Genomic DNA, 288,358 nt, shown 5'->3' with positions numbered 1-288,358 from the left:
AGAGCCCCCAATAAAATGAATTTAAAGTAGAAAAAAAGAATCTGAGCACTCAAAAATAAGAAAGTATTGCTTAAAGTGATTCTTACAACTTTAGGTATACCTGTTTTGTAAAAACCTATAGGGTCACTATAGGTTAAAATCACCTCAATGGCAGTGGGTTTGGTGTTTGGATACGCTCTCTATAATATTTAGAAACCAATTAAACCCATTACCATGCTGTTGATAATGCAATAGGACAGCGTAGAACAGCTCCATGGGGTTTCTGAGAAGGTAATCTTTCTGGAAGCAGACAGCCATATCTTTCTGCTGAGGGCCAGATCAGGGGGTTGACTGCCCACCTTTCAGTTAGCAGCAAAGTACTGACCCACAGAAACGCGAATTGGTCCAAGGTGGGTGAAGAGCAGCACGTGTAGTCAGCAGCCTCCTGCCTAACCCACGGTGTCACCAGGGCTCCTGAAAACACACCAGGCCCCAGATCGCCAGGTCAGAATGAGAACTATGCACAGACAAAGTTATACAGCTTTAATAAACTAACCCAAAAATTTTTTGATAGAATAAAACAGAGGTTTCACTCTCCCAACTGCTTAGAAATGGACATTCCTAAGTCCAGAAACTATTGAAAGTTACCAGAAAAGTGACTTTAAAATTAGTGGAGCTAGCCTACATTTTTAAGTCTCAAAATTTACCTGCTATTATAAAATTCCCAAATAAAAGTTTGTCCCATTTTTTGGTAATAAAGAAAAATTAGTTACTTAAAATGTATAGCTATGATAGGGGTGGGGGAGCAGAAACTCACAGCCCCACTTAAAAATAAATCAACATCTGCCTCAATAACATTCCACAAGAAACCCAATGAGGGGAGAGATATCTCTGAAAGGGGCCATACAAATGGTGAAAATTCCAAAGACTTACACTGGGAATTGGCTCATAGTCTCATTTTTATATAAAATTGGTTTAACATTCTGGAAAAAATGCCTCTTTGCTTCGGCTGATATTAGAGGGAGAGAGAATTTAGTCACACAGTACACAAAGGTTCATTCACTCTGGAAGCAAGCACACAGCAAGGGTGGCCATGTTTTTGGGTTTTTTCCCCTAAGATATTTAACAAAAGTATGAAGACACGCAATGCTTACTGAGCTATAACTGTGGAATTCCACGGTGACCTTAACATTTGAATTCACACTCCTACTCAGTGGTGGCTTTTTTCAGAACAAAAGATGTTTTACATGTTTTCTGCAAGGCATACACAATTTCAGGCATAAAAATATAAAGCAGTTGAAGAGAGCACCTAAGCGGGGGAAAGTAATAATCTGGGGGCTTATGGATGGCAAGAAACTAGGCTGCATTGTGGGTTCGGTGTTGAGCTGATAACCAGAAGGGCAAAGGATAAAACACACCAGCCACCCTTAAGAGGAAGATGAGGCTCCCACATAAAGATGTCCAGTCTCAAAAACCCTGCATAGCATGACTGTGCATCAGAATTGACCCTCCAGCAGTAGCTTTCGCCTGGCTTGGTTTAATGCATGCAGCACACACTTAGTGAATACTTTGAACAGCCCATATCTAGGTCATTCTCAAAACATGTTTTAGGATTATTTATAATGGCTTTATAAAATACTAAATAAATATCTTGCATGTGAGTATGAAACTATAAGTGTTTCTTAGTCTAAGATAGTGCTGAGGAGTGAAGCCTGTCCTTTGGAGCCAGGAGTGGAGGCTGTCCTCTAGACCTGAGGTCCCCAATCAGCGGCCCCCTGGATCCAGATGGCAGCTACAACATCAGAGGGGCAGCAGCAGAGCGAAGAGCCAGAGCCAGGAATAGACTGATGGACTTCCCAACCCACAGAGCAAATACAGCTGGGTGTTTCTGTGCAGGAGGCTGAGTTGTGGATAGGGGACTCTAGACACTGAATTGGGAACGTTGAACTTGCTGACCAACGGACGTGGAGCTGAGTGCCTTCGGGCTGAGGTTTACTGGAGTGGGGTGCTTCTGGACACCTCATTCAGGGGGCTGGGTTTGCTGGTCATAAGGTGAATGCCTCCGGGTTGAGGCTTACAGCAACGTGGTATGCCCTCTGGACAGGTATTAGCAGCCTTGGCAGAACCTTCTAACAGGTCCCTATAAGCCACTCAACCATGAACATGTCTCTCTTGCATTGCAACTTGGTAACTTCCTTAATAAACTGTTGATCATAAAAAGAAAGATAGTGCTGACGGGTTAAAGGAAAAGATTGGGTAGCTGGGAAGACACACTCAAGGGGGATATGATCTGGGAAAGGAGAAAGAGTAGGGACTTTGTTTCTTTAGGGTTTCATTTTTTACAGAAAATGATTTTTGCCAGCACTCACAGGATTTAAAAGGCTCTACTCCATTCCTGCCGGTGTTGGAAGATTTACTATGGGCGTGTCAATGCAGATCAATAGACCCCTGGAAGTCAGTGTACTCTCAAGGCTGGCTCCAAGAGTGTTTTGGATACATCTTCTCTACCTGAAGCAGACAGAGAGATGCATAAATACTTCTCTCAAATGAGAGGGTTGCTACTCATTTAATCCTGCTGGTCAATAAATATCAAGTTCTGTTTGATGAATCTTGATAACCTCTGGGGCTTAGAAGTGTGAGGAGGCAGATATTTTTTTTTTTCAATAAAGACATTATATAAATCAGATGCATTTGTTTTCCCAGGATTCTGCTGCTTAGTTGGCTCTAGAAGTTTGTCTCCCAAATTATGATCACCATCGTTTTTCAAGTCCCATTCTTCTCCTGACGTGGCCCTAAAGAGAAACGTCAGCATTGGTCTTCTGTGCTCCGAAGGTTCTTTCTCAGACAGCTCTGGGAGTCTGCTCGCAATCACTCATCTTCACCCAGAAATCCCAGTTACACAATAGAAGCGGAGGTCAGTGTTGGATATCTGAGAGACTTTGCCAATTCCACTGACGTCACGTACATTAGTGTATTCCATTCCCTCATCCATGTAGCCTTCGTTCTGTGACTGGCTGCTATGCGTTTGGCATGGTGGCTAGGCACAAGGGATAAAGTGACCTCAGAAACGGCAGCTACTTCTTATTGAAATAGCTACTTCTTATTGAAATAGCTACTTCTTATTGAAATAGCTACTTCTTATTGAAATAGCTACTTCTTATTGAAATAGCTACTTCTTATTGAAAAGGGGGGGAAAGGCATTCAGACCACCATCTTCTACCAAATGTAAAGACATTTAATTACCAATTGGTACAGTCTTTGGAAAGCTTTGGAGGAGTCCCTCATGAGAGACTCCCCAGAGAAGGCCTGCATGGATTGCCTGCTATAGAGGCGACTGGGGGGCAGAGTACTCCATCCTGATTTCTGAGAAGAGAGTCTCCAGACCCTAAGTGCTGACCTGGAGTTCTGCTCCCTTGGGATTCGTTATTGGGCTGGCTGGTGTTAACTTCCTTGTATTCGTTCAGGTCAGCTGGGTGAGCCTTGGATTAACATTCTCACCAAAGTCCATAACCTAAAGACCAACAATTTACAACGAATGAATAATGAGATATTGCTGTTGTTCATTGCCATTGGGGCGATTCCCATCATGGCAGCCCTCTGCACAAAACATGGCCCGTTCCTGCACCAGCCTCGCAATTGTTCTTACGTTTGAGCCCATGGTGTCAATCCACCTTGCCGAGGGCCATTCTCTTTCGCACTGTCCTTCTACTTTCTCAAAAAGGATGTCCTTCCCCAGGGACCGGCCTCTCCTGACTACAGGTCCAAAATATGCGAGACATACTTGCTTCTAAGGAGGATTCTGGCTGTTCTTCATCTGAGATAGATATGGTTGTTCTTATAAATTAATAACTAACGCTGAAGCACTCATTGATTAAGTCATTCTGTAGTTTCTATGATACTTTGGCACACAGCAGCAACACAATATTTATGGACAACTTTAATGAGCCTGTCTGCCAACTGAGGATGAAGATTTGAGTCCACTGAGAGGAACCTGGAATGCAAGACCTGGAAATCTATTCACAAAAAGGCAGCCATTGAAACCCCTATTGAACTCTGTTCTGCTCTGACACACATGGGTTTGCCATGAGCCAGAATCAATTTGATGGCATGTTGTTGTTATTGTTGTTGTTGTTAAGGTGTTAGAGTTAATTTGTACTTCCCTTGAAGTAGAATATTTAGAATAAATTATAACATAGACAGTAAGCAGCTTTGGAGCTGGATCCTGAATTCCAACTTAATTTAGGGCCTATTAATTGCTAAACTCTCAAGCTTTAAGATAACTAAACAATAAGACATGGTGGTCATCACCTAGTAATTAATGATGACCAAGATTACTATTTTATTAGGATGAATGAGTGGACTAGGTGCAATTGGGAATACACAAGGCGGTACCAAAGAAAACAACAACCCCAAACCGGAATCTCACTGGGCAGAGTGGAGCTTTCAGAGCACACATTTCCCCTCTAGGTGAACACCCGGGAACTCGCTCTGACTTAGTGCACCCAGTGGCATAACCTGGGAAGGTTCTCTCTGGTCACGGTGAATTTTTTCATAAAAGCCGTTTCACTTGATTCTTGTTTTTTGGTGATAGCTGATTTAAGAAAACAGTGTGGGGCTGTGAAACTGTTTCCTGCTGGGGGAAAATGGCCACAGAAATTGTCGTAATGTCGAACACAGCTCATAAGGACAGCACTATGGGAAAGACTCGAGTGTATGTACAAGTCGTTTTCTCACTTCAAAAATAGGTGAAATGTGGATTGATGACAGATCTCATTCTGGACATCTCCCAACTTCCCGAACAGACAAAAATGTTTACTCCTGGTATTTGGAGTTCCTTTCACTAGGTCAGATTGTTCATCAAGCTTTCTATGCAGAGGTTCTGAAAAGATTGCATAACAGTGTGTGACAAAAAAGGCTTGATTAGTGGCAGACGGGGGACTGGTTTTGCCACCATGACGTTGCACCTGCTCATGCAGCCATCTCAGTGTCCAGTTTGGGGGAAAAAACCAGCATGCTTCTCTTGCCCCACACACCTTTCTCACCTGACCTCACTCCATGGGGCTTCTTTTTGTTTCTGTGGATGAAGAGGGACTTGAAGGACAGTGAGTTGACCGCATAGAAAAGGTGAAGGAAAAAATGAGGGAGGTGCTGTCAGCCATCCAAACAGATAGATGAAAATGTTTCCAAGAATGTATCGCAGATTTGACAAATGTATTAAGTGTAATGGCAAGTATTTTGAAGGTGATAAGGTTGTTTTGTAAAAAAAAAAATTAAAAATAGCTTTGAAAAAAATTTCAATTTGGGGGGCATACCCCCCTTTTATTTCAGGCTAAGAACAACTGACTCCAATAAAAGCATGCTTTATATGTGGCTTCTTTGTAAGTAATCAGTGAAACATGTTGATTAAATGGATTAGCTAAAACGTTAGCTAAATTTCTTTTCTTCATTCATCCTCTCCTCCTTCCTTCTCATTATATTTAATTGGAAAAATAAACGGAAGCTTCACAAATAGATACACAATGCACATCCTGAGAATAAGGGATAGCAGAATCTCAGCGAATGGGAGCTATCTGACCTGTGAACCTATGTGAATGGGAATCTTTACACACTGACTCTCAACCTTCTCCACCGTGATTGTCACTGCCGACTCATGGTGACTCGCTAGAACATGGGACATGTGCTCCTGGAGTTTCCAAGACTGTAATTCTTTACCGGAGTAGAAAGCCCCTACTTTCTCCCAAGGAACAGTTGGTGGTTTCCAACTGCTGTTCTGTGGATCAAAGTCCAACACTCACCACGATCTCAACCTTCTACCTGGGGATTCGGAACTCTGGTGGGGGAGTCAGGGAAGGGTTCGGCTGCTACCCAAAAGGCCTGTGCTGTGCGCCCACCCGTTGGTCCACGGGAGAAAGATGCTGTGATTTGTTTCCACAGAGATAACAGTCTTAAGAACCCTCCGGGGCAGAGGGCCAGTCCTGTAGGCTCACCGTGAGTCAGCACTTATTTGGCGTTGGATTTTTCAATAGTGACCAGATCTACCGTTCTCTCTTGTTACTTAAAACTGAATTTCTCTTACACCACCCACTGAGAAATTAAGTTTTGAGGAACAAGAGAGAGCATTAGTGGACAAAATTACTCAATAGATTAAATATCAAGGAACAACTTGCAACGGGATTGGACAAATGAACAGACACAGAAGGGAGAGTTGCAGGAAATGCAGGTAGTAAAGTCCCGCGCTAGCCCTTCTCTGGCGCTCATGCAGTGCACGGGATTCTCAAGGGCTTCAGTCTCCGGCCCTGGGTGGGCTCCGAACACTGGCTGTTCTCAAGCGCTCACTGCTGCTCTTCCTGTGAGGCCTGGGTACCCCGGCGGGCATTGTCAAACTTTAACTCTCTGAATTACGATCAACATCTTCAGGTAAGTTGCAAAATTTTATCTCTGAGGAAGTTAATCTCTAAATTGCCAATATTGAGACTCAACACACAGGCACTGGGTATTAACCCCAATAAGCAAACAGACAATCTAGAGAAGACAAAACATGGAATTCAGTAAAGCCTTCTGCCCTGGTCACCATCTACGTGCTGAGGTTTTTTGGTGTGCCGATGCCCTCTACGCAGATCTGGACAACAATGGGAAACAGCAAACAAGACTGATGTGGAAGGTGTCTCGTCACCTCTCCTGCTGAATCAATGACAATAGTTTAAATCCTTCTTTAAGAAGGAAGATGTGCATGCTACCACGGCTGACGTTATGCTTGTTAAATACAGAAACGTTTTGCTTTTTTTTATTTTGAAGTCAAGACATGAAAAGATCTACCATAAAACCTAGGTGATAAGCAGACAGAGGAGCAATTCTTTGAATCCCCTACTAGCTGACTCATTGCCAGGAGGTCTGATGTTGGTAGTTTGCAATGGAGCCGCCCACGAAGAACAGAGAACTGATTGAGAAATCATGACTATGCAGAGGAAGTGAAATTACAGATGTGAAAGGTCTCTTATTTCTAGCAGTGCCATATACCCAAACTATCCTTTAGGGAAAAAAATAAAACTCAACTAAAATATTAAAAATCTGAGCATGTATATGTATAGGAGATTAACCAAAAAAGGAGACTCTCAAGGAGATAGATTGACACACTGGCTGTAATAATGGTTCAAACATAGAACAACTGTGAGGATATCACAGGACCAGTGCAATGAATAAGCAGTTTTCTAGTAACTAAAAGGTCTGCAGCTCCAATAAAGATGTATACACTAGGCAGCCCTAGGGACCAGTTCTACTCCATCCTACAGGGTCTCTATGAGTCTACTTGACTCAACAGCATAGAATAGCATATATCCTCCTATGTATGTAAACGCACATGTGCAAGTATTTAGAAGTGTGCATATGTAGGTTTCCAATTCAATAATGCATTTACAATGGTAAGTGTATACATCTAAATACTTAAGAGCTTTTAAGAAATATACAGGATTTGCGACACATCCACATGACTACAGAAAACTTAGTGTCAGATTCACCTTTTCCCTTTGAGTTTCTACACAAATTTATGTCTGGAAGAGACAGAGTGCACTGATGTCTAACTCTCACTGGAGAAACCAACGGCAGGTTGGTGAGGCGGCTTCTTCCAAACCAGTATTATTCCTAGAGTGTACTGGAGCAAGAGATACACGTTTCCTCTCTCCCCTGGACCGGGTCAGATGGAAACCATTTAAGAAAGGATGCCCTGTACTCTACATACACATCAGAGTTTGTCAAATATGAAGGACTTGGGGGTGGGGTCGGGGGGTGTGGTGTGTGTGGAAGAGGCTCAACAGAGGGAAGCTGAAGCCTGTAGGAACAAATTATTTTCTGCCTAAGAAAACATCGACTGCATATGCATGGAGACATAAATCTGTTAATGGTTGTTAGGAGTTAGGCAGAAGCCCTGGCAGCACAGTTGTTAAGAGTTGGGCGGTGATCTGACAGATCAGCAGTTCAAAACCAGCCACTCTGTGGGGAAAAGGGCTTTCTACTCCCACTTGAAACTCCAAGGGGCAATTCTGTCTTGTCCTCTAGGATCACTATGAGTTGTTGTGGTCGAATCAGAGAGATTGGGGAGAAGGGTGAAAATGGGGAGTTCTTGCTAACGGTTTACTGAGGACTCCGTGATGACAGGCATTTGGAGACAGACAGTCATGATGGGTGTACAAGAGAGTGAAGGGAATTAATTCACGAACAAAAGATCTCATGCCATCAACTCAATGCTGAATCACGGCGACCCTTTGGGACACAGTAGAAATGCTCCTGTGCGTTTCAAAGGCTGCAAATCTTCACCGGAGTAGAAACCCTCCTCGTGCTCCCTCAAGCCACTGGTGGTTTTGAATTGCTGACCTTGTGGCTAACAGCCCAATAGTAACCCCCTCTACCACGAAGGTTCTATATCCGTGAATATGGTGAAAATGGCGAATCTTTTGTAATACACATACACAACACAAGGGGACTCTAAAATTCCCACAGAAAATTCCATTATCTTTATATTCCATTTTCCATGAATGTTTGAAATATACATGAGGCGGTACAACTCCCCCAACACCCCCCCCCCGAAACACACACACTGCCTATATGGAGCTTTCCATTTTGCCCAGTAGGCGTAAACTGAGCAACTCGCTCTGAGTTAGTGCACCAGTGGTGTCACCTGGAAAGGTCGTCGCTGGTCACAGTGAATTTTTTTCGTGAAAGCAGTTATTGCTCAAACCTTAGTTTTTGTGCTGGTCGATTTAATAGAAATTTTGTTTCCTGCTCAGGAAAAAAAATGCCACAGAAACTGTTGATAAAAAATGTCTTTCTTGATATGAACTTATCTCATACATAGTACTTTCACTGGTTTTGTTGCTCTAGAAAACTCAGACTAACACACCTAGTAAGCTAGGAATTAACAATTAGAAAAATCATCATGCTAGTTCAACAGGCACATTTTATGACCCCAGAATCGAGTTACATAATTGGAATCATTCAGTGAGCAAATACATATTGAGTGTGATTGAACAATGACAAAATTATTTAAATTGTATGAACTAAAACATATGGCTATGTTTCTAATTCAAATAAGCACAATAGTTGGAATTTTAAAACATCTTTCTCAATTACCTAATTTAAGTCACCCTGTTTAATCTTCTAATAATCCTATATAAAGGACAACTGGTATTCTGGCGGCTTTATCTCTGGGAAAACCCATTGGCAATTAACTTTCTTATGATCACAAGTTAATTTGTAAAGCAGAATTTGAAACCTGTACCTTTAAGATTTTTCAGACAATTTCATCAACTTTTTAATATATTTTAAACACATGATTTAGATGAAATAGCTGAAAGAGAATTCTATTTGTTATCATGTAAATTCATCTTTGAGCTTAAAAAATGTTGTAAAAATCAGCAGAAACTCAAGTAGTAATTTTGCTAATAACTGCATTTATCACGCTATCAAAGGGCAGCTGTGTTTTTATTTCTAGAACCTGGCAACCGTACCTGCAAGAGAACTCTCCACTACGCCAGAGCAGAGGGAGAGCTGAAACAGAGCCTGGTAGTGTACGGAAAGTGTTGTACTTAGTGGCGGTTGGAAGGCATCAAAGAAGCAGGCTTAATAATAAATACTATAACGTTTTTGAATTGAAGATGTTTTTCTTGAGAGATCTAAACATATCTGTAAAATCTGAGGATTTTCCATTTCGGATCATTCCAGTTCCATGACCCTCGGCAGGAGTATCACCGTCATACTGAACATTTAAGGAACATTTCAGATGGGCCAGGAACTATGCCAAGTGCTTTACAAGTATTAGCCCACTGAAAACCCACAGGAACTGATTAGATACTATTATGCTCCTTTTTTTTTGCTAGCTGGAAGGACTAAAACTTAGAGAAAATAAAAAAATTGCCCTGCATTATTAGAAAGTGGCCACAACTGGTTCAGACCCACGTCAGCTTGACTCTAAGCTATATTATCAATAAACTATGTTGTTCAAAATCCAATGTAATGTGGTACTGTTTGCTACGCTAATAGTGTAGAAGTTTCAAGATTTCGCTCGAGTAAGTGGGCCAACCTTTTTTATTTTAAATCATTTTATGGGGGCTCGTACAATTCTTATCACAATCCATACATACATCCATTGTGTCAATATGTACATTTGTTGCCATAATCATTCTCAAAACATTTGCCTTCTACTTGAGCCCTTAATATCTGCTGCTCATTTTCCCGCTCCCTCTGCACTCCCCCTACCTCATGAACCCTTCATCATTCATAAATTATTATTATTTTGTCATATGTTACACTGTCTGACATCTCTCCCTGCCCTCTTCTCTGCTGCCCCTCCCCCAGGGAGGAGGCTATACGTAGATTCCTGTAATCAGTTCCCCCTTTCTACCCTACATTCTCTCCACCCTTCTGGCATCACCATTCTCATCACTGGTCCTGGAAGAGTCATCTGTCCTGATTCCCTGTTTTTCCAGTTGCTATCTGTACCAATGTACATCCTCTGGTCCAGCCAGATTTGCAAGGTAGAATTGGGATCACGATAGTGGGGGGGGGGGGAAGTATTTAAGAACTAGAGGAAAGTTATATGTGTCATCGTTGCTACCCTGCACCCTGCCTGGTTCATCCGGTTAGCTAGCATTGGGCCTTGAGTCTCCACTCTGCACTCACCGACATTTTCAATGATATGATTTTTTGTTCCTTGATGCTTGATATCTGATCCCTTCAACAGCTCGTGGACACACAGGCTGGTGTGTTTCTTCCATGTGGGCTTTGTTGCTTCTGAGCTATATGGCCACTTGTTTATCTTCGAGGCTTTAAGACCCTAGGTGCTATATCTTTTGATAGCTGGGCACCATCAGCTTTCTTCACCACATTTGCTTATGCACACGTTTGTCTTCAGTGGTTGTGTCAGGAAGGTGGGCACCCACTGATATGGTTTTTAGTTCTTTGATGTCTGATAACTGGTCTCTTCTTCACCTCATGGTCAGCCAAGCTGGTGTGCTTCTTCCATGTGGGCTTTGATGCTTCTGAGCTAGATGGCCTCTTGTCCATCTTCAACCGTTAAGACCCCAGACGCTATATCTTTTGGTAGCCAGGCACTGTCAGCTTTCTTAACCACATTTGCTTATGCACACATTTTTCTTCCGCAATCATGTCGGGAAGGTGTGCATCATGGAATGCCAACTTATTAGAACAAAGTGTTCTTGCATTGAATAAGTGCTTGAGTGGAGGCCCAATGTTCATCTGCCGCCCCAATACCAAACCTCCAAACATAGGGTTAGGGTTCCATTGGAGATTGAGGAGAGGAAAGGAACGTACCTTCAAAAACATTTTTAAAAAACTTACATCAAGAAATCTACATTTAATTATATAAGTTTAATTTCTTTAAATTGGAACTATGGAACTAATTAATCATTTATAGAGGTTTCAATTCTTAATTCTGAGGTTTGATCTCTTTATTTCATTAATTAAATTATTATCTTTAAAAAAGTATAAAGTGTACTAATTACAAGCCAATGAAACTTGAACTATCCTTGTGTTCAGGTAACGTAAATGTTCACAGGTTCTGTCATAACCAATGAAATAAATTTTGGTTCCACATGACTAGAAAAACTTTCAGAATTTTCCTGGAGTAGCTCAGACTTGGTCCCATCATTGTCTTCCAGTTTGGGTCACAGAGAATATGACTTCAGAAACTCCCTCTTCCAGGGTCTTCACAAATAGCCCTCCAATTATTCTACTGCTCTGAGAATTTTTTTTAAACATCTATGGTTCTTGATTGTATCATTCTCGCCTCACCACAATTCATGTGACTTCACCAACCACAACTAAACTCTTTTCTAATTTCTACCAGGCACTGCATCATGCACAAACACATCGATTGCAATCCAATGTAAGCCTGAAACAGTTCAACTCCTCCAGATACCGTAGACACGTTAGTCAAGCACCCAGTCTTTCCTAAGGGGTGATTTTGCCTTAGTGGTCACCGTCTTTATAATAAAAGGCAAAGCCTTCATTCCCTGCTCTGTTGGATTAGAACTTTCAGCAGCTTAAGTTCTTTTGGTGGACATATTGCTAGGGGTATAAACAGTACAGGTGTTATACTCGGGAAAAAACTTTAAAGGCTTGCCTTCACATTAACAATGGATACTTCTTGTGGTCCAAAAAAAATTGAATAAAATCACCCTCTAGGACTAGTTGTACCAGAAAGAATTTGTAGAAAATCAACCATTTTAAGAGGTGGCAGATGATCAAGAACTGATGGTATTGAAGGAAGAAGTCCAAGGTCCACCGAAGGCCCTAGTAATAAACCATGCTCCAAGAGCTAATGGCATACCAAGGAAATGCTCCAACAAACTGGTGCAATGCTATTGGAGTCCACTTGGTAATACCAGGAAATTTGGAACACAACTACCTGGCCAGCCAACAGAAAGTGATCGGTATTTGTGACCATTTTAAACAAAGTTGATTGAACAGAATGCAAGAAATATCAAAGAATCTCATTTATATCACAAAATGTTTTGCTGGACAGAAGTGAAAAAATAGTTACTGCATTAACCAGGACCTTTCAGGAAGTCAAATCAAAGAGAAAGGAGGGGGTAAAACAAGGGATAGCATTGCTGTGATCAGATGGGTCTTGGCCTAAAGCAGAGAACACTGGAAAGATGTTTACTTGTGTTTTGTTGACTCTGCAAAAGCAGTCGACTGTGTCTTTCGTCACAAACTCTGGGTGTCATTGAAAAGACCACGTGGCAGCCATATGAACAGAGCCAGGGGACGCGGTGTGGTTTTAAATCAGGAAAGGTGTGTGTTGGCACTCTATCCTTTCACCATCCTTATTCAGTCTGTATGTGGAGTAAGCAATCTTAGAAGCTATTCTAGAGGAAGAAAGGCCTGGCATCAGGCTCTGAAGAGGGCTCGTTAACAAGCAGCCACATTCAGGTAGTACAACTTTATTTGCTAATAGGGAAGAACTGAAACACTTTCTGATGAATATCAAAAACTACAACCTTTGGTATGGATTACATCGCAATGCAAAGGAAACAAAAACCCTAGTTTTGTTCGTAAGTGAACCAATGAGCAACTTCACAGTAAATGAAGAAACGAATGAAGTTGTCAAGGATTTTAATTTACTGGGATCTACAATCAACACTCGTGCAAACTGCAGTCAAGAAATCTCATTATTGTATTGAGCAGATCTGTTACACAAGATTCCTTCACGGTCTTAGAGAGCAAAACGTCACGCTGTGGATTCAAATGCGCCCTGACCCAAGTTAGGGTATTTCCGGTAAAATCTGGACATAGGATAAGGAAGACCAGAGAGTAACTGATGCATTTGAATTATGGTGCTATAGAAGAATATTGAACATACCCTGGACGATCAGAAGAACAAACACATCTGGTTTGGAAGAAGTGTAGCCAGAATGGTCCTCAGAAACATGGATGGCATGACTTCAACTCGTGGACATATCACCAGGAGGTGTGAACCTGGAGAAAGACATGAAGCTCGGTAAAGTAGAGGGTCAGCCCCAAGGAGAAAGATACTTGATGAGATGAACTGACAGCGTGGCTTTAAAGGGAGCTCCAGAGGGAGGTGCCGGCAGCCATCCAAACAGAGGAGTTTGAAAAATGTTTCCAAGAATGGAATTGCAGATTTGACAAATGTATTAAGTGTAATGGAGAGTACTTTGAAGGTGATAAGGTTGTTTTGTAAAAATAAAATTAATACAAAGCTTTGAAACAAACAAGGTCAAATAATACTAATAATTAAATGGACCCTTCAGGGACCAGCAGTACTGCCTCTGTGAAGAAGGTAGAAACAACAGCGTTTCAACCTGAGTCCACACCCACTGGACCACACCGAACAACAACCTAGGACTTATCTACAGTGAGGTCATGTCAGGGCCACAACACTGAAGTAGGAATTGTAATGGTTAGTGACCACGGGTACTGGTCAATTGCCATCTATTGTTAAAGCAGAATATTGCTCAAATTTTTATCCCTTAGGACTCCAGAGACTTACTTCATTGCACCCCTAGCCTTAGCCTGCTATATAGCAGTGCTTTAAACAGAAAATCATAAATTTGAACATCTTTGAGGGGACGTCTGTGAATGATAACTTCAGCAAATTATGAGCTGCAGCACTGATGATAAAATATACAAAGAGGGTTATGAGTGTGGTCCATCATAACACAAAGACATTGTAAATGAGGAACTACTCGTATGTCTGCATATATCCGTGTATGAGAATATCTACAAAAAGGAATGCACCTCTTTTTGTGGAGACTAAAGATGGAAAAAATATATGATGTCTCAAAATGAATGATTATACTGTTTAAAAAATCATTTTAGGAACTATATCTTCATTTGTGTTAGAATAAAACCTAGCATATATTGGTTTTGTCTTCCAAAGATTTGTGAGATATTGGATAAAGGAAGTCATAAAATGAAAAATTTTATGATCATAAGGCTTTTCATTGAGGATCCACAGAGTGAATCAGAATGTTTTCAGTTTCAGTACACGAGCAATGCTAACCTGTTTTGAGCCATGTATACATGGTGTTGACCGTATGAAGAAGGCATTCTGCAATATGGTGGAGTCACCGCAGGTGCTGTACTAAGTTAGTAGCCTAAGGCTGTTGTCCTTGGTTCCGCATTCTGCCTGCTCTCAGTTGTGTACTTGGCACCCCTGACCCTCTCTGGATGGCCCGCTTCCTCTCTGCTTTCCAAGAGGCCACTTGGCCCCCGGAGGTCAGAGGCTCTCTGTCATTCAGCATTGCCTCTTCAACATCCAGCACTTTGGCTTGGAATAAAATGCATGCTCGTTAGATTTTGCCAAATGAACTGAAAGAAAGAAAAGTGCCCTTCTTGACCTCCTTCAAGAGAGCCATCCCCAGCTTTTCTTTTCGCATTTTATTGAGGAGTGAAAAGGGCCCCAAGAAAAGAAAATTTTGAAGATGGGTTTCATAAGAAGTGTCTGAGGAAGTCTTTGGTTCCCTTTCCCGCCGCCCCTTTCCTTGTTAAGCTGTCGCAAAGAGCAGACCGAGGGCTATGTAAGGGCCTCCCAATTGATGGAAGGTAAGTGACTGGCCAGTGAACGCTGGCCAAAAACTGAAAAGAAATTGGGCTTAATTTGCAACAAAGAGGCCAAATTAGACTGAACGCCACAAGAAAGAACATTATATCTGCTGTCAGTGATGAAATCCCTCCCCTGCTCAAAGCTGGGGGCCTTCTGTCCTCAGAGGCGACGCAAATGCAAATGTCCATGTAGACAAGTTCGGTTTGCACTTGTCTAAAGGAAGAGTGGGGCCCAATGACCCCTTAACATCCCTTCAAATTCCTTGATTTATAACTGATCTTTCAAGAATAAATTTGAAACCACAAACTAAACACTTAAGAATTAAAAGCATATTTGAACTGCCAGGTACATTTAGATTTTTATTAGACTTTAATTGAAAATGTGGCTACGGACAATACAAGTACCTCAGAAAACTATTTGTAAAAAGCTTAGTAGGGAAAAACAGCAGGGAGGACCATAACAAGGCCCACCTTGCCTGTCCTAGTTGCTGTCCGACTGTCACTTTTTGATACATAAAGCAAGTGGTTGTGGACAGAATTTGTTAATAAGTTTAGATACACTCTAAGATAAAATAAATAAGGATTTAAACAACATGTCTCAATAGTTATTTCTATAAACATATTATGACATCTTGATCATGTACACTGAAATGTGCACGATAGATAATAATGCACGCTATTTATAAGTTCATCTTGATCCCAAAAAGTGTATTCTTAGATTTGTGACTGAGTGAAGGAATTTGTTGTTGTTGTTTTTCACTTTTGCCAAAGTTCTAATTGTCCTTGGCCAATAAACAGCCCAGAGAGAAATAAAAAACCCCATACTCATCACCTCTTGCTTGTAATTTCTGACCTGTTTTCAGAATTACTTATGAACAAAACATGATCAATTTAAAATAAGAAATTTGAAAAGATGAGGGCTGAAACCTTGAAATAGTCTTCTCACTAGATACATTTTAAAAGCTAAAAATTGCCAAATACTAACATTTTCCTTCTCCTTTCTTCTAAAAAGCCAACCCAATAATTTTCCAGATATTCACAAAAATATCTATATCTTAAACTCAAGGTAGGGTGCCATCAACCCCTACATTTATTTGCATAACTATTTGCTCCAATAGACAATATTTGTACTCAGTTTCCGGCACATAGCTATCATTCACCAAGGCCTACTGGATAATTGAAGGAGTGAGTAAGCAAATTCTTTACCGAAGAAGGGGACCAAAGTATAATTATTTGCAGCCTAGAATATGTGATCTTTGGATGCGATAGGAGACAGAGATGATAACATTGAATACACAAAACTCCACAAAGATCTCACATTTTTTTTATATTTTAAAGTGAGGACAAGAAAAACTTAAGGTATAATAAATATTTCTGTTCTAGAGATGATTGATGGTAAGGACTGAGCAAAAAATAATCAAATAACTCCAAGAAGAAAAAGTATTAGACCTCGACTTAGAAAACTAAAAGGGCCGGTCATGCTTAGCACTTCTCAAGGTGAAAGAGCCGAAGGAACAACGCAAGCTTTGACTGCAGTATTAAAGGGTGCTATGAGCAAAATATGGAACTAAGTTGGAAGAATTAGAAGATGGACCTAGGTAGGAAGCATTAAAAGAAGATTTATTAAAATGTTCTTTTGTTAAAAAAGAGTCACTGTACAAAAAGAATTAGTCGATGTTAAACATTTCAGGTGGAAGTATATGTTTGTGATAGTTACATAATCTGTTGTCAATTTGAGACTTGAGAGTGAAGGGGTGGAGTTTAGCCTGTCAATCAGGTCGCAGCTTGGTGACCTCATTTGGAGGCACTAAGGAGTTAAATAGATCACTGGAGGCAGGACACATGCTAACTCCCTGCAAAACATGCTTGTTGACAAGACACCAGGAGCTACACTAAAGCCCTGGAGCTGAAGGAGCCATGTGGAGACCCCTGTCAGCATTGAGATGCCTCTACTGCCCTGAATTCACAAGACTTTCCACCCACTGGCCTGTGATCGTCGGGCATTCAGCGTCATTGCATGTGTTTCGTGAGTCTTAAGAGGAATTTATGGATTGGTATCAGACATATGGTCTGATATCAAACTTGATCTGGACTGGGCTGGGATGTTTTCTCAATATTTAATTGCTCTTGTATATAAAGCTCTTTTTTTTATTTTATATATATTTTTATTTTAACAATTTATTGGGGCTCATACAATTCTTTTCACAGTTCATACATATACATACATCAATTGTATAAAGCACATCTGTACAGTCTTTGCCCTAATCATTTTTTTCTCTTTTCTTCTTTTACATTTTATTAGGGACTCATACAACTCTTACCACAATCCATACATATACATACATCAATTGTATAAAGCACATCCATACATTCCCTGCCCCAATCATTCTCAAGGCATTTGCTCTCCACTTAAGCCCCTTGCATCAGGTCCTCTTTTTTTTTCCCCCTCCCTCCCCATTCCCCCCTCCCTCATATGCCCTTGGTAATTTATACATCGTTATTTTGTCATATCTTGCCCTATCCGGAGTCTCCCTTCCCCCCTTCTCTGCTGTCCCTCTCCCAGGGAAGAGGTCACATGTGGATCCTTGTAATCAGATCCACACATGAATGTCTATGAATTCGTTTCTGTAGTCAACCCAGATTAACACAATGATCAAGAATCAATGGTATTGAAGGAAGATCTGCAAACTGTGCTGAAGTCATTGGTGTAAAACAAGGCTACAGAAATTGATGAAAAAGAATGTGAGATGTTTCAGCAACACTAAACGGACTCACTCGTTTATGTCAAGAAAATTGAAAGACTGCTACCTAGCCAACTGACTGAAAGAGATACCTATCTATGCCCACGAAAAATAAAAATGAGTTCACAGATTATGGAAGTTATATTACTGTAACATGCAAGTAACTTTTGCTGAAGTAATAAAAAATGATTGTACCAATACACTGACAGAAATTAGAGCTGGATTAAGAAGAAGGTGTGAAAAGATGGATATTATTGCCAACATAGGACTGGCAGAGAATATCAGGAAGAGGTGTGTGTATGTATTTATGTATGTATGTATGTATGTATGTATATATATATAAATTTCATTTACTATGCAAGGAATCCAACTGTTTGGGTGCTAAAGAACAAAAAATCATATCATTGTAAATGAGGGTGAGTGCAGAGTAGAGACCCAAAACCCATTTGTAGGCAACTGGACACCCCTTACTGAAGGGTCACGGGAAGGAAACGAACCAGTCAGGGTGTAGTGTAGCAATGATGAAACATATAACTTTCCTCTAGTTCTTAAGTGCTTTATCCCCCTACTATCATGATCTCAATTCTACCTTACAAATCCGACTAGACCAGAGGATGTACATTGGTACAGATAGGAACTGGAAACACAGGGAATCCAGGACAGATGACCAGTGGTGAGAGTGGTGATACCAGGAGGATAGAGGGAAGGTGGAGTAGAAAGGGAGAACCAATTACAAGGTCTGCATGTAACCTCCTCCATGGGGGATGGGCAACAGAAAACTGGGTGAAGAGAGACGTCGGACAGTGTAAGATATAACGAAATAATAATTTATAAATTATCAAGGGTTTGTGAAGGAGGGGGGAGCGGTGAGGGAGGGGGAAAATAAGGCATTGATACCAAGGGCTCAAGTAGAAAGCAAATGTATTGAGAATGATGATGGCAACAAATGTAAAAATGTGCTTGACACAATAGATATGTGGATGGATTGTGATAGGAATTGTATGAGTCCCCAATAAAAATGATTTTTAAAAATGGGAAACCCAGAATCGATGGTCCTTATATTAAATCTGACAATAGCTGCTCAAACTAAACAGGTGGTACTGCATGTTTTATCATCAGAAAATATTCGGTTATGTTCTTTCACTATATTTATTCATTCAGTATGATGAGCAAATAATCTGAGAAGCTAGACTTTATAAGAAGAATGCGGGGGGAAGGGAGACTCCGGATAGGGCAAGATATGACAAAACAACGATGTATAAATTACCAAGGGCATATGAGGGAGGGGGGAATGGGGAGGGAGGAGGGGAAAAAAAAGAGGACCTGATGCAAGGGGCTTAAGTGGAGAGCAAATGCCTTGAGAATGATTGGGGCAGGGAATGTATGGATGTGCTTTATACAATTGATGTATGTATATGTATGGATTGTGGTAAGAGTTGTATGAGTCCCTAATAAAATGTAAAAGAAGAAAAGAGAAAAAAATGATTAGGGCAAAGACTGTACAGATGTGCTTTATACAATTGATGTATGTATATATATGAACTGTGAAAAGAATTGTATGAGCCCCAATAAATTGTTAAAATTTAAAAAAAAAAAGAAGAATGCATAATCAGGATTGAAGGAACACTCATTAACAACCTGTAACATTCAGAGGACCCTACCTCACTTGCTGAAGCTACTTAGACTTGAAGTTGCATCTGATGAAGCTTAAAGGAGGGCAGCCTTCAATAGGGATTACACCTCTAGGTCAAGAATACAAAAATCTTCGCAACTGGACTGTGATAGGTAGGTTTATTGTGCCAACCTGGCAAATAGGAACACGTGGGATTAATCAGGTCACAGTTTGATTTGGAGGGCAAAGAGATAAATGATTTAGCAAGGACTGCCCCTTTCTCTCTTGCTCTCTGGTGATCAGACCAGCATGAGGCTGCTTTAGCTAGTTCTTTGCCTCAAACTGTGAGCTACACTACCTGTGGGACAAGCCAACCTGTGGATCATGTCACTAGAACTTGAGGCTCCCTGGAGACCTGTTTCACCACGATGCTGGTGCATACATCACCTGAGCTTAAAGCTGGTGGATCCTGTCATCTTGAATTTGTTTGCGTTAGATATCCCATCCTGGCCTGCTTCGCTAAGCTCCTGAACTGCTGACTGTTGGTGACTGCCCTGCCATTTGCTGCCTTTGGGCAGACTCTGTATGCATTGCCCAAGGGAAGCCTCAGCTGTCTGCTTCCTTGACCTTGGACCCAGCAGTCCTTGTGAGTTGAAGGACTTCCAGTATATTAACTGTTCCATGGAAGTGAGTTGAACTGAGCCCTCTGTACTGCTGTGTGGACTAATTAGCTGTTATATTCTTTCATGCTGTCTAAGCCTATCCATATATATATAGATAGAGATTATATAGATGATATAGATATAGATATACATATAATCATAAGTAACCTGTTTTTATTTCTCTAGAGAACCCTGCCTAACACATGGACTAATGAACAACATCGTGATAAATATCAAAGATGTCAAAGATTTCATTCTACTTGAAGATATAATAAATGGTAAATGGAAGCAGCAGGTTCAAAATCAAACAATGTATTGCAATGGTTGAATCTGCTGCCAAAGATCATATGAAAGTGTTAAAAAGGAAAATGACCCTTTGAGGGCAAAGCCCAAGCACATTTCATCACCTTAGATCCAGGTAAAAACTGGACAAGGACTAAGAATACCAAAGAATCATCTATGCCTTTGACCTGTAGTGTTGGCAAAGAACACAGACTGCCCTGGAGATCATCATGCTGGGTAAAGTAGAGGGGTTAAAAAAAAAAGCTGATCCTCAATGAGATAGATCGACCCAATGGCTGTGACAATAGGGACAGAAGGTGAAGGGGTACAGATGGCACTGTTTGTTTCTGTTACACGTAGCGTCATTACACGTCAGAACCTATGGGAATGGTGCCTGCCTATATGGTTGATAAAAAACTGAGGAACATATAGAGGTATCGATTAATTTGATTTTAATTTTTTATATTTCTTTTTGTAGAGATAAATCAGGATTTCACTTTCAAGATGAAAAGCCTATCAGATTCAGTTGTGGTTTTACATAACTGTGAGATTCCATCATCTTCCAATACTAATAGAAAAGAAAACAGCTATGAACATCTTAGTTCTTCCAGTGGATCCAGACCATGTTTCTAAATAATGTTTTAGAAAGTAATGGTTTACTAAGTATTTTACTTAGCAGTGGTTTTAAGTCTACTGAAGATTTTGAAATAACAATGTGTAGTATAAAGAAAAAATATTTTATTAAATATTACCAAAGAAGAGGAGGAAGTAAACATTTATTTTTTCTAAGATACCCTCCCAAAAAGTTTTTTTCATCTTAAATAAATTACTTTTATGGCAGGTTATTATAATACTCCAAATTAAGGAAGATCAAACATATGCAGTATGGTTATTGTAAAGTTATGATTGGCAGCATCTAGATTTGGGGGGTGTTTGTTTTTCTTTTGTTTGTGGTTTTGTTGTTGTTGTTTTTGGTAACTCTGAAACACCTAGAAGAGTGTCTGCAACATTGTTCAAGAAATGTTTGTGATTATTAGGATGTGTCTCAACATTATTTTCGAGGGATCTTGATCTTGCCAAAATAAAAGGAGTAAAATTAATACAGGAATTTAAACCTTTGAGGGATGATTATTTCTAAGTATACAGAGGCATTAAGTCATGATTTTTTAAATATTATTTTCTTTCATTTAGCAGGATGCAGTTGAGGTTCTTTCATGCTAATATGTGGCTTGAGAATTCATTTATTTTATCTTTCGTGAATTTGGTGCAGTGGGCTGTACACGATGTTGTCAGCCACAAAGCTCGCCATCTGAACCCATCAGCTGCTCCTCAGGAGAAAAAGGAGGCTCTCTGCTCGCAATAAGATTTTTATATAGCCTCAGAGACCCAAGGGCCTAGTTCTACTCTGGCTAGAACTCAAGCCATTTAGAGTTGAAATCAGCTCAATTGGAGTGAAGTGAAATACTCCTTTGTATGGTGATAACAAATTGCTAATCATGCTTTTGTTCAGAGTTGGGTGTTGAAAGTGAAATCCAACTTGAACATCTCTCTTTTACCAAGCGTTTCTTCTCGAGAATTCTGGAGATTCGTGTTGATTTGTAGAACGAGTACCACTCACTTTATGCTCCTCATGAGTTGTGCTCAATGAACATGGCCTTTCCAGCCCTGGTCTCTTATGGGATATATTATATCACATACCTGTGGCCATCGTCCCATTTTTGAGGGCACTATCGGCTAACAAACAAGAATAGGATGACAGTAGATCTAACCGGAGGAAAGAATGTGAACTGGGCCACACTCTTCGTTTAATGGTTATTCTGTTGTAGATGTAAGGAATGATGTGCTTCAGCTTAAGAGGAGGAAAACTGTGTCTGGAGTGGCCTGGAAAAACCCTGACTGATTAAGAATTGTAGAAGGTGATGGCTCTGGAAATATCCTGCCCAAATCCCCAGGTAATGTGTGCATGATTAAGATACAGTCTGGAAAATAGATAATTACATTTGGATTATATTTAGCTATATGTTAATTTGACCACAATATTGATCCTCTGTAACTCTCACCAAAGGACATCTCTGCAAGGATCTGGCAAGAAAGAGGGGAAAATACTAATATGATTCATCCGTTAGTAATTTTCAACAGAATTCCCAGCAAGGCTTCCTACTCCCTATAAAATCAGTCCTCTCAGAAACAGGGGTTGTGATCTCATCACCAGGAAGAGTCAAGAGTGGAACGTGTGCTCTGAACCTGTTATTGCTATGCAGTGAACTCCCTGCCTGCATCCAGAAGACAGCTAGTATATCAGAGAAGTTGCAGAAGAACCAGAAGCCAAAGCCTGAAATAGAATGATGAACTTCCCAACCCAGGAGCAGGAAAAGCTGAGTGCTTTAATGCAGGGGGCTAGCTTGTGGAGTAGAATGCCTCTGAGTACTTAATTGGGAACGCTGGGCTTGCTGATCCTTGGAAATGGAGCAGAGTGCCTTCAGCCTGGAGCTTACTGGAGCAATGTGCCTTTGGGCACTAAATGCAGGGAGCTGAGTTTGCTGACCCATGGAGCTGGAGCTGAATGACTTTGAGTTGAGCCTTACGGCAGAATGGCATGACCTGTTGCACATTTTTTAGCAAACCTGAACGTTTGTAACATGTCTTAATAAACAACTCTAGGCTGAGCATCTCTCACTGGCATTACAGCTTGTTAACTTCCTGAATTAAAAAATTGTGAATTTTGTCTCTGAGTTCTGTGTACCCCTTGCAGAGTAACCCAGGGAACATGACTTATGACAAAACACTTCAGACCATTAGCCTCTATATATGCTGGGAAGTTTTGATTTTACAGATACAAATTAATAGGGCACATCCAGAATTACTGAATCAGAATCTGAGAGCATGGAACCTAGAAATCTGAGTTCTGACAAGACTTCTATGAAATATTTAATAACACTGATGTTGAATACACCAGAGAAACTAAGCAAGCAAACTGTAATGTACCGCAATACAATGCTGCTCACTGGGCATACACAAGAATTGTTGTATGCACCAGCTTTGTCTTCACCACATTTGCTTAAGCAAATGTGATGAAGAAAGCTGACGGTACCTGGGTATCAAAAGATATATCATCTGGGGTCTTAAAGGCTTGAAGATAAACAAGTGGCCATCTAGTTGAGAAACAAAGTCCACATGGAAGAAGCATACCAGCCCTTCTGTTCCTGAGGTGTTGATGGATCAGGTATCAGGCATCAAAGACCCAGAGAAAAAAGTCATAATGTGAATCAGGTGGGTAATGCAGAGTGGAGGCTCAAAGCCAATCTGTAAGCAATTGGGCATCCCCTTACAGAGGGTCACGGGGAGAAGATGGGCCAGTCAGGGTGAAGTATAGCACTGATGAAACATACAGCTTTCTTCTGGTTCTTTAATGCTTCCTCCACTATCATGACCCTAATTCCACCTAACAAATGTGGCTAGACCAGAGCATGGGTACAGATAAGAGCTGGAAACACAGGGAATATAAGACAAATAAACTCCTCTGAGCCAGTATTGAGAAATGCCATACCAGGAGGGGAAGGGGAAGGTGGGAGGAGAACGGGGGAATCAATCACAATGACCTATTATAACCCCCTCCCAGGGGGATGGACAACAGACAAGGTGGTGGAGGGAGACATCGAACAGTGCAAGATAGGAAAAAAATAATAATAATTTGTAAATTACCAAAGGTTTATGAGGGGGAGAGTGGGGGAAAATGAGGAGCTGATACCAAGGGCTCAAGTAGAAAGAAAATGCTTTGAAAACGATGATGGCAACATATGTACAAATGTGCTTGAGACAATGGATGTATGTCTGGATGTGATGAGAGTTGTACGATCCCCCAATAAAATGATTTTAAAAAGACAGAAAAGAAATGGTGTATGTATAAAGACCCAATGTTCTCTTCTCAGCCTTTCATCCTGGAATTCCAGAAATGCAAATGTATTATTTGGGCCTATACCTGGGAGTCTAGTGTTAAAAGACGAATCCTGTTGGAACCAATAAGACATAACCAAGTACTAAAGTTACTGCAGAAACAAGCTATTTCAGTGTCTGTTTTTAGAACCCACATATCGAAACCTAAAAAGTACCAAGAATAAAATCTCACTGTGAGGATAACTCCTATTTTGAAGAAAAGATTGATGTGTTTGAAGATCACCCTGTGAAAGAGGGAGATGTTCTAATAGGTCCTCTGAGAAAGAGCAAGAGCTGCGAGGCCATCTGAGAGAGAGAGAGAACACCCAGTGGATACTGGGAAGGACAAAGCAATGACAGAGATAAAAGCTGGTTCCTCCCCATTTGGCTTTGGGCCAGCCTTAATGACTGTTACCATGGAGATTGGTTTCAAAACTGGTTTGAACAATAGAAAAGAGGAAGAGAAGGTAAGAGGAGAGAGGACGGAGAAAAGAGTTGGGGAGAGGAAATGTTAAAAGTAGTCATTGGAGCTGTTTACAACAATAAATGAAAAGATAAAGCAAATTATCCCTCTTGACCCCAAAGAGGTGCGGATTTTCCCCTTCCTCCAGCTCTGACAATGGTCTAAAGATAACTTGAAGGCAGAAAAATGAGGGATGGAAAATAGAGCAATCTCTGAATTCCTGTGTTCACAACTTAGCTACTTGTCCCTCTCACCCCCAGCTGCAAGGGAGGCTGGGAAATTGTGCCCATGAGGAAAAAGAAGCATGATTTGGTTAATACACAGATGTCTTTCCCACACTGATACAAATAATTTATGGTTTAAAAAATTAATTATCTCTAGCCTCCCATCTGAGAGGAAAGATGAACAATTTAACATCATTAAAAGAACATCTATAACTGTAGCTTATAAAAGATTATGAATTTATCTGTGGCCACTTTGATATGAGATAAATGCTTTGGCTTTTCTCAGAGCTTGCCCAATTTCCATTTCAGCTTTGTTTTCTTTTCCACGTGGAATATTATCTCCTCTTGACATAACCAATAATGTAGGTCCGTGGCTTCAAATTGTGATTATTTTCCTTAGCTGTTTTATATTAACTGTTCAAGCCTCAAGAGACATAAAGGTAACTAGAAAAAGAAAGTTAGTAAAAGCAAAAATCATTTAACAGAGTGTAATTTGACTGAAAATTGGGCCCAATTAAAGTGTCAAAGCATGATTCTAAGAAATTAGGGAAAACTAATATAAGACTATTATGCAATTTTTGAGCATGTTGCTGAGTGTTTAAAAGAATAGTAGCATGCTCAATGTAAATGCCAATGTGACCAGTTACCAGCTATTTAGTGTTGAGTCAATCATTTACTATTCTGGGACTTGTTTCTTTGTGAAATGCAGGGGAGGGGGAGGGAGGCTTTGGATTACGTAGGCTGGTGGGGTTTGGATAATTCTCAAGGTTTAAGATGCATCTGAACAGCGGGAAGCTTTAAGCATCTTGTGCTCTCAAACGTAGAATGAAAACAAATGTATTACAGATGCAATGGTTCCTGTCGAATTTCCTTTCCTGGGAAAGGTTGGTGGAAGGAAGCATAATGAGATCATGAATATTCATATCTCTAAATCCATTAACATAACTCGTCCAAAAAGAACTTAATGAGTTAGCTAATTTTAGCCATTAGAAGATCATTGCAGAATGCTTTAGAACCTTCAAAATGTTCTGTCATCTTATGATCCTGTTACCTAAAAATCCCTCCAGATCATTTAGCGTTTAGACGACAGATTTACAGATCTAAGATTCTAAAGAGAACAATTGCCAGAAAAGACATTTTTGTTTATTTCTCCCACAGGAGACCCTGAGTGTCATGAACAATTAGCGCTCAACTACTAACTTAAAGGGAGCACTGCGGAAGAAAGTCCTGAGGAATGTCTCCATGGAGAGCACAGCCCCCAAGACCCTGTGAAGCAGCTCTGCTGTGCCACAAGTTGGCATCAACTCCAGGGCAATGATTTACAACTTTCAGCGTCCCTGGGGTGCACACAGATCCAAACACTGACTGCCAGAATGTGAGTGCTTCCCGCCCCGAGAGATGCCTCAGACAAAAGGCATCTAAAAGCCCAGCCACTGAAATCCCTGTGGAGCCTGGCCCTACTTGGACACATGTGGCCGCTATTAGCTGGAGCTGACAAATGGTGGGAAAGTGGTTAGCCAGCTTTCAGAGCCCACCTCCAAAAAACTCCTCTGTGCCGAATCTTACTGGCATCTGCCATCGTGTTCTGCACAGGGGCACGATTTGGAACGATTGCAGACATAGGCGGGAAGTAAGAAGTCAAGAGCTTTCCAGTCATCCTTCCCACTGTCATGAGCAATTTTTGAAGTATGTGCATGCCAAAGTAGAAGTCCCTAGGTACTTTCAACTAACATTTTTAAACAGTTGTATGGCATATAATTCACATATCATACAATTTTAATGGTTCAAACATATTATCATCACCCAATCAATTTTAGAGCATTTTCGTCTTTCTTATCCTCATTGTTACTAGCTCCCCATCTCCCCAACCTTCCCCGCCATACCCTCAGTTACCATAGAGCTCGCCCCTTTTCTAACCCTAAGACCCATCAATCACCAATTCTTTATGTTTTTTCCTTTGCTCAAATCATTAGTGCTCAAATCTGCCCCAATCTCTCAAGCTTCTCCCAGGACTCTCTTGGGCCTTAGCACAAGGTTGCAACACTATTACTCAACTCAAACTACTGTATATGCTCAAGTATAAGCCGACCCGAGTATAAGCCGAGGTACCTAATTATTACCTGGGAAACCAGAAAAACTGATTGACTCGACTATAAGCCTAGGGTGGGAAATGCAAGATATGAATTAACACAGAGACCAGAAGGGAGAGACAGAGCACAGCCACAGGCACATCCTTACCAGTTCAGCTGCCGGTGTAAGTGAATCACTACAGGTGTTTCTGCGAATTGGAGCCGTCCACGTCATAGGACGGCTCTGATTGGTTAGATGTGAGTAAACAAACATTCAAAGCCCTGCTGTGTCTGCAGGGCTTTGAGTGAACAGCGGAGGAACGGCAATCACCGGTGAGATGTTATACCTCGCTGGGGTACCACTGACCCGTGTATAGCCGAACCCCAGTTTTTCAGCACATTTTTTGTGCTGAAAAACTCGAATTATACACGATTATATAGGGTAAATCATCTTCCTCGCCACAGCTAGAGTGATCTTTGAAAAATGCAAATGATTCTCAGTTGCACCCTTAAGTACCAGCCACAATCCAAGCAGGAAACGCACTTCAGGTCAGACGCGGCGATTAGAAGGAGGAAGTCCTTAGAGAAGATCACAGATGGTTTCAGCGCTGTCGTAAGTGTGGTCTCTGCCTGATAAGGTCTTAAGTGTGGTCTCTGCCTGATAAGGTCTTACCCCGGTCGGCACCAATCAAAATGTTAACCATCCTCTAGAGCTCTTTCCTCCTAGCGGCGGATTCTGACTCCTAGTGTCTCCGTGTAGAGCAGACTGAAACTTTGCCTGGTCCTGCCCCATCCTCGTGGTTTGGGGAGTGTTGGAATTCCTTACTGGCGTGACTATGCCCATTCATTTGAACGAGGTTTCTCTTATTTCACCTTCTATTTTACAACTACCGTGTTGTGGTGGTTGTGTCCCATCTGGTGGATTCTAAATCCTAGCGATTCTGGAGGACTGCCTAGGACCGCCCCAGGGCTTCCAGGGCTTTCCATCCTACAGAAGCAGACTGCCACCTCCTGTTCCTGCGGAGCAGCGGATGAGTTTGAACCACCGACCTTGTAGTTAGCAGCTGAGCACTTAATGATTGTGCCACCAGGTCTTCCCAGGTCTCTGATCCAAAAGGACTGTTGTGGGAATCGATTCACGGTGACCAATAGAGGGTTTCTGAGGCTGTGCATCTTTATGAGAATAAACAGCCTCACCCTCCTCCTGGTGAGCGACCAGTGGTTACAACCTTGTAGTTAGTAGCCAGATGCTTAATCCGCTGCACCACCAGGGCTCCTTTTTATTTCTGCCAGCCACCCAGAATAAAATTGGGAAACAGAATGGAAATCAATGTAGAGAAATATAAGAAAGACTCATCAGTCCTAATTTCCCAAAGCTTGGGGCCCCAAAATCTTCCTTAATAGGTGAATGGATTCACATCCTCATCATTGTCACGGAACCCACTTACTAATGACTCTTTAGGACAGAGTAGACCTATCTTTTGGGTATGCTATAAATTTTATTGGGAACAGAAAGCCTCATTTATCTCCAGAGGAGCAACTGGTAAGTTCAAACTGGTGACTTTAGGATTACCAGGCCAATGTTTAGACCACATTTTTTTGAGGGATAAAAATAAATTCTCAAGCCATGTTAAAATACAAGAGAACCTCAAATGCACATTAAGTGAGAATAACTGATTGAGAACAATCAGTCAAACAAAAACAAAACAGAACAGTTGACTTTGAGTGGGACTCCTGGTTCTCACTGTGTGTGCGGTATTGCGGACTTTCATAAGCAGATGACCAACCTGTTATTCCTACCCATCTCTGGGTGGGTTTGAACTATGAACCTTTGAGTTGGTTCAGTCCCCACCCAAAGAAAACCCCTACCTACATATCCTTTCATCTATATGGTCTCTGAAAAGTACAAAACTATAAAACTATGCAAGATAAATTGTTGCCAAAATTTGAGGGGAAAGAGGAGAGATGACAAAGTGCATCATGAGACCCTTGAGGGCAGCGGCACTCTCCTGTGCGACCCTGCAATGGGGACCACATGGCATTTGATGTTTCTCAAATCCCATGGGACTGTACAATACAAAAAGCAAACTAATAAAAACCATAAATTCTAGTTTATAAAAATGTACTAAGAGTGAGTCATCAATTGTAACAAATGTACCACAGGAATGTGAATTGCTAATAATAGGCGAAGTCATGTGCCAGGATCATGGAAACTGTACTTTCTGCACAAGTTTTCTATAATCTCAAATTTTCTCTACAAAGTATTATCTATTAATTTTTAAATTATGAATGTGGTCCTTGAAAAACAGATTTGTGCTATGTCCTTGTAAAGTTAGCACAATGCTTCACACTTTTCCTTTTCTAAGGCTAGCCAGATTTCTTTTTGTTCTAAAATTTAAGTCTGTTCAAGTATGAGGAGGCATCAGAAAGTTCATAGAAAAATAGAATTAAAAAGAAAAGGAATTTTTGCACAAAGTCACGCCTCTCATATATTTGCCAGGGAAGTGTTAAAAATTTTGTTTGCTGATACTATTTTTCACTCCATATTTTTAACTAACATAAAATATTTTGATAAAATAAGGTTACTACTTTTATTATAAATCTCATAAAGTATCTCTGTGGTATCAATAAGAATGTATGTTTCAGTTTCCCTACCTCTACATTTGGATTTTTATCTGCACTCATAATGTATTCATATAACAGAGCAAACTGGCTAAATACAAGATGAAATATATTTTACTCATAAATTTTCCAAAAGTCATAAGAGTCAACTTTGAGTTATTTGGAGCAAAAAAATCCAGAATAGGACATAATGCAGAAATTTTCTATCCAGATAAACCTTTCTTTAATTATAAATTATTTCTCTGAAAATATGAAAATGTCTTTTTCTGAGGAAAGTGTGGACTGTTTGTTAGTGTAAATTTGGTCAACGTAAAGATAGTTGATGAGCTCACAATGAAATCTACTCTTTGTAATAATTTCTTAGGGGCTATGAATTTTGTGAACTAAATGCTCATCCAGAAAACTAAAAGTTGAATTTTTTTCCTAACGGTTAGCTGAAAGAGGAAGGAGAGTCCATGGTTCAGCAAGAAGTCAGATGTTATTAATGAGGGTGGGCTACAGCTGTATCTCATGAATCATTACAAGGAGCTGAAAGTCTCACTGTTCGGTGCGCAACATGATTAGTCTCATTCAGCTTCAGTTAAGTAGTAGAGAGTTGGCAGTGTACCAGCTGGATATAGTTATAGTGATAAATTGGATTTTTTTTAATATATAAAACATAGGCAGCTAAGGCACATTCCCAGGAGCACAGACTAATCCTATTAAATGGAGGACAACAGACATATAGGATTGGCATTGTTTAGAAGGACATTTTGGAGCCATTTTTTACTATCTTCAAAAGAAATTCTAACAGGCACAGAAAGAAAAATAGTTAATACCCAACAAAATTAAAATGATTGATAGTTAATAACATAGGTAATAGTTAATAGAAATAGTGACACATGCTGGCACCATGGAAAATGTTGGTTTTTCATGGTCTTACATAGAATACCCTCTTCCTTATAATTACCAATATTGTTACGTCCTTGTGATGGGACTAAAAGTCCTTTAAAGTAAAAAAATTATCTATCTTCATCCTCCATAATGACTACATATTTCTTTTGTAAAATGAAAGCTAGAAAGTAGAATGTTATTTTGCAACTTACATTTAAAAGGTTGTAAATGTCAAGGTTAACACAGAATAAAGACTTAAGAAATTATGGTTTGCAATGTAACCTGTGATAAAAGTATACCAGCGTAGATTTAACAGGGTTGCGTTAGAAAGAGGCTGCTGCTGTCTGTGGAGCGCCTTGATTCAAAGGTTCTGCTTGACCACGTAGCTGGAGTTAGCGCGAAGGTTTCCATTTGACCAAGATTATAAAACCTCAGAAGAATAGCCTTTTTCCAAGATGACAACAGTAAGGAAGTGGCAAAGACAGATTTCCAAATGTTCTCCTGCGTGCTATTTTATGTTTACAATAACCTAATGAAATAGCTTCTCTCTTCGATGCCTCTGGGGATTTAATTTGGCCCGTTCACCCCTGAAAAAAAACCCGAAACTAGCCTCCCTTAGTCTCCGAAAGTCCACATGCTTTGACCTTGAATTAGTCAAATGAGATGTGGAAATGGAAACATTTCTATCCAAGATGGCCACTGCATGACTGTTTCATAGAAAAGAAAACAAAGGAGGAGGAGGACTGGGGCAGAAAAGGGAAACTGCCAATGGTAAGTGGCAAAGGGTGTTGTTAGGAGCCATCAAGTCCATTTTCAACCCACAGTGACTTTGTGTGACAGAGTAGAACCGCCCCATAGTGCTTTTGTGTGACTTTGTGTGATGGAGTAGAACTGCCCCATAATGCTTTTGTGTGACTGTGTGACGGAGTAGAAACGCTCATAGTGCTTTTGTGAGACTTTGTGTGATGGAGTAGAACCACCCCATAGTGCTTTTGTGTGACTGTGTGACGGAGTAGAACTGCCCCATAGTGGTTTTGTGTGACTGTGTGACGGAGTAGAACTGCCCTGTAGTGCTTTTGTGTGACTTGGTGTGATGGAGTAGAACCACCCCATAGTGCTTTTGTGTGACTTTGTGTGACGGAGTAGAACTGCCCCATAGTGGTTTTGTGTGACTTTGTGTGACGGAGTAGAACTGCCCTGTAGTGCTTTTCAGGCAGGAGTCTTTCCAGGATCAAATCACTAGGTTTTCTTCCACAGAATAACCCTTTGTTCTATGCTTTTTCCATTCTTAAATTGCATTTGCAGTAAACTGATGATATTGAAATAATGTTCATTTCCAGGGCAATCTAGGAAGACTAGGATTAGCAATAATTTCTCCTGAAGACTGAATCACAACATAGAGCATGTGAGACCAAAATTCTCCTAGGGAAGTTGTAGAATTAAATTTCCAGAGGCCTTAAAATTAAGATGAATTTTAATGCAATGGTTACATTTATAATGAGAATTTTCTCTGCATTTAAGACTTTCCGTTCCAGGGTTTTCTTGCCTATTATTGAACAATAATCTAATGTAAATCATTTCATTATTTGATCTTTGACTATTTCTGTTATTCCCTTATACACTGGTTTGTATATTTCATCCCTATTTTATGGTTTTTACATTTTTTTAGTTTAGTTATGCTTTAATGTTCAATTTACATTTGTGCAAAAGACTGTGTTTTTGTCATTTGGTTTCATTGAACTATTAAAACTTCTCCAAAACCCGAAACCAAACTCATTGCCATTGAGTCCACTCTGACCCCTCGTGACCCTCCGGAGGGGGCTGACACTCTAAACCTTCACAGAAGCAGACAGCCGCGTTTTTCTCCTTCAGAGCTGCTGGTGAGCTTTTAAAACTGACTTTACAATTAGCAGCCCAATCTGATCCCACTGCCACGACACCAGGGCTCAGCGTATCACATACATTCATCTACAGAAAGGGAAACTTCTCTGTACCTCTTGAGAGGAAGCAGGGGCACGGTGTAGAGGGAGGGGGCAGACTAGACTAGGCTGTGATGCTCCAGAGCTGCTTTAAGAAGTGGTTGGGTGACTTGCCGTTGTCTCTGTGTAGTTTGTATTTTAACACGCAATCTATGAAATGAACAGCTTGATGCTTTTGGGTCTGCACCCGAAGGCACTACTACCCTACCGGCACACAATAATCTTATTGAATGCATCGGTTCCATTCCGTCTTTGTCATTCCATCATGGTATTTATTTGGAAACCTAGGTTGTTTACATTGGTGCATATTTATCATTGTCATGCCAATCCCCAAGCTGGCTATCCCTGGCACTCATCCATTAGTGCCCCTGGAAACAAATGAAGTCTATGTTTTCAATACTGCTAAATGAAATCAGATGGAATCTTGTTTTCCAAGTTAATTAAACCTGTGACTTACATAGTAATATCTGTATAAATTTACATTTTACTTTGTACTTGTGATGGCAACTTCAAGGTGCAATTCCCATTCCTTAATAATAAGCAACTATTATTTTGAACAAGACAGTATATCAACTTTGCGTTTTAATTTAAAACCAAATTTTCAACAGAAAATTAAATTTAAAACAATGTATTGACTTGTCACTCAAACATAGCACCTATCACCTCTTAAAATATTTAGTAGTTTATTGGTTTCACTGTGTGCACCATACCAAAGGCTAACACCCATTCATAAACTCATCACCCAGCCTGGTTATTTATTTCTAAAGACAAGTGCGCCTTCATTTGCAGTGGGACCGTGGCCCTTTTGAACTGGGTTCAGGAGCAGCATGTAAGATGAGGAGGGAGCCTGTAAGTATGGCTTGCCTACAATGACTCAGCCGAGTCGCTGGGTAGCAGACGCTGGCGGATAGCGAGCTTTGGTTCTTACTCGTTGGCAACCACTTAGCTTTCAGGTTGTTTATGCCAAAAACAATCAACTCAGCCCATACCCATTTCAAATACCAAAAAAAAATTATCCAAATTGTATGAGGTCAAGTGAGGAATTACCTTTTCAAGTAAATAGATCGTTCAATTGATTTACAGTTTTATATGCAGTTAAAAAAAACTAGCCGTGGACCTAAAATGTAGAAGGATAGATAAGGTATGCTGGAAATATAAAATTAATATTAGGTTAATTTTGATTAAAATATTTAGCTGCCTTTTTCAAGAAGGAGATTTATTCACATTTTCCTGGGGCGTGGGGGGAAAGGAAGAAGATAAACAGCTGCGGTGGAAGCTGGAAAATACAGCCAGGGGAATGCCTCACAATGGAGTCAGGTAAATGCTAACAATTTCTGATTGGCAGAAGCCAAATGACTTTATCATTCTCAGTTCCAAAGAGGCACAAGCCAATAAGCCATGTGTTACCATTGTTTACATGGGATTTTAGAAGCGTTCAGAGACAGCCTATACTTGACATCTCCCTCTCTGAAGTATATGTAACTGTATCTCAATTGCACCCATCAAACTCAAACGGGCTATAAAAAGTGTCTACCATCTACCATTACTGAAGAATGAGTGTTTGGGCTAATTAAGAAGTCTGACTAGTCTTAGTTACCTAAATAAAATAGTACTAATATTTTGACTTTTAAAAACATCATGACAATTCTAAAAGCCACAGGAACATTACGTTACAGAGGGCTCCAAGAAACATCACAACCTCAACAAGCAAACATGTGCCCACATTTTTTATTACATGGGACATTGCTTGATATGAAAATTGCAAAAATGCCATAGATATTTTTAAAACCAACTTGGAACAGATTTGTTCCTGGTAGAAATGAAATGCTGTGAACAGGAGAAGTCAAACAGAACTAATACCTAAAATAGAGGTAGTCAGGAACACCACCAAAATAAAAATGCTCTATTTTCTTTAAGTTTGGTTGACATAACTTTTATATTAGATTATATTTAAAGGAATTGTAATTAGCTACAAATATGTCAACCATCTGTCTGATGAGGAGCCTTTGTGGTGGAGTGGGTAAGTGCTTGTCTGAGAACCAAAAGGTTGCTGGTTCAAAACACCAGCCACTCCAAGGAAAGATATGTAACAATCTACTCCCATAAAGATTAGTCTTGGAAACCCTAGGACAGTTGTACCTGATCCTATAAGGTCACGAGGTGCCATAACCTACTGAATAGCAATGTTTTGATTGTTTAAATATAGGTCTGATATATACAACTTCTTCTGCTAACAAACAAAATTTTCTGTATTTTAAAATACCCATAGAGTTCCTTAGGCTTTTTGTTCTTTATGTGAATAAAAAATGCGAAGATTTACATGAAATACAAATCTAAGAAATGCTCCAATAAACTTAAATTATCATATCAAATTTATCAGTAATGTTTCAAGATATATGGTAAATGATAGTATTACTCAGAGAATTGATTGGACTCCTCTGGATAATTCTCGGGCACAATATATCTCTTTATGGAATCATTTGCTACCATATATGCTTATCTTAAATAACATAATTGTAATGAGCATGTTTCACTAACATTTTCCCTCTAAAATGAATGTCAGTAATAATAAGGTTGTGGATGTTAGTTGCCAGCAAGTTGGCAATTCTGTACCCAAAGGAATAAAACAATCCCTTGCTCATCTGTAGATAGGACTATCATGGTTCACAAGGTTTTCATTTTTTTTTAAGTAGACATTAGGTCTTTTTTACAGTGATGACGAAGACTACCACTAATTATTTTCTTTGCATAAGCTTCTGTATTAAGTACAAAACATGTCTTATCTCTAATGGCTTCATGGGTACACCATAGGTTGTTGTTTATTACTACTTTACTACTATCATTAGCATTATTTTATTTTAAAGACACCAAATCGGAGACTCGAAGAATTTTACTTATGCCAAGGTCACATACTTAGTAAACAATCCATTTCAGGTCTGTGGTTCGTGAAAAGTCATCATCTTTCCTTCATTCTCTGATTTTATTCTGTTCTGCTTTTTGGTCATCCAGCCAGAACACATAGTTTTAATAAGTAGGTTTATCTACACCCTGCGTTGGTGCTGTTATTAGATGTGTCGAAGTTGGATCTGATTCACAACAACCACATATGCACAACAAAATTAAACACTGCCTGCCACTGCACCAAACTCACATGGTTTGTACTTGTCAGTCTAGCGCCTTAATAGTCTTCCTCTTTTTTTCCTGCCTTCCTACTTGACCAAAGATGTTGTCCTTCTCCGGGAACTGGTCTCTGGCTAACCTGTCGGATGTCCATGAGGTAGATGACGTTTCACCCTCCTCACTACATAAGGAACATTCCGGCGGTACTTCTTGCAAGATAGATCTTGTGGCAGCACATGTTACTTTCAGGGTGGTTTGTTAGCACCATAATTAACGTGCATTGATTCTTCTTCAGTCTTCCTTATTCAATGTCCAACTTTCACATGCCGACAAGGCCATTGAAAATACCATGGGTGAGTCAAATGCATCATAGTCTTCAAAGGGACATCCTTGCTCTTCAGCAGCCGTGCTGTTGTGCAGAGAGCATTGGAGATGGATTATTGCAGATGTAGATAGGTGAAAATTTCACACCTGATCATTTGCTCTCCCTTGTGATCCATTTAAAATTGGTTCTTGTTGTTACTATGTTCTGTTTTCTTTTCAATTGCAGTTCTTTCGTGTTTTATTTTGTTATTGTTGTTAGGTTTGTGTTGTTGTTGTTGTTGCTAGTTAGTTTTTATGGTGTGGGTTTTTTAAAAATGTTTTTCTGAATAAGAAATATAGGATAGGTAAATGAATACAGACAGTAAGAGGATTGGTGGTCCCTTGGGCGTGGGGTGGGGGTGGGGGCGGGGGGGCTAGGGGGAAATGTAGAACTAATAATGATGAGTACATGAAGAAGAAAATGTTCCAGAATTGATGGTAGTGATGATTGGGCAACTCAACTCTTCTTGATCTGAACTATGAAATTGTACTGTATGTGAATTATATTCCAGTAAAACTCTAAAAAATAACATGAAAAAAATTGAGAAAGCAACCAAAAGAAATCAACTCTCAGATTATAAAGGTTGATAACAACAAAACCCCCAAGCAAATAAAAAGATTGAAAAATGTCAATAAAAATAAAAGCAGTGTTGTATAGCAGATTTGTGTAATGCAGTAAGTTGTTTGGTCTCTTGACTGCCTGAGAATACACGCAAGATGAATTTCTTAACTGCTTCAAACTTTTCTCTGTTTATCATGAGATTATCTGTTGATCCAATTGTAAGGATTTTTTTTTTACATTGAGTTGTGATCCACATTGAAGGCTACAGTCCTTCATGGTCATCATCAAATACTTCAAGTGTTCTTCACTTATAGCAAGCAAGGTTGTATCATCTTCATATTTCAGCTTGTTAAAAACAAACAAACACCTTTCTTGATTTTAAACTATTCCCTTGTTCGGTTTGAAGCACTTGCTCTTTGTCCACATGCAGGTTCCCAAGACGCACACTGTAGCGTGCTGGAATTCCCAGTCTTCTCAAGGCTGTCCAGTTTGTTACGATCCACAGAATGTGATGCGTAACCAACAAAGCACAGCTAAACACCCTTCGGACATCCTCTCGTTCCAGTGCAGATCCATTTGCTCTTTCTCCTTCCAAGTTCTCCTCAAAGTCTAGCTTGAGATGCTGGCACAGCTCCCTGTGAATGTACCACTGCAAGCTTCGAGTGGCAGAAAGATAATGTACACTTGAAAAGCCTCTCAAACTCCAGAATAAAACACAAGAACTACGTAGTCATTGAGGAGTCTCTTTGTCTTACTTTTGACCTGCAGCTTTGGCAGCAAAGAGCTATCTATGTGTTCTCGGAGACTTCCTTTATGGAGTTGCGCTGCTGCTGTATTTTCAGAGTTTCCACTCTCAGGAACTTGATTTGAAAGTTTTTACAAGGTGATACAGTACAAGGATTGTTTTAAATGCTTTTCCAGTGATTCGTCAATACCCAATTTTAGAAGAGAATTTCTCAAACTTTATTGCACGTATAGTAGGATTCACTTGAGAAATGTGTTAACATCATCAAATCCCAGGCCCATCCCAAAGGTGCTGCTAGCTGGTTCAATCAGTTGGAGGCTTTCCCAGTGATGTTTGAGGCAGACGTCTTTCAAATGACCCTGAGAAAAAGACAATTGGATTTTGTACTTCTCCCTGGTAAACTGAATGTGATGTTGTTATTGTTAGGAGCTGTTGGGTGGGTTCTTGCTCATAGTGGCCCTGTGGGCATCGAAACGAAGTATCACCTGACCTTGCGCCTTTTTATGTTTGAGCCCATTGTTGCAGCCATTGTATCTATCGGTCCACGAGGGCCTTTCTCTTCTCCGCTGTCCCTCTCCCAAGAATGATGCCCTTCTCCCCAAGGATCCACTCTCCTGATCGCATGTCCAACAGATGTGAGATAAACGCCAAGATGAAGCATGTTTAAGTAGTACCGATAGCAAAAAGATGAGCATATAATTATGTTCTACTTTTGATGCTTGCTAGCACTGTTCTAGGACCGGTCTCTTAACCCTGCTGAGCGCGACGTTTTCGTAACATTTCATTAAAACGTGTCTGGTACAGAAATGATAACGCTTTTGGAGCTGATGATGATGTCGACGAAATCGTCGCGCTTTACTAGTACAAATGCATACTGGTAGTCACGCCTTTTAGCCGCAAAATGCTGGAATAGTGGCGCATGTTTTGACCGATCGTGCGTTTGAGGTTAAGTGGTCGTTGGCGTTCAGTGCATTTTACGGTAATTTTCAATGTAGTGAAGTTTTAGTGTTGACATTTTGTGTGTGTGTTCATAAAACTGTAGTTTTATGTCAAAGGTGTAATACTCATTTTAAAACATTGTATTTATTATATATTTCTGCTTTTTCAAAGCATAACGAATTCCATACGTTCATCTTTTGACTCGACGGTGACAAAAATTACCACAGCATGAACTGGGATTTGCTGAATGGGAAACAGTCAATTTATGACTGAGATGGAAGTGGTACAGACTCAGACAAGGAACCCGATGCTAATATGGATGAAATTGGTAAATTAAATGTGTATTATATTTTAAAATTTTGATTTTACAATACAAAAATTTTAATTATATTGCTACTCAAACTATTTTGATAACACTATTTTTTCCCATGGTAGGAAGTGAATATACACCCGATTATTCTGATTTGGATGAATTAGAAGACCTCGTAGTTAGTAATGACAGTACTAGTGAAGATGAGTTAGAAACTACACTTGTTGAAGTTGAAGAATCAATTCCAATAACTACAAGTTCAAAGCCATTTATATCAAGAAACTGAAGAATTCCTCTTTGGCGGCACATTTCTGGAGACAGTACAGCTAGACCTATGCCAGAATGGTTAGGACAAATAGATTCTTCTGGGATAGTAAAATGTCCTGTTGAATGTTTTAGACATTTTTTCCTCAAAGGATATCATTACTCATATTGTCAACCAATCAAATCTTTATATAATCCAGCAAAATCCCAATAAACCTCTTGCAATGAGTATCCGGGAACTTGAGCAATTTTGGGGTACACTGCTTGACTTGATAGACTGGCTAATTGCACTGTACAGAATTCATTTCAGATCAAAAAGTATTATCACAAATTATTTTTTCATTTTATAGATGTGACTGTTGTGAACTCTTGGCTACTTTATCGTAGAGACTGTGAGAGCTTTCAGTCAAAAAAAAAAAAATCCAAAGTCTGCAAGAGTTCAAAATGAGCATCCTGAAGCTCTTCTTCTTGAAAGAAAAGTAACAAAAAGAGGCAGACCTTCTACTAGCTTTACTGACATTGAGTTTGCTGACAAAAAGACAAGAGGTCCCGCCACCAAAAGTATCCCTGGAAAAGATACCCGTTTGGAAGGTCTTCACCATTACCCTGAGGTCACACACAGAGGAAGATGCAAAATGTAAATTTCAAGAGTGCACCTGTATTTTTCTGCAGCAAATGCAAAGTTCATCTTTACATCACAAAAGAAAAAAGTTGTTTTGTTCAATTTCACACTAACTAAAATTATAAATAAATAAATTTTGTATTATATTTTATAAATAAAATAAGTTTCAGTTTGTTTATTATTTAATAATAAAATAAGATGAAAAATAATATAGAAATGAAGGTGCATTTTTTATTCTTGTATTATAATAATTCCATGGATGAATGTGACAATTTGATTACATTTTTAAAGCATTGCAAATTTTATGTTTTTTTAATATATTTGGTTGTTATATATATTGATAACTATGAAAGTAAAATATAAAATAAATATATTTTTTCTTCCTGAAATTAACAAATCAGGCATGATAGGGTTAACTTTCTGAGTGCTGGAGCAATACGGTGACTTATTTGATATGAATGTGCTAACCGTAGCCTTTCTTACTCACACCAAATGACCTTCATTTTCCCAGTGAGTTTGAGTAAGAAGGTGAGAAAAGATACTGATTGGACTATATGGCTCAGCTGCCAGTGGTTGTCAGGGCTTCCTTGTAATGGCTCTCTGGTGAGGCATAAAATCAGCCATTTCAGCTGCAGGAAGTGGGGGGGGGCGGTGTGACCAGCAAGAGAGAAGAGTCAGGAGTGCAGCACATCTTTTGGACGCTGAGATCCCTGTGCATTGGATTTCCTGATCCAGAGATGGTTTGGGCACAAGAGAAGTGGCAAAGGGGCGGCAGCAGCAGAGCCAGGGGACAGAACAGGGTGCTTCCCAGTCCACAGAAGAAGCAAAGCTGGCTGGTCTGTGGCAGGAGGCTGGCGCCTGGAGAAGGGGACCCCTTGGCACTTAATTGTGGGAGCTGGCTTCTCCTGATCCACAGAGCCGGGCTGAGTGCCTTTAGGCTGAGTTTCCAGTGGAGTAGCATGTTCTTTGGACATTTATTGGCATCCCTGGAAGCGCTCTGGAATATTGCCTGAGCAGGGCAGAGGCCAGAGGGCAGGCTCAGCTGGTGAGACGTAGAGAGGTGCCTGCTGCTAGGCATGGCAGAGAGAAAAACTCCCCTAACTGAACAACTGTGACCTGAGCATATCTTATCTGAATTATAACTTGGGAATTTCCCTAATAATCCCCATAATGGTGACCATCATCTGTGAGTTATGCATGACCATTGCAATGAATTATAAAACCCAGCTGAAAAGTTATGGAAGAGACAACTGGTGTCAGAATTGATAAGGAGGTTTGAAAGGCGTCTGACAGCCTCTTAGGACTAAATGTTGGACAGCTGAGACTGATGATGGTACTCTTCTTCCCCATCTGTGTAACCAGAAGATGTCAGCCATGATCCCAGCATCACTCTTTTCACAGAGCACCCAGTGTTGTGAGGATTTACTGTGATGCAATATGAAAACCCTTAACCCGATGCCTGCTGTTGTTGAGTCCAAGTAAGGAATCCCAAGTCTTATTGGCCCTATAGGACAGTTGGACCACTCTACAGGGCTGCTTATTTTGTCATGTTTGTGGGAGCAAATCACTACACCTCTCCTCCAAGAGAGAGGCTAGTGTGTTCAAACAAGCAGCCTTCCTCTTAGCAGCACCGAGCTTAACCATTTTACCACCAGGGAACCTTAACTTGGTGCCAAACACTGATGAAAGCTCTCAAAAAATCAAAACAATAATGGCTCCCTTTTGCGCTCCCATTTTAAAAACTCATGATCTTATTTCAAATCCCATATGATTCCTCCCTACAATACCACTGGTGAGAAATGCATCGACTTGTGCAGATGTCCTTGTTAAACTACTACACATTAAATTATGGCAGTTAATTTCCTTGGTGATTAATTCTATACTTGCCAATCAGTCAGTTTTCCACTGGCACCCAGTTACGCTTGCAATTTTGAGCCTTCATTGGGCTGCGATGCCAAGTGTTTGAGGGAAGCAGAAAGAGTAAAGAAACTCCACGCTCACAAGATAGTGTATCAGGTACTGTGGGTTTGAGTATTTGTGACACACAGCCTCATCCATTGCCGATCTTGCTGTTTGCATATGACCTTCATTCATTCTGGCCTGGTTGGTTTTAACTCTGGCTCCAAGTAGAAATAAAGTCCCTTTTGTTACTGGATATAATTCAGAAGACATTAAGTTGCTTGGAAGAGGCTGAAACAATCGGTTCTCTACACTGGGTTATGGCAGTGCTATCGAGGAGGGCAGGCGAAAAATGTAAGAGTTGGGCATTTTATTCTTTAATTTGTATGTATTATAGATCCTTGATGTAAGTTCTGGCTGATTAAATGCAAAAAAAAAATCTCTGATTTATTAACTTCCGAAAGCCTATGGGCTTTTCATCTTAAAGAGCTCTTTGATTTAAATGATTTTCTAATGGGAAGCAAATGGTAGTAAACCTTGTGAAAGAATAGAATGTTATAATCATTAAAACATTATTGAAGTAGTGAAATAACAACTTGGAATGTCGCCTGGCACAGTCAAAAAAGGGTCCTTGAGCCTTTCAATTACGATATAGCTGGGGTTTTTTGTTTCCAAATTTAGATTTCATCAGCAACAGCAGAAAATATAAGAACAGTAGCCTCCCTGTGGATTTGCCATATGTTTTGGATTTATTTTGCCATCTCTCATTTATAGACTTTTGTATACAATATATATATGAGGTAAAATGAAATAAAATCCTATTTACAAATGGGTTATTTTGTAATTTATTGCTTACAGTCAGTAGTCTACTCTCAGGAATCTAATATGTAGCACTTGCCATATACCATTCTAAATCCAATGTCCAGCTCAGTCGTGTGGCCTTGGGGAAGTCACTCAACTTCTCTGAACCTACATTTCCTTGCGTTCAATGTGGAAAAGCAATTATCCTCTCCAGGCTGCTTCGAGGGGAAATTAAGTAATTGTAGAAAGCACCTAAGGCCAATGCTCGAACATAATGAGCAGCTCGAATAAATCAGAATTTTTAGCATGCTATGAACATTTTAAAATAAATGGCAATAGACATCAACTAAAACTGGAATGGAATGCAGGCAGGACATCTTCACAGGTTGTCTAATTTGGTGATGCAGGGAATTATGCAAATGTGGAGCCATGAGCCTTTGCGGTGTTGAGTTCACTTCACTATGTCAATCTTTTTAGTGATTTTAATACTTTTTCTGAAATTCCTCTCCTTAGAGTCCACCATGGAAAATTTAAAGTATTTACTGGATAATTAATTGGAGATCTTCAAAGTTTTAATGTCGTCTACTAGACAATGATACCCAAGATTTGAAGTGCATATCTGCAAGAACAATTTATTATAACTGAGTAAAGATATAATTTCCAAAATGTCAATTATATAATTGTATATCGGTAAAATTACTGAAGCAGCAAAATATATACAGCTTGGAATTTAATTGTGACTAGAAGATTGTCTTTGGAAAGTGGATGTGGATGGAAATATTTATGAGTCGGCATGGAAAACTGGCTCAGTGCATCTGGTGCTATGGAGTAATTTGAACTGTTACATTGCTTTACAAGCTGAATTTTATCTAGTGCCTGGATTTAAAAGGTTTCACAAATCTTTACGTTCACTCCACAGGCTTAAGTAGTTTAGTTTTCAATTTGAGGTGTGCTTGAGAAAACTTTAATAAACTTTTCAGGAAATATTCAAATGAACTGAACACACAACCTTTTCCATTTAAGAGTGGTATGGTATTTTATGCTTCGTATTGTTTCATGTATCATCGATGCAGTGCCAGGATTTTGCAAGGAAAAGATTCTGCCTAAAGAATGTGTATGCCTTAGACTACAAAGACAAATTCAAAAATAAATAAAACAAGATCAAGACCAGAAATAAGGCATAAACAGCAGAAACCAGAACCATAACTTATATAATAAAAGTCAAAGGAAACCATATAGCAAGCTTTCTGCTCATTCTGATTATATTCGAAGCCTGTGAAAATCGAGTGGTGTTTCCCATAAGAGATATAAAGTTCCTGAGTCTACTCTTAAAAATGAAAACTGTTCCACTTTGAAAATGTTATTAGATATCTATATCAACTTGGGAACATACTGCAAGAATATATATAATTAAATATAATTAAATTTTAGGAATCCAAATAGCATGGGCCCATCAAATCTATATTTACAATGATATCCATACAGCATCTAAGAGAAAATATTAAAAAGCTGAATGTGTCCAAAATAAGAAACTAGTTAATGAGATACATTTACAAATAAAATCCCTGCAGCCATTAAAAAATTGTGGTTAAAAACCTTGTCAATTGATCCGCCCTTCTGATACACTTTGTGCTTGATCTGAGTTTTAATATTTTCTGTAGGTTTTTTTTGTTGTTGTTTCTATTGAGGGGTATCTCTTGTGTTTTGTCACTGTTGTTAGCCTTCTTGACTCTGCTGTGGTTTTCTACATTTTTCAGTATATGAAACTCAGGGTGGATGAATCCATCGAGATGAAGACTAAATTAAGGGTGCCTAGAGGGTGCATCAGGGAGTTGGGGTGTAAAAGGGGAACTGACCTCAAGGAGTGCAAGAAGGAAGAAAATGTTTTGAGACTGAGTGTGATAGCGATTGTACAACACTGCTTCATATTACTGAACTCTGGATTAACTCATAATACAATTGTTTGGAAATATATATAAATAAATTAATCTGTTAAACCAAATAATAATAATAATGCTGTAGGGAAATACAGCATGAGTGTATTTAAAGTAAAAGCTAGATGGGCTTTAATATTTTTGTTTAAAAGTTGTGTTTACATACAGAAAAACTAGATTTAAATTCTGTTCCCTCGTAGCTTTCTTCATTTGATAGAGACTTATAGTCAGTTACTTGCTTAGAAAGTGAGTGTATTTTCTAAAATTTTCAGCAGTGGATATATTTACTGTCTTTGTGGTAAGTTACTTTTTACGATAGACATCTAATAAAAATTTAACTACACAGAGACAACATAGCCATAAAATACGTGAAGGCTTGAGCAGACATTTCAGTAAAGAGGACATTCAAATGGTCAGCAGACAAGGGAAAGATAGTCAACGTCATTAGTCATCAGAGAAATGCAAATCAAAACGACAACAACATGCCGTTTCACTCGCACTGGGAGAGCTCAACGCCATTGAGGCCAAGGGTACTCATAGCGACCCAATAGGTTGCTGAGACTTGTAAATTTACGGGATTAGGAAGCCCCATCTTTCTCCTACAGAATAGAGTGACTGATGGTTTTGAAAAAGGAGAAAGCAGTTAATATTGATAAGGATGTGGTAAAACTATCTTTTGCTGGTTGGAATGAAAAAACAGCCATTTGGAAAGCAAATCTAGAACCACCATAAGATCCAGCAAGGTACCCTGCGTTGGGCTGTGGTCCACATAGTCGGCAAGAGCAGGAGAAAGACTTTCTACTGGCAAGAAGACTCTGAAATTCATAGGGGCAGTTCTACTCTGTCCTATAGGGTTACTGTAAGTCGTCATAGACTCAATGACAATGAGTTATTTTGTATGTTTATTTGTTTAATGATCCAGCAATTCTACTCCTAGGTGTATACCTAAAAATTAAAAGCAGAGACACACTAATGATCATTGTATCACTATTCACAATAGCCAAAAGGTGGAAACACTTAAATGCTCATCAAAAGATGGATGAAGGAAGGAAGCAAATGTGGTGCATGGAAAATGCAATGGAGTACTCCTCAGTAGGAGAAGTCAGATACTGATACATGCTGCAGAATTGATGGAGTTTGAAGATACGAAACTGAGTGAAATGAATTAATCACAAAAGCATAAGTATTGAATATATATATATTTTAAAAACAACCCACTGCCATCCAGTTGGTTCTGACTGGTGGTCTCTCCTGATAACAAAGTACTTGAGATAAAGTCTCGCCATCCCTGCTTCGAGAGAGCATTCTGGCTGTTTCTTGCAAGGGAGAGCTGTTTGTTCTTTCGGTGCTCCCTGTACTGTATTCTTCCTCAGCAGCACAATTCAAAGGCATCCAGTCAATGTCCAACATTCAAATGCACATGAAGTGATTCAACATCTGTGGTAGATATATAATCATTTGTCAATTTGAGGAATAAGAATGTAGGGGTGGAGTCTAGCTTGTCAATCAGATCATGGTCAATGAGGCCTCTGCGTGGACATGGCCTTCTAAGAATTCTGGGAAATCTGGTACTTCCTCCTTGGAGGCGGGAGACACTTCTGACTACTTCACTCCCTAGGAGACATAGCAGCTGACAAGACACATGGACCCACCCTGATGCAGCCCTGGGTGCTGGAGAAGCCATGCAAAGACCCCTGTCAGCGCGGTGATGTTTCCAATGCCAGTGGAACCAAAGACTTTCTACCCACTGCCCTGTGATCTTTTACATTCAGCATCAGTGCATGTGTTTTGTGAGTCTGAAGAGGACTTTATAGATTGGTATTGGCCATATGGGCTAAATCAGACTTATGGACTTTATCTGGACTGGGCTGGGATGTTTTCTTAATGTTCAATTTCTCTTGTATATAAATCTCTTTCTTATACGCATATGTGTGTCCATGGATTTGTTTATCTAGTTCACCCATTTGGCAGTTCCTGGTACTTTCAGTAGTCCGAGCCAGCACTACCATTCCAACACATCATCTCTTCTTTGGTCTTCCCTTATTCAATGTTCAACTTTCACATTGCAATTGTGTGAAACACTAATAAAGTCAATTTTGTCGATTGGTCAATTGTGTCATTCCTCTGGGTATAAGAGAGCCAGCTCATAAGCAGAGAGTGAAAATTCCAGGACCATCAAGGAAGAGCAGCCACCAGTAGACCACAGACAAGATCCTTGTCTGAAGTAGCTGAAGCAACAGAGACACAGGTACCTGTAGCCCTGAGACCTGGAGGGCTCCTGGTCCATGGAGGCAGAGGCCAAGGTTCATGAAATATGCCTGCCAGCATGGCCAACACACATTGCAGACAGAAGATCAGTAACTATTCTGTAACTTGTTAGTATCCCTAATTAAAAAAAAAAAAAGCAAAAAAATACTCACTGCCATTGAGTCAATTCCAATTCATAGCAACCATATAAAAGGCTAGAACTGCTCCCTCTGGGTTTCTGAGACTGTAACTCTTTAAGAAATAGAAAGCCTCATCCTTCTCCTGTGGAGGGACTGGTGGTTTTAAACTGCCGACCTTGTAGTTAGTAGCTTCTCTAAGAAACCCCTATAATCATGAGCATGGCCTGTGAGTTCTGTGGCCATTGCAATGAATCATTCGAGACTGCGGTGAAGCAGAGTGAATGGAGCGATGGATGGGGTCCGGATTGGGTACAGAAGGATAGGGGGTGGAGGCATTTCTGACCTTTTTCCAGGAGGCAATCAGCCTTCGGCTGGTGTGGACTTGGAGTTCTCCTCCTGCTTTGTGTGGCCAGATGAGGCCCCAGTTCATTTTCTCAGCGTCCGTTGGAAGAATTCTAAATCCTTGCTGATCAAATCCGGCCTTTGTTCCAGCTGCACTTTTATGGATGGAGAGAGAGCTTGTTAGCCACGCTGTGTCAAGCTGCAGACCAGACCCATTGGATAAAGAGTTTCATTTTAATGTGACCCCAGGCCATTTGTATATACCGGAAAATTTGCAAAACACGGATCTTGATCTTCTGATATTTTTATTGAGGTTGTTATTTGAGCTCATCCAAACGTGTTTTCTCTAAAATTTCACTAGAGATTATGAAGTCTCTTTTAGCATTAAATGAGCGTGTGTGTGTGTGTGTGTAACATACTATGAAATATGAAGAAGCCATTTGTGACTGGCCCTCACTAGCCCATGCAGCCTCTGCTCTCTGCCTCTTACTGTTGTCCTCCTTCCTACACTGTGTTCCAGATGTGCTGCAGCGCTAGAAGCCGATCTTAGGAACTGAATGTGAGCTGAGAGGGTCCCAGTTGGGCCCTGTGACTGCAACTTGCTCAAAGTATTCCATCTGGCACTGCCTGGGAGATTGTTTGCCAGCATGAGTTGGAGAGGGAGTGGAGGGAGTGAAAGCCAAAACACGTGCCTGGCTTCATTTAAATTTGCCTGAGGCGCCATGAAGCATGGTCTCGCTCCTCATTTTTTTTCGTTATATAATCTGTTTACGACCTTCTTAATTCTGTAGAAGCAGCCCCGATGAGGAAATGATAGAAAATAAAGTGAGAGTGAGTTTGGACTTTGCTTAGGGAGAGAGACCTGAACTCCACTTGGGAGGAAGAGCGAGATGAAATGAGGCTTCTTACAATTCAATGGTAGGAGTCAGAGCTCTTTCCTTAGCGCACAAGGTTTCATGCAGCTGGGAATGAGGGGGGCACTGGTGGCGGACACAGAGACATGGTCAGCCGATAGAGCCTTTCTATAATGGATTCCCATTCCGGATGGATTCTCATTCTGGACTGGATGCCTGTGATGGCCATCCCATTGTGGAGGAGGTTCTCTGCTAAGATTAGGATCATGTCAAGACTTTACTTTAGTAGAGGGTAGAGGCCATGGTGGTGTAATAGTTATGCATTGAGTCTTGACTTGTGTTAACCTGCTAGCTTTCCTAATTAATCCCCATGATTGTGAATATTGTCTGTGGCTTCTGTGTAGCCATTGCAACAGATTTTCAAACCCAAAAAAGAAGTAAGAATCGGGTCAGAATATTGGTGTCGGAATAAGGTAAAGAAGAATGGAGAGTGGAGTCTTGCCGGACCTCTAAGGCGTGGGAAGAGAGAAGTTCAAGGAGAGGAGATAGGGCCTCTTCCAATCCTGTTTACTCCAGACATTATCATACTTCGATGTTGGAGATGAATCAATATTCAAAACTATGACTTTTTAAAGCATTCTAAATGAGAGGGGACTCACAACTAGATCTCCAAAATTAACTTTTACAGTAGTATACGATAACATCAAAGTCTCTGCAATTTGATGGCAAAATTTTTTCCTATTAGTAATTGCAAAGGAGCTGGGATTCTGGGGCTTTCATTGCAGAATAGCATTGAGGTTTTAAGTTATTAATCAATATAAACAGAGAGAATGTCCAAGGATGACTGTATCCAGCCAAACCAAACTCACTGCCATTGAGTTGATTCTGATTCATAGCAACCCTATAGGTCAGGGTAGAATTGTCTGCGTGTGTTTCCAAAACTGTTACTTTTTACAGAAGGAGAAAGCCTCCTCTTCCTCCCTTTGGCAGGCTGGTAGTTTTGAACTCCTGTCCTTGAGGTTAGCAACCCAATGCATCACGTGTAAGCCCCCAGGGCCCCTTAGTACCTAATTATAAGCTCATCATAATTCATAGCAATGTAAAGAGTTCTGCGACTTGAAGCCATAGATTACAATCTCAAGTAGAGATTGTCTGATTTGAACAAGTTATTTCATGTGGATGTAAACACATGGTCACAAGATGGCATTCCTAGTTCTAATTATCACGGTACTGTTAACTAGCTTATATCCACCCAGATTTCATTGACTGGAAGTATGTCAGATGCTTAAATGAAAGAGACACTGGGAAAATGAGTATTTTGCTGTTCCAGCCTCTCGGGTGACATGCCCTAGAGAAAGGGAAATGAGAATGCGTGCTAGAAGAAATCATCAACAGTGTCGGCCAGATTTCCTTTCAATAATTTGGAGCCATATGTTATGAATGATATTAAATGCCCTATCACAGAACACTTTGTTTTTACTATGCACGTTGTATAATTATTTTTCTCCTGAAAAGTAAAGCATTTTTTTCTTTACTTTATCAGCTCTCTGACTCTATCTCTGTACGAAGTGATTTCAGAGAAAGAGAAAATGCTTCTCAGTGATTCAATTCTGACTCACGGTGCCGCAGGGCGTGCCAGAGTGGAACCATGCTCCACAGTGCCTCAGACCGCCAGACCTTGTTCCCAAGAAAGTGCTGGCAGGTGTGCTTGAGGTTTTTATTATCTGTTTTCTTTGTGCTTTGTTTTTCCCCCCAGAAAATCTGACACACCCACCTTCTGTAAAACCTGGCACAGACCTCATAACAACACAGCAACACACCCCAAGAGCACTAGATATAAACAAATATATCTATTTTTTATTTAAAGCAATGTCTTCGTTTTTTAAATTGGCAATGTGACACTTACATAATCTCCTGTCAACTTGAACGAAGAGGTGGAGTCTAACCTGTCAATCAGGTCGCAGCTTGATGACCTCATTTTGAGGCACAACAGAGATAACTAGCTCACTGGAGGCCAGATGGAGTCTCTCTGCCTTCTCTATCCGGCTGTTGGGACACTCAGAGAGCTGGAGGAGCCACGTGGAGACCCATGCCAGCATGGAGAGCTTCCACTGCCACTGGATCCACAAGACCTCCTACCTGTGATCTTCCTGCATTCAGCATCATTGCATGTACTGTGCGAGTCTAAAGAGGAACTGATGGGCTAGTATCCGACATGAGCTAAGTATGCTAATATCAGATTTATGGACTTAATCTGGACCATACTGGGATGTTTTCTCAATATGCAATTGCACTTTTTATACACATATGAATGTCTATGAATTTGTTTCTATAGTCAACCTGGACTAACACAGACAATGACCTAGTTATTAAATACATATCATATTTCCTTTGAAAACAACAAACAAAAGAAATAAACTGTCATTGAGTCAATTCTAACTCACAGTGACCCCATAAGACAGTATAGAGTTGTCTCTGGATTTCGACGACTACAACTCTGTATGGGAGTAGAAAGTCTCCTCTTCTGCTGAGCAGCTGGTGGTTTTGAACTGCAGCTCCTGGGGTTAGCAGCCCAATGCGTAACCACTATGCCCCCAGAACTCCTTTAAATAACTGCTTTTTAATTAGTTGAGTGTGGGCAGATGCTCTAAGGCTGTAAAACCTGATTCTGTTTCTTGCCCTTTGCTCTTTGAGGCCTTCCACGTGGAGTGTATTTAATCAGTATTACTGCTTCTAGAGGACTTCCTTTCACATGTAAATAGATAATAACGCTAGGACAGTGGTTCTGACCCTTCCTAATGCCATGAATACCTTTCATACAGATTGTCATGTTGTGGTGACCCCACAACTGTAAAATTATTTTCACTGCTACTTCATAACTATAATTTTGGTGTGAATCATAATGTAAATATCTGATATATAGGATATATTTTCATTGCTACAAATTGAACATAATCAAAGCATAGTGAATAATCAAAAAACAATATGCAATCATATATTGTGAAATATTTATGTGTTTCCTGATGGTCTTAGGAAACCCCTGTGAATGGGTCATTTGACCCCCAAAGGGGTCATGACCCACAGGTTGAGAACTGCTGCCCTAGGCAAAACAGCTCCTCCCTTAAAGGGGCCTGTAGCAATGTGTCCTCCTGCCTGGTAGGTTTAAACCTTTTGTTAGTTGCCCAACACCTAACCCACCAAGGGGCCCCTTCACTAAGATTGAAAAAAGTAAACTTAAAAAGGCTAAATTATAGCCCTATAGAATTCCTTGTGGTGGCTATGAACACAGTCCCCTGAGCATATACTCTGAGGGATACAATAAAACAACCTGTTCAGAAGCACAATCTGAGGGTCCAGGGTTCATGTCCCTGTTCAGGTGCCAAATTGTGGAGTACCAGCCCCAAAATTGAATGGGATCAAGAGGTGGTTGTGTAATTGAGGGGTAAAATTACAGAGACATCAGAGAAAATAAAACATGCAATTGCTCACCTCCAGGACGGCCATGACCTCAGCAGGCAAGTCTGTGCAGAGAGAGCATATATCTCCATTCACAATTTATATACCTTTTCAGGGATGTGCAAGCCCCCCCCCCGATAATGTCATAATGGGAAGGGGGTGTACCATAGGCATACATGCAATAGGAGGGGGATGAGCTAGAGGTGTACACACAATAGGAAGGGGAGGCACTAGGGGAATACATGTAACAAGATGGGCAGACCCTAGATTCAAGGTGGCAGCCTAACCTTGGACCTCCTTGAGTTGACTTGACCTTGTCCTTGGGTTCTCCTTTAGGGAAACACTCCACTCTCCTTATCAGCAGGGAGTGGGCCCTACTGATGGTAGAACAGACAATAGGGTCTGATTGCTCTAGGATTTCTGTTCCCCTCAGGGAGAGAACTTCTAAGCAGTTGACCCCCAAGTATACAGTCATTGACCATGTGTTAGCAAGCAGCGTCTTGGGTTTGGCCTATAATATGGGGAGGCAACCTTTCTGTATCCCCCACCTATCTCCTGCTGTCAAGTTAATCTGGACTCACAGCCACCCTATAGGACAGAGAAGAACTGCTCCAAAGGGTTCCCAAAACTAAATGGACAGGGGGAACAGACAACATTACTTTTTTCCCACAAGAGGCTGGTGAGTTGGAACCCCTGATCTTGCCACTTGCATCTAAAGGTTAACCCACTATGTCATGAGGTTTTGTTCATGGATAAGAAGAGTTCAGTAATTTCACAATTAGTGTTGCATTTTAGTGGTAGAAGACTTTGGACTCTCGGGTCACACACACACACCAAGTATCAGTAGAAATAACAATCATTTAGCTAACATCAGTTGATTCTACCATGGTGTAAATGAGTGTGGAATACTTTCCTATTATGATAGATCATAAAGGGGCATGTGGGGAATAATGCAGCATGTGAGTGGGCAGAACGCCGTGTCTCTGAACGCCATGCCCCTGCATGGGCCTGCTGCTCAGGAGGCAAGTATAAGAGGACCATGATTTGGAACTGGGACTGCCTAAAGAAGAGAGAGGCCAAGCTCTAACTACAAAGAGAACAACATGGTGCCCAAGGATGGTAGACCAGAGGCTAGGACAACAAGGATTGAAAGCAGCACACATTTAGGGGTCTGCTCTCAAGTCAAATGGCATCCCTTAAGAAATGCTGAATGATCGCGGGAAATCCAGCGATGCCAATGGTCCAGTTCCGAGCAGAAAGGCCGGTGTTTAGCATCAGGGAAGTCTCAGCAAAGAACGTGTCCCTGCCATCCAGGGCTCAAGCAGCTGCAATCGGGACTCTGAAAGACAGCACTAGTGTTTATCCCTAGACAGATTGAGAAGTGAAAACATAGTATGACGCTAACTCATAATAACAGTATTTTTAAAAACTTATTATGACATCAAACAGACCTACAATATTATATTTTAAATGTCTTACATCTTAGCTTACAAAAACTAAAAAAAAGGGCACCTTTTAATTTTTTTTAATCACGAGGGAAATAGATGAGGCACTTATAGAGGAAACTATCACACAGCATCTCTAACCTCTAACTCCCCAGAGTGATGGGATGTTCTGACCCAGAGCAAAGGTGAAAAGCCTGTTACTCTGGATGGAGCCCAAGGTCAAGGCCAAAGGGAAAGAAATAAGAAAAGCCTGTGAGAGTTATGATTTTGTGTCAAACTGAGTGGGCCAGGAACCCCAGCAATTCAGATCTAGAGCTCCCTCAGGATGAGATCTAACCTAATGAAATCAGCACCACAAGGAGCTGGGCTACAGCGGTCAATCAATTGAGAGGAAGTGTCCTCAGGGGCATGGCCTGCTTCTATGACAAATGGATGCCACAGAGTAGCTTGCTTGCCATTTTGCTGTGCCTCGCCCCGCTGGGGTAGTGGTTGCGTGATGGGCTGCTTACTGCAAGGCCAGTAGTTGGAAGCCAACTAGGCCCTCCGTGAGAGAAAGGCAAGGCTTTCTACTCCTGTAAGTAGTTAACAGCCTAAGAAACTAGAGAGGCACTTCTGCCCTGTGCTAGAGGGCCTCTGAGAGTCAGAATCCACTCAAGGGCAGTGAGTTGGGTTGAGATCCAGCACTTGGCTTGTCCAGCTTTTGGACTTGAGCAAACCACTGGCAGTGGTGCCCGCAGCTCCTGTTGAGCAGTCAGCAGCTCATGTGACCCACCCATCTTGGATTCGTTTGCCTTTGCAGACACAAACCTGCTGATCTTGGGTTCATAAGCCCCCACAACTCTTCTAATCAGGAGAAGCTGACAGTCTAATATATTACCCCCGACTTGAAATTTGGAAGTCTTGGAACTTGCTCACTTCTACAACTGCGTGAACCATTTACTTGACATGGAATTTTCTCTAAATATATATATAGAAGCAGCACTGGTTTGGGTTCTCTAAAACACCCAGCTGTGGTAGTTACATAATCTGCTGAGACTTAAGAGTGAAGGGGTGGAGTTTAGCCTGTCAATCAGGTTGCAGCTCGACGGCCTCCTTTGGAGCCTCTGAGGAGAAAAGGAGCTTGCTGCAGGTGGCACACTCCCTCCCCGAGAGACATTCCTGTTGACAAGCCACACGAGCTATGCTGATGGCAGCCAGAGTCCTGGAGCTTGAGGAGCCACGTGGAGACCCACACCAGCGCTGAGATGCTTCCACTGCCACTGGATCCACAAGACTTTCCACCCACCGGCCTATGATCTTCCTGCATTCAGCGTCATTGCATGTGTTACATGAGTCTGAAGAGGAATTTATACATTGGTATCTGACATATGGACTAATATCGGACGTATAGACTTGATCTGGGCTGGGCTGGGATGTTTTCTCAATATTCAATTGCTCTTATATATAAAGCTCTTTCTTATACACATTTGAGTGTCTATGAATTTGTTTCTTTAGTCTACTCAGACTAACACACCAGCCTAAAGCGAACCTAAAGGTCAGGATCAGAAGGTTGATGAGTAATTTGATCTAAGATTCCATAGAAGAATCCTGATCAAAAGTAGAGAAATGTAGACAAGAATTTCTTACATCTTCATGGAATCCAGACTTTCTGGAGTAATTGGGGTTGGATGAGTCTGGCACTATTGCTCTGAGATCATCTATGCAGTACTGTTTGATGTGATTGAACTATGGAATATGATATATGTATTAACTCCCAATTAATAGTACATTTTTAAATGGGCATTTGTTACCTTTAAATAGCCAAGATGATGCCACAAGAAAAATGCTGGCAGTTGTTCTTTGGCATTATTCAATATAAATTTAAACTTTCATACTACCCATAGCTTTATGTACCAACATATGACTAGCGAGGAGAGGGATAGTTGTGTAATGGATACTAGCAAATAACTAACGTCAACATTTTATACAACTAGTAACTGGTCTTCCTTGGCTCTTCCTGTCATGTGAGAGACATTTGGATTTTCCCCAACAATATAGTGTTATTAAAAGCAGTATTCGAATCACGATTACAATTTATGAACCACTGTTCTGGTGGCAGAGGGGAAGTGTTCAGACTAACCTACGGGGCCTTTGTTTCAAATCCAGCAGCTGCTGCACAGCAGAGTGAGCGTCGTCTGCTCCTGTGCAGAGGGACAGCTGTGGGGCCCCTACAAAGCAGTTGCACGCTGTCCTCTACAGTCTCTATGAGTGGGAAATCTACTCAGCGGCTGTGCTAAAATAACTCCCTGTCATCGAATGGTTTCAGATTCATAGAGACCTGTGCAACAAAGGAGAACTGCCCCTGGGGATCTCTGAGACTGCAAATCTTTACCAGAGTAGAAAGCCTCATCTTTGCCTAGACGGATGGCTGCTGGTTTCAGACTACTGACCTTATGGTCATGCAACATGCAACCCTCTGCACACCCAGGGCTCTTGTTTCCATTTAACTTTGTGTGTGTGTGTGTTTGTGTGTGAGAGAGAGATTATTTATAATAGTTGAGACTAACTGCCAAAAGCTAAGCAAAGAGACAAGTTAAAATAAACTCCTATGTTCAAGAGCAGAGGCTTCCAGGTTGATAGAAAGACACTGAGCACTAGTGGATGCCCTTCCCTCTGGGGGGAAAATACCAAAATAACTCAAAACAATAAGCAAACAAGCTCATATTATTATGAGGTGCAATTCAATAAAAAATGTCAGTTCTCAAAAGACAATGAAAATTATGAACTATGATGGCTTTAGTTTTAATTTGCTGTACATTTTAAAATCCAGTAATGTTTTCATCTCTATTCTGGTCAGAGCTTCAGCTCCACATATGGACTTCATTTACACACACCTGGAAATGCTGATGCTTGCTCCTTCATAATCTCAATCACTGATGCCTAATGAAAGTACTCATAAAACTATAAACACAAAACTTGCTCCTTTCACCCATCAAATGCAAAATAAAAGTGTAGTGCGCTTTCTCTACAAGAGCGGAGGAGGAAAGCAATGAAGTTGGCCTTACTTAGTATTTGTGAAGCATCCTGAGTTAAATGGAAAGGTGTCAGGGTCAGGGTCAGGGTCAGGGTTAGGGTTAGGGTTAGGGGTTAGGGTTAGGGGTCAGGGTTAGGGTCAGTGTCAGGGTCAGGGTCAGGGTCAGGGTCAGGGTTAGGGTTAGGGGTTAGGGGTTAGGGTCAGGGTCAGGGTTAGGGGTTAGGGGTTAGGGGTTAGGGTTAGGGTCCGGGTCAGGGTTAGGGGTTAGGGTTAGGGGTTAGGGTCAGGGTTAGGGTCAGGGTCAGGGTTAGGGTTAGGGTTAGGGGTTAGGGGTTAGGTTTAGGGTTAGGGTCAGGGTCAGGGTCAGGGTTAGGGTTAGGGTTAGGGGTTAGGGTTAGGGTTAGGGGTTAGGGTCAGGGTCAGGGTCAGAGTCAGGGTCAGGGTTAGGGTCAGGGTCAGGGTTAGGGTTAATAAAGAAAAAAGAAAGAAAGAAAAGGTGTCTCCCTCTGTGTGACTGCTCGTTTCCTGCTTAATTTCCCTTTTCATTCCATGTGTGTATTGATACATAGACCATCTTCCTCCAAGTGTTCTTCCTATTCCTTTAGTATATTTCCCATCTATTAATTAGGACTTCTCTTAAGCCAATTGAAATTTAGATTTTCAGATTGTAGATAATTTTATGAAGGCGGAATCTCTTCTGTTCCAACTCTCACACATTTTCCTTAGAGCTGCAAGATCGTAGCTATTTCCTTCTGAATGTATAGTAGACATGAGGCTCTTCATAAGAATTGTGGTCAGATGCATAAATCATAGTTTCACAACACTCATTTACTTGTGAATAGATGTTAAAGGAGAAGCATTATGGAAAATTACATTTTCAACACCCATTATTTTCTTCATCAGTAGAGCCTTCATTGGAGGGGGGTGTGGGGGAAGAATCCCTGAACATTTGCTAATGTTGTGGTTTAGCCCAATAATTACTTCAGAACAGATCATACAAGACTTTATTCACTGTTTATGTGTCCCTGAAAGCAGTTACTCAGGGCCAGTCAAGCTCCTCCTTACTGGACCCTAATGGAGCCATTCCGGAGCCCTATTGTTCTCAGATGTTAATGCCCTCCCCAAACCACTACATCACTGTGAAATGATGTCTTCATCATAGGAAAACACACAGCCACAGAACCGAAGACTTAGAACGAGAGTGAGATTTCAATTCCCCCCTCTTGTATTTTAATTTGATCTCCACAATTAACCATTCCTAAAATGCAGGGCTTGAAACCAGGTCATTCTAGCTCTATGTCCTGCTGAGAATGTGCAGAGCCCCCCGCCCCCCCCCCCCCAGATACACTAAACTGGAGTCTACCTCTTAACATAATCCCCAAGGGTAAGGCAGGATCTCCATGAATCACCTGGGGTTCTGGTTAAAAATGTAGCTACTTATTCAGGATATCAGGAGTAAAAATGCAAATTCTCAAACTGGGCCAAACCACAATGAACTGACATGTTTTACAAAAAGTATGAAGGCTTAAAAATCAGATGATCAACAATAATACTTGTAAGAATCCCTACATTCGTTCTTACCTTCTTCCAACGCACAGAAAATACTTCTTTAAAACAACAACGTCAAAACCACTAACAGCCATTTACATCTGAGGAACTTACATTGAAAAATACCCATGAGAAAGCAGCATGGCGGGGCTATCTCTGACTTCCTCTGGCTTCCTTATTGCTACAGAGTAGCTATCAGACATGCCTCCCTCCTACATCCTTTTCTACCCTTTGTTGACACCTCCCATAGCATTCTGCTCTTCTGCTGGGTTTAGTACATTGTTTCAATGGCTACTCATGACTCACAGATAAAACTCACAATTATGGGAATTTAATAGGAAAGTTCACAGTTTATCACAAGCCAGGATCAGCAAACAAACATTAAGGATGCCGCCATTAGTCCACAGCAACACCTCTTCTCAGTCAGGAGCCACGTTTCTCTCAGCTACATGGTCCTGGAGCTCAGCTTCTTGAGCCAGGAAGCCGGCCCACTGCTCTGCCTCACAGTCTCATAGTCTCGGTGCCGCTCCGCTGCTCTGTCTCCCGGTCCCTTTGTCTCTGCCTTTGGTGCCTCTGGTGCCTCTGGTCTCGGCCTCTGCCACTTCAGAGAGATCTCAAGAGATCTGCATTGGTGACTCTTCTTCCAATGGTCCTGGGACTTCTTTCTCTACTGCTGATGCAAAAATCCATTTGTTCTTATAGCCAGAGGGGTAATAGCTGAAATTAACCAATCCTACTCTTAGTACTGCACATATTCTGTTTGCATAGTCTCACTCAGTCGTCTGGTGGGCATTGCAGAAACATAGACAGAAGAGCTATCGAAAGACCTTTCACTCCACCATACTCTACTAGTGATTTGCAAACTGCATTCTGCAAAATATCCTCATGGCTTGCTAGGACAGTATACGAGGAGTAGGGAGTGGAAAATGTCTGGAGGCAGGACATTGGGGCCCCACTCCACTTTATTCTTTGTACTATGGGCCTCAAGATACAGTAACTCTGAATGAAGGACTGAATGACTGTATATATGTATATACTCAAGGGTGATTCAAAAGTCTATGGAAAAACACTCCAAATCCAACCCACTGACATTGAGTCAATGCTGACTCATAGCGAACCCCTGTGGGTTTCCGAGACGGTAGCTGTTTACGGAAGTAGAACATTGGTGGTTTCAAACTGCCAACCATGCAGATGGCAGCCCAGTGAGTAACTGCTAGGTCACCTTTTTGAAGTCCTTTCCTATACATTCATTCTGTGTGCTGTGCATCTCTGTGTGTGTTTTGTTTCTAAAATTCTCTGACTTGGAAATAGCATATTGGGCCTGTTGAGCTTATTATATATTTGACCAGAAAGAGTCCATAGTATTTCCAAAACAGGTTCTCGTTGTCGGTTATATTCTCCACTCCTAGAACCTGCACCTTGCTGTGATTTCCCAGAGGCAAATTCACTGTCTTACCCTATTGAGGGGAGCCTTAGCCAGGAGTCCTAATTTAGCAAATGATACATGAATGTCTAAACAGCAGTGGAGAACTTTTTTTGGCCAATGGCCATTTGAATACTTATAACATCACTGGGACCAAATTGATCAAACATTTGTATGGCCCTTATTCTCCGGCCCTGTTCTAATGCATTTGTGCGTTTACTTGTGGCCCCCTGGTCCCTCTCTTCCCTAAAATGTGCATGGCTCAGACACTGGCTACTTGTCCACTGAGACACTAGGATGAAAAGACACGTGAAGACCACCCCAGACCAACAAAGCCACAGCCAACCTGAAGCTCTTAGATACATATGAATGATAAATTAATGCTTATGGTTTCTAGCCACTGAGATTTGAGGGTATTTACTAAAGCTGGTTGCTCCTAATCACAGGTTTTCATTAATTGCCTTGAATAGCTTTGCTGTAGCTTCTAGTCCCAAGTAGGAATTACTGGATTCACTAATCATTTTGAAAAAAAAGTATATTTAATGTCTGCACCCAAGCCTAAATTTTCCTTCTCCAAGGGTAAATAATTTAACCTCCGTGCTTTAAGAATAGTCGGTGGATAACAGCAATGCCAAGAAAACTCAATGTGCACAGTTCTCCATCCGGGGAATCAAAAGATTTGCTCTTTGTTCATCAAAGCCAAGTATTGCTTTGGGGTAGGAGTTTAATAAGAACAATTTGAATACACATTATCCATGCCTATGATTGTTTTCAGACCGCTTATTCAGATCAAAATTAAAACTCAGCTAGGTTTAATCAAGCTGTAAAACCAACTAAGAACTTCCCAACCAATACATATGGAACGCACTTCAGTTTGAAAAAGAAAATGCCTTCCAGCCTGAACACCGAAACCACATCTACGGAAAGCAGGTACACAGGGAAGCAGTGGACATCTATTTTATTAAATGTCCTTTAAATTAAAATATATGAAAGCAGCACCCAATACCATATGGAATGTCTATGGAATCGCTCCACTTCATAGAAACTATAGTCAGAAAAATACACACATCAGCGAAAACGTGTACTCGCCAGGTATCAGTCCCTGGCCAGAGAAAGAAAAGCAAAGTTTTGGAAGCCGTCTGCTTGTGTTGAGTTAAGGCACCTGCCCAGGAAGACATCACGGCCAAAGGGAGAATTGTGCAACAGCCGTCAGACACCGAGAGCAATCCGATCCGAACTCCCTCAGACATGGATGCTGACACGGGCCAAGTTTGGAGTTTGTGTTTCTTTTGAAAAGGAATGTGAAAGAGATTTGTGAGTAGTGCTCAGCTACTCATCAGAAGGCTGGCAGTTAGGACCCAGCTAGCAATCCAACCCTCTGAAGATAACAACGCAGGAACTGAGCCAATGGCAGCGCCTGGGCTAGCTACACGTCAAAATGGACACAATGGCACCTAACTAAGGTGTATCACTAAAGTCCCTGGTTGGCTCAAATCATTTGTGCTCAACTATTGACCTAAAGTGTTCTGACTAGAACCCACCAGCACTGTCATAGAGGAAAGCCCCACGGATCTGCTTCTATCAAAATTATGGACTGCTCTCAAGACGACAGCTTTATTGGCTCTTCTGGCACTTCGTGGTATATCTGCATTGCTCTGTCAGCACCCTGATGCAAAGGCATTAATTGAATTGTCCATATTTTGTATTCTCTCACTGACCCAGAGCACTACGGGGGCCGACAATGGAGACACAGTGCAGGAATTGTGCCCGATTTGACCCCACCACACCAGGGCAAAACACTTAGGGCATGAAATAGAGCAGCAAGGGGAGCAGAGCAATGAAGTCCCAGGGAAATACCAAAAACAGACTTTGGGGCCAGGGCACAGCACCCCATCAAACTCGATTGGAAAGCACTCTCAAAGGTCAACAAATTATTTATAGGCTTTTCTTTTTATGTCATTGGTTTTGTTGTTGTTGTTTTGTTTTGCTCTGTCTTTTTTTGTGTGTGCTTATTATTGTCTTTGCATGTCTATCTAGATAAGATAGGCGGGATAAACAATTCGGAGGAGAAAACAACAGGACCGATGGTTCTGGGGGCGGGGGGATACGGGAGAGGGTCAGGCAGGGGAAAGGAAGGGGAATTTCAACAAACCCAGGAACAAGGGAACAACAAGTGATCTAAAATCAATGGTGAAGAGGGCAAAGGATGCCTGGTGGGACTTGATCAGGGCAAGGTAGTCAAGAGGAATTACTGAAACCTGAATGAAGGCCGAACATGATACTGGGACAAGAGCAAAGTAAAAAGAAATGGAGGAAAGAACTAGAAGGTGAAGGACATTTACAGAGGTCTAAATACAGGCATGTGCATATGTACATGTAGTTATATAAAATGATAGGGAAATAGATGTATGTACATATATTTATATGTTAAGTATTAAGGTAGCAGACAGACATTGGACCCCTGCTCAAGCACACGCTCATTGCAAGAACACTTTGTTATAATAACCTGGCATTCTGTGATGCTCACATTCCTGACACAATTGCCGAAGACAAAATGGGTGCATAAGCAAATGTGATGAAGAAAGATGATAGCACCCAGCTATCAAAAGAGATTGTTTCTGGGGTCTTAAAGGCTTGAAGATAAACAAGTGACCATCTAGCTGAAAAGCAACAAAGCCCACACAGAAGAAGCAAACCAGCTTCTGTAATCATGAGGTGTCGATGGGATCAGACATCAAAGACCCAGAACAAAAAATCATATCAATGCAAATGAGGGAGCGCATGGAGTGGAGACCCAAAACCCATCTGTTGACAATTGGACATCCCCTAACAGAAGGGTTACAAGGAAGCGACAAGCCAGTTAGGGTACAGTATAGCACTGATGAAACACCCAACTTTCCTCTAGTTCTTAAATGTTTTTTCCCTTCCGCCCCCCACTACCACAACCCCAATTCTACCTTACAAATCTAGCTAAACCAAGGCATGTACACGGGTAGAGGTAAGAGCTGGAAACACAGGGAATCCAAGACAGATAAACCCCTCAGGACCCATAATGAGAGTAGTGATACCAGGAGGGGAAGGAGGTGGTGGGAGGGACCAAATACAATTATTTACATATAACCCCCTCCCAGGGGGATGGACAACAGAAAAGTGGGTGAAGGGAGACAGCAGTCAGTGTAAGACATGAGAAAAAATAAAGTTTATAAATTATCAAGGATTCACGAGGGTGGAGGGGGAAAATGCCTGAACAAAGCCAGCAAAACCAGGATGGGAAGAGAGGAGTAATAAGTACCTGCCAGAATATCCAGAGGCCAACAATTTATATGGAGTCACTAGGTGGTGCAACAGTGAAGCGCTTGACAACTAATTGAAAGACTTAGCAATTCAAACCCAAAGCACCCCAAGAAAAAATAATTTGTCTGGAGGTTTACTTAGATTCAGGAGGGACTTGCAGGGAGGAGGAGGCAGGGGAAGGGAGCAGTGAGGGAATTAAAATCAACCATGAGGAGGACATAGAGATCCCATTGGTGTTGGAGCAACAGCAATCTAGCTGAGAGGCAGAAGTAGGGTGAGCATGATGGTGAGGCAGGAGGATGGTAAAAGGAAACAGAGGAGCGATCTAGGAAGCAAAACTATGAGTAGAGGTATAAGCATAGGTGAGTACATATATAAATACATTAATTCATAAAATAGAGGTATTAACCTATGTACATATATTTATTTGGCCATAAATGGAGGAAGTAAACAGACTTTGGGCCTCTGCTCAAGCCCTCCATCAATGAAAGGTCACTGTAACAACCTGGCATCCTGTGATGCTCACCCTCCTGACGTGATCACTGGAGACAAATGGGTGCATAAGCAAATGTGGCAAAGAAAGCTGATGGTGCCCGGCTATCAAAAGATAGAGTGTCCAGGGTCTTAAAGGCTTGAAGTTAACCAAGTGGCCATCTATTTGGTTGGCATCTAGCAGAGAAGCAACAAGCCCACATGGAAAAGGCACACCAGTGCAATCATGGGGTGCTGACAGAATCAGGTAACAGGCACCAGAAGACACCCCACCCCACCACATATATAGTTGAGAATGAGGATGGGTCAGAGTAGAGACCCAAAACTCATCTGTAAATAATAGGACATCCCATCACAGAAGTATCACAATGATGGAATGGATCAACCAGGGCACAGTATAGCACTGATGAAACACACAATATTCCTTTGGTTCTTTGAGGCTTCCTCACCCCATACTATCATGATGCCAGTCCTGCCTTCCATTTTGAGCTAGACTGGAGCCTATACACTGGTACAGATAAGCGCCCACCAACCACGGAATCCCAGTCAGATAAACCCCTCAGGAACAGAAATGGGAGTAGTGATACTAAGAGGGTAGGGGGAAAGTACGGTGGGGGGGGTGGAGGAAGAGGGAGCCAATAACAATGATTGACATATAAACCCCCCCTGGGAGGGATGAACAACAGAAATGTGGGTGAAGGGAGACAACAGATGGTGTAAGATATGAAAATAATAATTTATAATTTATCCCACTAGAGTGGGAGGGGGAGGGAGGGATAAAAGATCAGCTGATATCAAGGGCACAAATAGAAAGTAAATATTTTTTTAAATGATTATGGCAATATATGTACAGATTGTTTGATACAATTGATGCCTGGAATGTTATAAGAACTGTAAGAGCCCCCAATAAAATGATCTTTAATTAAAAAAGTCACAGACTTGCAAATTTTATCTGTGAAGCAGTTCAGCTCTGTACACAGAGATCTTGACAGCAATTTGCTGGGGTTTGTTTTTGGAGTGGTTTGCTTTGGTTTTTGTAGTTCAAATGCTGGAACGCATACTTTTATATGAGATTTAATCACTCAATACTTTTGCTTAGTCAAAGATTGAGTCCTTATTTCATTGTTCCGTGGAGGACTTAGTATGTTAGTAGTTAGCATATGTGGTTTTTGCTAAAGCAACACAGAAGCCGTTTAGCCAGAGTTCAGTTCCCTTGCTATCAACCAGGGAAAATAAAAAAATATAGTACTTTTATTTTGTCCTTCTTACCAATTGCTTGAGCTAAAACCATATTTGTGGAAGGGGATTCACTGTAGACACGCTCACAAATTATACAGTCTAGCCTTCTTTGGTTTGCTTGGTTGCTTGGTTGGCTGTGTTGGGTTTTACGTTTCTTTTTTTTTTTAAATGTATTATTGAACTCAATGGTGGGGGTGGGGTGGAAGCATCAAAAAGCAAGCTGTCAGGGTAAAGTGAAAGTTTGCAAGAACATCTTTGCAATTTTCCAAATATGTTCCCAAGAGATTTCACAACATCCTGGGGGAAGTCTGAAAACAAAACTTTTCCTCAGAAAACTTCATAATCCGGCCTACAGACTTACTGGACTGGAAGTCCCCTTGTATTGTTAAACGGAATTAAAGAAACATACAAGCATGTTTTATTTGTTTACTTATTATTTACTTTCAATTTCCTAGATGAAAATGGGCTTAAAATGATGCCTTGAGAACTATATCCAGGTTCCCTTCTTCTGGATGCACTACACAGTCATTTCCATAATGCATTCAGCAGCTAATAATTTTCTCTTCTGAAGTTTCACCTGATTTATATTCTTAAGAAAATTGTATTCTTGTACATACTGACTAATTTTCTCAGTTATCATCAGCACCAGTAAATATTTGTGAAAGACCAGCTGGGTACACTGCCTAAACTAAACATTCATAAACATGTTATATTGTTGACAAAATACAGCGCAGCAATGTCTTGAATTCAAGGACCTAATTGGTCTGTTTAAGTGCCTATTTGCATATTTATTTGTTTGTTTGGTTTCTCTTCATGAATATTGAAGATGTTAAGGAAGATATCCCAATTCACAACTTTTGAGAACTTACAGAGAGTGTGATAGGGGTTTTATGTCCATGAGGGTGGGTGAGTTTCTCCCATGATGCGATCTAAGCAGGGTGGTCCTTCCATGATGGAATCTTCTGTAAAGCAGCCAAGCAGTTGTGGGAAGAAGAGGGTGGAGTCCAACCCTAATCTGGTCACAGGCTTGATATGATTAAGGGAAAGTTTCACTCTGAGTGTGGCCTACTCTGAGAATAGACTGACACTGAAGAAGTCAGCTCCCTTCTGCTGCTGAACCTGGATCCTGCATCGGGTTCACCCACCTTCTGCCCTATCACCTGTTGATCCCAGGTGTTCTCAGCAGCTGCAGCCCTTGGATGCATGCCGCCAACCCTAGATTCATTTGGCTCTGTGCCTCTCAGCCTGTGGTCTTGTTCCTGCTCTGTCTTTCTGCTCCATGGTTCATCAGGTCTCCAGGTTGACCCATGGACTTGAGTTGGACTGGACTTCTCCCTTCTACATCTGTGTGAGTCATGACTGCATAGAAGTCTCTTTCTATAGACTCATACAAGTAAGCATCACTGAGGTTGCCTCTATAGAGAATGCAGACTAACACAAAGAGCTATTTATCAACCATTATATTCTCCACTCAATAACACACCGGGGGAGAATGATAAGGCTGTCTCTTCTCATAAAGGCTTGCAGTCTTGAAATCCACAGGGCCAATTCTACTCTGTCCTACATGGTCTCTATGAGTTGGAATCTATTTTATGACAGTGGGTTGGTTGGTTTCAATAACATGAAATCTCATTCATCTTTTTACCCATATAATAGGAAAAATATGTGAGAATAATTTAGAACAATTTTAAATTAATTTTCTAATTGACAGTAACTAAATAATATTCAAGAGACCACTGATTCATACTAATAAGAATACCTTTGCTATGGTACACTTACTTTATTTTTTGAAAATCATATCTAGTTCATGAGCCTCGAAGCCTGAGTTCTTCTTCCTCAATTTTACCTTCCAAATAGTGATTTACATTGAATATATTTTTAAAGAATGTGTGGTTATTTGATTGAACATTGTAATCTCATAAAATGAGGAGAGTTTCTCGGGGTAGATCTTTGGTAGTTAATTTCCATCTAGCATGTGGAGCAGTCATGATGTGTTGGCTGCTGGGTCTTTCTACCACAGCAAGTGTGAAAACACGAATACCAGGAAACATTCCCGCCAGACTGCCGAAAAGCCAAGGAAAGAAGCCTGCCGCAGTCATCAGAACAAACCCTCTCCCTCTCAGCATACGGCCTTCACAAAGAAAACGTTTTCATCTTCTTTATCATCCATTTAAGGCCTTATGAAGAATAAATTAATTTTTAGCATCAGTTTAAGAAAAAAAACACCAAGATGAAAACACGGAGCCAAAATACACATAGAATGCGTGAAAAGGCCGCATGAAGCTTTTGGAAGACGTTTACCCAGGTTTATTTTTTTAGTGAGGGTTTGATCCCCTCTCTAGCTGCATTCCTGCGTCTATTTCACCAGGAAAACACCAACCCATCAACGAGGCTTCTCTTGGTCCGAAAACCTCTCTTGCCTACGCTCCTATCTAATCTTGTGAAGGATAAATGGCATGTTGACGTAGAAAAGCCGCCCTTCGGACTGCGCTTGACGGTTCACAGGGACTGGGGAGGAAACGAGCTCTCCGAGGACCTCATGCCTAAGCAAGCAGGCTCCGTGTGCAAGATTTATTCCTAATCCATTGGGGGTTGACGAGGAGCAGGCGATAAGAATGAGGGGGGCTCGCACACCAGGTAGGCGCTGCTCCCCTCTTCCACTTCCTCGTGCTCCCTGAAGCGCGGGAGTCACAGTGATGCATGGCTCCATCCCGACTCCTGTCTTGCGCTTGACACTGCATCTGGGCTCAGCGGACATCTGCGGTTCCAAATGTGCTTCAAATGGGGTCTCTCCTCGCTGTCGTCCACCTACCCCCCCCCCCTTCTCCTACCTCCATCAATCACTCTTTTCCTTTTCAATTTTATGTTCTCCTTCATTCTCTCGCCCCGTCTTTGAAGCCGCCCTCTGCAGGTTCCTCTTTCATACTCTCTCCCTCGGCCTGTTTCCCAAAGCTTTGTGATGAAGCGTCTAACTGCCAAAGCCTCCCCTTGCCCCTTAGAAATGCGCTGTCTTCTGCATTGAGATAGATGCTTCCTGAAGCCCAGCTGTACCGCTAGTAGACCATCTGGTGATGTTGTACAAAGCAGAAAAGGCACCTCATCTTCAAGGTAGTCTTCTCCCATCTGCTAGGGAATTTGTCATAATGACTAGAAGATGTTCATAATAAATATTGAGATCCACAGGCTCACCTTGTGAACAGAACGCTAAGATTTGGTAGTGCATCATCTGTGCCTCTCCTGGCAAGACGGTGCTGCTGCTGTGGGCAGCTCCAGACATGTTAGTGACTCCTCATTGCGGAGGGGTGTGTGTGTGTGTTGAGTTTACCCAGGGCAGGAGACTCTCTCCCTGCACGGCTCCAGCCTGTCTCTTCCCAGCCTTCGCAGATACCTCTGCTCCCTGCTTTAGCTGGCTGCTCTCTCAGAACTGACTCACCTTCTATCTCGTTCCCTTTATCATCTGCCTGCCTGGTACACCTTCCTCCTTGTTTTCCCCTGGTACTGTCTCACCCGTTTTGCAAATGTCATTTATTCCATGAAACCTTATCTTGTTCCCATCCCAGATAAGAAGGGAGGCTAAATTTCTTCTTGGAATCCTGCAGTATTTGGCTTGTGGGGAGTAAAACGGGGCTCTCTACACCGGTGAAGACTTACAGTCTCAGAAATCCACATCAGTCCTAAAAAACCATTAAGGGTCAGGACTGACTCCGCCACAGTGTTGGGTTTGGTGAGGATTTGGCTGTTTCAGTTATAGTATGTATAAAGCAGTACTGACTTTATTTTTTCAAAGCCATTGATCCCATACCAGATGGTAAACTCTTTCAGGAGGATTTCACATTTGACCATTATTACATTTCTCAAAAGGCCAAGACAAGGGCTTCACACAAAACAATTGTTTTTTTGTTTTTTCCCCAATATGTCAATAGGTCTCACTCTAGGTGAGAATGCATTGTTGTTTTCATTTGCTTGTTTGTCTGGTTTGGTTTTGTTGTTTGTGATTTAAATCAGCTCTTAGTCTTTAGGGGCTTTCCACAGAAACTGTTGACTTTCTATTTGAAATGAAAACTTAAGCTCCCAGTCTATAGATGGAAGAGTAGCATAAAAAATGTGAAATAAAACTTAGAAGCACAAAAACAACTAGACTTCCTGGTGGGATGGAGAGTCGTGGAAACCTGAGAGTATGGCCCTTAGTCACCCTGGGGCCTGGACCTTGCTCACCCTGACAGTAGTTACATAATCTCGTGTCCGCTTGTGGATATTAAGAGTGAAGGTGTGGAGGTTAGCTTGTCAATCAGGTCACAAGGTAACACCCACCAGGAGGATTCTGGAAACTTCCTCTTTTTCTCCTAGGAAGAGGACCACACGCTCTCTCTCTGTTTCACCTTCCTGTTGACAAGCCACATGCAGCCACGCTAATGGCAGCCAGAACCCTGAAGATGCGTCCACTGCCATTCAATCCACAGAACTTCCTACCCACCAGTGTGTGATCTTCCTGCATTTGGCATCATTGCATGTGCTGCATAACTCTAAAGAGGAAGTCAGGGGCTAATATCGAACTTATGAACTTGATCTGGACTAGGTTGGGATTTTTTTTATTCCTAATTACTTCTGATATAAAGTTTTCTCTTACATATATACAGTGTCAATGAATTTATTTCATTGGTTCATTGGTTCTCAACCTTCCTAATGCTGCGACCCTTTAATACCCTCATGTTGTGGTGACCTCCAACCATAAAATTTTTTAAAAACAGTTTTATTGGCATATAGTTAACATGCCATACAATTCAATAGTTCAATCGTATTAAGAAGAGTTGCACAATCATCAATGAATAATCAATTTTAGAACATTTTCTTCATCTTTTTTTCCCCAAAGGCCTTTCTTTTTTCTTTTTTAAATCATTTTATTAGGGACTCATACAACTCCTATTACAATCCATACATACATCAATTGTGTAAAGCACATTTGTACATTCGTTGCCCTCATCATTCTCAAAACATTTGCTCTCCACCCAAGCCCCTGGCATCAGATCCTCATTTTTCCCCTCCCCACTCCCCCTCCCTCATGAACCCCCGATAATTTCTAAATTATTATTTTGTCATATCTCGCTCTGTCCCACGTCTCCCCCTTCCCCCACTTTTCTGATATATTTCCCCCAGGGAGGAGGGCACATGTAAACCAACTCTTATCTGCTGCCCCTAAGGTTTTTAATGTAACACCTGAAGACACTCCTCTGAAGCAAATTTTTAACTCATTTTGACAGAGTATTCAAGAGCAACCATAAGTTTTTAATAAGTGGAAGCTATGAAGAACATATTAAGCAAGTATACTCTGTTCTAGGTGTTGGGTTTACAAGTTGGAAAGGCCCGAAAAAACATAGACCCTCTTCTGATTTCACTTTTTATAGTTCATTCAACCCTTGTTTTCTCACCTTCCCGACATAAAATTATTTTCATTGCTACTTCATAAATGTAATTTGCTACTGTTATGAATCATCACATAAATAGCTGATATGCAGGATGTATCACCATTGTTACAAATGGAACATAAACACATTTAAAGCATAGTGACTAATCACAAAACAATATATAATTATGTATTGTGAAATATTTGTTTTCCAGTGGTCTTAGGTGACTCCTGTGAAAGGGTCTTTTGACCTCCAAAGGGGTCACGACCCTCAGGTTGAGAAGCGCTGCTCTAGTCAAACCCAGTCACCTTTATTGCTCAATTTTCAGCCAAACAGTAAGCAGATCTATATGGTGAGAAGGAACAGTAGGAAGGTACAAACCCACCCCTTAGAATAATCAACCATTTGAGATTACAAGGGCAATCTTTGCCCTACAACAACATTCAGAATTTAGGAAAGAGTGGGGGTCAACTGAGGGGGGTGCATAAAACAGCCATGTGGAGCCACCCTCTGGAGTCACTCTGAGTCCTGTAGCTGGCTCTTAGTGAGCGACTCGATAGGACAGGGCAGAGCTGGCCCTGTGGGCTTCTAAGACTGTAACTCTTCACAGGAGTAGAAAGTATCATCTTTCTACCAGGTTGGGGAAAGGAGGCATGGACATGGGGAACACAGGGAGGAGTGGGAAGAGTGATGCTACATTGCCAGGATTGCGGTCAATGATATGAAACAAAATGTGCATGAGTTATTGAATGGAAAACCAATTTGCTTTGTAAACCTTCACCTAATTCACAGCAAAGTATAAAAAAAATTTAAAAACACGTATGAACAGTGACATTAAGTAGCTCTCAGGCTGTTCATTTTAGATCACAGAGCGTTGACTTTACAGGGATTTCTCTGGCCTAGCATCCTCACTCAAATCCCATGTCCTTCCATAGCTTCTCTAACATCTAATCTGTGCTTGCATGTATTTTTTTATTTTTTATTTTTTTTGCTTGCATGTATTTAGTGACAGAGCGCTCACTGTTTCACAAAGGAGTTCTTTCACCCTGTGGTTAGTTCCAATCAGAAAGCCCTTCCTTGTACCACAGTCAGCCCTCTGTGCCCCTGGGTTTCACATCAGCACATTCAAGCAACCACGTGTTGAAAATAATAGGAGGGGGATATGCAGAAACCTTTGAAAAACAAGACTTGAGTTGGCCCCATGCTGAGCATTGTGCTGAATCCACTTGAATGAAGGGCTGTGTGGGCACACCCTGCAGAGCCTCCTGCCATTTCCCAGCTTCTCCGACCCGGTCCAACACTCATTGTTTTCAACATTAATCATCTCTCATCTCATTCCTTCCCTTCTTGTGTGCACCCTTTGTTTCTGTGAAAAACGGGCTCTGAAAAAGCAACACAGGGATCAAGGCAATCCCTCAAAGGCTAACGATCCAAAATCTGACCCAAGTGATGGCCATTGAGTCAATTCTGACTCATAGCAACCCACATTACATTGTGTCATGAGTAATCTAGAACAGAGCTTCATTGTTTTGCCCACTGGAGACCCTGACCCTCCAGAATTTTCAACATGAGTAAGAGGTGCCAGAAACACCACGGATTCATTACAGGTTGATTTAGAAGTAATTTTTGGTGATTGTGCTCAGAAACCTTTGACGGTTGCCAAATTGTTCACCACTCCCACATTCATATGTGGATTCAATCCACTGTTTAAGAAGACCTGCTCTAGAGATAGCTTAAAGGATTGAACCAGTTGCAAATACCAGGCCATCTTATATAAGGCCTGGTATTTTATATAACTCCTTCATATAAAATATAAAAGCATCCCCAGATTTTGGTAACCAATCCTCTGAGGATACTGAAGGTCGACTATATATTGAAATCTCTATATATAATTAACTTCCCACTCATCTCTGCTTCAGCTTTCCAGAGCTGAAAATGATATTTCATTAAAACTGGCTTTCCCTTCTTTAGCTTTCAATCCTAGTGCTCCCATTGCTACTTGTGAGACCCTGTAGACGTGATTCAGTATCTTCAAGTCTCACTGTTCCTCTCTAGTATGCAAATAAACATAGACTCTAGCTCACTGAGGTATTATTGCAATCATTCATAAGAAGAGCGCTTAAGAAAGAGCTTATCCAATTATCACTGCCCCATTATCTATTATTAAAAAATTACCTTTCTTGAAGTTTCTACTCTCAGCAGAAAAATCCCTGCATTTTGGATGCTGACCCAAGAGCAGAACAAACTTCCTTATATTCTCAGCATCTCTGAATCTTCTATGCCACCCCACCTCCTACTCCCATGCCCCCCACACACATACACAAACACGTGGTGATATGAAGAAATCCTCTGAATCACTTGCGTGCCAATGAAGGCTATGAACAGCTAGGAGCTTTTACTTCAAGTTTGTATTTCTAGAAAGTTCCCTCTGCTAATGCTGCATTATGGCCCTGGATGAGGGTACGTGTGACTGTGGAGTAGTAAATGTGGCAGGTCTTGTAGAAGTGCTGCTGGGGAAACTCGGGTATCTGCAGATTTTTCTATACTCATTGGGATGTTACTATGGCACCACATTTCCCCATATCCATTGCCACACTATTCAGTCCCAAGTAAGCAGAATACAAAGACACTGCCTTTCAGTCCATTTCAAATGATGTACTTAAAAAAATTATTTTTGTAGTATCTGAATTTGATTCCAAATATGTACATTTCAGAGCTTAAATAGTGTCACCCTATGGTCCAAATAAATGCCTCAATGAAAAGTTAGGACCCAAATCTGGGACTGACAGCTTCAAGTTCATCTTTCTTTCCACAATATCTCCTGCCTTCTTAATTATGTTTCTGATCAACTTCGTGAATAACACCAATCTTTAGATTATATTGAAGCCAACATAGTTCACAGAACATTATCAAGCCAGGTGGCACCATACAGTAAACATTGGATTGCTACCCATAAGGTTACCGAGTCAAACCCACCAGCTATTCCACCAGAGAAAGATGAGGCATGCACACAGATCTCAGAGACCCTACATGGGATCACTGAGGTGGAATAGACTCAGTGGTAGGAGGCTTAGTTTTAGACTCACACTGCAATAGACACATTGATCTAGTTCTAGTAACCCTGGGATTGAATATAAGAGGAAAGTAGGTCCATTAAATTAGCAACTAGTGAAATAATGCAGTAGTTGACAAGCTTATTTACAGAGGACTATGACAAGGGTTCTTCATCCTAAAACTGATGTGTTTACCAGGATATGTTTTATTGTGTACTCATGCAGAGAGCAAATCAATAGAGGCTCTAAACATGAAAAAAAAATCTCTTTACTATTCAAGGTTTTCCTTTATTAAATGAATAGCCACATAAATCACAAATGGATATACATTAATGAATTAATTTCTCATAAATGGCATATGTGCTTTCATTGGCTAAGTTAAATTTTCTTGGAAAACTATTCAAATAAAATCGATCAGACAAAGGAATCCAACTTCAATTTCTTATCATTACATGTTTTCTGAAATGAGTAAATCTTTTCTCCAAGGTCTCTGAAGGTGTTTAAATGCCTCAAAATAGCAATTTCGCTGTATGAAATTAATAATTAGTATTAAGTACATATTATAAATAATTAATTAGTATAAGATATATGTCATAAAATTTATGAGTAACTCCTGTTTCATCCTTGGAAATGTATTTCCCACTCAATTTAGCAATGGTGAGCCAAAGGGTATCCATCTGTTTTGTTGTTTCTGCTGTTCATTGGTTGTTGGTTTTACCCACTGTCTCACTTATCTGAATCCGCAGGAAAAGGGTTAACAAATATTTCACTTTTTGTGGCCTTGCCTTCCACAGATTTTATGAAACTGGAATCTATCTTTAAGATTCACTTATAACCCCCAATCGTTCACTACATCCTAGCTCATCTTTGTGCTTCTGATGGGCATAGTCCCATTTAATTCCCTGGAATTTTCACCATCTGGTCAAGGTCCATATTTCTTGGCTCCTCCTATGCTCTTGTTATCTTAATAGCAAATTAATGCAAGTTTCATACTTTTTAATCTGATAGACATTCCAAAGGGTCTGTACTGCAACTGATATCAACTTTTCCTGACCTCTGACAGAGACGTGACCTGCCTTGGGTGGGCAAACTTCTTTCCGTGATCTTCCTGTAGCCCCGCTTTTCTCAGCAATTGGCAATTGCATCCTTCTTCTTACCCAAGGCCAAAGTCTTGGAGACAGCCTTTGTACCCCTTTCCCTGCATCCCACATCCAGTCTATCGGGTTCACTTTAAATGTGCCCCAAATCTGATGACTCCTTAGAGCCTCTGTACCTCCAATCTGGGTCTGAGTCAGCATCACTATCCTGGTATATTAGTTTCCAACAGCTCTGTGTACTTCCATCTTGAACACTCAGCACCTATCTTCACACTCAATACCTACACCACTGTCCAAACGATACTTTCAAAATACCTCCATGGATTTAGCAAAAGAAATCCTGGTGTCATCATAACCAGTTACATTGTTAGATTATGATGTCCATGGTTTGACTCCACCAGGGCTCCACAGGAGAAAGATGAGGCTGTCTGCTCCAGTGAAGATTTACCTCCTCAGGAACCAAAAGGAGGCAGTCCCACTATCTCCCATAGGGTTGCTATGAGTGGGGATGGAACTCGATGGCAGTGGGTTTGGCTTTGGCATTAGCACTTAGTGTGCGCCAGGAACTACTATATAAACTTCATAAATATCAATTCACTTGATCCTCTCCTAGCCACATGAAATAGTTGCTGTGGTCATCGCATTTTAGAGTTTTTAAAAAATAGAGGGGGAAAAGCACTATATCCTATGTAAATGCAACAAGGAAGCAGATGGACTTTGGGCCTCTATTTAAATCTTACCTTAGTACAAGAACAGTTTGTTCTAGTAATGTGGCACTGTATGGTACTCAGGTTCCTGACTTAATCGCTAAAGACAAAGTGGGTGCATAAGCAAATGTGGTGAAGAAAGCTGATGGTGCCTGGCTATCAAAAGTTGTAGCATCTGGGGTCTTAAAGGCTTGTATTTAAACAAGCAACCATCTAGCAAGGAAGCAACAAAGCCCACATGAAAAACACACCAACCTGTGTGGGCACAAGGTGTAGACGGGAAGAGGGATCAGAAGTTAAAAAACACACACAAGCAAATCAGTGTGAAGGAGAGTGGATGTGGTAGACTCAAACTCCACCCGCACGACAATTGGACAGTCCCTCTCAGAAGGGCCACACTGAGTGGAGGAGAAATCCAAGGTTGATATGGCACTGATGAGCCACGTGTCTATCCTCTAGTTCTTTAAGAGGTCCTCCCCTACTATTAAGGTCTTCATGTGATATGCCTCATTAGTCATGCTATATTTGCATATGTTCATCTGTATATTTAAGCTCACTCAGCACATGGTAGTCAAGACGGACAACCCCTCAGAGACAGTGGCAGGAGTAATGGTCCCCTGAGGGTAGGGGGAGAAGGAGAAGATTATAGCACTGAGGATTGCGTAACAGACCAGATGCGACTGAACAGCAGGACTGTATGGGAAGGGAGGGGATATATTGGAAGGAGTAAGATGTGTTAATAAAATAATATAATAAAAAATAAGTAGATGGGAAGGTGGGAGAGGAGGGGGGAAAGAAGAGCTGATCCCAAAGGATCAAGTAGAAAGGAAATGTTTTGGAAATGTTGATGGCAACATATGTACAAGTGTGCTTAGTACAATTGAATGATGAGTTGTTATAAGATTTGTAAGAGCCCCCCAATGAAATGATTAATTTTTTAAAGGGGGGAAAAATAGAAGCAAAGATAAAAGAAAAGGGCAAGGTTGGCCAGGTATTAGCTTGGGGAACCAGGACTCCGTTTAGGCAGTCTAGCTATCTTGAGTCCGTTCTCTTAGATTATATCACTTCTCTACCTGAAATAAGAATTAGCTTCCTATTTCAAGTGCGTTGAAAGCCAATGTTATCACAAGACCCCACCTGTGCTACAGACCACCAGTGTACTTTACCTGAATCAAGCACCCTCTGGCTTCTGAGTCTTTGTGCTATTCCTTCTTCCATTTTTGTACTTGAATTACTCTCTCTCTTCTTTTAGATTCCTCAGCAAATGCAGGTAAGGCTTCCCTAATTCACTTCCCTCAGAGCCACTCTGTACATAGTGTTTCCAAGGCTGTCAGTTTTTTCAAGATCAGAGAGCCTCACCTTTCTCCAAGGTTAGAAGTACCAACACTGTAGTTAGCAGCCCAACCCAGACCCAAGAGTGCTACCAGGGATCCTTAACTCAAACCCAAGATGTGCTTATGTTCTCTACCCTGCTACATTTTTATCTAGAAGAGTCATTAACATGTAAACATGCACTTATTTGTTTTCATTCCTCCCACTCCTATGTCAAATGCAAGCTCCATGAAGGAAGGGTATTGTCTTCTGTTAACTGCTATGTGTCTAGTGCCTGGAACAGAGGCTGGAAAGTTAAACCAAAACAAATCAAACCACTGCCATTGAGTCCATGGCAACCCATGGCAACCCATGGCAACCCATGGCAATCCACGGCAGCCCTATAAGACAGGGTAAAACTGCCTGGTGTGGGTTTCTGACGCTGTAACTGTTGACGAGAATAGACAACTCTATCTCTCTCCCAAGTAGCAAGCACTTAATGAGCAGCTAGTGGACAACTACATGAGTACTACAGTAATAACCAGAGGTCAGTGTCTCTGTAAGAAGAGGAAGGAGCCAATTTTGACTCTACCCTTTCTGCCTTGCCCTCTGGACCCTAGAATTTTTTGACCTAACATTTTTACCTAACGAGACCCTACTGACAGCTCTTTTCCAACAGAACACAGAATACAAAATAATCCCATCTATACAGAAAGGTAGGGTTTATTATTTTTTAACGGTTCTATTAGCCCTTCATCCACATGTCATATAATTCAATAATTCAATCAAATCAAGAAGAGTTGTACAATTATCACCATGGTCAATTCTAGAACATTTTATTCTTCCTTATACTCATTGTTATTCATGTAATTCTTTTTCTCTAATTGTGGCAAAAATATACACAACAAGAAAAATTCTTCAATTCCACAACTTCTATATGTATAATTCAGTGCCATTGATTATACTCTTCATGTTGTACATCCATTATTGATATCCTTTTCCACATGATTCCATTTGCACATGTTCATTTGTATATTTGAGAGCTGATATAATCAGGTAGAGAAGAGATATAATCCTATAACATGAAGTCAATGTCCCTAAACAACAACTCCTCCACCTTCTACCATGGGAACCAAGGTCAAATTTGGCTTCTTTCTTTCTTCCTTCCTTTCTTCCTTCCTTTCTTCCTTCCTTCCTTTCTTTCTTTCTTTTAGGAGTTTTTCTGAGAGAATATTCACATATCCTACACTTCAATGGTTAAATCTCTTTTTAAAGAGTTGCATATACATCAACACCATCAGTTCTGAGGCTCCCTTCCCACTCCTGCGTTCACTGTTTGGTCCCCAAATCTCAGATAGATGGATTTTTAATACGATAAGCCAAGCTTGAACAGAGAAGAATACCAAAATATTGGTGGGTAATTAGTCCTCTCATGGTTTAACTAATAGATAAAAAATTATATAGCATTTTAGATATTGTATAGTGAATGTTATTTAGTAGAAATCATCCATAGATTTTTTACAGAAGATAAAAATTATTTCTAGATTTAAAAACAGATGAAACTTATGTCTTGTTGCCAGAACTAAGAGAAGAGTCACAAGAACAGAGCAAAGAACATTTATACATTTTACAAACAGCCAATAGAAAATGATACTGAGAATATCAAACCTGTATTTATTCACACTAAAAGACATAGTGGTGTATTTTGTTCACTAAAAAAGATATCAATGATTAGCACAGTACAGGCACTGTTCTATGTCCTTCAAGCATCGTAACTGAGTTAATCCTAGTAAATATCCTATGAGGTAAGTGCTAATACGATTCCTTTATGGAAATGATAACAATAAAGTACAGAGAAGTTAACTTACCCAAAGTGATGCACTATCAGTGATGGACTCGTGCTTGCGGCCCCTCAAGTCTGTTCCGTGCTCTCCTGTCTCTCTAATGAAATTTGATTATTAATTGTGTTAGTCCAGGTAGACTACAGAAACAAATTCATAGACACACACATATGCATCAGAGAGTTTTCTATAGAGGGCTATTGTACATTAAGAAGCATCCCAACCCAGTTCAGTCTCACAAAACATATGCAGTGACGCCGAATGCAGGATGAGCATGCGCCAGTGGGTAGAAAGGCTTTGGATCCAATGATGATGTAAGCATCTCAGCACTGGCAGGGGTCTCCACGTGGCTTCTCCAGCTAAGGGCACTAGTGTATATCCGTGTGTCTTGTCAGTAGAGTGTCTTTCAGAGATTGAAAAGAGAGAGAATGTGTCTTCCACCTCCAAGGAGGAAATACCGGAATCCCCAGGATTCTCAGAGGCCTCATTGGTTATATCTTGATTGACAGGTCAGACTCCACCCCTTCACTCATATCCTCTCAAATTAACACCAGATTATGTAACTACAACATTAATTTTAGAATAGAAGGAAATTTGCATTTCACCAGAACTCTGATCTACACAATTTGACAAAAGAGAGTTTCATTTGTAAGACATAACAGCCCCCTCCCAATGAAAGCTGGCAAAGGCAAAAGTTAACAACAATACAACTGATGAGCATAAAGCACCTAACCAGAGAATTAATAATTGCTGGAAATTTTCACACATTCAGCAAGATCAGTTGATTACAGAGAAAATCATTTCTGTATTCCGGTAATAAAAATGGCAATATGCATACATATCAATGGCCAAAGGGTCCAATACAAAATAGTTCTCAAAGATTGAAATGGATTTTCTGGAAAATTCTCTTTTATGCCAGCCAAGCAGGTTTGCAGTAAAACACACAAGAATCATATTTCAGTTATTTGAAGCTAAAAAGTTTGTATTTCATTCATGCTGTTTGGCTATTTCATATGGGGGTTTGGTACCCATTGTCTTCTCGGAGGAATCTCACCTTCTGGATTGTCGTTGTCTGAGCCCCTGAGCATCATCTCTCATATTTCATTATCTACAGCCAGTCATATGGCTATGCCTACCTTCAAGGGCAGCGGTTCTCAACCTGTGGGTTGAGTCGAATGGCCCTTTCACAGAGGTCACCTAAGACCATCAGAAACACATTACCAATGGTCTTAGGAACAGAGATACCACACCTCTGTCTCCAGGCGGGTCCCCCCACATGCAGATACGCCCACATCCGAGTACCCAGTGTGAAGACTGTTACCCATGCTATACCATGCTTCAAGGCAAAATTTCATTTATTTGTCACTAGAAATAAATATTTCACAATATATAATTACATATTGTTTTGTGATTAATCACACTATGTTTTAATGATGTTCAATTTGTAACAATGAAAAAATACCCTGTATATCAGATATTTACATGACAGTTCATAACAGCAGCAAAATTACAGTTATGAAGTAGCAATGAAAACAATTTTAGTCCCCACCCCTACCCAGTCCTGGGGCTTTCGGGCTCAGCTCAAGGGGAGTCCCTCTGGGACATGGGGATGCAGTGAATGGCGTGACCCTTTGCTGGGCATGCCTACACAGTAGGGTCTGCTGGGCCCCTCTAGGATTTCCCGTCTGGGCGCCAATAAATGTCTTCCCTTTTGCTGAAAAATAAATAAATAATCTGATGGTAGGGGGTTCGCCACAACAGGAGGAGATGTATGAAAGGGCGGTGGCATGAGGAAGGTGGAGAGCCGCTGTTCGAAAGCTTATGAAGTGTTAGCTCCCGGAATGCTTAACAATCACATGGACAGTCACTCGCCTCCCAGGTAAGCACACAAGACCAGGATTCAGGCTACCGGAAAAGCGTGGCAGCAGGAAATGCCAACCGGATCAGCAGCCATTGTTTCCTGTCAGCATGAGAGCTGGGAAGCATCATAAACACAAACACAGGAGCCAAAGTTCACGGATAAGTCATAAGGTGCCAACCACTTTACTTTGTGTGCATTTTCTCATGGAATACCACAGTGTCACAAGACAGATCGTTTATTGTCTGTTTTGCAGAAATAGGCAACTGAAGAGCAGATGAGCAAACTGAGCAACAGAGAGGTAAAATGCTGCACGGGGAAGGACCCTACGGGCAGCTCCCTAATGTACTTCCTTTATGAATGCTACAAGGATCAGGGGGTTAGAGGAGTGTGTCTCTGTAATCATGGTCATTCGTGGGGCTGGAATGCAAAGTAGCAGTTACGTTGGGTAGGTTTTAGCCACAACGGGAAAAGATAGCCTCCATTTCCTCCTAACGCCGGTTGCCAAGGTCACGGAGAACAGCGTATGCTCTTCCAGAGGACTGTGCTGCGACAGCTGATGCTGCGAAGCGTGGAAATCCTGCCTAGGCAGCAGGCCTCTGGAAGAGGGCCATTTCTGCGGGCCTCCCCAGCACATCTGTGCACCAGCTCCACAGGGCACAGCAAGTAGAGGCTACTGAAAACCAGCCTTCCAGGGACGTGTGCTGTTGGAAGGGCTGTCAACAGGAAATGGTCCATAGATTGCCCCCATCCATTCAGCTTACCCACAACACGCTCTGATCTTTCTGTCTGGAGACGGCTATGCTGGCCACACACCTAAAGACCAAAAGACTTCTTTTATTCTAAAGGGGGAGGCATCGAAGGAAAATGGAGTCTCTCGATAAATAATTTGTAGTTCCATTGCTCTCTCACATTTGAGGACTTATATAAATCACATCAAAATACAATGCAAATATTGCAAGATCTCTCCAGGGTCTACTGAGCTGCGCTATTTCTCAGCAGGTGTTTGTTGTCATGTGTTGCCTTAGAACAGCCCCTAGCCCATGCCCTCCCGCCCCCGGCACACACAGACACACAGACACACACACACTATCGCTTTCCTAGCTTGTCCCAGGCTCCTTTAAGTCTTGTATGTGCCCATATTCTTGTGCATGTATGGGCCCTGAGTCCTTTCTCCCACTCTGGAGTACACAGGACTGCAGGAGGGAGGGAGGGAGGGCTCCTCATAACTATGAGCCCAAGCTCTTCACCATGCCAAGATAGACCTGCGTTCTATCCCCATAATGGCCAAAGGGCTTCTTAAAAGGCTTACCTTTTCCTCTAGTTACAGCCTACAATGCTGGGATCGGAAATACCAATTCCATCTGCTTTGGAGAAAGGGGCGAGGCAGTGAAGGATCTGTGTCTCCTGCATTATTGTGCATATTCTGCTGATTAGGGGATAATCTCTGTGCCTCATAACCCTGGAGCTGTGGACTCTGATAACCAAAGCCAAGCTTTCCAACTCCCAAACACCTTATCTGTCTCAAGTACAGTACTTGGCTTTAAGACTTTTGTCTCTGCTGGAGCTTAAAAACCCATTCGTCAATTCAGCCGACATGCCCTTCCTAAACTGTACCTGCCTGCATCTGAGGGCCGGGTGCAGAGGACATTGCATGGTGGGGGCGCTGCTCTGTGGTGGGACAGGAATGTGGGGTCAGGAACTCCGACGATTAGCTGTGGAAGTGGTATTTGTTATCTGCGGTTTTCTGGGATTCTGGGTGTTGCTGTCCATTTGGGAGCGTAGTCTAGTCCTTGTCATAGCTACATGTAAGGAACATGTAAGAAGTGCCAACTTCAGACAACTTATCCTGTAATCCCCACAGCTAGCCGAGGAGTGGCAACTGTTATCTCCTTGCAGAGATAAGGAAAGGGCGGCTTCCAGATAACCTGAGCTTGACCCAGGTCACCCTGGTAGTAAGTGGTAGAGTCAGACACCGTCCTAGTCACTCAGGAACAGAGATGCAAGGCATAAAGATAAGCTGACTGGTTAATCTGGATGTCAGGCACATAAAGAGATGCTGACCGCCCCCGTGGCAAAGACTGTTTGGGGCTTATAAACATGGTAGGGCTATTTGATGAGGGACTATTGGGAGTCTTTTAAAGCAGATTACTCTCTGAAGCACTTCATGGAGTCTGAGCAAGTAGATTTGGACTCTCCGCAAGCCTGTAGGACAGAGTGGCGTTGCCCCCTGTGTTTCCAGGGCTGTGATCTTCAAGGAAGCAGATACCCACATCCCTTTCCTGCAGCGCAGCTTCAAACTACAGAACTGGCTCTCCATTAGCAGCCAATGACTTAACGACTGCACCACCAGGGCTCCTGGCAAGAAGGGGGGGGGGTAAGCTAATGGGAGAGGCCATACGGGAATATTTTATTCCCCAGAGACATCATCCACAGAAGCGCAGAGGCAAGCTGAGAAACCATGTTCACTCCTTGTCCTTTCTGGACTCTTTTGGCCAGGTATCTCCCGCCATGTTAACAAAGCGCTCCAGAGCTCCGTGGTTTCTAACGTTAGTTCTGTTGCTCACAAACTTGCACCTCAGCTCACTCTACATCATCTAGAAGAGTTAAAAAAAAAAAACACCTGAGAGCTAGAATCATCTGAAGGCTTGATCACCAAGGAGTTGATATTGGGGGTAAGCTGATCTGTTTGTAGATAGATCTGTTGGCTGGTAACCCTGGTCCTTGTCCTATGCATATAGCTTGGCTTCCTCATAACAGAGGCCAGGATTCATTAATGTGATTTAATTGTTCCTATCTATATAAGGGAGCTACACTAAATAATTCTGAGCAAATAATCAGAGAAACTGGCTGATAGGGAACAGAATGTGGCATCAGGATGGGACTAAAGCTTATTAACAACCTGAGATCTGCAGATGGCACAACCTTGCTTGGTGAAAGTGAGGCAGACCTACAGCACTTGCCGACGGACGAAGACCAAGGCTTAGAGCCTTCAGAATGGATGACAGCCCGATGCGAAGAAGGCCCAGATCCTCACATCGGACAAAGAGACACCACCATATTAAACAGAGAAAGGGTTGACGTTGTCAAAGATATCGTCTTGCTTGGACCTACAATCCACACTCCCGGAAGCAGCAGTCAGGAGATCAGAGACGACCGGCACTGGGTAAATCTGCTGCACCGGCCTCGTTAGAGTGCTGGAAAGCAAGGAGGTTACTCTGAGGACTAAGATGCACCTGACCCAAGCCAAGGTAGCTTTCAATTGCCTCAGACACATGTGAAAGCTGACACTGACTTGAGAAGACTGCAGGAGAATTGATGCTGACAACGAATGGGAAAAGTACCAGGCAATGAGGGAGAGAGAGAAAAAACCTATCATGGAAGAAATACGGCCAGAATGCCCCTTAGAAGCAAGGATGGAGAGACTTTGTTGCATACTGTGGACATGGTGTCAGGAGAGCCGAGTCCTGGAAAGGGGCATCATGTTGTAAAGTAGAGGGACAGAACACAGAGAGGAGGGCCTTCAAGGGGGTGGATTGACCCAGTGGCTGCCACCATGGGCTCAAGCAGGGGAACAATGGTGAGGATGGCCTCAGACCGACTGAGCAGTTTCCTTCTGTTGTGCATAAGTTCGCTATAAGTCGTAACCAATCCTATGGCACCTAACAACCACCACTTCCAGCCCAAGTCTCTAGCGCCTAACAACCTTTCTCCGCACGGGACTGGTAAGAAGGCAGGGGAAATACTGGTACGATTCACCTGTGAGTCCCTGAGAACAGGAGTCCCTGGGTTGCCCTCCTGCGGTGTATAAAATGAGCCCTCTGAGATGCAGGAGGCAGGATCTCTCTGTCAGCAAGAGGCAGGGATGGAGCTTGTACTCCGGACCTGAGGCGCTTCTTGCAGTGCACCTCCCAGCTCGGTGACAGCTATACCAGAGGAGCAGCTGCAGAAGCAGGAGTCAGAGCATGGGCCAGAGTGAGGGACTTCCCAGCCCACGGAGCTAGCTGTGACGAGTGCTTTTTGTTCAGGGGGCTGGCTTGTGGAGTAGGGCCCCTCCCCCCCAGGCACTTCATGCAGGGAGCTGGGTTTGCTGACCCAGATGCTTGAGTGTATGCCTTCTGGCTGAGGCTCACAGCAGTGGGGTATGCCCCTTTGAGCATGTATTAGAGACCTGAAACTGTGTACCATGTCCTGGTAAACAACCACCTGAACTTTTCTCCTGCCATTCTTACAACTTGCTTGCTTCCTTCACAAACTCTTTCATCATGAGCTTTGTCTGTGAGTCTGCGTAGCCCTTGCAATGTATAGCAGAACCCAAAGAAGTCTAAACTACAGAATATTAAATGAGACATTCTACATGGTGCCTGGGTTCCACGGATGAGAGTCCTGGGTGTCGTAGGTTGGATTCTCAAGAGAAACACAACCATTGCTGCTTATATGTGCACATATGTGTGGGGGTCCAGCCTCCCACAACTGAATGAGTCCAAGGGGCAGTTGTGTAACTGAGGGGTAAATAAAGAGACATGAGACAAGGCATTCCAGGACTCGCCTCTTTTGACGGAACCAGAATGAGGCTGGAATGTATTCTCTCACGAGTTTATATAATCTCAGGCATGCAACCCACAGTAAGCATATATGTAACAGGAAGGGGTTGTATGAGAGGTACACACACGTGACAGGAGGGCAACAAGCTAGGAGCGTGCATGCAATTGGAAGGGGATGTGCTAGAGGCAGACATGTGACAGGAAAGTACACATGTAACAAGATGGGTGGGCTCTAGATTTAGGAATGTGGCCTAACCTTAGTCATCTCTGAGCTGGCTGGAACTTGGGTGGCCCTGAGCTCTTCTCCGGGGCAAAAATCTATGATCCTTATCAGAAGAGAGTGGGCCCTACTTAGGGTGGGACAGACCACAGGGTCTGATTGCTCTCTATGACGGACAAGCTTCAAGCAAATAGCCTTCAAGAAGTTGACCTTCAAGTGTATATAGGACCAACCATGTGTGTTGCAAGTGGCACTTTAAGCCTGGCATTATTATGGGGGACACCGTGGAGGGTCACTTTTACTAAGAAAAATGTGAGTAGGACACACCTTCAACCCACGAACGTGAAGGGCGCCCTCCACGGGGCCCCGGCCTCCCAGACTCCCTAACATATGAACATAGAGAATTTGTCTGCATACACTCTCTTGCCGGTTCTGTTTCCCACACCTACAGAGAAGCAGTTATATCAAGAAAATACCTCAGCAGTTGTAGAAGCAGGCCAGTCTAATCCAGAGCAGGTTTCAAGTCCCGGGATCAGATGTTATACGAGAGGTTTCTCCTGATTCCTGTCGCTTTGGAGATTGGTAAACCCACGATCGACAGGAAGACCACAGAGGTTAACAGAGCAAGCTTTTGACTGGAGAGAGAAATGAATCCAAGGTTGATAGGTCAGCTGGCAAGCCAATGATGGCTCGCTGGACTAGCTGGCATTATGGCAGCCCTTTGGCTCAATCTAAATAACAGGAGGTCAATGAACCCAATACAGGATTGAGAACCAGCGAAAACTCGCCGTGTACAAACGCAGTGTCCATTTGCTTAGGAAGACGGCTACACTCCCAAGGAAACATCCTTTCTGTTCCATCAGGGCTGTGACCTGAGTCGAGGTGTGCCACGCCATTCTAAAGATCAGCTGTTCTTCTGTGATCCCTTTATGAAACAGAATACATTATGTTACCTAACATCACGGCTAATTTCTAGGCTTTAACTGCCAAACCACTGAGAATCTTAGCCCAGCCAAATTGAACCAAACCTATCACACCAAGAAAGGGTGAGCCAGGTGGAACTGTATCACTAGTTAACTTTATAAACCCTGACAGCAAACTTTCCAAAGCCTTGAGGCAAGGTTTTGGAAGAACTTGTGGAACTGGAACATGTGGACTGTGGTCATTTCCTAAGCAAACAGGGTGACACAGTCAGAAAGAACAATATAGACAATGTACAGAAGATGATGCTGATGGCATCATGTCCCAGAACTGCAGTGTCCTTCCCGGTCCACTCACTTAGTTATCTATGTGAGATCAGCTATTGATTCAGCCTTGGCGTAAAGGGAGTGACCAGCATAAAGCCAAGACATCAGCGTGAGTTACCCAGAAAGCTGAGCCTGGCAAAGCGGCATGATTGCACAGAAAGCTCATGGTGTTCTCGGGACCACGTGATAAACAGCACATTCATGGATTCTCCACAACCATGACTTAGCGACAAAATGCATCCAGAGATTTCAATATAATTCTTTCAATGGAAAGGCTTCCTCAAGCTGTTAGGCCCAGGTTGCTTTAAAGTTTAAACCCCAAGCCAACATATTGCCGTTGAGTCAAGCAGCCAAGTGCCTTAACCACTGTGTCACCAGGGCTCCTTCAGACTGCTCTAGGTTTCTCGTTTTCTATACACAGCAGGCAGGGTCTCTAATGATTTTGCAGAACTTTCTCAGGAACAGTTCTTATTGTTTGAGAAAATGTCACGAGAACACCATAAACCCTTTTGAGCTTAGCTCCCAGGATACAACAGCCCCAGCTCCACACTACCTAATTGCAACCGGATAATGATAAGATGTGATTGCTTCCATGGCCTACAAGGCCCAGAGTGCAAGGAGCTAATTACAGTGGACACACACACACACACACACACACACACACACACACACCTTCCTAATGAACTGCCAAGGTGCTTGTCTCAGGCCACTTGGAACCATAGCAAAATCATTCCAGCCCTCTCATCTAGAATCAGTTCACACTGAAGCGTAAGCTGCTCCCTCCCACCAGAGGAATGATGGTTCTTCCTGTCTCCCTTCGTGATGACAGCAGACATCACGGTGAGCAAAGGCAGCCAACTGACTGGACAGAAGTTAACAATCAGATAAACGTGGAATCGAATTTAAAAAGGATAACTACTAGTTGGGAAAATACCTGATTCCCTACGCAGGTGCGGTAAAGAAGCCGTCTTCACACACGTGGGGAAGGCTGCCCCCGGGCAGTGCTAGGGGAACTGAAGCGAAGAATGGAATGCGTTCAGGTGGAGTTGGGACTAGAGGAGGAAGGGAGGTCACAGAGGGAGGTAATTGATAGACAGAAGACCTTGAACAAGGGGGCGCCTGGTGTTCTCCAAGGGTTGGAAGCAGGGCAGAGGACCCAGCACACAGGGTGCTTGCTAGGCAAGATCACACAGGAGCCCGGTCCTTGACCTGAAGATGATGAGACACGATGAAAAGTTTCACGCTGCTATTTTCCAAGGAGTCATTTGTGACCGCTGGCAGCCCCGTGCGTGTCACGGCAGACGGGGGGCCCATTGAGCTTTCAATGGCTGTAATTATCTGGAAGTTGATAGCCAAATCTTTCTTCTGAGGCGCCTCTGAATAGATTCAAACCGCCAACCTTTCCATCAGCAATCTCAGGATTTAACTACTTGTACCACCAGCGTCTTTGTTCTATGTAAGAACAGGTCAAGTTAACCCCGAGAGAACCTAGCGCGATTGTAAAAATGTCCCTTTGGGTTGACCTCCCCCCCCCCCCTCTTGTGCCAGAGCTTGTTGCTCAAACATGAAAGCTGCTTCACATGGCCTGTAACAACACAGGCGTTTATTACTGTGACTCAGGTTCCCAAACTTATTTGGGCTCCTGCCTCTGTTCCAAGAAAAGGAGGAGAAATAAAAAGTGCTCCGTATCCCCCTGGTAATTAAAAGCTGTTGGGCTGTAGCCCATAAGCCAGGACACGGGAGCCGTATCTGCTTTTGCAGGGGGTGTTCATTCTTTGGGAAACACTGTGGAACTAGATCATTCCAGCCTTCAGAACACAGGCAGCTCCTCTAATTTAAGGAATAGTTTTGCCACAACTCCTTCCTTCCTCCCCCCAAAAAGTTTTAGAGGCAAGTTTAAGAGTGAGTGTAGGTTCAAATGCTTCTCTTTGTTATTTATGGTGCTATACAATCTGTCTCCTCCACATCTAACTCCCACTCCTCCCGGGCGAATCTTATAATTCATTCAAACTCTATATTTATTTCCACCTCCATGCTTTCGCTCCTGTCATACAGCCTCCATGGAATGATCTTGCTCTCCACCCGGCTTAGTCTCCCCCTTACTCCTCGGGGAGAATAGCGCCCAAGTCTCCTGGCGCTTCCCGGGCCGCTAGGGGATGGGGTTCTCTGTGGTCCCTATCAAGGCTTCTAGAACCGGTACCTCCCGCAAAGCAGCACACCACCCATCACCACCCCTATCTCTCATGTGTTTGTAATGCAAGGAAAATACAAGTTCCCTGGGGGCGAGTGCCCTGTGGTTTTTCTCTTTCTCATCTCTTATTGCTCTCAGCTGAGGGGACCTTCAGGGAGGCCGCGCGGGGGAGGGGAGGATTCCACTGAGTTGGATGGAGCCGAGAATGCGCTGTCTATTTCGCGAGCAACAGTGGCATCTAATGGTGGGAAGGTGGCATAGCTTCGCCGGCCTTTTTAGGAGCGGAACAAGATTCATGTGAGCCTCGCAGGTGATTTGAATCCCTGCGTTGTCCAAACGATCACCTGATTCTTACCTACCCAGCGGCGCCTTGGAAGAAGGGCGTGCAAACTCTGCCCCCAGTCCCAGCCTTGACACCCCGAGAAGCAGTTGACCCCTGAGTCGACGGGCGGCTCTCACGGGCACGGTTATTTACTAACCCCCGCTTGGAGGCCTGCTTATGCTCTGCGTGTCCAGTGTGCTCCCCAAACCCCCATGTTATGATTCAATAACCCACCAATAGCTGGAAAAGGGGTGTTTGTTTGCAAATCACGGCTTCCCTTTCCACTAGGGAGAGCATCCGACGTCATGGAGCTGATAAGATTTTGAACTTTCTGCTTCCCGTGAAGACAATGAGTGTTTGCTTCGGAAATACAAAATGCCCTTAAAGAAGAAACTTGAGACATTCGATGAACTAGCCAGAGCCCAAGCCCGTTCAAAGCCAGCCGGTGACCGGAAGCGGCTGATTCGGCAGACTGACCACTTGGGAACTCCTCCCTCGTCCAGCAAAGACAAGGCACTCATGTCCCGGGCGGCTTCGATGAGGGCTTACATGAAACCACGCACCTTGAAAGTCCAGGCGAAGGTTTGGTCGTCGATAAACAAGTTATTATGGCTGGTCGACATTCTATTAAAATCGTCTTGACTCATTTTCCCAGTGTGGTTTATTTTAAGCCAATCTCTGGTTTTGAGAGTTGAGGTTGTCCGATAGGAACTGGAAACACAGGGAACCCAGGATACCTTCAGGACCAGTGCTGAGAGTGGCATTGCCGGGAGGCTTGAGGGAAGGGGAGGTAGAAAGGGGGAACCGATTACCAGGATCTACATATAACCTACTCCCTGGGGGACGGACAACAGAAAAATGGGTGAAGGGAGACGTCGGACAAAATAATAATTCATTATTTTATAAATTATAAACTGTAATAAGTTATAAATGATCAAGAGTTCATGAGGGGGAAGCAGGGAGGGAGGAGAAAAATGAGGAGCTGATACCAAAGGCTCAAGCAGAAAGCAAATGTTTTGAGAATGATGATGGCAACAAATGTACAAATGTGCTTGATACAGTGGATGGATGGATGGATTGTGATAAGAGCCCCCAATAAAATGATTTTAAAACAAAAGTTGGGGTCGTCAAGAACTGACACTATTTCAAATAAGCGGGACATTATTTTGACTGGGAAATCATGTTCGGGAAAAAAACCTTCAAGCTCTGAAAAATGCCACTGGAATTCTAATGGACCCACGACCACATCGCAATGGGAACCGTCATGGGGAGCTGGGGGGACCGCAGCAGACCCCGGCTAAGCCCGTGTGTCACGCTTGAGCTCTTGTGCGCTGTGTGAGGGCCAGTACACATAGATGCACATAGATACGTGAGTACGGTCGCGACGGGGAACATGCTAAGCGCTGCGCTCCGTGGCCCTCCTGTGGACAACACGTGAATCGCAGCCAGCCTTCCAGACGCCTTCAGCCGTCAATGGGCCTGGGCCTTTCAGGTTTTCTCTGAAACGCAGGGTTCCGAGTTCGTGACAAATGTTGCCATTCATTGCAAGATCAATTTGCTTATTATTTGGAAAAAGAAAAAAAAACATTTTTTCCAAGTGAGCAAAGCGGTAAGTGAGCATGGTGGTTTGGTGGTTTGTTTCGCTGTCGGTGAGGCCTCAGCTAAGAGCAAATAGCAGTAAGAGAGGACCATGTCTCTTGGGGATGACAGAATTTCTGGACTGGAAGGACCCCGGGCCTCCAGACCGAGTTCCCGTGGAGAACCGGCCTCCGCATCCAGACCAGAGGCCAGCTCTCTGCCTCGCCCACGGAGGACTAGGATGGAAACCGCAGAGCACGGGCCCAGGGCCTGGGTCCCCATCCCCACCGTCCCATGTGTGTCTGTGAGGTGTGATGATGGTTGTGCGTCGCCCGGTTCATTCCGACCCTACAGGGCCCAGGAGAAGCGCCCGTAGCGCGTCCTGCCCTGTGATCTTTAAAGGAGAGCATACTCCCCAGGCGTGGCTCCCACAGGGCCGCTGGTGCTGCTCCGTCCCCACAGGGAAAGCCAACAGTGTCACAGGCGTGTCAGAGGTCCGCCGGGGAACAAAATCACCCCCCATGACCAACACCAATGCAGCGAGTAAGAACAAGATCTGCTCAGACGTAGATCGTACGACAACAAGCGAAGGTCCCGTCCGTTACGCCCATAACAGATAAACATGTCCACACTGCCGCCAAGGCAATCCTCACTCGTAGGACGTAACGACAGCATGGGTCTGCCCCAGGAGGATTCCAAGACTAGCCATGTACACGAATGTGACCTGCCACAGCTGTCCCCTGCAGAGCGACTTGGGGGTTCAAACTGTAGCTCAGGTACTTCAGTCCTAGGCCACCTGCTTTCTTGATACCTAGCTATCTATCTGTCCGACCATCCATCCATCATCTTTCTATCAACTATCTATCCATCCATCTGTCCATCCATCATCTACCATATATTTATCATCTATCTATCTATCTTTTATCACCTATGTATAATGTATCCATCTATCTCTCTATCTAGTCATGCAGTTCAAATTATTTAGCAACCAGTTGCTGCTCTCATAACCATTTTAAGTATAAAATCTATATATATTGAAAGGTAGCTTATTGTTCTTAAGTTAGTACTTAAATAAGAATGATAAAAGTGGTACACAAAGCTACATTATAAGAACATTTTAAATATTAATGAAAATATTAATGACAAAAAACCTGTTGTTTAAGTTATTTCCATATTTCTTCACTTGCAATAATCTTTGCTTTTACCCGAGCATCGTGGGCTGTGTGATTTACCTTTAACCATCTTTTCACTGTAGGAATAGTATCCCATTCCTTTAGAGGTAGGCTAATCAGACAATACTCATGGTGTTTGATGTATTACAAACAGACATTATGTTTGTCTTTGAAAAAATCCTTTCTGCTTCTGCTGAACTTACAGTAATTGTTCAAACAATATTTTTAGCTCTTTAAATACTTTCAGGAACTGCATAATTCACCCTTAATATCTTATGAGAAATTGGGGAGTAAGACAAAGCTTAAATGAATGACCGCGTGCCACGCTCTGGCTGTTTGGCATGTTTTCTCTTTGTGTTCTATGTTTGTTCACGGAAGTAAAGAACGCAAGGGAATAAAAATGTCGTATTTCATCAAAAGTATAAGGACTTTTATGAAATTAATAAATAAATCTTACAAGCTTAGTTCTGTCTAATTTGGTGTTCCCTATGGACAGAATGAACATTACTACAGGCACTTAGAACATGCGTTTGAAATGACGTGCCTACCCATGGGAGAAAGATGGGGCTCCCCACGCCCCTAAAGAGTTGTAGTCTGAACGAACGGGGTCCTATCTTAAAACTACCTGTGCCCTGGGATTTAGGACTGAACTACTCAGATTGGAGAGGAAGCAAAGAACTGCCACCGAAGACTGTAGAAATGGTGGTTGTTAGACCTTGGGTGGGACCCCTAGATTACTGGGTGTCCAACGAAAGGGGCCCAGAACCACCCTATACTTAGTACCTCAACATTTCCCTTGCATTAAGATGACAGATTTTAATCTATTGGGAAAGGATATGTCCTTGTAAGGAATGATACAGAAAATTTTTCCCAAGCACCCACCCCCATGCTCAATGTAAACAGAGCTCAATCAACTAATACACCCATCTGTACAAAGCAACACTTCAAGGAGCGCAGCTCGCAGGTGGACTGTACTTGCATAAACTGTTTGTATCAACAGTACCTTAAATTGTATGCCATTGGATAAATCACTGGTGTTATCAATGCAATCCAAAGGGAGGTAGTGATTTACAATGGCTTTCTTTTTGGTTTCTTTGGTTTGGTGGGGGTGGGGTGGTGTTGGTTTGGTTTGGGTTGCTGTTCTGGTTGGTTTGGGTTTGTGTCATAATATGACTGCCAAGGTAAAGCAGTCACTCATAACCCACGGACAAGTAGAAGAGCACAGAGGCCCATCCTAGGAACAGGTAGTTCTGATGACTTGGCCCTGCTCAATACTCACCTTCATGAAGAGGTCACTGGAGGTCAGCGTGAGACAGCAATGTGAGGTGAAGAAAGCAGATGGTCCCCAGCTATTGGTTGGAATAGTATCTGGTGTCTTCACAACTTATATTCAATAAAGCAGTCATCTAAATGGGCATCAACTAAGTCCACATTGAAGAAGCACACCAGTCTATGTGATCCAAAAATGACAACAAAATCCAAATATGATGAAAGAGGAAAGTTTCAGAGCTTAAATAGTGAAACATAAGTTGTAAAAGGGTATGAAGGACAGTGGGAGCCCATGTCCATCTGCAGTCAGATGAAGCCTCTGGCAGATTCCCTCCTAGTCACAGACAAGAGACTCAGACAGCTTTACTATCAGGCAGAGATTATTGTGTAAACTTGATTATGGTGGATCGAACATGGTAGAATATGATACTTGGTTGTTTACCCCTCTCTTGACCCAACCTGAAATTGCTCCAGGCTCAAATATTTCTCATTTGTTCCACGACACGAAATTATTTCTTAATTACATGAAAAAGAAAAAAAGAGTTACAGTCTCAGAAATCCACAAGGGGGAAGGGGATCACGATGAGTCGGCAGTAAGTTTTGAGTTACTCTAAATTCAAAATATCACTTTAACATTTAGTCTATTAAGATCTAAAGCTAGGACATTTCATGTACTACCTCAGAATGGGACAAATATGTATGACCAAGAAACTATCTATCCACTCATGGTGAGTGTAAATTTAAGCACGTGTCTTGTTCTACAGCAATCGCACAAGGAATGTCCCCAAATCCTATGCACTACTTAATAAAATGATTTTTGTTAATAGGCATATTATTCATTACAATTATTGAGCAATATTCTAAGGCTTTCTCAACCAAGATAAAATGCTTTTCTTTTCTTTTTTTAAGTAAAACATAAGTGGGGTGAAGGACTCAATTCTACTGGGACTACTTTGGAATGAATTGCTTCCTTATTCTTTAGGAAAGACTTGGTAACAATCAAAGTCCATTATGTTGGATTTGTGGTCTCTGAATGACTCTTTGATCTGTTTTTAATATAAATAAAACACTGCAAATCATGTAAGGAAAACAATTTTCTCTTCTGTGGACCAGAACTGATTTCTGAAAGCCTATAACATTCAAATGGGAAAGACCTTGCTTCTCACAACTTAAACCTAGATTGTTCATTTAGGACCAGTGGTTCAATCCTATCATTTATTTACAGCAAAAGCTCTGAACAAGCAAATGGCCCTGATATGTGATCGGTTGGTGCTTTCTTGCCTGGAGGAAATTAAGCTTGTGACCAATCATGCCTTTTATTTTAGCTGATATTTGTGTGAGAATGGAGTTGATGGGCTCTCGTGAACAAAACACATTTTTGAAAAACTGGCTGGCCGGCCAGGAGATTTGATATACCACAGCTACACTGAGATAATCTTTCTTAATTCCTGATGTGAAAGAAAAGCATCACTGTCCCTGGGAGGCTCTTTTCTTCCATTTAGAATAGGGACTTAAAAAAACTCACATAAAGAAATAACCAAAGATCCAGCAAGAGTATTCAGTGCTCTGTTCATTAAATCTCAAACTCTAGTTTGAATAGAAATCATTTCCAGAGCTTGTTTTAAAATGCAGACTCACAAGGCATACTCTACAAGTATTCTGATTCCATAGCCTGATGCTCAAGAATCTAAGTTTTTATCAAGCTTCCTGCCTCTTACTCTCAGAGCTTCAAGAACTACAACTTACCCAGAACCACTCTTGGTTGGCATTACCTGTCTTGCGAACTGATGGTTGAGACGTGTGTGCTCTGCTGGTCCTGTCTAGCTCCTTAAATACGAGAGGGCTTCAAAGAGTTGGTGGGGAAAATGGAATGAAAAGGTAATAGCATTGTGTAAAAGAACTTTTCAAAGCCCCCTACTCTCTGTCTCTGTGGTTATTTGCTGGCGAGCACCAAACGTCTACTCATGGTGTCACTGTGAGCGCAGAGTGGGACTGCTTCTTCCCTTCCCACGGCTGTGACGGCGCCTGAACCAGATCTTCCGCCCTGTCTTCTGACGTGCCCCTGGGTAGATAAAGAGGCTTTTCTTTGAACTTTGGGCTAATATTAATCATATAGTTCTTTTTCATTAATACTATACATACAATTCTCACTATTTGTAGTAGTTGTGTTCTACAAAATCTCCACACACTGAATCAGCATGAAAGCACTGATCCATTAGTCTCGGAGAAATGCAGCGTTCACTTCATGTAAGTCCATGGGCGCGACCTTTGTGTCAACTGACCACGGCGTCGTATTGTTTTACATGCGCTGCTGTTTAAAGCCACTCTGCTTAATAGTGTTGACCCATTAACAATGCGCCCATAGCTAATCACACTTAGGTCACTACGAACCAAGCTTGTCTAAGGCGCGTCTTTTCTCCACTGCGCACATCACTGTCTCCTTGCACCGTGGAGCTAGAGATAGCAAGCGCGCCAGCTCTCTGCTGCGGGGCCAGTTTACTCACTGTAGGTAGCAGTGTATTGTGATCTGAATGAAACACGACACGGCAAGTATCTTTTCCCTCATCCACTCGTACGCATCTTGTTTTGTGCAACTGATTGCAATTCACACAACGTAACAGCGCTCTTCCCACTTCTGACTGCGCCTCCCATCTCCTTCGTTCTTCCTTCCGATCCCTCCTGTCTGCTGAGATTCATGGGCAAATGCTGCCCTCTCGCTTTCCTCTGCATGGATTTCCTAAGGAGTGCTTTCCTCTGCGGCATTACTGTTCGTCCAAGAGCAGCGCCAACCCAGCCTGGAGAGCGGTCCAGATGGGAGCCCAGGAAACCTTATGGTTTTTCATCACAGATGGGATCAGTGAGTAGAACTCCACTGACAGCCCGCACCATCTATTATGCACACTTCGCCCTCCATTCACCTGCTAATTGGGCTAGCCATCTGTGTTGGCTAACTGTTTTTAACCAAAGACAGTTTTTCTCATACCTTTGTGACTGGCGGTAGGTGATGTTTGCTTTGGTTAGAGGCAGGCTGGCAATGTGGAGCCTGGGGCCGAGTCAAGTTCTTCTAGGCCCATGATATTCCAGACATGGCCTCAAGGTCTTTGAGGAAGAATTCTTGTAAACTGAGCCCAAGGCTTATTTAGCCTTATAAAAGATTTATGTTCAATTCCAAAAGACAGGAAAAGACGAAAGGTTGTACTGAAAAATTACAAGTTTTCTAAAGGAAATGCCCTAAAAGAAGGAATGACGTTCTCTTCTCTTTCTGTTACCCCACAGGGAGAAATAAGATTCTCTCTCACTCTAGCTAGCTAGCTAGCTGTGTCCTTCTTTCTAATTCCTATTTGCCCTCGTAGCATGTAGCCAATGACCATGAAAGTAATGTGAACTTGATTTGAGGAGTGAAAATTAATTTTAGCAAGAAGGAGAATTGGCAAATGCAGAATCCGAAAATAAGTATCAACTATATGGTGGGAGGACTCAAAGAATTCAAGGGAAAATGGAATTAAAAAGGAAATTTTTTCATAAAATTTTGAAGCCCCATTATACACACACACACAAACAAATGCAGATTCAACCAAAACCAAACTCACTGCCATCTAGTCAATGCCTACTCCTAGCAATTCTGTAGGACAGGGTGGAGCTGCACCTGAGTATTTCTGAGACTGCAACTCTTTATTGGACTAGAAAATCCCGTCTTTCTCCAGCAGAACTGCTGGTGGTTTTTCAACTACTGACCTTTTGGCTCACAGCCCAACATGTAACCACTACTCCATCAGGGATTTTCAAAAATTTATAGAAGACAATGAAATTTTCTCGTGAACTTTTGAAATCAAATCATATTGCTACAAAATCGTAGAAGTTTTATTAGATTAAAATATGAAAATGCGAGGCTATATCCTCCCTCTACTCTAGTAGTTCTCAGCCTTCCTAATGCCGTGACCCTTTAATATAGCTCCTCATGTTATGGTGACCCCAAACATAACATTATTTTCATTGATACTTCCTAACTGTCATTTTGCTACTATCATAAATCAGGCAAGCCCTGTGAAATGGTCGTTCAGCCCACAGGTTGAGAACCGCTGCTCTAGTCTATAAAATCCTGAAGACAGTGTTTCCATCTCTCTGGCCTTTCCTCCAAGGACTTCTTCAGTCTTCTATTTCATACCCATGTGGTTTGGGCATCTTGGAGGGCTTCAAATCATTTTCCTCTAAGGCGGAACCAAAGGCAGTCTGAAGGGGCAAGACCAGCACTCTAGGGGGGATAGGATATGGTTTCCCAATTAAATTCTCCTAGCACAACAACTTCCCTGGCCTTGTTTCACCAAGGTAGTTCATATAATGAACTTTAGGTATGAGCCATACATAACAATTCCAATCTATGTACATCTTTGGACACAGAGACAGGTTTAAGAATGGAACTCATTCATAACTATAGCACAGAGGTAGAAGTGGAGACACTGAATGTTCATATTCAGGCTTTAATGGGTAAAAACTTCAGCTCTGTCACTTACTGACTATTCAAGTTAGTTTACATTTAAAAACTTGGAGCCTCAATTTTCTCACGTTCAAGATGGGGTTATATTATCTTTTCACAGACCTATAGGGTTATATTATCACCTCACCAAAGAGTGAGTGAGAAAAGTGTATATAAAGCAGCCCAGGACCTAGCAGAGATTCAAGAGATCAGAGATTAAGGGCCTTGTATGTTTGGTTCATAGCTACACTCAAAACAGTCCCACAAGTCATGGGGATTGCACGCACCACAAGTAAAGGGCTGCCTTCTCCCCTGAGCAGTCGCTTGGGATCAGATTACTGTTTTCAGAAGCAGATCACCAGGCCTTTCTTCTGCATCTGTATATGCCTGAAACTGGTTGGCCAGGCAACAGACCATAGCAACCTAGAAACCTCCACTGACAGAGGGCCAGTGGCTGTCCAGGAGGTGCACTGACCAGGAATCAAATTTGGATTTCCAGCCTGGAAGGCAAGAACGCTACCACGGAGCCATCCTTTGGCTCGTCCCCTGCCCCAGCTGGTACTCAAGTGTAGAGCTGGAGCAGTGCTCTGTGCCACCTACCTCCGAAGCACGTTGTAAATATATAATGAAATGATGTGTGTGGAAAAGCTTGGGAAAACTATAGCAGGCTGCTTTCTGAGGTGGGGCGCCAATGGAAACCAATCTTTTCACAATTATAAGAGGGTGCAGATGGATTCTGGCCTCCCACCCAATTGTAGCCCTAATCCAAAAATAGTTTGGGATTATAACATGACCCTGCTCCATAATCACCTTCACAAAGAGATCACTGAAGATAAGGGCGGTGAGGAAAGCAGATGGTGCCCAGCTATCAACTAGAATAGTGTCTGGGGTCTTAAAGGCTTGTGTTCAAACAAGCAGCCATCCAAGTGAGGCGTCAACTAAATCCACACGGAAGAAGCCCACCAGACTGTGTGATCCAAAGCTGATGGTAACAAAATTCAAATATGATGAAGGGGAAATTATCAGAGCTTAAATTGTGAATGCCCAATTTGGAGAAGGCTATGGAGATCAGGGGAAAACCAAAATCCATCTGCAGAGTGTGTGGTTGGATTGGGCCTCTGTTAGATGCCCTCTAGTCATGGGTGAGGCACCCAACTTTACTATGAGACAGAGGTTACTGTAAACCTGATTCTGGTGAATTAAACCAGGGTATAATATGACAGTTGGTCAGTTGACCTCACTCTTGACCCTACTTGATTTTCTCTAGGGTCAAATATCTCTTGATTGTTCCAAGAAATAAATCTTTTCTCTGACTTTTTAAATATTATTGGTAGTGTTTTATTTCTTACTCTTCGTTTTCATTTGTATCTTTATATGATTGTTACTGTCTTCTTCTTTCTCTTTTGTTTTTTATTGTTTCTGTCAAGTCTTCCAGTTTATGAAGCACAGAAGGAGTGGAAGCATAGACACAATAGCCGATGCAATAATTTATCGGGAAGGTGGGGACCGGGGAGGCGGGGGGAATCGGAGAGCAAACAATGAATGAGGGAGGGAGGAGGGAGCATTAGAGCTGAGGCATCCACCAGCCTGTGATCTTCCTACTTTCTGCATCATTATGTGATTGTCTGCCTGAATAGCGATTTATGGACTAATATCAGACTTACGGACTTGATCTGGAATGCACTGGAACGTGATGATGTATATACAATATTTTTTAAAAGTGGCTTAACTATGGAAGCATATGATATGTGAATATTATATCAAGAAAACTACTAAGACAAAAAAGAAAAACCAAACTTGACCTATGGATACCACAGGTGAAGGAGCAAGGGTTTTTGCTTAGGGGGCCCTGATTTATGTTAATGGTTGCAATCATTTGGAGAGGGATATATTTGTACAACATGAAGAGTACAATCAATGGCACTGCATTATACATGTAGAATTAGTAAATGTCTTTGTGGATATTTTTGTCAATATTGAAAAAATTGCAGGAATAACAATGATTATGGGGGAAAGAGAATGTTCAAAAGAAGATTGGGGTAGTGCTTGTACAACTCTTCATGAATTGTATGTGGTAGTTAGATAATTTAATGTCAACTTCATAAATAAGTTTAGGGTTGTAATCTAGTCTGTCAATCAGGCTAGCCTGATGATGCCTCTTTGTGGGCATGGCTTTCTCATGAGGATTCTGGGAAATTCTTCTCTCTCCCTGGAAGCAGGCCACCCTCTCTTTCTGCTTCACCTGCCTGTTGACAAGCCACATCAAGCCAAACTGATAGCAGTCAGAGCCCTGGAAATATGTCCACTTCCATTGGATCCACAAGACTTTGCATCCACCAGCCTGTGATCTTCCTGCTTTCTGCATCATTATGTGATAGTCTGTCTGAAGAGCGATTTCTGGACTAATATCAGACTTATGGACTTGATCTAGACTGCACTGGAATGTTTTCTTCATATACAATTACTCTTTGATATAAATCTCTTTCTTACACATAGATGAGTGTCTCTGGATTTCTCTAGTCAACCTGGTTTAGTACATTGTGATATATGGATGAAGTGCCAATAATACTGTTTAAAAAGAAAAAAGTTATAAGAAGACAAGGTGACCTGTTGATGCCTCACATTTGTAAATAATGGCTATTTGGTTTCAGGATTCTTTCAGTCTTCCTCACTCTGTTGTAATGAGCATCTCTTTACAGACTCTGGAAAGAAGCTGAGACTCAACACAGCTAAGAGAATGGGAATCTCTTCTGCCTTTAAAGCCAAGGAATAAGTGAGTCCCAGAATGCACCTGTAAACACCAGAGCCCGTGGCAAGTTGCAGATTGGTAGGAATGTGTGCACACCAAGGTTATAAGCATAGATTTTGGAAGAGGCAAGTTTGGTCCTGGCCCGTAGTGTTCTGTTTCAAGCACTGCTCTGGACTTTTCCATCTAGGTTTTATAATTCACAACAATGGCCACACAGAACATCCAGACAATGTTCCTGATTATAGGGCTTATTTAAGAAGTTATCAAACAGGTTACAATGCAGGTCAGAAATGCTGAGAATACAGACGTTCAGTCAGGACATGTTACAAAGTTATTTCAGGCCTACTAATGAATGCCCAATAGGCATGCTAATCTGCTGTAAACTTTAACCCAAAGAAATTCAATGGAGCCGCAAACCCAGCTACCAAATTAAGTGCCCAGCACCCCACTCCACAAGCCAGCCTTCTTCCCCAGAGCACTAAGCTCTACTTGCTCCATGGTCTGGGTGTTCCACCATTCTGTCTCATGCGCTGGTTCTGGCTCTGCTGCTGCTCCTCTGAGATCACAGCTGTCTTCTGGACCAAAGGGATTCACTGAGCCATGATCTCAGGGTCCAGAGGACATGCTCCATTCCTGACTCTTGTTAAAAGTGATATTTCTCCTCCTGTTTCTCAGGCTGCTCATCTTACACTCAGAAGACTGGCGTTCATAATGTAGACCATTGCCAATCACAGGTCTTGGAAATGCTAGTGAGGTCTCCTCAGCCTCAGTATAGCCTCTTGGAGGGGAGGGAGGAAGGGTTTGGCAGCAAGAGAACCATTTGCATAATACTATCTAACTTTTCTTGAAACTTCCATAAAATAAACCCTTTTTCACAGAGCCTTACACTGAGTAAGGAGAAGCTGGGTGGCATACACACTCAACTGCTCGCCCTACGGGTGCCAATCCGAGCCCACCCAGAGGAGACTAAGAAGAAAGGCCTGGTGAGTTGCTTCCTAAAGGCCATGGCCTTGAAAGTCTGTGGAGCACAGTTCTACTCTGCCACACACAGGTTTCCAAGAGCCAACCAGACAGCATCAGTTGTTTGTTTGTTGATGGTTGTTGTTAAGCTGGAGCTGTTGCTGGGTTTTGGGTTTGTGTGGGTTTTTTTTAGTACAAAGTAAGTGCTCTTGGTTGGAGCTTTTACTATTGCTAACTTCAAGAGTAAAGCAATATATTTTTTCCTAAAGAGGTGGCTAATGGATAAATGGATTAGTCACCATTCTAACCATGATAACCACTGACTTTATGAGGACGCAGTAAACATAAAGAGACCGTGAAGCTGTGCTCAGATCACACAGCGGCTCTGTGGCGGGGTCAGATTCCTGCCCTCTCCGTGGCTCATCTCGTCTCCAGAGACAGCTATGACCCTTTCGCTTCACTGGAAATAAAGATGAATCTCATTTGGGGGATGCCCTTTGAGAGCTCATGGTTTTATCCCAAATGCACTTGGGTCTGGAAAATTACTTTCCATTCTTATGTTTAATATTCTGGGATTCTTTTAAAGATGGAATCTTGGCCGAGTTAAAAGCCCACACAGTGCTTCCAGGTTCCAGTTTGGAGCCAGCACTAGACCGGGTGCGGCTGTGAGTTAGTCTTGGCAGAACACCCTCCGGGTAGGAGGGTTTTTAATAGGTGCCTTTAAAGAGACTCTTTAAAGGGTTCCTTTAGGCTCAAACCAAAGTAAACTGACCACTCTGTTCCCATGATTTTAGAAGGATGAGGGTTAGAATTCACGGGAAATGTGGTTTAGCCAAGTCTACTGAGAGCTTGGTTGATATCGTGGGCCACACAATAGAAGCAAAATCAAAAGAAATGTTCCCACAAAGACTTTTTTCTTGAGACTCTCTGCTGCTTCAGGCCCCCCTCACATTGGAGTTGTGTTGAGTACATATACTTTGCACCTGTGCCAAACGAAAGTCGAATCATAACGTGACCTTTATAAAATAAATAAATAATAATAAATAAAACCGTAACTGAATTTTTCTTGAAAATGGTAATATAAGTTTAAAAGTCTAGTGCAAGAAACACAATTGTCAAACATCGCTAGTTGCTAGTGGTTTCTCTAGTCATGACACATTCTCCTATTATAAGTAGGTAAGTAGAAGCCAAAGATATTTTTATTCCGCATTTTTGCCATTTATTTTCTTTCTTCTGTCTGGGGATGGTATATGATTTGTGGGTTTGGAATTCATAGGAAATCTGAAGTGGGAAACTGATGCTCTTTCTCATAAAATGTGAAGAACTCCAAGTGAAGCCTTTGCTTGAAAAATTTAGTGACTAACATACAGCTTTAAATGTTTAAGTGAAATGTGCTTTTTAGTCATGACATTATATTAGTTCATGAATGTTATCATTAACTATACAGTGGAAGAGTAGCATTGTTTTGTTCTTATTTTCTCTATCTTTATGATCATATCATAATTATTTTTAAAATAATCTTCCTAAATGTATTTAGTCAGAGCACTTTCTCTTCTTTGAACTCCTTGGAATTTCTTATTTTGTGAACTCTAAATGTTTCAGTAGTTGTTTTGTGTTGAGCACTATGGGCGTCCACAAACATCCTTCGTTAGTTCAGCCTTTGTTCTGGCAGTCGTACACACGCATGCACAATTCAACTGACAGCAAGATAGTATTACTACTTTAAAAACAGGATGGAGGATTTTCCGAGGTATTTGTCCAAGAAAAATGAAAACTTAGGTGCGCTTAAACACTTCTACAGAAATGTTCCCCAAAGAAACCAGCGAGAAACAAAGGGCACAAGCTGTGTGATGTCATTTCCGTTAAATTCCTAGGCCGGAAAGCTCGTGGTTGGCTGGCGTGGGAAAGAGGAAGAGAGTGATTGGAAAGGGACACTTAGTGCCAGTTGAAATCTTCCCTATCTTACGTGTGGTGGTGACTACACAGGTGAATGCATTTGTCAAGAGTTAGCAAACTGTACACCTGGACTTGGTGCATTTTATTCTACACTTGAGGAATTAACCTAAAGGGAAAAAACAGATAAGTGTCTTGACTAACAGTGCTTTATCTAAACACAAACGAGAGAAAATTCGATCTAGTGAAACTAGAAGAACAAAAATAACAGAAATTAATGAAATAGAAGGGAAAGAGATAAAGCCAAATGTGGGTTATTTTTAAAGTTAATGAAATAGATCACACACGTGTGTACATACATGTATATTGCACTCACTTTGAAAAAAGGTCAAGCTTTCCAAGACAGAAATAAAAATGTCATGTAGACATCAAAATGATAAAACTGAATATTATAAATAACTTTGCATAATAAAATTGAAATTTTGGAAGAAATGAACAAATTTCTTTTGAAATACAACAAACTAAAACTGACACAAGAAGAAATAAAAATATGGATAATCAAATCCTTATTAAAGAATTGAATTCCAGCATTAAAACCATTTCAGGGGGAAAAAATTCCAAGCCCATGTGGCTTTATGAAGACACTCTTCCAAATATTTAAGGGGGAAAAACAACAACAACACATTTTACAAACTCTTCCAGGGAATAGAAAAGCAGAGTACAATTCCCAAATCCTTCTTGAAGCCACCAAAAACATTATAAGAGAAACATTTACAAACAAATCTCCTTCAGTTCCCCAAAAGCAAAAACAATAATACAAAAAAGCAAGTGTGTTGGTTCTTGATGTTAAATGCTGTTGAGTTGCTTCTGTGCTCAAGGTAGCCAAGCGCTGCTGCGTGCGGCCCCATCCTCGCAGTCGCGGCTCTGTTGGAACTATTGTTCACGCCAGTGGGTCAGTCCATCTCATTGAAGGTCTTTTTTCTTTTTCCCTTAATTCGCTGCTTTGCCAAGTATGGTGCCCATTTTTGGCTTGGTCCCTCTTGCTAACATGCCTAAAGTGTAGGATACCAAGTCTTGCCATACTTGCTTCTAAGGAGCACTTTAGATGTATTTATTCCAATATAGATTTGTTCATTCACCCAAAGTTCATGGTTTATTCAATGTTCTTTGTCAATGCCATAGTTCAAATGCATCCATTGTTTTATATTCATTGTCCTGCCTTTGAAAGCATATTAGGTGACTGAAAATCCTCTGTCTTGAGTCAGATGCACCTTAATCCTCAAAATGACACTTCTACTCTATAACATTGTAAAACGTTCTTTTGCAACAGGTTTGGTTCAGTGGAATTCCTCCTGGTATTTCTACTTCAATTATTGGTCCTGAAGGGTTTATCTGTGCTGGATTCCCTGGGTCTCCAGCTCTTATCGATAGTGTACACACTCTGGTCTAGCTGGATTTGTAAGGTAGAATTGGGGTCACGATAGTGGTGGGAAGGAAGCATTAAAGAAGTAGAGGAAAGTTATATGTTTCATCAGTGCTATACTGCACCCTGACTGACTCGTTTCTTCCTTGTGACCCTTCTGTGAGGGGATGTCCAATTGTCTACAGATGAGTTTTAAGTCTCCACTCCATGCTGCCCCACATTAACATTGATATAATTTTTTTGCTCTGCATCTTTGATGCCTGATACCTGATCCCATCAACACCTCATGATCACACAGACTGGTGTGCGTCTTCCATGTGGACTTTGTCGCTTCTCGGCTAGATGGCCACTTATTTATCTTCAAGCCTTTAAGACCACAGACATTATCTCTTTTGATAGCCTGGCACCATCAGTTTTCTTCACATTTGCTTATGCACCATTTTGTCTTCATTGATCGTGTCATGAAGGTGAGCATCACAAAGTACCAGGTTATTTGAACAAAGTGTTCTTGCATTGAGAGAGTACTTGAGTAGACACCCAATGTCCATCTGCTACCTTAATACATAATATATAAGTATATGTACATAGATCTATGTCCTTATCATTATACATAAATATATTTACATATGTACATGCCTGTATTTAGACCTCTATAAATGTCCTCTGCCTCCTAGTTCTTTCCTCTATTTCCTTTCACTTTCCTCTTGTCCCACTATCATGCTCAGCTTTCATTCAGGTTTCAATAATTCCTCTCGGCTACATTGCCTTTGATCAAGCCCCACCAGGCATCCTATGCCCTCCTTGCCATCAATTTTAGATCACTTGTTATTCCCTTGTCCCTGGGTTTGTTGACATCCCCCATCCTTTCTGCCACCTCCCCCTCTCCCCCCTGCCCTGGACCCATTGTTTTCTCCTCTGGATTTTTTATCCTGTCTATTTTATCTAGATAGACAGGCAGAGGCAAAAATAAGCACAAAAACAAGCCAGAGGAAAAGAAGACAAATCAAAACAACAACAAAAATGACAAAAAGAAAAGTCTTGTAAATAGTTCCAGGTCTGTTTGCTGAACTTTAGGCATGGTCGAATCTGATAGGGTGCTACGCCCTGGCCCCAAAGTCTTTTTTGGGTATCCTCTGGGGACTTTATTGCTTTGTTCCCCTTGCTGCTCTGTTGCACGACCTTAGTGTTTCGCCCCAGTGTGGTGGGGTCAGATCAGGCACTATTCCCACAGTGTGACTCCAGTGTTGTCCCTCGTAGTGCTGTGGGTCAGTGAGGGACGTTATGTCATGGCAGGGCTGACCCTATGGCCTCTCTGTGCATTGACTGCTCTGAGCAGGAATATTTTTCTTAGAGCATTGTGGGTCAGGATGTGTTCCACTCTCTTTCTCTCTCCTTCCCTATTAGTTTGCTCTGGTGTGCTCTGATCAGAAATGCCTCTCTCCGTGATCTGTAGCTTCAGTGCTGTCCTCTGACGTGCATTCTTCTTGGCGGGGCGGGGGGAGGGAGCGGTCCATGTAGTTGGGATTGATTCCCTGCTTCATGCCGGTAGGTTGCATTCCCGTCTTGGCACACCGGGTTGCAGTCTGGTTCCTGTCTCCCTGTCCTGTACCCACATCGTTTTTTGTGAGATTGATTGCAATCCCACAATGTCATGGCACCCTTTCACTTCCTTCCTGTGCTTACCATTTCCATCCACCCTTTCCTATCCCTGCCTTCTGCTCTTTATCCCTGGGCGAATGCTGCCCTTTGAGTCTCACATGCTGCCTGTGCAAAGGGGCACAGTTCCATGGTGTCATGACTCACCTTTGAGACTGTCTATGTTTGGGTATGTGGAAGTAAGATGAGGCTTTCTACTTCCATATAAAGTTACAGTCCTGGAAACCCACAGAGAAGTTCTACCCTGTCCTTTATTCCTATGATTAAAATCAACTCAGTGGCTAAATGAGTTCGTGAGTGATTATCTGGCTGACAGCTGAATCATTGGGGATATATAGGTAGATTTTAAAAGAGTACAGTGCTCAAGGCAAACATTCTTTAATAGATAAACTTAAAAAATCATTAATCATCATTGCTACATTTCAATTTGTATACAAGATATTTTCATTTAGTCACTAATATCATAGTTGTAATTTTCAAAGTGAATTATCTTTTTCCCTAGACCCATGCTTCCCTCTTGCCTTCTCTAGTTCCACCTTTACTACTCTTTATTTCCCTGAATATAATCATTGGACTTCATTTTTATTTATTCTTTCTGATCCACTGAATCTGTATCCCACCATTTTTTTCTTTAGAATGTCCCTCAAACACATCTTTCTTCCACTATCAAACTAGTCCATAATGGATCTATAGAAATGATCATTTTTCCCAAACCCTTCTGTTCTGCCCATGACATCAGGCTAATTATCCTAAATATCATTGTACCAGTGGCAGTTTCCTTCATATTCTCAGATGGACTGCAACAGCTTCCCTAGAAAATAAGCTCAGTGTCTTTTCCAGTCATATCTATCTTATGTTGCTCTCCATTTTGGCATGTGCTGTCTGCTCTGATCGGGCTGGTCTCATTCCCCTGCTGTGAGAACTGCAACCCATCGGCCTCCACATACCTGCACCTGGTAAAGCCCTAACGTGTGGAAGAAAGAAAAGAGTCGCATGTGAGGAACTGATATAAAGGGATAAATGTTAGGGGAAGGGTTAAAGACAACTAGAGCTTGTGAGGAGGGTAAAGCATTCCTCCATTACAGAAAGAATAATTTTTAGTGGTGATGGAAAAAATATTGTGAAGTGTGTCTCAGTCAACAATGATGATATTGCTGCTACTGGTTTGGTAATTTGGAAGCTTCCATAAAATTCATGCTTTCCTTCACCTAACCAAAGATCCCAGGCTGTCCATCAAACCCATCTAGTTCAGTCATTTATCAGATGAACATGACCAAGCATCATTGAAGATGAAGTACTTTCCAGAAAATCTTCTCCCATGGTGGCATGTTGCTACATGAATTTTCATCTTGATACATGGACCCCAAAATATGTCTTGAAAGTAGGAGCCCTTATAAAAAAGATTTGTTTTTATATATTTCTCTCTTTGTTTCTACCTCCTGTTGTACATGCCATGATGGCCTCCACAGAGTTCACTAAGGATTGGCAGACTGACAGATTTTTCTTAGAACAGCTAAGAAGCTGCAATTTCAGAGATTCCAGTAAGACCTGGCAATCCCCCAAGAACATTAACTTTCTCTTAGTTGATATCTAGAATCCTACCATTCTAAAGTATCCTTTTGTTGTTAATGTTTTGAGTCGAGTTAATATAAAAATGCCCATGGAAAGGGTAATATTTGGAAGCAGTTTCTACCTAAGTCTACCTAAGTATGAGTGTTTTCAATGTTTTCAGAAATGATTTCTTATTGCAGCTGCCAGAAATTATAGGGAAAATCAGTGGCTTAAGATAGAAAATCAGAGGCAAAAGTATTATCTTACAATTATGAAAATCATATGACCAAAAACACTCTCACCAGGTTAAAGTCAAGGTGTTGGCAAATCTGGTTCCTTCTGGACATGGGGGATCAATCCATTTCCCTGGTATTGTTGTTCGTTTTTCAGCTTTTAGAGACCACCTGCATTTTTTTGGCTCCTAGTCCCTTCCTGGGTCTTTAAGCACAGTTGTGTTGCATCTTTACATGTCTAACTCTGACTCTCGGTTTCCACCATACATTTCCAGGTCTCATGCAAGCCTTCCTACCTCCCTTTTATAAGGATCTATGTGTGGACATTAAGCCCACTCAGATAGTCCAGGATAATTTCAAAATCCACAGTTTATGCACCTCTGCAAAGTCTTTACCATCATGTTAGATGGCAGATCCACATGTTCTGGGATTAGGAGGTGGGGATTATGACATAGACATCTTCCAGTGCCAGTATTCATTGCAAGGGACATATTTGATGGGGTTTGTAAAGAACACCTAAGGGACTTACAGAGCAGAAAATCTTCGAGAACCTGGAGGAGCAGGTTGTGTATTCAAGTCACTGTCTCGTGATTTGTTTTCACCTGGTGTCTCTTTGTCACAATGCGCCTTAGTGCCCCCAGACTCATAATCATTCTGAAGGCTCCTCCTCTCCTTCAAGGACTTCTGGCCCCGCTTGGCTCTCTTTCCTCTGAATGTCCGTAATATTTTAATTTCACATTAGTTTGTCTAGTTCATACCCCTCATTGTTTCCAATTTTGTCCCTGGTAAAATCATAAGGAATTTGAAGACGTGAACTCTCTTTTATAATTTTCTCTACAGAGTGCTTAGCACACAGTAGATGAACAACAAACATTTGGTTTGAATCTGTTACTTTATGGACATGTTTGAAACTAATAAAGCATTGATATCAAAGACAATAAATTGTTTCTTTTTAACCTTGCCTCTAGAAGAGACCAGAGTAAAAGAAAAGTGCATCCATTTTAGGCTGAAGTAGCAGCCTGCAGGCATGTGGTTGTAATCATTAACTTATGGTTCAATAGTAGATGCAATGGTTTGTACAACTATTATGTGTAACTGGACAAACCACACTGAAAAATCATTCTCTTCTCTCGGAATATGCGTGTCTGCCTAATACACCTGCCATTTACTGAGAAGTCCAGAATAATGGCAAGAGGGAAGACTAAGAACCCTACTTAAGGTATCTATAGGAGGTAAGGTGCCTCAAAGCAGTGTTTATAGTGGTGGAAATGAGACCTCAAGCATCACAGGGTCTATATGTGGTTGCCATCAGGTCAGCTCCGACCCATGGAAACCTAATGGATAACAGAACAAACGTTGCCAGGTCCTGCCTCCTTGCCATCCTGTGAGTCCCTGGTGTAGTGCTTTTTAACCTAGGGAAGCCACCTTCCATTGCTGCATCTCGTGGCATCATGCGGGGATGCAGAGAAGTTTTGTTTGGCTGGGTTTGCAAAGAAGACTGCCAGACCTTTCTTCCTGGACTGTCTCAGTCCAGATGACCCACTGAAACCTGTTCATCGTGGGTGATCCTGCTCTTATGTGAAATATAGGTTGAGTAGCTGAGGTAGTTCGTTTATTGTGCCAACCTGGCTGAAAAACACATGTGGGGTTAACTGAAGGGCGGAGAGATAAATGGCTTGGTGAGCATCACCTTTCTAGTTCTCTGGTCTCTTGCTCTCTGAGGGTCAGACGAGGGTGCAGCTGCTTTAGTCAGTTCCCTGCTTTAGCTGGCCAGACTTGCTTCCTGCAAGATATCCCTGAGGAGAAGCCACATGGACCTACCCCGATGAAGCCCTGGGTGCTGGAACACCCCCATGGAGACCCTTGCCAGCGCTGAGATGTTTACACATTCATTGAGTCAGCTTTCCTCCTGCAGTCAGCATCATTGCGTCTGTTTTGTGAGATGGAGGAAGACTTTGTGAATTGGTGTCAGACATATAGCTTAATGTTGGGCTTGTGGGCTTGGGCGGCACTGGGTTGGGATGTTTTCTTGATGCGCACTTACCCTTTATATAAAACTCTCTCTTATACATGACTGTCTGTGGATTTGTTTCTCTAAAGTACCGAGACTAACACAGTAGCTAAGGAAACAAATATTGATATTCAGATAGTTAAGGAGAATGGGAATGTGATAAATCCCAATGTTGTGTTGCAGCCTCTAAGGGGTATTGTATTAGTCAGGGTTGACTAAAGAAACAAATCCATAGACACTTATATATGTGTAAGAGAGAAGTTTATATCAAAGAGCAGTTATATATTGAGAAAACATCCCCGCCTAGACCAGATTATGTCCATAAATCCAATATTAGTCCATATGACCAAGACTAGTCCATAAATTCCTCAGGAAGATCACAGGCCTGTGGGTGGAAAGTCTTGTGGCTCCAGTAATGGTAGAAGCACCTCCAGGGCTCTGGCTGCCATTAGCATTACTCCATGTGGCTTGTCATCAGGAATGTGAAGCAGAGAGAGAGTGTGTCCCACCTCCAGCGAGGAAGATAGGAGTTCCCAGAATCCTCAAGAGAAGGCCATGCCCACACAGAGGCCTCATTGGCTATAACCTCATTGACAGGTTAGACTCCTCCACCCCTTTGCTCAAGTTGACGGGAGATTATGTAACTACCACGGGTCTACTCTAAGACTAGACAGGCAATCTGGGACCAAAGCCCAATGTCAAATTATCCCAATCCCTAAACTGGGACTGTGTCCCTAACTGCCTGTCAGAGGCAAAATTAAATTCTCATTAGAAGAAAAGAAAAGTGCTTTAGGGCTCATCTGTCGTTTTAAAGACACAATATTGAAAATGTGGCATTTCTGACTGGCGCTGACAGTTAACATGCTCGACTACTAACTGAAAAGTTGGAAGCTTGAGATCACCTTGCAAGAAAGGACTACGTGTTACAAGTCAGATGTGAAAGCAATCTGAGTACAGTTCTACTATGACACACACGGGGTTTCCTGGATGACACATGGAACTGGAATAGGTACTCAGTCAAAAGTAGCCAAGGCCCTGTCTTAAAACAAGCAGCCATCTAAGTGAGCCTCTTTGATCCGAGAAGCCTGTTTGCTTTTAAATAATAAAATCCAAAACTGGAGGAAGGACTTTATTATGCTTAAATTCTGAGCACCCAGTTTGCAAAAGGCTATGAATAAGAGTAAAGTCCAAAATCCATGTGCAGGGTCCGCACATGGAGTAAACGTGCAGTAAGTCCCCTCTGATCATTGACCAGGCTGGTGAATAGCCGTGCTATTAGGCAGAATGCACTGGAAAATGGACTCATGCAGCTGTTAGGTTAAAATTTAAAGCCTTACACTGGAGAAGAAGGGTCCAGGGGAGGAGACGAGCCAGTCAAGGTGCGATGTAGCACTGATGAAAAATACAGCTTTCCTCTAGTTCCTAAATGCTTCCTCCCCCTCTACCTCCCCCCGCCCCATTATCATGATCCGAATTCTGCCTTGCAAGTCTGGCTAGACAAGAGGATGTACACTGGTACAGATAAGAACTGGAAACACAGGGAATCCAGGGCAGATGATCCCTTCAGGACCACGGGTGTGAGTGGCGAGACTGGGAGTGTAGAGGGTGAGTGGGTTGGAAAGAGGGAACTGATTACAAGGATCTACATGTGACTTCCTCTCTCAGGGACTGACAACAGAAAAGTGGGTGAAGGGAGATGTTGGACAGGACAAGATATGACAAAATAATAATTTATAAATTATCAAGGGCTCATGAGGGAGGGGGAAGCAGGGAGGGAGGGGGGAAAATGAGGACCTGGTGCCAAGGGCTTAAGTGGAGAGCAAATGTTTTGAGAATGATGAGGGCAATGAATGTACAGATGTGCTTTACACAATTGATGTATGTATGGATTGTGATAAGAGTTGTATGAGCCCCTAATAAAATGATTAAAACAAAAAATTTTAAAGCCTTATTGTTTGTTCTCTCTTTTAACCCATTTAAATTTTGTTATAGTTTTTATTTATTTACAGTTTTCTTTTTTATTGAGGTTTTCCCTTTTTAATTTAGTTGTTATTAGGTTTTTTGCTTATATGTTTTTCCTTTTATGAAATCTAAGATAGATAAAGCTATACAGATAGCAATTATATTAATAGTTTCTTGGGGTTATGGTAGGGGAGGCTAAGAGAAATGGGGAGCTAAGAATGAGAAAAAAATGAATAAAATATTTTAAAATTGATTGTGGTGATGATTATATAATTTTTAAAAATATGTCTAAGCTATTGAATTCTATAATGTGGATTAGATGTCAATAAAACTGTTAATTTTTTAAGTAGTCAAGCGTACAAGAGAATAAGACAACATAAATTAAGAGAGAGAAAAAGCAGATTACAGAAACAAACCCACAAAGGGATTGTGATAACAGAATTAAAAGACAGACTTGAAAATATCTGTGCTTAAAGTGTTCAAACGGAGCCCTGGTGGTGGTGTGGTTTTGAGTTGGGCTGCCAGATGCAAGGTCGGCAGTTCTAAACTACCAGCTGCTCCTTGAAAGAAAGAAGAGACTTTCTGCTCCCATCGAGCTGCAGTCTTGGAAACCCACAGCGCCAGTTCTACCCTGGCCTGCTGGCTCCCTCTGAGTCAGCACGGACTGGATGGCAGGGAGTTTGGTTTTGGTTTTAATATGTTCAAAGGATAAAAGTTTGATAATTGTGGCCCAAACTAATTAGGAATGATAAATATAAAATAATAAGCAAAAACAAATGGAATCTTTTAGAACCGACAAGCTAAATGGAAACTTAAAACTTGAGAATTGTTACAAAAAGATAAACTGGCAAATGAGACCAGAAGAAAACATTCAACATAAAGCATGGGAAATGAGACAGACCAGACGCCTCTATGTAGATGCTCATGCAAACCTACATGGGTATACCAAAACCAACATGAGACTGTGCACTTCTCATTGTAATAGCTGTGAACTACTATAATTGCCAGCATGTGACCATTGCCGTCAGCCTGGTGGCATTGTGACGGAGTTACCCACGCACATCAACAGCACCGAAACCTGCATAAAGTCTATCGATGGTGCGAAAAATGCTTAAGGAGGGTAGTTCTCCTGAAGAACTGCTTTAACCTGTGATAAACTATTGGCTCTATCTAGGACACTCACATGTGCAGTCAAGGTGGAGGCCTGGTGGTGATGATGGTTGTGATATGAAACAGATAATTTATCAAATTTCCCAAAGACGAAGTAGTAAATAGGTTTGCACTACAAATGGTAAAATAAGTTTTAGTGTCTAGTACCAGGATTTTGTATATCACAGTATTTGCCTCTGTTGCTCTCTTGCATTCTTCGCTGTACTCAAGCTTCCTCCCCCAATCCACACACACATACCTCTGGATCACTTTTCAGCCAAAAAATAGACAGGTCTGTAGGAGGAACAATAGCTCTAGTGGGGTAGTCATACCTTAGCACAGCAGTTCTCAACCTGTGGGTCATCACCCCTTTTGGGGTCAACTGACCCTTTCACAGGGGTCGCCCAATTCATAACAGTAGCAAAATGACAGTTATGAAGTAGCAACAAAACCACAACATGAGGAACTGTATTAAAGGCTCGTGGCATTAGGAAGGTTGAGAACCACTACCTTAGACTCATCAGCCACTTGACATCAAAGGGCTGAATTTCCCCAAGGACAAAGTTCAGAAGGGTTAGGAAAGAGGAAGGAATGGGAACAGGAAACACACAGAAGTGGGATAAATGATGTTTCAGTACAGAGATTGCAATCAATGAGGAGAAATAAAATGTGTGTGCTGTTTTTTCACATAAAACTCATCAACCTGCTCTGTAAAGGTTCACCTAATTCATGAGATGCAGTATTTTAAATTAGAGGTGAAAGTCCAGCACCAGTGGCTTTTAGGGTTTTTGTTTTGTTTTTTAATGTTGTATCACCAAAGAACTGGATGGCAGTGAGAATCAGTGGTTGCACACTGTCAAGTTGACTCGCTTCATAAAACAGAGCAGAACTGTCCCACAGGGTTTCCTAGGCTGAAATCCTGACAGGAGCAGGTCTCCTGGTCTCTTCTCGCCAACAAAATTGCTGGTAGGTTCCAACAGCTGACCTTTCAGGTTGCGACTGAACATTTAACCATTGCACCACCAAGCTCCTTATAGGAATCTGAGTCCAAAAAATGGATTTCAGGTAGAAAATGTCTCTAGGTTTCAAGAAGTTTTACAGATTTCTTAACCAATTTATTTAATTTATTTTACATGCACAAAAGAGAGATATAAGAAAAATGCATATTCCCTCAAAAATAACCCTTTCAATAAAGTAAAAACTCTAAAAAAGAGAAAGTATAGCCTATTCCTTTAATCAGAAGCCTTGAGAGGTATTGAAATCTGCTCTGCTGGATTTTTTAACCTAAGAAGTCTTCTTTCCCTCCAGCTTCTCCCCGCCCGAGCGTTGTACATTGGAGTGAGATAGCTCACGTTTTAAGGTTTCATGAGTCCACAGAAGACAGCACACACTCGGGGTCATCTTTGCTTGATTCAGATAAATCAGAAGAGGAGATTTGGGACTTAGAGTAGATGTTCTATGGGTTAAAACTTTTGGTGTGATAGGTGCGTGGTTTTTTGGGGTTTTTAAAATCATTATATTGGGGGGCTCATACAACTCTTATCACAATCCATACATATATCAATTGTGTCAAGTACATTTGTTGCCATCAACATTCTCAAAACATTTGCTTTCTGCTTGATGGTATCAGCTCCTCATTTTCCCTCCCTCCCCCCTTCCTCATGAACCCTTAATAATTTATAAATTAATATTATTTTGTCATATCTTATACTGTCTGGCATCTCTCTTCAACCACTTTTCTGTTGTCCATCCCCCAGGGAGGGGGTTATATGTAGATCCTTGTAATCAGTTCCCCCTTTCTACCCTACCTTCCCTCCACTCTCCCGGGATCACCACTCTCAGCACTGGTCCTGAAGGGATCATCTGTCCTGGATTCCCTGTTTCCAGTTCCTATATGTACTAGTGTACATTCTCTGGTCTAGCTGAATTTTTAAGTAGAATTTGGATCATGATAGTTGTGGGGGAGCATTTAAGAATGAGAGGAAAGTTGGTAGGTTTCATCATTGCTATACTGCACCCTGACTGGCTCATCTCCTCCCCATGACCCTTTTTTAAGGGGATGTCCAGTTGCCTATAGATGGAGTTTGTGTCCGCAATCTGCACCCCCCCCTCATTCACAATATGATTTTTCATTCTTTGATACCTGATCCCTTAGACACTTCATGATCACACAGGCTGGTGTGCTTCTTCCATGTGGGCCTTGTTGCTTCTGAGCTAGATGGCTGCTTGTTTACCTTCAAGCTTTTAAGACCCCAGATGCTATATCTTTTGATAGCCGAGCACCATCAGCTTTCTTCACCACATTTGCTTATGCACACATTTGTCTTCAGCAATTATGTCAGGAAGGTGAGCATCATGGAATGCCAGTTTAAAAGTGCTCTTGCATTGAGAAAGTATCTGAGTGGAGGTCCAATGTCTATCTGCTACCTTAATACTAAACCTATAAATATATGCACATAGATCTATTTCCCCATCCTCATATATAAATATGTTTACATATGTACATGCCTTTATTTCAATCTCTATAAATACCCTTTGCCTCCTAGCTCTTTCCTCTATTTCCTTTTACTTGAGGTGTGTGTTTTGCATACAGAAATGATATGATACTTTCAGGGGCCAAAGGGTAGAATGTTATGGATTTAATGTTGGCCCCGAAAATATGTGTTGGTGTCCTAATGTAGCAGTGGTCACGCACTCAGCTGCTAACTGAAAGGCCAGTGGTTCAAGACCACCAAATATGCAGAGAGAGAAGAGACCTGACTTTGAGCCCCATACAGATCACATCATCCGAGACCCTCCAGGGTAGTTCTACCCCCTCTTCTAGGGTCCATAGGAGTAGAAAGCTACTAGGTAGCACCCAACCACAAGATAGCTGTGAGTGTCATGCCATTTAGAAACGGGTTCTGTGAATGAGACGATACCGACACATCCTGTTTCCTACACAGAATCCGTTCCGACCTACAAAGCAGCTCGCTATCCTAGAGACGCAGGATGCCAAATACGGAGCCAAGGAAACCCTGGGCTGGGTATGAAATCGACACAGCTGAGCCACCAATTTAGACTTCCGGTCTCCACAGTGGCTACAAAGTAAACTCTGTTCTGACACCTCCCCTCTGACAGCAGCAGGGCAGTGTTGTAGGAGAGCCCGGACCTGGAGAAGGACATCCTGCCTGGCAAAGTAGAGGGACAACACAAAAGCAGAAGGCCCTCAGGAGATGGATTAGCACCGGGCTGCAACAATGGGCTCAAGTCTGGGAACAGGCAGTACTTTGTTCCCTTGTGCCCAGGGTCCTTATGGGTCCAAACCAACTCAATGGGACCAAACAACAACAGGAAACTAACACATACTACTACTATGTACTACTACTATTCAGTGAGTACTTGTGATGTAAATGTGCTACTGACTTGTTAGACAGAGCTCTGTTTTAGATATTATGAAACTACCCATTCAGCTAACTGAAATGGTATTATGGGACTACACAATAAGAAACTGGGTACAAGCATAGCTCGTTCTATTGAGTTCTGCTGCATTGAGCTTCTTCTTTTTTTAACAAACTGATGATTTATGATCACCTTCTGTTGAGCAAGTTAACCAATGCCATTTTTTCAACCCTATGTCCACCCTCCCTGTGTCTGTGTTACATGTTGGTAATCCTCACCATATTTCAAACTGTTTCATAGTGCTTTGCACACTGAATCAGATGCAAAAGAGGGAAAAAAAAAAACCCTCACTGCCATGGACTCAGTGCTGACTCATAGCAACCGCCCTGTGGGTTTCTGAGACAGTAACTGTTTCCTGGAGTAGAAAATCCGCTCTTTCTCCCAGGAAAGCTGCTGGTGGTCTCAAGCTGTGGACCTTGCAGATGCAGCCCAACCTGTAACCACAACACCGCCAGGGCTCCCTAGTAGAACACAGGAGGGGTATAAACATAACTTTCAAATGCACTGAAAAATTGAAAAAAATTGTGTGACTCAAGTTTGTGTGATAGTCACTCTATTGAAGTGGTCTGGAACAGAACCCACAATATCTCAGAGGCATGCCTGCATATAAATATCTATATGTATGTCCACATATGTATTTTAAATGTGTACTCTTAGTGGCTCAGTGAGTTTTCTTTGGTCAACTGGTCTTCCAAAGGAAGTGGGACATGAAGAACAGGGTGTGCTTTCCCAGGGAATTCACTGCTTTTTAAAATCAGATATTACAGTGTGATCAGAAAATAGGCTTCAGAGGCAACATCCTGAAAAGGTAGTTGGTTATCTGCTGAGGAGAGAAACCACATAAGATTCTGGTATAAATGAGCAGATAATACACGTACCAAGGTGAGTCTCAATTGTTTGAATAGCCTCTTTTTTATTTTGACTTTTAACAGTTGTCAAAATTAGTCTGAGTGTCTATCTTGGCTTGGAGTTTTCTCTCCTTGGATGCTGTGAAACATTAATTACTGAGTTTTATATTATATTATATGGGTTATCTGGGTATCGACACCATGACCTTAAGAGAGAGGCAGAAATTAAAATGTACTTATCTGAAGTGAGTTTTCTTAACTAATATTTATTTCTATGAAAGACAAATTATTGATAGTGTTGATTTTCTTATAACTTGAGATATCTAGTTATTTTCAAATAACTCGAGATATCTAGTCAGCATAGCAAGTGCAAAGATACCCTATTGAATGTCCTGACCCTGGACTTTTGAAAAGCAAAGAATATGCCTTTGGAGCTCTGTATTTGTATCTTCCTTTGTAATAGTTAAAACTGTTCATGCCCATTTGAGATCATTCTCTCATAGAGAAGTTTTCTATTTGAAATGCCTGAGCTTTCCACCTTTGAGTTGATACTGGCTCATAATGACCGTGTCGGGCAGAGCAGAGCCGCTCCTTAGGGTTTCTGAGACTGTAAGTCTGTACGCAAGCAAATCAATTCAGCCTTCTCCCCCTGAGTGGCTGGTGGCTCTGAACCACTGACCTTGTAGTTAACAACGCAATGCCCCAATGCTTATTCCACAGCGCCACCAGGGCTCCCAAGGTACTCCTTAGTGAAGCAGTAATTCTACTCTGAATGTTAAATCCAGATTTATTCATATTCAGTTCATTGAGCTATATGTTACAAGGTTTAATATTGAGGCCAAGTCATAAAGTTCTATATATGTCTGCATGAAGTGATAATTATGTACAAAATTAGGCTCTTTAAAAAAATGGTGTAGTGGTTATGAGTTGGGCTGTTAACCTCAAAACCACCATCCACTCCGTGGGAGAATGAAGGGGCTTTCCGATCCAGTAAATAGTTGCCCCTCGGGGGCACTTCTTCCCTGTTGGTCTGGTTTTGTCGTATTAAGTCTAGCTATGATCCTGCTGTGTCATCCAGAGAAAGAATACATGATGCTTAATATGGCTTTTTCACATGGAAGGAATTTGAGCACAGTTTCCTCTGGTAACTAGAAACATGTATGTCGCAGACGTTCTAGCTTGCTTCTAGGATTGGCGAGCTAGAAGGCCCTAGCTCCTCAGAGCCACTGCGCCATTTCCATAGAGTTAGCTAAGCATGCGGCCACAGAAGGTGTTCACCAATCGCCATGAAACCAGTGGCAGAAAGAAAAAAAAATTCAGTCCTAAAAAAAATACACTGTCTACCGACTTTCCTTCTTGCTTTCTTGCAAAGCTAAATATTTTACTAGCTCCAAAAACAAGCCCTACAGGGGCCAGCATTAGAAATTCAGTGGAAACATCAGAACAGACAAAATATAAAAACAGAAATTTTAGCTGGGGAGAGGGAAAGGTGGTGAAAGTATGAGCAGCATTATTTTCATTTCGTTTTTTAAATTAATTTTAATTTAAAAATTAAAAAATTGGGGCAGGAAATGTATGGATGTGCTTTATACAATTGATGTATGTATATGTATGGATTGTGATAAGAGTTGGATGAGTCCCTAATAAAATGTAAAAAAAGAAAAGAGGAGAAAAAAATGATTAGGGCAAAGACTGTACAGGTGTGCTTTATACAATTGATGTATGTATATGTATGAACTGTGATAAGAGTTGTATGAGCCCCAATAAATTGTTAAAAAAAATAAAATTAAATTAAGGATTTCAAAAAAAATAATAAATAAAAATAAAATAATTTTAAATGTTCTTTATGCTAAAGTTGTGTTTGCTAATAGCTTATTTCATGTTTATAGTATTTTATTTCAGAAAACTTGAGTTATATAAGTAGGATGGCAAGTTCTGAGAGAGATGAAGAGAGGCAAGAAAATTATCCGAGAAATGGGTAAGTTTTCCCCAAATCCTGCAAAAAATGTTTCTTCTTCAACTTCAAATATGCTGCATCCTTTCATAGAGTTAACAAAAATGCTTAGCACTGTTTCCAAACATGTTATTTGTCTTGTACTGGACTTCGATATGACCGAGGTTACAATTGGTGTCACAGTGGTTTTAGGACCAGTTATCACTGCAAGATTGAATTTAGCTCTTCAGCAACTTCTTCTAAATTTCATACATTCCTTGTGGCTTACCTGTGTGTAGGGGGAAGATGTCTGAATATTTTCATTTCATTTCTCTATAGATTTACTTCATTCCATGTGGCAGAGATCATTTTTAAAAAGATGTTGGATTCTAATTATTAGTTCACTAGAAGCCTAATGTGCATAGCTACATTATAAAACATCCTCAACAACAATGAATTGATTCAAGGTTTACAGTGGAAATTTTTCAATCTAGCTCATGTCCACATTAACTATAATAACATAATTGTGCCCACTCTAAACCCAGAGGTTCCCCTGTAGAGCTCTGGTTTCATTAACACAGGGCTACCAATAACCAGAAAGGGAGCTCCCTCGACACCAGTTAATCAAGTTTTAGCATGTGTTGATAAGAACCTTCTTGAAGCTGAAGTAAATTCATCTTCTGAATATTTGGAAAACAGAGAGCTACATCTCACACCTCGTAGCTCTCCTTTAATCACAACTCCACTTTAAGGTAGACTTAACCTATATCTTTGGACCATAATATCCAAGCATCTTTTGCTCCTAAGCCCAGAGCCGATCCAGTAAATTCTAAGAGGTGATGAGAACACAAATCTATTACGGAATACATTTGTACACTAAGCATTATCTGAGGACGGAATCATATTTTCAGCACTGATTTCCCAAGTGGTCTCTGTGCTAGTGCGATGGGAGGGCCGGGGCTGTTTAAAATTTAAAGCAAATCGTTGGTGACAGCATAAGAGTGTTTTACAAAGCAGAGAAACAGAGTTGACAAGCACTTGACAAAGTACCTTGCTGAGCTAATGAGTCATCGAGGTTCAGAAAGGCACAAACCACAAGTAAGGGAAGTACATCTGGAGCGTTTCTGACGGATGAATGTCTACCAGGTCATTGGTTCCAGGGCATCAGATGGCCAGTGCCCAGGCGCTGTCTTCCTTGGTCAGAGCCGGCCCAAGTAACACACAGGATTTGGGCTGACCCCCCAACATGTGATCAGCCTGCGTTCACGTGAGGGACTTTATCTTTGTGATGGAGAGTTCGACTGTAATGAATTTGGTGAACGACTAGGAGAGAGAAGAGTAAAAATGTTAAGTATTCTAGTGGTCAGGAGAGAAAGCGGGGGTGTACTTTTTTAAAGAGTCCTTACTTTGTCCTTATTTCACATCAGCTATCTTAATCATTGCTAAGCCAATTAGAACAAATATTGAAAAATGACAAGTATAGTTGAAGGGTCTATTTCCTTAGAATCTGCTTAGCAGCTCAAGTCATGTGGTGAACACAGGGTTGAACACTTGTTCAAGTTGAGCCATCGCTTAACACTGGCTGTTCCTAGACTTCCAAGGTCATCTATAAGGGAAGCAGGACAGGAAAAACAGCCTTTCTATAGGGACCGTGTGCATCCAGGTTAAGGGCACCGTGTAGAGTGTTTACTGAAGGGACCATCTGTATTTCATGACAGGAATGTGCTAAATCGAGTCACTAAGGACAAGGAGTGGTTTGGTTTAGAGAGTAGCTGGAAGATTCAATCTTATCAAGAACTTAATTTTGGAATGCTGGTCCTCACGTCATAAGGCACAGTTAATTGTTGAGGGTTTGAATCTGGAGTAAGACTCAAGTCCAGGTACTGGATAAATAAAGTTGGGCTATTTAACAACTCAGAGTTCAATATCTTATAAAATGGTCAAAAGCACACTAACCAGTAGCCAGAGTCAATTCTGACTCATTGCAACTGCGTGTGTGTCAAGGTAGGACTGTGCTCCACAGAGTTCACAATGGATAGTGGGAAGTTGATTTCTAGGCCTTGCTCCCAAGGCACCTCTGGGTGGACTAAAGCTCCAACCTTTGCAATCAGCAATCACATACATTAACCATTTTCACACCCAGGTACTACCTACCTCACAAGGGTTCATGAGAAATAGTGATGGACAGAAAAAGGCAACAGGTCAATAGAAAGACAATAGCAATTGAGGGTGGCAGCTAGGTGCAACGACTCAGAAAATATGTTGGGGACATGGTTAATTGTGCTAATATTCATAAGGAAGAGGGAAACTACACCTCATTTCATTTGGAGGTGAAAAATGGGAGAAAATGATATGAAATAAACTAGTTATAGCCATGGAAGACAAGGGTTGAAAGCACTATAAAAAGTGAAATCAGAAGAGGGTTTATGTTTTTTGGGGCCTGCCTTTCCAACTTGTAAACCCAACACCTAGAACAGAGTATACTTGTTTAAGATGTTCTGAATAGGCCTCCACTTATTAAAAACTCATGGTTGCTCTTGAATACGCTGTCAAAATGAGTTAGACATTTGCTTCAGAGGAGTGGCTTCAGGTGTTACATTAAAAATCTTAGGGGCAGCGGAAAAGAGTTGGTTTGCTTGGGATTATACTGAAAGTCTTTGCATTGCCCATCAGCATTATTTTTCTTAAAGTTCATTATTGAGGTCAATTTGATATCAAAGGCAACCAGTAACCCAAAGTCTGGCCCTCCAAACCCACCCGAGGCACCCTGGAAGAACAGCCTGGGGGTGTGCTTTTGAAAGGTACAGTGGCTGAGCCCCTCACCCCTTGTGGTACAGCCCCACCCTCTCCTTATGCTGTAGGCACTGCCCATCTGGGTGTCCTGGGGCTGTGGCCCTGGAGTCTTAAAGGGTGGGGAGACCTCCAAGCCTGTCCTGTGACCCCTGCCCTGCTCTCTTCTCTGAACCATGGTAGAAAAGAGATTTTTTTAAAATCCTGGAGTCCTGCTTTGAAGGTTTATAATGAAAGTTACCAAGGGTCAGAAAAGGTTTCCCTGAAACAAAACTTAAGAAAGAAGCATTTACGAAGTTTTAGGCTTTAAAGTCCAAGTTTTGGACAGGAAGAGCGGTAATGGGGCTTTATACCCATGAAGCGTGTTTTATCATCCATGCATACTCTCGGAGCAAATCTGTCCCTCCAGTTCCTAAGTAAACTATTAACCTCTGGTGGGATAAAATTAAATGCCTAGTCAGCCATCCAACCTGGCAGAACAATATGTAATATAGCTGGAGGGAAGAGTCAGGAGTTCTCAGTCATGTAATGGAATTTTAGAAAGCGATGTGTTCACTGCCAGTATTGTGTTAACATTTTAGAAACTCTGTGTGTGCGTGTTTAACAAATGAATTTCCCTGAGCTGAAAAGATCTAATTTATAACTTTCATTTGGGTCTCCTGGCAATGTGTTAGGAAGTGGGCATTTTAAATGGGGATCAAAATTCAGAGTATATTTGTTTAATATGTTCTTCACAGGCCTCCACTTATTGAAAACTCATGGTTGCTCTTGAACACTCTGTCAAAATGAGTTAAAATTTGCTTCAGAGGAGTGGCTTCAGGTGTTACATTAAAAACCTTAGGGGCACAGATAAGAGTTGGTTTGCTTGGGATTATACTAAGTCTTTGCATTGTCCATCAGCATTATTTTTTAAGTTCATTATTGAGGTCAATTTGATATCAACGGCAACTAGTAACCCAAAGTTTGGCCCTCCAAACCCACCCCGAGGCACCCTGGAAGAACAGCCTGCTTTTAAAAGGTCACCGTGTGGGAAACCCTACAGAGGACACACACATGGTCGCCATGCGTCCAATACAACAGCCACCACAACAAAAGATGAAGCCTACCTGGAAGTTTTTTCACATCATGGTCATAGCATAACCTCTCCTTTTTAAATGTTCGTTTTCCAGAACACTGCAAGAATCGCCCAACGTGAGACCACAAGCCGTTGGGCCTATTGAGATCGTAAGTCCAATCCGCTGGAGTGTATGTGATATGAACATTTTAGGGAATTGTGAGTTGTAAATGGAATGGTTGTGTTTTCTTGGTAGTTTGCACATGTATACCTTATTTGAAAAAGTGCACCCACGAGTTATTTCCAGCAGGAGAAAAGCATATTGAAAGTTCCATGCGAGGTGAGGAAAGTACACAGCGCATTTCCCATACCCCAGAGCACACAGAATGACGCGTGGCTTGAGGTGGCGCCTTGCAAAGGTCAATTGAGAAGAAGAAACACAGTCAGTGGCTCCAGAGCGACTGTATAGATGCACATTTTGTCAATAGGTAAATGTTTCCAGATTTGTGTGTGTGAGCAGTTAATATATTATAATGACATTTACTGTCTTACATTTACATTTTAATGATCTCCAATGATTGTACATTGATACATGTCGTTTTTATTTTAAGTCATTATAAATCCTTTTTAAGTAAAAGAACAAGCATCTAAATAGTTTATAAATCATATATATATCACAAAAGGAGCCCTTGTGGAGCGATCATGAAGTGCTTGTCTGGGAACCAAAAAGTCAGCGCTTAAAAATCTCTCAGAGGCTCCACAGGAGAAAGGAGTGGCTATCTGTTCTGCTGTTGACCGTGGCCTTGGGAAGCCTGTGCTACTTTTAAGAGTCACCATCATCCTGACAGAAGTGGATTGGAGTTGCGCTTGTGGGGGGAGGGGTTGTGATTTTTTAATGTCAGAAAGAGTGTCTAGTGCCTGCCTGTTCACGGAGCATGTGTTTTGCGCATGTTTGGGTTTCAGAATCGTGCTTTGAAGGCTGTCGAATAGAATGGAGAGCATTCCGTATTTGGCTGTCCGGCATTTCTTTCTTTTGCCAAACAGCCTTGACAATTCTACTAACTCGATGGGCTTTCAAATAAGAATCCAGAAGCTAACCCATAGCATTTGTTGAGCAAACTGAAGCCCTTCACGGCTCTGCTGAATCGTTACTGTGGTGCAGAGAAGCCGGGGACAAAGATTTGAGAAAAGGTCGCAGGTTAATGTTCCATAAACCAAAATATTTCATCCCTGTCTTTAGGAATAGCTTAATTGCGGAGTAAATCCATGGGAAGGCAGCTTCTGGTTCACACTCACATGTGGCCTAATTTGTGCCACAAATCTATCGTTTGTACTACTTCATGTTTCCACAACACTTTCAAATAGAATGCAAAGCCGTAAGATTACTTCGTGGGTTTATTTAGTCTTTTAGGTCACGTGGACAGCAGCATTTACTCAGAGGCAACCACACTTGTCTGTGGCTAGCATAGCGCTGTTTTGTTTCCTCAGTTCCGCTTTGCTGACGGACTGGACCTCGTGCTCATGACTGTGGGGTTACTGGCATCGTTGATGAATGGAGCCTGTCTTCCTGTAATGTCACTGGTTCTGGGGGAAATGAGTGACAAGTTCATTAGCAGCTGCCTCAGCAGCACCAACAGAAGTGAGTACAACATTCGTTTTTCTGGACTGCGGAGGACTCACGCGCACTAATTGATAAAAACCAATGTGTACAATACAGAGTATTGTATGATCAAACAGCATTTATATAACATGTATTTAAGTCATGTAGTCTTGTGATTTGCTAAAGAATAAAGTGTATCCACAAAGAAACCATGAGCACTTAATGGTACGGCATCATTGTCAAATCATATTTTATATTTCATATGAAGGCTATCGAAGAGATTTAGATAATTATTTTTAAGGGTTCCAACAAATATAAATGTATTTCTAAATTTACTGACAGTACTTCATATATGAGAGTTACCTGAGACTGACAATGGAAAAACATGTCACTCTAGAAATGTGTAGAATTTTCTATCACAAATGGTCCTACGTCCTAATTTAGTCAAAGGCTTGGATCACTCCAGGCCATTGTGTTGCACCCTTTAAAAATCTCTTTAAATTTTTAAACCCATTAAAAAATATTTTAAATCCTTTACCAAAAAAAAAAAAGAAGAGATCATTAATGGGTCATTATTTCAGATTTCTTTCTTCATACAGGGGCATACATGATATTACAGAACATGATACTGCAATGAAGCAGCAAAGAACATGCAGAAAATTCCAGCACTAAGAGCAAACACATTGAATGCAGATAGGCAGGGGGCAGGGGTGGAGAAATTGCGATTGGTGCAGGGAAGACAGGTACTTGGGGACCACCTGGGTTTGCAGACATCCATGTATACACATCCTCTTCAGGATTAGTTCAGGATTGTGTGTTTTTCAAGTTGACCTTCTTCTTTACCTGTAAGTTCCTGCAGTTCTCCTATAATCTTCTGTATGGGATGAATGTTACACATTTTAGTAATTTCCTGATTTTGTATGTTTTCTCCTTAAAATTTGACCTTAAGAAGTGTCCTTTCCTGCTGTTCATTATAACTGGGACACATACCTCATTTAGACACACAGCCTAGCTATGTCTCTGTTTACCTCTTTCTTTGTCCTATTTGATTTTTCATGCCAATTTCTACCACCTTGGTTTCCACCCAAAGACTCAATTGTCCTAGCCTTGTTTAAGGAGCCCTGGTGGTGTTGTGGTTTACACGTTAGGCTTCTACACACAAGGTCAGTAGTTCAAAACCAGCAGCCACTCTACTCCCACAAAGATTTACAGTCTTGGAAACCCACAGAGGCAGTTCTACTCCACTCTATAGGGTTGCAATGAGTCAGAATTAACTCAGAGACAATGAAAATTTGTGTATGTAGTTTAAGCCTTGCTTTCCCTTTTATAGTCTTCCATGTGATAGTTGTGCTTCTGAGGGGTTATGTTTTTCATATTTTAATCATATAAATTAAATCAGTGATGCCATTCTATTTGTTAATCATAAAGATCCAATTCCGTGAACAAATGCGGATTGTTTGTTGACAATATCTCTTTCTGGGTGGATGGATGGATGGATGGATGGATGGATGGATGGATGGATGGATGGATGGATAACACTAGTGATCTAAGACAGTCTGTTTGGGAGTACTTCTTTGTAACTAATATTTTCTTGTGGTTTTGATGATCATTGACATAGCATATCAGGCTGCCATTTGACAATTTCTACACAAACTATTGAGTGACATTAGTTCAATCTTCTTCAAAATGTGTCAGTATTCTCTTTAATTGTGTCCTGCTTGTTCTATTTCTAGCACTCTAGTTAGCCTGTCCCTTTATCTTCTCACGTTTGTCTCAGAGTAATTATTACTGGAAAAATTATTTTTCTTAGATCTGTTCTATAGCTTACTGCCATACCTGCTTCTGATGGGGCAAGTAGCGCATACCGTATGGATACTGCTGTGAATGCTCTCCAGCATTCAACAATCAACAATGTGTTTTATCAAATATGGTCAAAACGGATTTGATAAATTCTTGGATATGACTGGTATATTATAATATATTAAAATTAATTAGGGATCATAGGCGTGTACCCTCAACCTTTCAATATTTACTTCCTTGAAGATAATTGTGTGGTCCCACAAATAAAATATGAATCATAACCACCATTTATTGAGGGTCCATTTTTGTGTCAGAATTGAGCACTTGCTCATTTCCTCTGTTTATAAAATCTCCAAAATGAACTTATCGCATTTTTATGTACTTTAGGTACCACGGATAGAGACAATATCTATTACATTTATTAAACTCTGTGCCATTCAGTCAATTCCAACTCATAGCGACCCTATAGCACAGAGTAGAACTGTCCCTGTGGGTTTTGATCCTGCCACTCCATGGGAGTAGAAAGCATTATCTTCCTCAGAATTACCTTCATTAGCTAAGTTAAATCTCATTACAATTGTCTGTTAAGTTGTAGTGCCCTTCATTTCTGTAATGTAAGTTCTGATATTTGTAATACGATTGTTATGATATTTTTTCCTTCCACAATTCCGTAAATAGAATAAAGAGAAAAATGAATGTCTGCATATAAATAAAGAATATGGGATAATGATGTTGTGGTATGTAGGTGATAAAGAACCATGGTGTTTACAATTCATTTCAAGTATTATTAACAGAAAATTATGACAGTGGATATTGATCACTGTTATGTACTATGGGAGAAATAATAACTTTAGACTGTGAATTAGTGTATAGCCTATTTTTCATTGGAACATTTGTAGCCAAGGGTTGTTTGAAGCAGTTGTTCTATGTGGCCCTCCTGGCTAGACCACATGTTTCTGAATGCTTCATTTGCTTTTCCTGTGGCTTCTTCTAGATTTCCTGCTTCTATTTTGCCTTTTCTTGGACTCTCTAATTCAGAACACTGAATGATAAATGCACAACCTTTGGAAAGACAGGGGAACCAGTTCCATTATTACTATTTTTCCAACAGTTTCCTGCAAGCTATTAGGGAAATGGCTAGTATTTTCTTGTAATTTTTAATGTTGCATAAGTGCTTAAGGTCAGGGATGAAAAAGAGTAGAGATAATTATTTTAAAGTTTAGATAATCATAAACATGTGGATGGGTATTTGAACCCATTTTTTGAGAATGCTTTGGAGAGTATCTATGAAGTTATACTAAATAATTTTTAAATATGTTTTTTCTTGGTTTGTTTTTACAGCAAATTATCAGAACTGTACTCAGTCTCAAGAGAAGACAACTGAAGATATTATGCTGTAAGTCCAAATAAAATTCTAATATCAGGTGCACTGCAAGCTGTTTCATTCAATACTTAAATAAAAAATAGCAACAAACAATTGAAAAGTGTCATTAATATTGCATATGTTTGGAGCTAATATTTCCTCTTCTCTCCTTATATATTATATAATTATTCCATATTTTTTCTTGTATTCAATGGCTTGTAAATTCACATCCTTTGGATTATAGTTGACAAATTAATAGATCATTTATGGTAATTTGCATTCTTATACCAGTTTTACTTTAAAAACAAAACATAAAATCTCACCGCCATTGAGTTAATTCTGGCTCCTAGCAACTCTGTCAGACAGAACAGAACTGCCCCTGTAGGTTTCTGAGACTGCAGCTCTTTCCAGGAGTTGAAATTCAAGTCATTTCCCAAGAAGCAAGTGGTAGTGCAAACTGCTGCCCTTGTGGTTAGAAGCCCAACTAATGACCAATCCGTATACCACCAGGGCACCCAAAGGATAATGATGAAGATGTCTCTTTTTAAAAATGATTTCCTTTCCAAGCATGATAGACTTTGCCATTACTATAAACTTTTAAAAGCAAATAGATTTATGCAGCAAACATAGTAAAAGCTAGAATGGGGGGTCAATAGTTATTAGGGACTCAGGATCCGTCTGTTGTTGCTTGCATTGACTTCGATCTTAAACATCACTCCTTGATCCAAAGTAGCTGTCAGAGCCCAGCCATTAGCGAGGAGAGAGAAGAAAATTCCCCACCCACCACCCCAACATGTAAGCCTAGCCCAGTCAGATTTCTTTAGTAAGCCTTACCAGGTGTTCCACCCAAAAAATGGCCTGCTAATAGGCAGAGAGCCACATCTATTGTAGCTGGGCATACTGACACTCAAAAGATAGAGTTCTTTTTGTAAGAAAGATAATAATGTGATGGCATTTGCCGGCAGATTATAATTAGCCATTTCAGCTGCTTGAAGTTATAGCACAGTATGATTTCTAAATTGTTTTCATCACACCTGAGAGACGTTAATAGATGGTACATTAAGAGGAGGGGCAGGTGTCCATGGTCAGTGGACTGCGACCATCTGTTAAACTACTTGCAATATCCTTTTTTCAGACTTTTCCATCTCTTCATGTTTGTGTTCAGTCTTTAACAGGGCCAGAGGTGGGAAGGGGCCTGGGCCTAAGCATGCAATCTTTCCCAAACCTACTTCCTTCGGGCAAGTCAGATCACAGTTTCCAGATTTAAATAATGGACTCTTACTTATTCTAGCTGTAGAGGCTGTTGAATAACTACAGTGTCGGCTTCAATTTCTTTATCAATAAGATATGATATCTATAGTTTCCCATCTCGTGGTCCTGGAGGGTAAGATTGGCATATGTAAAGTGTCTAGTATAATGTTTTCCACACTGGACGTGCCCCATGATAGAGGTCAGTGATGGGCCAGTGGTAGAATTTCTAGCCTTTCTTATGAGAAACCAGGAGTCCTTTCCCAACAACATACTCGGACTCAGCCACACTTGTCTTTCAGTGAGGCGTGGGGGTTGCCCTGATGCTAAACAGGTTTCAGCAGTTTTCAGACCAAGCTAGACTAGGGAGGAGAGCCTGGAGATCTACTTCTGAAAGTTAGTCAATGCAAACCCTTCTAATCACACGGACAGCCTCAGGCTTCGTTCTCTGTCTCTGGAACACTCCTCGTCTTGCTCTTTGTATGGCTGGCTCCTCTTCATCTTTTGGCTACCAGATAAAACCTCCCTTTCACAAAGATCTTTCCTTATCTGCACTAGCGCTCCACACCCGCATTACCCTACAAATCACTCAGAGCCCTAACAGCCTGTTTACTCCCTCATAGAACAAGTTCAAATTCTTTTACTTGAGTTTTGGCTCTTTTCTCCCACTAACAATGGGAGATAACAATGGGATAAACAATGATCTCGGTGGCTGTGCTATCACCTCACCCCTAGTGAGAACTGTCACCAAGGGAAACACAAGGCCACTGAATGCATTCCTTCTCTTGGCGGCCCTGTAGGACAGGGTGGACCTGCCCCTGTGAGTTTCTGAGACTGTAACTTTACGGGAGTAGAAAGCCCCACCTTTCTCCCAAGGAGGAACTGGTGGTTTCCAACTATTGACCTTGGCATTAGCAGCCTGACTCAAACCATTATGACACCAGAGCTCCTAGTACGCGTTGAGTAAATGGTTATTAAATAAATACACCTAGTACCTGGTCGCTAGTTGGATATTTAGATGGTTTTTAAGATTTTCTGCTTTATTGTTGATGATGCAGTGAAATTATATGTATAGCTTAATCCTTGTACATATTTCCTGAGGCTAACACGTTAAAGTTGAATTTTTACGTAAATGTTATGTATCAAATCCTTTTTACTGTGACCACTTGGCTTATATGCAGATATCAATTCCATCCATCTTCATTACCGCTTTTCAAGTTAAAGCAATACAAATGGAAGGGAAAGGTGATTAACAAATACGCTTTAAAAGACGAATTTCCACTAATAATCTGAGAGTGACCCTCTCTTCAGTCAGCAGGGGAACGCGGATGATCATACTCTTCCTGGGGCTGGTTATTGGCGTGCCTTGCTAGGCGGTAGCACAGCTGCCCTAACTCCAGGAGTGCATTAAGTTCCTTTTTTGTTAACACAGAAGAAAGCTGTGCATCCATCATCTGAACATTCACACTGACTTTATTTTTATTTTTAGGTTGGTGTTGTATTATATTGGAATAGGACTGGCTGCCTTGGTTTTTGGCTACATGCAGATTTCTTTTTGGGTTATAACTGCAGCGCGGCAAACCAAGAGAATCCGAAAACAGTTTTTTCATTCGATTCTATCACAGGACATCAGCTGGTTTGATGGCTGTAACATCGGTGAACTCAACACTCGCATGACTGAGTAAGACGACAGGTTTATAAGCCATTGACTTTGTGTTAATATATAACCTATACATGGCTTACTCATTTCACTCGCTTCTTTCAGGGACATCCACAAGATCAATGATGGTATTGGAGAAAAGTTTGTCCTGATCTTTCAGAACATCTCTACTTTTTCCATCGGCCTGACAATTGGTCTGGTGAAAGGTTGGAAAGTCGCCCTGATGACTCTGTCCACAGCCCCGCTTATCATGGCTTCCGCAGCACTGTGTTCCAGGGTGGGTAGCTGTCTAATCCAGGGTTGACTATATCCAATAAGAATTTCTATTCCATTTCCTGTTGCCCAGGAGCCGTAGTGGTGTCGTGGTTATGCACTGGGCTGTGATTTGCAAGCCCAGTGGTGTAAAACCACCAGCCACTCCACAGGGCAAAGATGACACTTTCTACTATGGTAAAGAGTTACAGTCTTGGAAACCCACCTTGGCAGTTCTACCGTGGCCTTTAGGATCACTGTTAGTTGGCCTGCACTTGATGGTGATGAGTTTGGTGTTTACCATGTCCCAGAATAGAGATAATATACACTACAGAATGTTTTAAAAAAATTTTTCTCATTAATCACCTTCCTAGAAGCAAGCCGTTTTGCTAAAATATGGCTTGTTTCAAAAACCTTACTATAGGATAGGATAGAACTGCCCCTGTGGGTTTATGAGATTGTAACTCTTTATGTGAGTAGCAAGCCCCATCTTTCTCCAGTGGAGCAGCTGGTGGGTTTTGAACTGCTGACTTTGTGGACTGCAACCCAACACTATAAGCCACCGGTGCCCCCAAGACTATACATCGTTATGAGAGTAGAAGCCTCATCGTTCTCCCACAGAGATGCTAGTGATAGCTACCTGATCATCTTGCTTGCTGACAGTGAAGAGAACTTGAAGCACTTGCTGATGAAGATCAAGGACTGCAGCCTTCAGTATAGACGGCCATTCAATGTGAAGAAAACCCAAACCCTGACGACTAGACCAACATGTAATATGATGGTAAAAGGAGAAAGGATTAAAGTGGTCAACTGTTTCCTCTTGCTTGGATTCGCAAGCAATGCTCATGGAAGCAGCAGTCAGGAGATCAAACGACACATCCCATTGGGTAAATCTGCTGCACAAGACCTCTTCAAAATGTTGAAAAGCAAGGAGGTTACTTTGAGGACTAAGGTGTCCCTGACCCAAGCTGTGGTATTTTCAATTGTTTAATTTGCATGAGAAAGTCGGGCATTGAATAAGAAAGACCAAAGAAGAATCAATGCCTTTGAGTTAGGGTACTAGCAAAGAAGATTTTGGACTGCCAAAAGAACAAGCAAATCTGTCTTGGAAGAAGTACAGACAAAATGCTCCTTAGAGACAAGGATGCTAAGACTGTCTAACATTCATTAAACATGTTGTCAGGAAAGCTCAGTCCCTGGAAAAGGAGATCATGCTTAGTAAATTAGAGGGACAGTGAAAAAGAGGAAGGCTCTCAGCAAGATGGACTGACATCGTGCCTGCAACAATGGGCTCAAGTTTAGGAACAGTTGTAAGGATGGATCAGATCAGGCAGTGTTTTGGTGTGTTGTACAGAAGATCACATCCTGGCAGTTATGATAGTGGAAAAAACAAATAACAAATCATGTGTAATTTTCCTTCTACCTGTAGAACTTGCCTTTTTATTTAAAGAAATTAAACCTCTTTTAGAAGATATATATATATCTTTATTGGTTACTGTGTAACCTATTTGGTTGGTTTGGCTAAGGATATTCTAGACACATGAACCCTGGTGGTGTATGCTCTGGGCTGCTAATTTGAAAGTCATTAGTTGGAAACTACCAGCTGCTCCTTGAGAAAAAGTCCTGGTTTTCTACTCCAGTGAAGAATTACTGTCTATGAAACTCACAGGGACAGTTCTTCCCTGTCCCATAGAGCTGCTGTGAGTCAGAATTGGTTTGATGGCAGTGAGTTTCTAATTTTATTCTGGACACCAGGAAACCTGGTGGCTCAGTGGGATATGTTAGTCTGCTAGCTGCAAGTTTGTTAGTTCAAATCTACCAACATTTTCTTGAGGGAAACATGATACTGACTAGACCTGAAAAGATGTACAGTTTTGGAAAGCATAAGGTGGTGTTCTACTTGGTTCAATAAGGTTGCTATGGGTTGGAATCAACTTGATAGGAAATGGGGTATCATGGACACTGCTCAATTTAGATGCACATGTATGCAGGATCATGTTGCCCTCCCTGCTGTGGTCCCATGAGTCATCCCTTTGGAAGAAAAATCAAGTCAAGTCAAATCAAGCACATGAATTTAGAGGGTATGAAAATGAATGGTGTATCTTCTATGTTATCATTTTCCAAGTGCTTCACAGGATAACCAGAAAGATACCCACCTTCTAAAGAGATTTGTATTTTTATAATAAAGAAAGAGAAAAGGTAGAGGAGATCTACCTGTAGAAGTTAAAAACTTATACAGAGATAGATGATAGATAGATAGACTCTGAGTTGAGTTAGGCTAAACTCTCTCATTGCCTATGAGACTTTAAACAAGTCCATTAATAATTTGACCGTTGGTTTATTCATTTGCAAACTGACAAAAATGGACTAATTGATATCTGAGTACCTTCCAATAATAAAACTATGCGATTCTAGAGCCTGCCAGAATTACATGCTCTGTGCACCGGTCTAACACCAGAGCCGTTCTTTGGCTAACTGTAATTGTGTTTTATTGTAGATGGTCATTTCATTGACCACTAAGGAATTCACTGCTTATTCTAAAGCCGGAGCTGTAGCAGAAGAAGTTCTGTCATCAATCCGAACAGTCATAGCCTTTGGAGGCCAAGAGAAAGAAATTCAAAGGTCTGTCCCCATTAACACTGACGATACTGGCTTGTGTTTATTTTGTCTCAGGGTTATTTATTACATTATACATTGTGTTTTGTCTTTTCAAGGTATACCCAGAATTTAAATGATGCAAAGGATATTGGTGTCAAAAAGGCTATCGTTTCTAAACTGTCTCTTGGTGCTGTGTACTTCTTTATAAATGGAACCTACGGACTAGCGTTTTGGTATGGGACCTCCTTGATTCTTAGTGGAGATCCTGCTTACACCATCGGGACTGTTCTTGCTGTAAGTCTTGGTGGAGAACAAGATACACTGGCCTAGATCATCTTTTCGTACCGAGATGTTGTTAGTTGCCATCAGGTTGATTTTGGCTCATGGTGGCCCCAAGTGTGCAAGTAGAACTGAATTCATAAGGCTCTCAGTGCTGTATCCTCCCAGAAGCAGACACCGAGTGTGACTGCCTCTGGGCTTCTGAAGATGTTCACACTACCCACCTTTCAGCAAGCACTGAAGCTCTTGGGGGGTGGGGATAGGGGGGGTGGAACTCACTGCCATCAGTCCCTTGATTTTGACGTTTAGGAACCTTACACAGAGATGCCAAGGCTGTAATTAGGGAAACAGACACCTTCACCTTTCTCCTGTAGATCAGTTGGTGGGCTTGAACCACAGATCTTGTGGTTAGTGATCTAACTTTACCCCAAAATATTTAGTGTTTTCTAATATTTCCTCTTTGAAGGGAACTGAATATTTAAAGAAGAATGTGGTTTTATGTATACTTTCCTTCAAGTGATGTACCAAACCAAACTCACTTCCATCAAATCAATTCTGACTCGTGGCGACCCTATAAGACCCGCGAACCCCTGCGGGTTACTGAGACTGTACCTCTTTATGGGACTAGAAAGCCTCCTCTTTCTTCTGCAGAGCAGTGATTTCGAACTGCTGACCTCATGGGTAACAGCCCAAAGCATAACCACTATACCACCACAGCTCCTCAAAATGGTAAACAGGGGAGCTTTGAAAACGTGTAAGAAAAAAATCCATTACCGTTTAATTCCACATTCCCATGAAGTTTTTGAAGACCTCTCCTATAAATATCTCGAAGCTATCCTTGTGAATAGATGCAGGGCATTCATCAGGCACGTTTTAGGGATTTATTTGTGCAGGCACTTTTGCTATTAGAGGAATCATGATTGACTTCTCCACTGACACACAGTTTTCTTTAGCCAGCAATTCAAGAGATCAATCTCTAGTCAAACATTTTCCTTTCACTTCTGCTGAGATAGGATGACCCTCTATCATTACCATCCCAAACATCATTCCTCAAAACACCTTCTATAGATAGGCCTCTCTTGCCCTGTACCTATCCTGTCAATATACACTATGTTAAGAGAAGACTACACACAGATGTCTATCTAACAACCCAATATTGTCTTCTAATCTCCTATGATGACCTTAACCTATGGCCCTCCAGTGGAATTCTGACTCAACATGACCCTATAGGGCAGTCTAGAGGTGCCCCATATGATTCCCAAGGCTGTAAATCTTTATGACTGCCTCATCTTTCTTCCACAGAATAAATGGTGGGCTCACCACTAACTTTTCACATTAAGCCATGTGACACCAGGGCTCCTCCGTAAACATCCAGGAGTCATGCATTCAAATACATCCATCAGGAGCATGCATGGCCAGTATTCCTCAATCGGCACATTTTTTTCTGCTCAGACTTCCTTGAAGATGATAACCATAAAATTATATCACCAAAAGCCATACCATATTAGGAAACACCCAATGATCTTTGGATTAACACTTTGCCATTTCTTATGTTCCACTATTGCCTACCAAGTTTGTCTAATCTTTCTCTGTGATCTCCCACCAAGTACATCCTCAATTCTGTCTTATGAAGGGCTTGTGTTGTCCCTGTAGATCTTCTTTAGCGTAACCCACAGCAGCTACTGCTTTGGAGCAGCCGCCCCTCACCTGGAGACCTTCACGATCGCCCGAGGAGCTGCCTTTAATGTCTTCCAGGTTATTGATAAGGTAAGATCTCGAGATGCTGTAAAGGATAATTACTATTGCTGAGAAAGAAACCACAGCCAGGTGTATTTTCAAACATGTGCGCGCGCGCACACACACACACACACACACACACAAGCAATAAGATGGGCAAAATTCATGCTACCATTTGGTTAAAGGAAGAGAGACTGCTCTTAACTTTTTCTCTACAATGAGATAGTGTTTTATTGTGACTTTCGTGTCCACCTTCTAACACAGAAAAGATAAAATATTATAGGAGACCCACTTTTAAATTATTTTAAGGATATAGAGAGATCAGTTTAGTTCTTTCCAGATTCATAACATGCTCTTTTGTTTTGTTTTAAAAGCGACCCACTATAGATACCTTTTCAACAACTGGATATAAACCTGAATACATAGAAGGAACTGTGGAATTTAAGAATGTTTCTTTTAGTTATCCATCAAGACCATCGATTAAGGTAGGATGAATGAAAGAGTTGTGCAATGGTCTGATATTCTCATCTACTATCTATCTAAGAGTGTTTTCTTATGAGATTATTTAGGATAATTGAATCAAGGTTTCTGTTACTTTGCTTAAAGACTAACACACATAGATAGATATATCGGCAGGGCAGGCGATCTTTCAATCATTAGGGAACAATAACTGTGAAAGAGCTCCTTGTATTTTGTAGCCTCTTTCATATATTCAGTTGAATAAGCCTTTCCTACTCTGGACTGCACGCTGGATTTGGGAGCACACCAAAAAACCCTGGCTTGATGGTGCCACCTACTGGTCCCAGCTTAGCACATCCCTGTGCTACAGAAAGAGACGCTGCCCAGTCCTGCCAGTCACAGGCCTTGGGATCCTCCAGTCCATTGTTGAGGCCACCTGGTGTTTTGAGTGCCTTACAGCTCTGGAGCGAACAACATTCAGCTGTGATCACAGGGTTTTCACTGGCTGGTGTTTGGGTTTTCACTGGCTGGTGTTTGGCCTTCCATTTCACCTTCACCTGGAAGCTCAGCCGAAACCGTTTGAAATGCCAGCAGCACAGCCAACAGCATCGTTACTGTCTACAAGCCACCACAGGAAGACAAACCACAGGCAGGGGGGCAGCCACTCCGCAAAGCTACCTAATCAAGCGAACCCTCCTAATTGCTATCTTGGGGGAATTGTACACAGCTGTACCTGTTTGCTGACCCCCCCACAGGGCCTCAGGTTCCTATCTTTATGGGAGCCTACTGACACCTTTTTATCCCACAGGATGGCTGATGGCTTTAAACTGCCCGCCATTGGGTGAACAGCAAACGCTGAACCATTGTCCCACCAGGACTCTTACATCACACACACACACACACACACACACACACACACACACACAGAGAGAGAGAGAGAGAGAGAGAGAGAGCTGCCATCAAGTAAGTTGTCTGTGACTTATGTTAATACACACCCTCCCCATACCAATGTCTGTCAAAATAGATGTATATGCTCCATAGGGTTTCCTCTACCTGATATCGTCAGAAGTACCTGGCCTTCCTTTCAAGGTGCCTCCGGGTAGACTCAAACTCCAGGTAGCTGATCAGCAATCTCACACTTTAAGCCTCCAGGGACTCCAGGCTCCACTTACTCGCCTTCCTCTGTCATTCAGCATTGAATAAATTCAGTGAACATACATTGATCTCTTTTTTATCATCTTCTATTTTTTTTGCTTTATTAGTGCATTCACCACAACCCCCAAAATGGTACTGTTCAAGATTGCAAAAGAGAATTACTAATAAAACACCTCTTTCATAGAAAGAAGAGATGATAATTTTTTAAGTGAACTAGCAAACATCTAAAGTTAACAATAAAGCCTTCTCAAGTGTCCAAATGTCCCCTGCAGTATCTGCATCCAAAACGCTATCTGCCTGGCTCCTTGTTTTTCTCTGATTAAATCTTTGATTGAAATTCTCCTCAGAATGCTTTCAGGGGCTTAAGGCTAGCACTTAATTGCAGTGATTGGAAGAAGGTTTTCTTATATTACTTTTCTGAACATAGGAGAGGATCTCAAAGAATATTTTGCAACTATATTTGAGTTGGCCACCTGGAAAAATGTAAGCACTCACCATGACCCTCTATTTTGTGATATGAATGACATGTTAGGGCTTTCAACAATGGTTTTTAGAACCAATTTTATAACACCATCCCTTTTGCTAAGATAGAGAATGAATAATGAAAGGGGTGGAGGAAAATTTTCTCCCACTTTAAATTTGTAAAGGCCCCATTCTTCCAGGGAATGCATAGAGACCAACTCTAGAGTGCCAAAGGGAGAAGAGGCACTCCCCACGGTGGTACCAACTTCTCATCTCCTTTGGGCAATTTTCCTCGGTGGTACCAACTCCTCATCTCCTTTGGGCAATTTTCCTCGGTGGTCCCAACTTCTCATCTCCTTTGGGCAATTTTCCTCTGCTTAGTCCTTAGAAGAGACTCACTTTCAAATGGTTAAAGGGCCCATATCTTTACAAATGGTGTGATCACAGTGAGAGAGCACAAGGAGCGAGTCCACAGATTTAACACAAAGAGATGCAAGTCAGGATCAATGAGGGGATCTCAACACGATGACTTTTGGATTTGGGGAAGGTGGTCCTTCGTAAGAGTTCTCTTAAAACTGCAGGTCCCTAGGACACTAAATGCTGGTAGAAAAACCCAGTCACTAGGAATAGTTCTTGGGATGCTCCCTCCCACTGCCTGTATACAAATGCTCCTCATAATTAAGCCACCACTAGACAGCAGGTTTCTGACTAGTCAGCCCCATCCCAGGGAGTCACTGAAGAGCCATACCCATTGTTTTACTTGGGAATGGTCTTTGTAAGAGTGGTAAAGGGCTTCTAAAGAAGATCTTCCTAAATTCACTATACAGCCCTAGGGCAAGAGCGAAGTCAGTTACTGAAATACACCTATAACTGACCGGTGTTCAGAAAATGTATGTAGTAGTATTTTAGTTGATATTGTCAACAGTTTGCTGTGACTGATTTATTATTTGAGTCCTCTTGGTGTGTGTGTGTGTGTGTGTGTGTGTTTGTGTAAGAAGATTATTTTTCCATTATTTCACCAAATTTGCCATGTGCATTAACAATCATGTAGTGATAGAATAAAGTATAAGAATGACCACGAAATATGAATGTCACAAGATGTTTCTTTTTCAGTGCCAGAGAAGGGTTTTGGGTGGTGTGGGTTTAAAACTGTCTATTAGAGTTCTAGAACTCTGTAGATCCTGTTCTAACTTACCCTAGTTTTAGGAAGCTGTTCTCCGATTTCCCACCCCCCCCCCCCCCCCGCTCCAAACACATGAACAGATTCTGAAGGGCCTGAGTCTCAGAATTAACTCTGGCGAAACCGTCGCTCTGGTTGGCAGCAGCGGCAGTGGCAAGAGCACAGCAGTCCAGCTTCTGCAGCGACTATATGACCCCAACGATGGCTTGGTAAGTCCAGCTGGTGAAACCAGGCACAGCCCCCAAAGGAAGTGATCTGGAAATGTCACCTATGACGCAGAGCTTACATCTAGGTCAGCTTTAACTTCCAGCAAGGGGACTGGGAAGAAACCCATCAGTAATTAGTCTCTGTGCATTTGCCTGTTCTACATATTTCTCACAAGTGAAATCACACAGTATTTTGCCTTTTTCATAAAACTTCCGAGGTTCAGCTTTGTTCTAGTGTATTTCAGAACTTCATTCTTCTTAATGGCTGAATAAATAATCCATTGTATTGATACCCCACATTTTGTTTAATCATTCTTCCGTTGATGGGCATTTGTGTTAATTCCCCTTTTTCGGCAATAGTAAACCGGGCTCCAATAAACATAGGTGTGCCGATATCTAAAGGAAGAAAGGAAGGAAAAACGAAAGAAAGAGGGAGGGAGAGAGGGAAGGAAGGAGAAAAGGCCTACTTGATTTTGATCCATAGTGTGTGTCCAAAGCCTCAGGGTTTTCAAGGACAGGTTTTTTAGAAGCAGTTAATCCGATCTGTCTTTCAGAGCCCCCGGGGGGACTTGGAATCAGTGAGCAGGCGAGTGTGCGAACCACCTGTACTCTTCAGAAGTTTTACTATAATATACAGTCATCATGTAGCATGGAGCTGATTCCCACTCACAGCAAGCCTGTGGGGCAGAGAAGAATGGCCCCACGGGCTTGCCTAGGCTCTACTCTTTTATTTTTTTACTTTTCAAAATATTTCATGAAAAGCTACAAAGCAAAGCATGCACTGTGTCAACTGATTGCTACGTGTACAATAAGATTGTCTTCATTTAAAAAAATCATTTTATTGGGGGCTCGTACAACTCTTATCAAAACCATACAATCATCCATTGTGTCAACTACATTTGCACATTTGTTGCCATCAAAATTTTTCTCTCTACTTGAGCCCTTGGTATCAGCTCCTCATTTTCCCCCCTCCCTCCACCACCCTCCCTCCCTCACAAACCCATGATAATTTGTAAATTTTTATTATTTTACCATCTCTTACATGATGTCTCCCTTCACCCACTTCTCTGTTTTCCATCCCCAAGGGAAGGGGTTATATGTAGATCATTGTGACCGATTCCCCCTTTCTCCTCCACCTTCCCTTTACCCTCCTGGTATCACTACTCTCATTATTGGTCCTGAGAGGTTTATTTATCTTAGATTCTCTGTGTTTTCAGCTTTTACCTGTACCAGTGTACATGTTCTGGTCTACCTAGATTTGTAAAGTAGATCTGGGATCATGATAGTGTGGCGGGGGATGGGGACAGGGGAGCGTGGAAGAAGCATTAAAGAACTAGAGGAAAGTTGTATGGTTCATCGGTGCAATACTGCACCCTGACTGGCTCATCTCCTCCCTATGACCCTTCTGTAAGGGGATGTCCAGTTGCCTACAGATGGGCTTTTGGTCTCCACTCCTCAATCCCTTCATTCACAATGATATGATTTTTTTCCTGATAACTGATCCCATCAACACCTCATGATCACACAGACTGGTGTGCTTCTTCCATGTGGTCTTTCTTGCTTCTCAGCTAGATGACCACTTGTTTATCTTCAAGCCTTTAAGACCCCAGACACTATATTTTTTGATAACTGGGCACCATCAGCTTTTTTCACTACATTTGCTTATGTACCCATTTGTCTTCAACGATCGTGTCAGGAAGGTGCGCATCATGGAATGCCAGTTTAATAGAACAAAGTGTTCTTGCATTGAGGGAGTACTTGAGTTGAGGCACAATGTTCATCTGCTACCTTAATACTAAACCTATAAATATATACACATAGGTCTATTGCCGCATCGTCATATATACATATATTTACATATGCACATACCTGAATTTGATTTCTATAAATTTCCTTTGCCTCCTAGTTCTCTCCTCTATTTCCTTTTACTTTCCGCTTGTCCCACTATCACATTCAGCCTTCATTTGGGTTTCAGTAATTCTTCTCGGTTACATTGCCCTTGATCCAGCCCTTCCAGGCCTCCTCGCCATTAATTTTGGATCACTTGTTGTTCCTTTGTCCCTGGGTTTGTTAACACCCACTTCCTTTTCCCCACCTTCCACTCTCCCATGTCCCCCTAGAACCGTCAGTCCTGTTGATTTCTCCTCCAGATTGTTTTTCCAGCCTATCTTATCTAGATAGGCCTGCAGAGATAATAATATGCACATAATATTGCAGATGGCCTCGACAGCACCAAACAATGTGGCACATAAAAACAAGGCAATGACGGCAACAACAACAACAACAAAGTAACAAACAAAAAAAGCCAATGACATACAAAATCTAAAAGAAGGGGAAAAAAAGAAAGAAAAAACTGTTAATAGTTCAAGGTCTGTTTGTTGACCTTTAGGAGTGTTTTCCGGAGGAGTCTGATGGGGTGCCATGCTCTGACCTCTAAGTCTAATTTTGATACTCCCTCGGGACTTCCTTGCTCTGCTCCCCCTGCTGTTCTATTGCACTCCTTTAGTGTTTTGCCTCGGTGTGGTTGGGCCAGCTCAGTCACACATTCCACACTGTGTCTCCAATGCTGTCCATGTAGGGCCATGGGTGAGTGTAGGATGTCGCATCTTGCAGTGGGGCTGGCCATGTGGTCCTCTCTAAGTATTGACCACTCCTAGCAGGGCTATTGTCCTCTGAGCTTGGTGAGCCATGGTGTGCTCCCCCTTCATTTGCTTCAGCTTCCTTCTGGGTATGGTAGGTTGGTTCCTTTCCCTCACCAGATGGTCTATTTTCATTTTCTGTGGCACTCCCTTCCATGGTGGGGGTCAGGCTGATTCCGGTTGGGGCCAGGCATATAGTCCAGTCTTTTTATGGATTCCTCCATGCATTACGTTGACCTCCTGGTTTGGCGTGTCATGGTGGGGTCTGTATGCATATTCCAGTGGGGACACAACCAATACTCTCCTCCTGGGTGGATTAGTGCCCTCTTCACCCCATGTCATCATCTCAGTTTCTCCTCACCCTGATTCTTCCTCCTCCTTCCCACTTTCCTCTTCTTTATGTTGGACTCACATGTACCTCCCTGGGTGTGGTCGGCCCTCCCCCACAACTACCTATGGTTCCACTCGTTTATGGTGAGATAAGTATCTATTCTCCTATTCCTGCCATGCTGATTGTACTTACCTCAGGGGACTCATGTTATACCTGTCCTTTTGAGATTGGTTTACCTCGCTTAACATGATTCCTTCCAACTCTTCCCATGAAACAATGTGTTTCATGTGATCATCTGTGCTTTTCAGTGCTGCATAGTACTCCATTGTCTGTATGTGCCAGAGTTTACTAATCCACTTGTCTATCAATGGAAACTTAGGCTGTTTTCAAGTCTGCAATTGTGAATTGTGCCGCAACAAACATTGGAGCACAAATGTTGGTTGTGTTTTATGTGTTACCACCTCTGGGTATATGCCCTGTAGAGAGATGACTGGGTTATAAGGTAGATGAATTTCCATTTTCTTTAAGAATCTCCAGATTTCTTTCCACAGTGGCTGTACAAATCTGCACGACCACCAGCAGTGGAGGAGGGTTCCTACTTCACCACAACCCCTTCAACACTTGTTGCTCTCTAATTTACTAATTTGGGCTAACCTTAAGGGTAACGTTGTATCTCCTGGCTGTTTTAATTTGCATTTCGCTTATGGCAGATGACCAGGAACACTTTCTCATATGCTTGTTGGCCATATGGGTCTCCTCCCTAGTGAAATTTCTTTTCAGTTGTTTTGCCCACTTCCTTAGGGGGTTAACAGATCTTCTCATTTTGCAGGTCATGATGGTGTTGTAGATTTTAGTAATGAGCCCTTTGATGTGTCATTACTAAAAATCCTCTCCCAGTCTGTGGGTTGTCTTGTCACCCTCTTGGTGAAGTCTTTCGAGGTACACAGCTGTTTTATTCTTCTTAAATCCCACACGCCAATTTCCAATATATCTGTGTGTGTACCCTTCCCTATTGCAGTGAACCTCTGAATTCCCTATTCCAGTGCTCATAGATTTGTCCCAATTCCCTCCTTGATGATCCTGATGGTTTGAGGTTTAACTTCTAGGTCTGTGATCCACCTTGAGTTTATTCTTTTGCGGGGGGTGAGGTAAACGTCTTGTTTCATTTTTCTACCTGTGGATATCTATTGTTTCCAGCACCACTTGTTAGAAAGGGCATCCACTTCCAACTTGCTGGTTTGGGGACCCTTGTCAAAGATAAGTTGTCTATATGCTGATGATTTCATTCCTCGGCTTTCTCTTCATTTCCACTGGTTTGAGTGTCTGTCATTGTGCCAGTAGCACGCTGTTTTGACCGCTGTAGCTGTGGAATGGACATTGAAGTCGGATAAGGCAAGTCCTCCAACTTTGTCCTTTTTCTTGAGGAGTTCTCTGCTAATTCTGGGTTTCGTCCCTCTCTGTATGAAATTGGTGATCAGTTTTACCAATTCTTTGAAGAAGGTGGTTGATAGTTGAATCGGAATAGCAATGAACTTGTAAAGTGCTTTGGGTAAGATTGTCATCTTTACTATGTTAAGCCTTCCTATTCAAATGTTTTTCCATTTGTAAAGGTCGCTTTTGGTTTCCGCTAGTAGGGTCTTATAGTTTTCCTGGTATAGGTCTTTAGGGTTTTTTGTTAAATATATTACTAGGTATTTTAGTTTGTTCTTAGCTACTGTGAAGGATACTTCCTTTTTGGTCTCCTCTTCCATGGTCCTGCCCGATGTGTATAGAAAACCTACCAACTTCTGTTTGTTGATCTTGTATCCTGCCCCTCTTCCATATTCCTCTAACCTCCTGTTGTGGAGCTTTAGGGGTTTCCAATGCACAGGATTATGTCATCTGCAAATAACGATAGTTTCACCTCCTCCTCCCCCATTTGGATCCCTTTGATGTCCTTCTGCTGTCTTGTGTTGTTAAGTAGAACCTCCAGAACAATATTGAATAGAAGTGGGGACAGGGGGCATCTTTTCTTGTACCCTTTTTCAGTGGGATTGTTTTTGTCTTTTCTCCATTAACTATGATGTTGGCCATTGCCCTTTCATAGATAGATTGTATCAGCTTGAGGAATTTACCTTCCAATTCTATCTTCATGAGTGTCTTAATTAGGAATGGGTGTTGGATGTTGTCAAACGTTTGTCTGCATCTATTGATATTATCATATGGTTTTATCCTTTTTCTTCTCAATGTGGTGTATAATATTGATGAATTTTTGGATGTTGACCCATCCCTGCATTCCCAGGGATGAATCCTACCTGATCGTGGTGGATGATATATTTTATATACTTTTGTATTCTATTAGCCAATATTTTGTTAAGGATTTTTGCATCTATGTTCATTAGAGATATCGGTCTGTAATTCTCTATACCTGTGGGGTCTTTGGTTTACCCTTTCAAAGAACAAACTTTTAGCAGCATTATTTTTTTCATAGTTTTCTTATTTTCCCTCTCATGAATCTCAGCCCTCATTTTTATTATTTATTTTCTCTTGCTATTTGTAGGATTGTCCTGTTGACTCTGTTCTAGTTGCTGTAAACTTTGTGCCAACATATAAATCATATCTCTCTTCCTTTCTCAGGTGTGCATGCATGGCTAAGAAACTTCCTCTAATAACTGCCTTTCCTGTGTGCCTTAAGTTTAGATACATCTTGTTCTCATTCTCAATTTCTAGAAATTTTGTAATTTCATCTCTGATCTGGGCCAGTACACACTCCTTTTACAATAGAGAATTATTCATCCTCCAATTGTTTGCGCTTTTTTTATGTCATCTTCCTTCTGCTGATTTCCAGCCTATGGCACAGTGGTCAGAGAGAGAAGTCTGTATGATATCAATGTACTTAAGTTTATGCAGATTTGACTTATGCCCCAGTATGTGGTCTATCTTCTGATATGTGACACATGGGCTTGAAAAGAATGTGAATATTTTTGTATTTTGGTGAAGAGCTCTGTAAATATCTATCAGGTCAAATTGTCTAATTGTAGTGTTTAGATCTCTAGCCTCCTTGTTGAGTACCTTTGCTTGTGATCTATCTTTATCAGAGAGCTGTGTATTGAAGTCACCTGCTATAATTGTTGAGCATGTGATTTCTTTTTTCATCTTTTGGAGTGTTTGGATGATGTATTCAGCAGGTCTCTCAGTCGGGGAATATATGTTTGCAATGCTTAGTGGTTCTTTATCTACCATTCCCTTGAGCATGATATAATGTCTCTTATCTCTTTTTAAGGTTTGCACTTTGAGGTCAATTTTATCTGAGTTTAGGATTGCAATCCCTGCTTTTTTTTAGTTGCTGTTTGCTTGGAATATTTTTCTCCAGCCTTTGATACTCACTCTATTTTTGTCTGTAATCTTCAGATGTGTTTCCTGTAGGCAGTAGATTGATGGGTTGTATTTTCTAAGCCAGTCTGTTACCTTCCGTCTTTTAATGCAAGTGTTCAGTCCATTGATACCCAGGGTTATTACCACCATCTGTGAACTCTGTGATGGTACCTTATACCTTTTGTATTGGGTGTTTTTCTACCTCCCTTTCTTATCAATGTGTTGTGTGTGTGTGTGTGTGTGTGTTTCACTCTTGACTTCTTTCCACCCTTGAGCCAATGCTATCTTATGGCCTGTTTTCTCTTTGTTGCCCTCTGGGTTGGGTTGTTCTATTAAGTGGTCCTTATTTATGCTCAGTGAGTGTTGTTCCTCTGCCCACACTGTGTCAGATAGGATCTATTGTAGGGCTGGGTTTCTTTTAACATATTCTTTGAGTTTGGTCTTGTCTTGGAAGACTATTACTTCTCCATCTATCTTGATAGATAATTTGGCTGGATAGAGTATTCCTGGGTTTGCATTATTTTCCTTCAATTTTTGGAATATGTTACTCCACTCCCTCCTGTTCTTCATAGTGTCCACTAATGGGTCTGAGCATATTCTTATTTGGTACCTTTTTAGATGACTTCTTGTTTTTCCCTACCTGCTCTCATGATTTTCTCCTTTTCTTCAAAGTTGGAAAGTTTAATTATATGTGCCTTGGTGACTTCTTCTTGGGATTCAGTCTACTGGTGTTATTTCAGCCTCCTGAATGGTTGCCTGATTTTTATTCGTTAAGCTAGGGAAGTTTTCCTCCAAGAATTCTCTCACTATTTTTGCAGCTGACTTCTTTGCTGTGTCTTCTTCCACTAATCCAATTATTCTAAGGTTGTTTCTATTCAAAGTATCAGATATAGCCTTTTGGTTTTCTTCAGCCTCTCCAATGATCTTATTAGATTTTTGTTCACATTTTTTAAAAAGTCTGCTTGGCTGTCCCTAGGTCACTGGTGTGGTTTTCTGCCTCCTCCATTTGGTTGGCGAAGTCTGTGAGTCTGCCACTGGTTTTGTTATCTTGTCCCTAAACTCTTGTATTTCCCTTTAGTGTATAGTCTTTACCTCCTCTGCAATTTCATCTGTATTGTTTCCCTCATATCCTGTATGACTCCAAGAAGCATTCTGAAATTTTCTTTCTGTGGCAGATCAATATCTGCTTATTCTATGTACACCATTAGGTTCAGGACATCTTCTGGTATTGCCTTTGTTTCTCCTGTTTTTCATCGAGGTTGTTGGGGCTGATTGATGTTTGCATTGTGTTATTTCAGTGGAGCCTGGTGCCATTTTCCAGATAGTTGAAGAGCGCTGGGCTCTCTCTGGGAAACTTGTAGGAATGCTTCTTTGAACTGCCTGCAGCTAATTACACTATGGAATTGGCCTACCACTTTATCTTCCTGTAGCTTCACTCTTCCCCTAGTCAGCCAGTATTCTGTTCTTTGGAGGGATGCTGGTTGGGTGGTTGTGGACCCACAAGGATGGTGCTGCACTGGGTGATTTCACAAGAAGCCATGATGTTGTGGCTTGTGACAGCTTGCGAGTGTGTGGGGTTGTGAGGGTGCCTGTTGCAATGGGAGTGCCACAGAAAGCAGGTGGCTGTGCCCGCTTTGGTGTAGAGCACAGTGAATGGTGGGTGTAATTTCCTTGATCAGCTAAATAGCTGTGAATGTTAGGCAGAAGTTCCTGCAGCAGCGTGGAACATTGGTAAGTGTTGGCCAAGCTGTCTTAGGCTGTGTGAGGCACTACAGCAGGCAGGAGGAAGTTCCCTCAGTCACGTGGGACCACAGAGGATGGGTAGGAGCTCCCCCAGCCACGCAGGCAGGATTTCTCCCAGAAAAGATGGGCGGGATTTCCCCCAGAAGAAGGCAGACAGGATTTCCCCAGGAGGAAGGTGGGTGGGATTTCTGGATTTCTCCAATCTTGGGGTTACACTGAAGTGGGTGGAGCTCCCCCAGCTGGGTGGAGGGCTGGTGTAAATGCCCTAGATTAAGGGGAGTGGCCTGGAGGTTGGTAATTTGACCTGGCAGTGTAGGATTTCCCTGTTAGTAACTCTCCTGTGCTGATTTCTCTGGAGTTCCTCTGGTATGAGTTACTCAGTCACTATCTTGCCAGAAGTCTCCCCTAGGCTGTACACTTTTATGAGAGTAGATGGCCTGGGTTCTTCTCCTGTGAACTTGCTGGGTGGGTTTTCATTGCCACTATTTCAATTAGCAACCAATGCTGAACCACTGCATCAGCAGTGCTCCTATAACATGTTCCCAAAATACAAACCAAACCTATTGCTGCCAAATTAATTCTGACTCAAAGCAACCCTTTAGGTAGAGTAGATGGTTTGACAGGGTTTCCAGCCTGTACCTCTTTCCTGCAGCCAATTGTTACATCTCCCCCACCACAACCACTTCCAGTGTATCCCCCACCCCACTCCAGGGAAGCTGGCTGGTTCTATCCTCTAACGTTTCCATTCCCAGCCAAGTGCACCACCAGGATTCATTTATAAGCTGTTAGAAACGCTGTACAGATAGTACTTTGTAGTACCTAGAAGTTACCAAACGTTTTAAAGCTTCTCAAAAATTGAAGAAGCCTGGGTGTAGAACATCAGCTCACTCTCTCCACTTCTTATACTCTAGAGCAGTGGTTCTTAACCTTTCTAATGCTGAGACCCTCTAATACAGTTGCTCATGTTGTAGTGACCCCAACAATAAAATTATTTTCGTCATGACTTCATAATTGTAATTATGCTACTGTTGTGAATCAGGTGACCCCTGTGAAAGTGTTGTTTGACCTCCAAAGGGGTCATGACCCACAGATTGAGAACCGCTGCTCTAGAGTGTTGCTTCCAGTACCAAACTTCTTCATGCTTCTGTCCAAACATTGTACCTTCACTTTCAGGAGGAAATCAAGTCTCACATTTGACTTCTTAGTTTTAATGTGGTTTATCCTAGAGTCATGTGCCTACCCTAATATTGAATGAATAAATTATTGACCAAGCATTGTATGTACGAGTCGTTGCATGGAATATTCACCCATGCTAATCACCCAGATGGGAATACCAGGATTGTATGAAATACAGACGTTCTGAGTGCTGGCTGACAAACCCTGGTTTCTTTCACTGGACTGTGTTGGAGTAGTGCCATCTCTGAGGAGAAGTCAGAATTGGTGTATTATTATTCATAACCATGAGGACAAGGCATTTTTGTATTTTTACATGGGAAGAGGGTGTTGAGAAGTCAACCATTTATTCCCTAGATGAAAACTTAGAGGTTATACCAATCTTTAAATAATAAAACTAAAGTTAATTGTACATATCCACATTTCTTAAAAATATAGATCATGGAGTATGTATATATATCTTCAGATAAAACTTTGGTTTTACATTTGGCTGCTAACAGCAAGGTCGGCAGTTCAAAACCATCAGCCATCCAATAGAGAAAGATGTGGTTTTCTACTTTAGCAAAGAGTTATAGTCTCAGGAACTTAAGTGTTAATTCTACTTTATCCTACAGGATCGCTATGAGTCAGTATCAACTTGACTGCAGTGAGTTTGGTTTTTGGTTTAGATCTTAAGATAAAGATATTTAAATGATTTAGTAAGATTTTCAGGCAGTTATTCTCCTGAGAATTTTGTTGGTCCTTATCTACCACAAGGAACCTCTTGGCAATGTGTTCTAAATCTTTCATCAAAACCTAGTCATAATTCTTGAGAACATGAATGATTTCTAAAAGATCCTGCTTCTCGGTTTAGATCTTGGCCTAGAATGAAAGACTCTACCACCAAATGGTGAAAGTGGCCACAACAGGGTTCATTCCTTTGCGTCGGCAGATCACAGTGGATGAGAAGGACCTCAGAACCCTGAATGTGCGGCATTATCGAGAGCACATTGGAGTGGTCAGCCAAGAGCCTGTCCTGTTTGGGACCAGCATTAGCAACAACATTAAATATGGTCGAGATGGTGTGACCGATGAAGAGATTGAGAAGGCAGCAAAGGAAGCAAATGCTTATGATTTTATCATGGAGTTTCCCAATGTAAGTATACCATGTAGTCTATGCCCTTAGTCTGAAACAATGTTTCAAAATATTACAATCCAACAACAGGGATAGTGTAATTAATTTGTGTGTGTGTTAGGTAAAGGCTAGCATAGTAACAATGAAAAGATTAAATGTATCTTTGGTCAATTAAAATTTTTACATTTATATATAATATATACAACATGTATATTTTGCTTTTACTGGCTCTCATTGTAAATGGCAAAAAGAAAAAGAAAAGAAAAGACAACTGTGTTTAAATAACAAGTATGAGCCAAATCATAAGCTGAGAAATGACTTATGTGTTAAATGTTGACTTGTGAGGGCCTCTTGTGGCAAAGGGTAGAAATACCACACAATACTCACATTGGTTTTATGATAACAGAGAAGAAAAGCTGCTACATTTTAAACGCACATGGAGAGAATATTGAATATGAAATATGAAATCATACTTGGGCAGAGATATAGTAAACTAAAATTCTTGATAATAGGAAATTACATATCTTAATGAGTGTGTTAATCTTGGGAGACTAAAGAAACAAATTCATACACACTCATATGTATGTAGGAAATAGTTTTATATACAAGAGCAATTGAATATGTAGAAAACATCCCAGCCCAATCCAGATCAAGTTCATAAGTCCAATAATAGCCTATATATCTGACACCAATCTATAAAGTCCTCTTCAGACTCACGAAACACATGTAATGGTGCCGAATACAGGAAAATCACAGGCTAGTTGGGGGGAAGTTGTGGGGATTCAGTGGTGTTGTAAGCATCTCAAAGCTGGCAGGGGTCTCCACATGGGTCCTCCAGCTCAGGACACTAGGGTAGTTCCATGTGTCTTGTGAGCTGCAATGTCTCCCAGGGAGTGAACAGAGAGAGAGTCTCCTGCCTCCAAGGAGGAATACTAGAGTTCCCAAAATCCTCAGGAGAAAGCCATCCCCACACAGATGTCTCATTAGCTATGACCCGATTGACAGACTAGACTCCACTGCTTCGCTCTTAATCCTCTCAAACTGACAAATGATTACATAACTATAACAAAGAGTATTTATAATTTATAGAGAGCTGTAAAATCATTCATTTACATTCCCCAGTCTTTAGATTAGACATCCTGATCTTTTCTGCTGCAGAGCAGCTGGTGGTTTTGAACTGCTGACCTTGTGGTTCATAGTCTAATACCTAACTCACTACAACACTAGGCCTCCTATAATTACTTACCGTCCCTATTATTTACCGTCCCTATTATTTACTATTAAGGATAATAGTGTCTTGTTGTTACTGTTAGGTGCTATTGAGTAGATCTCAACTAATAGTAACTCTACGCCCAGTAGAATGAAACGCTACCTGGTCTTGTGCCATCTTCACAATTGTTGCTATGCTTGAACCCATTGTGACAACCACTGTGTCAGTCTGACTCATCAAGAGTCCTTCTCTTTTCTGTGAGCCTGTCCTTTCCCAGTCATGATGTTGTTCTCCAAAGACCAGCCCTCCTGATAAGACATTTCCAAAGTCGTTCCATGCTCCCTTCTAAGGAGCATTCAGGATATACTTCTTCCAAAATAAATATGTTCATTCTTCTGGCAGTCTATACAATATTTAATAGTCTTCCCTAACGCCTTGACTCAAAGGCATCAACTCTTCTCTGATTTGAGTTGTTCATCCCCTGCTTTGAACCAGGTGCACCACAGCCCTCAAAGTAACATCTTTACTTTGGGGCACTTTAAAGGAGTTATTTACAGCAGGGTTTCCCAGTACAATACATCCTTTGACTTCCATGGTGCTGAGTGTGGATCCAAATAAAATTAAATTTTCAAAAGCATCCACCTTTTCTCTGTTTATCATAAAACTGTCTATTGGTCCAGTTGGGAGGATCTTTGTTTTATTTATGCTAAGGTGTAATCAGTGAAGACTGTGTCTCTTGTGCTTCTGCAGTGTTTAAATCCTCCTCACTTGCAGCAAGCCAGGTGTGTCGTCTACAGATCCCAGGCTGTTCATGAGTCTTCCTCTGGTCTTGATTCTGCATTCTTCATGGAGTCCGGGTTCTCCAAGTGTTTCTTCAGCACACAGACAGAATGGTCTAGGAAAAGGATGCAACCTTGTATAATTGTAAAGCACACAGCATGCTCATGCTCCATTTAAGGACTCCCTTCAGGTCTGTGTACAGGTTCCACATGAATACAACTATGTGTTCTAGAGTGCTCATTCTTTGCGATATTGTTCCTAATGTGTCATGATCTACATAGTTGAATGCCTAGAGTAGTGTTTAGGGGAGGGAAATTATTAAGGAGGTGAGTTTATTGATTTGTCACTTGGGATAACACAATTCCTTTCTTTGATCATTTGTTCCTTTCCAATGCCCTCAGTTTCCCACTTGAATGTAGGGAATGTTCTTTCTTTCTTTTTTAAAAGTCTTAGAAGCACTGCATCCACATATAGAGTTCAATAGTTCAGTCCTATCAAGATGAGTTGTTCAATCTTTACCACAATCAATTTTGGAACATTTTATTTTTCCTTGTATGCATTGTTATTTGTGTAATTTTTTAAAATGTAGGTAAATTATATACACAACAAAACATTGTCCAATAGAACAACTTCTACATGTAAAATTCTATGCAATTGATTATATATACTCTTTGTGTTGTACAAGGACCTTTCTTCAATCATATATTGTGTATTATTATTTGATTTTTCAAAAAGGTAAATGCTACACCAAGTTGTACCTTGTTATAAGTCTAATAGTACAACATAAAGCTAAATACACAGGCTTATCATGATGGAAACTAAACTCCACAGCCAAATTTCACCAGAGAAATAAGAGTGAGCAGACTCCTAATAAAAGTTCCATGGCTGATTAATTCAAGTAGATATAAAATTGGGTAAAGATACAAGCAAATATAAATGATTGCATTACTTTTGTAAGCTGTATCAAGATTAGCTGGTACAGGCGAGTCAGCCATTCTTTCATAACCAGTTACTGCTCATTAACTCCAATTCATGGTGACCAAACAGCCATAAAAGTAGCTAAACTATATGAGATACTGTTTCCAAACATTGAGCAGGAAGAAGTCCTGCAATGCTGTGATGACTGAGATAAGGGAGACGCATGAAAACCCTTCAAAAGCTTGCCGTGTTCCCTCTGCGGACAAAGTTCTGACCACATGGCTGTTAGCTAGAATCTAGGCAGAACATGGCATCCCAGTGAAACAGAAGGCCAGCCAAGCAGCTAGAGTGGAGACAAAAGACCTGTACAGTTGGGGTACTGAGCACAAGCTCAAGGAGAGGTCCTGTGGGAATCTTCGTCTTAGGACAAGACCATCCTGGTGTTTATTAGAGAGAGACTGCTACACTGTTGAATGTGGAAGATCCAGACTAGAAGCCCAGCAATGCTGAGCGATGTTGAAAGGACTAGTCAGTCAGGGTGCGGAGACCACATTCAGACTGTTTTAACACCACAGGCATGTAGCTGCGACACCCAAAAAGGGCCACACCTTAAAAGTAAGGACCACACCTTGACATAAAGCCAATTCTATACCTGCCCAAACAAAGCCTAACACTGAGCTCTGACAAAATCCCTAGAGGAGACAGAATTTGGAATTTGAGCCCTGCCAAGTTACAAGGTTTAGAAATTACCTTTGTCTTTCTACAGATTAATTTAGCAAAGCAATAGCCAAGAGTACGTAAGGTTCCAGATGAGCACCCAGTACTGGAGTCGCCAACTAGAACAGAAATCAACACTCTTCAAGGGGCAGAATTCAGCATCTCACCAGCATACCATGCAGAGTATTCAGTATAAAATCCACAATTATGAGACATGTAAATAGGAAAATTCAACCCCAGCTATACAAAAACCCAAAACCAAACTCCCTACCATCAAGTCAATACAGACTCATAGAGTCCCCAAAAAGCAGGATAGAATGAAAACCAACCCTGAGATGGTTCAGCTATTGGATATTTCAAAGACTTATGAATGACTTATATAAATATTTCAATGCTGTGTTCAAAATGAAGGACTTCTGATAGCACCGTGATTATCCATTGAGTCAGCAGTTAAAAACAAGAAACCACTCCGTGGTAGAAAAACAAGGCTTTCTACTCGTATAGAGTGACAGAGTGACAGTCTTAGAAAGCCATCGAGACAGCTCCACCTGCCCACAGGGCTGTTAAGAGTCAGAACTGACACCACGGCAGTGAGTTTGAGTAGGTTCAAAATATTTAAGAAAAATACATTCAAAATAACTTTTTAAAAAAATTGATTTTAAAGGGTAAACAGATATTGAATCTCAGCAGAGAAGAGGACTCAAGGGGGTAATCAGGGTTTTACAACTAAATGAAAAATAGACTCTGGATAGGATCAACAACCAATAGAAGATAGCAATGTGCACATTTCTTTTAATCCGAGCCACTCTTTGTAGGCCCCCTCTTCATTGCTTAGATATCTGTGATTTAACGACAGATAAATATAAATTATCCAAAATAAATAGTGGGGGGGGGGGGGAGATTAGGAAAATTGCACAGAACCTGAGGGACATGTGAAAAAATATCAAAAGTTTATCATAAACAAAGGAACTGCCAAAAGTTGATGGAAATTATACATTATCATTTAATTCCATTTCCCCACCAACACTTTGAAGCACCCACCTATGTAATTGGAATCCTAGAAAGAAAAGATAGAATTGCAAAGGAAAAATAAATTTTGAGTAGACAAAATTTCTCTTTATTGAACTTTCTAAAATAAAAATTGAGGAAATAAATTCTCAAATTTGTGAAAATATCAACTTACAACTTTGAGAAATCCAGCAAACCCCACAAGGATTAAAGATAAAGAGTAACCACACCAAGTGCATTATACCCAAGCCACCGTATGCCAGAAATTAAGGCAGAACCTTGCAAGGACCCAGAGCCAAAGTACAGGGTATCCTGAGAAGCAGGGACATGAATGATGACTGACTCTCAACCTGGCATGGAAGCCAGAAGGGAAAAAAATGATCTGTTTAAAGGGTGGAAAGAAAATAAGTACTTCCAACCCAGGATTGCATATCAATCAAGCAAAAAGACCTTTCAACATGTAGCGTCGAATCAAGACAACTTAAGATCAACAACAGGTGGAGAAGCCAATGCTACAAGGTTGATAAGTTTCCTTCAGGCTGAAGGAAAATAATGCTGGATTTAAATGTAAAAAACAATGAAGGACAAGTGTGTAAATCTCATCTTTCCCTTCAAAACAAATGTCTGTGTAAAGAAAATCAATTAAATTGTAAGCGGAGCATTATCCCATGGTAGAAGAATAAAAGATAAATATAGCACATAGGATATGGAAGTCTAAAGTGAAAAATAATGTCAATTAATCGCATTCATGAAGTATGCAGGCCAGGAAGTATCCTTTACCAAAACAGAATTGTCCTCTTAAAAGGTGTGCAGCTCATTGTATGTAAAATATTCACTACGTAGGTTGATTTTTAAAAAAATCTAATGTGAAGGTTGCTCTTTGTTGGATGCCATGGAGTTGACTTCAAGTCATAGCAACCCCATGTGACAGAATGCTCCTGAGAGCGCAATGATTAAGGACTCGGCTGCTAGCCAAAGGTTGGCAGTTCAAACCCACCAGACACTCCTCAGGAGAAGAACCAGGTGATCCATTCTCATAAAAACTCACCACCTGAAAGACAGCGTGGAGGCAGTTCTGCTCTGTCACACACAGTTACCACGGCCTAGGCACGGACCTGATGGCTCACGGAACCATGACATTCAAGAGCAAGGCATCGGGTCTCTCTTCTGCGGAGCCCTCTGTGGGTTCCAGCTGCCACCTTATCAGCTAGTCACTGCGCCTATCGACTGTGCCACAGGGCTCCTGGGATCACTACTGATCGCTAGGAACTCAGGTATTACGGAGAACCTTTCCAATTTATTCTTCAAGAGATGAGCTTTGAATCAGCGATTTAATCTAAGAGAATATTACTGCCAAGCTTCATGAGTGCTAGAAGTTACTTTCCCCTTAAACATCTGGAAATCTCTACTTTGTTTTAAATGTACCCACACCATACATCCATCCATACACACACATACACACACACACACACATACATACATGTGACCTCCTCCACATGTTACCTCCTCCTTGGGAGAGGGACGGCAGAGAAGGGGGGGAAGGGAGACTCCGGATAGGGCAAGATATGACAAAATAACGATGTATAAATTACCAAGGGCACATGAGGGAGGGGGGAATGGGGAGGGAGGGGAAAAAAATGAGGACCTGATGCAAAGGGCTTAAGTGGAGAGCAAATGTTTTGAGAATGATTGGAGCAGGGAATGTACGGATGTGCTTTATACAATTGATGTATGTGTATGTATGGACTGTGATAAGAGTTGTATGAGCCCCTAATAAAATGTTTTAAAAAAAGGAAGGAAAGGGACTCCCAGAGTGGAAGAAAGTTCGGGTGGGAGGAGGATTAATCTTGCAGTTGCCCTTTCCTAACATGCACTTCAGTATCCCAAAAGGAAATCGTGGACAAGCTATTAAATTGCTAATCATTTTTCAAATAATAGTTCCTTCTGTTGGTGTTGCAGTGGTCGGAGCTTTGAAAGCTGGTTCTTAGTATGAGTTTTTCTAGTCCTGCTCACGGACCATATGCTTACATTTCTTTTGTCCAAGCCGCTCGTTTAGTAGGCTCTTCCCTCGCAGTTGTTTGTTTCCACAGAACAAAGGGTTTAAAAACAAAACAAAACGAAACGACCTAGCCAGGCTAAAGTGGTGCTTACCAAAATAAATAATTAAATAAATGGACGCAGACAAACACACTGCCAGCATGCTGATGCCGCCTTACTGTCCCCGTGCCTTTCCGAGACTAGCTCTGTGGGAGTAGAAAGCCTCGCCGAGCAGCTGGTGACTTCGAACTGTTCGCCTTGCGGCCCAAGGGCCCCTGAAGCGGATTAAGCTAATGTCGAGCACAGCTGTGATTGCAGTCCGCTTTTCTGATCACTGAGCACGCTGCCGTCTCATTGAGTTCTACTTTCTGTTTGCTATTAGAAATTCAACACGTTGGTAGGGGAGAAAGGAGCTCAACTGAGTGGAGGACAGAAACAGAGAATCGCGATTGCTCGAGCGCTAGTTCGAAACCCCAGGATTCTGATCTTAGATGAGGCGACATCTGCCCTCGATACTGAAAGTGAGTCGGTCGTTCAAGCTGCACTAGAGAAGGTAAGTGAACAGAAACATTTTTTCCTTTCCATATTTCTGCTCATTGTTGCTCTTAAATACAGGTGGTCTCCGCTTTACACCAAGTTTGCATCCTTCTAACAACTGCCAGAGGTTGGCTCTAATCTAAGCCCAGCACCTCAAATGCCGTCCCACACTACAGTGTTTTAGTATCTTTATATTCGAACAGCAAATCACAAAACTGAACATCCACAGATGAGTGTCTGAGAATACACACAAACAATAAAACCCACGGACTGCCCTAAGTGCCGCCAGCTTGTCATAAAATCGAACAGGTAGCGATCGTGCGCTGCCTAGAGAAGAACGTGGGAATTGCTGGTCATTTCCTCAGTTCAGAGCGATCCTTGAGGAGTGAACCGCAGGGAGTTCATTACACTTGTTAGAACTTAGGGGAGGGTTACAGGACGTGACTTAGGAGCGCCTCTGCTAAAAAACAAAAGCCAAGATGAGACTAATAGCAGAGTCATGGGTTCATGGTTTCATAGCTCCAGCCCAGAATTTCTTCTCACTACCTCCCCACAGTCACCCATCACCACCGCTGTCACATCCAACTTTGTCACTTACCTCCATGGTGTCAGGCTCCTCCTCTCTGACCACGTTTCCCTCTTGAGACCACCTTGGAGGAGTCATTAGGTCCCTGGGTGACAAAAAGAGTTGGTATTTAACTACCAACTGGGAGGTGGACCATCTGAACTCAACAAGCAGTGACACGGAAAGGGGGCCTGGTGATCCACTCCGTAAAGACTCTAGCCAAGAAAACCCATTGGAGAAGTTCCACCTTGTTAAGTCATGGGGCTGCCATGAGTTGGGGTCTGTATGATGGCACTGGGTCTCGTTTTTTGGTTTTCACCTAATCTGACCTCAAGTGGAGAAGCATACAGACGCGCAGTGTGGTTTACTCTGCTCTTGACTCACCCACTCCAACAACTTTGGACCCCCAAACCTCCCACGGACCTCCTGCTTGCTCCTAGTCCAGGCATCATAGTTGCAGGAAAGATGTGGCCTCTGGACCAAATTACACTGCATCCCCGAGGCTTGTTGGCAGTGGTGACAGGAAAAACCATGGAATCATTTTTCAACAGCCAAGCCCTCTTTAAAACCCTGATCGACAGACCACTTAGGAAACTCCGTGGCATTTTCCGTCAGGTTTGGTTGGAAATGTGTAAAATGTTTTTTCTTTTTTCAAATACTGACTATGAAGACAGATATGGGTACTGACCACCCTCAGAGTGCCCCACTGCTTATTGCCAACCTGTCAGTTGCACCTTGTATGAGTTTTTACTATGATCTCAGCCCATAATGAGGGCAGCCTGGGCTGCTAGTGTGATATGAAAATCCTTGTTTATCATGAAGAATTCTAATGTGGTTCATCTCGGTGAGGAAGGGACAACTCCCTCAAGGGCAAGGCTGATGTTTTATTCATTTATTTTATGTATACTTAGTAACTAGGACAGGGTTACATACATCGAATACACCCAATTAAGTGGTTTTGAACAGGGCGGATGTTTACTTATTTAGAGCTGGATATAGTTATTTTAGTACTAAAAAAAGATTCTATTTTGTATCACCATCTCTTAAATTATACAGGATTTTTAGAAAATGGATTGCAATAAACTATTCTTTTGTTTGGAAGGTAAATGCCATGCCCATTGTCTTTGCATCCCAAATCTTAACAAAACTAGTTCAGACTTTTAAAATAAATAACTGCTTGGTGAGTGGATAAACTAACAAATGGGTTTACCAACAAGCAATTGGATGAAATGGAATCTGTATCAAAAGGGAAAAAGAGAAGAATTCAGAATGTCTATAAAGTATGATTCTCATTACCTAAGAATACTAAAGGCAAACATAAGTTAAAATAATAGCTGTATGGCAAAGTAGGAAAGATTTCATAGTATAGATAATTTTCTTATTGCTAATATTTTTCAGTTCATTTTGAAATAGCGGAGATTAAATCCACATCATAGACATGTCTAAATTCTACAGTGCCCTCTGCACGGCTGTTAGTTGTGGTGGAGGGTGGGGCTACTTGGGGATGTATGCAATGGCAACTAGCACAATAGACTGCCTTAAGTAATACTCCTCACTTTATTGGAAAAGTGTCCATGGCGAAGAATTGAGTTAAAATAGAGGCAAGATGATACAGACTCGTTAACCTTCAAATATAAATTTGGTGATGTCATTCTTCTGCTTCAAGCCCTCCGGGGCTTCCCCTTCTCACTTGGAGCACAAAGCCAGGGTCTTTGAAATGAGCCCAGGGGTCCTCTACGTTCTCCTCCACACGCAGAGCTGTGAGCTTATGCTTTGGGAGTGGTTCCTACGTGAGGAGGGCAGTGTGCACAGCAGATTCCGTTCCCATCTGTCTGAGACCTCCTGGATCCTGTTGCTTAGTATCGTATACCCTGCCCCAGTTAGCAGATTTCTGCCATCAAAGTGCCTCCAAGTCATTAACACCACCACCACCACCAAAAAGGCCACAACAGCCCGTATCCCACCTCAGTGGTAACTATAATCTTGGCCTTCCTGCATATTCCACCATCACAGATCCCTCCCAGCTCACCGCTCTATGAATACCCCATTACCCTCTGTTTAAATGGGACTATAGAAGTCAGTAAGCTAGTCTATGGGGATTAAAAACATCAAATCAGTAGTTATGACAATGAGTGGACTTTCATGGAAAGGAGGCAGGACTTTCACTCTTGTCCTCCCTGGGATTATTGTGATCATTAACTCCTTGCTATTCGATAGAATAACCTGACTTCCGTGTTGAGAACAGACCGGGGGGCAAGGACTGAAACAAAATCAAACCTGTTGCCATCGATTGATTGTGACTTATAGTCGCAATTGATTGTGACTCGCTATATAAATCAGAATCAGCTCAACAATGACAGGTTTAGTTTTAATTTTGCTTCCACCCTTTCCCCCCTTAGTCCATTTTCATCACAGCAGCCAGATCCATCTATTGAAATGTAAAACAAACAAACAAACCCCCCTGCCATCCAGTCCATGCCAGCCCCCTATGAGTCTGCTGAGGGTTCTAAGACTGTGACACTTTATGGCTTTATGGGAGCAGACAGGCTCATCTTTGTCCCCAAGACAATTGCTGACCAAGAGGTTAGCAACCCAACACCTAGCTACAAGGGTCTATGGGGTTAGGGCTCAAGTTCTTTCCTAAACCTCACTGCCCATCCCTCTCCCATACATTCGCTAACCCTTCCAGATGCCATGGCTATTTTTTCATGATCTGTAGACTATGTAGTTGTTTACTCTGCTATTGTCCCTTTTCCCTTCCCTGAAATATAAGCTCTCTGATAGAAAAGTCTTTGACTGGGGAACTGCAGTGTCCCCAGCACTAAGACCATGCAGATGCTCAGCAAAGAGTCCAGAAATACAGTGCAGAATCAGTTTAGGGGATGAATGCAACACCGGCCTACATTGTTTTTCTCTGGAGTCGTTAGTTTAAGGTTGTGCCAAGTAGTTTTGCTAGTCTTGTTCAAGAGTGAGATGATGGGGCAATGGATACGGGTTTATTATACCAGAGGATAGGGCCTTCCATTCTGCTATGTCACCCCAACACAGGAGGCTCCTCAGCTATCCCACTCTGCAAAAAGCACAGCAGTGAGTACCTGCTGGGCCCTGGGGAAACAGAGGAAGCACACATAGATCCTGTGAGAAAGCCATGAATGCTCTTTGAAATAGAAGAATTTTGTATTAAGAAATAATTATTATTAAGGGACGTTCAGGACATCAGAGAAGCTTTTCTAAAAATCCTTTGCTAATGATGAGGGAAAGGTTTCCACCGGTCTTGTTTCTTTGAAGAGCTGGAATTGCCTTATTACAAACCTCATGGGCTCTTTTTATCATCACTCTGTTTTCAATATACTCAAAATATTTCTCAATATGCTGTTGCTCAATATTGGTCTAGCTCTGTAGACCCTCAATCTATAGTTATACTACTTGTGAACTAAAAAATGAGAGACGTGGTGCATTATGTATAGCTGTGGGCTACTGTATTACAGTAGGCACTGGGTTATGCAATGTTGAAATTGGGAGAAAGTAATTTTACACATGCACACACACATATTGTCATAGCATAGTGGGTTGGGAATGGGGCTGCTAACTTCAAGGGAAGCCATTCAAACCCACCAGCTGCTCTTTGGGAGAAAGATGAGGCATTCTACAACCGTGAAAGAGTCACTGTCTTGGGAAAATCACAAAGGCAGTCTACCCTGCCCTGTGCTCATAGCTTTGCTATGAGTCAGAAACCACTCGCTGGCCATGAGTTTGGTTGGGGAGTGTCAGTTAAATTTCTTACTTTGTATTTTTATATGTAATTGGGGGTATGTTTTGTTTGTTTGTTTTGCCATGTATAGCAGCACTTTCATAGTTGCAAACAACAAGGGAATTTCAAGTGGATGTCAGCTGAAAGTTAGCCAGGAGAGCATATGCACTCCCCGGTGCCAACAGCCTCGTGCAGCCTTGAATCGCCCTGCTTGATCTTGCTCAAGGAGCCATCGTGGTGAAACAATTACACGCTTAGCTGCTCACTAAAGAACTGAGGTTGAGGACAGCCAGTGGCTCCGCTGGAGAAAGACCTGGTGATTGGCTCCCACTGGGACCCTAACGCAGAAGCACCGAGGAGGAAGGAACACTTCCTACGTTGATTGTGGTGGTGATGGCACAACCCTTCCAGATAGGACTGAACTCTGGAGGAGGATGCCTGGTAACTATAGCTCAGTGAGAATACATATAGGTATTTTTAATTCCAACACAGAAAGCCATATGAATCCATTCTGCTGGGTCACGTGAACTCACTCTTGTGAGTTGACATGGCCTGGACAGCACACAAGCCAATCAGGCTCCCGTTTGTGTCCTGTGTGAACTGCCAGACTGCTGACTCTTCTCTGAATAGTGATCCTTCCCCTGGGAAACTGATTAGAAAAGAGAAAGAAACTATATACCCTAAGTCTCTCTCCAGAAAAATGAATTAATGCATTGTCAAATAGTAATTTATATATAATATCAAAGTACTTATTAAAAACCATTTTAAATCATAAGCTTGCTGTCAGGGCTCATTAAAAAATTTTTTTTTAAGACTAACTCTTTTCCATCAAGTAGATTTCAAGTTACGGCGGCCTTACAGGGCAGAGCAGAACAGTTCTTGTGGGTTTTCATGGCTGAGAATGTTTATGGGAGGAGAAAGCCTCATCTTCCTCCTTCTGTGTGACAGCGAAGCTCAAGCTGCTGGCCTTGCAGTGAGCAGCCTAACACATAACCCGGGATGCTGCCCAAGCTCCCGCAAAGGGCACATAGACGCCCCGGTGTATTACTGAGTCGTTCCCGTGGGTGGACTAAGAGATGATAATAACTAATTCTCACAGGAACCTGATGAAACAGTGAAATACTCACACACTGCCTTCGAGTTGATCGTGATCCTGTAGAGGGCTTCCCATGCTGCAAATCTTGACGTGAGCAGACAGTCTCATTTTTCTCCCATAGATTGGCTGTTGTTGGTGTTGGTTACTGTCAAGCAGCTTCCAACCCATAGTGACCCTATGCACAATAGTCCTGTGTCATCCTCACAATTGTTCCTATGCTTGAGACCACTGTTGCAGCCACTGGGTCAATCCACCTTGTGGAAGGCCTTCTTTTTTGCTATTCCTTTACTTACCCAAGCATGATATCTTTCTCCGGAGATTTGGACAAAATGTCCCAATTACAGGAGACAAGGCTCTCCCTTCTTTCCTCTAAGGAGAATTCTGGCCGTATTTTTTCCAAGACAGTGGAATAGCTAGTGGTCTGCATCACTCACCTTGGAGTTAACAGTCCAGGACATAGCCAACAGCACTCACGGGACTCCTGGAGACAATGAGATTGGGCTATGTATCTTCCTATATCACAGAGAAAATAAACTGACTACATCTGTGGAATGAGGCAATGGAGAAATTCCATATCAGCAACTAAAACCAGGCCAGGGCTAACTCCAGGATGATGCCAAACGCATCAGAAGGAAAGATAAAGAATACAGAGTCCCTTTACCAAACAGAAACAGAGGATAATCTGCCATTTCAAGAGGTAACATATGAGCAAAACCCAATAGTATTGAAAGAAGAAGTCAAGTTTCCCTGACTGAATTAGCCAAAAACAAGGATCCAGAAATTGTTCTAATATCAAATGAGATGTTTCAACAAGCTGATGAAGCACTGAAACCACTTGTCTATGCCAGGAAGTTTAGAAGACGGAGACTAACCTGACGGACTGGAAGAAATCCATATTTAGTCATTCTGAGTAAAGTGACCTAAAAGAATGCTCAAATTATAGAACCATGTCATTGGTGCCACATGCAAGTAGAATGTTGCTGAAGGTCATGTCAACCATGGTTGCAGCAGTACATTGACAGGTTCAGGCCAGATTCAGAAGATCATGTGGAACCAGGGATATCATTGCTGAGACCAGATGGATTTTGATGGAAAGAAAAGAATATCAGAAAGATGTTTACTTACGGTTCATTGACGATGCAAAGGCGTTTGACTGTGTAGATAATAACAAACTATGGATAGCCTTGAGAGAATGAGAATTGAAGAACAATTCATTGTGGAACTTGTACAGGAATCAAGAGGCAGTTCTATGAAGAGACCAGGAACGAGTAAACCAGAATCTGGCATGGTTTAAAATCTGGAAAGGTGTGCGTCAGGGTCACATTGTCTCACCACATTTATTCAGTCGGTATGGTGAGCACATGATCAGAGAAGCTGGATGGTATGAAGAAAAATGCAGCATCAGGATTAGAGGAAGGGTTATTAACAACATATTATATGCAGATGACACAACTTTGCTAGCTGAAGGTGAGGAGGACTTGAAGCACTTGCTGGTGAGTATCAAGAATTTCACCTTTTAGTGTGGATTACAACTCAATGTAAAGGCCCAAATCCTCACGACTGGACTAATAGGTCACATCATGATAAATGGAGAAAAGATTGAAGTTCTCCAGGATTTTGTCTTATTTGGATATACAGCCATTGCTCATGGAAGCAGCAGTCAGGAGATCAAAAAAGGATTTGCATTGGGTACATCTGCTACATAAGACCTCCTTAGAAAAGCAAGGATGTTGCTTTGAGAACTAAGATGTTCCTTGGTATTTTCGTTTACTTCATGGCTATGTGGAAGCTGGACATTGAATAAGGAAGACTGAAGCAGAATCGATGCACTTGAATTGAGATGCTGGAGGAAAATGTTGAACATAGCATGGACTGGCAAATTGGGAAAGCAGTCTGGGTTGGAAGAAATACTGTCAGAGTGTTCCTTAGAGGTAAGGATGGTGAGACTTCATCTAACATACTTTGGACATGTTGTCAGAAGAGAGAGTCCCTGGAGAATGACATCGTGCTTGGAAAAGTGGAGTTTTAGAGAAAAAGAAGACCCTGAATGAGATGGAGTGACCCCGTGGCTGTCACCGTGGGCCATAGGGTTGCTATCAGTTGGAAGGGACTTGGTGGACCCTAACCACATTTTACAGAGGAGCACGCTGAAGGAACAGGCGCTGAGTAACAACTGGGACGCTGTGAAACCAGAACCTAGATCCAGACCATCAATCCGCTAGCAGCTCATCCTCAGAACCACTGCGCCCTGCTGCATCAAGATTAGACATCTTCAAACTAAGACTGAATCCAATCAGACTCTACCCCTTTTTCCTTCACTTCCCTCTTGGGAAAGAAACTCAAAGAGTACCTCAAATGAAAGTCCTCATGTAGGCTTATCATAAGCAAGTTGCTTACTTTGCTCCTGTGGAGTCCGAAGACTCTGCAGAGACTGCTGCTTCTGCCTCCTGCGGTATATCTAACGGGAGTCTCCGGTGGTGCAAGCGATTAAGCACTTGACTACTCAGTGAAAAAGATTGTTGGTTCAAATTCACCTGGAGGCACCTCAGAAGAAAGGCCTGGCAATCTACTTCTGACACATCAGCCACTGGAAACCCTGTGGAGCACAGTTCTTCTGCCACTCGTGGGAGTCGATGCAGTGACTGGTGATCGACTGGGGTATTATGTATGCTCCTGGCTTTTTCTTTCACAAGTAAGTTAATTAAGTATTTATCAAGGCATTTCAAATGCTTAAAATATAGCAAGATGATTTTCTATGACGTGGATAGGTAGCTTCGTGATTTCTGGACATGTAATTCCTTCCTAATCCTTGCTCTCCCATCAAACGAAGGAAAATTCCTATATAGGATATCAATATTCCTAAATGCTATCAAACAGAGTTGAGATATGCATTGCATTAGGTGAATCTGCTGCACAAAACCTCTTTAAAGTGTTGAAAAGCAAGGATGTTACTTTGAGGATTATGGTGGGCCTGACATTTTCAATCGTTTCATATGCATGTAAAAGCTAGACATTGACTAAAGAGGCCCAAAGGAAACCAAAGCTTCAGAACGAAGGTGTTGGTGGAGAACATTGAAAGACCATCAACCACCAAAAGAAGACAGAGCTCTGTCTCGGAAGAAATACAACCAGACTGCTCCTCCGAGGCCTGCATGGTGAGGTTTCCCCTTGTGTACTTTGGACATATTATCTAGAGGAAGACATCGTGCTAGGTTAACCACAAGGGCAGCGACAAAGAGGAAGGCCCTCACGCAATAGACCGACACAGTGGCTACAACAATGGGCTCCAAAATAAAAGCATGAGGAAGGGGCAGGTCCAGTCAGTGTTTCATTCAGTTGCACATAGGGTCGCTATGAGTCGGAACCAACCCAACGCCACCTAACCACTGCCACCACTAAATAGCTCAACTCTGTTACTTATTGCTCTGGGCATGGCTTACTTCCTCCCGCAAGACCGATGAACTAGTTATGAAAGCACTCTTTCTTGCCACCATCGACTTCGCCGTTCATCCTTTGTAAATCTCTCCCCAGATGCTCAAACTGCCAGCAGGTGAAGGGAAAATGCACCAAATGGCACTAAAGATGTTTATGTCATCTCCATTCGTTATCTGTTATGTTCAGTATGTTAACATATTCAGAAGTGAGTTATACTGGGAGGGTGGAGAGAAAGTCGGGTAGAAAGGGGGAACCAATTACAAGGATCTACATATAACCCCATCTCTGGGGGATGGACAACAGAAAAGTGGGTGAAGGGAGACATCAGACATTGTAAGACATGACAAAATAATAAAAATTTATAAATTATCAAGGGTTCATGAGGGAGGGGTGTGGAAAGGGGGGGGGATGAGAAGCTGATACCAAGGGCTCAAGTAGAAAACAAATGTTTTGAGAATAATGATGGCAACAAATGTACAAATGTGTTTGATACAATGGATGTGTGGATTGTGCTAAGAGTTGTACAAGCCCCCAATAAAATGAATTTTTAAAAAAGCAATGAGAAAAACTAGAAAAACAAGAGATCCCAGCCATTAAAAGAAGCACTTTACTGTAGGGTTATATTACAGGTTCCTAATTAGGAAGTACAGCTGACCTCATCTCAGCAAATAATTTAATTTTTAATGCTGTTTTTTTCCTCCTCCTTTTAAAATGCCTTAACCTGAGCAAGTTAGAAGAAATGAAATTAAGAAGAAGGTGAGCCTCTTATTAATTATGGCTTCTATGAGCCTGACATTTTGCCTTCTGTCATCCGAGTTAACAAAAGAGAATGCATTCTGACAGGTGAACCAACCTGGCAGGAATCCCGTGCTGCTCAGCCTGAAGCCAGCGTTGTCACAGAAGACTGCCACACCCACCCCGAGAGCTAGTTATGAAACTCGCAACTCCTGTGTCCCCTGCTCTACTGGCATGAGCTTATGGGATCTGGGGGTGGCTCTGATGATTAAGCCTAACTATTCACAGAGAGGTTCGTGGTTCGAACCTTCCCAGAGGCATCTTGAAAGAAAGTCCTGGAAATCTGCTTCAGAAAGGTCACAGTCTTGAAAACCCTACAAAAAAAAGTGACTGCCATAGAGAGTCTGTTTATACCCACAGCGGCCCTTTATAAGAGGGTTTCTGGGGCTGAGAACCACCACAGAAACAGGTGGCCTCCTCTTTCAACTGCAGAGTAACTGCTGGGTGTGAACTGCCAGCTTTGAAGTGCAGCTTCCCCATGAGATGCAATTCTAGTCTCCACCACATGGAGTCACAATGAGTCAGAACCAACTTGACCTCAGCTTGTTTTCAATGACCATAATTATAGCAAATAGTCCCTTAAATTTTGATGAAAAGGGAGGACACTTGTAACAGACCATTAAGAGGATATTGTCACTCAGACACACTTTTAACTTGAGGACTTCAGTCATAGTACACGTAGTGACTGAGGAGGCGGAAAACAGCTGAACCGAGAGTGGTGTCCTGTTGGTTGGCAGACAAACAAGGTCTTGCTATGGCAACACCCTGTATGCTTTACTGAGATAGGAATTATTCTGGCAATCCTGGGACAGACATTCTGTTTCGTTTATGCTAGTTCATAGGATGTCTCTCAGAGGTGCCATAGCACCCCTTCCCCCCCCCCCCACCCGTTGAAGTTGTGTTGTTTTTCAGTTTTTTGGTAAATGAAACCCAGGCTTGATAAGCCTTTAAGGATAGCAAATAGACAACAAGGGTTTGGGGACTGGGGGCCCAGAATGGGGTGGTGGGGGGGTGGAGATAAAAGGGAGACAATGTCAAGGAATCCACGAAGGAAAAGTATGTTTGGAGATTGATTATGTAAGCAATCATATCATTCTGTTTGATAGGATTGAACTATGCAATGATATAACATATGCATTAACTCCCAAGTAACAACAAATCAAAAGAAAAAAGCATAGATCCAGGAATGGGCTTGGGCTCACACTAAGTTCTAGCACCAATCTAAGAACAATTAGTTCCTATCATGGCCCCGTTCGATACTCACCTTCTGGAAGGGAACACAGACGATGTAGGTGCTATAACAAAATGTGCCCAGCTACAGATATAATAGTGTCTGAGGTCTTAAAGGCTTCTCTCCAAACAAGTGTGATGTCAGTTAAGCCCACAGGGAAGAAGCAGACCATCATCAGTCACTGAAGGATTGTAATCCATATAATCCAAAATTGAAGAAGGGATCAATAGCAGAGCCTAAACTGTAAGAGTCCAGAGTGCAGAAGATGATGGATGACAGTGGGAGCCAGGATTCATTTGTGGAACTGCAAAGGAAATAATTTTTTAAGAGGTTGCCAACTATAGTTCTAAGAGGGAAAAAAGATAGGGCTATTCACCCTAAAAGCAAAAAAAAAAACCCCAAACAAAACATTGCCATTGAGCTGATTCCAAAGTGAGCCTAAAAGATAGAGTGGCGGTGCCCTGCAGAGTTTCCAAGGCTGTAATCTTTAAAGAGACCCGACTCATTGTCGCTTAACCACGGCAGGCATCTTTACAGAAGCAGGCTGCCACGTCTCTCTCTCAAAGACTAAGTGCTGGAACAGACCTGCAGCCTTTTTGATTGGCAGTTGAGTGTCTCATTCACTGTACCATGCGGGCTCTTTTGCTCATCTTATCCCACGCCAATTCTAGCATTAATCTGGCTCATTTGGTTAAGTATAACAAGTTTCTACGTAAACTTGCATTTGATGAAAGGATTCTGTAGCATAAGGGGAAAATTTAACAATTTCAGTACTAGATCATGGAGCCTATTTCACTGGTAGATTCCAATTCACCTGACGTGACCTTGCAGGAAGCCATGACTGGAAAATGGTGTTCTCATAGTTTTCCCATCTCATTCCTCAGGGCTCTCAAACTCTCGTTGGTCCAGCTTGTCCAGAGTGCATATAACACCGCCACATTGAGTCAGTCCTGACTCAGGAGAGAATAGAATTACTCACTAGAGTTTCTGAAGTTTAAAATCTTTCTGAGAATAGACAGCCTCTTCTATCTCCCAAGGAGTGACTGTTGGATTCGAACTGCTGACCTTTTGGTTAGCAGCTCAATGTGTAGATCACTATGCCACCATCAGAGCTCCTTTAGAGCGTCTATTACCCCTGGGTATATGAACTGACAGGGCAATCAAATGCAGGCCCCTCAAGTGCTCAGTGTTTTATCTTTTCTTTCTCCTGATTACCCATCTTGATGTAAGGCCCATGACCATAACTTCTCATTTCCTCAGGGCTGGACTAGCAACTGTGTGAAGAATGCTTGAAATCCCCGTCCATTTTGATGTCTAAGCTAATTATCTTGTGATTTATAGCTGTTCTTAGAATTGTGAACTAATCTAAAAGTTGTCAGCAAGCCGTCAAGTCGAAAACTATCTTCCAGTTGACCTTTGTGCGCTCAAACAAATCATGGCTTTCGCTTTGTATAAACTGTGCGGTAAGAGAGGAGAAGCAAGGAAATCCTTGTCAAATGGTTCTTCCGAGAAGCTGTAGTACCAGGAGCCCTAGTAGTGCAGTGGGTTATGCGTGGGGTTGCTAATGGTACAGACTAGCAGTTCGAAGCCACCAGCCACTCTACAGAACGAAGACGGAGCTTCACTCGCCCCAAAATTTACATCCATGGAGCAGTTGTACTCTGTCCAATGGAGTCACTATGAGTCAGAATGAACTGTATGGCAGTGGGTTTGTTTGTTTGCTTGTTTATTTTTGGAGAAGCAACAATAGCACCAAAGACATTGAAAACCTACTATACCTACTTTGAGGAATCTATTAAAAAACAACAACAGTGATACAAATTACAAAATCTTCCTTATCTTTGCAGCAATTCTTACTAAGAGACAAAAACAACTCAAATTTCCTGGATGATTTTTTCTAGGAGGCCTGGAATGTCTAAACCTCTTCTAAGTCTTAAGGGGATTTTTTGTTCCATGTGGCTAGTATGTGATCTTTTTATATCATATATCTAGAGCAGTTCTTTGTTGTTGCTATATTGTAATAACTTGTGGGGTTTTTAATCATAACTTGAATGTGTACAGTCTTTATATGTCCACTTTATAGGCTTTTGGAGCACAGGTTCTCCCCCACCCACCCCCTTTTAAGTTAATAGACAGTCTGTGATTTGAGTCACCAAGAATGAGTTTGTGCTATCATCAATGAAACTGTAGCAGTAAGATCTGCTGTAATTAAACAGGTGTGTTCGGGCAGAGTAAGTGTTTTCGTCCGGGTAGACTAGAGGAACAAATCCAGGGAGACTCATATGTGTATAAGAAACAGCTTTCTATACAAGAGCAGTTGAATATTGAAAAATGTCTCAGTGCAGTCCAGATCAAGTCATAAGTCCGATATTAGCTTATATGTCCGATAACAATCTATAAAGTCCTCTTCAGACTCATGAAACACATGCAATGATGCCGAATGCAGAAGATCACAGGCCAGTGGGTTGGAAGTCTTGTGGGTCCAGTGACATTGTAAGCATCTCAGCACTGGCAGGGGTCTCCATGTGGCTTCTCCAGTTCCCAGGGCGCAGGGTCTATCAGCTTAGTGCCATGTGTCTTTTCAGTAGAGGGTCTCTCAGGGAGTGAGTCCTGAGAGAGAGTCTCTCCTGCCTCCAAGGAGGAAGTCCAGGAATTCCCAGAATTCTCAGGAGAAGACCATGCCCACACAGAGGCCTCACTGGCTATGATCTGATTGACAGATTAGACTCTACCCCTTCATTCTTAATCATCTCAAGTCTCAAATTGACACCAGATTATGTAACTTCCACAGTAAGGGTAGAGATAGGTAAGAGCAGGCTAGCCCGTCTGCTGGCACAGAGAGGTCCAGTTGCAGAAATTTCGTTCCATCACTCTTAGTACTTCTGTTTCAGATAGCAGGCTGCACGTTTGCAAAATAAGTTGGCTTGCTCCATATGCATTGCCTGGTAAATGAGGACATTTAAATGTCTACAAAGAAACATCATAAAAGAATGCCTGCGAATTGAGTCCTTTATGAAGAAGAAAACCAAGCCTAAGGCCGATTCCAACTCATGGACCTCCACTATTTCTAGTACAACTGGTCCATGGGATTTTCTTAGCTATGAGCTTTAGGGAAGCCGATCACCAGGCCTTTGGTCTGCCCTACATCCAGTCTTTCTATGAGTCGTTCAGTGTACCATCCAGAAATCTCATGAGCAAGAGAATGTCCTACCTGAATCAGGAAGTTTGTGATTCCAATTCTGCCAACAAGAAGGAGATACATGATTTTCCATGGTTGTGTAGTTGTAACTCCCTAGCTGTTGTCTTTACACTATTCTTTCCCCTGTCAAGGAGTCCTGCTGGTACAGTGGTTAAAGGGCTTGACTGGTACCCGAAAGGCCAGCATTTCAAACCCACCAGCAACTCCAAGAAAGAAAAATATGGCAACCTGCTTCCAAAATGATGAGAGCCTTTGAAACTCTGTGGGGCAGTTCCACTCTGTCTTACAGGTGATGGCATCACTCATTGTGCTACCTCATGGCACCATTCCCCTCCATTGGACCTCTCCCATCCCAGACAACACAGAATCCTTACTCCCATGGTAGCCACACAGGATTTGTTCCCAGACCCCTCCTTAGATACCAAAATCTATGGCTGTTGAAGTACTTTTTATAGAATGACATGCGTAGTACTTGCACATACACTATGCCTATCCTCCTACATACTTTCAATATTGAGTCTTTCGATGGCTTATAATGCCCAATACAGTATAAATGTAATCTACCCACTCCTTCTTACCTTTAAGGGATGGCTTTAACCATTTAATTGCTCTCCTCCCATACCCTGAATACTTTTCACCTGCAGTTGGCTGAATCTGTAGCTATAAAAGCTACTAAACCAAGGGCCGACTATAGTGTTTAGTAGCAATTTTAGTCATGGAGCAAGGCTATGTGAATGAATATAGTTGTAAATTGCTTATATATAATATTTCCTAGATTATAGGAATACTGACATCAAAATTATTTTGTGAAATTATCTACATTGGACTACATTAAACTATAAAATTTTTAGTAAGTGGGCACCTTCAAAATTTTTTCTCCTTTCAATTGCTGTTTCAGTCTAAAAAAAAGGTATTGAAATTGGTTCATAGATAAATCACCAAATTTTTTGTATCCAAAACACCAGAAATTTTGATAAAATTAGCAACTGTAAAGACAGTCACAATGAAGACAACAGCCCGAACTTGTTGCAGATGCACATGAAGCCACGTGATTTGAAGCGTCATCGCAATCAGGCAGTACTAACAACTCTGACTGGAATCCATTGGAAATGTCAACAAGTAACTTAACTTAGAATTTTAGCTTTGTAGATACATTAATACATGTCAGCTGGGCTTATGAAAAAAAGTTTCTATTGTTATAACAAACTATGGGGATATTTAGGGATAAAAATAATAAACTTCTACTGAAACCCTGCACAAAAATGTTATTGACAGTCATTTTGTTGTCACCCCCTCTTTGACAGTGCCACCCAGTGTGGTCTGCACTCTTGTACTACATTTGTGACCGTACTGCCTATAGGGTTGCTATGAGTCAAAATCAAATTGACTACAATGGACTTGGGTGTGGCTCCCTTGGGATGCTCCTTAGAGTTAGATGTCTTGTGCATACCCTTGAGGTGGTTGTTGTCAGATGCCCTCGAGCCTTCCTGATGCTAGGTAAACAGAATGGGCATGGCTCAGTCCTGCTCTCTCATCACCAGTATTTCTATGCCTGACCCCATTGTTTCAGCCACTGTGTCAACCCATCTTAGTGAGGGACTTCCTCTCTTTCACTGCCCCTCTACCTCACCAAACAGGATGTCCTTCTCCAGGGACTGGTCTCTCCTGACAACATGTCCAAAGAATGTTAAGTCAAGTCTTGCCATCCTTGCCTCTAAAGAGCACTCTGGCCTTACTTCTTGCAAGACAGATTTGTTTGTACTTTTCTGGTACTTTTTCAATATTCTTCACTAGCACCACAATTCAAATGCATCAGTTATTATTCTATACATGCTATTCTGTTTTTAGAAATGGTTGATAGTATTGTGAAATCATTGAGGTAACTGGTAGCATCCTTTAATTGCATTGATAAGGTTTGAGACCTTTTTGCTTTTAGAAAGTAACATTTGTAAGGGAAAGAATGTAGTTAAATTAATAGGAGAGATATGGGCTGGTAGTTGGCTGGGGGCCTGGATTTTCTCACTTTGTGATGCTCATCCTTCTAGTGCGTACCCACTCAACAATGGCTTTTATCCATTCCTTGGAAAGCACTGTGGGCAAGTCTGAGACTCAGAGCAGAATTAGTACTTGAAGTTGGAAGGAGAGAATTGGGTTTAGCGCAGCCTGAATATCTTTCTTCTTAATAGAAATATTAGAGACATAGGGAAAACCCAACAGGAGAGGCATTCTATAATATATATGACCAGACTGGCACAAAGCTGAGAGGGTCATCCACAACAAAGGAAGTCTGAGAAACTATCAGACCCAAGAAGACATGGCGGAGGCATGCTGAAGAAATGTCATGCTGTGTTCTGGATGGGGTCTTGGAACAGCAAGGGGGCACTAAGTAAAACTCAAGGAAATCCAAACAAAAACTGCCTAGTTTAGTTAACAATAATCTATCAATATTGGTATATTTCTTCTGAGTAATGGACCTGGAAATGTAAGAAAAGAACAATGGGAGAAAAAAAGGTGTGGGCATATGGAAACTCCCTGTCTTATCTTTGCAGCCTTTTGGTAAAACTAAGACTGTTTTTAAATTGTAGATTTTTTTTAATGGAGGACATCTTAATCAATTTTGTTATTTTATTCAGAAGAATGCTAGTTTGTAAACAATACTGGAATTAACACAGAAAAGTAAATGGGAAACAGTAGAATAAGATACAAACTATACAAACCCTTTAGATATAATTCACTCAGTGGTGAAACAAAAAGCCTGTGTGTACTACAATATGCAGAAAGAAAGGAAATGTAGGCATCAATGTCTTTTAAGATAGAGGGAGTGTACAATACACATTAGCTAATCACAGTCTACTTTCAATTGATATTGTATCAATTCATCTGTAGTATAAAAAATGTACCTTTCTATGGTTCCATTTCTCCTCTCCAGGCCTTTAAACAGTTGTTATCATCAATGTATATTTATGTGGCTTGTAAACCCACTAATGATCCCAATGATCAATTATTTTTGCTTACAAAGTCTTTACAGATATATTTAAAGAAGACAAACATATACATACATAGATTTTCCCTTGTGGTCACCATGTATAGTGCTTTTCACTTATTTGTAGATTTATGCACACAACTGTTATCATTTTCTTTTCATCTGAAGAACTTCAGGCCTAGGATGGTGACTTTTAAAAACGGGTGGGATCTAAACAGAGAAAACTCTTTATTGGAGTAGACAGCCTCATCTGTTTCTCGCTGAGCTGCTGGTGGATTTGAACCAGAGACCTGTTGGTTAGCCGTCCAATGCCTAACTTGCAGTGCCACTATACAAAGCATAAGCACACCATATATTCATCAACTTTCTCTGAGGTGTGATCTAATATATTGTGCATGTGGGTTAAGGAAACTATTATGTATAGATAGCAATCTATTCCTAATAGCAAAAGAAAAAAGAGAGAGAGAGAGCTACTCAGGTGCCAATAAACAGTAGAATAAATAAATTGCGGTATATCTGCACAGTGGAATACTATGCAATAATGAGAATGAATGATCTACATATAACTAACTACTTACAAGTATGGACCCAAAATCAAACTCACTGTCATCAACCAAGTGAATTCTCTCTGACCCATAGCACCCGCATAGGCAGAGTCGACTTGCCCTTGTGGAATTTTGATGGGAGCAGAAAGCTGGTTCTTACTCCATAGAACCAGCTGAGTTTGAACTGCTGACTTTGTGGTTCCAAGCCCAATATTCTACAGGATTCCTCTACATACAAGTGTACTTATGGACCCAAATGAATGTGCTTCCTTCCACTACCACCCCAATATCTTTCCATTCATTTTGTCCAAAAAAATTTGAAGTCCCCCATATGAACAATGATATACAATTATACCCTCTCTTCATGGTTATCAACATGATTAGGTTCCAAGAACAAAGCCTTTATGTGAAAATCAGTATTATATGAAAATGGATGGTAACCACATCACCTGTCTCTCCCCTTGATAATTTATAAATTATTATTATTTTCTCATGTCTACACCAACCACTGTCTCTCTTCATCCACTTTTCTTTTGTCCACTGCCCTGGGAGGGTGTTATAGGTAGATCATTGTGATCGGTTCCCCCTTTCTGCCCCCACCTTCCCTTACCCTCCTGGTATCACTACTCTCATTATTGGTCCTGAGGATTTTATCTGTCCTGGATTCCCTGTGTTCCCAGCTCTTATCTTAACTGGTATACATGTTCTGGTCTAGCCAGATTTGTAAGGTAGAATTGGGGTCATGATAGTGGGCGGGGGGTAATAAATATTAAAGAACTAGAGGAAAGTTGTAGGTTTCATCAGTGCTATACTGCACCCTGACTAGCTCATGTCTTCTTTGTAACCCTTCTGTAAGGGGATGTCCAATTGCCTACAAATGGGCTTTGGGTCTCCACTCCACACTCCCACTCATTCACATTGATATGATTTTTTGTTCTGGGCCTTTGATGCCTGATACCTGATTCTATCAACACCTCATGATCACACAGGCTGGTGTATTTCTTCCATGTGGATTTTGTTGCTTCTCAGCTAGATGGCCACTCGTTTATCTTCAAGTCTTTAAGACCCCAGATGCGTTCTCTTTTGGTAGCCAGGCACCATCAGCTTTCTGCACCACATTTGCTTATGCACTCATTTTGTCTTTAGTGATCTTGTGTCAGGAAGGTGAACATCACAGGATGTCAGGTTATTAGACAAAGTGTTCTCATATTGAGAGAGTACTTGAGTAGAGACCCGATTTCTGTCTGCTACCTTAATACTTAAAATACAAATATATGTGCATAGCTCTATTACCCTATTGTTATATAAAAATATATTTACATATGTACATGCTTGTATTTAGACCTTTATAGATGTCTTTACCTCCTAGCTCTTTCCTCTATTTCTTTTTACTTTCCTCTTGTTCCACTATCATGTTCAGCCTTCATTTGGGTTTCAGTTATTCCTTTCGGTCACATTGCACTTGATCAAGCTCTACCAGCCATCCTATGCCCTCCTTGCTGTCAATTTTAGATCACTTGTTGTTCCCTTGTTCCTGAGTTTGTTAACACCCCCTTCCTTCCCCTCCCCCCCATCCAGCCTCCCCCTCTCCTCTATCCAGCTGGAATGTCAGTCCTGTTGTTTTCTCCTCTGGATTGTTTATTCCACCTATGTTATCTAGATAGACATGCAGAGACAGTAATAAGCAGAGAAAAGCAACAAAACAAAACAAAAACACCCCCCCCACACACACACACACATACATACAAAAAAAATGACAAAAACAAAAAAGAAAAGCTTATAAATAGTTCTAGGTCTGTCTGTTGACCTTGAGGAGTGTTTTCCAGTCAAGTTTGATAGGGTGCTACACCCTGGCCCCAAAGTCTAATTTTGGTATTCCCTGGGATTTCATTGCTTTGCTCCCATTGCTGCTCTGTTGCACCTGGTATGGAAGGATCAGATCGGGCACAATTCCCACATTGTGCCTCCAGTGTTGTCCCTCCTAGCACTATGGATCAGTGAGGGACATCATGTCTCACCGTGGGGCTGACCCTACGGTCCTCTCTATGCATTGGCTGCTCTGAGTAAGAATATCTTTCCCAGGACATGGTGGGCCAGGATGTGTTCTACTCTCTCTCCTTTCCTCTTTGTTTGCTCCTGTGTGCTCTGATGAGATGTGCCCCTCTCCTTAAGCTGTAACTTCAGTACATTCCTTATGGCTAATAATCAGGAACATTTTCTCATATATTTATTGGCCATTTGGATTTCTGCCCTCATGAAACTTCTGTTTAGGTCCTTTGCCCACCTCCTCAGTGGGAAATTTGTTTGTTTTTTTCTTTTTGTAAGCTAGCAGAGTACTATAGATTGTAGTAATAAGGCCTTTGTCTGATGTGTCATTGCTAGAGATGTTTTCCCAGTCCATGGGCTCTCTTATTACTCTCTTGGTGAATTCTTTTGATGTACACAGGTGTTTTATCTTTAGTATATCCCACTTGTTAATATGTGCCTCTTCTGTGTTGGTGTCCTTCCCTATTTCTCATAGCCTATGTATTCCCTGAGCCAAAGTCCTCAGGTTTCTCCCAATTCCCTCACTGATGGCCCTAATAGTTTGGGGTTTTACCTCAAGGTCTGTGATCCATATCAAGTTTATTCTTGTGCATGGAGTGAGATAAGGGTCTTGCTTCATTTTTCTGCAGGTAGATATCCATTTTTTTTCAACATCACTTGTCGAAGAGGGCATCCACTTCCCATTTGATATTTTTTGTTACCTTTTTAAAGATCAGGTGTCTCTATACTGATGATTTTCTTTCTGGGTTTTCAGTTTTTTTCTATTGCCTACGTATCTATAATTATACCAATACCACACTGTTTTGACCATAGTGGCTGAATAAAAGGTGCTAAAATCAGGTAAAAACAAGCCCTCCCACTCTGTCCTTCTTCTTGAGAAGTTGTCTGCTAATTCTTTGTTTCTTGCTCCTCCATATGAAGTTGGTAATTGTTTTTTCCAATTCTATGAAGAAAGATGATGGTATTTATATTGGGATAGCATTAAATTTACATAGTTTCTTGGGCAGAACTGACATTTTTACTATATTGCATCTTCTAATCAACGAGCATGGGATATTCTTTCATTTGTTAAGGTCACTCTTGGTTTCTTGTAATAGTGTTCTCTAGTTTTTCTTGTACAAATCTTTTGTTTTCTAAAGTAGGTATATCCCTACATATTTCAATTTGTGCTTGGCTATTGTGAAGGGTACAACCTTTTTTACCTCCTCTCCTGTGGTCTTCTCTGATATGTATAACAGTCTGATAGACTTTTGTTTGTTGATCTTATATCCTGTGACTCTGCCATATTCCTTTATTGGCTCCAGTTCTCCCCTTGGGTCGATTTTGTGATTTTCCCTATATATAATCATATCATCTATGAATAATGACAATTTAACAGCTTCCTTCCTCAGGGGAATATCTTTGATGTATTTTGTTTGCATATGTTGTTAGTTAGGACCTCCAGTGTGATGTTAAATAAAAGTACAGACAAGGGGCATCCTGGTCTGGTACTCTTTGTCAGTGGGGTTGTTTTAGTATTTTCTCTATTGACTACTATATTGGATGTTGTTTTTCATATATAGCTTGTATTCTATTGAGAAATTTTCTTTCCATTTCTATCTTCTTGAGTGTCTTCAACAGGAATTGGTATTGGACGTTGTTGAATATTTTTCTGCATCTATAAATATCATCATGTGGTTCTTAAATTTTTATCTTAATGTGGTGAATAATACTAATGGTCTCTTTCATGTGTTGAACCATCCCTGCATCCCTGGTCTGAATCCCAATTGGTGATGGTGAATTATTTGTTTTATAGACTTTTGTATTCTATTAGTCAGCATTTTGTTTAGAATTTCTGCATCAATGTTCATGAAGGATATTGCTCTGTAGTTCTTGATTCTTGTGGGATCCCTGCCTGGTTTCTGTATCAGAGTTCTACTAGTTTCATAGAAAGAGTTTGGGAATTTTCCATCTTTTTCTATGTTCTGGAAGAGTCTGTGTAGGATTGCTGTCAGTTCTTCCCTGAATGTTTGATAGACTTGTCCTGTGAAGCCATCTGGTCCAGGGGATTTTTTGTTGGTAATCCCTTGATAACCTTGTCTATTTCTTCTATTGCTATGGGTCTGTTGAGATTCTTGAGGTCCATCTGGGGCAGTCGAGCGAGGGATTATTTGTCCAAGTATTTGTCCATGTCTTACAAGTTGTTGAATTAATTGGAGTACAGTCCTTTGTAGTACTGTGTAATTATCCTTCTGATTTCATTAGGGTCCGTTGTAATGTCCCCTGTTTCATCCCTCATCCTTGCTGTTGAAATTTGTCCCTTCCTTTCTTTAGTTAGGTGTGCCAGTGGTCTGTAAATTCTGTTAATCCTTTCAAAGAACCAACTTTTAGCAGCACGAATTTTCCCCATAATTTTATTGTTTGCCCTCTCATGAATCTCAGCCCTGTTTTTATTATTTCTTTTATTTTGCTATTAGTAGGATTGTCCTGTTGACTCTGCTCTAATTTCTGTAAATTTTATGTCAGCATATCAATCATAAATCTTTCTTCCTGCTTCATTTGTGCATGTATTGCTATCAAGCTTTCTCTGATGTCTGCCTTTGCTGTGTCCCAAAAGTATTGGTATGTCGTAATCTCATTCTCATTGGTTTCTAGAAACTTCCTGGTGTCATTTCTGATCAGGGCCAGTACCCACACCTTTTGCCACTGACTTCTTTATTGTGCCTTGTACAGGTAGTACAATTATTCTAATGTTGTTCCTCTTCATAGCGCCACACATAGCTTTTCTTTACCTTCTCTGATTATCTTATTTGACTGCCTTTTCCATTTGTTGATGCCTGCCTGGTTATCCTCTATGTCACTGGTGCGATTCTCTGTCTCCTCAAATCTGTTGCCAAAGTCTGTAAACTTGCTACTAGTTTTTGCTATCTCATCCCTTAGGTCTTGTATTTCCCTTTGGTCCATGGCCTTTATCTCCTCTATTATTTGACCTTTTTCTGTATTGCTTCCCTCATATCCTATATGAATCTAAGCAGCATTCTGAAGATTTATTTCTATAGCAGATCAATGTCTGCTTCTTCTATGATGTCGTTAGGTGCAGGACTTCGTCCAGAATTGCCTTTTGTTCCTCCTGTTTTTTTTGTTTAGGTTGTTGGGGCTGATTGCTGTTTCCATTGGGTTGTTTTAGAGGAGCCCCTGCCATTCTTCAGAAAGTCAAAGAGCACTAGGCTCTTTCTTTGGGAGGCTCGTAGAAATGCTTCTTCAAACTGCCTGTAGCTAATTGCATTGTGAAGTCAGGCTACCGATTTATCCTCCTGTAGTTTCACTCTTTCCTGCACCAAGCAGTATTGTTATTTGGAGAGCAAATTGGGTGGTCCACTCAGGGGATGCTGGTTTTATGCTGGTTTGATGGTTGTGCTGGTTTGATGGTTTGATGGTTGTGGATTCATGAGAATAGCAAGAAACCTAGTGGTGTGGCCCATGTGACTTGGGTGCCTCAGAGGACATGCCATGGTGCCTCCTGCAACAGGAGTGACACAGAGAGAAGATGATATTCCCACTTTGGTGTAGAGCACCTTGGATGATGGGTGTAATTGCCCTAGTTGGCTAGATTGCCATGTAGGTTGGCAAGAGGTTCCGCAGCAGCGTGAATCACTGGAGTGTTTGCAGAGCTACCTTAAGCCGTGGCAGGGAATATGGAAGGCAGGAGGAAGTTTCTTCAGCCACGTGGGACTGTGGAGGTTGGGCAGTGGATCACCCAGCCACGTGGAGTGCTGAGGAAGGCAGGAAGAGGTTCCCCCAGCCATGTGGAGCACCCTAAAGAGTGGGCAAGATGTCCCCCATCCACTTAAAGGGGTTTGGAGTGTAGGTGTGACTTCCCCTGCAGAAGAAGGCAGGTGGCATTTCCCAGTCACATGTTAAACCACAAAGATCAGAGCTCCCCCAGCTGGGTGGAAGGCCAGCATAATTTCCCAGGCAAAGGGGGGTGGCCTAGAGGCCAGCAGTGGCATGTGAGAGAAAAGAGAAGAGAAAAAAAACAGCCTGCTGAGACTGTGGGGGGAAACATGGAAGAGAGAGAAACAAAAGTAAAGATAATGCTGAGTCCTGATTGCATGATCATGGGGTTGGAGGGGTTTGAACCCTGCCCAGATGTTGCCGCAAGCTATGGCTGTGTTGAAGTAAAGCCCGTGGGCCTTCCAAAGTAGCCTGGCTCTGGCCAAGACTGTGGTAGGGCTAGGTTAAGCCTTAGCCGGCCTCTACAGTGGTAAGTCAAAAGCCCACAGCTCCTCAAAACCTAGTAGATCTGCGTCTACTTATCTTTATGATACTTCTACTGTGACCTAGCAGCATGGAATTTCCCTCTCAGTTGCTCTCCTTCACTGATTTCTGTGGAGTCCCTCTGATATATGTTACTCATTCAGCAGCTTGCCAGAAGTCCCCAGGATAACTTTCTAAAAAATTAAAACTATGTATTATCTTGATTCTGTACCCAACCGATCTTATTTATAGCCCCATTGTAGAGCTGAAGGAAATGAGAAATAACGAGTGTAGGTTACTTGATTACTTTAAGTTACTAATAACCTTGCATCTATGAGAGGCTCAAATGAAAGGATATTTAGTTCACTTCTAGTCCTAAGACAGTACAGCTTTATAAAGCCATCACTTTCCAATCTAATCAACTTTTTAAAAATTTTTCTTTTGACTCCCATTTATATTGGTCTTTCCTAATTTACTCAGGTGTCCAAATTTCTTTGTCCAAATATATTCTTTCGATATTTAAGAGAATATTTTAACAGAAACTTTTCTTGACTGTTGTAGAATCTCATCTCTGTCCTAATTCTCTGTGTGTTTTCTCTACACATTGTTTTCCAGGGAAGCAAAAGTCGGACCACGATTGTGGTAGCGCATCGGTTGTCTACTGTTAGAAATGCAGATCTGATCGTGGCCATGAAAGATGGGAGGGTAGTGGAAAAAGGAACGCATGCCGACCTCATGGCAAGAGAAGGCCTGTATTATTCACTTGCAATGTCACAGGTAATGTTGGCATGATGCTGCTGCTGCACTTTGGAGGATTGTTAAGAGATTGTATAGCACTAGAAAGTGCCAGTGATGAATTGCAATCCAATTTCAAAAAGTAATCAGGGTTCACTTATATTTCCTCAGGTAAGGAACAATTTTTATATGTACCAAATATCCTCCACCCTGTGTTAGATAATATGGTGACAATTAAAGGTCTAAGGGGTAGCTACACCTATTCATTGCCAGGCAACAATAAGCCTCAAAGTTTGTATGCAGCAGATCTAGGACTGTTTATGTCTGTATATGATGACCTTGTGTTTAGAACACAAAGAAAAATGGCACCCAATCCCTACTTGCAGTTTTAAAACTCACAAAAGTAAAATGCAAACTCAAACCTATCTATGCTGCAGGTAGTAGAAGTACGAATGACGGGGGTGATGATGGGAAGAGTCTGGATTGCTTGGAAGCGGGTTTGAAGGCTACAAGGAAGGAGTTTCAGATGGAAGGAGAGTCTAGCCAGGGAAAACAGTAACATGGAAAGAAGAAGAAACTTGACATGCAATTGAAACAAAGAGGAACCCCACCTTCTGTGAGGAAAGACGAATGTTAGGGAAATAATTAAGGATTCTTAAAAACCAGGCAGAAAAGTTGAAACAACCTGTAGGATACATCCATGGAGCCTGCCAATACCATGGAGACTCAGTAAATATCTGGTGACTGAAGGATGCCCAAGTAAATCCCTACCTGTGTGTATATTGCTTCCTCTCAGTAGATCCACGTGGGAACCGTATGCTTTCATAATAGTGCTGGAGGGACACTGATGAAGTCTCGGTTGTTGGGACTCCTGTTTTCCCACACGCCATGCCATTTATCCTGCTTGATTTCATGCCCCTTGTTACAGGCAACATTAATGCGTGTGAATGGCCTTTACCAATAGCTATCTTCTTCACTCTTCTTTCTTAGCTTAGGAGATCACCTGCTTTCCAAGGGATCATTCACAGATAAGTCATCCTAGACCCTTTCTTGATTTTACTTCCTTATCCTCCAGATTACAGATTTGCTATCAATACTATTGTCCTTGGAGCCTTTAGATGGTATACAAGATTAAGGACACACCTAATAACTGGAAGGTTAGCAGTTCAAATCCTCCCAGGGATACCTCTAAAACTGGACCTGTAGATTTGCTTGCTAAAGTTTCCTGACTGGAACAAACACCACTCCACTCCCAGCCCTGCTGCCCCAAGCACTTCTTCTGTGCCTACGTGGGTGGTCATGAGGTGAGATGAGCTCAGTGGTAACTAACAAGAGCAACAATAGTATTGAGGTTCCCTACAAATTACAAAATTTAGAAAGTTTTGAGCCTCCATCTCCTCCTCGACCTTATAATGTCAAATTTCATAACTTCACTTTCTTCACCTATGATGAGTCAAATATTTCTGAACATTCTCCGTGAAGCAAAGATGGTGGGGGGAAAAAGGGAACTACAAACATGTAACATTTGATTTGAAAACAGCCAAATGCTGATTTATATTACAACCCTTCCATGCAAACTCAAGAGTTTGCATGATGTTCTTTCCCATGGTAGACTTAAGACTTTATGAGGTAATAAGTTCCAAGAATTTCAAACTCACCTCAGTAATATCAAAAGAAAATAACTGCCATCCAATTAACTCTGTTTTAAGATTATTTAAAAACCACTACACTCATATCTTTCTTTAGGGTGATGTGCCTTCATTTTATTCATTAAAACTAAACAGAGATAGACCAATAAAACTATTTTTAAAAACTAAACAAAGATCCATTATTAGTTCTTAAAAGGCGTCATTGGTTAGACAAATAAAAAATTATGTATTTGTGGTATAAAGGCATAGACACATCTTTTTAAAAAATCATTTTATTGGGGGCTCATAGAACTCTTATCATAATCCATACACACATAAATTGTATAGCGCACATTTGTACATTTGTTACCCTCATAATTCTCAAAACATTTGCTCTCCATGAAGGCCCCTGGTATTAGGTCCTCAATTTACCCCCTCCTCCCGGCTCCCCACTGCCCCATGAACTCTTGATAATTTATAAATTATTATTTTGTTTTATCTTACACTGTCTGATGTCTCCCTTCACCCATTTTCCTGTTGTCCGTGCCCCAGGGAGGAGGTTATATGTAGATCCTTGTAATAGATTCCCCCTTTTAACCCCACCCTCCCAGTATTGCCACTCTCACCACTGGTCTTGAAGGAATCATCCATCCTAGATTCCTTGTGTTTCCAGTTCCTATCTGGCTCTTACATCTCTTATCACAATCCATACATTCCTCCAATGTATCAAGCACATTTGCACATATGCTGCCATCATCATTTTCAAAGCATTCTCTTCCCACTTGAGCCCCTGATATCAACTCCCCATTTCTTACCCCTCCCTGCCCACTCTCCCTCATGAATCCTTGATAAGTTATAGATTAATTTTTCCATGTCTTGCATCGTCCTTGGTTGCCCTCTCACCCACTTTTCCATTTTTTGTCCCCCTGGGAGGGGGTTCTAGTTTGATCCTTGTGATCAATTTCCCTTTCTCCCCCAACCCACCCCTAATCCTCCTGGTATCTTTAATCTCCTTGTTGGTCCTGAGGGGTTTATCTATCCTGGATTCCCTCTGTTGCAGGCTCTTATCTGTAGCAGTGTGTGCATGCTCTGGTCTAATCCAATTTGTAAGGTAGAATTGAGGACATGATAGTGGGGTGAAGGAAGCACCAAAGAACTATAGGAAAGTTGTGTGTTTCATCAGTTCTATACTGCACCCTGACTGGCTCATCTCATCCCTATGACCCCTCTGTGAGGGGATGTCCAATAGTCTACAGATGGGCATTGGGTCTCCACTCCATGCCCTGGTCCCCCATTCACCTGGGGTATGGTTTTATTCTGGGTCTTAGATGCATGATACCTGATTCCATCAACACTTCATGAACACACAGGTTGGTGTGGTTTTTCCATGTCGACTTTGTTGCTTCTCAGCTAGATGGCCGCTTGTTTATCTTCACACCTTTAAGACCTCAGATGCTATATCTTTTTTTTTTTTGTCGCTTTGCCGTCCAGATGCTATATCTTTTGATAGCCAGGCACCATCAACTTTCTTCACTGTATTTGCTTATGTACCCGTTTTGTCTTCAGTGATCATGTGTTGGGAAGGTGGGTATCACAGAATGCCGGATTATTAGAACAAAGTGTTCTTGTGTTAAGAGAGTACTTGAGTTGAGGCCCAATGTCCATCTGCAACCTTAATTCTTAACATATAGATAGGAGTACATAGATCTATTCCCCTCTCATTTAAGCCTCTTTCCTGTATTTATGCCTCTATGAATGTCCTTTACCTCCTGGTTCTTTCCTCTAGTTCCTTTTCACTTCCCTCTTGACACATCCTTTTCCTTCAAAGTGGACTTGTATACTCTGATTACCTAAATTAATATCCTTAGTATTCAAATAACACCTACAGTGTTCTAGTCACTCTCACCCCTAACATGGTGGGCAGTTAGAACCCACCCAGAGGCACTGCTGAAAAAAGGGCCTGGAGACAGGCTTCCCAAGGCCATAGCCTTGAAAACCATCTGGAGCAGTTCTCCTCTGGACACATGGGATGGCCCTGAGTCAGAGTCCACTCAATGGCAACCAGCACCACCAACCAAAGCTCTCCATGTATGGACACTTGCCCTTGCTTGTTGTTTTGCCTAACATCCTTCTACGGAAAGGGGATGATCTTTGGCCTGTTCAATCAACTTCTTAGTAAATTTTTTTAATGAAAAGAGGTCCGACTGTTATCTTAAACTTAACTCAAAGTAATAGTTTCTGAGTTGGGGGTGGGGGTGGGGGTGAGAGTTGGAGAGACCTAATCAAAGACTTATCATTTGGTGGGGAAATGTCTAGAAAAAAGAGAATGAGCGTTAAAGGAATGTCAGATTAAAGACATTGGATAGTGCATGGCTGGTTAAAGTTCACTGTGCTTTTCAATGACTGATTAACAGTTGTTAAGCTTGTCACAGAATTACAGTATTCCTGAAAGCCTCCCATGGATACTTTCTCCTAAAGCACTGCCATCTCCCCTTTCTCTACTCTCCCACCCTAGCCTAGCCTACCACCCTCCTAACTTGGTTCCTCTTTCCTCTCATGACCCATCCTTCCATAGCTTATGTGTGTTCGAGGTAATGTTCAACATTTCAACAACGGGTTACTACTCATATGTGACGTGTACTATCCAGTATGCAGGGTAAAGTTGCTGGTTTACTCAGACCACGTGCAGAGGAGGGGAGGAAACCTAGCACTGTGTTCTCACCCAAAAGGTCTCATTTCTCTGAGTATCAAGAATAAAACAAAACTAGACTTGCAGTATTCAGGCTTAAAACTGAGCCTTAGCCTTTACCTTCGAGGGTTTCTTTAAGGGTGACTTGGTTCCCTAGGAACACTTCCTTCTTTAGCCCTAGGCACCATCAATTTTACTTTCTATGAGGCACAGGGCCAGGCCCAGGGGTTATTGTCTCTCAGGCTCAGGACTACCCTCACATACATTGGGGCTTCCATGAGTTTGTGGAGGTTCTGCATTATAGTTTGACACTACTTTTTCACAAATTGTTTGAAACTTCAGTGGTTCTCAACCTTCCTAGTGCCATGACCCTTTAATGCAGTTCCTCACATTGTGGTGACCCCACCCTAACCACAAAATTATTTTGTTGCTAATTCATAACTGTTAGTTTGCTACTGTTATGAATCAGGCATCCCCTGTGAAAGGGTTGTTAACGGGATCAAGACTCACAGGTTGAGAACCGCTGTCTTAGACTCAGTGCCTGACCACATGCTAAAATTTCACAGAATACAGAGAAGCCTGGGTGGAAGTGGTCAGAGAGTTTGAGTTGTCTGTCTCACAAAGTTCCTGTTACTACGATCTACCCTGACTTAATAATTATTTTATATTAAGGCATTTGTTTCTCCCGTTAATTACACAAGTTTTTGGAAACGGAGTCCCTGTGTGGTACAAATTTTTAACTTGCTTGCTGCTCAATGAAAGGCTGGTTGGTCTCAATGCATGAATACCTTCTTTTATTAAATTGGAACTCTATGATGCTCACTCTCCCGACACAACGGCTGGAGCCAAAGTGTGTGAACAAGTAAATGTGGTGAAGAAAGCTGATGGTGCCCGGCTATCAAAAGAGATAGTGACTGGGGTCTTAAAGGCTTGAAGATAAACAAGCGGCCATCTAGCTCAGAAGCAACAAAGTCCACATGGAAGAACACACCAGCCTGAGTGAGCAAGTGGTCCCAAAGGGATCAGTTACCAGGCATCAAAGAACAAAAAATCATATCATTGACTGCACACCTCCATGATAGGATCGCTGAAGACAAATGGGTGCATAAGCAAATGTGGTGAAGAAAGCTGATGGTGCCCGGCTATCAATAGAGATAGCGTCTGGGGTCTTAAAGGCTTGAAGGTGAACAAGCGGCCATCTAGCTCAGAAGCAAATAAGCCCACATGGAAGAAGCACACCGGCCAGTGCGATCACGAGGTGCCCAAGGGACCAGGTATAAGGCATCATGCAAAAAAAAAAAAGATATAAGTGTGTGTATGTATGTGTATATATGTGTATATGTATGTATATATATGTGTATATATATATCATATTAAGTGAAGGGGGAAGTGCAGAGTGGAGACCCAAGGCCCAAGTGTCGACCAATGGAGATCCCCTCATAGAGGGGTTTAGGAGAGGAGATGGGTTAATTAGGGTGTGAGGTAGTATCGATGAAGAACACAGCTTTCCCCCGGATCCTGGATGCTTCCTACCCCCAACTACCATGATCCGAATTCTACCTTGCAGGGCTGGATAGGACAGAGGCTGTACACTGGTGCATATGAGGGTTGGAGGTACAGGGAATCCAGGGTGGATGATACCTTCAGGACCAAGGGTGTGAGGGACGATGCTGGGAGAGTGGAGGGTGAGTGGGTTGGAAAGGGGGAACTGATTACAAGGATCCACATGTGACCTCTTCCCTGGGAGAGGGACAGCAGAGAAGGGGGGAAGGGAGACTCCGGATAGGGCAAGATATGACAAAACAACGATGTATAAATTACCAAGGGCATATGAGGGAGGGGGAATGGGGAGGGAGGAGGGGAAAAAAAAGAGGACCTGATGCAAGGGGCTTAAGTGGAGAGCAAATGCCTTGAGAATAATTGGGGCAGGGAATGTATGGATGTGCTTTATACAATTGATGTATGTATATGTATGGATTGTGGTAAGAGTTGTATGAGTCCCTAATAAAATGTAAAAGAAGAAAAGAGAAAAAAATGATTAGGGCAAAGACTGTACAGATGTGCTTTATACAATTGATGTATGTATATATATGAACTGTGAAAAGAATTGTATGAGCCCCAATAAATTGTTAAAATTAAAAAAAAAAAAAAGAAAGGCTGGTTGGTCAAGTCTACCCAGAGGCACCTTGGTCCTTGGAAGAAAGGCTTGGTGGTCTATTTCCAAAAACGCATACATTGGAATCCCTATGACCCACATGGGGTCATCATGACTTGGAATGGACTTTATGACAACTGATTTTGCTGTGTGTGTGTATGTGTGTGTGTGTATGTGTGTATGTGTGTGTATGTGTGTATGTGTGTGTATGTGTGTGTGTATATGTGTGTATGTGTGTATGTGTGTGTATGTGTGTGTGTGTGTGTGTATTACAATACAATAGTTACATATTGTAGCCACGAAGATTTTAGTATGAATTGGGCATACTTCCTATTAGTTTGTTCAGCAAGACCTTTGTCAGAGCATGTCTCCTACAGTAGCAGAGGCAATAAATGTTTTGGAGGAATTTTTAGCAAAATTGCTTTGAAATGTTATGGCTGTAATCTAATGGTAACCAGTATACTCTTTATTTAAGGATATTAAAGTTGATGAAGAAATGGAACATGTGACATATTCTACTGAACAAAATATTGGTTCAATTCCTCCAATCTCTGTAAATACCATGAAGTCAGGATTAAAGCCAGACTGTGATGGCAATTCTGAGAAAACCATGCAACATAAAGAGGTAATCATTTTACTGTCCTTAAGTTGTTCCTTGATGCTTAAAGTGTTAGAATTCATTTATGATTAATACTATATAGTGATCCTATAGGGCAGCGTACAGATACCCCCATGGGTTTCCGAGACTGTAAGGCTCTACAGGAGTAGAACTTCTCATCTTTCTCGTGCAGAGTGGCTGGTGATTTTGAACTGTAGACCTTGTGTTCGGCAGCCCGATGCATAACCACTATGCCACCAGGCTCCTACACCCAACATCAGTCTGCCCCAAAGTTTTTTGTTGTAGAATTGCTGAGACACTCTGAGAAGAAGGTCCCTAATGAACTTTTGTTTATGTTGGAGGCTGTTATTGGGGCAAGAAGTCTCATGCGAATGTTACAAACTTACATCAATAGATAAATGGACAAATAACGAGCTATCCAGTCAGCATAACACTACTCAGCAAAAGAAGAAATAAGCTAGCTAAACCTCCAAATCATTTTGCTGAGCAAAAGCGGCAGTACCCAAAATGAAAGTGTATACTGTTTGCTTCCATATAAATCCTAAGAAATTCAAACTAATCTAAAGTGACAGGAAGCCTATGAGTGGCTGCAGGAGGGAAGTACTGGCAGCCAGGCAAGATTTATGAGCGAAATCACAGAAACTAGGAGAACCTTGTGGAGCCATGGATTCATTACCTTGACTGTGGGGAGGGTCCACCACTATGTACTTATGCCTAGTTATCAAATTGCACCTTTTAAATATATGCAATTTGTTGCAATAAAAATTATAACTTCATATAACTCTAAAAAACATCAAATAAAGTTTAAAATTCTTTTTTTTTTACATTTTATTAGGGGCTCATACAACTCTTATCACAATCCATACATATACATACATCAATTGTATAAAGCACATCTGCACATTCCCTGCCCCAATCATTCTCAAAGCATTTGCTCTCCACTTAAGCCCTTTGCATCAGGTTCTCTTTTTTTGGGAGGGGAAAAAAAAAGATTAAAATTCTTGAAGATCGTTTTTCTTTTCTTTAATTTGTTTTATTTTATTTGTATAAGTTTTATTGGCATATGACTCCCATAGCGTACAGTTCAATAGTTCAACCACATTGACAAAAGTTGTACAATCATCACCACACTCAGTGTTAGAACATTTTCTCCATTCTCCTTTTTATAAACAGGTTTATTGGGACATAATAAATATATCATACAACTCAATAATTCAATCATATCAAGGGCCATACAATTATTAAGCTTAGAACATTTTCTTCTTTCTTGCACTCCTTGTTATAACATCCTAATATCTCTTCTTAATTGCTTAGAATTTCATATCTTTTTATATCACAATTTCTTAACACAGACAACCTGTAGCTTATTTAGCTTGCACAGAATCTATCATGATTTCACCGATCTTTTTTTCTTATTTTGTCCCATTTCATTTTATTCTTTAATATCTTGATAACAAGGACACCTGGTGGCATTGTTGATTAGGGATTGACCAGCTAGTGGCAAGATCAACAGTTCAAACCCATCAGTAACTCCAAAGGTGAAAGATGAGGCTGTCTGCTCTCTAAGTGATTTCCAGTGTTGGAAACCCTATCTGGGGGTTGCTATGAATCAGGATTGACTTGATGGCTATGTTTTTGGTATCTTGATAACAGTATTTGAGTGATACCTATTTTCCTGAACCTGATATTATATTTTCACAGAGGCAAAAAAATAATTATTTTAAATGATCTGTACAGTACAGGTTATCCTATAAACGTCAGGATGGTATAGAATTTTAAAAGACAATCTTTATAAGACAGTTCTCCTGCTTTAAAAAAAAGCACTCAAACTCACCACCATCGAGTTGATTTCAGCTCACAGCAGCCCTAGGGAACAGAGTAGAACTGTGCCTGTCAGTGCTGGAGATGGCAAATCTTTATAGAAATTGAAAACTTCATCTTTCTTCAGAAGAGCAGCTGGTAGCTTCAAACTGCTCACCTCAGGGTTAGCAACCCAAAGTGTAACCCACTACACTATCAGATCTCCTCCTGCTTGCTAGTTTCTATAATTTACTCGGACATGCTAAGTCTCAGTTTGCTTTGGAGAATGTTGGACAATGGATTAAGAAAACCAAAGAGGAATTCATATGATCGCTGCATATGGATTATAGTGCTGGGGAAGAGGGTTGGAAGTACCATCAACTGCCAGGAGAACACGCCAGTCTGTCTTGGAAGAAGCACAGCCAGCTGCTCTTGAGAAATGAGAAGGCTCGAGGAGCTCCAGAAGAAAGAAAGTGTTTGGAAACTGACTGTGGTAGCAATTGAACTATGGGGTGTCATGATATTTGTAAGAGCTCCCAGTAAAAGGATTTCTGAAAAAAGAAGAAAAAAAGAAACAAGGATGGCAAAACTCCATCTCACATAATTGGGACATTCTATCAGGAGAGACTGGTCCCCGGAGAAGGGTATTGTGTTTGGTAAAGTACCATATAGACTCGAGTATAAGCCAAGTTTTTCAGCACATTTTTAATGCAGTTTTTGTGGTAAAATTAGTGCCTTGGCTGATATTCGGGTCGGTTTATACTCAAGTCTATACAGTAGGTCATAGAAAAGAGAAACACCCTCCAGGGGATGGACTGAGACAGTGGCTGCCAATGGGCTCAAACATAGCCACCACTGTGAAGAGGGGCCATGGCCAGCCAGGCAGTGTGTCCTTCCATCATACTGTACACTCGAGCAGGCCAGCCAGGCAGTGTGTCCTTCCATCATACTGTACACATGAGCAGGCCAGCCAGGCAGTGTGTCCTTCCATCATACTGTACACACGAGTAGGCGTCATTCTGACTGGCTGCACCAGACAACCCAAGGGAAACCACGAGAACAAGGAGGTGCACACTCCTTGAAATAATTAATCATTTGAGATGAAAAGGGCAGCGTTTCCCCAAGGACTAAGTTCCGAAGGCAGAAGGGATTAGGAGAGAAGGAATGGAAATGGGAAACACCAGAAGGAAGTGGGATGAGTGATATTATATCTTGGGTATTGCGATTAGTGACACGAAATAAAATGTGTATGAATGGTTGGATGGAAAACGAATTTTCTCTATAAACCATAATCCAATTCACAATTAAAATTGGAAATAAGTGGAAACAATTAGAAAAAATATGGCTGCTTGTGTTGTGCAATATACATAAACCTTCCTCTGTAATCAAACATAGGAGTCCTGCCCCTGGTGGCTTAGTGGTTACACTTTGGGCTGTGATCTGAAAGGTCAGCAGTTCAAAACCTCTAGCAGGTCTGTGAGAGTAAGATGGGGCTTTCCACTCCCAAAAGAGTTCCAGTCTCAGAAACCCACAGGAGCAGTTCTGCCATGTCCCACAGGGTCACTATGATAGGATGGGCTCATCAGCAGCCAGTTATGGTTTTTGTTTGGCATCGTTTGGGCTGGCTATTGGGCTACAAACCAGAAAGCCAGCTGTTTGCAACCACCAGCAGCTCCTCAGGAGAAAGAGGAGTCTTTCTCCTCCAGCAAGGATTTACAGTCTCAGAAACCCACAGAGCTGTTCTCCTCCATAATTGGAGAAGCAGGGGCTTGCAGTTGAAGTCTCAGAAACCTACAGGGGCATTCAAGCCCATCCTATAGGGTTGCTATGAGTCAGAAGTGACTTGATGTCAGTGAGTTTTTGCTTTTGTTTTTCCCTCTGGAATAATAGCCTCAGCAACAGCAATGGCTACTAACATTGTTAAGTGTTTATTATATGCCCCAGTCTACGTGGTGCAAGTGGCTAACACATGAGATACTTAACCCAAAAGTTAAGCACTCTAGTCCACCCAGAAGAACCAGAAAAAAAGGCCTGCCAATCTGCTTCAGAAAAAGACCAGCCAACAAAGGCATTCCAGACATCAGTTAGACTTGGGCATACTTGCACTTATTATGAGATGGATTTGACTCGACCACAACGGGGCTTGTTTGAGTTGAGCTAAACTGTACTTGCTTTCCTTCACTTCATACTCAAAGTAGTTCTATAAAATAGGTAATATCCCCTTGAAAAGATGACCAAGTCCTGACAACTGTTAAGTAATTTGCTGAGATTTCGCAATGTTTTACTTGTAAATAGAAACTCTAAAATGACTCCAATATAGATACATGTATATATAAATGTGTTTCAGATATTAGATTCATTCACTTTCAAGTTTCCATCCAACAAATGTGTACTCACTACACCACCCCGGTGACTATATTTTATTACAGAGGAAGGCTTATATATACTACACAAGACAAGTAGCCATCTTTCTTTCTGATTGCTTCAATTTACTTAAACTTCTTATTGTGAATTGGATTAAGGTTTGTAGGACAAATTAGTTTCCCATCATATGTGTACATATGTAAGCAGATCATGAAACTGAACACTTTTCATGCTTGGAGTCTTAGAAATGCTTTTCCCTTTGCAGTTTGCTGTGCTTGGCTCCTTCCTGGACGATTTCTTTACCCAGAAGGACTTTCCCCCAAGGTAGAGGAGTGAAGGAAACCATCCTTGTCCACTTTATCTGGCCTTCTTGGGTGGATTTAATTTTTAATGGTGTGTAAAATGTCAAAAGGGGACAAACTGCACTTTGGAGTGCAGTTCTTTCGTATGTTTTGACCTATAAGAAAATAATGTCTACTTTCTACTCCACCATCAGTACACCAGTATACTTGACGTTTTACATTATCACTCTATTCATAATTGGTTACCTTCTCTCCCCTCCATTGCGCTCACACCGTGGCTCTTAACCAAAATATTTTATTCTCAGAAAAGTCTTCCTGAAGTGTCTCTACTAAAAATCATGAAATTAAATAAGCCAGAATGGCCCTTTGTGGTTCTGGGGACATTGGCTTCGGTTCTAAATGGAACTGTTCATCCAGTCCTTGCCATCATCTTCGCAAAAATTCTAACTGTAAGTAAAACTAACTTGCTAATATTTCTAGCACTTTTCAACCAAGCATTGCCTGGGAGAACAGATATGTTGTACTGTAGCCCAATAAGGAACAAACTGGGACTTTTAATGAACCAGTGCTACCTTGGGGTCCATGACAGAGGGCTGGGGAATGTTCGCAGGGGATAAGCCAGCATCTGCTGTGAAGTATTCGGCATGCCCTTGTTGACTAAACAATTAAGTTCGCTCATTTTGACTCCAATGTTGTATCTGCAGCCCAGAGTACTGAAGCAATCGAATAAACCAATAAGACTGCTCCCTTTGCAACAATAGGAATGTTTTTTATTACCAACCAGCTCAGGGAGAGGAGGCACATGACTTGTCAATGTGCTGAAAGATCCTGGAGAGATGGTGGGTTCAAGGATCTTACTCGTTTCGTGCTAAGTCTGCAGTCTCCCCATTGGCAGAGTGACATTGTGTCTATCCAGATGTCAACGGGTGTGCCATTGCTCAAGTTAGAGACCATGTCTCTGGACAGGTGTGTAAGTCTCACCCTGTGAATACTGCTCTAAATAAAGGAAGATTCAGAAACTTGACCAATGGTTAAAAATAATAATTCACACAAACAAGATTTCTTAGAAAATATACCAATAATAATATAGCAGACAAAGGTCCTGCAGGCCTGATCCCATATTTATGCAGTAAGTGGGAGAAGTAAAGGTAAATTTATTTATCACATGTAAGGAATATAGACAATAGAAACAGTGACACACATTTCCCCTGGCCCCTGCTCCCCACCTCCAAACAGGTATATAACCTCCATTCTTACATTAAGATTCATGGTGTGGGGGAGGCATGTGTCAGATGATTATATATTTCGGTTTGCTTTTTTGTTTTTTCTTTGTGTGTCTTTTATATTTTTTGCCAAATCCCTGGTTGGAAAAAAAAAACAAAACATGTTCCTTTTCAGGTCTTTGGGAAGAATGATAAGACCATATTAAAGCATGAGACCGAGGTTTATTCCATGATATTTGTCATGTTGGGGGCTGTTTGCTTTGTCGGCTATTTCATGCAGGTAAGCTACTAATAAACGGAGCAAGCCTGGGCATGGCTACATTTTTATGCCATCCCCTCTATTTGTTGAAAATACAATGCCTACATGTTAAAAAGCAATCTAGTTGAGAATAAACACATTTTTTCTCTCCCCCTCCTAACCCCAGGGGTGGTTTTACGGCAGAGCAGGAGAAATATTAACAATGAGATTAAGACGCTTGGCATTCAAAGCCATGTTATACCAGGTTAGTGTATTGAATTACTTTTATTTTCTTTAAAATGTGTTCTACCATATTCTAGCTTGTTCCCTTGCGTGTGTGTATGTGTACCTCAATTTGATTAGTTGATTGTTAGCATCATCTTTCTTCTGGTCATCTAAAAGCATACGTTTTGTGTCTGAGTTGGCAAGAAAAATCCACCCTCAGGATTCTTATAGTCTATTTTTCTCTTATTGGGAGCAAGCCCCAAATTGTTGTGTGCTAAGTAACATTCTTGTTTGGGGGCTCACTCCTTGTTTCTTGCATTTAGTTCAGCAAAAGGCAGTAAAGTCAAAATTGGAGAGCAAGTGAAAACAGAAATGTTGAGCCACCACCCGCTCTTGGGAATAAACAAGAACAAGAGTCGCTCTTTCTCTTGCTCTCATTCGTGCTCACCGCTGACCTCCTTCCTTTGCAGGATTTGCAAAGCACCCGTTTCTCTGTCCTGGTCTAAAATGTCCTAAACTCAGCATCAGTCTAGCTGGCGGGAACACACCTGCCTCGCACAGAAGCTCAATCACACCTGTGAAATAACTAAACCTAAGTGGATCAAGCAGTAATCTTGCAAAGCGAGTCTGGGGACAAATGGCAGGCACGTCTCCAATTGGCACCACTAAACTTCTTTCATGAGGGCTGAGGTGGATTGGGTTCCCCTGAAAGCTAGCAATCATGGGAGCCCTTTGCCTCCCTTTCTGTCACCAAAGCTCACCATGCAGGAGTAAATAGCTTCCTGCCAGAGTAATTTCTTTTCAGAACTAGAGTTACTGTCACTCCAGCTGAGTCGTCAAAGCCAGTTCTTACATCTTGGGACTTTCAGGAGCAGCGCTCCAGAGGGGAGTGTGTCACGAAACTCCTCAACTTTGTCCTCTTAAGAAAACGACAGGATTCAAACTGCAGCCAAAGGTAGTGGCTTCTCAGAACAACTCCAGGGTCTGGGGCAGCTGTTGGCCTTCCTTCCACTCTCTGCTCAAAAGCGTCCCGTCTCCACTTTGCTTCATCCTTTGGAGATGCTCCTTAATCGGGGAGGGAAGAGGGTGGGCATGGGGGACCCGAAACAACTTAATGGCAGAGCGTCTCTCCCCAGTACTGTGGTTTTTGTTTTATTTTTAAACACCTTCTGATTTTAACCTCAAATATTTCCTAGGGGAAGATGAGGTTTTAGTGAACTAGTATTACATAATCACACATACTGACAATTTCTACCAGGTATTTGTTGTTTTCTGCATGAATTTATGGTCATTGTCCCCTAGTCACAGAAAATCATTCGATTGTCTTTATTTGTATTGTATGCGCATGCTCCCTGCATAGCGGAATGTTCTATACGGAGAAGGATACATTTAGATTTCTCCAAGCATTGCTCTTAACATCCCACCTGATCACAGTCTTCTCAAAGCCAAGAGCCAGTTTCACCAGTGGAACCACTGTTAATCCAGCATGCTAATGGGTAACTCTAAACCTTAATCCTCTGCCCGGCTTTAACCGTGTGACTGCCAGGACACTTTTGGATCAAGGAGATTCTGACCCAAAGGATTCTCTACTCCTTACCCCATATATGGACTCTGGTTCTCCAAAAAGCAGGCACACACTTACACGAGTCAAACCCAAACCAAACACACAGCCATTGAGTCCAGGCTGACCCCAGTGCCCCGGCAGGGCCCTGAGACTGCAACTCTGGACAGGAGTAGAAAGCCTGGGTGCTGCATGAGGGACCACTGGTGGTTTCAAACTGCTTGCTGGCTTGACGGGGAGCAGCCCAACAGGGAACCACTAAGCCCCCGGGGCTCCTTCCTTCCAAGTCCTGTACGAGGTTATTAAGAGATGCTCTGAAATCCCCCTTTTCAGCTCACCGCTATCTGCCCTCTTCATCCTCCCCAGCCTTTTTGCCTCTTGCTTATCTCTGCCGGTTTACAATGGGAGGAGTGCTTTGGCAGAGAGTAGTCTTCCAGTCTTTTTATGTGTCTCCGTTCACAGTGGGATTTCCCTCTTACTATTGCATTTTCGCCCTCGGATAAGACATTTTAAGGCTTTGGAAATGTGCTGAGGCCTGCAGTGCTTTTTATAAACATTTGAACCCTCTTTTAAAGTAGAGGTATTTATGGAATCAGGTGTGGTCTTTTTATAGGTATAAAATGTGAATGTTATTTGATGGCTTGTGATCCTCTAAGATGAAGATTTATCCCAGAAAAGGAATGTTCAAATTGCCACTGTAAATACCGTTGGACCTGTGAGAGCCGGAATTCAGCCTGCCTGCTCTGTTCTCCAGGGTCTCCGACGCTGTCGGCCTTGGACAAGGCGCAGACTTACTTTTCTACCATTCCCTCCTCTTCATGGAAAATGTTTTGAGTTTTTCTTCTCTGACTAGTTTCCGCCTTACCTAGATTCCAGTTTTCACCAGTTTCACGTGCTTCATTACTAGTTATGCTTCAAACATCAATCTGTATTTCTGAACAATAAATATTGACCTACATAGCTACTGTGATTTTGAACAGATAGGAGACTTAGCTTTGTGCATTTTCCTCCAGCTTAAATTGATTAGGGATTCTACGAGTGCCTTTAAATCGGAGGGAGATTCCATTGATCGTGATCAATGGGGGTCTCAAAAGTACCTAACCTACTTTCCAATGGATCTGAGGTGGCAAAGTCTCTAAGATGGAAAAAAGGGTAATTAATGAAACTCCGTCAGATGGCTGGCAGAACAGGAAACGTGATGAAAACCCTGGCCTTGGACGATGCTGTTCTCAGGACTTGCCAGCAATGGGGCCTTAGGCAAGTTACTTAATCTCCCTATACCTTGCTTCTCTCATTTGTAAAATATGAATAAGCACAGTGTCTACCCCATAAAATTGTTCTGATAATGAAATGAGCAAAGGCGATAGATGCCAAGCACTTACCCCAGTGCCTGGCACATCGTTTTTTAAAAACTGCTTTGCCATCAAGTTCATTCTGACTCACAATGACCCCAGCTGTGGCCGAGTGGAACGGCGATCCGCGGGATCTCATTGGCTGTGGCCTTATGGAACTAGATTGCTAGGCACTTCTTCCTAGGTGCCTTTGGGCGGGGCTCAAACTACTCACTTTTCAAGTTCAGAGCCAAGTGCTTAATGGTTGACACCACCCTGATACAAAATGGTCCTACTATAAAGGTCAGCTATTTTTTTCTCTGTAAAATTACAATATTGAAGGATCCCATGAGCAATATATTTGCTGGTGAAAGAAGCATCAGAAGAAGATGTAAAGAACACACAGTCATTGTTCTGAGAATAATCAGCACTCATCCATTTCAACAGGTAGCATGTGATCCAGAAACATGCTGCAGAAAGAAGTCCAAGCTGTGTTAATGGCATTCGGAGTGTAAATATATCTATAGGGCCCCAGCAAATGAGAGAGCACCAATTGGCATGTCTCAACAAGCTGACGCAGCACTGAACACACTCTCTAGCCTATGCCAAACATTGTGGAAGACACACCTGGCAAAACATTTGGAAGAGATCTGTATTTGTGCTTACATCAAAGAAAGCTAACCCAAGTGAATGTGGAGAATATCAAACAATATCATTGATATCAAATGCAAGTAAAATTTTGCTGAAGAAATTTTTCAAAAACACTTGCAGAAGTGCATTGACAGGAGCTGCCAGGAATTCAAGCCAGATCCCAAAGATGATGTAGAACAAGTGATATCATTGCTGATGTCACATGGATCTTGGCGAAAATCAGAGAACATCTAAACGATGTTTACTTGTATCTTATTGACTATGCAAAGGCATTCACTGTGTGGTCTATAGCTATCTATGGACATCAAGAAAAGTGGGATCAGAACACTGTGCTCATGCTGAAGCCTTACAAGGACCAGGCGGCAGTTGTTTGAGCAGAACAGGAAGATACTGCATGGTTTAAGATTAGGAGAGGTGTGCATCAGGCTTGACTATTCTCACCATGCTTGCTCAGTCTGTACGCTGAGCAAATACGAGAAGAAGCCGGACTCTGTCCCGAAGAATGCAGCATCGGGATTCAACTTATTAACAACCTGAAAAATGCAGGTGATACAACCTTGCTGGCCCAAGACAAGCAGGACTAGAAGTACTTGCTGATGAAGACCAAAGACTGTAGCAGAGTGTAGAGATCACAAGTCAATTAAAAAAAACAAACCAAGAAGATTCTCACAACTGGGGCAATAGAGAGCATCCTGGAGAAAAGATTAAGGTTGTCAGTTATTTCATTTTACTTGGACCCACAGTTAGAATTCATGGGAGCAGTAGGGAAGAAATCAAGCAACATATTGCATTGGGCACAAGGTCTTCTGCACAAGACCTCTTCAGAGTGGTGAAGAGGAAAGATGTTGCTTCGAAGACTAAGGTGTGCCTGATCCACGTCATGGTATGTTCCATGATCTCGTCGGCAACTGAAAGTTGTACATTAAATATGGAAGATTGAAGACGTGTCAATTCATGTGAATTATGCTGTTTGGGAAGAATATTGGAAATACCATGAACTGCAAAAATCAAAACAAATATGTGCTGGAAAAAGAACAGCCAGATGTGCCTTAAAGGTAAGGATGACAAAATTTCATCTCACATACTTTGGACATATTATCAGGAGAGGCCAGTCCCTAGAAAAGGACAACATGTGTAGGAAAGTAGAGGGTCAACAAAGAAGAGGAAGACCTTTGATAAGATGGGTTGAGAGTGGTTGCAACAATGGGCACAAGCACAGCAACAGTGGTGAGGATGTCTCAGGACCACGTGGTTTCTTTCCGTGTGCCTCAGGTCACAGAGAGTCAGAACCAACTCGACAGTGCCTAACAAAGCAAACATTTTTCTTCTGGTAACATTATTTACAAGTATTGAACTTCTTATAGTATGGAAAAGCAAGGATCTTGCTTTGAGAACTAAGGTGTGCCTTCCACAAACCATGGTATTTTTCAGTTGCCTCAAATGAATGTGAAAGTTGGAATAAGGAAGACTGAAGAAGATGCGATACACTTGAATTACTGTGCTGGAAAAGAATATTGAAAGTACCAAAAGAATAAACATGGAAGCAGTATGGCCAAAGTATCTGTCATGGAAGTAGTATGACCAAAGTTCTCCTAAAAAGCAAGGTTGGCGAAACTTGGTCTTACATAAGACAGGGTAACACCCACCCCTCACCTCAAAAGGGGGGGAATTTTTTTCAAAGCTATGTTTTTGGTTTTTTTTTTTTACAAAACAAGCGAGCACCTTCAAAGTGATACTCTCCATTAAGTGTACACTCTCCATTACACTTAATACATCCGTCAAATCTGTGATTCCATTCTTGGAAACTTTTTTCAAACTCATCTGTTTGGATGGCTGACAGCACCTCCCTGTTTTTTTTTTTTTTCTTCACCTCTCCTACTTCATTAAATCACTGTCCTTTCATGTCCCTCTTCATTTGAGGAAACAAAAAGAAGGAGCGAGTTCAGGTGAGTAAGGTGCAAGAGCAAGAGAGGCATGATGGTTTTTTTGCCCAAAACTGGCACACTGAGATGGCTGCATGAGCAGGTGCATGGTCATAGTGGCAAAACCAGTCTGCCGTCTACCACAAATCAGGCCTTATTTTGTTGCCCACTGTTACTAATAACTTCCCCATCTCTTCAATGGTCCTTTGTTGGTCTTTAAGCACAAGTGTACTATTCTTTTGTTTTGTTGACATTTTCATCCATTCAGGAAATTGACAGACATCAGAACAAGGTTTATCATTAATCAACATTTCACCTCTTTTGAAATGAGAAAACCACCATACCCTTGAGTTTTTCCCACAGCGCTATCCTTGTAAGCTGTGTTCAATATCACAACAGTTCTGTGACATTTTTCCGGAGCAGGAAACAAAATTCCAGAGTCACTCACTGTTCTTTTAAATCCTCCATCACAAAAGACAGAGGCTTAAGAGAAACTGCTTTTATGAAAAAATTCACTGTGACCAGAAAGAACCTTCCCAGGCGATGCCACTGGTTGCAGGTTTCACTAGCTCAGAGCGAGTTTCTCGATGCTCACCGGGGGGGCTGGGTGTGTGTGTGTGTGTGTGTGTGTGTGTGTGTGTGTGTGTGTGCATACTATGAAAGCTCTGCTCTGCTCAGCACAATGTTGGGGTTTTGGGGGGTACCCCCTCATACTTTGACACATTGTCCGGAGAGACCAATCCCTGGAGAAGGACACCATGCTTGGTAAAGTAGAGGGGCAGAGAAGGAGAGGAAGATGGATTGACAACAATGGGTGCGAACATAGGAACAACTGTGAAGAGGATTGCAGCAAAGGGCAGTGCTTTGCTCTGTTGTACACAGAGTCACTATGAGTTGGAACTGACTTGAAGGCACCCAAGGGCACCTAACAACAACATAGTACCTGAAATTTCTTCGTGCATCCCCAGCATCTAGAAACAATTTGTAAGTGTGGGGCATGTGTCTTCGTTGTCAATTGTACAATAAAAAATAGGTCATGCCTTCCATGTTATGATTTAAGAAGCAAGTCATCTCATTCATTCATAGCTGTGTATAAAAGAGGTGGATAAAGACCTTCAACTTAGCTACTGCAGAGCCACGAATCAGAGAAGGCTCTTTTTTTGCTAATCAGATGTTAATTTCCTTCTTTACCTAGGATCTGTCCTGGTTTGATGACAAAGAAAACAACACGGGGGCCTTGACAACAATGCTAGCCGTGGATATAGCACAGATTCAAGGAGTATGTATTTGGGTCTTTGTTACAAGAGGTGTGGGTGTGTGGTGTATGTAGAAACACGTGTGCATGTGTGTCTGTGCGTCTATTTGAGCTATGACGAGACGGCCACATCATTAAACAGACCAGCTCCACCCCAAAGCTAGCAGGGAATTTTCAGTGAATGATACAAAGAAGCCTTTGAAATCTGATAGAAATAAAGAAGGACGGATAATGAGAGGAGTGAAGAAGATGTCGAGGATGAGTTGGAGAATTGAGCTCAGGACTGAAGAGCCAGACATGAAACTGTAAGGAAAGGAAAACATGCAAGCACACGTCAGAATTATTATGAGGATAAAACTGGTTACCATCGAGTCAATTCCAACTCATGGTAAGCCCCACGTGTCAGAGTTAAACCGTGTTCCAGAGCAGGTTCATTGGCTAATTTTTTGGAGGCAGATCATCAGACCTTTCTTCCACGTTACATGGACTCAAACCTCCAACCTTCCAGATAGCAGCCAAGCAGTGTTAACTGTTTGTGCCACCCTGAGATTCCCTCTCCCCAGAAACCAAAATCTAATTTTAAAAAATGCTTACACACGCAGATTGATGTGTGCATCTGGAAATGATGCTGTGCTGGGGAATAGATCAGTTAGACAGAGGTCCATCGCAGTCAGGGCCCATGGCATCCCTGTAAGCAAAACGGATCTGCATCACGTTCAAACTCGGTCACAGAACGACCAGCAAAGTAAATGTCAAGGTGGTGCTTACACGAGTGTAGGGATTAGGCAGCTGTAGACGAGATAAAGAGTAATTTATGGATTTTCTTACAATTCTTTTAATAAAATTTAATTTTGTGTAAGAAGTGGGATTTCAGCTCCAAGGGGAGGAGTGCAAAAGCAAGACCAGCAAATGCTGCTTTTCTACGTTTAATTCCAATGAGGAGGAAGCTGCAAACGCTTCTCAAGAACAGGCGCGCTAGCAGAGCTACGGCCTTTTCCCTGTCGGAGGAGGACACGTGGGCGAGAAGGACAGAGTCAGCGGCCGCTTCTGAATGGCGAGTGTGATCTTGCACAAGGATTGCTCTGCTTAGGAATCCCACAGTGTTGATTACAGAAGTAGGACCAGAGTAGCAATCTAGGTAACAAAACCCATCAGAACTGCATGTTTCTTTGGAAGGGTTTTTCCCCCTAGAGAACATGGCAACTATTCAAACTTTGGGAACTTTCTCGAGAATCATTTGTTCAATATCTATATACAAGGGCCCATTTCCACGAGCAGAGATTGAAACAATTTGATGCAGTTGAAATACAGACACGCATCCGTAATGGTTTGGGGCAATGTTTTATGGTACAGAAAGCATTCTAGGAGAAAAGAGTTATTCTTTCTTTTCCAACTCTCCTCTCAGGACTCTTTCTCTTTATTTTGAAGTTGAGGCTTTAGACTTTTATTAGTTAGTACTCACGTTTTTAAATAGGTCTGAGGAGTTGGTTTTGCTAGCACAAATATGAGTGAAAAGATGGAGAAAATTCTACCGACTCGCCTATTCCTCAGAGAGCAGCTGTCTCGCTATTGGACAGTTTGTGCTCCGCACAGCTGTAACCATCTACCCGCTGACGGCTTTGCTGTGAAAATTGTGTGAGAACAGCACTTCCTTCTGTGACCTGAGCAGTGGAAGGCAAATCAAACTCAACATCAGCCCAAGATTGACTTCTCTGAGGCAGAAGTCAGACGTGCCTCTACCTTCCACCTTCTTTACCAATTCAGACGCCAGGCATCCCTCTCATGGTACTCGCTGGGCTAGACAGTCCTTTGCCAGGCCACACAGAACTCAGAAATAATACTCATAGTTGCAAGGTTTATTAGAGAAGTTAACAGTTTACAATTCAAAATCAGAAAATCTAAGGATATAATTCTTTAGGTAAGAGCACCTCTTCTCAGTCATACCACAGGCACGCCTATCAGGGGTCCTCGGTCGCTCAGCCACAGCTTGCTCAGGCAAGGGTTACAAAGTTCCTTTAGCGCCATTGATAACTGCCCATAAAGCGCTCATTCCACCATCATCCTCAGCTCAAAGGTGCTAAGGTCCATTTTCATGGGTTAGCAAACCTAACTCCCCCAAAGAAGTGCCTGAAAGAACCCAGGCACAAGCAAGCATCTTGCTCAAAGGCATGCAGTTGTACTTGCTCTTTGTGCTGGGAAGGCCACTGCTGTCTCCTGCTTGCTCTTGGTTCCGTTGCCTCTGCTACTGCTGCTCCTCTGCGGTGCCTCTGCCCCGCCTTGGGGGTCACAGCTCCCTTCCCTGAATCAAGGCGGTTCAGTACTCAGGGATTTCAGAGTCCAAAGGACCTGACTTCTCCTGACTCTTCTTCCTTAATGATTGTAATATGCCCTCCCTCCTTCCTGCTTCTGAGATGGCTGCTGTGGTGGAATTCAGCTGGCTTCCACCAGTTTGGCAGAAGTGATACCTAATTGGTTGTTGAGCTCAGGGAACCAGTTGTTAAAATGGCAGTGGTGATCAGGGTTCTCTCAAAGGAGGGTGGATGGAAGCTGCCCAATGTGGAAATCACAAATGTATGTCCCTTACCCTTTTTGCTTTGGTTTGGTTTCCTGCCTTTTCTTCCTCAACAGTTTTATTAGCAAGTAATTTACATACCTTAAAATTCAGTAGCTCAATCATTCAATCATATCAAGGAGAATTATACAATCGCCTCCACCTCAATTTTAGAGCATCCCAGCCCCACCCGCCATGGTTAAATTGCCTTTAAGATGTGTTACACAATCACAGTCTGTTCTAGTGCTCCCTCCCACTATCCGTCTTCATTAGTTACTCCTGAAATCTCCCTTCCCTCCCTATCACCCACCACTCCCCACCCCTGTATTCCCTACATCCCCTTGTATCAGTTATTATCATTATGCATTCACTCCTCCTGTGCTTCACAGCTGGGGGGGCCCAATGGAAGACAATAACAAACAAAATCACACTGAGGTGGTAAGGATAAAAACATAATAGTACACAGACAAAAATACAAATAATGTGTACAAAGGAAAAGAGCCCCAACAACATTCAAAAAGTCAGGGAAGAAATTTCTGTCGTGGAACCAGTAAGAGATACTTGCACCCTGAACAAATTCAGGTCCCATCTCTAGGATGGTCAACTGGTCACGTATCAAATTCAACCCAGCAAAATCAAGATTACAATGGTCTCTGCCGGATATCCTTACCCTTTTGGGATGTTCATCTGTGCCACAATGTATTCTAAGCACCCATCGTAATGTTCATTCTGTCCATATCGTGGTTGGGTCCCATCAAGTCAGCTCTGTGCACAACCCTGTGCACAACAGCATGAAGCACTGCCTGGTCCTGCACCAGCCTCACGGTTGTGCCTCTGCCTGAGCCCACGGTGCCCATCCATCTCCTTGAGGGCCTTCCTTTCTTTTGCTGCGCCTCTGCTTTATCAAGCATGACCCCCTTCTCTAGGGACTGGTCTCTCCTGACAACATGTCTAAAGTATGTCAGATGAAGTTTCGCCTTCCTTGCCTCTAAAGAGCACTGTGGCCAAACTTTTTCCAAGACAGATCCATTTGTCCTTGTAGCAGTCCAATATGCTCAACATTCTTCTCTAGCACCACAGTCGAGAAAGATTATCATGGCCGGAGTCAGGTGCACCTTAGTCCCCAAAGTACCATCCTTGCTCTTCAATACTCCAAAGAAGTCTTGTGCAGCAGATTTACCTAATGCAACATGTCTTTTGATCTCTTGACTGCTCATTCCATGAGCATTGATTGTGGATCCAAGCAAGAGAAAATCCTTGATAATTTCAACTTTATCCCCATTTATCATGGTGCTAACCGATTGATCCTGTTGTGAGGATTTGGGTTTTCCTTACACTTAGTTATAATCCAGACTGAAGGCTACAGTCCTTGATCTTCATCAGCAAGTGCTTCAAGTCCTCCTCACGTTCAGTAAGCAAGCTTGGGTCCTCTGCCTATTGAAGGTTGTTAACAAACTTTCCTCCATTCCTGATGCATCATTCTTCTTCATACAATCCAGCTTCTCTGGTCGTTTGCCCAGCATACAATGTGAACAAGTATGGTGAGAGAATACAACCCTGATGCACACCTCACAACTACCTCCTGATCCATGTATAAGATCCTCTTGAGCACAGTGAAGTGTTCTAGAATTCCCATTCTTCTCAAGGTTATCTGAGGTTTATTAGGGTCCACATATAATGAAATGCCTTGGCAGTGCCAATGAAACAAGTCAACATCTTTCTAGTGTTCTCTGCTTTAAGCCAAGATCCATCTGACATCAGCAGGGATATCCCTTGTTCTATGTCTGAATCTGACCTGAACTTCTGGCAGTTCCCTGTCAATGTACTGCTGCAATGGTTGTGGTAATCTTAAGCAAAATTTTAGTTGTGTGGGATATCAATGATAGTGTTCTAAGGTTCCAGCATTCTGTTGGGTCACCTTTTGGGCGGATGGAAACAAATGGATCTCTTCCAGTCTGTTGACCAAGTGTCTGTTTTCCAAATTTCCTGTCATCAATGAGTGAGTGCGTCCAGTGCTTCTTCAGCTGGCTGAAATCTTTCAATGCATATTCCATCAATTCCTGGAGCCCTGTTTTTGGCTAATAATTCCATCCTTGAGTATAAAATACTACACAGAACTATGCTTGTAATATCTATTTGTTTCATAAAACTCATTGTATTTTTTATGAAGTACTACATTTTTATTCCCACGTGTTTGTTACTTCAATAAACAGAAGTATAATGTAAAGAGAAAAAATGCCAAAGAACCAGGGGGTGATACACTGTCATTTGTTTCAGTGTGTATTACACTCCGAATTCCCATGAGATATGATGGTGCTCTCCAATTAGTAAAACCAGTAGGAAGCTAGGACACCATGAGCCAATAGAAGTAGAACAGCCATATGAAAAAAAAAAAAATTCACTACTTCAGAAACCTTCAATATAAAATTTGCAGAAAATCATCAATTTGCCAGGCTTTCTCAGGAAAAAAAATTCTAGAAAATGTTGCAATGAGTTTTAATAAATGAGTAATGGATTGTGGACATTTAAAAGCAAATTGTAGCCAATTTCAAGATAGGAATACAGTTTCCATGTCTCAGTGAGGTCTGGGTGCCTACACAATCGCTCCGCTGATGCTCTGTAACAAACAGGGTCAGTTTTCTATCAAAATGACAAAGTATGGAGGTGAGGTGCAGTGTGCTTGCGCTGATGAGGTAAGATGGCAGACAGTGCGGAACTGAAGATCGGAAAATCGAGAGAACGTGGCTGCTAGCTGGGTTCCAGAGCTGGCCAGACATGGACTGGAGCTCGTCTGCTCCTGGCTGTGGACACCGAGCTGAGTCAGCTTCCGAGGACAACCGCAGCCCATGGCAATCCATCTGGTGACCGATCTGCTCCCCGACCCTCGCCCTCACATCCCCTTCAAACCCCAAACATCCAAATTTCAGCTCTGAAGGTACTGGGAAGGGGTTATTGATAGCGTGGATGACTGCATAACCCCACTCACAGAATTGTATGTGAAAGGAGACAGTCACTATCTGCTAGTGGATGGAGTAAGATACGGGCAAAGATAGATGGATGACAGATGATAGCTAGAGAGATGCGGGTTGGGGGGGCCGGGAAGAGAGGGGATTGAGGGGAACTGATATCAAGGAATGCAAGAAGAAAAAGTGTTTTGAATCTGACCGTGGCAGCAATGGTACAACACTACTTTATGTGATTGAACTCTGAAATGTGATGACGTCTGTAAGAGCTCCCAATAAAATTTTTTAAATAAAAGATTTTTTTAATTACAATATCTTGATTTTTTTGGAGCCAGATTGCTGGAATATTGAAGAAGTTTTAGCTCCATGAAAAGCAGCGGAATAACAATTACTCATGTTTAGTGACATCTTTCATTCCTAAATTGATACTAATAATTATTGAGATTTCATAGAAAATGTTCTAAAAAAAAAACTCCCAGAAGTATGCAAGTCCTGAAAGTGTTCCAAGAGCTGAAAATTTTGCCAGAGCAATTGCCTTAACTTCATCCGGAGCCAAAAGGAGTTTCTCAAAGACAAACATATTATGTTCAGAGAAGAGAAATCACCGGTTTCTAATACATCAAGCACAATGACTATTCGTCTAATCAGCCTCTTTCTAAAGGAGTGGGACTCTACTCCCGCAGTGAAAAGATGCTGAAGGACCAATCCCAACTAATGATCCTCGGATGAAAGCGAAGAATATTCCAAGTGAGAGGCCAATCAAGAGGCAATATGATCACATCTTTAACAGTTCTATTGCTTTTTGTCAGGTATTATTTGATATTTTTCATTAATATTTTATAACTGTCTTATAACTTAATCTGATGTTGCATAACTTTTTATTGTTCTTAGTTAAATACTGACTATGAAATAATAAACAAACTTTTGGTATCTTGATTTTTATACTTAAAACAGTCATTAGGACAGGCAACAAATCAGTTGTTAAATTATTTAAATCCCACCATAGGATGAGTGATTTTATACCTAGTTGGATGACAAAGTTGACCAATCCCCACATTCAAGTTGTTGTTTTTTTTTGCAATCACAGTTAACTTCCAAACCATCACGCATAACTGAATCGCCCTGTTCTGTCAGCATCTTCCCATCCTCTCTCACTCAGACCCACCAGGAAAAGAGAAGATACCACCAATCTGCACGCAGTTGCTTGGTGGAGGCTACAAAGACGATGTCTAGAAGAGTCATACCAAGCAAATCCTGGACCACATGCACTTTACTGACCGGTGTCCCGCTGTAACCAGGAGGGATGCAGGCTGCGGGGGTGACCCATGGTACCCTGGGGTTGGGCAGGAATGGCATGATGTCACTCAACAGTTAAATACTAGGTAATTTGATAGTTAAGTAATCATGTAATCTGGCAAGTATACATAATGAGTAGTTATCCACCATTTTCTTATGTGGCCATCCTCCATTTTCACATAATGGCCATTTTTATATAATGACCTGATCTTTGGGACCTAATCATGTAAATAAATGAGGGGTGTGTGTAATCAAATAATGAGCACAACATACTACTTTCACACACACTACACTTAACTGAATGACAACTTTTGCCTTTAGGAATTCCACAGTTGGCTCACTCTAGTCAGGATTACCATAATTCCATTCAAATCTCCATTCTACAAAATGTGTTCCTCTTCTTTATTATGTTAATGATTGTCTCTTATTACCTATCATTCAAATTTCTTAGAATCCAATGAAACAGGCAGTCTTGCCAACAGCTATGTTTTACATGTGAAGCATCTTCTCTTTGAGCAAAATCACCAAATTACCAATTAGTAATGAAAGCATTACTTTCCTGACATTCATTGGCTGTTTTCTAATAAGTAGTGTTGTCTCTCATCAAAATAAGTTAATGAGAATATTTGTCAGGCCTGATTCCATATGAGCATCTGACAAACACTGCTTGATCATTTGAAACTTCCCACTGCAGGATTAATCTTTGTTCTCATAATAACTTCTGAGTAAATCAAACCATTTTCTTTGAATGAAATGTAGTAGCAAGAGAATCAAAGGCTGGAACAATGACAGCTCATGGGAAAGTTGCTGCATTTAAGAGGTATAACAACCAATTATTAGAGTCAACATAAAAATGTCTCTTTAATACAAATAAGTGTTATTTTAAAACCCTTGCAAAGTCAAAAGATACACCCCTGGACATCTTTAGAAGCCCTGCTACTTTGACAATCATAATTTAAAGAGAAAAAAGGTAAGTGAAATAGAGTAATAGAGCCTATGTTTCCTGGAATATTGACTGTATCCGATTTAATGTGTATTGTTTTAGTCCAAGGTCATGTCTGATTGGAAGTACATCCGTCAGCAGCTTACTTGCTGTATCATAATTTGTTTTCTACAAAGGACAATGCCACTTTTGTTCTTTGGGAAGCTAGTTTCCAAAAAAATCACAAGGTATTTTTTTCCTGTACATTTCACCATTCCTTTTCATCAACCGAAATTCTTATTTTTGCCTACAACAAGATACGTGATGATTACTTAAAAGGTGCTGAGTTTCTATTTGTAGAAATTAAAAACTTGGAAATGGGCAGTGATGATGGTTTCACAACATGGAAAATGTAATTATATGTATTTATATTTATACAGCCTATCAAGTACAAATATTTAAACATATATATATTCTATGCTAAATATTACTAAAAATCAATCTTATAGGAATATATCAAGTAATTGATGGCAGGTTAATTTTTATTAATATTTAAATGACATTTATTGTTCAAAACAAAATATTTTGTTTACAAAACTTGATTCTAATTTTTAAACTTTATTTCTGACTATTACGTTTGTATTGTTAGTTGCCATCAGTTTTATTCCAACTCAGGGTGTCCTCATGGGTACAGATCACAACTGCACTCTATATAAAACTTTTCAAGACAGTGATATTTGAAACCAAATAACCAGGACAAGTCTAGGTAGTTTGCCATTCCCCCACCCCTTCCTTTAACTAGCAGTGGACTCCTTGCACTGTAGTGCCAAGGTCATCAAACAACAACAAAATCACAGCTGCCAAGTCCATCCCAACTTCTGGTAACTCTATAGGATAGAGTGAACTTCCCCATAGGATTTCCAAAGCCGTAAATGGTGTGTGTGTATGTGTGTGTGTGTGTGTATAGATAGGTAGATAGATAGATAGATAGATAGATAGATAGATAGATAGATAGATAAGTAGACAGACATATATGAAATACCTCACTGCCACAGAGTCAATGCCAACCCATAGCAACCCTATAGGACAGGGGAGAACTGGGCCTGCGAGTTTCTGAGACTGTAACTCTTTATGGGAATAGAAAATCCCATCTTTTTCCTAAAAAGTAGCTGGTGATTTCCAACTGCTGACCTTCTGGGTAACAGGCCAATGCATGACCACTATGCTACCAGGTATCCTTTGTAAATTGTGGCCTTTAAGAGCATTTAATCTTGACTGTGATGTGGGGCAAAGTTTCCTACTCTGGTAGGAATGCTCAAGTCCCACAGAAGTATTAACAAATCTTTTGTTATTTAAAAAGAGATAATGATTTTTTTGGTATTTCAATGAAATGTGTTGTGTGAGGGTGCAAAGTGGTATCATCTTTTACAGAATCAAGTTAGCAATATCAATCCAGATAATAAGCCAGAAAGTACCTTAAACACATACAGTGAATCTATGAATTTAGTATTAGGAAATAGAAGATGAATACAAAGGTTTGCTGGAGTCGGTAGAGCATTACGTCAGCAATTTACTGCTCAGTAGTTCAGAGAACAGAGGGCTTGGTCTTTTTATCCGACCAGTTATGAACTGTATGATTTTGGGCCAGTTAGCTCATCTCTCTGCCTCCATCTCTTCATCTACACTATGGAACTAGTTAATGATGTCTCAGCCATGTGTTGAAAGATAATGGAGCTAAAGAGATTCCTTAGAGCACAGTAGAAGTTGCCTAATTAAAAAAAATTATTAGTTGGGATTTAGTACAGATATCATTCCATATTTCAATCACGTCAAGTAGAATGTACAGTTGCTACCACAATCAGCTTCCAAACATTCTTTTTCTACATGGACTCCGTGACATCGTTTCCCTTTTGCTCCATCACCACTGTACCCCCCACCCCTGAACCCTTTAATTTTACTTGCTGGCCCTCTAGGTTCATCAGTCCTAGGTTTCATATATCAAAAAAAAAAATCATATCCCACAGCCTCAAGAGTGGCCTCCATTGACATAACACCTCTGAGAGACCCTCTAAAATGAACAATCAAAAGCTGAAGAAAACAATACAAACCAAGAATACAGAAAAATTTGGAAACTAGATCAGGTCCAGCCCACATCACAGGGGGCATCTACTCACAAAGTTTTAGCTGTTCAGGTCAGATTTCTGCCTTTGATCTTCCATACTCCTTTCTCTCAAGCACTCTGTTTAGTGACCACTTTCCTCTCAGCCCTCAATTGTAGATAAGGGGACTTCTCTACAGACTTATTTCCTGAGTGTTTCCATAAAAGAATCTCGGGCTCCCACTGTCATCCATTGCCTTCTGCACCCGGATTCTCACAATTTAGGCTCTGATACTGGTCCCTTCTTTGATTTCAGATCATATGGGTTCCAGTCCTTCCGTGACTGATGATGATGGGGTTCTTCCATGTGGACTTGGTTGACATCTCACTTGGGGAGTTGGGGGAGGGAACTCAGAGGGAGATGGCATCAAGAAATCCAGGAAGGAAAAGCATGTTTGGAGACTGATTATTAATCTTACAATTCTGTTTGACATGATTGAATGATGAAATGATATGACATATGTATTAATTCCCAAGTTACAACAAATAAAAAAAAAAAGGATAGATCCAGGAATGGGTTTAGGGCTTGCATTAAATCCTAGTTCCAACTTAAGAGCAATTAGTTCTTGCATCATGGCCCTGCTCCCTGCTCGATACTCGCCCTCAGGAAGGGAACACAGAAGAGACAGGGGCGCTGGAAGAATTGAGATGGTTCCCAGTTATCAGCTAAAATAGCATCTAGGGTCTTAAAGGTTTGTCTGATATCTCTGCTACAACTGGGGCCATGAATATTTAGGCTACCAACAATTGTTTTGTATCCTTTTGCCTATGCTGCTCCTCCTTGCAAATCTTCTACCTTCGCTTTTGCCCCCGCTTAGTCCCCTTTGCGTCTCAAGCCTTGTCTCACCAACACAAAGCCTCATTGTTAAAAGCACTGAGCTTGAATTCAGGGGCTGTGGGTTGTAACCATGCATGGCCATGATATCTTAACCAATAGGAAGAATTCACTTGAAAGATAAATGTGCAAATTCTACCACAATCTTCTTTGGTTTGGGTTTTTTCCCCATTCATAGAGGAATTGATCATTCATCCTAGAATCTTATTGAAGTAGAATTAGATTCTAATTTTGGCCTGTGTGAAAGCTAAAACATCCCCTTCTATTCCTTTTTGCCATCCATGAGATAAAATATGCAAAACCTGCATCCAAAAATTTCACATGCATAACTCAAGTCATCTTTTACAAACACTTTTATGCATGGATATTAAACTGGCGCTGTAATGCTATTCATTATTTAAATGTTTAATTTCCCATAAAATTCCTAGCAAAAGTGACAACTTTACAAACAGTAAACAATGAAAAATGCTTAAGATTGACTTCTTTAAAAAAAAAAAGATTTAAAAAAAAGATTGACTTCTTTTGTAGTTCTTTTTTTTTTCACATTAACCCTGATTCTGTGATTTTTCAAATGTCAACTTTATCCCTGTGAGTTTATCTGTAGCCATCAAAGAGAAGCAGCTGTATTTACATTTTAATTGCATAACTTAGGTGGACTAGATTGTGTGTGTGTATGTGCATACATTCCCATGTGCATACATATGTATTATTATTGTTGAGTATTTGGTGAAGTTTGGGGAGACAGAAAGAGTGTAATCATGTATCTTTCATTTAAGAAAGAAGAGGGAGAAGAAAGGGAAAAAACAACTTCAATATTTCATGACACTTAATTTGAGTTCAAATGTAAAATTTTGCAAAACGTATTAAGAGGAGCTCGTTTATAGAACGCCACAAGTTTCCCTATCAATAAGCTACAGCTAATCGCAGATACCCCTTTTTTCCTAAAAACCAAGGCTTTTATTCATTATTGTATTGATGCCACAGCATGGGTTTGGTTTGGGAGTAATGTATTGTTTTTCATTTTGAATAGTTTTATTGGCACATATTTCACATATCACACAATTTAATATTTCAATCATGGGGTAAAAATATTTAAAGGATCAAAATAAAGTGTAATCGTTTCTTAGTAGAGAGCATTTTAAAACTATGTGCATCATTTAATTTTGAAGTGTAAATCAAAGAATATAAGTATAAATGTATTTAAATACAAATACATTTTTTAAAGACCTGCTTTGTTTTTGTACGGACCTCTAATAGGAATTCTTGTAAAAGCAAAACTTGCTCATTTTTCCCCAAAATGTTTCTGATTATAGGCCATAGGTTCAAGACTTGGTGCCATAGTACAAAATGCGACCTGCATGGGAGTCTCGGCTATTGTTTCCTTCATCTATGGATGGGAGATGACACTCTTGATTCTGATTATCGCTCCGGTGCTTGCTCTGACAGGAATCATTGAAACTGCAGCAATGATTGGGTTTGCCAACAAGGACAAGCAAGAACTTAAGCATGCTGGGAAGGTAAAATGGAGACTTCGTTTACCATCATCCATAGTTTAAGATTAAAAAATAATCAGAGTGCCCATTTCTATAATGTGCTGGCTTCCTCCCTGAGGCACCTGTAGAAGGTGTAGATAGACCAAGAGGCAGTGAGAGCAGTTGAAGGGGGTGTGCTCGATATGTTACAGTGCAATGGTCTGAAAGTTAAATGGACTGAGTTCAAGTTCAGTCTATCTCTAGTAGCTAAGTGATATGAGCGAGTTATTTAAACTTTTCTGGAACTTTGTTTCCTTGTCTGTAAAGTAGAAGTAAGAATAGTATTCACTGACACATTTTTTTTTATAAAGCGTGCCAGAACTGGTGTATGCACACAATTATAAGAGTGCCTGGAACACAGTAAACCACAAAAGCCTGCTGTCCTGGAGTTCCTACCGAGTCCTGGTGCCCCGTGTGGCGCAGAGAAGAACTGCTCTACAAGGCTTGTCTGGCTCTAAGTTTTATAGAAGCAGATGGTAGTTTCTCACCAGGCCTTTGGGTGGGTTCAAACCACCCACCTTCAGGTTAGCAGCTGCACATAAGCCATTCACAACATCCACAGACCTTTGGACGACAGTAAACACTCAATAGCTTTAAGCATTATGACTGTGCTGCATCATGGGAGATTTTTCTCATGCTCTGATTGCTGAATAATTACATGTGCCTGAAAAAAAATCATTGCTCTGGGTCTTTTCAAACTAAAAGGGAAATGCAATCATTTCTGAATAGAAGGCAACACACTGCTTATAGAAAGTGCCTAACACAAGGTTTTAGAGACAAGAACCATTTTTATACTGGTCAAAATAAACAATGTAAGTATTTTTAAGATTCTTTGACACTTGTTTTTCTGGATCAAACATGTTTACATGTAAGTACTTGTTCAATTGGAGTTTAGGGAAATATTTGCCTTGTGAAATTATAAGATCTGAGAGAATCAAAGATTCATAATGTATTTAAACCATTGAATGTATGGTACATGAATTATAGAAAGTCGATAAAATCATTTCAATTTTTTTAAATACAAGAATTGAAGATCCAACCCTTCAGTCAAAGTAGAAATCCCAAATGGCCATTCACCTGCTCATCCCCCTTCATCTTCCCATCCTGTGGCAGGCAAAGCATGACCTACCCTCAGAAAGCTTTGAATAACAGGTAGCTCTTTGTAACTTCTGTCTTTGTTTTTTAATTGGCCTGCTATCTTAATCTCCATGGCTGTACTCTTGCTAAAGACCCCCAAGCCTTTTTTCTCAAGACAGCCCTTCAGAAGCTGTGTCATGTAAAACCCTGAGTCTTCTCTTAACCTTTAGGGCATTTCCTTCCACACTGCTATATTGATGAGCCATCCTCTGGCTAGAAAAAAAAAAACAAAAAAAGATTGTAATTTCATTTACGATTTGTGTCAATGTGACTGTATCATTGCTGGCATGTTAAATGTCTTATGAATATTCATGACTAAGGGTTCTAAGCACATGACTCAAGGTAATTTTCTTTAGCTAACCTTTCCACATTTCTTGCCCTGGATGAGGACTCTTAAAATGTCTTCTGCTGTTCAGACTGAACAACTTTGGTTAAGATTGGTCTCAGAGACAGGCAAACATTTTAGTCACCTCTCTCATTACAAAAATTTATTCATTAGTGGTACCCCAGCTCATGATAGTCTATTCATCTTACTTTTATGCCTAAACTTTATTTATACATGCACCCTAAGAAACACCTATTTGTTTTTTCATCTTACGTGGGGTTTTCTTTCCTATTATTGGAGCAATATCACATTATCCAAACAGCCACATCCATCAAATAGGCTATCTGAGTCATTTTCTAATACTTTTAGTCAATCTTTAATTTATCAAACATCAGCTTAGTATATTGAAAATGGCATATGTTGGTCCTTCTTTGATTGCATGTGCATCTTTGCAAAACTCCGCCAATGTTTTCTTTTTCAGGTTTTAAATGCTCACATTACCTTTTTTTTAAGTTGCATATACATTTCTAAGGTTATGTAAAGATATTGGTCATTTATCTGTTTTGAAAAGTAATCACAAAATTGCTTTGTTCTTTTTCCTTCAGTATTCTTTTTTAGGGGGGATTGTTTGTTTTATTGGCACTTCTTCCATTTATCATACAATTCAATAGTTCAGTCACATCAAGAAGATTTGTACAATCATTACCACAGGGGATTTTAGAACACTCTCTCCTTTTCACTCATTATGACTGTCATTTTTTAATAGAGGCAAAAATATGTGCAACAAAGCACATATGCACTAGTTCAACACTTTCTACGTGTCTAATTCAGTGCCACGAGTCTTCAGCATTCTTTGTCCATTTTCCTTGCACACTACAAAATCTATTATAATTACAAGTGGCTGAGCTCGTTGTGAAAGTTCACGTGAATGTAGAGAAGCGAATGAGCATTTAGATAATTCAACCTCAAAGCCAAGAGCAGAATCCTGGAGTTGTGCACCCTGGCCAGAGGTTTGGTTGCCTTCTGTAACCATGTTCCCCTCGAAGAATGCCTGCCATCTGAGTCTGCCCCTCGGCCAGACCAGAAACCAAATATGAACACCGCCAGACTCTCTTTCCAACAAGCATGCGTTCTTGTGTCCAGTAAGTTGACTCCAAACCACAAATCGTCCCTCTATTTTGAGTTCCACATGATTACTCATGCTCTGGAAACAATATGAGTATGGGTCGTCTGTGACTTAAATTTCATTGAGACATGACTAAACCTTCTAGCCCCATCTCACTACTTTACTAGCTTCCCCTGAGTCCTTGGTTGTGATTTGCATGTTGGTACTAGAATAAAATAATTGTTTATTTGATTTTCCTATTCTTTGCTAGTTAGGAGAACTCCTTCGCAAGATGATATATGGACATAATCTTCTCCGGTGTTTAGTTTCTCCCAGTCAGTGGACCAGTTTAAATTTTTAAAAATTGATGGAGGTTAAACTTAGATGAGTTGACTTTTTTTAAAAGGAGCTGTCACCAAGGGCTCAATAGAAAATAAATGTCTAGAAAATAATCATGGCAACATAAGTACAAATGTAATTGATACAATTGCTATATGGATTGTTACATGAGCTGTAAGAGCCCTCAATAAAATGTTTGGGTTTTTTTAATTGAACAAAGAAGCACCATAGGATCCAGCAATATCAATGCTAGGTATATATTCCCCAAATAATTAAAATGAGGAACACACACAAATACACAGAGACTTCTTTGGTCTATTATCTTGAAGGTCCCGAGGTGGGGCCAAGAGTTTGCAGCTGTAACCCTGGTTGGCACACCGGTTAAGCATTGGGCTACAAACCACAAGATCAGCAGTTCAAAACCACCAGGGGCTCTGTGGGATAAAACCCACAGGAACAGTTCTATTCTGTCCCAGTAGGGTTCCTGTGAGTCAGAATCCATTCAATAGCAGAGAGCTTGATTTAGGGGTTTGCTGCCCTGAAAGTTGGTGGTTTGAATGTACCCAGCTGCCACAAAGATAAAGATGGTTAGGTGTCACTGAGTGGATTTCAACTCATAGTGGCCCCATGGGACAAATTATGATGCCTCAGGGGGGTTGCTGGGCTGTAATCTTCACAGGAGCAGATTGGCTGATTTTCTGCCACAGAGTCATGGTGTGGGTTCGAACTGTCAATCTCCTGTGCCACTAGAACTACTTCCAGGAGGATGACAGCCAAGAAAAACCCAGGGAGCCGTTCTTCTCAACAACACATGGGCTGGTCCCAACTCAGCATTGAATTAACAGCAATGGGCTTGGGTCATTCAAGTCATTATCTTGAAATGAATTTTGGGGGAAACAAAAAGGAAGTCAAAAGTATTTGTCAGGGAAACGGATTGGCTGGAGCTTCTTAATATGTCCCCAGTGTATCTAACTAGCATTCACAACTGGAAAAGGTTCATCGCTACTCATTTTGCTTATATATTTTATTGTCCTGTTTTATAAGATAGCAACTGAAGCTTTGGAGAATATCCGTACTGTCGTGTCACTCACCAGAGAAAAAGCCTTTGAACAAATGTATGATGAGACGCTTCAGATTCAACACAGGTGACTGCAGCTTCCTACTGATTCCATGAAGTCTATGTGGCAGTATTGCCCTAGCCCACCACACATTCACCTGCTGCCTCGTTTGCCCTCGAAGCTTCCGCAGGGCCAGTTCTCCTCTGCCCTGCTGAGTCACGAGGTGTCAGATCCAGCTCGATGGCAGGGGGTTTGGGAGATTTTTTTGAGAGACAAAAGATTGTTCCGCTCTTTATATTAAATTCCTAAGCGAGTTCACATTTTACAACAGATCTGTACACAATATGTTTGCTCACATCTTTTCATTTTAAAACAGGACTTCTTGTCATGTTGGTTTAGTGATGTTCTCTGTTGACTTGGTCAGCGAGGTCCTGGTGTGCGCTTGTTCTCGTGTTTACATTCAGGACCACTTACTTAACGTCCACGACTTATGCTCTAAGTGAACGCAAAATTATAATAGAGAACATTTCTAAACACCTCTAAACGAAATCTCTCCAGCTCGTGTTAAGCTGCCTTTCACAGACTTTGCTCATTCTTTGTCCTTGTCTGTAAACAAAACCTGACTGCACTTAACTACGGAGCAAGCTGTGGAGAAAAATCATGCTATGCTCTCTTTTCTCTGTGAATAATTCTCAGCAGTAGAAACCCACTTTCTCTTTCAGTCCTTAGAGGGAAATGCATGTTTCAGTAAATTGTAGCATTTCTAATTCTTCTGCACTCACTACTCTGCAATGTTCTTTAAATGGACCTCACTGTATCTCATGGCCCGTTGTTTGTTAAATGTTGTGTGTTTCAGAAGCGCCCTGAAGAAAGCCCAGATTTTTGGAAGCTGTTACGCGTTCAGCCATGCCTTCCTGTTTTTCAGCTACGCAGCATCCTTTTGTCTGGGAGCCCATTTAGTTCAAGCTGGCCGGATGACCTCCGAGGGCGTCTTCGTGTGAGTTGTGTAAACGTCAAAGCACTCTGAGTGTGCCTGATACTTCAATGACCTGGAACCCGCCCCAGTGTCTAGCAGAATGTTACTTCCATTACGTATGTGCAAAAGATATGCTCACGTGCATGCACACCTGTGTACACATTGCATGCATATGTTCATGTATACACATGTACGTGTGTACATATATATCATACATGTCTGTGTGTGTATATATGTATGTATAGTCATTGAAGTGTGGACCTGCTGATAAAAGGCTGGCATATTTTTTGAAAGCGGGCGATGCTGGTTTCAGTTTCCTAGAAATTGGGACTGTACGGGGTTCAATTATGACCTCTCATCACCCATTCCTTAGGAAATTTGTGAGCCTTCCAGACACTCCAAATGCCCTGGTGGCTCAGTGGGATAGCATTGGGCTGCAAATGAAGAGGTCAGAAGTTCTAAGCGAACAGCAGCTGTATGGGAGAAAGCTGAGGCGCTCTGCTTTGATAAAGGTGTACAGCCTCGGAGAGCCTCCGGAGCAGTTCCACTCTGTCCGATTAGGGTCACTAAACATTAGACTCGACGCCAGGTGCCGGGCTCCGGAAACTCAGGGTGGCAGTGTCTTCTTGAAACATGTCAGTCAATTGGTGCTGCTGAGCAAGCACTCTAGAACAACACATGTAAATGGCAGACGCCCTTCCGGATTGCCTTTTGTTCTTATGTTTGGAACTGGTCATCAGATTCTAATGAGGATGCTGTTTTCCAAAGCACTGGGACCTTCTATTTTGAAATTCTGGAAATATAATCAAGAAAAGATTTATGGGTATATCCAAATCCCATTGGTGAAATTAGAAAACTTAATTATGAATGAGCTTCCTCTGCCTCCCTGTATTGTTAGAAAACATCTTAATCTACAGTCAAATACCATTGCTAGCCAGTTAGAACCAAAGAAATCCATGCAATATTTGACTCTAAAAAGGTTATATATTTTGACAATTACCCCATCAAAGCATAAATATCATAACAAGGATCAATCTCTTCAAAATAATGTCGGGCAGTTAATGTGCATGACAAAACTGAGGCTATACGTGGGAATCTTTCCATCTCAAAGGGCATCTCAGGGGAAAGCAATGCTCTCTCTTCATTATTTTCTCTATCACTACTATTTCTTTTCTTTATAATGACATATCTTAACAAAAATAATGAAATCCCATAACCCCAAATTCTCTATTTCCTATGTCTCTGCTTTCTTCTGCAGCAAAACAAATCCCCAAATCTGTTTTCTACACTCTTGTATCCCGTAAGCCTCCTGTCTTCTCATCTCTCCTGAACCGAACCCACTGGAGTTGAAGTTTAGTTCCCACCAACCACTGGAAAGATTCATTGTCAAGGTCACCACTCATAAGTATCCCATCCTCCTGTGCTGTCATCTATCTGAGTTCAGCTTTCTAATTTCACCTCATGTGACATCTCAGCAGCATTCGAGCTCTCCTTCCTGAAACAGTTTCTTCCCTAGGCCTCTGAGAAGCTTTTTGCTGTTCCCTTCTCCTGCATCATTGGCACTTCCTTCTCTTTTTCCTTCACTAGCTCCTTTTTTTCTGCTAGGCCTCTGTCTCCAGCGTCACATCTTCATTGGTAATTTCATCCAGTCCAGTGGTTTTAAATGCCACCTATATGCTGGGGACACCCTTCTGTCTCTGTCCAACCCTGATCCTTTCCCCTGATACCACATCCTTATCCAACTACCTATCACACCGCGCTAGGGATTAACATTATCTTAGTGTGTCTAAAACAGAGCTCAAGATGTTTTACCCCAAAAGTGGTTCTTCCCCAGCCTTCCCCATGTTGGCAAACAGGGTCACCAGCCATGTGGTTAACTGAGAGAAAAACCTGAGAGCTATCTTACTGCTTCTAACTATGTCCTGACAACTCTAACTCCAAAATCACCACCTCCATCGTAGCCTGACCCAAGTCCCTGTCTCTCTGGAGTGGATCCCCACCGCCTCCTGCTCACTGATGTCCCTGCTTCCACTCTTGCTTCCTTATAATTCATTCTCCACAGATGAGACCAATAATGACCTTTTCAATTTATTGTTAATTGGGAATTAACACATATAGCATTCCATAGTTCAATCACGTCAAGCAGTGTTGTGCAATTGCTACTACAATCAGTTTCCAAACATTCCTTTTTATTTCTGGACTCCTTGACCTTCTCTCCCTATTACCCCTTCTCCCCACTAAACCCTGCCCCCAAAACCCTTATTCTACTTGCTGTCCCTATAGGTTCACCAGTCCTGGGTTTCATATACCAAAAGACAAAAAGTTCTATAACACAATTTCAAGAGGGAGACCCCCAATGACCTAACACCTCTGAGATATACACAAATATGAACAAACAAAACAAAAATACAGAAAATGTTGAAAACCAGATCAGGTCCAGTGTGCATCAGAGACAGGATCAACTGACAAATTTTAACTGTTCAAGTCAGATTTATCCCTTTGATCTTCTCTCCTCATCTCTCCAGTGCGCTGTTTAGTAACCACTTTCCTCCCACCCCGCTATTATGGGTAAAGGGAGATCACTGAAGGCTTATTTCCTTTGTAGTTCTTTCAAAGTACAAATCTAATCACACCTCTTAAAGGGTTCCATGGATTTCCCATTGGTGTTGGAATAAAGCCAAATTCCTTCTCATGGCCGACAAGCCCTACATCGGCGGTTCTCAACTTGTGGGTCAAGACCCCTTTGAGGGTCAAATGATCCTTTCACAGGGGTCACCTAAGACCATTGGAAAACACATATTTCTGATGGTCTTGGGAGGTGAGGCACCCTCCTCTATCCGTCTCCAGGCAGGTCCGCCTACATGCAGTTATGCCTATATATGAGTACTGTTACCCAAGCTACACCATGCTTCAAGACAAAATTTCATTTATTTGTCACTAGAAATAAATATTTCGCAATATCCAATTACATATTGTTTTTGTGATTAATCACTGTGCTTTAATAATGTTCAATTTGTAACAATGAAAATACAACCGCATATCAGATATTTACATTACAATTCATAACAGTAGCAAAATGACAGTCATGAAGTAGCAAGTACAATAATGTTATGGTTGGGGCTCACCACCACATGAGGAGCTGTATGGAAGGGTGGTGGCGTGAGGAAGGTGGCGAACCAGTGCCCTACATGACGCATCCCTGTCCTCCATTCTTTTCCACCTCCTCTACCGCCCACTCATCCTTCCTGGGCCTCACTCAAAACCAAACTCACTGTCAGGGACTCATTCTGACCCACTGCAACCCCGTGGGACAAAATAGATCGACCCTGAAACTTTGTATCTCTGTGGGAACAGACCCGGCTTTCTTTGCAGAATGACAGGTGGGATTGAACCACTGAACTTGCAGGTAGCAGTTCAATGTGTAACCTGTTACACTACCAGGACTCTTTATTTCTGCCCTTAGAATATTTTTCCCCCTTCTGCCTGAAATTATGACTTCCAAGATTCCCAGTATCTTCTTTCTTACCATCCAGGCCTCTGCTGTGACGCTTCCCCTGGCACCCCTACCTCGTCACCCTCAATCCCATTGCTCTGTTTGGTTCTGCTTATACACATGCTACTATCGGAAACTGTCCTGTTTGTTTCCCTGTTCACTGATTATATGGACAGGAAGCTCAGCGAGGGTAGATGTTAGTTTGTTTTGTTCATTGATGTTTCCCCCAAATTAGAGTTTGGTACATAGTAGATGACACTAAGAAATTATTGAATGAAAAAAATGATTGCATTAAGAACTGATTGAATAAATGACTCAATTAAAAGTTAGTGGACATTTTGGAGTGGTGTGCGAGAAACCACTGGTTATTTTGACTAGTGTTTTCTATTTTACCTCTCTTGGTTCTACTATCTTGCGACGGCTACACAGAACTCGCAGAGAAAGCTCATGATTAAAGGGTTTTTTAAGGAGGTTGCCAAGTTGTAAAGCCCATGAGAAATGTTCAGGGTTGGCTGTTTATCGGGACATGCTACAAAGTTCTTTGGGGACTGCTAATAAATGCCCAAAGGAGAATACCCCTGTGCTATTAACCTAAACCCAAAGGAATTCAGCTTCAGCTCCCTGTCTCAGCAAACCCAGCTCCCTGAATTAAGTGCCCACAGGCCAGCTTCCTGCACTGCACACAAGCACTGAGATTTACTTGGTCAGTGGGTTGGGAGGTGGCCCATCTCTCCAGTCCATGCTTGGACTCCTCATTCTGCTGCTGCTCCTCTGATGGTGTAGCTGTCTTCTGGGTCCAAGAGGACCACTGCACAGGACTCTTGGGTCCAGAGGACTCATTCCATTCCTGGCTTTTGCTGATAATGAGATTCCCCCCTCCTGTTTCTCAGAGGGTATGCAGCAGGATGGCGCTCCAAGGAATTCTCCAATTGCTCACAGATGAATCCTATCAGTATCCCCCCACCCCACCCCAACCACCACCTTCTTACCAGACCCAAGCAAGAGAAAGTTATTAGGGGGGAGTTATACTCCTGTGGGTCACAACCCCTTTGGGAGTCAAATCACCCTTTCACAGGGGTCGCCCAATTCATAGCAGTAGCAAAATTACAGTTATGAAGTAGCAACCAAAATAATTTGATGGGTGGGGGGTCACCACCACATGAGGAACTGTATGAAAGGGTGGCGGCATGAGGGAGGTGGGGAACCACTGAGTGAGAAGCTCTGGGTAGAAGGGACACAGTAAATAAGTCACTGTTGCGGCAACCTTCTATTAGGGAGCCAGTCATTCCTGGAAATTGGTTTCCAATGTGGACTTCTCCAAACTACTCCTGTTGTCCATTGATAATGACTTTTCTTTTTCCTCCCCGCCTACATCCATGAGATACTTTGGCCAATAATCAGTTCTAGCTCAGGGTCAACTATGCATGTGAGTGAGGTGATTATCATTGGAAGTCTACTTCCATGTATTGAGTTTTGTTTCAGTTAAAACCAAGCAAGGAACTTTCTTAAATCAAAGCGAAAACCCAGTGTCTGAGTTGATTCTGACTCATGGCAGACCATGTGTTACAGAGGACAGCCAGCCCCCAGGACTTTCTTGGCTGTCATATTCAAAGGTGCAGGTCGCCAGACCCTTTGCCCATGGGGGTTCACACTGCCAACGTGTGGGTTAGGTGAGTTGAGTGCAAATTATTTGTGCTACTCAGGGACCTCATCAAGAATGCTATTGTAGGCCTCCCGCTCGCCGGACGTGCAGTCCGGTTCCTTCCTCTTCCAAAAGCAGCGCCATGGCAACTCTGAAGGACCAGCTGATTCAGAATATCCTGAAGGAAGAACAGACCCCCCAGAATAAGATTACAGTTGTTGGGGTGGGTGCTGTGGGCATGGCCTGTGCCATCAGTATCTTAATGAAGGACTTGGCAGATGAACTCGCCCTTGTTGACGTCATGGAAGACAAATTGAAGGGTGAAATGATGGATCTCCAGCATGGCAGCCTTTTCCTTCGAACACCAAAAATCGTCTCTGGCAAAGACTATGATGTAACTGCAAATTCCAAGTTGGTCATTATCACGGCTGGAGCTCGTCAGCAGGAGGGAGAAAGTCGTCTTAATTTGGTCCAACGCAACGTGAACATCTTCAAGTTCATCATTCCGAACGTCGTAAAGTACAGTCCAAACTGCAAGTTGCTCATTGTTTCTAATCCAGTGGATATCCTTACCTATGTGGCTTCCCCAAGAACCGTGTTATTGGGAGTGGTTGCAATCTGGATTCAGCACGGTTCCGTTACCTCATGGGGGAGAGGCTGGGAGTGCACCCATTAAGATGTCATGGATGGGTCCTTGGGGAGCATGGAGACTCTAGTGTGCCAGTTTGGAATGGAGTGAATGTTGCTGGTGTCTCCCTGAAAAACCTGCATCCTGCTTTAGGCACTGATTCAGATAAGGAACAATGGAAAGAGGTCCACAAACAGGTGGTCGAAAGTGCTTATGAGGTGATCAAACTGAAAGGCTATACTTCCTGGGCCATTGGGCTGTCTGTGGCTGACTTGGCAGAGAGTATAATGAAGAATCTCAGGCGGGTACATCCCATTTCCACCATGATTAAGGGCCTTTATGGCATAAACGAGGACGTCTTCCTCAGTGTTCCGTGCATCCTGGGACAGAACGGAATCTCAGACGTGATGAAGGTGACTCTGACTACCGAGGAAGAGGCCCGGTTGAAGAAAAGTGCAGATACGCTTTGGGGGATCCAAAAAGAGCTGCAGTTTTAAAGTCTTGTACAAACCACTTCACTGTCTGGGCTACAAATGGATCTCAGTTGGGGGATTTGTGCATGTACTCTTTTATTTTAATCTGCTCTGTGACTAAAGCAGTAAAATTATGATCCAGGAAAAAAAAAAAGAATGCTATTGTAGTTGTGGTGGTGGTGTACCCGGCATGTCGATTCTGAACCACAGTGACCCCATAGGACACAGTAGAACTGCCTAGGATTTCCTAACTGTGATCTTTGCAAGAGAAGATCACCAGATAGGTTTGAACCAAGGACCTTTTGGTGATCGGTTGGACGCTTTAACCATTGCACCACTTGAAAAGGTCTTGAAAAGGGTGGCGCAACCTCAAAATCATACTTTCCATTTCACACTTGCAAGTGACATCAGGCAGGACTTTCCTGAACGGAATCTCTTAGGACTGCCAACCATTCCATCACATATAAAAATCACAATCACAGCGAACCTCGATTGAGTCCTTATAAAGCATGAATTATCTGTTACGCATAATAGATAATCTTCTGTAGACGATTCCCATTTTACATATGGGGAAGACGAAGACTCACATGGGTCACTTAGCTTATCTGAAATCACATAACCAATAAGTGGGCAGAGTCTCAATTGTATGACCCCAGATGCCAGAGAATCTGTTCAGTAAACATTTTTCTTATTGCCGTACTTGCGGACAAACCTTCCTATAAGGAAATTAGAATTATAGTAACTCTGGTTTAGTTCTCTGAACATGTGGATGGCTGGCACTGGGCTGATTCCCGACATCACTACAAACGCCCTGCTGAGTGTCACTCTCTGACTATAAAGTCAGGAGAGTGAAAGGGCCCCAATACCCATCCACTATACTTCCTGAATTTCTTTTTATTAAATTTGCTTAAAAGGGTCTTTTGGAAACATAAGCATTATCTGTCAGAACATGGTTAGGACATGTTGGCATAAAAGAGCAATGATTAAGGAGCAGTATCACACTGGTATTTCTCAGGGTCCTGAAGGAAGGCCATGTTGTTGTGGAGGGGAGAAAGGGAGCGCTGTGAGATAGGGCTGGCTGGCATCCCTTCCATTTGAATATCTTTCAACCTGACTACAGACAGAGTAAGAATATCCCCATTTTATGAAAGCAACCAAAGAGAGATTGCTAGTAAATGTGGGCCTGGTGGTTATTGTTCTATGTGGCCGATTCAATTCCCATTCATAGCCACCCTGTGTACGACAGAATAAAGCACTGTCTGGACCTACTCCATCCTCATAATCATGCCTACGTTGGAGCCTGTGGTTGCAGCCTCTGCCTCAGTATGGGCTGTACACAGTTCACAATTGGGATAGTCTTACACCCATGTCTTTAGCCTTCTTAGAGACCAATGGGTCCCAAAGTACATACCATGGATGTTTATAATGAATATAATATCCCTTTAGCTAAACCCCTAACGTCACTGCCATGTCGTTGATTCTGACTCATAGAGACCCTATAGGGCAGATTAGAACTACCCTTTAGGTGTCCGAAGCTGTAAATCTTTACCGGAGCAGACAACTTCTTCTTTTCTCCCTGGAGCAGCTATGGGAGTTGAACTGCTGATCTTGTGGTTATGTGTTAGGCTTTAGTTTGAGCTTACTAGTAAACACATATTGTATTAAAACACTCCCTGCTGCTGCTGACAACACTTTCAACTTGCTATTTCACTATAAATGTGCAGACTTAAAAGAATAAACTCAAAACTAAACTCACTGCCCTCCAGTTGATTCTGACTCACAGTAACCTTATATTCCAGGTAGAACTTCCCCTGTGGGTTTCCAAAATTAGAGCAGAAAGTCTGTTTTGTTTTCTCCTGTCTTGTTTTCCATTTGTGCCTCTAGAGTTTTCCTAACTGACTCATATGGCATAGTCCCCAAAGACGTAGTCTCCACCAAGGGTATGTAACTCTCTATACCCTGCTTCAGAGTCTGGCTCTAGCTCTGCGAGTCTCTTCCTTTTTCGCAATGCATATTCTACTGGAGACCCTGGTTGGGTGACTGAAAGACTGGAGACCCAAGGCCGCCCAGGGATGCCTTGAAAGAAAGGTCATTGAACACAGCTCTGCTCTGACTCTCAGGGAGGTGCCTTGAGTTGGAATCAACTAGGAAGGATATAAGACAAGGACACTTTCCATATAGTCATAATAAAAAAAATCCACAGATTAGAAAACGGCCTAAGGAGAAAATTCAGCAACTTAGTTGTTTATATAAGAGCCCTGGTGGGGTCTTGGTTATGCACTGGGCTGCTGACCATAAGGTCAACAGTTAGAAACCACCAGCCACTCCTTGATAGAAAGATGAGGCTTTCTACTCCCATAAAGGGTTACAGTCTCAGAAGCGCAGATTAAAGGTTCTGCCCTGCCCTACAGGGTCACTGGGTGTCAGAATTAACTCGCTGGCAGTGAGTTTGGTTTTTGTTTGTTTTGTTTTTTTGTGGTTGTTTGTAGCGTACCCCCATTAAAACCCACTGCCATCAAGTCAATTCCAAGTCAGAATGGCCCTACACAGGATTTCTGAGACTGTCAAACTGAAAATCCTCACAGGAGCATCCAGCCTCATCTTTCTCCAGAAGATCAGCTGCTGGGCTTGAACTGCTAACCTTGCAGTTGGCAGCCTTATGCCTAAGCCACAGTGCCACCAGCGTTCCTTGGGTCATTCTGAAATCTAAATATAATTATTGACAAGAAACCATATAGGTACTCCAATCATAAATATGGATTATTAGCCAAAGGAATAACATAGGCAGATTTTCAAGGAGTATCCATAGTTGGCTGATGTTTTGAAATAAAAAAGGATAGAAAGAACCCAGGTAGACTTCCACCACCGCATTTGCTGTAGTCGGTGGGTAGCCGTGGACCCATGGTGTCAGCGTTATAATTAAGAAAGCAGCCTTCCTGAGTCAAAAACAGGGAGACGGGGAAATGTTTCTTTTAGCATTCACTGCCTGGTAGCCCCCACCTCCTGCCGGCTCCTCCCCCGGAGACTCTGGGAGGAGGAAGACAAGGAGAGATAGAGGGATCAGCCACCGGAGGGTTGTGAAAGGGAGAAATCCAGAAAGAACTGGCTGCTGTCTAGGGTCCTCTGAAGATTCCGAAATGGGAAAGTAAGTGTTAACAAGCCTTGACACGTGGGGACAGTGAGTCCAGGCCCAGCTTCCACTAGATTCTAGAATTCCACTAGTGGCTGAAAGGAACACCGTGCAGGGGAAACAGAGTGAGCAAGGAAGCTTATGTTCCCACCCTACAGCTTCATATGCGGTGACCCTAGGGCGATCGCTGCATTTCTCTGAACCCAGGGCACCTCGGGTTAAGAAGTGTTAACAGGTACCACCTGGCTCCACTCCAGGAGGCCCTGATCACAGAAATAGTGAGCAAGCTCAGCTGCTCACTGAAAGGTGGGAAGTGTGATTCCAGCCAGAAGAGCTTCCGCAGAAAAGGCCTACTTCCCCAAAAATGTAGCCAGGAAAAACTCACAGTCCAAGCTATTGTCCTCAATGTCACCAGGGGGGCAGCAGCTGACAACAACTTATCTCCTGGGCGATACTTAAATGGTATCTCAGATAGGAAAACATGCCAGACGATTCAAACCCACCCCCACCCCCAAACAACAACCAACCCCCCCCCCCAAATCTCAGCATCATCAAGTCGATTCCAACTCATAGCGACCCTATAGGATGGGGTAGACCTGCCCCTGTGGGTTTCTGAGGCTAAAAGTCTGTCTCCTGATACACTCAAAGTACCGGCAAAATTTAACTGTGGTGGCCTCTGCGGAGAGAATTTAGGCTGGGAATAAGAGAGTCCTTAAGTTGTTAGTGGGTGGTGTAGAAAAAGAGGAAGAGCACTGGGGGTCGTTTTAAGGACCACTTCTGTGAGAAAAGATGCTGGACCCTCTGGTCAAGGAAAAGACACTTAACTGAATCAGGGCTGGGGAGGTTGTGATTGGATCTACATCAAATTTGCTCATCACTATGGAAGTGTGAGGTTTTCTGTTTTTAGGAAATTTCTGTTTTATAGGAAATACCTCGTTAATCTTCATTGCATGAGAAGAATATTAATAACTGACATTTGCTGAGCACTTATGTATGAAGTACTGTACTAAGCACTTTACATTGTTCACTCATTTGGTTCTCACAATGACCCTGTAAAATGTGCTTACCAGTAAGCAAAGCACAGAGAAGTTAACTCACAAGCCCAAGGTCACCCAGCTAGGAAATTCTTCTTTGATGGCATCCAGGAGCCCTGTCGGCACAGTAGTTACACATTGGGCTGTGATCTGCCAGGTCAATGGTTAAAAATCACCACACTGGTCCATGGGAGCAAGACAGACCTTCTACTTCCATAAATGTTATAGCCTTGGAAACTCAAAAGGGGCAGTCCTACACTGCTCTATAGGGTCCTGATAATTCAGCATTGACTCGATGGCAGTGAGGTGAGCTTTGGGATGTCATTGCAGCAGTTTGGCTTCAGAACACTAGCTCTGAAACTCTACAATACTTCCTCTTGGGAAAAGTTCCCAGAGTGGACAGGGAAGCAGGCATTGGGCCCAAACCAAATTCAGTGCCATCAAGTTCATTCCCACTCAGAGTGACCCTACAGGACGTGGGAGGACTGCCCCCTATGGGTTTCTGAGGCGGTAACTCTCTATGGGACTACAAAGCTCTATCTTCCTTCCTCGGAATGGTTGGTGGTTTGGAACTGCTGACCTTGCAGTGAGCTGCGCAGTCAGTAACCCGTGACCCCACCAGAGTTCCACAGGTTATTCAATAGGAACCAGTAAAGATGCACGATATCCTTGTTCCGTTCAATTACAGTTAAAACTAAGATTGTTCATTTTTCTACTTTCAGTTGGTGTTCCTAGACAAAAGGTGATTTTTAAAATTCCCATTCTGTATCCCAGCAGTAATATGGAAAGCTGGGATTTCCCTGATCTACAAACAGACTGGAGCGATCTATGTGATGAGGAGGCAATGCAGTGGTCCCATTAGCTCACGGAGAACGTGGAACTAGGGAAGGAGAGGAGAAGCAGCTGAAGAAGCTGGGATACTCCTTTCTAGACCTGTGCCGGCTCGGTGGTGCGGCTGGCATGAAGACTTTGACCACAAAGCCAATACCAAATAAGGATAGACTAGAGACGTTTATAAGACATCTCCTTCCATGGCCAAGTTAAACTTAGAGAGCTATGGAAGTTGAGGTATACTCCATTCCTAGTTTACAAGTGTGTCTTTCAAGAGTTTGTTCAGAATGGGAAGGGAGGGAAGGAGAAGTAAGAGGGTAGAGGGAAGATGGGCATTAACTTGGTGAAAGGAAACATCCATCCTACAAGAAGGAGCTGGGGGCGGCGGGGAAAGGAGGCCGAGCTACCAGGAAGCATGAATAAATTGTTAAAGTTGTTGAACACAAAAATGATGATCTGGAATGTAAAGCCCCACCTAATTCACAATAAAAACATTTCAGGAAAAAAGAACTTATTCAGCATGGGAACAGTTTCTGAACTAAGAAGTGGTCTGGGTTTTTTGTTTTGTTTTGTAATGTTATATATAGAAGCGAGGGGGGCGTGTAAGCAAGTTTTATAGATTAATGCTTTGATAAATATGTTGCTAGTGGCTTCAAAACACTTGCCTTTGTAGTAAATTATTCCTCTTTATATAGATATATATCCCAAGATGTGAGTTGCCCCACGCCCAACAGTGGCACGGGAGACTGGCCTGAACATTTCCCTGGGGTAAACGTGAACCCTATTTGAGGGTCTGGTTTAACTTCATCACAGACTTACAGCACAGATTGCTGTTCAGTACATACTTGTTGAAGGCAAGGGGCCTGAATTTTAACTCAAAAGCTAACTGGGCCCCCGCACGGTAGGACAGATGCTGTAGCAAAGCCACCGTCTGGGTGAGCCTGGCCTTTCTACAGAGCCCACCCTGGGGACAGCATGCAGGAGACTGGTGGTTTGGATCCACCCCCAGATAGGCCACCACCACAAAGCCTGTATTTCCCTCCAGGTCCTCAACATGAACCTCATCACTCTTCCGTCAGCACACACAGCAAGGACAGCATCAGGACTCTAGCCAATATTTCCTTACTTCCTGTCCTACTGCCCATTCTTTGTACGTTTTACCTCTCACAGACACAAGCTCCATATGGAAACCTCTTCTGTTTCCCTTGGTCATAATTCCATCCTAAGAGAGACTTAGCCAGACCGGAGTGGCCCCTGGACATGTATGCTTAATCCTTAAAATGACTTTACAGGTGGAAATCTCAGGGCAGGTAAATGTTTTGGCACATCTCAAATCATAAAGGGAAACTCTGCACCTTTTGAATTCTGCACCGCCTCTGTTCCAGTCTAGTGGGAATAGAATCCAGGCATCCCAACACATAATCTAATTATCTTCTTGTCTCATCCACTGGCTTTTGCTTGGAGCAGCCCAGTTCCGCCTGATCTTTCCTGGCTTTAAAAACATCAGCACCAGCCTAAACTCAGCACCCCCTTTTGAGACTAGTGGCTGGGTATTATTTTTGAATGGCAAAGGAGCTGTAGTTCATTTCTGTAAATGTCAGTACTAACAAAACCTTGACATCACAGGACGGGTTGCTATAATAATATTCCAGTCAGACATTTCAGTAAACTGATCGTTTTTATAGTTTATATTGTGTTTGAACTTTGGAAAGCCAATAAAAGTCAGGAGCGCGGTTCAGGTCACTGGAGAGATTGCATCAGCAGCCAGCCCTGGGTAGGTTGCATTGTTGGAAATTCACAAGGAGCCCGGATGTATTTACCTTGCTGTGATCGAGCACAGCAAACAAGCAACTGGGCTCTGTGATGTCCTTTTACTGCCTGGTGTTTAAATACTGTCAGTGAAACTTAGTGAATTATACTTTCAACTCTGTTACCCAGATGCAATGCTTTTTGCTCCCAGTAAAGGGTTTTCATGCCTCAAATGAAAAAGAAAATGGAAGGACAGTTCTTTATCATGGCCAGGTGAGAGACCACGTTTCTGTGCGCTGGCAAACAATCTGCATGCTTACTGTTTTATAATGAACATGCATGGAAATGAGGATCCCGATCTAGAGCAAACTGGAAGATCAAAGCTCTCTCTCCAGTCTTAGATCTCTTTTAGCCAGATTTTGTTTAAGAGCCATTCAGAGAACACAACGCCCCCACTTTGCTCCCTTTAAAGCATGTAGCACATCAGGCAGATAACCAATCAACTAACTTCAATGATCTGTTCTGACTGCATTATATGCAAAAACATACCTATGTCATATCTGCTGTGTAAACTCAGATCTCACTACTAGACACTGTCTTCCTATTGTCAGTTGAATTATCTGTCTGATATGGTAGTAAGCAAACCTTACATCAAAGTGGCTGGAAAACTTTTATATTCACAAGTTGGGGCCTTTGTTCTCTCCCTCTCTAATTGAACAAAGAGTGCTTAAGATTTCCCAAACCCCACAGGTTATATTGGTATACGGAGCAAGGGGTGATTACTATGAGGCTGGGAATTTTATAAGATACCATTGTAGGGCTTTCAGAATGAAAAGTATTATCTGACCCAAAAGATTATACTCCTTTGCTAATTTTACTTTAATTCATTCATTTATTTTGGGGTCCACGGTTGTAAAGTCCGCTACCCAAGGTTAAATCGCCTTGTCTTTTGCTAGAGTTTTCATTGCTGTTGCCTATGGAGCACTGGCCATTGGAGAGACACTTGTCTGGACACCGCAATATTCCAAAGCCAAATCAGGGGCGGCACATCTGTTTGCTTTGTTGGAGAAGAAGCCCACCATAGACAGCCACAGTCTAACGGGGAAGCAACCAGTAAGCACAACTATGACTTGAACTTCTTTCTGTATACTACCTATGCATGCTTTCTAAACAGAGGCATAAAAGGGGCGTTATTTGAGGACTTTTCGAAAGCTGGTGCTATGGTAACACGAAGAATGAATCATATAAAATAATGGTCGTGGCTGAAAGTGGAAACAGGGAGTCTTTTTTAAATCAAGTGTTCACCTGTGGAAAAATGTCTAGATACCTATATTTTGTAATTGCTGTTAGTTTATTTATTTGCTGATGTCCTGACAATGTTATTGAACAAAGGATTGGTTTCTGCGTCGCATTTTTTGAGACAGCAAGCGTTCAGTCTTGGAACAAGATTTGCATTGGGGTGATTTTGTTTATTCCCCGATAATACATGCTAAGGCGAGTCCCCCTGATGCCAACACCGTTGTTCATGGGAAGGAATGTCTACACCAACCACAACAACCAATAGGAAGATAGGTATTAAATTGAGACATACGCACAAATTTAGCCACAAACCCTACGATTGGTTCTTTGAAATTAAATAATAGAGAAATTGTATAATATCAAAGCAAGTCTTTCATTAATAGTCTTATGCATTAAATATATACACAATTTAAAGATTTCCTAGACGTTTCAAATTTAAAAGTAATAATATCCATTAGGTATAGGTTTTAAAAGAAAATTTTCATTGAAAATTATTTCCCTCTAGGATTTTAATGGCAGAATTATATGCCTGACAGTTTCTAAGCAATACGTTATCACTAGAGCTACGTAATAATTACAAAGTTTGCCTGTTGTTAGTGACAGAAGTAAAAACACCTTGAAATTCTCAAAAGATACACAGAAACATATCAGCTTGTGTGATCCAAAGATGACGATTACACAATTTGAATATAGTGAAGAGGAAAGTAAAAGAGCTAAAATCATGAACACCCACTTTGTAAAAGGCTGTGGAAGACAGTCAGAGCCCCAAACCCTTCTGCAGAGGATCTGCTCAGACTGAGCCACTGGCAGCTCCACTCTAGCCAAACGCGAGCATCTCAAACAGCCTTACTATCAGGCGGAGACCACTGCAATCTTGATTACGGTGGATTGAACTCCATACTTGGGCAGTTGTCCTGCCCTTATAGACACGCCCTGACTTTGCACTGAGAGCAACTATGTCTTACTTGCTCCATAACAGAAATTTCCTCCCTGGCTTGTTAGATGTTGCTGGGGGCCTTTTCCTTCTTGCACATTACTTGTATTTTTCTCTTTATACTATTATGATTTTAGCCTTACCACCTTAGTGCCTTTTACTAATATTATTATTGTTTTCTGTCGGGGTTCCCAGCTGTGAAGCACAGGAGGAGTGGATGCGTAATGATAATAACTGACCCACGGGGTTCTGGGGAAAGCAAGGGTGGGCGATAGGGAGGGATTTCAGGAGTAAATAGCGCAGGTGGGAGATGGGAGGGAGCCACAGGGAAGGACCATGATTGCACAACTCATTTCAAAGGGGCCTAAACCATGGAGTTGAAGGGAGGTGCTCTTAGATGTAGTGGTCACTGTACAATGCCCATTGATATGATTGAATGACTGAACTATTCAATTGTATGATATGTAAATTAGGTACCAACAAACTGTTGGGGAAAAATAAACTGTTGGAAGAAAAACTAGAACTTCTCACCAGAGAATGTTCATATATACCTCACAGTCCAAACAAGATTTCATACTTGTCTTTTGGAGTATCAAGGATGTAAGAAGCAATTTGTTTATTAGAAATTTTATATATTTTAGATGTATAATAATATTCTTTCTTTCTAGACAGTTTCCTAGTTATACTGAATGTCCTTTTGCAACTGTGCATAATCATATCCTATAGAAATTTCTTATAAAGATGATACAATTAGCTTCATATTTGTTTTTAAATGTAAATGCTTCTGAAAAGCCCAGGACCCCTGGTGGCGTAGTGGTTATAAGTTGGACTGCAAACCACAAGTTTAGCAGTTTAAAACCACTGGTCACTTCTTAGGAGAAAGATGAGGCTTTGTTTGTTTTTAGGGGAGTAGGGGGCTCTCAACTCCCATAAAGAGTTACAGCCTCAGGCAGTCTTAGAAACTCACAGGGGCAGTCTACCTGTCCTCTGGGGCTGCTAGGAGTCAGAACTGATTCAATGGCAGTGAGTTTGATGTTTCATTTAGAGGAGCCTCTGGAGCCAGGCCTGAAGCTTGCTTCTACTAGATCACAGTCTGGAAAACCCTACAGAGCAGTTCTACCCAGATGCTTCTGGGACCATCATAGGGAGACATCAATTCAAAGGCCACTAACAACAACTCAGAAGCTACTAATGGGGACAAGAATGGAATACAAAAGAACTTAAAATTCTATTTAACAAAGGTAAAAAGGAGAAATGGCTTATATTTCAATGATAGTTCTAGAAAAACCTCTGATCAACACCTCTGATCTACATAAGTATTGGTTTACAAATCACCAACCACACAAGAGATTGAAACAGAGAGAGAAGCTAAATTTTAGGCAAGGCCATTGTCAACTAATGATTAATTTAAAATTGAGATAAAGCAGATTGAAGATTCAGATTCAAGATATGTACTTACTGCAGACCCCCATGGATTTGGAATAAAGTTCTATAAAAATCCCAAACCAAACTCACTGCCCTCACATTGTGTCCAACTCATGGCAACCCTATGGGACAGGGGAGAACTGCTTCTGTGGGTTTCTGAGATGGTAACTCTTCACGGGAGTAGAAATTCTTGTCTTTATCCTGATAAGAAGCTGGTGGTTTTGAACCACCTACCTCATGGTTAGCAGCCCAATGTACAACCACTAGGCCACTTCATAAAGGTCTACAAAGTACACGTTAAATAATAAAAATGTACTTAGAGTTGCGAGTCAAGCAGCTGATCCACAGACCAGACAGTGTCTGGCTAGGGAAGTCAGTGCTTTTTAAAGACTTAACCTCCCATCGTGAAGATAACAAAAATGAGGGGCGGGTGTGTGAGTGCATACACATATACCAAACCCCAAAGTCATTGCCACCCAGTTAATTCCAACTCATAGTGACACTGTATAGTGTTTCCAAGACTATCATTTTGTTTGGGAATAGCAGCCTCAGCTTTCCTCCTTGGCGTGGCTGATGGGCTTATACTGCCTAGTTTTGGGTTAGCAACCACAGAGCAGCCACCAGGGCTGTACATGTATGCCATTTCTATTCCAGACTTTAGTGAGTTTTCAAAAAAGAAACTGTCAGTAACGGATGTGCTACAAAGATGTAAGCAGAGATGAAAATTAAAAGGGTTGTGGACAACATTTTCAGAAAACACTCATGCAATAGCTACAATGTCATACAACTCCCAAAGTCACCGATTAAATGCGGCCAACCTCCTTCCACAGGACACATGTGAAGGGAATTTGGAGTTTCGAGACGTCTCTTTCTTCTATCCCTGCCGTCCGGACATTGTGATCCTTCAAGACTTCAGCCTCAGTGTTGAGAAAGGGACGACAGTGGCCTTGATAGGCAGCAGTGGCTGCGGGAAGAGCACTGCCCTTCAGCTCCTGCTGAGGTTCTACGATCCCTTGAAAGGACAAGTGGTAAGACCGCCTTGAAATCCAGCTGCCAGTGGTACTTGAACATTCATGAGCTTCGGCTCCCTCACTCCATAGTAGCTTGGGTTAAACAATATAAAAGCTTTCAAATGATGATTCTCTAGCGCAGTTCTTAACTAAGAGGACTAGCAAACAAATAACATTAAAGAGCCATCACCCCCCAAGCAAAAAAAAAAAAAAGAACTTTACATTAAAATGCAAAAGCTCAAAGATTTGTCTACCATGATGACAGTACAGATTTTTATTTTATAAACCATAGAACTTATTTCAAATACAGGTGTTGAAAGACAAATCTAATGTCCACTTTATAGCTCTTTCTTTACTCTCCTCTGGCTTAAGACAAAGAGAATAATTTATTCCACTCCTTTCGTTCGGGCCTTTTCCTGGCCACATCATACCACCCCTCCACATTTGTGAAAAATGTGACCACAATTAAAGTGTACATGAATCAGTGCCATTCCATTGTACCGCCTCACCTCAGAAGACATAGCGAGATCTGACGGTTCCCTCATTAGAAACCCGAGTGTTGCTCTTCTTCTCTGGCACTTATTTCCTCTGTTCTTTATTCTGATTTTCCATTATCTCCTCCCTAAGTGCCAGCACTCCCACACACGCCCACACATACACCTTCCTGTCCTTCTCCTGCCCCCAGATAACTGTCAGTCCCGCTAGGGCAATGGCGGTCCCATTAGTCGTCATGTTACCGCGAATGCCAGTCTCTTCCACATCACAGATTCTCAGGGAATATTTACAAAATGCATTAGTTCAAAACTACTCCCTTGGACTAGGTAAGACTCATCTAACTCGTTACAAAGATCACAAGATGCCCTCCAATGGTTTCTAGTCCTTGTTGGAATAAACCACAATCTATACAATCAATTAATATCCTCTAGGCTTGGCAATTTCGATTCCTGACTTTATGGAGTTGTTCAGTGTGTCTATTGCTTGCTTCTCTCCACAAGAATGTCAACGTTAGGGGGCAAGAGCTTTGTCTTGTGTGTCACTATTTCCCCCAAGCTGAACAGTCCTCATCCCATGGTAGATCTTACTTATGTCCGACTCATAACAACCTTATAGGACAGGGTAGAACTGCTCTTGTGGGTTTCTGAGACTGTCACTGCTTACAGAACTAGAAAGCCCCTTCTCCCAAGGAGCGGCTGATGGTTTAGAACTGCTGACCTTGCAGTTAGCAGCCCAGCGCATAACCACTACACCACTAGGGCTCCTACATTGTAGGTAGTACTCATCAAAAGAATTCACTGCTGTTCTATGCTCATGTGAGTGCAGAAGGGTATGTGCAGAATAAGGAAGACCATATAAAATGAATGCATTTGAATTATGGTGTTGGCAAAAACTATGGAATATACCAGGGACTTCTGGAAGAATGTGTGGGAAGAAGTACACCAGAAGGCTTATTAGTAGTGGGGTAGACAGGATTTTGTCTCCCCTACTTTGGGTATGTTATCAGGAGGGAGCTGTTAAGGGACATCAGGTTTGGTAACGAATCAGCAAACAAGCGAAAGACCTTCCACAAGAGGAGTGAACACACTATCTGGGCACAACATCCCAATTGTGAGGATCAGGCAAAGTCTCATTCTATTGTGTGTCAGGTGGCTGTGAATCAGAACCAACTCAACAGCAACAGTGAGCATTTAACATCTCTCTACATGGAGACTGCTCTGTCAGTCAACGAAGGGGCTTTTAAAGTTCACGGAGTAATCGCTTCTCGGCCTTTTGGCTAAGAGCAAGTGTAAAGTTCACGGGGCAAAAAAAGGAATGAAAAGATACTGGACCCCCCCCCCCCAACACACACACACACACACACACACACTTTTGAAAGCCTTATCTGGGATCTTACTTTCTCATTGAACTCTCATAAAGTGGGCCTCCCCTGAGCAGTGGACACGAGGGTTATTCTGTTCACATCTGACTTTAAAACACATCCCCAGACTTTACCCTAGAGTCCAGGCCTGGTGGTCTCTAGAATATGTGGTCATTCCTGGAAAAGGCAGCTAAGTTTAAGAGTCCACACGTTCATCAGTTGCTCCTAAGCAATAGAGGGTTTATGAGCCTTCTTGAGTAACAGGACACCCTTACATAGCTTAGATTCCTAACCTTATTATGATGTATGTCGCTTGAAAATGAAATCCTCACAGGAGACTGAAACATGATCCCATCATTGGATCTTAACGTACCATTCTCCATCCCACTTTTGACAGCTCTTGGATGGTGTGGATGAGAAGGAATTGAACGTACAGTGGCTCCGTTCCCAAATAGCAATAGTTCCTCAGGAGCCTGTGCTCTTCGACTGCAGCATCGCAGAGAACATTGCCTACGGTGATAACAGTCGGGTGGTGCCATTGTTTGAGATCAAAGAAGTGGCCAAGGCTGCGAGCATCCATTCCTTTATTGAATCTCTCCCTGAGGTAAGAATGTGTCTGATTTGCTCAAGGATAAAGCTGCCAAAAGATTGCCCAAGTAGCTACCAACTGACCCTTAGTGATTATTCTTGTTTGTTTTTTTGGTGATTGTTTTTAAACAAAGTCCTTGGGGTGCGTATTTTTATTAGTTGCCCGCATTTAACATTTTTGTGTGATTGTTGTTGTTTTTCCCAATAGCAAGGCCAAGACTGTATTACCATTCACTGAATTAACATGTATATTATTGGCTCTTCAACTTGCCTCCCTCTACCCTCTTCTCCACACCACGGTCATTCTCATCTGGACCACCGCAGAGCCTCTTACGCTGTCTTCCTGCCTCCAGGCTCACTCTTTTTTAGTTCTTCCTCCTCACAGCAACCAGAAAGATCCTTGAGGGGAAAAAAAAGGTCATATGCCTCCCTTGCTTAAAACTTGGTCTTTCATTTTCTAGCTCCGCCTCCCTCTTTTTCCCTCCCCACTCCAGCCCCCATCCTCATAGCCATCAAAATCCCTTTCATTTGTTCTGAAAACTTTTTTTCTTGATTTTCTCTTACAACAGTGGTCTCATACAATACTCATCTTTATGTGATCGGTTAACTTTACTCAGCATACTTTCCATATCCATCCATGTCACAGTGTTCGACCACTTCATGCTTACTCCTTAGCGTTACGTGGCCTTGCGCTGTACGTGTGCACCACAGTCATTTAGCCATTCCTCACGTATGTTGTTCCTTTCTTCTGGCTCTTGTGGATAGTGCCGAGGCAAACACAGTATGCTTATATCTGCTCTGATGCTTTTGGATATACACCCACTGGTGAGACTGCTGCGTCAGATGGTATTTCTAGTCCCATGTGTTGGAGGACATGCTGTGTCACTTTGACCTTGAAGAGCCAATGAGCTAACACACCAAGGTGGAACCCCTTCCAAGTCCCCACAAGTATCACATAAGGGCAGCTCAGTCACTTTGTGGCTTCACAACTTGTACTTCTACCCACGAGCCATCATGAAATACCTCCCGTGGGCCAGCTGGGGTCCTCCAGAATGCAGTCAATTCGGGCTTAGAGCATTCTGGTATTCTCGTCAGGACCTAACTGGATGTCCCATGAGAGAGATGATTTCAGGTTACTCAGGGTGTGACAGAAAATAGAGAGCAGTTTTCAATTTAAATAAAAGAGTATGAAATTTGGTTTGAGTCTATTAACTAAGGAGCACTGGGGGTGCGGTGGTTAAAAGGGCTTGGCTGCTAAGTGTCAGGCTCGTGGTTCAGAAGCAAGGTCAGTGGTCAGCTCTGATGGAGAGATCTGGCAGTCGCATCTCTAATGATTACAGCCATGGCAATGAACTGGGCAGTTCTTTTCTGTCCTATAGGACCAGCATGAGGTGGAATCCAACTCAATGGCAGCAGGTTTGGGTTTGGGGCTTATTGACATACTGTATAAATTCACTTTATTTATTTACAAAAAATGTAAATTAAAATGTAAATATAAATTCACTTTATTTATTTACAAAAAATGTAAATTAGGTGAGGATTTCCATTTCATAGCACCCACTGGGTTATCAACAGTTTAAACTAGTCATCTAAGCCCCAAGTAGTTGATCCCTCACCCACTCCTGGATTTCTCGTCTCCCTCCTGCGGATTCCTATCTTCTACTTGACCCAAGTCAATACCCTCCACCCTCACCATCTAGTCTACTGCTGTCTCTTCCCTCCCTGGCCCTCCTCTCATTGGGATACTCCAAAGTCTGTTCTCTTGGGTACAAACGTCTTTATTGTAGGTTTCTTTCCCCTTGTAACATGGGTCTCATTTAATATTGTCCTTGGTGGTCCACCCACGCTGTGAGGTGCTGTGTGGTTTCTTCCTTGTTCTTCAGTGATGCGTAGTGGTCGATTGTGTGGAGTGACCGTAGTTTCTTTAGCTGTTCTCCTACTAATGGGCATTTAGGTTGTTTCCACATTCTGATTACTGTGCACAGGGTTGGGATGAACATGAGTGTGCATATGTCTGTTTTCATTATGACTCTTATTCTTTAGGGTGTACATCCAGCAGAGGGATTGTACAGTCGGATGGATGTTCTATTCCCAGGTCTTCGAAGTAGCGCCATATCATTTTCCACAGTGGCGGCATATATTTAAAGTCCCATCAGCAATGTATGGGCCTTCCAGCTTCTCTTCTGCCTCTCTGGACTTTGGGCTTCTCACTTGGCTGTCAATGCCACCGGGAGGTGGTAGTTGATGCTTGTTTTGAATTGTATCTCCCGGATAGCTAAGAAGATACCTGGAATCGATTTTCATGCAATTCATTCTTGGAACTTCTATCTTTCTGAAATCTAGAAAAAATCAAGAGATACAAGCAAATGTTGGATCTTCTTCAACTGGGCTGGGAGAAAAAATCCCATGTACAACTGGAATTAGAACAGCAGAAAGGGCCCAATGTTGGTGTGAGATTGAAATCTCTAACTTGGATGAGTGCTCGGTAGTGTGAAAATGAAAGACTCTATATGATTATCTTGCCTTATAATTCTGAATTTAATGAAAGATATTTAAGGAGAAAAGGACCCAGTCTATTCCTAATCCTCAGATAAATTACAGAGGAAATAACTGAAGTCTGTCTTCTTCTTATTCACAGAGAAGTCACATTTTTACCAGGCGAAAGTAAGTCCCCACCCACTCATTCAGTCAATTAGACAATCATAAAGCAAGCAATTGTGCATTTTAAATTAAAACACAAACTTTGTGATGGTGAAGATGTGTCCCATGAAGTTGTGTCATATGTTCTAGCACCACTTATTCACCAGCAGCTTCCAGAATGGAGGGAAAAACATTTAACCCAAGCTTCTCTGGTTTACTAAAATGACCAGCATTATTGTCATGTGCTTTGCCATCTGTGCGATATAGTCCCACCAGATCCACCTTTAGAAGGTGGTACACTTGGACTTGCTTTCTCAGTGGAGTGAATGTATCCACCCATTCTTGACTGGGTACCTATAGCATGTACCTGGAAGACAGCTGACAGGGCTTTCTAGGAAGCAGTGTGAAGCCTTGGAGGAAGGCCGGATCAATGGGACATTCTAGAAAACAGGTAGGGGTCAGCTTGAACCCATGGCACTGGCACTGGCCAATAACTTAGGGGGGCACAGTGGCTTTGGGATACATCTGAGGAAGTGTACAGGTAAACAAAGGAGAAGCAGGCATTAGTTAGTACAGGAACTGCGGAAACACAGCAGACTGCTAAATATCGCCATTATAGCCTGAAAAGACGAAAAGTGGTCTCAAGTTGCAGGGCTAACTCGCTACAGGGAAGACAGATGCCCCTGAAAACAGCAGCCCAGCAGCTGAGGCCACCCCATACAGGCACCTGCGAGTCACTGTGAAGTAGCCCAGTGCTTTCCTTGTTGAATTAACGCTGATCTGAAAAGAGAAAGTCATGTCACTGAATCAGAGTGGATTTGTACAATGACATTATTTTGCTTTTTTTATACTTAGGATTCGATTTTTTTTTTTCTGGCAGAAGCATAAAGGCAAAGGTCACTGTTTATGATCGGGTTAGTCATGTCCATCAGATGGTCGTGTTTAATGTTGCTTGAATATTGATTTGCAACAAAGATTCCCCCACATGTGTTGAGTCACACATTTTCAAGAGTGGCAAAATTTGAAATCGGACGTAGTTGCCATTCTAATTTGAATAACCAAGGTTATTTTTTTTTATTATTGATTACATGTTCCTGGACTAGAAATACAACACACACGTTGGACTGAAAGGAGCACAGCTTTCTGGCGGCCAGAAACAAAGACTCGCAATTGCCAGGGCTCTTCTGCGGAAACCCAAAATTTTATTGCTGGATGAGGCCACTTCTGCCCTTGACAACGAGTGTGAGAAGGTAACTTCCTCTTCTTTCATATCAGACTCTACTACTAGATCAGGCAGTGCGGGATCCTGGTCTCAATCGAGGTCGGTTTGGAGAAATAGAGGCCTGGAAAGAATTGAGGTCATAGGGCCAGCGGCCTTGTTAAGAGATTGGTTTTGGGGGTGGTAGAGAGTTGGAGCAGAAGGCACCTCATTTTCTGGAAAGGTTGTCCTCCTTGACCCGGTCTTGGTATCTACATGATTCTGATTCCAACGATGCCCCACTAATTAATAAGGTAATCTACATGTCTCAGCTGGTCGGCACTGCCATGTCAGCACAGGCTGGTGAGTTCACCAGTTACGGACCATTCCTCTGCTCACTTGAGAGGGAAACAAAGAAGCAAAAGCTACAATGTTTGATTTTGGTGTGTTCTCCTTGACCAAGGAGCGTGGTGGTTACACATTGGGCTGCTAACTGTAAGGTCAACAGTCCCAAACCACCCGTCCCTCCACAGGGGAAAGACCAGGCTTTCCACCCCTGGAGAGTTACCGTCTTGGAAACCCACAGATGCGGCTCTACCCTCTCCTACAAGGTTGCTAAGAGTCGAATCAACTCAGTGGCAGTGAGTTTTTTGTTTTTCTCCCTTATTATCTTCTCGCACATAGTAGGCATTTATTTGTTAAAAGAACATTGGTTTAAATGCACGACAATCATGAATAATATGGCGTGCTTATAATGTGCTATCCTCTCAATACTGAAAAGCTTAAAACAGTTAAGTCACCTCCCTAAATTCTAGCATAGAATGTGTCTGACCCAAGAACCCATGTTGCTAATCCCCTTACAGCTGCTATTTGTGCGTGAGCATCGTTCTTCATTCCCAATGAGACTGTGCTTGCCACAAAAGCAAGCAGCATGGCTTTTAGAACCAGACGAGTCTCGGCTGTACTCGGGATTCTCGACTCACTAGCAGTGCAGCCTTGGTCACATGACCCGGATTCTTAGGAACTCAGTTTACTCGTCAGGAGAGAAAAAAAGAAGAAGAAGCGCCGTGGCCTTACAGGATTATTGCAATGATTTAAATGAGATTCCATCGATGGAGCATTTATCTAGTCAACAAAAACTGGCTTTCCTTCTGCATGCCAATATCCTGTAGCCAGCATTATACCCTCATTGTTAGCTGAGGTGCTGAGAAGCCAGACCCTCTTAAAGTCACTTCCTACCAAGAGCGAAAGGGAGCAAGTGAATAGCGGGTAAAGGCGAGCATTCCACTTAGGTATGAAAATACTCCTGTTTGGCTTCGGGTTCGAACTTGTTGATTACCACTTACATACAAACAGCCACTTCATTTTTCTCCCTTCTCGCAGAAGCTTTCCCCATGGCAAGTCTTTCTGGCCATTGTTCTTAGAATTTTTTAGAATTGCTTTTTCCAGATGTCTACTGAGTAGGGAGAGTATTTCACAAAGCAGGCCAGTTGGCTTGGGGCTAAGCAAATGAAATGAAGATTGCATTAGACAACCTAGCTTGCTTTTTTTTTTTTTTTCTCGACCTCTTGATCTGCATCTAAACAGAGTCGCTGATATCAGGGCTGTCTTTCTTCCAGGCGGTTCAGCAAGCCCTGGAGGAAGCCCGGAGAGGGAGGACATGCCTCATGGTGGCCCACCGACTCTCCACAATACAGAATGCAGATTTGATTGTGGTTCTCCATGATGGGAAAGTAAAGGAACAAGGAACGCATCAAGAGCTCCTGAGGAATCGCGACATCTACTTCAAGCTAGTCAATGCTCAGTCGGTGCAGTGAGCACCCACTGGAAAGTGGGCAGACGTTCTGAACCGCCTGTAGCGAAAGAAAGAGTCCTTAATGATTATTTGACCTGCTTTTAGCTTTTGTTATTGCAAGTACCTATACCTAGGATCATGCTACCCAAGTGAAGTCACAGAGTGTGTTTACACACCATCTTCCCTCCCAATTTTTAAGAGGAAACAACAGTTTGTTAAACTCAGTGAAGCTAGAGAATGCCTGTACCCCTCACATGTTCTAGCACATTGCTCTCGCGGCCATTATCTGCAAAGTGGACTTACTCTCCCATCAAAGTCTGCTATCAAATCCAGAATATGTTCCTATCGGGAAAGACAATTGATGTCACTAAATGGAATGGCTGTAGATACGAAAGGTTAGATGTCGTTGAAGAGAGAAACACTTGGACGTGAGACTTGCAGGGCTTTGTGCCATGTATCCAAATACTTTGGACTAGTCCCTTAGTCTCCAGACCGTAGGAGTAGCTCTCATTTCTAAGCAGATGTTCACTCTTTCTTACAACTCTGCTTCATCGCTGGGTTGGGTACAGGAGGCACTATGATGTGAATGCTCTGTCCGAATTTGGTAGCTATTGCCCACGTGGCCAGCAAGTGAAGTGTCTGAGCAATCCAACCTGAAGAAGGTTCCATCACGTGCATTGATCTTCCGAAAATAAGAGGAAATGCTATTGGGGGTGAACAATTGTAGATGCCTTTATGTTTCTTCTTCAATCAAATAATTTGCCTAGATTCTGTACGTACTTCAATGTATGCCCTATAGGTATGATGTTAAAAGACCTGTGTAAATTACAAGTTTGATCAAAATGAGCTCTGCTTTCCACTTGCTTACATTCGCAAGTATGTCCATTGGCATTATCTTTATTCTTAAGTGTCTTTTCTTTCATCGACACCTTCAACCTTAGTAATCATCTGAAATATGGAAAGGAAGTGTGCAAACATTTACATGCTATTCCACTCTTTGAATGCAAATTAAAAGTAGGATTGGGGATTGTAACCAACAGATGAATGCTTGTGTTCCCACTATGTTGTGAAGGGAAAGAGAACCCTCGGTAGCATCTCTCCCTGATGTAGAGTGGGCCAAAGAAAAGGACCGCATTGTATAGATGCCCTGATCAACCTGTGAGCAGAAGCTCTGGCTCCCATTCTACGATGTCACCTAGCTTGGCAAGGCAACCTACCCTGGAAATGATCTGCCTCAGGGTCCTGTGCTCTGAGCCTGTGCTTGTACATTGTAGTTGTGCCTCCAGATGTCAGTAAAACACTCCTCTTTTAATGAATAGCCACGCTTGTCCTTGATTCCCTTTTTAATGGAGAGAATACTCTCAAGGGTGTACCAGTCTCTAAAATCACTGCCTGCGTGGGACCACACCGACACACTGAGGATTGGGGTTCAGAGCAGCTTAGCAAGATCCGCAGGGTCATTATCTGATGAAGGCAGGAGGAAGCAGAGACAGCGACTTTTGAAAGACTGGCGCCGTTTTAAAGTTTACAATTGCTGTGCTGTTCTTAAAATGGCAGTAAAATACAGGTATGCACTGCCTAGCACCCATTTGGACACTGCCTGACCACAGCAACACCTGTGGGGGAGAGGCTTGCTTTGAAGGTTGCCAAGAAGCATCCAGTTTGAAGCACAGTGGTAGTGGCTGCCACTGCCACATGCCCTGCCCGGTCACCCAGCATAAACTGCGAACAAACATTAGCCCTTCACCAAACCTGGGTCTCTTCCTTAGATGTCTGCCTCCAGGCAGTTACAGGCCTTCTTTTAAAATCATGTCTCATTCTCTTTGTGTCCTCTTTTGGAATTCTATCCAAGCCGGGAGGTGGAAGGGCAGTCAAGAGCAAGGGCTCTCGAGGAAGTTGGAGCTGAGGCCAGGGTGAATCATGACCAGCAGAAACCAGTGTATCCATCTTCCTTAGACTAGGGCGTCCTTGAGAGCAAGGAATACGTCTCAAATCAGATAAAAAGTCCTGAGAGAAATTAGACCTGATCTAAATAACTGAAAACAAATAAAAACTCTCACAGCCATTAAGTAAATTGTGGCTCACATGACCCTATACGATAGGATAGAACTGCCCTTTTGGGGTTTCTGAGACTGTAACACTTTTATGGGAGTAGAAAACCTCATGGTTCTCCTGAAGAGGGTCTGATGATTTCGAACTGCTAATCTTGTGGTGAGCAGCCCAATGCGTAGCCCACTACACCACCAGGACTCCTCTAAAGTATTTAGGCAATGAAAATTCAAGGACCACACTATTTCAAAATGAAACAAATCAACTTATACAATTAGATAAAAGACTCAAGATAGCAGGGGTGGCATGAGATTAAAAAGAAAGGTTTCTAAGTACTTAAGCTTGCATAGAATACAAGAGGGCCACCAAAGACTGATAATCCTCAAGACAGGAAATGGCACCAAATAAATGTTGAGGCAACAGGGACTCAGATGCACGCTGTCATCTCAAAATGAATCACTTATGTACAGAATATCTGTTACAGCCCGGGCATTATAAGAAGAGAAGGTGCATGTATGGACTGGTGCTAAAATGTCCCCTCCCTCTGGATGAGTTTCTATACATGGCAGTGAACTTTAAGGCCGGGCACCACTCCTCTTTCAGCAGAAGCTTTTGTATTGCTCTGCTACTCAATTGGTCTCAGTAGAGCTTCCAAACTCAGGTGTCTGATTTGATCACCAGGTCACTAAGATTCCTGGTGATCCACTTCTGGACTTCAGCCAATGAAAACCTCCTGAAGCCCAGCAAGCCATTCCTCCACCAGTCTTAAGGCTGGTGCATAACTGGGCAGTGTTCAGTTCGGTTCTAAGTGGGATTGTCAGGATGAGGGGCCCACTCAAGGGAGCAACCACCACAATAAATGTACTTGGCCAAGAAAAGCCAAAGTGCAGGAAGGCAGCTGGCTGGAAAGGCCAGGAGCCAAACAGGCCAGGAATGTTAGTCCGTTACAGCATCCCTTGGGTCACGCCAGTCTTAGCCTGTGAACTGTCCAACGAGGAAGAGCTGTCCCATGTAGCTTCAATCATTGAAACACCAGTGAAGATCCTATGGGGCTACAGTTGAATTGAAAGATTTTAACAAGGTTAAGGTATGGCACTGACATTAGTGAGAGAAGGAGAAGAAAAAAAGAAAACACGTCATGCTTGCTTCATAATTAACCCAACCGATGTACTTTATATCTTGCCACTCCTTAGAACAAGCTAGGGTGTGTTCTGATGTTAATGCAACTTAGGTCAGAGCTAAGAAGCTGGTTTTCAGCCGACTGACTCTGTTGCAGCTTCTCAGTATTCAGAGAGGCGGTTTGCAGACGTGTTCTGTGAACATAGCTCCTAGGGTAAGTCAATCCGCATGATTCATTGTTGTTTGGGATCTGAGCTCTTATTTCAAGGGGGGTTTTATCAAGTGGGAACCTAGACGGATGGGAAATTTCACTCCTAAGAACTAATCAAGGTAGTAAACTAGAAAAAATGAAAGCGAGAGGAGTGCAGGTAAAGATATGCAGTCTTTATTTGTTTCTCTACCATTGGCCATAATTATTAGAATTTGAGAAGCTTATTTAAAAGTTATATTTATAAGAAATGTATGGCCCACCCAAAAGTCCTTTGTACCTCAAGCAGTACAACTTGCCTCCTTTCAGTAAAACCACACTGATAAGGCCTGTATTACTCTTGTATTGCTGGTGTAACAAGTTAGTGCAATTTTATGACTTAAAACAACACAGTTATTTTCTTGCAGTTTTGAAGTCAGAAGTTCAAATCCATCTCAGCGGGTGAAAATCAAAGACTCTGTTTCTTCTCGGGCTCTAGAGAAGAAGGAGCTCCTTGACTTTTCCAGTTTCAAGAATCTGTCCCCATTCCTTGGCCTACGCCCTTCCACTTTGCTTCTGTGTCAATCTCCATTCTTTCCTTCCTCCAACATCCCAAATCCAGCTCCATCTCCGCCTTATTCATCTAAGGACCCTCACAGATACAGACCCAGATAGCACAGGATTATCTCACCAAGGTCAAGATTCTTGATCTTGATGCAATCACACCCAGAAAGTTCCTTTTGTCATGCAAGGCTGTGGAATGACTGGAATTCAGATTCTAGTGAAAAGGACATGGGCTGCCCTGGCAGGCCATTCTTCAGCCCAGAAGACAAGCCCATTTCCATAGATTTGCACAGAATAGAAATTCAGAGACCCCTGGAAACACCCTAATCAACATCATCATGTGAGAGAGAGAGAGAGAGAGAGAGAGAGAGAGAGAGAGAGAGAGAGAGAGAGAACAGAACTGGCATGAGCAGGCATATACTGTTTCCAAGCCAGGTTCTTTTTCCATGCACCAAGCTACCTTCCATCTAAGGGTCTGAGCCAGAACTTAGAATGAACCTGCCTTTCTTCCCTTTTTGCTGCAGGAGTTCACTTTGCTGCCTTTTCCTTTTATCCTGAAACTAGATTTATTATAAAGAGGCGTCTATGCTGATATCTACTGTCTTAACATTGGTATTCTCTTTCTACTTTTATGGGCTAGCAAGTAAAAACAGCACCCTTAAGACTGTAAATATATGAGCTTTGTACATCCTTCTGACCTAACAAATTTACCGAAACTATTTTAAACTATAGATTGTAATGATGGGTAAAGGTTGTGTAGTTTATGCACATTATCTCAGTTAGTCCTGACATTAACCCTGTAAAGGCAACCAGTGGCTGTCAAGTGGATTCCGGCTCATCGTAACCCCAGGTGTGCAGAGTATCATTCTCTGCCACAGGGTCTTCAAGGCTGTGCCCTGGCAGTAGGAGATTCCCCAGGCCTGTCTTCCAAGGGGCATGGGGATGGGTGCCAACCACCTAATTTTCAGCTAGTAGTCAAGTGCTTAACCATTCACACTGGCCAGGGACTTCTCAAGTCAGAATGGATAATATTAGTATTATCCTTTAAAATGAAGAAAACGAAAGGATAAGGAAATAAACACCTAGTTGATAATTAGACCCTGGATTTGGACCTTGTCTGTCTAACTCCAGAATCTGTAGTCTCCTTCCTGGCACCAAAGCTTCAGTGGGCACATCTGAAACAGGCAAAGCGAGGGCTGGGTGAGCTGAGGGCACCGTCTTTGGGATTAGGAGTGCATTGGGTGTGAGGATAAAACCAATGTTTGGGCAGCAGCTACATGGTTTAATCAAATTAATAAGCCACACCCTAAAAACACTGTCTGCACCCACAGCACAGGCACAAGATGAAATTTAGCTCAAGGGCTGCAGTCCAGCTCTCCCTTCGTGTTGACGTACACAGAGTTGCTGTGGATTCCAGGTTCCTTTGTGCAGGCAAAACTATAACTATCCCAAGGCAAGGAAAAAATCAGAACGAGGCACGCTTCTTAGACGAAAGCATAGTTTAGTATCTGACTACAATGTCTTTGGGAGCATGCGAAAAGAGTCACCAAATGTAATTATGTTGCTGGGCACGATGTCATAGTGATTAACTATTATTGAAGCTCAGCTTAAGAAGAACTGCTTTTCCTCTTAAATTTCATGAGGGCTGCCTTAAAATATGTTAGAGTTATTGAGATTTCAGGAAAGCCAAAGTTAGGCAATTAGGTATTAGACACTGAATGAATACATTTACCGTGGCATCACTGAACTGAGGGGAAGCATGAGACTGGTAAACTGATCTGTCTTTCTGGACATGTAAATGAAGGAGTGCTCTTGTTTGTAAACCATGTAAAATTTGTTATTGAAAGAAAGCATTTTGTTTAGTCATCAATGATACTACATCACAGTCATATAATACACAGCTAAAATAGTGTCTGCCCAATAGAAAGTCCAAAAAAAAGGGAGCGATTCAAGGATGAAGGCTGGCGATGTTGAATTAGGAGAACGTTTTGCACAACTGTGAAGCAAACAAGGAAGAAAATCAAAGGGGGAAGCTATCTGAAAGCACTCAAACAATAAAGAGTGTAATGCACACTAGCAATCAGCTTAGGACTAGTAGGAAAAAGAGATCCCATGGCCTAAACCTCACAACATCTAGAAAACAGGTACAAATGTAATCCCTAATCCCATCGCCCCAGAGGCAGGGAAGTCTGGGTAAAATTATACTTTTGCCTACATTAGCGTCATGCATTTCTTTAATCTCCAATTCCTCGAGCTAAATCGCCTTAAATGAGAGGGGTGAATAGACAACAAATGAGCCAAAATTGAAAAACTTTTATGGGCTTGTAGGAGCCCTGGTGGGGAAGTGGTTTACACATTGGGCTGCCAACCACAAAGTCGGCAGTTTGAAACCATCAGCCTCTCAATGGGCGAAGGATGGGGCTTTCTATTCCTGTAAAGAGTCACAGCCTCAGAAACCCACAACAGCAGTTTTCTGCTATGAGTGGGAAGTGATTGGATGGCAGTGAGAGAGGAAGAGGTCCACGGCGCTAAAGGACAGCAGGAGCCCAAGGTGGTTGTGGAGGATCAGAACAAGGTCCACAGTACCAGCAAGGGTAAGGAAAGGAGAAAGGCTCTCAAGTATGACAGAGAAGGTATATGACTACTGATCAAGCAATAACTCTGGGAAATTAATACTGAGAAATGCACAGAGAAGATAATATGGAATGATCCTGGTACTTAATTTGTTCTTTGTTTGCTTAATTGTAGTAATGTAACATAGAACACTCACCAAGCACTGTGACTGAGTCTTTTAGACATCGATGTACTGACAATAATGGATTTTATTATTATTTAAACTTTGCTAAGTGGGGAAAAGGAGGCACAAGGTTATTGAGAAACTGCCTTCAGTTGAGTACCCAGGAAATCACAGAATGGAGCTCATTCATGAGCCCACCTCAGCTAATTCATTCCCCTCTATGGTACAACTGAAAGTCTTTTTTTTTCTTTCCTTCAAAAATGGAAAGAATTCTAGAGGCTGTTCACATAAAAACCAGCCTGCTGTTTCCCTCCTCCTTGCACTGCAGAGATGCAGAGGCCCTTGGCTCCCGTCGGTCATTATGCTGTCCGGAGACTGGAGTTTCCCTACCCACTCACACGCTGAGGAAGTCTCAGAGCCAGCCCAGCCATGACTTGAAGGAGAAGCACAGCTGCTTCCACAGTAGGACATTTTCCCACAACTCTTCAGTCTCCCCAACCTTTACCTTCGAACACACACACACACACACACACACACACGAACACACGTGCATGAATGTCAGGAGAGACTGGGCCTTGCTATCTACCTAGATTGTCTTTCACTGTTGAATCACCCAGCTATCTTTTATTTTCAGGGTGTTTTTCATAACTCTTTTGTTCCATTTGCTGCCCACATGCTGATGCATCATGCCTCTATTTAGTTGAGATAAAAAAGCTCTTGATAGCTGGAGCACGCAACAACCAAGACAGATTTACAAATGCTGCAACTGAGAGAAAGAGTAGCAAGCATTCGATGGAAAATGGGCTGGCTTTGGCCACGTCGTCAGTAGTTCAGATAGGTAGAATGTTTCTGACACAACTACTAGTTGAATGACTTAACAAAAATTGGGAAACAAACTATCTGGAGCAATCAAAGTGCTTGAAAACTGGTATTTCAAAGAGTGGGTTGTAAAAATTATGTATATTTCTATATATCGAAAGAAGTCGTTATGACAAGAACCTAGACAAACATAGAGGCATTGGTACAATCCCCAGTGACTGACATCACAAATCAAACACAGATAGTAGAAGGAAGTCAGGTACAAAAACTTTGTATCATGTACTTCTAAAATCATGTGAGGGTCAACACCCCAAATTCTCTTCACACTTTCCATTGCACTTTCAGTTGCTCCTTCCATGAAAGTTGGTGTCAGACAAGAGTTAACCCGTCTCTTTTCATGACGGCAGATTGTGGAGCCAAAGGTGCAAGGCACCACCCTTAGTTTACTCCAGTCAGATTGGACCAGTTTGTGTTTCTCTAGGAAAGCGGATAAACTGAGCATCCTACAGCTCTTTTCTCGCACGAGAGAGGAATTGAGCACGTTTCTCAAACAAGAGCCATAGGCTGCATCAAAGGGATGTACTGACAGAAAGCAGGGCTCACAGCGCTGTTTGTGAACAAACCAGTGACTACATTTAGAGAATCCGTGCATAGGCTTTTTAATGGAGCACAGGTAGAGCATGCAATGATGTCTCATAAGATCTTTTTTTTTTTTTTCCTGTGCCTCAGTGTAGTCCTTGCCCCTATTTTTCTGTCTCCTTCGTGTCAGGCTCTGAATTCTCTGGACACAATAAACAGAAGAGCTGCTGGCTTTCTGAAAATCTATCTAGCACCAGCAGTGAGCACTATTAGTTTGTTATGGCCATCAGAATATTTAAATGTACTTGATATTGCAGTAACTTCATTTGAATCAATCTAATCAACGTCTGTTCCTTTTTATATTTTTGTACAAAATAGATTTGGCTGAGTTCTGGAGAATTACATTACACTCACAGTCTAGTTCCAATGTGCTTGGAACATTTCAAATGAAAAAGAAACTATAATGCCTCTATATTGTTACATTTCTAAATAGTTAAATTTAGAGTTATAATGGTAGATGATGGCATTACTTTTTTTCCCCCAAATGGTGCCTTTTTTTTCCATGAAAGAAAGAACATAATACATCTTTTTACTTTTGTTTTACAATTATAAGTAAATTCTCATATCTCAGCCTGTGATTCATGATCATGCACTAGGCTTATTTTTAACACCCCAAATGAAGTACTGAACACAAAGTATGCATTTAGTGTTTGTTGATCTGACTTTTATTTCTGAACAAAACCCAGAAATATCATTGAAAATATTACTGTAAGACAAACCTCTCTCTTCTTCAAACTAAGGTTAGTTAGAGAATTCATATCTGCCCCACTACTAGCCAGCCTCTCCCCTGCCCTCTCCCCAACAATTCTAGGATTTTGAGGGCATTTTAGGAGTGGCATTCCTGAAAACGCTCCTGTATACGTCATCTTGGTATCCATCATAGAGCTTCATGTTTCCAAACAATATAGAGAGCTTTGTAGGAAATGTAAAGGGCTTAGAATTAACTAATGTTTAAATAGGCCTGAGTTTACTGACAGCAGTTCCTCTGAACCAAAAACTCACCAAACTCACTGCCATCAAATCAATGCTGTCTCATAGCAACGCTGTAAGACAGGGGACCACTGCCCCTGTGTTTTATGAGGTTGTGGCTCTCTACGGGAGTAGAAGGCCCCCCTGGTGGCTTTGAAATGCTGGCCTCATGGTTAACAACCCAACCAGCATTTCCTCTCGTGGCCATAAAATATCAGAATTCAAAAATAGCCCTTTTCTGTTGAGCAATACTGGCTGATTTGGTCACAGTCTTTGTTCGCGATGATCATGAATGGAACGACTCTCTTCAAAGGTCAATTCTGTGGGGCCCCTAGCCAAGGTCAACATGCTTGTCTACTTCAGTAATAGATTCAGTAAAATATAAAAACCTTAATCCGTTTCTTTTTAGCATCCTATAGATTTATTGGTAGGAGCACTGGGTGGCATAATAGGTTACAGGTTGGATGGCTAACCACAAGGTTAGCAGTTCAAAACCGCCAGCCACTCTGCAGAAGAAAGATGGGGCTTTCTCCTCCCACAAAGTTCTAAGCCATCCTAAAGGGTCACTATGAGTCAGAATCAACCTGATGATAGCAAATGATAGACTTGTTGGTTGACCCTTTTTAACTTCTCAACCATTTATACCTAGAGATGTTGTAACAGAAAAAGACATGTGAAGGCGTTTAAGACTCAGATAACACATTCAATTTTATTTGTACTTTAGTGCCATGTGACACTGCAAAAGAGTGTAGGCTCTTATCGGGAAGATCAACTGGTTAGGTTCTAAAAATTCTTTTGAGAAATAATATCATAGCTCAGGTTACTCCTCACCTTCACTCTGGACTGCAATCTAGGATTCACAACAAACAACTGAACCGTGGGTCACAGAGCACTGCAGTGAAATCCCCGTCTCTCCATATTCAGCCTCACTTCACCATTACTCTGACTCTTTCTCAAAAAGGGCCAGCCCATGGAAGGAAACGTCACAAAAGAAGAAATAAAACCGACAAACCTGTAGGAACAAAGTCTACAAATCTAAAGTTTGAAAAATAAAGCAATAAGGAGATTCATTTCTTCCTTATTTAAATGCACAAAGATTAAGAGCTCAGTATTGGTAAGATTCCAGGCTGGTTCGTCTCTTAACCACCAGCTGGAGTAAACATGGTTAACAGTCTAGCACGCCCTGCAGAAAACCCTGTCTCTAGTTGGTGCTAACTCATTTAAAAAGAAAGGGAGAGAGCAAAAAGAGTAGAAAGCTTAATTTGGTCTCTGATGGAGAGGCTAGTGGGTTCGAACTGCTGACCCTGTGCTTAGTACCTGAATACGTGTATCGCGTCCACTGCATCACCATGGTGCCTTACTTCTTGTAGCGTAACCCTGGAATCTCCGTCAATACCAATTAACAAACCCACAGCAGTGGAGCCGATCTCGTCACAGCCACCCTCAGGGACAGCCCAGAGCTGCTCCACAGGAGCTGAGACCCGGAGAGGAGGCCTCAGAAGAGTTTGTGGAGAAGTGGAATTAAAATAGGATTTTGCCACCAGCTTTGGAAGCCCTCTCACGATTTTTTCCCTGAGCCTGGCTGCGCTGCCACATCCGTCTCTCGCAAGGCCACTGACCGTTCCAACTGCTGGCCTTTGCGTTGGCAGCGCTTTAACTACGGTGCCTCTAGGCTTTCTTTATTCTCGCTCTAGAGCTCTCGAAGTGTTCTTATCAACTTCCCCCCAGGTGATAATAAAAACGGCGCTCTAGCGTCATAGTGGTTACACGCTGGGCTGCTAACCACAAGGTTAGCGGTTTGAAACCACCAGTCGCTGCTGCTCCGGAGAGAGGTGAGGCTTTCTACTTTCTACTCCGGTTGAGATTACACCCTCAGACACCCACCAGGACAGCCCTGCCCTGTGCTACGGGGTCACTGGATCCTAAGAACCAGCAGCCTTTAGAATGAAGTTGTGCATAGAAAGCCCAATACAGCACTGCTTTCAATATGGATCATTTGGGTAATAACTAAGTGCTCACTGTTCGGAGAGTATATTTTTGTTCCAGGCAGTATTTTACAATTATTAAAAATATGTGGAGAGACTTGTTAGTAGGGAGAGAAATTAAGATTAATATTAGTAGAGGAAAATGCAAGTTAAAATCTGATATATTCGGGGGGTGGGGGTCAATATGGAGAAAATGGTTGGAAGTAAAGACAAGAATCCCAAAGAGATTCCAAAAGCAGAGTCTTCCTGAAGGGAAATGGAGATGACTGCTCTCTTTGCCGAGCACTGACCGTCCTGAAAAGCGGGAGGTGTAAACTTGTACTGGAAGGGTAAGCGTCGGGGTTAAGATGGAAGCAAAAATGATTAGACACATAGGAACTTTCATGTGACTGTCTCCTTTAGAATCATTTGAGAAATGGGACATTGGGGGGGGGGCAAAGGGAGGAGTCTTCTTATAGTTTAATTTTGCAGGGATAGCTATCGTGAAGCAGATCTCCGCTATCAGTTTCCCTAAACTTCCCAATATCCACCTTCTCCTGCCTCCAAACGCTCGCAGGACAGCTGTATTGCTCAGTGGAAGCTAACTCGAAGTTGTGGCTAATTTATGAATCTCAGTCCTCACAAGTCCCCTGACTATGGATAAAAGATGCCCTGCCTTATTCTTAATAACTGATCTGATTGTGGTACATGGTCTGTTAGTACTGCTTTGACTTACTCTGTGAGAACCGTGTGAAGGCGACAAGATGGATAAGCCTAAACTGACAGTCATTCTCCCCCTCCTCCTCATTAGCCTGTGTAAGCTACACAGCCTTATTTTCATTATTACTGAGGGAAATGACAAACAATAATTATCAAGTGATAGAACACTATTAGAAAAATTAAAGTACTAGTGCACATTAGTCACAGACTGGAAAATCATTTAAGACATAATAGATTGCTCTTTGCTATGCTGTCATAAGTAAATGAGTAAGTATAACTTCCACAGAATGAGAGAAAAATAAAGCCCTCCTGAAAGAAGAGAACTTCAACTTCAGATCACTTGAAAATAATCTATAGGATATGTAGCACGCGAATATGATATGCAGCCCTATTGTTAACTATTGTTATCCGACTTCTAGAAATACAGGAGTTCAGATTTAAGGGAGTTTAAAGGAAGAACAATTCAGCTCGCGAGGGGGTGTACAGTACCTGAAAAATTAGAATAAGCAGGAATGAAACTTTAGTGTAGTGTCTCACCCATGTGGATCTAATAGATATTACATGTTTCCAAAATACTTCCTTTTTCACAGCCTAAATAGTACGAGGAGTGGGAAGATTGAGTCCAGAATCATTAGCAAGCACGGTACTGCTTCCTTGGCTCCTAAGGAAATGCAGTTCCGTGGCAAAGCTAAGTTTTCAAGACAGAGCTAGAGATCTACATGTACACGAGAAGCCCAGAGCAAACTCCGACAAGCTTAGAAACAAGCAACACCAAAGAGAAATAGCAGAAGTCATTTCATAGGTTCACCCTTAAGTAACAGGCCAACCCTAATTTTATTATGTCCTGTAGTCCTCTTTCAAAATGGTACAAAAATCCTACCATTAGCACTTCTGCGGACAGTCAAAAATTACTTTGTTACTTACTGCAAAATCTCACAAATAAATCAATACTGTACACTACCTTCTCTTTCTTCTTCTGTGCCCCCCCTCCCCCGCCATTTTACCCCTACAGTTACATGAATTGTATTTGGAGGAAAAATGCAAAAAACAAATAAACAAAACACCCAGTCAAATTTGAATTACAAAAAAAGACAAATTAATAATTTTAAAGCAAAACATAATTTTAGTATATGTCCAAAATATTGAAAGGGCCATATTTATGTTTAAAATGTTGCTTACCTAAATTTGAAATGTAATTGGAAGTCCTGTTTATTCGCAGACATTCCTAGGGTAGTGAAAATGTATTCAACATAAAGACCTTTTGAGTAAAATTCTTTATAATCTTACTTAAATTACAAAAAATGCAGTTTTATTGATTCACAGAGTGTGAAACATGCATGCTTTTTTTATTTCAAAGAATGTTTAAGTTTGACTGATTCAGTGCTTAGTACATGAACCCGAAAATGTAAGTGGAGAAATGTTGTGGGAAATACATGGAATCAATTCATTCTTTACATTTCATCATTTCTGTGTGAAGAGCAATAATAATGAGTAAATGATTCTTTCCAAGTTGTAGAATAAAAAACAGCCAGAAGCAGAGTATTGTGAAAAAATATTTTTTACAACTTGAAAAGGTCAAACTGACCATTTAAATTTAATCTGCTTCTCTATGTGAAATAAAAAGCAAAGCTGAACTAGGATATATTCTCTCATATTTTAGTTAACAATGGAGAAAATGGGAAAAAAGCCTCTCATTTCTAAGAAATCATATTTTAAAAACATTATTCTTGAGGAATAGCATTCTACTTAACTTAGTATCATATAAGTTCAGCACAGGCTAGCACACCAAAATAGCAAACCAAAAACAAACAAAAAGAAATGGTTTTTCTAGATTGTACCCTCCCCCCTGATTAATGGACCAAATGGTATTTATTGCCCCTACCTCTTCACCAAAAATTATACAACAACATCACCATAGTAACATCCCTTTCTTAGTTGACACGGTGATGTAAGGTGTTTGTAGGAGAAAACTACTGAGTATCTTTTTACAGCTTTTCTGTAAATCTAAAATTATTTCAGAATGAAGCATTCCTTTAAAAAGAATGAAGTAAAACATCCAAGCAACTGCTTTTAAAGCATAAGATATATTTTTTAAAGCAGCTACAAACCACTTCATAGACTTAAGTACCATCTCTCTAGAGCTTCTTCATCTCCCGGTTGTAAAACAAAAATGTTCTCTGCAAAACCACAGGTGGAAGTGATGAGACTGCATACACATTAAAATATTCACATGTCACTGAGCAGTGTGGTTATTTTTAATAATTACATGCAATACACTGTATGATATGCTTCCTACCAAGTACATGTTGCTTAAGAATACCCATTTAAATATTTAAGAGGTTTTTCTACTGTCCTGTTTATTACTATTGTAGCATTCAATGGTGATTGTTCACTAATAGGTGTCAATAGGGAGGGTATAAGCCTACTGGCCTCTAAATGATCCTGAGAGGGATGCTGCAGGACTGAAAAGAACTGCTCCCTAGGGCTTCAGAGGCTGTGAAATGTTGGGGAAATGGAGAGCCACACTATTCTGCCACCCTGGAGCTAGACCTTCCTGTTGGAATCCAAGAGCTTTACCCACTTCGCCACAAGAGATCAACAGTTAGGGTCCAGTTATAATACAATGTGAGGATGTATCCTTTAACCCAAATGGACCCACTGGACTTTTAAGCCAATGGAGTTATTTATTGGGGAAAGAGTAAAAGCTAATTAGCATCTAGTTCCAAAGCTTCTGAATTACCACCTATAAAAAAATTTATTTTTCACCTTACAGTTTTGGGAGAGATTGCTTTCCTATTCCTAAATAGAGACTTTATCCATCTCTAGACAAAGCCTGTCTAAACTGTGATAAAGAGGAGACGGGACTAGAAAATAATTTAAATATCATGAAATCAATGTGAGTATCTTTGAAATGCATTTCCACCTGCCCAGGGTTCCCCAAACCCTCACAAAGGCAGGTCATTGTTTGTTCAAATGAAAGGCGAAAGGACCTGCTTATGAAAAAGAAAAAGAAAGAATGGTTCCAAGATAAAGGACAGGTATGTCCGAGAGAAACCAAGCAGTGATCGGTGTATGAGAATGAGCACCGAACTTCCTGAAGTGATGAGAAACCTGATGATAGGGCGCCACATAATTAGGGGCATTAAATAAGGTGCAAAATTGGGCAGCACAAATCCTTTCTTTTTCGTTGAAGTAGACAATCACCTGAACTCCAGGGGAAGGAGGCAGAATCGACTTTCTTCTGTTTCAGCGCTTAAAGTGGAGAGGTGTGAAAACTAAGGCTGGAAGGATCGGTTCCCCCAAGGATGTAAAGATAACCCAAGGCAAAAGTATTCAGAGTTTTTCAACACTGCAGAGTCGGGTGAAAATGAGCATAATGTAAATCACCTCATTGTTTGGGCCCTTTCAAATTAGTTGCCAAGAGAGGAGTGAAAACTTGATAAGCAGGCTCCAGTTTCTATGTGTTGATTTAGAAATCTTAAAGCTTGTGGGAGCGCCATTCTTTGAAAGGAAGATATTTAAAGGGAAGAAAGAAAACAAGGAAAAGCACTATGCCACAAAACACTGCTGTGAATGCTGTTTAGAGAAATTTCTTTTAAAAACAAAACAATAAAGAGTTGCATTGTGCTTTTCAATTACAAATTTCAAATTCTGTGATCTAGGCTGAAGCACCTGATTTCCTCCTCACTATCAAAATGTCCTGACCCAGGACATTTCATCTAGAATGGTCGGTCCGACAGTTTCTTATCTGGCTTGGCGGAAAAATAAATAAATCGCAATCTGAAGGAACTAAGCCAACACTTTCTAACAGGTAGATGGCTATTTTGAATGAAGCAACAAGACTTTTTTTTTTTTTTTGGTCTTGTTTTGTTTTTCTTCTTTGAACACCCCTGGCTAGAAAAACTAATTTCTGAACTCCAAACCAGGCAGTTCAAATGGCAGGGCCAAAGCAGCTCCAGATCTTGGGTCTTCTCAGTAACCCAGCAAACAAGGGGGGGGTGGGGGGTGGGCAATGAGAGGTGGTGAGGCTCAGTGCGGGTTGCAAGTAATTCATCTCCCTTTTCCAGGGAAAAGATGGCTTTAGCTTTCAACATGGTTGCACTTTGTCTTGACAGGAATGTATATATAATTATCAAAGTACTCTTACCCTCAACAAAATAAGATCTTCTAATAATTATTTTTAAAGTATTTTTAAAAAACACAATTAAACTCCTCTCTCATTCTCTCGCGCTGTCACAGAAAGGTGACAGCAGGGAAAGCAATCAGACCATCTGCATGGAGCTCTGAAAGACTCTCCACGGTGGTGCAGTGGCTAGGCCCTGGGCTGCAAACCCAAAGGCCAGGAGGTGGAAGCCCTGCCCTTGCCTGCCTGCAGCAGTCTGCTTCCGTCAAGGTTTACAGCCTGGGAAACCGAGGGGGCAGGCTTCTACTCTTCTGTTCTGTCCTAAAGGGTCTCTGCGAGTCCGATTGCAAAGGGTTTGGGTTTTATTTGTTTGCTTTGGGGGCAGTTTTCCTGGTGCCGGTTACTCGCGAAGCTTCATTTAACATAGAGCTTACCGGGAAATGCTGTTCTCCGTGACAGCTCAGTGGGAATTCCCACTCCAACAACCCATGAAATGTTACTGCATAATTATTCGCCTTCTGAGGCCCATTAGAACTTATCAGCGGAGAAAGAAATTTAATTTAAACTCACCCCTCAGTGCTAAAGAATTACTAAGACACGAGATCAAAGCAGGAAGCTCTGTCCTCCAGTGGTTTGCGACACCTAGGCACAATAGGGTGAGAAAACGCGGCATTCCTGGGCATTCCAGCGCTTCCCGGCTTTCCGGACCCCGGAGAGAGGGGGGAGGGGACCGTGTCACCGCTGGCCGGTTTAAGGGAGGAAGGTGGTGGCAACTCCGGAGGTGAATGTGTCAATTATATCCTGGAGTTCCTGGCGGTCAAATTGCTAGGACAGGCAGGGGCTTCGGGAGCGGCCGAGCTGCAGCCCAGGGGCTACCTTTCTTCTGCCCGCGGGGTATGGCTGGATTTCCCGGCACATGCAGGTGTGCAGCTCTGAGAGGCCCCTGAACACGAGTCCTGATGAAGGAAGATGTCTACGCAGCAGCCTCATCAGAAGGCGCCTTAAACGCACGGGGGTGGTACGAACACAATCCCCATCATCACCCAGTTGAATCCTTGGCGGTACCCGGGCCATGAACCCACATGAGAATCTTCCAAGACGAGGGCCTACGGCCTACAGGCGCCTGGAAGAAGCAGGCAAGGTGCTAATCTGAGTTTACCAAGTCCATACGTCCCTTGAGTCGCTTAAGGGTTGGTAATGTATTCTTCAAGTAAGAGTCTTTCAAGCAAATCTAATCTTACCGTCTGCCCCACCCCCTTCAGATGTCCCCTCCCCGCCTTAATGGGCCGGGGAATGTTCATAGCCAGCTCCCCAAATGTCTGGCTGGCCTAAGGGTCAGGAGAGAAAATGAGAACAGGAGTCTCGGGAAAGGTCGTTGGGTTTTAGATACAATGGGAGAGAAAAGAGGAGAATTCTGTCCAACAGGTGGTGTGAGTGTTATGTCCACCCAGATAGGCGCCAGGGCAGCTGAACTGTTCTTTGATTGCTGAAATCAAAAAGAACGAATACTTTCTGGTCGCCAGTCGGACTTAATTTTGCTGTCCACCAATGGCGTTCTGGGAAGCTAACCACAGGAGACGAACACAACTTCCCAAGCACAGCGGACACTGGACACTGCACTTCGTGGAGAGGGAAGGCCGTGGGAACGAACACAGACCAAGAAACGGGCATGGAACGTGAAGCAGGGCAGGCAGTGCTGGGCCAGGCCAGGGGAAACTGCAGACACAGGGAAGAGTGACATCAGCGCGACCACGCAGTGGCAGCCCCAGTAGCACCAGTGGGCCCGGCAAAGGGCCCCTCCTGGTATATAGAGCGGGCCGCGGGCAGTAGCTGGCGAGGCGCGGCGCACCGTGGGGGCCGAGTGCTGAGGATCGGGAGAGCCAGGGAAGGGAAAGGAATCTTCGCAGGTCATCCTCCCGAGCTGTGTTTGGAGCTCAAAGACCAAAGACTGGCCGGCGCGCGGCGGCGATTCCCGTGATCGCCTAGCGTGCGGCGGTCGGGGTCAGTCGGGCGTCGTCCGCGCTGCAGAGCGGGCGCAGGGCACAGGGTGGCGCTCGCTGTCCGCTCAGCGGGCGGAGGTGGCCCCGGTGCCTTTGTGTGCGCTGGGCGTGGCTCGGGTAGCAAGGGACAGGGCACTGGGGTCTGGGGCTAGGGGTGAACTCCGCAGAGAGCTTCAGCCATACCACCAACGCCTCCCAACCCTACAGCGCCCCAAAAGGATCTGGCAGTGGGTCCCGGCTGTGTCGGAAACTGTCCCCTGGGGATCTAACCCCGGAGGTCTGAGATGACCTGGCCCTTCTGGGAGGTAAACGGGGACCGCAGAAGATAGTTTAGCTGGGAGGCAAACTCTCCTGGGCTCAAAAGCTCCCCTCAATTCATTTAAAAAGAGACGTTTGAGGTAAAACAGAACTCGCTAAGGGCATGCAAAGGAGCTGGCCACCTTCAAAGTCCCTCCTCAGGTAGCAAGAACTTTGCGGGAAGGCAAAGTTGGGGGTGGGTGTAAAAGAAGCCCCTGGGAACAGAATTGTGTGAAAGGACATTTTATTCCGGGTTCTAGGTCACCTCAGGTCCTCCTCGTGGTCCCTAGGACTCTTAGAGCGCTGACATTCAGTCACGAGGAGCTAAGCAAAATGCATCAGGCTGCTTCCAGGCCGCCGGGACTCAGCAGAAAATTAAATTAAATGCGCGCCTAGGGACCAAGGAAAATAAATCGCCGCCACCCCCTCCCTCCCCTGCTATAGCAAATGAACACCTCTGCGTTAACGAGTGCATCCTAGCCAGAGCCGGCCTGCGGTGGCACGCATCCCCATACGGTGCAGTGGCTGTGCTCAGGATGGCCCGGCCTTATCGGCTTTCCTTTAATCCGGAAGCTAGGCAGAGGCTGTGCGCACACAAATTTCTGAATCTTATTTTCTGAACAACAGCAACAATTATTGTCTCTGAAACACAATCTTCAGAAGATGTCACTCAGAACGACAATCCTAACTTAAAAATGAGTACTGCATCTAGTCTGCATATCTCTCCTTTGGATTGTTCACCAGTTTCATGAAACATTAGAACTCATCTGCTGCTAGGCCATGACCAGAAAGGTCGGGGTGGGGTGGGGGTGGGGTGGGGAGAGAATGAATGAGTGAAAAAGAAAAACAAACAAATGTAGAACCCAGGTTTTAAAAAGATCGACATTGGTGATACAGGGGTATTCGGGAGGGGTGTGGACAGAAATCATGCCCATTTGGGCAGAAGGAGCCAAAATCAGTAACCTCAAAATTTAAGTTTATTCTAATTATCTGTGTCAAATCAATCTCCCTTAGATGCTATTTGTATGAAAATTTGAGTAAAATGTAGATTCATTACACTTAGCTACTATTTTAGGCAGCCAGAGATAATCAAATTTATTTTGTTTCTTCAATCGCTGCACGTGCACACACACGCACACACACACACACACACACACACACACACGTTTTCAAGAAATTCCTCCACAGGCTGTCTGCAACATTCCATTCAATAATCTCACCAAAAGAGCCACGGGGAGATGAAAATGTTGATGGCAAGATTATCGATCTCCTTAGCCCTGAGTCTAGTCCCATCACCTGCTTGTTTTTAATTCTTCATTTCTGTGTTTTGTACCCAGAGGAAGTCCACTTAGGAGTCACACCAACATGAGGAGTCAGAGCAGGATGGAAGGAAGGCAAACTCCTCCAGGCACTTGCCCAGTCTCAGCTGATATGGGGGAGCAACCCATCATATGTGTTTAAATTCTGTTTCTGGAACAAAATAGTTGATAAGCCTCCACACATCACAACAATCGCACCTCTCAGTGAAAGAGACCATTCGAAGAGAGAAATGGAGGAAGGTGCCAGGGCAAGGGAAAGCCTGGTAAGGAAGGTTTGGGCGTCTCCATGAGACAGGTCAACAAAAAACCCTGAGTCCAGCCCTCCTGAGGTCTTTTTCTGGTCTCTTGAGGGTGGGCGGATAGATGCTGGCCTGACCTCTGGGTCAACAACTAGTTTAACTCTACCTTGATCTGCAGGCTGGGAGCATGTCTTTTGGTTCAAAGTGAGACCTGGCCTCTGCCTGCATTGGTGTGGGCCTCCAGCCACTGTTAAGAGGTGTTTTATCCCAGACAAAGAAAGGAGAAATCACAAGTTTGTACCTCATCCTCCAGCCTTCCAAAAGAAAAGGCTCCTTGTTGCCAAGAGGGACTTTACAGGCGCTGCAGAAAACTAATCTAGAAGTAGTATCCAGTGATGAGCAAAACAAAGCAAAGCAAAACCAGGCAAGGGACCCAGGAAAGAAAGTGAAAGTTTGCCAATCAATACAGCAATAGAGAACTGTCTCCTTGCAACCACCTGAAAAAGTCCTTTTCCAAGTAATCTCTCTCCTTGATGTCACCCACCTCTTAAATCAAATGTCCATCCAGTAACAACTGATATTACAAATGAACCAAGCCGCTTTCCTCTTACCTGCCACTACATTTAACTCCTTCAGAACCGTTTTCTCCGAATCCCTCAGCACTGCAACTTTCAATAAAAAAGAAACAACACTTAAACTGTGTTCTGCGTGTGAGTCCTAGGAAGAAAGTGACAGAAAGAGACTATTTTACTTTTTACAACCATTACTTAGAACTCCAGTACACACACACACACACACACACACACACACACACACACACAAATCAGAACTTGCTGTGTCAAGGCCACACGATTTGAGGCCTTGGATATCCATGTAGGCAGCAGGATTAAGGTTGTCTGACAATTGGCCACAAACGGCATTATTTTAACACTAACTTATTCCTAGGAGTTTTCCTCAACTTATAATATATTCACAACACTCTATTTTCACACCTTGTTCCTAAAGTGAGTGGTGCCTTTATAAAAATTTCATCAATGTCAATTTTTCTCAAGATGCATACCCAGGCTACTGTACTTGGGTTGGAGGGAATGGTAACAGAAAGAAAGAAGCTAAACTTAAATGAATCTGAACATACTAACTTTTTATTCAATTTAAAATAATATTACTCTAATGGTGAAATAGTTTGATGTAACATCAATCAACATTTAAAAGTATTTTATGTTTCCAAGTATGGCTCAAGGAACACCCATTGCTTAGAAGCACTTAGACATAACAAGACAATGTTTTTTAAGTGGCATCATTGACACCTATAAACAACAGCCTAGTAAATAGATTAAGGTTTAACCTTCTTTTTCTTTGGTGGTTGTTTAAAGACTTTAAAAGAACAGATAACTCATTTCAACAGGAGTCTACTGGTGATATTTACCTCTACATAATCTTTAGCTGAGACATGGAATGCCAAAAACTAGCTTTTGTTGGCTTGACCCCTTCCACCTCCTAACAACACAAGTTATCCCCACACCCATGTCTTCCGTTTAGAAGACTTGATCTTCCAATGTAAGGCTTGGCCTTTTTGAGACTGAATGCAATTAGTGGACAACAACCTGGCGCATTTTGGAGTGTGAAGGAAGCAGAACTGAAAAATGCCTTTAAGCTGTTGGTGACTCAAATACAAATTTGAAGAGGTCAGTAAATCCTGATGCTATGAGCTAAAATCTACTGGTAAATAATTAATTACATTTCTTAGACACCATAATCTTTATCTTAGCAAATAGAGAAAACACAGCTTAGCCAAACAGGTCTTTCCAACTAAGTATTATCTCAAAGGCAATTATTTAAATATTACCACAAAAACAGGGTTATATTCTGCTTAAATTAGGCATTTAACTGAGGATATAATCTAAATTTTCACAGTTAAAAGGGGGGGAAAACAAATTAAATGGCCTAGTCTTTTATCTCAGTTTATTAATACTATTTAAAATATTACAAATAAATCAATTACATTTCATGCATTTAAAATGCAAGTCTAAAATGTTCCAGAGAAAGGCTTTTCATTTCAATGTGAAATATCCAAATTATTTCAACATTACAATGAGTAAATTAGTTTGCAGAATCTGCAAACCTTTAAATGTAGGATCAGGAGTGTTTATTAACAGTTAACAATATTACCTTCAGGAAATACACAAAGGCCAAAGTTAGTTGAGTTTCACTTGGACAGTTTATTTAATACATGGGTTTTGGCAGACCCAGTTATGAAATATAGGAGAACTCTCACTTTAACTATGCCTGAACTGCCAGCAAATGCAAATAAGTACATGCTCCATTAAATTGTCATCCAACATATCAAATATTGTCTTAGTTACAATTTGATGCCTATCTAAATTCATATTCGAGCAAAAACTAGGCCCCGAAAGTGCATTTGTGGCTCTGCACCTCCAGGAGTTCAAAAACCCTGCAGCCCATCAGAGCCGCAACAATAACTCTTAATATTTTCTTGTGACCAAAAAGAAAAAAAAATCAAGTAGTTTACTTCAATATATTTTCAAATATTTACTGCAAGTAATGTACAAGAAAAATACTATACAAAATCGTCTCCTGGACAACTGCACCTCACACCCTTACATTGGTGGAGTTATAATTAATTGATAACTAATCTAGAACGATTCTCCAGTTGTACAAACCATTAGGTTCAGATATATTTTACAAAGGTGTTTTTTTCCTCCTATTTTCCCTTTTTTGGCATTTAAACTACAGCCTTGTAGGAAATAAAATAGTTTCTTCACTTGTTTATAAGCTCAAACCACATTTTAAAAAAAGTTTAACCCTAAGAATCTTCCATGAATTGCAAGAATTTACAGAAATGGGTACTATACAAATGGAAGGCTGACCGAACAAAAACAAAAACAAAAACGACTGGGAGATTAAGCTGGGGAGGGTGAAAAAACGAGGTAGAAAAGGACAAACATGGTGACGGTTAATCTGGTCTCACCGGAAAGGGGCATTTTTGCATAAGAAAAAGACACCTATCCTCACCCCCGCCCCTACCCCATAAGTTAATTCGATCAAAATAACTTTGGGATCAATATTAGCACAGTTTCCAGAGAAAGACTTGCTCACTGCTAGAGGCAAAACGACCTAGAAGGGAAACCAACTGGAAGGGGTTTTGTCTTAGTTTTTTAGTTTTAAGAAAAGAAAGGGGGGCGGGGGGGGGGGAGGATGTTACAAAGATGAAAGAAGGCTGCGGCTACGTTCCGCCAAGACTGCCCTTTGCTAAAACTTGCCTCGGTTCCACCCCAAGGAACAAAGAAAAAGAGGCCGAGCTGACGGTGGGAGAGCTAAACTCTGCAAACTGGGTTTTGGTGCTCGGGCCGCGGCGCCCCACGGAGCTGCCAGGACGCTGCGCTCGGGCGGCCGGGCCCGGCACTCGAAAGCCTCCCCGCAGGAAGGCTCGGCCCCGGGCCTCCTGCCTGGTTCTCCGCACGGCTCCGGCTCCACCCGGCTCCCTCCCGCCCCGGCCCGCGGCGGTCCAGGCAGCACAGGCTCTGCCCAGCTCTACCCCCCTCCCCTCCCTTCCCTAAAACTCACGCCCGACCCAACCTGCGGACGGAGGAGGGAGGATGGCTAGGAGAGTGGGGCAGGGACGACCAGTCCCCGCGGGGCAGGCGCTGGTGTGCTACCCCGTGGAGAGAAACAATGTTTCCGGTTACCTCCACGTCCAGATTCCCTCTCCAAAGTTTAGTTCAGAGGGATGAGCGAGCGAGAGCAGGACCCGGAAGAGGGAGGCTAGAGTGGAGGCCTGGGCCGAAGGGGCCCGGGCGGCCCGGGGTGGGAGGGGGCCTGGGCGAGGGCGGGGGCAGGCCTCGCGTCACTCCAGGCCGTTGCGGTGCCCGGGCTCGGGGGGCTGCAGCAGCTCCGGGGAGTGGCAGGGTGGGCTGCCCGCGGCGCTGTGCTCGCTGTCGGTGTCGCTGCCCTTCTTGCCGCCGCCGCCGGAGCCCGCCGAGCCGCCGCCGCCGCCGCCGCTGTGCGTCTTCACGTGCTTGCTCAGGTGGTCGCTGCGCATGAAGCGCTTGTTGCACACCGGGCAGGCGAAGCGCTTCTCGCCCGTGTGCGTCCGCAGGTGCCGCTGCAGCTCGTCGGAGCGCGTGAAGCGCTTGCCGCAGAAGAGCCAGTTGCACACGAAGGGCCGCTCGCCGGTGTGCCAGCGCAGGTGCGCCTTGAGGTGCGACGTCTTGCCGTACACCTTGCCGCAGCCCGGGATGTGGCAGCTGTGCAGGCCCTTGCGCCGCAGGCTCGCCCCCGCCGGGCCTAGCCGCTCGGCCTCCTGGCAGTTGGGGCAGTCGCAGGTGGCGCGGCCCGAGTAGCGGCGCGCCGAGGAGCGCGGGGAGCCCCCCAGCGGCGCCGACGGCCCGGCGCTCAGCATGGAGCCCCCGGCGCCGGCCAGCGGCGACGGGGCCGAGTCCGGGTAGGAGCCGGGCAGCACGGGCTTGAAGCCGTCCATGAGGTGCTGCCCGGCGGGGCTGAGCAAGTGCGAGGAGGCGCCGCTGCTGAAGGCCGAGTGGCTCAGGCCCGAGTAATCCGAGTTGTAGCCTCCGAGCGGCGAGTGCAGCGAGGTCTGGAGCCCCCCGGCGGCCGGGTGCAGCGAGCCGGGCAGCGCCGCCGCGCCGTTTGGGTTCTGCACGTCGATCCAGCCGGCGCCCACGTCCCACCAACTGGAGGCGCCCGCCGAGCCCACGTCGCCCGCGGCGCCCAGGCCCGGGTGCGAGGGCTTGAACCACGATTCGTACGGGTGCGCCATGCCCACGCGCGGGTAGATGCCCTGCAGCCCGTCCACCGAGGTGTGCACCTTGGAGAGGAACACCGGCTGGTGGGAGCCGTCCTGCGAGTGCGCCGAGGAGCCCCCGCCGCCCCCGCCGCCCCCGCCGCCGCTGCCCCCCGAGACGCTCGGGGCCTGGAACACCGAGTAGTCGTTGGCGAAGGGCGAGCTGGAGGCGGCGGCGGCCGCGGCGGCGGCGGCGGCCGCGGCGCTGCTGGAGGTGAGCGAGAAGGCGCTCGAGCCGGGCGAGCCGCCGCAGCTGAAGGAGTCGGACACCAGGGCGGCCGCCGCCGCCGCCGCTGCCGCCGCGGCCGCCGCCGCCGAGGAAGAGCCGCCGTTCCGGGAGGCCCCCGACACGCCGAAGCTGGAGAGACTGGAGCCCACCACGTTGCAGCTGCCCGACGAGGACGACGAGGAGCGTTTCCAGGGGTGAAAGCCTTTGCCGAAGGAAGACGCGGTGTCCGAGAGGGAAGAGGGCGACGGGCTGGGACTGCCGATCTTATTGCAGGTAGCAGCGAGCATGGCCAGAGGAGTGGAGCCCAGCCGCGGTTCTTCCTGCGAGGAGGAGGAGAGGGGAAGCGGTGGGGGAGGGGAGGGGGCCAGGGGCCGAGGGGGGAGGGGGAGAAATGTGTATCAGTCCTCTGCTCGCCTCCAAAGCGCCCCACGGCACCCCGTCTCTCCCTGCGGCGCGCCGCCACCAACTCACCTGGCACCCTCTACAGCCCCGGCGCGCGGCCGCTTCCTACTCTACGGGAGGGGACAAGAAGGGCTGCCGGCGTCTGGTTCGGGAGCAAAGCGCCGCGCTAAGAAGAGTTTGACAAGTATTCTCACCTAAAACACTCTCGTGCACACAAGGCCCCAGACACTTCGACACAAACAAACAAGCAAAAAAGTCCAGAATGCGGAGGAAGTTTCCTCTGCCGAGAAGCCTGGGGAAAGACCATTGGTTTGCTTTTAAAAGCGCGTCCCCAGGAATCCAGAGAAAGCTTTGAAAATCCTGTCCGCTCCCCATAACCCCATCCTGGCTGGTTTCTCCCAGACCCAAAGAGGACAAACGGGAAAGCTCCCTCGCTCTTCCAGCTTTCCTTCATTGGGAGGGGGAAAAAGGCATACCTATAATTGTAAAAACGAGACGAATTCAACGTACCTGCTAGACAAGGCGATCTGCGGAATTTCTAAAGGGGGAAGGGGGGAAATCTGCTGCTTGCCCAGAAAGAAAAACGTGCTCTTTACCCCCAAAATCGTCGCATGGAAAATAGGCTGGGCGCAGTCTCCCGGGCAGGGAGCGGCCGGGCGCTGCGAGGCGGCTTGTCTAAATGCCTTTCGAACCTTGTCCTGCGCTGAAAAAAGTGACTCTGCCCTCTCTCCCCCCGCTTTCTTTTCTTCTAACTCACTTGTATTTAAAGACAAGGGGGAGGAAAAAAAGCTCTCAATAGAGAGACTGATAGCCCGTGGCCTGGCCGGGGCGACTTTAACCCCCTCGGATGGGCAATAAAAGGAAACTAATTAAACCAGCAAGAGAAAATCCTGAGACTCACCCCTAGAAGTGAAGTTGCCATCACACAAAAGTGCCCTCCTCCTCTCAGAGGATCTTTTTTATATTGATAAATCAGAGGCAGTGTTTTTTTTAGAGGTGTGCAATACAATGATCAGTTCCGCCCATTCCACCACAATTGTAGCTCCCTCTCCGGCTTTGAAGTGCCGCGGAGGCGCGGCCAGCCAATCTGCGGCCTCGCCGGGCCGCGCCGCGCGCGCGCCGTGAGGTCATCGGCGCCGCCGCCGGCCGCTGCAGGGAGGGGGACGCGGCGGGGGGAGGGGAGGAGGGCGACTGAGTGTCATACAAAGCTGTGTGTGCGTGTGCGTGTGTGTGTGACCGTGAAATTGTGAGCCTAAGTGGCCAGGCTCGTGAGGAGCGGACGTTGCAGGGACAGGGCAGAGGGGAGGAGGGTGGGCTGGCAGATGAGTGTGACTACGTAAAAGTGGCCGTGAGCGGGACAGTGCGGAAGGGGGAGCGCGTGGAGTGGGCAGTAAAGCGTGGAGGGGAAGGGCGTGAGTGGGCAGTGTGTATGACAAGCCAGGGTAGGGACGGGGGGTTGTGCAGTAAGACGTGTGTGTGGCGGGGGTAGGAGTGCGTGCAAGGACGTGAAGGAGTGAGTGTGTGTGTGTTTGTGTGTGTGTGAGAGAGAAGAGATAGGGGGATGCGTGTCTGCGCCCGAGGGTGGCGGGGATAGGAAGGGTGTCAATGTGTGTATTTGTGTGATCGAAGAGGGAGGCTTTACGCACGCTTGTGTATGTGTACGCACGTGCGCGTGCGTTCACGCACAACAAAGTTGGGAGTGGCAGTCGGAACCGTGAGTTTCAAGAGTGAAACTGCGAAGGTGGACCAATGAATAATAAGTATTTCCAAACATTATTACCATCTCCAACTGCCTCTGGGACTAAAGTCGAAAGTGGTTTCTTCTTCTGGACTTTTTGGACAAGGCCACTACACTTTTGTGAAAAACAAAAACTAAGAACACCTACCTTTCCCTTCCTTGTTCTCCAGCCGACAGGAAGAAAAGTTGGGAGGCTGGAGGTATTTTTAGGTGTGAGTTGGGAGCGTGTGCGCCTGCGCCCGCGAGTTGTTCCTTCGACCAGCAGACTTTTTTCTATCTTTTTTTGCCGAGGTAGGAGTCCGCTTTGGAAGGGCCCTCTCTCCCTAGCAGGGGGGTGTGTGTTTGCCCTGGGGCGTAGAGTCAATTTCAATACGAAAAGATCTGGTAGAGCGGGGAGTGAGAATGCTTTGGGTTTTTTTACCCTCTCCCTTTTGGGGTGAGAAATTAAGAGTATTTTATGAAATTTAAGAGAAGTTTTCACAGGAAACCCCACGACTTCTTTCTGAGAGGGAAAATAAAATAGGAATTGTATTGAAATCAGTGACTTACTTTTCTCTGTGAATAGAGGCAAGCGTTTCACGAATCTTGGCGCACACTTATCCAAGCATCTGGATCTAATAGCATTCTAGCCAGAGACTTCTGAGTGTGTGTACATGTCAATGGATTCGCTCAGTTCAAATTCGGGGGGTGCTAGTCACTTGCTTGCCATTGAGCTATTATTGGCCTTCAGACAAGTCATTGCCATTTTATCACCACGGCAAGGCAACATCTTCCACAGCACTTCCAAGCACGGAGCCAGTGCGGCAAAAGGTCCAAAGACCTCGGTGCCCTGTTGAATATACAAAACATATACAAAAGACAGCAATTCATATTTCTAAGCGGTTACAAATGGTCCCAGAAGTCTAATTTTAAGGTGGGATTGATTAAATGCGACTCGCATTTCCGTTGACTGGGGAAGTGTTTGTATTTTTCTAATTGTTATATTTGAACCCTCCTCAAGTGCGTCATTGCTTCTGGAGATGTATAAAAAACCTCCTGGGGTTTACTGAACTCCGAAGTCAGATGGTATCATTTGTGTGGGTTTCCTTCAGCAGCTGTTTGTGGTGTGAGAGTTTGTGTTTCTGACCCCGTTTTCGCGGTGTTGGAATATTGACTGTACATCATCTCTATTGATTAAGGGGGTAAGGTACACACACTCATACTTAGAAGTAAGTGTGAAGTAAATTAATGAACTGCTTTCTTTCTCTGAAGGCTGACGCTTACCATAAATGTCGTGTTTCTCCCAGCAAGCCGCTCTGAATGATTTTAGCGTGTTGAGAAGGCGTGACAGGCCAGCCCAGAAGGAGGAAGGGGTGGGGGAAGGAGGGAACTCTGTTTAACAAATAAAAGAGAATTAACTTCATTGCTTTGGGCTCCTTCTGTAATGATATTCATTTTAAGGACCTAATACATAGTTGCTCAAATTTGAGGTTTGATTCTAATCAATATCGTCAGCCTCAAAGGTGGAAGAGAGACTTGAGCGAGGATTCCTTTCTCTGAATAATTATTTATTTTATCTTTTTATTCTATCTCCTGGAAGGAAGCGAGGGAGAGCTATTAGAAAGTTCAGTGCTGATTCTGAGAGTAAACAGGGCCGTCGTCAACTGTTGTTTGCTCAAAAATGCCAGGAAGCAGAAAAGCTCAGCATCGTGTGGCAGCAATTCTGAGCTACCTAATACCAACCTTTTTCATTTTTATAAATGGGCACTAGAATTACACGTACCGCTTCTCCTGTGACAATGGGTCACGACGACGGCAAGGATTTAATGAATGCACTGGCTTCTCAAATTTGCATACGGTTGATTTACAGCATTTGGGGATTTTCATAGAGATTGGTATTTTGTTTTCTTCACTGGACTTTAAATATCTATATTTATGATCCACTTATTCTGGGTGGTTGTTTTTTTTTTAAGTGAAATGTTTCATAGAAGTATTAGTCAAATGGTAGTTTTCCCCCTTCACCCCCAGGAGTGGTGGTTAATGTTTGTGCCTTAAGGCACATGCAGCTGACTTAAAAAGGAAAGACAAAAGACAATTCTATAATTGATCAAACATTTAAACCTTAATATCTTGTTTCTGGTTTCAGTTCAGCTGATCTCCACAGCAGCTCTTTTTCCATTGTGAAGAAGTCACTAGTGGCTCCATCATTTCTGAATCTCCCACAGGAGGCAACATCTGTAGTCCAGTGTGATACAGCTTGCCTAGCAAAGCATTGACTAAGGAATACCCTTCAGTTTACCTGTGGTGATATTGATCTTTACTCTTGAGGACTATATTGTGATAATATAAAGGTTTTGGAGGGTAGGGGGAAGAAAAGAAGAGGACCGGGCTTTGTAACATTAATTAAAAGTTTCCCCCACCCCCACCCCACACAGAAGTTTAATGGGCTGGCAGGGGGAGGAGGAGATGGATGTTCTGCTGTATCTTGCAAACCTGTGGGATCCACTTTCAATAAAGCTAAAAATCTATTAGCATTCTGTATGCATCTGCAGCATAAATTTCATTTGAATTTCAAATTTAATAAACCAGGAGGTTTTTAATCATCCCTGGTTTTATTTGTTTGATATTAACATGCTTATTGACCGGGTCTGGTGACCAGTTTGATCATTACAGGACAGCAAAAAGTTAATTAAAACGACCACAGCCCCTTAATCATATCATCTGTCTCATCCATGTCGCTCTCTTTATTACCGGTGATGATGGATAGTCTCCCAGATTAATTTCTCTGTTTCTTCGATTTGGACAACAGCTTTGGGGACCTAATTTACATCCTGGGAACAACTTGCTCAAGTATATCTAACACCTTACAGCTACAATATACATCAACATCTCCTTACATAGAGAGGCAATGGGGGAGGTTGTGTGTGTGTGTGTGCGCGCGCGCGCGCGCACGCGCTCGCACCGCTTTGAAGACTAATCAATGCCTTAGAACCTGGTGTCCTTAAGCTAATACAATTTTTTAAAAAGCCCTTAAGGTCCTAAAAGCAAATTAGAGGCCTATCCCTATTTTCCCTTTTCAGGAGATGGGGAGTGAAATATGCCTCTGTTGTTTGGTTAAATAGCTTAAAATGTGTCGATACTGCGACGAGTAAATAAAGCCATTTGTAACCATTAAGTACAATTAGGGATTTATAGTCGAAACATCAAAGTTATCCAGGCATTCGAGTGTTCGGCAACGCATCTATACCGAAAACCATCTTGGGTGTGTTAAATGTGGCTGGTAGACGCACAGCGCTTTAGAAGACTAAATTGGTGGGGCGGGGGGGGGGGAAGGTGCACCTGAACTGTAAGCGCGCCCCTCTGCTTGGTACGCTAAAACCAGGCTCTTTGGAATCTCGGTGCCCGAGCGTTGGGTGGAACGCGCAAGCTCTGGGGCTGACAGTCAGTGTAGACTGCGGTCCGCGTGAACGCGGCACCCGCCGCGTGCCCCGCGCTGGCACCTCTTCCCGGGTGGAGAGACGGCCGCTGGCCGCGGCCGCTGCGCAGAGGAGACCTCGCCTGCCGCAGAGGAGCTGCCTGCTAAATAAGGCGTGCTGCGGAGTGGGGCGGGAGCTGAGTGCCGCCGAAGTACTGGGTTGGGTTAGGCTGGAGAGGTCTCCTGGTGGGGACATTTCTGGTCAAAGTTTCTTTCCTTCAGCAAAGAGGTTGGGGGGGGGGACTGGTCAGGAGTGGACCTGTGGATTCCTGAGGGGTACCTCTATGTCGTCTATTCCTGCTCGCGGGTGGTTTGCTAGGAAGTTGCCTAACCTAGCCTGGCAAGGGAGGCAGTAAAAGCCCCCTCGCTAGTGCAGGTTGTTCAACTGTAGGTGGGAAGGGGTCAGCAGGCCAGACCCATAGAGGACTGTACTTTCCTGATTGGAAAATGTGAAGTTCCACGCCGAAAAATAGCTGCGATTAGTGAGGTTATTGGGTTTCAAACTGTCCGATCACATTTACCAGAGAGCCCTTACTTTCCCAGAGCTGCTTAATTGAATGCATTTGTTGACCTCAGCGGAGCAATCCTGACTCGATCCACTAGATCTCCTTGTGGATGCAAGCCATCCCCCTGCTGTCTCTTTCAGAGTAAAAGGAACCACTTTAGCAAGAGAGAGAGAGAGAGAGAGAGAGAGAGAGAGAGAGAGAGAGAGAGAGAGAGAGAGAGAGAGAGAGAGAGAGAGAGAGAGTTAGTTTAGTTGGCCCGATATTTCTCCTTCTCACCACTGTGCTTAGTATTTACTGTTTTCTCTTCTCTGCAACTTCAAAACATTAAGCACAGTTTAATTAAAAGACACGAATCCGTTAACCTAGAATAGTACCTACCTTCAGACATTTTAGCTGGCGCATTCGAATTGCATATATTCAGAAGACAGGGATAAGGATTGTTCCCACGTGTCAAACAATCCTGTGACTACAAAGAGGTATACTGAGGACAGGAACATGAGTAAAAAGTAGGTGCTTAATATTCCCATCTCTATGTATAGTCTAGCTTTAAAATAGATACAGACTGCATCTCCCTATTTGTACTCTGTGTGCATACTCTAGAGTCAGAACGGCAATCGACTGCATGCTAGTTCTACAGGCAGGTGTTGCAGGCGTGTCCTCTATGGCATATTTCATATTCATCTCTCTGCCAGACCATAGATGAAATTGGTAATTAACTTTAGAGTGTTTCATATTCCTTATTCATCACATAAAAGAAGGGAACACATCTAGGGAAGACAGTGCGTTCATTTTAGGGGGAGTGTGTGTGTGCTGGTGTGTATTCTTGTTGTGCATGGTAAGAAAGAGAAAGGCTTAGACATTCAGATGGAGTAAGTCCCTGGCTTTGTTTTGTTTTACTTTATCCCCCTCTAGAATGTATTTGTTTCAGTTATTTTCTGTTTGGTATTATATATCACTTTCTCACAACTAACACACAGAGTTAAAAACTCCTAAATTCTTATCCTCCACACTATTGATTTCTTTTCCGTCTGCTCTGGTACCAGAGGAGGCAGTGCTCTGAGATTACCCGCCACCGCCTCCTCCAGACGGCTGACAATTGCAAACGCAGTTTCAGGAAGATAAATGTTACTTTGGGAATTGTGTTTAATTACAAATAATCTAGGAGCTGCTCCGGGTCTCTGGGTTTAACTACACATGTGTTCAAATCATTGTACAAGGTTTACAAATGGGTGATATTCGTGAAAGGGGATACAATTTGCTTTTCCCAAACTAGGAACCAACTAGGATGTTTAAGGTTTGTCAACAGATCCCTTGGATATAACACAGGCAAAAATAGCAATAACACCCCCCCCCAAGAAAAAAGTGTCTCTGAGTACTTGAAAGATTAAAGAGGAAAATTCTACTGGCAAAGTTTACCTCTAGGTCAATTTTATTATAATGAAAATCTAAGAATACGTCATTCCTCACTGGGTTCTTAAAATCGCTTCCATAAACTTATTGCATCCTTTTGTGCTGGGAAAATTGTCAAGTTCGCATTTTCCAATATTCTTTTCTTCTTCTTTTTGTCTTGGTAGAAGTCTTGTGGACTTCCCCTGAAATCGCCGAGAGTGATTTTTACAGTTCCTCTTGTAACTCAGCTGCTACCTTTGTGTTTGTGTCTGATTCTTTGCTTACATGGCAGCTCAATTAGTGTTGTTTGTGTGCTTGCTTTTTTCCCTCTCTTTTCTTCTAATAGTCTTATTAACAAGAAAAAAGGTGGTGAGCAGGTTATTCTCTTAACCTGACCTGGCTGTAAGAGTAAGATGAGCAGCACTGAACAGATGTCCCCATTTAAGCCTTTCTTTTCCCACATGCCTGCTGGATATTGCAGGCGCGCAGGAAGCTCGCTTCAAACCTGGCCCATTTCAGGCCATAATGGCCACGTTATTTCGGCCCAGTGAACACGAACAAAATCGCGTGCTTTAGAATCATTCGACTCTGAGTCCAGGAAAAGCAGGGGGTGTGGTGGCAGTGGGGGTGGCTAGGGAGGGGTGTGTATGTGGGGTGGGGGGATGTAGAGAGCTGATTTCACCTCGAATCGCTGGAAGAGAACTTACTCAAAAGAATTTTCCCCCTGCAAATATGGTATAATTTACCGCGCAACTTAATAATCCGAGGGGCAATGCAAAAGCCCTTTGCGTTGTAAACCGCTTCTAATTACCTGCCAGAGCAATTAGCTGACTATCACGAAGAAATTAGATCGCTCAATGTAGCATAAATAATGCGAATAATTTTGTAAGAAGAATGGAAAGCGAGACCTGGTGTTTCTTTATAAGGAAATAACACCTCGTCCCATACGAGCCCTCCACGAACACATATTAATGTCTAGGCATGCATGCACCGAGTCCGAGCGGGAGCCCTCTGGCTGCGGTTCAGCACTTTCCCCGTTTACGTATGCGGGGTGAAAGTCGCCTTCCAGGCGCTCCATCTCCAGCCTTCCAGCTCACAGTAATTAACACGTAGCTACTTCTATGGGAAAACCTGTTTTCCAGATGATTTTTACAATGCAGCTTTATGTCTCATTTGGCAGTTTAAAGAGCTGGAGTTGTTTTCTGGCTTCATTTCTACTATCATCTGTTGAGCATATTTTGCTTAGAATATTGAATCCCCACCAAAACTTGGGTGCTGGCTTTTGCTGACTTCCCCTCCCCCCCCTTCCTCCTCCCTCTTAAGATGTGGAGCCTTTGAGGACAGTACAGCAAAGAATTCTTGTAAATGCCAGCAGATATCTCTGTTTCCTGGGATGAGGTTGCCAAGCATGTTGGCAATTGTCTATGCTTCACTTTAACTTAACATTTTTAGCTCGCTCATGTTTTATATTTCACTCATTTCTCTTGACTAAGTTGCTATGGAGAGAAAAACTAATCCAATTTTGGGAAAATGCGATGATGTGTTTGGGTGCCTGGCAGTACTTCACTAGCAAGCTCTTTGATATGTACGAGGTTTCAGAAGATGTTTGGAAGTCGAATGTGTGCCCTCAACACACACACACACAGAGGGGGGGGGGGAGAGAGAGAGAGAGAGAGAGAGAGAGAGAGAGAGAGAGAGAGAGAGAGAGAGAGAGAGAGAGAGACTGCCCAAAGCTCCCTGTCATATTCTGGTACTGCCGACATAAAGGTTGTCACTGATAAAGATATGGGTCACGTGTTTAGGTCAAGTTGAACCTGTCGGAGAACTTCCGCTTGAATCTAGGTGGACACCTGTAGGGGTCACAGCAAAAGATGTTGTCTGAATACAGGTTTCACTCTTCCTAGCCGGGTCATCCATCCGCGTGACTCTCGCCCTCTGTAGCCCTCGCAATCCCCATTTCATCGCCACGCTTTGGCCTTAGCTCATTTTAAAACATCTCTGACGCCCAATCTCCGTAGTTTTGCTGAACTTTCGCAATGGTCCTCGCCCGTCGGGCCAAACGCACCCTATTTTCTCTTTTTGAGAAAACACCGACTTTTTGCTGGTTAGGGAGAATTGGGTAGTAACTGAGAGCATTGGAGCGATTAATTGCATCAACTGGTGATGTAAACGGGCTTGCTGCTGATTATGGCGGCACATTCCACGAAGCTCCCTCCTCTCCCACGCAAATAGAGGGGCGATGGCCACCTACTCGCTTTACCAGGAGCGCCGGGCTGTGGGGCTGGGGTTAGGGTATATTTCTGCCGAGAGGGACACCCACTTAGCAGATGCTGCCCCCTCTCTAGCAAGTGTTAGAAATAAAGGTAAATAAATAAAAACCACCAGCAGCTCTCGGAAACTTGTGACTTGGTGCGCTAATCGCTGGGTTCAAGGGCATCTCCTTCCCATATGCGGCTTCTCTGCTTCCAAACCAAGGCAAAAATTCCCATCTGGATTAAACAAGGGCCACGTTTTAATTTAAATTTGCCAAGTATCGACTCCTGAATTCAGTCATTACTTTTTAAGAGAAATCAATTTAATCCTGTCTATGAATTCTAGGAAAGAAATAAAGGCTGCGCAAACACCAAGTACGCCAATTCCTACCACCTCTTCACCAGCACACTCCAGGCTGGCTGGAGCCTCGTCCCTCCCCTCCCCCAACGTGGCCGTGAAGAGCTGGCCCACCAAAGGAGGCAGCTCTATTTTGATTCCAAATAAGAACCCTGATTGCAGGTCTCAGAAAGCGTTGGGAAGTGAGAGTCAAACTTTTTCCTCTTGAAGTATCAACACTTTGCATCTCTTTTGTTTTTTACTCAAATGTTATTTTGTCATGTTTTGCAACATTTCTTTAGGTGGTGGGGGTGGGGGGGTGAACTAGTTATTTTCATGTCTGTAATTGCTCTTAAAATCCCACAGGTTTTCAGTGAGACCTTATGGGGCAAACATATTGGTCTTTGATCAACACTGAAGAATGCAAACATGGGAAGTACTCAAATTCACAACTTTGGAGTCTCCACTGGTCATTCACAGCCTTGAAATGGAATGCCCATTATCTTCAAAAGAGTGGCCTTTAATGAACAGAAAGTTCCCGAGTTTTGTTTTTCTGTAGACGGTGCTTTGGCCTTTTCTAGATCATACCCACCCCAACATAGCCATAACTTCCTTCGCCCTAGAGAAGCTGGGAACACAGTGGGTTCAATCTGCAACGAGTTGACTACTACGGTCTGAAGTCAGTTTCTTGAGCTCTGTGAATAAAAGTGTGGGCAGGGCGAATGATTCCACTTCAATACAACTTTCTGTGTTGGTTCAAGAAGTCCTCCAAATGTAGAGAACAAAAGGAAGTCAAAACGATTCCCATAGAGTTCTGGCTTACTTACAAAAGGAACTCTAAGAGAAGATGTGGAGTACACCGGCAAGACTCAAAGTCAAAGCAAAAAGAGAAGCATACTTCATTAAGGTTATGGCAAGATATATGTTCTTCTGATTTCATAGATGGATACCAGAATTTTCAAAAATTCCACTATGCTTACCTTGCATGTTTTAATCGATTTAGCAAATTTAACTGGAAAGAAGCTCATTCATATGCACTCTTTAAAACGTCAAATAAGCCTCTGGCAGATGTTCACAGCCAGCTGTGATTTGCTTTCACTCACTGACTAAGTGAAACTATTCTCTTTCTCTAAGTTGTTGCAATTCAAGTTTCTTTCCGTCTTAGTTACGTCCGTCAAGATTTAGGATGAGAAGTTCCAAAATAGTTCGAATTAAACTGAACGTCTAGAAGTCTTTGAGAGGACATGGCAGCCTGATGTTGACTTACCAAGGCCTGGTGTCCCGGTCCTAACTCAGAGGGAAGAGAGAACCGGGAGGACCTGTGTCTCAGGGCCACTTTCTGCAGCAGCTCCCAGCACAGTCCACTCCCACCGGGAGCCACTGGGGCGCTGGTTACCTAGATTTAAGGGCCAGGGAAACGTGAGAGGTGGCTCCGTGTAGGGTTGCACGGATCCTCGGGAGTTTTGCCATAGGGAGTTTACCAAGGATTTGGCATCCTGACCATCTAAGAGACCAGGCTCCAGAGACTGGTTAACGAAAAACGAAGGCAATGGCAAAGAGGTGAGCGCGGAGGAAGGAAGAAGTGAGGTTGCCCTTCCCCGCCACCCTAACGGTGCCAACAGCCCTGTGCTGTCCTGGAGCTGAAGTTCCTCAACACCTCATACTCACTTACTGTCTTCTAGTCTAGTCGATTGCGACCCATAGTGACCTTAGATAGGATTTCCAACACTACAATTTTTTGTTTAGTGCAGCGGCTGGCGGGTTCGAACTGCTGACCTTCGGGTTAGCAGCCCTTGTCGTAACCCACTATGTCCAGGGGGCGACCTCCAAGTAGACCGTAATAGTCTATCTTTGAGGAAATGAATAAAAGGTGAGGACGAGGCCGCTTGGCCTCGGGTAGAAATGAGCACATCTGTTTGCGTGGCAATCAGCGAAGAAAGTGACAGTTGCCGACGAGGGCCGTCGGGCTGCGCGACAGCCTCCCCGCAGCCTGGAGTGCGGACCTCCTCCGCCCGCGCGGCAGCGAGCTTCCCTACCCGGCAGTCACAATATTTGCACTCCTCGCCTTTCCCCTCCCTCCGCCCGCCCCTCGCCCCGGCCGCCGGTGCTCCCGGCTCGGCCCGCCCGCCGCCGCCACGACCCCAGGGCGAGCCCGCGCCGCCGCGCTCCCAGGGCCCGGGCGAAGGCGGCCCTCCGGGGGGCACGCGCGTCCCCGCCCGCCCGCGCGGCCCCGGCGGGGGCGACCGCGGGCGCGGGAGGGGGCGGCGCCCGGCTCCGCCGCGGCCCGGCCCAGCCCCGCCCCGCCCCACCCTCCGGCCCTCCCCTCCGCTTAGCCGCTCCCTCCCGCCGGGCGCCGCCGCGGGCTGCGCGCTGGGTCGCCGGCGCTGCGGCGGGCGGCCGCGGCTCTCGGGCCTGGAAGGCCGCGCCGTCCCCCGCCAAGGGGGAGGCGCCACCCCGCCCCGGGGCGGTGGCTGCGCTCCGATTCCGGGACTGGCCACAAAAGCCCCTTTGGGCCGGGCCGCAGGCGGGTGTGCGGCGGCGGCGGCTCCCCACCCCTGCGCTCCGCCGCCCGCCCCGCTCCTCCTCCGTCCCTCCCCGCCCCTCCTCCGCTCCCACCCCCGAGGGCTCGCACACCCCGCGGGCGGGAAGGAGCCGCCCTCGGGGCGGACTGGGGCAGGCTGGGCGGGAGGTGGCAGCGACCGGCACGCGCGGCCGCGGGAGGGGCCCGGGCGCGCCCGGCCTCGGACCAGGCACCTGCTGGGCGGTCGGGGCCGCCCGGGGGCGGAGGGGGGCGGGGCGGCGTGCGGGAGGGGTCGTGGTCTGCTCAGGGGCCGGGGACCCATCCCATCCGGGCAGTAGCGGAACCTCTCTCTGAGCAGCCCCCTCCCTTTCCTGGTCTCCACTAGACTGTCCCCTAAAACTTGAGGACGTGGCTGTTCGCCTTTGTGGATCACTCGGGAAACACACTAAACCATTGTCGTGGATTGCACCCCAACCATTGACGTCCCTACAAGACCGTAGACACTCCCTGGGGTTTTCTCTAGGCTGTGTGTATCTTTCATGGCGGCACACTTGCCTCATCTTTCTCCCACAGAGCAGCTGGTGGGTTGGAACCGCCCACCTGCGGGTTAGCAGGCTTCCTGTGACACCCAACCTTCAGGTGAGCCCACTGGGCTCTACCCAGTCCTCTGACCCTCTCCCAGTCCCCTCCAAAAAAAAAAAATCGACCTGCCATGGAATTGATTCCAACATCCTTAGGTATGTTCCGGAGACTGTAAATCTATTTTTTTGTTTTGTTTTTAAATCATTTTATTGGGAGCTCGTACAACTCATATCACAATCCATGCATACATCCATTGTGTCAAGCACATTTGTACATTTGTTTCCCTCATCATTCTCAAAACATTTGCTTTCTATTTGAGCCCTTGGTATCAGCTCCTCATTTTTCCCCTCCCTCTCCGCTTCCCCCTCCCCCACGAAGACTGTAAACCTTTATGGTAGTTAGGTAGCCTCATCTTCCTCCCAAGAATGGCGAGTGGTTTTGAACCTCCTACCTGACCTTCCATTTGGAGTTGAGGGCTTACACAACAGTGCCACCAGGACTGTTTGCTTCTTCAAATCACCTGAGAGGCTTGTTAAAATGAAAATCGCTGCCACCCACCCAGACACTTTCTGCTTAAGTAAGTCTGGAAGGAGGACACCAGTTTGCGTTCCTAACAGGATTCCAGGCAAGGCTGCTGCTACTCTGGGTACCACACTGAGATTCACTGCTAGACCATTCATCCCATCACTCCCTTACTGTGCATGTGGCTGGAAGATTCCACACCAAATGAACTGCTTGCCCTCTTGTTGCTACCATCGTTTTAATTATTTTGAAGGTGAGCTGTACTTTGAGTTATATATTTGAAGCTCGAAATTTGAGAAAACTCCATGTTGGAGAGTACCACTGACACACTGGCTTAGGGGAAAGACCATATGTATAGGTGTGGATCAGAGAAGCCTGCAATCAGTCCATTATTAATACTTATGAGTGAGCAGGAACCAGTGAGAAGGTTCCTGTTCTCACTTCTCCATGACAATTCAAAAGGGAATTCCCCTTTGATGTAAGGGCAACCTCCTGACCTCTCTTGTTTTACAAGTCTTTAAAAATCCTTTTGTTCAGCACCATGTTTGGTATATAGTTATTGTGTTATATTCTATCGAATGACTTAACAGATTCAAAAGAACAGCAAAATGGGGGAATGACAGAGAAGGGATTTAAATGAATCTTTTTTTCTAATCTCATTGTTTTAAAACATTTGTGTTTGAAAAGCATATCTATGCACTTAAATGGAACATAACCACTCATATCATTGTAAACGTACACTGCCTTCTCAAATCCAGAACCTCCAAAAATTATTTGAAAATTATCTGTGAAATATATCTGGAAATCCAAGCCCTTGTTAGTGGAGAAAAACTAGCCCCAGAAAAGCAGGCTAAACTTTCTTTTAGCCTCAGTGGGCAGGTGGTAATCAAGTACTTTGAGCCTTGTAGTTTTCATTGTTAAACTATTGGTTTCTCTCAAAGGGGAAAAAGTTGGGAACTTGCATTCAGTGTTTTGAAGAGGAGATTAAACACAAAATTGATTTAATGGAACATCTGTAATCTTAAATACAGGAAGCCAAGAACTAAGGCTGTGATAGAAAGGTTAGCTTTCCTCCATTGTTCGTGCAATCTAACTCATATTTTTGGAACTTAATTATCAATGAAAGCTACCACATCAATGCAATACAGTATAGGCAAATTACAAGAACCTTTTACTTCTCCCAACTGGGTTTAAATTGCAAATCTTAACACTGAACAGTGTGCTTTTGGCATTGAATATTCAATACAGTGAAATGTGTTTTAAGTGAACCACCCAAGGGCCCAGGAACATTTGCTTAATAATGATACTTTGCAATTCTATAGGGCCTTTCAGGCAGGGATCTCAAGTGGAATGCTCTTTAACTATACCCTGCATGGGAAACCTTGGGAATATTTTAAAGTGCTCACTTGAGGCCTATTGCAAAGAATCTTTAGTATAGGTTTCACAGTATGACTTTAAGGTATGGAAGAATTTTCAACCTCTGGGGTAGCATATTCTTGTAGGTCTGATGGTTAATAGATATTTATTAGTTATTTTATGTGAAACTTAAAATGTACATTTCCAAATAACTTTATTTTCAGAAATTTCAAATCTACATTAAAGTTTAAATAGCATAATGAATTCATTCAATTTCAATGAACACTCATATTCCCTTCACCTAGATTCTCCAATTGTTAACATTTTGTGACAATTGCTTAGGTTATCTATCTCCCTTATCCCTCTGGAGAAATAGGAAGAATTCACATAGAGGTATTACTGTATCTGGACAGCTATATAGGGATAGATGTAAGATATAACTGTTTATTCATGTATATTCAAAAATATATCTATAGATCACCCTCTCCAATCATTTAGAGTAAAGTATGAGCATCGTGACACTTCACTCTAAAATACTTTAGCACAATTTTGATCAAATGATATATTTTTAATATAAAATGTATACATTAATACCAATAGAAAGGGATATTCTTATTGTCGAGTCTTTTTTTTAAAACATCCCAGTGTCTTTTTCTTTTTGTATTTAGAGGGCTCGTAAAATGTCATTCATGTTGTTTATGAATTTAGCAAATGAGATTTAAGCTAGCATTCATACAAACAACCCTAAATAAGGTATAATTTTTTTATCAAGATATCTTGGGAATTTTAGAAAATGAGATTTTATTAAAGAGGTTGCTATATAAACAATATATACTAAGTGTTCTGTAATTAGATTTAAAGAACAATGGAAGAAATAGAAAAACGTTTTGACATGTTTGGGAACACAAATGAAACATCTCTATTCTAATCCAAGCTACTGAAAAAAAAAATCAATCTGCTTTTACCTTAATTAATGTTTGGCCTAAATTATCTGAATAATTGTCTTAATTATCCACTTCATTTTGTTAGATGGTGTAGACTTGACCAAAGTGAAAATAACATTGGCAGTTATGTACTTTGAGAAGTGTGTATGTAGATAATTTACATAATTTAGCCAAAATGGCCAATTAATTGGTGTAATTATGAGTGTCTAGACTTAGGCTTGATGGGTAGGTAGACGAAATAAAACCTCTCCTCTTCCCAAGGGTGTCCCTCCTCTAGTTTAAAGATCCATATTTTTCCTGTATTGAATATTTTTACATTCATTTTATATGAATGTAAATATATTCTCATATGTTTCTATAATATGGACATGTTAATTAAAAGTAATTATCCAAAGACTATCAAGTACATCTTCTTTCCTCTTACAAATTCTTAAAATTATTACATAACTTAATGTGTGATTTATCCCACTTTGAGAAATGTATATAATTGCATATTTACCTCTGTCGTGTTAGTGCCTTATACTTAATATTCACTCATTAGCATTATTCTCTCCTCTGTAGAAAGTCAGCTTCTAGCTGCATGAAATTCCTGGAGCTTTAAGCTCCATCTTACATCTTACAAATAATTGTAGATGAAGATTTACAGTTTGGGAGGTGTGAAATTCAGACAGCTTTATGTAAAAATTAGTGGGAACATTAAATTACATATATATAATTACCTCCTTGGGTTAGAGGCACTGTTGCTTTCTTTAAATGTAATTTAATGTTTTCTTTTATTCTTCTGTAGCTTACACTTTTAAACATTACTCCTACATTTCTATAGTCTTCATCTTCTAAAGCTATTTGTCAAGGCACAGAAAAAATGTTGATGACTGTGTTAATCTTACTGAACAAAGAGCTACAGTATGAACAGGTTTAATCAGAATTTAAGCTTTGAAGTATACAGCCTAAATTATTTTACTTTTTCTATCATTGCTAATATTTATTGTCTCTGGCACTGAAGAAATGGTTATTACTGGTAAATTGAAAGAAATTGGGAATAAAAATAGTTCTAAATACACTTGATGAACCTTTGCATAAATTTGAAATCTTGTAATAAAATGCAATAGGCATTTAACATGAATTGGAAAACCTGGATTGTTTCCCACTTAACTGAGTTCCAGTATGAGATTACATAATGTATCACTTAACCTGCCTCTGCCTCACTTGATTATTTGTAAAATAGGGCTATTACTCCCACCTATGGCATTTTGAGGATACAATGAAATCATGTACATGATTTATCCTAATTTTTGAGTGCTTATCTTATAGATGACGGAGCTCTGGTGACGTAGTGCTTACTCATTGGTCTGCTAACTGCAAGGTCAGAAGTTCAAAATCACCAGCCACTCTAGTCTGTAAGGCAAAGCTTTCTATTCCCCACATGAGTGACAGACTTGGAAACCCACAAGGACAATGCTACCCTGTCCTATGGAGTCATGAGTCGAGTCGACTTGATGGCAGTGACTCTATAGACAGAGGTGGTGGTTCAGTGATGGAATTCTCACCTCCCATTCAAGAGACCTGATTTTGACTTCCGGCCCATGGACCGGATGCACAGCCATGCTCCAGGCGCGCTGGTGGCAAGCGGGAAAGCACTGGACTGCTAGCTCAGTGGCAGTGAGAGGAAGAAAGCCCCAGGAAACGCAAGGAACGCAAGTCTGACTCTGCGGCAACTAACGGGCCACGTTAAGCACGTAGACATGTTAAGCAGGGGCTTATTTGTGCTTTATTATTAATCTCTGGTGAACAGTTTCACCTATGACTGAAAGCAAAACACGTGGCACTGTTCACTACAGATGAAGTATGCACAAGTAAAGCCATGTTTACACTGTTCAGTGGGCATTTTTGTCTCTGTCAGGGATTGTAAATTTGAAAAGAGGATTTGATTCCATAGAAAGTGCCATGAGTTTGGGAGAAGGAAAGATGGCAGCCTTACCTAGAAGCAGAATCTTTGAAGTCATGAATATATATGAAATTACTTACTACGGATTAGTAACAGCACAAACTAGCTTGTGCCTACTTTGCTGATTGGCTACTAATAACCCTGGCAACGAATAATAATAACGGCCAAAAAACAGACATAAATGGCTGGTTTCAAGACATTTAGAATACCCAGATAAAAACATAACATTTCAGGAAATCACCGACACCACACAAGGTCGAGAATAGGATTTGTAGTTAATGAATTGTGGGAATCATGACTTTGAACTGCAAGGAGACAAAGCTAGGGGGCTTTATTTGATTTTAAGAAGACACATGTAATGGGTTAGGTGTTTGACTGTTCAGATTTTAATGAGTAAATCTAAGGTAAAGGAACCATGGAGTGGCAAAGATGAAGCATTTAACTGCTAACCAAAAACTTGATCGTTTCGATCTATCCAGTGGTTTTATGAAAGAAAAACCTGCCTACCGAATGTACTTTCTATTACATATGATGTAAACCAGAAAGCCCAACGGGGCAGCTCTGCTCAATCACTAGGTGTCCAAAATTCAGCGCAGGGTCCTAACAATGACCGTAAACCTGAGGCAAACCTAGGGAAGCCCTTAGTATTGGAAGTATGAGAAAGCCATGACAGAACAGTGGCCTTCGATGTATACTTTGCATAGACAGAAAAGAAATAAATAATAGTAATCATTGATGTTTTGCATTGATTACCAGCTAAGACGGCATAGTGAGACCTAATGAGTGACTCCTGCCCTGCATCATATGTACATTTTTTAAAAGCCAGCTGGCTTAAAAAAAAAAATTTTTTTTTTAAATCGGAGTAAATGGAGCTCCGGACTGTCCCTCTTTTGTTTGCTGAGGCTGAGGTCCTGCCCACTTTGGGGCACTGGCTCTACATCTGTCATTCCATTCACCAGTGAGGCTCAAAGTCGGGACACTACAGCTGTCCTATTCTTTTCAACCTTTTCTGGGATGGAAGAGATGGGCGACTGGCTGGCTGCTGGTCAAGACCTCATCACATATTCAGCAAGTCTGTGCAAGCAGTGTCATCCAATTGTACTGTGTCTTCCTTTGCTTGTAGAGCAGAATTTTCCCGTTTAAAAGGTCATTGGAATGTTTATTTTACCATGTGTCCCTATTTAATTATTTTGCTCTGGATTGCATTTGTTAATAAAACAATGGTGTCAAATTGTTAGCCATAATTTATGTTGGGGTGTGCACATGTGTGAGTTTGCATAACCAGAAGCAGTTAATGGATGGGAAAAGAAAGGAGAATCCAGTCAGAAGGTTCTGGTTAAGTTTCCTTCTAAAGAAGAACTAATCTGTTGACTTCCCAAATAAGACATGTGGACATTAGCAAGGACTTTTGTGTTTGGAAGAAGTGAATCCTGCTAATTCTGTATTAATGGCTTAAATGTGTCACAGGAATTTGAATATAGAGAATCAAATGTTTTTTTCTATTAGTTGCTGACTGGACTGATTCTGGATAAACTCTGCAGCTTTGAGTTGGAATTGGTGAGGAACATTTCTAGGTTTTCTTTTCGCTGCTTGTTAATGAGTAGTGGCTCTGTGTGTGTGTGTTTACATTATTTGTTAATCATCTAAAGGACTCTGATGGCAGTACATTAATTTTCATTTCTAGCTCCAGATACTTAGCCATGCCACAGGTGGATTGGGAGTTCTCAAGAAATACACTAAACGGCAGAACTGAATCCCGGAAAGACACACCAAACAAATTCTGAGAAAACAAATGGATTCTTAAGATACTTTCCATCTGGAAATTCAACTTTGTTTTCTCATACCTAAGAGTATCTTCCCGAAGAACAGTACCTCAGCAAGCCTAGTGACATAACGAACTCCGAATAGAAGATTTCGATACACACAAATTTCCAGATTTGGAATGAATACTAAACAAGGAAATACTGCAGGGGTTAAAATCAGGGAAGATGTGTATCGGAGTTACACCTGAATGCTAAGCAAATAATCCAAAGAGCTGCACTGTATGAAGAAGAATGAGGCATCAGGATTGGAGGAAGGCTTAACAATATTTGATATTCAGATGACACAGCTTTGATTTTTGAAAGTTAGGAAGACTTGAAGCATTTGCTGCTGGAAATGAAAGATTGCACTCTGCAGTGTAGATTACATTTCAATGTCAAGAAAACCAAAATCCTGGTGAATATTCACCGTTTATGTTATTGAAAAAGATTTTCCTATAGTCATTGGTCTTGCAAAATTCTACCAGGGCACTTTTAATCACTGAGCCTTCTTATTTGTTTCCAACTTTTGCATGTCAATAATCAGTAATGATCAATGTATCATGATAACATATTCGATCCATTTCAGATATCAGATGTTTATTAAAATCTTTGATTTATTCATCTTTGGCATTAATGGTTGGTGCATTGATTTGACTATTAAATCATATTAACAGGTCTTCCTTGTAGGCACATGAATATTATTTTATCACTGACATGATGTTCTTCAGATTTGATCTTGAAATGTCCTTTTTTGGGGGGGAGAAGAATGTGATGCTGTTCTTCTATTTTTCATTATTAGCCCCATATGATTATTATCTGATTTAAAATGGCCAGCACCAGCTCGTTTCAGGTCATTCATGGCTCGGATATTGGTTTTTATGTATTCTATCTCATTTGTTCACTTGCTGATGAAGATCAAAGATTGTAGCTTTCTGTATGGATTACACTCAATGTAAATAAAACCCCAATCCTCACAACTGAACCATATAAAATATTATAATAAATGGAGAAGACACAGAACTTGTCAAGGGTTTCATTCCGTTCCGATTCACCCTCAGTGCTCATAGAAGCGGCAGTTATGAAAACAAACGACACATTGCATTGGGTGAAAGTCTTTAAAATATCTCAAAGCCAGGGTGTCACTTTGAGGACCGAGGCACACCTGGTCAGAGCCATGATTTTTTGATCACCTCCTGTGCATGCGAAAGTTGGACAATAAATAAGGAAGCCAGAAGAATCAATG

General features: G+C 42.3%; 2 protein-coding genes and 1 pseudogene across 2 annotated transcripts; 2 read left to right on the top strand and 1 right to left on the bottom strand.

Moving 5' to 3' along the window:
• The first annotated feature begins 117,659 nt into the window (after positions 1-117,659).
• ABCB5 (ATP binding cassette subfamily B member 5) lies at positions 117,660-242,594 on the top strand. Its single transcript, XM_075557582.1, has 27 exons — positions 117,660-117,712; positions 121,627-121,681; positions 123,000-123,150; positions 126,253-126,307; positions 129,012-129,203; positions 129,288-129,459; positions 131,932-132,056; positions 132,149-132,326; positions 133,965-134,078; positions 134,423-134,533; positions 137,388-137,513; positions 147,682-147,885; positions 154,917-155,087; positions 179,569-179,730; positions 186,636-186,785; positions 191,551-191,694; positions 192,644-192,748; positions 192,894-192,971; positions 199,592-199,675; positions 211,690-211,893; positions 215,859-215,959; positions 216,729-216,869; positions 230,785-230,941; positions 234,317-234,514; positions 236,749-236,955; positions 240,683-240,829; positions 242,397-242,594. The coding sequence occupies exons 1-27, from the start codon at positions 117,660-117,662 to the stop codon at positions 242,592-242,594; spliced, it is 3,783 nt and encodes a 1,260-aa protein (XP_075413697.1).
• On the top strand, positions 222,087-223,163 carry LOC142456946 (L-lactate dehydrogenase A chain pseudogene; annotated as a pseudogene).
• Positions 242,595-266,182: 23,588 nt separating the features above from the next.
• On the bottom strand, positions 266,183-268,689 carry SP8 (Sp8 transcription factor). Its single transcript, XM_075557581.1, has 2 exons — positions 268,669-268,689; positions 266,183-267,685 (listed from the first exon to the last, which is right to left on the bottom strand). The coding sequence occupies exons 1-2, from the start codon at positions 268,687-268,689 to the stop codon at positions 266,183-266,185; spliced, it is 1,524 nt and encodes a 507-aa protein (XP_075413696.1).
• Positions 268,690-288,358: the final 19,669 nt, after the last annotated feature.

This window comes from Tenrec ecaudatus, chromosome 9, assembly GCF_050624435.1.
Source record: "Tenrec ecaudatus isolate mTenEca1 chromosome 9, mTenEca1.hap1, whole genome shotgun sequence".
NCBI lineage: Eukaryota > Metazoa > Chordata > Mammalia > Afrosoricida > Tenrecidae > Tenrec > Tenrec ecaudatus.
Note: the sequence above shows the minus strand (reverse complement) of the source record. Positions and strands in the feature narration are given on the sequence as shown.

What these genes read in the sequence shown, in the direction of transcription:
- ABCB5 (XM_075557582.1), top strand. Translation starts at nt 117,660, where the DNA reads ATGGCAAGTTCTGAGAGAGATGAAGAGAGGCAAGAAAATTATCCGAGA. An exon ending in TTATCATGGAGTTTCCCAAT is followed by an intron (nt 147,886 to 154,916) that starts GTAAGTATACCA and finishes GTTTGCTATTAG; the next exon opens with AAATTCAACACGTTGGTAGG. An exon ending in ATATAGCACAGATTCAAGGA is followed by an intron (nt 199,676 to 211,689) that starts GTATGTATTTGG and finishes TTCTGATTATAG; the next exon opens with GCCATAGGTTCAAGACTTGG.
- SP8 (XM_075557581.1), bottom strand. Translation starts at nt 268,689, where the DNA reads ATGGCAACTTCACTTCTAGGG. An exon ending in TGGCAACTTCACTTCTAGGG is followed by an intron (nt 267,686 to 268,668) that starts GTGAGTCTCAGG and finishes TCCTCCTCGCAG; the next exon opens with GAAGAACCGCGGCTGGGCTC.